This window comes from Thunnus maccoyii, chromosome 21 (genome assembly GCF_910596095.1).
Source record: "Thunnus maccoyii chromosome 21, fThuMac1.1, whole genome shotgun sequence".
NCBI lineage: Eukaryota > Metazoa > Chordata > Actinopteri > Scombriformes > Scombridae > Thunnus > Thunnus maccoyii.
Window position 1 is genome coordinate 3,408,705 of NC_056553.1, and position 288,358 is coordinate 3,697,062.

The window sequence follows — 288,358 nt, forward strand, 5'->3', positions numbered from 1 at the left end:
TTTCCTGCTGCTGTTGGTGTTTATTTACAGTTTACAGTCTGGATTCTCACCCTGAGGATCTCCCTGCAGATGTAGGCGATCCACTCCTCCTTCAGAGAGTTCCCTTTGGTGTTTTTGATCAGATCTGTCACCGATCCAGCCCCGCAGAACTCCATCACCAGCTACACACACACACACACACACACACACAGGTTATAACCCACACCATCATCATCCTGCACTCTACATCTTTCCTTCCACTTTTACACTGTTTTGAAAAGGCAGCTTCTTAATGGACCGAATCTCTGACCAAATCTCTTTAATCTAATCTGTCTCATATGAACCTCCACACATGCTTCACTGGTTGGGCTGGAATCTGCCTGATATATCGGCCGATAATATCTTATTGCAGTTATAATGGTATCAGTGTATATTTAGCCAGCGAGAAACAAGAGATTGCGGTGCTGAAACGTCCAACTAGCATGACCGTTATGTAGTTTGTCCACCAGAGAGCAATGAAAAGTAGATTTTTCAACTGTAAAATGTTCTTTTAAAATATCTAATCTTAAAGTTTCTTTATAGATTTTTTTACGTCCAAATATTGATAACAGTATTGGCCTCAGTTGGGCTCTTCTTCAGTTAATATCTGTTTTACAAATAATAAAAAACTTTTTTAAATTATTTTAATTTCAAAAACAGCTGCTTGATTTTTAAGGGCATTTAATTCATAAATTCAGGTAAAAAAAACTATTTATTGGATCTGTTTTGGGTTGATTGTCAGGTTCAAACCACTAAATGCTCCCGTACATCCAACACACACACACACACACACACACGTTTACGTACCCACAGCTGGTCGTCCATGCCAGGAGGATTTTTCTTGATGAAGGCTCCATAGTAGGTTGCAATGTTTCTGTGGTGGCTGTACTTCTTCAACATGTTGATCTCTGCTTTAATCTCCTCCTCCTCATCCTAACACACACACACACACACACACACACACACACACACAAAAAGAGGCACAACACAATGCTAATCTGCAAACTCTGTGTTCAGTGAAATGTGATGACCCTAATCCTGCAGGATTTCAGATGAAGAACTCGACCCCAAACTGGCAGGACCCGTTGACATTTTTTGCCTAAAGCTTCGGGCTCGAGCTGTAGTATTTTCAAGCATAATTTCATAAGAATATAATCTCTCCTCTTCTTCTTCTTCTTCTTCTCTGCCAGTTGTCTGAGTCGTCAATCGTAGCCAATGTGTTGCTGCATTCATGGATGTGTTAGGAGAACAAGATAGAGCGCCAGTTTTCCCAGTAGCCACTTAAATCCCTTGCGGCCCAAAAAGCCTTTTCCCCCATAGACCGCCGTTATAAAAGAGTCTGCTGACAGGACGACAAGGTCAATTATGACTCGTTCTATTCTATCGAATGTTTAAACCATGAAGGTTTTATATTTATGAAACATTCCTTGAGCCCAGATAAGTGATTTAAAAGTTTGTGAAGTCATCCCACGTATTCAACAGCAAAACACGGAAGCAAACCTGAAAACTGAAAAATGTTTTTGGCTCATGTGTCAGATGAGTAATTTCCATTTGTCACACGCTGGATGGACTTTTGTGTTTTTGTTCTTTTGACTTCCTTGGTTTTTGTTGTCCTTCTGATGCCCTCAGACTGAGGGACTCTTTCCTGGTTTGGGGTTTTCTTTGTTCCCTTGTGTGTTCCTTCTGTGTTTTTTGTGTCACCTGTTTGTTTACTTTAGTTCCTGTTTTATTTTGAAATATTTCCTCCTTGTGTCTGGTCACTTTACTTCCTGTGTTTGATTATTTCATGTGTCTCACCTGTGTTTCATTTGCAGTCACTCCCTGTGTATTTATAGTCCAGTCTGCTTTTGTTCGATGTTCCTGGTTAGTGTTCTTGTGACTTTTTTGCATTTTCATTAAATATATCTGCATCAGGTTTTCCCTGCCCACCGTCTCTGCGTTTGGGTCCACCTGCTCTGATCACCCAGCTCCCTGACACCATTCAGGTTTTCAGTTCCTATCATACATCCATGGTTGCATTAATCTGGTGAGACAGTGGTCACTAATGGATGAAATGAAGTAAAAACTTGCAAAAGAGGAGCTTCTTAAAATCCTCAATGATTCGGGGAAGATCGTTGCATCGTGGAAACATTCTGACGACAGATAAAAACCTCCAACCTTCCTCCAAAACCTTTAAACCTGCACAAAGATCTGATGTTTGGAGCTGCGAAAAACATTTACTATGGTTTAATATTCAGAAAAGGCAAAGTTGTACCAAACTCTGTATTTGCCGTCGTCAGATTAATGACTTTTTATGTGTCAGAAAGCTTCCAAAGTGATGATATAACTTCGTCTTTGAAGGAAAAATAATATTAATAATAACAAAAATATAGCTTCAGGTTTCAGGTCAGTCCGGCTACACACACACACGCATTCTGGTCTGCAGGACCAGGCCGGTTCAATCAGGTTGGATCTGAAAGATGCTGGTGTGTGTGTGTGTGTGTGTGTGTGTGTGTGTGTGTGTGTGTGTGTGTGTGTGTTACTTACTCCTGTGACGTCCATGACCTTGATGGCAGCAAGTTGGCCTGTTTTGACATGGCGACCCTGAAAGACAGAGAGACGAATTAAAAAGACGCTGATTAGGATCTAAAATAAAATTCTGATAAACAATCTCATCACTTCATCATCATAATGTATTTTATACTTCAGTATTAATGTACTATAAATATGCACTAAAGGGAAAATTAGACATTACTGTCACAGAGAAGGAACTGTTAACTTTAGTCATCTTTATAAAAGACATCCATTTATGTCCTGAGATATTAAATAAACAGTGTTGGGTTTCCCCGAGATGATGTGACCTGTACGTGTTCAGGTATGTGGTAACTGGTGAGTCAACATGGAACAAGGAAAAATATAACAGGAAACAGTTGTTGTTACAGTTTCTGTGTTCAAACAATCACAAGACACACAAATGAGAGGTGAGTCAATCCTGAAAGCTGAAAGTATTTCTGCAATGACTCGACGTTATTCTGCTACGCTTGACTTCCAAAAACGCTCCAAATTTAGACATCTGCTTTACTTCAATGAGCTGCTCTCTGTGGCGTCATGTGACGGCTACGATGTTAGATACGGAAGTTTATTACTGCCGAAATGAAATGTTCATCACAGTCAAGAGTAAGTTCTCTTTTTATGGAGGTTTGATATTAATTAAAGAGAGAGAAGTTATCTGTGTCTGTTGAAACTATACAGCCTCTCTTTTAAAGCATCATTTGTGGGAATAATATTATTGAACACTGTGACACACGGCCTGTGATACAAGGTGGATGCACACAAAATTAATCCCCAATCATAAACACTATGTTCATGATTCATGTGGTTTTCACTAAATGTACGATGGCACAAAACTGAATATTAATGTGAGTTTGTGCTGAGTTGTGGACATATTTTTCCTAAACGCTGGTCGTCACGGTGAGGCAGCTGCTGGAGTAACTTAATGACGTGATGAGGTTCAGCTGGAAAAGCGCGACAGTTGAACGAGCGATACGAGTTGAGTTTAAAGGAAGAGACGTCCTTTTTAGAAGGGATTTTGGGACATTACAGCTTCACACCTTTCCTGCTCACGAACCCTTGTGTAAAACCAGCTCTGTTCTTCAGGGGGACCCATCCCCCAACCACCAAAAACTGAACTGAAATGCCAGAGGGAGCGAGAGCAACGACCAGCGCTGGCCTGATAACTGCTAGTGAGCCTGGGAACTCGGTAAGGTAACCCGCCTCCCGGCTGTCTCTCTCTAATTTTGGAAAACAGTCCCTCTACCTCTGCGTCCTTCCACGTTTTCTACACTGTCCAGGTTAGGACTAGTATCGATACTCAGCACTGAATCCCCTAGACTTGACTAGTCCGTAACACTGGTTAGCTGCATAAAACTAAAAATCAAACGTTCAATTCCCACATACAACACAACGTCAGTCGACACATGAGAGGGAGGGATGCACGATATTATCGGCACGTCAAAGCTCTAAAATGAAATATCGGCATCAGCGAAGTCTGGTGAATTCTGCCGATTATGAGAGGCCGCTCCGCTAGCCTCCCAGCTAACGTTAGCACTGGCTCTCCGTGTGGATCCAACTGGACCACCGAGCCCCGGTTTGTTATTCGGCTTAAAATGGGAAGAAGCAGCAGGTCTGACGGGCGGCTGAGTGAAGTGGAGCCTGCAGAGGAAACACCGGGACCGTCAGGGTGAAACAGTCCGTCGAGGTGCTGCGGTGTTCGGCTGCAAAGACAGGAAACACCTCGGCTGACAGGATGTACCACTCTGTTTGAAAAATAAAAAACTTCATCTTCTTCTTTTTGGTTTATAACGGCGGTTGGCAACCAGCGTATTAGGTGCATTACCGCCCCCTTCTGCTCCGGAGTGTGGACCAGAGATTAAATCCTACACATTAATCCTGTCTGTCTAATAAACTCAAAGAAAACTCTGCTCCTCCCACTTGGCAGGTTCATTAAAGTTTTAATGCTGAGCTCCTGAACTCCAGTCTTCCTAAATTCTTCTTTCATATATTGTCTTTCTTGATCATACTTAGTATCGGCATTGGCAATCGGCCACAATGAGTTGGAAATATCAGCATATCGGCAAAAAATCCAATATCGTGCATCCCTACTACAGACCTCATCTGAAACCAACAAATTGTTCCAGGAATTAAAAACAGTAAATCTGCAAAAGATACAGAGAGAAAAAACCTGCAGAGCATCTGACATTAGCTCAGAACGTTTAGAGAACGTTTGTGTAACTGTAAATATTGTCAGCAGTCAAATAAGCTGCATTTTCTGTTCACCAGTGTCGTGCTACTGTAGGTTTAATCCCCGTCATCGCTGACGTGCTCCTGAGCAAGGCGCTACAGCAGCTGTTCACAACCTCTCTGCCTTTTGAACCTTTAAAATGACGCAACGTCTAAGTGCAACTCTTCATCATGAGTCAGCAGATTTCTCAGATTGTTTCCTTTTTAAAAAAAAAAAATGTTTAGAGGCCTGATGAAGCTGCCCAGAATCACACACACACACACACACACACACACACACACACACACAAACATCTCAGTTTTCACCTTGTGACCCTTCAGCAGCGTTTAAATGAATCATTTAAAATCCGACACTTACTTCTCCTTCACCAAACTCTGAAGTCAGTATCACAGCTGTTAAAGCGAGAAAGTGGGAATTCATCCACCTCAACACCACCACCCCCAACCCCCACCTCCCTATTAACACGCACACACACACACACACACACACACACACACCGCACCATTTCCTCATGGTAACCTAGCAACAGGCCTGGCAGGTTGTTTTGTGAGGGCAACGAATGGGGGTTGATAGAGGCAAAGTGATGGCAGTGTGTGTGTGTGTTAGAAGGCCATGATATTTCACACTCTGGGTCACTTGTACATGTGAGTTGCTCACACACACACACACACACACACACACACACACACACACACACTCAGAGCGTCTGGTTACTCAGTGTTGCATCAGATACTGAATGTATCTGACAGGCTGCAACCACCTCAGAGTACGGACAGTCTCTTGTTCTTTTTCACATCTTTCTGTCTGTCTCTCTTTATGTGTTTCATCTTTTTTTTCATATCACTGATTCTTTCTTTCTTTCTTTCTTTCTTTCTTTCTTTCTTTCTTTCTCTCCGTCAGTCTGCAGCTGTTACATAAAGAGTGTGAAAGTCAAAACACCAAAAATTGGGGAAAAATATCACAAACAAAGTGTTTACGTTCGTCTGAAGTGGAACAAAAAATGTAAACAGACTGAGTGAATAAATGATGACGAACATGAATCGTCTGAAGAGCTGAAAACATCAGTGGAGCGATGATGAGGAGGCTGTAACCTTCCTCACATCGATACATGAAACTAACAGAAATGTCATATTTCCATCATGTTTTCTGTCGTTTGAGCTCTGACTGTCGTTCTTTTAATGACGTCTTCTCTTTGCGTCTTCTTCTTCTGCGACGGTTTAATGGCGCCGACTGGAGAATTAGCAACTCCAGCTGTTTATCTGCTGATATTCACACATCTGGACTGGACGGAAACAAACAGTCATTCGCATGTTCTTTTGCTGAATGTCTGGAAATTTTAATCTGTGCTACGTTTGGATGTAAACTTGACTTGTTTAAAGCTTAATTTATGCTCTAACACTGTCTAACTAGGAAGTTGACTGTCAACTTCACTCTGCATTTAAACCACACTGATGGTTAAAGTGTAACGACAGAATCAATTGAGTAAAGTGATCAAAAGTTGACTTTTCATGCTGGGATCAGACTGCAGAATATCTTTGTTTTCTGAGATGGTCACTGTGTCAGATCAGGTGATCATAAAGTAGGAAATTCTTGCTGTAAATTGGCAACTAGTGAGACAATAATAGTGTTGGTGATTTGACTTCACTGTTCCACTCAAGCAGCAACTTAAAGTGCCGCTAGCTGCTCCATTCAAAAAGCCTCAACGTCTCTCTAGAAATACTGAGTCAATCATTTTTTTCATCGAGTCATTCTGGTCTCAATCTCTAAATTCAGTCCCTCTAATGAAGCTTAGCGTGAATTCAGGCAGGAAGACTCTTAATCATTCGTTCATTCATAATTTCACTCTTCTCTCCGCTCCTCCCGCTTTCACATCAGCTGTTAGTCGCTTCACTTCTAGTTGACAAATCAGATTCCTCCACGATCCCTAAACAGCCAATCACGGCCTAGCTGTCAACCTTTAAAACCATTTCCCTCTCTGTCGCTGTCAGCTGTCATTTCAGGCAATAATCGCATCCACCCCCACCCCATCCACCCCCACCGCCGCAACGCCGGAGCTCGCTCCTCGCCATCCAAAGACTTTTACATTTATTATCATGCTGTTCAATAAACATCATTCACTACGTAAAACTGAGTCTCTTCTGATTGAAATAAGTGTGCTGGTGCTCATTTTGGAAATTACTGCTCCGTTAATAAGATTTGAAGACTTATAGCAGCTGTGATGTCTGCCGTGTGGGTGTTGATTGACAGCTGTGATTGACAGCTGTGACTCACCTGCCCTGTTAGCACAACTTAGCTTCCAGAGCGTGAAAGACAACACCCTGCACTCTTTATGTGGAAGATCCTGCCTCTGAACAGGAAACATGGCGCCAAATTGACCATAAACTGCAACTCTGGGCTTCAAACATTTGACGTCACGCCTCGCTGCATCCATCTTTACATACAGTCTATAGATCCACCTGACAGCACCAATAATTAATGTTTTAATTTTAGCTGATCAACTGAAACCAGGACCTTCAGTATTTGAATCAAACAGCCAAAGTCAGGAGGCTTCACCTGCGCCAGATACACATTTAATCAACGCTGCGTTTCTTCTTCTACTGTTATAAATACAAGTATTGGATATTAAAGCACTCTGATCGGGATCGGGGCCAGAAAAACTTGATCCAGACGTGGCCAGCTGTTTTTCTTTATCCGTGACATCCACTCTCCCTCTCTTTTAATGCGATAATCTCTGCTGTCTATAGAGCGTCTCAGTGTTCGATACAGATACGGCCGCGTGTCTCGTCTTAATGACTCGTCTCTTTTAACTGTCTGTTTTTATTGATCTGCTTTTCTATTATTTACTGGCAATAAAACATCATCAGCTAAAAAAGCCTTTAAAAGGGAAAAAAAAACCTGCAGGAGAGCAGCAGAGGAGGATCCCTCAGACATGCAACAGATGTTTTCCACACTTTTATTAATTTCCCCCTTGATCCTCATAATTGTGCTCTATAAATAAATTGACCTGACTTGACTTGCAGTTATAGCCGTGTGTGTGTGGACCAGATCTGAGGGGTCCTGGGTTTTACTCTGCAGGCTTTATAATCCAGATAACTCAGTAAACCTACGTCTCGGACTTCTCGGGTTAAGTGTCGCTGCGGCTGCGGCGGGGACGAATGATGACAACGATCCGCCAAACTGAAGCAATAAAAGGCGAGTGAGATAAAAACGGGGGGGGGGAGATGAACGGATGAGATACCGTCTCAGAGAGGCTCTTTGTTTTGCTATCTCTCTTCCTCCAACACTGACAGCCCGCTCAAACAATCTCCCAAAGGTGACACAGAGCTCCCAGTATATGTGTATGAGAGAGAAATAGAGATTATAGCATGAGGAAGCTGTATTAAAACAGCACACACACACACGTATGCATGCAGGGAGAGAGATAAAGATAGAGACAGTGAGAACAGAGAGGGCGGCGGCAGGTGAGGAGGAGGACGACGACTGGAGATAAAAAAAAAAAGGCAGAATGTCCTTTTGAGGCAGCCTGAGGCGTAAAAACACACCTGAGGTACCTGCGTTCAGACAAGCCTCACATTCCTCACCTGAACACAAGCCCTGACACATGAAGACACACAGACACAAACATCCCAGATACGAGCACAGATAACATCCTGAAACGCTGCCGGAACAAATATTTTAGTTGACCGGTGTTTGATTTTGTTGACGTGTTATTGTGAAGGAAATGAAATGTAAAAATCTAAAAGATTCATGTTTGAATTTCTAACATGGAAAAGTGTTTTAGGTGCATAATTATCAGCTCAGTCATTAGAATCTCATGATCTTTAATTGATATTATGATGATTTTTTTGCAGTGAATATTAGGGTTGAATACCAGGAACAGAAGTGTCAGTATTCCCAGGAATTCCCGCCCTTTTCCAGGTAAAATACAGCAGGATTTTTAACATGCGTCTGCTGGTGTCTTAGTGTCTGGATATCAAGAATCACTGCAACTAAACTCATTTACGTTAAAGATGCAACAATTATTCAATTAATCAAGTAGTTGATTGACAATCAGCTACAGTTTTGATCATCAGATACTCGTTTTAGTCGTCAAAAACGCAAAAAAATTGCTGGTTGCAGCTTCTTAAATGTTGTTTTCACGTGTTTTATAGAAGAAACGACTGCTGGATGTTTGAAGATGTCACGTTGAGCTCAGAAATTATAACATGTATTTTTCTCTATTTGACAAAATGATTAATCCTGAAAATAATCAGCTGATTCATCGATAATGAAAACATGCAACTGTCCCACCTAAACACTGACGTTTGACCTTAACGCTGTTATTACAGTAAAATAACTTCATAAAACTTTCAGCTGCAGCATCTTTTCCAGTTATTTTTCATGTTGAAATGGCAGCTTGTAATTTACGATGTGGCAAAATCTTCTTTTGAATAAATTTGAACAAAACTCTGCAGATCAACATCAAGCTCAGTGAGACGGCAGGAAGTGTTCAACAGAAAACAGCACTGATGTTGCTGAAACAATACATGCATGTAGAGCTGCAACCACTGAATGACAGAAAATTAATCTGCAACTATTTTGTTAGTCGATTGATCGTTTAAATCATTTTTAAAGCAAACATGTTGAATATTCCCCAGTTCCAGCCAGTTATTTCCTTATGTGATAATAAACTGAATATCTTTGGGTTTTAGACTGTTGCTGGAACAAAGCAGACAATCTGAAGATGTCACCTTGAATTTTAGGAAACTATGACGACTAACCGATTAATCAAGAAAATGATGAATCGTTAGTTTCATGCGATGGATTTTTCTTTCCTGCCACCGCAGCTCAGTCCATCATTATAAAGACGGTCAGATGCTCCCAAATAACAACTCACACTGTTAAAACTGTTGAAGTTTCTGTGTGTCAATGTAACGGAAACATAGAAAATATGACCACACAATCTAAAACACAAAAGAAAATTTGGGTTTAAATTAAATTTAATGAGTAATTCTCTGCAGTTAGTTTTCAGAGGAACGATATATTCCCAGTAAAATCTCAGAGAAACATTGGATCCATGAAGCTGGCAGCTCCTGCACAAACAGATTCCATACAGAGTTTCTATAAAGCAGTGAATTAGCATTCTGAGCTAAATCAAACACTTCTGTTGACTTTGTGTGTTTGCAGCTGATTCAGAATGAAAAAAACCTTCCAGCTGCCAGAAATCTGATGAAAAAAAAACCACACACACATGAACGAGGGAGGAGGCTTTTTAAACGCCTCATCGGCTCGGGAATCAATCAGGAGTTTAGTTTTGACTCATGAAAACATGACATGTTGATGATATTCTTCCAGCAAACACGAGAAACGCTTCATCACGTCTCATTATGACCTTTAAAATGTCTAAAAAAAAGTTCTAACGCATCACATATTCTATCATCAAGCCGTCTGACATGAACAGGTTGCTAATCAGTAGCTGTGATTACGTTAATAACTAATCCTAATGATCAACGACACGAGTACGAGCTCGCAGGTTGCAGGAAGCTCTCGATGTTTCTTCATTGGCTTCAACACAACTGAAATGTGATGAAAGGGTCAAAAGTTTGATTCCCCAGAGGTGCAAACGTGCATTAAACTCCTGACAGTCTCTGTGGATAACAGCAGCAGCTCAACGCCTGCAGTAAAATGTAAACTTTAAGCATATTTTTCATTCTTTAAAGGATCTCTGAGAACAGACAGTCTTCATCATTCAGATCTTTTTTTTATTTATTGCTCGCTCACTATCAGTAACTGAGAGAGATAAAGATACTAAAACTGGGAGCCAGGAGGCGTCAGGAGCCTCCAGGGTGGAAAAAATGTAAAAGCAGCAGGAAAAAAAAAAAAAAAAAACGCTGGCAGGGAGGATGAATGAAAAATATTCAATAAATGTTACAGAGCAGCAGAGAAACTGAGGACATTTATTTAAAGTGTCAAAACTCTTTTAATTCAGTTACTTTTTCTTCTTCTATGGTACATTTTACTGGAAAATACGGAGTCAAATTTCACTTTACAGAAAACAGCTGACACATAACTGTAATTTCTGTGTAATTTGACCCAAATTAAAGGGAAAATTAGACACTTCAGATGAATTTCCGGTGTAGAAATGTGTTTGTATTTTATTAGCAGCTCAAAATTCAATTACTTTCCATTAATAAATAAGTATTTTACTGCTTTTATTGATCTTTCTGTTGAATATTTTGTAAGATTTAGTAGATTTGGTCATGTATTCGAGAGTGATGAAAGAAATACTATAAATACTCAACTAAAAACTTTGTACTTATAGCGGATGTTCTGTCAATATCAGTGTGTGTGCTGTATCTTTTTCTTGCAGCGTTTTATCATGTTTGAGTCCGAGGTCTTAATTAACGGACGAGCAGCGCTTGTGTTTCGTTTTGTTCGGTTGATAAATTATTTCAGCCGAGGAGGCGTCAAACACCGGATCAATGCAGAACGTCCAGCAGACAGATTGAATGTGTTGATGCTGTGTGAGTGTGTGTGTGTGTGTGTGTGTGTTAATTAAACTTTCAAAGTGAGAGAACACACACACACACACACACACAGAGTCTACGTGGCGTCTTCTGCTGCCTGACAAACTATAAATCTAATAGTAACTTTAGTTTTGGATAAAAATGAGATTTTGTGAGTTCATGTCGGGATCACGAGGAGGAAAAGAGGATGAAGTGAAGAATAATAATAACATTTAATACCTGAAATGTTCTTAACTTCTCCATTAAAGCTGAGTTCATAATAAGTAAAACCACATTTAAACTGAAGAGTAAAAACAAGACAGATTTATACGCTACAGTTAGCAGCTGAATCTGAGGGCTGATGTTGTTTAATTTGGTCTTAATAGAGCAATTATTTGTTATTGTATTAATACAGAAACATTTTATAATGTTTCTTTAACATGTCGTCTTGATGCTTTCTATGTTTTATTTTAAGCATTTTGAATTGTCTTGTGGTTTAAATGCTATAAACTTGCCACATCTTGTTAATTTGAGCTCCAACTTTAAGAGCCGCACATAGTTTAGACGCAGCTCGACACATCAACTCAGAACCGCCGTCAGGTAAAAACAGACACCACAGTCACAACAATGGAAGTGAAACGTGATAAAGCTGTTATTTATTTTTGGCATAATTGTGGATATTATTAGAGAGAGAAGAACGACAGCCAGAACTGAACTGGGAAGTTGCAGTTTTATGTTCTGCATCTGAACCATCTGACTACCAGTAAAAACTGTTTCTACACAATCATGTGGACATGACTTATGGACAGGTTGGCATCTGTTTTAAAAAAGTACTTCATATAATATATATATATATAATACCACCTTTATTTGTTTTTATTTTATTCTGTTTTTATGATATCTGATATCTGTTTTCTCTGAACCCTTTTTGTAATTTTTTTTTGTGTCAATAAAAATTAAACACTAAAAGAAATACCAGTCTGACTTCTTTCTAACTCAACACCTCCAGATTATTTTCATTTTCTAACTTGTTGTCTTCAGCCACAACCAACGCTGACTCATGTGACATCACTTGAGGAAACACAAAAGGCTTTTTACTCATTTTTAGGTGGAAAATCAGCAGAGTTCGCCTTGAAGTGATTTATTTATGGGTTAAGTAATACAAGGTAAAAAGTGGGATTATTTAAAGCCTTTTGTGCAGGTTTACAGGGTTATTAAAGAGTTATCAATGTGAAAACACCCATTAAATGTATCCAAAGTCCATTAAAAGACCACTGACAAGTCAATATGACCATTACAGGTCTTCCATTATTGTTTTTGCTTTAATGGCACCAACACACACCTACATAAATACTGTAGGAGTTGAGGATTATGAAGTCTTACCTTGTAGACCTGCCCATAGGTGCCATTACCAACCAGTTCAACCAGCTCAAAGATACCAGCTGGGTCCTGAGAGAGAAAGACAGAGAGAGAGAGAGAGAGAGAGGGAAATGAATGAGGAAGAGGAGGAAGAACAGGGAGAAGTTAGTCAGGAGAAACTGCGTCTGACCACATTAAGGACATGAGATGAATGTAGGAATTTGAGGTGGAATTTGACCTTCACACTCACACAAACACACTGAAAGGTTGAGTGAGCGCTGCATACCTGTGGTATTACCCTGCACAGAGCCTCACTATCACCACACTGTTATTATTCCTTCAATAGGTAACCTTCACACTTACAGAGTTTACAGACGTGCTAACGCAGATCAGTTTCAGTCGCTTTTTCTCTTGTTTAACCGCTTTTCTACTAGCTTTTGTAAATCAGTGCAATCTCTCTTTTACATGCATTTAAGTAACCAGGTTACAGTTTGCTTCCTGCAGTAATCTGATTTCTTACACGTTATGTAAACGAGAAACCTGATTTCTCCTGGAGAAATATAGTTAGTGCACAGAACCGGGTTTCTAATCCGTTTATTTCCATCTTACTATATGCATGAAAAAAAACTGCAGACAGGAAAATTACGCTCTGACAGTAGAGGATTAAAAAGAGGGATCATTTCATAAAGATCCAAAAACTAAAACTGACACAAACTAGCCTCTACAAGTCTAAATGAGTTTGTTTCCATCGGTAACCTGAGTGAAATTGTGTCTTTAAAGGTCTCGTAACAGAAATATCAAGCACATAAATCCACAACTTGTCATTTTTAATCTTCGGTTTTACACACAAACAAGACAGACTAGCTGTTTCCCCCTGTTTCCAGTCTTTATGCTAAGCTAAGCTAAGCTAAGCTAATCGCTTGCTAACTATAGCTTCATATTTAGCTTACAGTCATGAGAGTCGTCTCAAACTTTTCATTTAACTCTCGGCAAGAAAGTGAATGGGTGCATTTCCCAAAATATCAAATTATTCCTTTAAATAAACAACTTTAAAACTTTTAACATCTCAAGTGAACCCCACAACATGCTGTTTATATTGCAGGACTGGATTTTTTGTCATTTGAGTTACCTGATGAAGGTCTAAGGACCGAAACGTGTCTTTAATAACATTTATTGCAAATAAAAGGACAGTGTGAAGGAATTCTCTCTTGGACATTTCCTCCTGCGTACCGTCTACAAGACACTGAAGGTGTATATGAGTCTTTACAGTTATCATTTGTGTTATGTAGAAGTGATTTTGAATGAGGTTTTACTTCTGGAACTGAACCTGGAAGTTCCTCTTTCACTTTAGTCCTAAATAAAGAGCAAGAGATAAATGAATAATAGTTTAATATAGAAATGTCTAATCATTTATTAAGACGTTTCCTGGAAATAACTGCAATTTGGTATGAAGGCAAAATAGAAATATCCTTGAAAGAACGTGAAAGACCTGCAAGCAAAACGTTAATTCATCTTTCATTTATCACTGGACCTTTAATTCTTTATATATATTGAGTCTGTGTGTTGTGTTTGGTGTTAAAATATACAATATATGACCCAGAGGATGACCACTAATAGTGACCAAAGAAACCCCCGAACAGGATAACTGTGGACGCACACACACACACACACACACACACACACACACACACACACACACACACACACACACACAGACACACCCCAGCAAAACACACACACAGCTACACACAGACGCACAGCAGATAATCTTATCTTCAGGCTGATTAAAATTCAATAAACCTCCCAAAACACAGATCTCGATCTTTACGCATACCTGTGTGTGTTTGGTATTAGTGTGTGTGCCTGTGTGTGTGTGCATGTGTGTGTGTGTGTGTGTGTTTATGTGTGTGTGTGTGTCAGCGTACAGTAGGCCACAGGAGAGCATTGAGACTATTACAGTGAGGCCTCCTGAAGGGGATTAGCTTAAAAAGCAGCATTCCTTTCTACTCAAGGTCAAACAGAAGCACATCTAATCCTGGAGGACCGAGCCTATTCACACACACACACACACACACACACAAACACACCTGTACACGCCTGTTACAGCAGTCACATACAGTCGGACCACACACATAAGAAAAACATCAGCCGAGTAGAAAGACGGAAGAAGGGAATTGATGAATATTAAACTGAAGCCCCCTTGCGACTTACTAGCGGCTAGGTGGCTAGTGAGATTTCCCATTGACACACAGAACACAGATTTAACAATGTGTTGTGTTTTAAAAGCTTGTTATATTATCCATTGTGTCAAATCTTCACCTGAAAAGTAACTAAAGCTGTCAAATAAATGTAGTGGAGTAGAAAGAACAATATTTCCCTCTGAAATGTAGTCGGAGCTCTGACTTCAAGAGACGCTCCATCAAACTTTTTCAAGTTGGACATCAAAATTTTGGAGTTGTCTGGAACCAAGCGGCAACCTCCGAGGCTGATAAATGAAGCCAACGTGGAAGTGCCAAAAACTGCAGTTCCTTGAATGGCCACTTGAGGCTCCAGAAATGAGTCAATCCCCACAGACCCCCCCATGTTAAAATGCCCAACTTTACAGCAGAAATAAACATTTACAGCCTGGTACAAAAACCGGTTTTGGTCTCTATAGGACGTGGCTGCTTTAAGTGACGGGTCACTAGCCGCTAGGTGGCTTGTTTCAGAAACCAGGCTTCATTCGGCCCACCTCGGCTCCACCTCTTTGCCCATTTTGAATTTGGCGGGAATGAGTCAGGCACTGCCAAGATGGCGACGGCCCACTTTGAGCTTCAAAACCGCTCTTCAGAAACCAACGGGTGACGTCACGGTGGCTACGTCCATATTCTTTACAGTCTATGTCTGGAAACACCGCAGAAGTGTAAATGAAGAACCTTTTTTTCTGGTAATCAACAGAGATACCAGTTCTACTATAAATCAGTGGTTCCCAACAGTTTTAGCTTGTGACTCTTTAGAACAAAGCAGCGTCTCTGATCAGTCTCATAAATTGTGTAGCAGAGATGTTTATTAGCCATGTTTTGACTGCATAAGTGCGTTCACACTGAGGAGTATGGAAAAATGCAGTGCGCTGTGAGTACTCGGATGGTGCACTCAAAACGGTCAAAAAGTTGAGTGTGGAACTATGGACACTTCTCGCCCTCAATGGTCGCCATCTTGGCTACGTAGTGGAAGGGGAGGGACCACTTTTAAAACTGGAAGTGGCGGCCGGGTACGTTGTAAGTTATTCATGTGTTTTTTAGCACTAAGCACCACTATACTGTTGTCGGATATAAGCCATCAGTATGTTTTTTGGCAGCCTGTAATGATTTGGTAGCGCAAACGATAACGCGAATGCTAACGCTAGCTAATGCTAATTTGTGATTGTCATTTCCAGTAAGTGCACAACGGCTGTGTTTGATATGAGACAACACTACCCTGTCAAAATCTGTGCACTACGCCAGTAAGTATATAGTGTGCACAGTGTACTACATGAAAGTGTACTAACAGAAGAATGTGATTTGAGACACAGCTTTGGTCTGTTGGTCCATTATTTTGGTCCAGACTGAAATATACAACTACTGGATGAATTATCTTGAGATTTTGTACAAACATTCATGGTTCCTACTGACTCTGGGGGTCGTTTGACTTTTCCTCTAGTGCCACTATGAGGTTGATATTTTAGTTTTTTTATGAAATATCTCAATAACTCTTTAATAGATTACCATGAAATCTATTCACGGTGCCCAAACGATGTATCCTAATGACTCTAGTGCCACCAGCAGGTCAGAGTTGTTTGTATGCAGTAAATCATAATAGACATGTTAGGTGCTCACAGATAATATGACTGTAAGAGCCACTTCAGCACATAACTGTCACTGGCACATTGTTTATGTTGTATGTATCTACTGAAGCTAGCATGCTAACCAGCTAGCTCTGGACCATTTTGTACCTGAGGGGCGACAGTGAGTCACTGTAGCGTCCAGTCTGCTCTCAGTACAACATGAGAGGAAGAAGAAGTAGCGCTGCAGTAATGGTGGAGCCAGACTGAATGCTGATGAAATTAAGAAAGTAACCATTTAGATTCCCACTATGTGGTCAGTTTATCCAAATAACGCCTGTTATTTGGATAAAAAAAGTTGCACAGACTTTGTTGGAGACGCTGGCTGAGGAGACATCAGCTGTTCATGTCAGCTGATCAGACAAACCAGCTATGTGAAAGCTGTAATGAGCCATTTGGCATTGTAACACATTGCAGTAAACTGGATCGATATCAGAATATCATATCAATAAATTAGATCTCTACCGGATTACTGTTTTGTAAAATGGCAGCAATTAGTGAAAAAAATGATGCTGTGTGGCAGAAAAACTGCTGTTTTACCATCAGTGGGTTCTGTGACATTTTATAATTTAAACCTCCCCTACAGGCATGTGTGTAAATATTTAGTTGTTACTCAGAGTTATGTTGTAATTTATCTCCGTGGTGCAACCGCTTTCTGATCCGTGCAGCTCTTTGGTAATTTACCGCTGGCTCTAAAGTCTCTGTAGCGTTTTGATATATTGACGACGCCATAGCACAGATTCACTGTAAACACTGAGATTTACACTACATTCTGTGAGTAATAATGGTGGTGTGGTGATGCGTTTGGGAAGAAGAGAATGGTGGGGTGGAGGGGTGATATGCTGCCCCCTGTATGTTTGGATAAAAGTGGCAATTCTTACATATTGAACCTTTAATATCCAGTATGAATAGGAGGAATGATTACAGCGAGGAAAACCTCTTTCACTGTTCATATGGACACCTGTGAACGCGTCCTTTAAGGTAGTTATTAGTGCACGTTTCACTACAAGGTGGTGCAAAGGTGCAGAAAACTCAAAAACAACATTTGACTGTGTGATTACGTGTCAGTGAGTGTTATCTAGTGATACTATACAACATCATGGCAGTAATGGACCTGGCTTAGATGTCACGTTGGATAAGATTCACTAGCTGTGATGTTATGATATATAATTTCAAATGAATAGTTTCCTTGATTCCTGAGACAAGAAAGTTTTATTCAGCGGAACATGACGGCTTATACGAATTTGAAACATGGTAAAACAGTCGTGATAATGACTAAATTATTTGTTCGTTCTTCTTCTTCATCTCAGCAGGTGAAGCTGTAACCGTAACTGATGGATAAAAGAAGAAATAGACACTCAGGTTGGAAATACAACTGAGCTTTCCTTTTAGGAGAGCATTAAAAAGCGCTCCTTCCCCTCCTGAATGAACTGCATTCCCGTCTGAAAAATGGAAAAGGACGTGACCTCTGTGTAGCTACATCTCCGTAAAAGACTCTTAACAGCTATTAGCACCGTCCCCGTCCAGCGCTATAAGAGGAATCTCAGTCTCTGACACAAATCAGAGCCAACAGTCGACGTGAACCTGAGGAGGACGCGAGACACGGAGAAGGTGAGGAGGTGACTAAGGAAGGTGACGACGGGTCAGACTACGGGAGGAGACGATGTGAGGAGATCATTTTGGGACGTGACGCGGAACAGGAAGTGTGTGTGTATGTGTATGTGTGTGTGTGTGTGTGTGTGTGGTTGCGACAGGCTTTGCGTCACGCTGAAATGTTTCCCCCCAGCCCTCTCTGCTCCGTCCTGGGTGACCTAATTTCTAGTCGTTTTGCCACTGAGGAGAGGAGGAGAAGGCAAGGATTTATCAGTTTTACAAGAACATTCACATCCAGCTATTCTGTCTTCACATCTTTCTGTCTTTCTTTGTCCCCCTCTGTGTGTGAGAGAGTGTGTGTGTGTGTGTGTGTGTGTGTGTGTGTGTATCTCTGACACACACACACACACACACACACACACATCCAGTCCCACCCGGTCGATCATGTCCAGACTTGATTGTTGCTCTGCAGGTACAAGTGTGTTGCGTAAGCAGCAGGCAAAATGAGAAGAAAAGAAAGAAGAGCTGTGCAGAATACCTCTCTCTCTCTCTCTCTCTCTCTCACACACACACACACACACACACACACACACACAGTCATATGACATCTGTAGTTCATCTTCTACTGTTCATGCACATGATATCAAAATAAATTGTAAGTTTAAAGGCCTATTTCTCTGAATGTGTCATCAGTGTGCTTATCTCTCTCTCTCTTACACACACTCATACACACGTGCACACACACGCACACACACACATTCCTTTGCTGTCTCTTTCTATACACCTCCAATTCACGTGTGCACGCGCGCAGACCCACAAACAGCCACTGATGCAATGCTGCTGTCGCCACAACATCACGAAATGGCGGAACTCGCTCCTGTTGCGGTTATCATCGCTATTATTCACGGTGTATGTGTGTGTGTGTGTGCGCGCGCGTGCGTGCGTGTCTGCGTGCATCTGCATCCTGCCGTGCAGCCTCTGTATCTGTGTGTGTGTGTGTGTGTGTGTGTGTGTGTGCTGTGAATCTGTCAGTGAGCAGGCAGCTTAACATCTGCCCCACATAGTACAGACAGAGCGGCCTCTATTATGCCGTCTGGCGCACGCGCACGAGGGTGTGTGCACGCGCACAGCAGCAGCTCAGGGCCTCATTACATCACGTCCCAATTGTTAAGAAAAAAACATCAACAACAAACAACAACAGGAGTGTCGGTGCGATCACACACTCGTATCATCCGGCCTGATTTCCTCAATCACTGGCTGCCGTGCACGGCAATACACACACACACATATACACACACACATAGGCTACAGTACACGCACGCGCACGCACACCACCGGGCGGCCAGCAAAACCAGATGAAGGCGCAGGGAGACGCATCCTTGCGCGGTGCTTGGAAAGTAGAAGGAGCGAGGAAGGATGGCGAGGAGAGGAGGGGAGAGGGTGGACAGGTGCTTAAAAGCCTCACACACGCACGCGCGCACACAGACAGATAGACACCACATGCACGTGCACAAAGAGGGAGACATTTACCCGTAGTGCAGACAGGTCTATCTCATCCAGACTCCGCGCAGGGGAGTCGCTCGCCATGGTTCTCTCGGTAGATACGGGACTCAAGATGGAAGCTTCCTCAACGACCATCGACCGAGAGGTGCAGAGCGGCGGGGATGAACACACACACACACTCCTCTAAAATAAATAAATCCCCCCACCCGCCCCAAAATAATCCCCGAAATATCCTTGTGCAGGCGATGCTTTCCCGAAAGGAGAAACGGCCGCTCCAGGAGGGAGAGAAGACGGAGGAGGAGCGCAGGGAGGGAGGCGATGTGCGCGGTGATCCAGGTGCTACATGCTGCTCGGCGGCGGCGCGGTGAATCCGGTGCTACATGCCTCCACCTCGACCTCCAATCTGGACAGGAGAGGAGAGAGGAGAGAGGACCGAGGAGGAGGAGGGGGAGAGGGGGGGGAGGGTGAGAGAGAGAGAGATAGAGAGAGAGACACACACACACGCGCACGCGCACAGAGACACGGACAGAAGAGGCAGGAGCGCACAGCAGCCGATGCGCACTGAGGGCGAACACACTCCGTCCGTCTGTGTGGCGAAACAGCAGCGCGCTTCCCGGGAGTGGCCTGTAAGGAGGAGGCTGCGCTACAGACAGAGACGCCCACAATGTCTCTCACACACACACACGCACGCACACACACACACACACACACACACACACATATCTCCATAGAGTGTATGATGGAGAAAGAGGCAGATTTGCACAGCTGTCTGTTCTTGTATGGCAGCTTATTAAGGACAAAACTTGTAATCGATCATTCTGAGCTGCAGGTGACTTTCCCCCTCAAGCATTGACTACCAGTAGCCTGCACACACCAGGAGGGCAGCGACCACCCTGCCCTCTGTGCTCTGACTGCCAAAATGGCCTTTAAAAAACCCACATGGGACATTTTCTTGCTTCATTAATGTCTTGATGTCACATCAGAAGGACACTTCAGCAGTAACATTAGTGGCCTCTGCTCTGCTCAGACCGAGATCCCTTCAAATGAACACAAACCCGAACAGAAGAGGCAACTAAGTGCACTTACTCAAGCACTTAAGTGCAATTTTGAGGCAACTTTACTTGAGGATTTCCATTTTATGCCACTTTATACTCCATTACATTTATTCAGCAGCTACAATAACACATTTACGATTATGATTTTACATGAATGAATCAAAAAAATGATATTTCCTAGTATCCAAGTGTCCCAGCACCACTCACATTACCTGCAGAGGCAAGACGGACAGAACAAAAGGAAAGTAATTGTATTATATTCACATTATATCAAACATAACTTAAATTAAACATACAGAACTCATAAGCTGATGGTAAACATCCAATAATTACTGAGCTGTGTCAAACACCTTGTGTGTAAACATGAGTAACATTTTCAGGAAAAGCTTAACGTTAAGATCAAGATAAAAATGGACTGTAGAAAATAAAAAGCATTTCATTCTCAAGCTCATCCACGATCATACATCATATTATCATATCATGTCATAATCATAACAAAAAAAACACATGATAAGCTTATATAATACAACAAATGTTAAAGATTAAACTAGTGGTCTTTATACATCTTATGTCTGGTTGTCAGCAGTTCCACCACACAAACATTTCGCCTCTAAACATTACACACATTTCATATAAATAACTGTTAAAGGTGCAGCGTGCAGGTGCATTAGTGGCATCTAGTGGTGAGGCTGCAGATTGCAACCGACTCTTTACCCCTCCTCTTCCCCTCCAAAGCTTGTAGGAGGCTGCGAAACTCATGGAGAACGTGAAAGGCCGTCTCTAGAGCCGGTGTTTGGTTTGTCCGTTCTGGGCTACTGTAGAAACATGGCGGTGCAACATGGCGGAGTCTGTGGCGAGGACCCGCTCCCTCTGTAGATATAAAGAGCTCATTCTAAGCTAAAGAAAACACAACGATTCCTATTTTCAGGTGATTATACACTAATTAAAACATATTTCTGCCGAGTCAGTTCCTAGATGTCACTAAATTCTACACACTGGTCCTTTAAAGGCACAAAGAGGTGAAGTTATCCAACATTTTTTTTGTCTTTCTTCCCCCTTCAATCATCTCACAACCCCTCAGATTTATCCGCTGACCTTTTGTTAACTGTATATAAAGTAGCAGTAACTTGCTGCTTACACGCTGATGCTTCAGTATTAATAATCTAATGATGTCATATATAATAATATATCAGTAACAGGAGCCATTTTCCTGCAGAACGAGTCCTTAAAAACACTTTTATTTAATTAGGATTATAAATGCAGGACTTTAACTCGTCAAGGATCTGACCTTTTCCACCTCTAACAACCACACTGACGAGGCTCCTCTTTTTTATTCTCACCTTTGCCTCTTATGTCACTTTTTGAACACAGGAACATTTTTTTTTTCCAGGAACCTTTTCAGGAATCACACCTGTGTCTCGACGTGTATAACTCCTCCACCCTCGGCTGCAGTGAGCTCAGCGTCTCACATGTGCAGGTTTCAGAGCGTGCAGGGACAGATTTATGTTTCACACGCCTGACTGTCACCGCTCTCTGCGGCTGATGACAGATTCTCACCGCCTGAGATAGTCTGAAGACGCCTGTCAGCAGCTTCTGACTCACCTGCAGGACACGCCCGTCATCTGCTCTTACAACCAAAACCTTTCAACACAGACAAGAAGCTGCTGATGTGTTTTTAAAGCAGTTTAATAAAAGGTGGATTACTAACCGGGCAAAGCAAACAACTGCCTCATGTTTACACCTTGATTAGCAGCACTGAAGTTCAGTCTGAACTCTTGCAGGTCCTCCATCCTCCAGCTTGGGCTCCTGGTCTTGAAGAGGGTCTCTGTCTCAAAATCCAGTTGGAGGATTTTAGTAGTTTTACTTTACATGTGTCGTGTTTTATCAAAGTGCACAAAGGAAACTGAGGGACAGGTTGTATTATTCCATCATAGGAGGACTGAAAGGCTGCAAACAACTATTATTTTCATTATTAACAGGTTTTTTCTTTAATAGTTGATTGATTATTCAGTGTATAAAATTGATTGATACAAGGAGAACCTGTATACTTTTATTTGTACCGTTTTGACCGCCTTTAATCTGTAAAGTATAAATAAAAGTCAAAGGAGCTCTGACTGGTATATTCCTGTGTGTTTTGTGGATGTGCACACAGCTTCTCTGTTATAAAATGTCAGAAAATAGTAAAAAAAAAAAATGTCAATCATTATTCCCTGAAGCCCAAGTTAACATTCAGATGACTTGTTTTGTCAGAAACACAAAGATGTTGAGTTTACTATCATGGAAAACTGGAAAACCTGCAAGTATTCATGTTTGAGAAGCTGCTACCAGAGAATTTTTGGCATTTTTTTTGCTTTAAAAAATGACTAAAACGATTAAACCAATTATCAAAATTGTTGCCAAATTATTTTCTGTCAACCAATCATTTCAGCTCCATGTGTAGTGGGTATGTATAGTAATACATATCTCAATGATCCTGATCCTGTGTTAAACTGTGTCTGTAGTCAGTTGAACACACAGCTGGGTCAGTTTCACCAGTTATTCAATGACTATCCTGAACCATCAGCCCTGTTGCTATGGTTACCTGCAATTTAATATACCTTGAGCACCGATTTAATGAACACCTGTCAGTCAGTCAGATGTGAGTATTTTCCAAGTAAAAAATAAACCTTCATCACATCAGGAGACTGATTTTTACAGGAACGAGTTGAGTCCTTGTGCTAAATTTTACAGACTATTATGTTGAAGAAAGTTGTGCACGTGGCAATTAACATAATTAAATTCTGTGGGTGTTTTCATCTCTTATTATATGGAGTCATGTGTCTGTTTCTAGCTGCACCTGAGTGATTAATGTCATGTCAAGTCAGGTGTTTCCTACACACACACACACACCCACAAACAAACCAAACCACCTTTTCAAACTGTTCACAAGTGATTAAGAGACGCTGACAGATTGACAACAGTGTGTTCATGATGCTTTCAAAGAATAAATACTTACAAGTGGTGAAAGTGATAATAGGACATGTTGGATTAAATCACATTTGTTCATATTATTGTCTCCATTTTTCTGGGAATCGTATCAAGAAATCATTCATCAGCAACTATTGTGATAATAGTTTCAGTCTTTTTGTTTAAGCTAATTGTAACTATGTGTTTCTGATGATCCGACAAAGAAGCATAAGTTGAATACGGCTTTATTTCCTGTCACATGCAAATACAATGAACAACAAGCCAACTTGAGCTGGGATCTTTTATACCTTTCCACTTCTTCAACATAGGTTTTCCATTATCAGTGGACTTCTCCTTTGTATGATGAGTTATGATATGAACCTGTCAATAAAGTGTTTTTGTGTTGCTTTGCTGTGTTTTTTCTCCCTCTGTTTGTCTCCCTGGGTACCCCCATAAAACAGACTGTCACTTTGAAACCCAGAGGTGGGTGGGACTGGACAGAAACAGAGCTCATCAAGCAAAGGAGAGACACCTGGGGTTGATTAGCACAGAGGGACACCTGTGAAGGGATAAAGGAGTGCTGGAGGACGCCCGTAGAGGGCTGGAGAGCAGCTTTTTGGATACAAAGAGGGCTGAAAAAGTGGGCAGTAGCAACCAACACGGTGGAGGAACCACTGTTAGCGTGACGACCCGAGTGACGATCCCTGGCCAAGACGCTACTGCTGTGACCAGGAAGGGGGAAGGCGACAGCGGATGGCGGAGGGGTGTGGTTGCGATCACCCCCTCTCTGAGATAAGTACCGCTCCCCCACTGGCCCTCCTGTGTTTACCTGCGAGCACACAATAGTCCTTTCTGCTGCCATTTTTACTGACTATACTCTCTAGTATTTTATTGAACTGTTGTCTTAGTCCATAGCGACATTTTAATATTCATTAGCTCAGCTGCCATATATGTATATATGATTCGGCTAGGTTGCAAAGTCCTGTCATAGCTGGGGTGAATAATCCACAGGCCACCTATGATTCCCCTTTTTTTTTAGTGTGAATTGCAGTGCAAACTCTTTTGACCTTTGGGTCCCGATCTCTTGAGTAATATTTTTGTTTGCTGTGCAGAACTGTGTGCTGGGACGCCGTCTCGTGTGCCACGGATTGGGGCCCCTATTGCATCCCTTCTGGGAAGGACCCTGAACTGCATTAGTGGACCAAAGAAAGACTAGAGAGGTTTGGGCTGGGACAACTTTTAATATACAGTTTTTTTTTTATATAAACTTTTATACCTTTTGCAATTGGCCTCTGTGTCTTTATTCTCTGCTCAATAACAACCTGATAACCAACGAACCTGCATGTACTTTATGTAGTGGAGTGCAAGGCTCCTTTAAACCTCTAGCTGGTGTCGTCGGCAACATTGTAATATTATACTGTAAAAATTTCTGGGAGCAAATCCAACCTCGCCACATATGTCAGACATCTTGGTGTCGTTCCTATCAAGCTACTGAATTTACACCTGAGGGCCCCACACTAGACGTTGCTCCAGTTCGTCTTATTAACACATGAACACGGTGCCTCAACTAAAGGTTTCTTACATTCCTTAAGATGCATGCAACACAAAGAAAATACTTAATATCACCTAAAATGGCAAAACTTTTGATGATTCCAGCTTCTCAAAGGTAAGAATTTGATGCTTTTCTTTACCCTACATGATAGTGAATGTAATATCTTTGGGTTTTGTACTGTTGACTTTTGAAGGCATCTTCTTGAATTGTGGGAAATTTTAATGGACATTTTTCTCTATTTTCTGAGGTTTTATCAAGAAAATAATTGTAAGATCAGTCAAGCCTTAATAATGGAAGAGATGAAATCCCAATACATAAATTCAATTCTACAGAAACACACCATGGCCAAAAGTATGTGGACAGCACTACCATTGGTATTAATCTGCTGCTATAACGGCCTCCACTCTTCTGGTTTCCTGCAGATATTGGAAACTGGCTGCAGGGATTTGCTCCCATTCAGCTACAAGAGCTTTAGTGAAGTCCAGCACTGATGTTGGGTGATCAGGTCTGACTCACAGTTCGACCTAAAGGTGCTGGATCAGTCAAGTTCTTCCACAACAAACTGGAAGTAAACGTTTTTTATGGAGCTAGATTTGTGCATGTAGACACTGTCATGTTGAAGTGTAAAAAAACACATTTTTCAGACCCATATATACATACAAAACAATAGTGAGCAAAATAACGAGTGGTTACTCGCAAAAAGTCATGAGCGATTAAATGCACAGATAAAAGGAATAGATACATTATTTCTCCCCCAGTGTCTCTATAGTGATACACTTATCCACTGACACTACACTCGTATATGGATATATTTAGCATGTTTCAACAGTGCGTTTGACTCCTCTTGAATGGACGGAGCAACACTCATATCTCTCCATTTACAGAAAATCAGCTTCAAAAGCTCTAACAGACCACTTACTGTGTTACTGATCAGATAAGGTCAGAAAAGAGCCAAATACAAAACCACACTGTTGTCTAAAGTCTCATCTTATGCTGTAACATTAAGATTTATTTTCATTGAGCCCAAAACAGGAAAGACAAACGCAGACGAAGAGTACAGTTAAAGCTGTAAGACTGAGTTTAAAGGACGAGTTCACAATTTATTCAAGTGTGTCTTAAAACATCAGTCAGGAGCCCACATGAACATTAAACCTGTTTTTCTTGCTGTAATCATTCCTCCTGTTCATACTGACCATTAGAAGATCCCTTCATAATGCACTTACAATGGAAGTGATGGGAATCCACAGTCCTCCTTCTGTGCAAAAAATGTATTTAAAAGTTTATCTGAAGCTAATATGAAGCTTCAGAGCTTCACCAAATGAGTCAAATCAAGTAGATATCTTTCAACGTTACAGTCTTTTTAGTGTTGCATTGCAGCAAAAGTTGTTCAAGTTCAACTTTTTTCCAAAATGATGCAGTGCTAAACTCAGTCTATACATGACATAATGCTAACATGCTATCCTTAGTCTGTAAACATACTTACATCAGCATGCAAGCTAAATGTTAGCATCATGTCTCCATGCAAACTCTATGCATGTTAAGAATGACATGATAAAATGTAATGAAAAAATATAAATAAATGAACACTGTACACATATAAACAAAACAAAAAGCTAACATGCTAAATGCATTCTAAATGTTAGCATGTTAATATAACTATGCTGGCAATAAAGCTAACATTAGCATGTTAACTACTCTACATTCTTTTTCTGAAGCTAATATGAAGCTTCAGCGTCCAAATGAGTCAAATCAAGTAGATATCTTTCAACATTACAGTCTTTTTAGTGCCAAAGTTCCTCTTTTTGTTACTATACTTCCACCTGCAGCTCAACAGGGAAACACTGTCCGAGGAAACATAAAGAGGGAATTTGATGCTAAAAAGACTGTAAATGTGTCAGATATCCACTTGATATGACTAACTCAGACTGCTGAAGCCTCATATAAGCTTCACATCTATTTTTAAATGACTGTGTGGACACACTGTGGATTTTGGCCTCCATCACTTCCATTGAAAGCACATTTGAAGGATCTTTTAATATCCAGTTTTAAGACACACATGTGAACTCGTCTCTCTCTCTGTAGCACCATCCAGTGGCATAAATGAGAACTGCATGAGGAAGGAATTAGAGACAGTCTGAGGTATTCTGAGGACAGAGCTATTTCCATTTCCATCAGTAACGGGTTTTACTTTCGTCTGACAGCCTGATAAGAACTGAGCAAAGAGAGAGAAATACTCAGCGATGATAGAAGAGGCAGGAGGGATGATGGCAGTTAGAGGTGTGATGAAGTGAAACAGTTTCCCCTTCATCACTGAGTCAAACCAGACTGATAAAAAATGTGTTGCATCTACTCTGACGTTCCTGCGGTGACTGTTATCTCGCTCTTGTTGATTTGAGACATTTGCAGCTTTGCACAAAAGATGTTGAAATATATAAAGGTTGATTTCATCTTATCGGTGCGCCTCAGGCTCCTGGTTTGATCCTCACAACAGTCAACTTTCCCCCACAAGAATATCCAGCTGACACAGGTGGGGTCATACAGAGCTGCGACTAAAGGTTACGTCTCTGACTGATCGTTTGATCTATAAAATGTCCTGAAGCTCAAACTGATGTCTTAAACTTGCTTGTTTTGTCTGACCAACAGTGAAATAACCTTAAAGATATTCAGTTAACAAAAACATTAGACAAAGAGAAGCTGTAAATCCTCATAATCCAGATGTTGGAACAAGAATATATTTTGAATATTTGCAAAGTAGTTCCTGTTTTTTTTTTGTACTGTTACAGTGAACACACTCACATTTTCTTTAAATCAATTTCTAGCTTCATGTCTTTCTGCTCTTATGGTGATTTTAAATTTGACAAAATTGACCTTTACAAGATGCAGCTGTTAATGGAATCAGAGGAACATTTATTGTATTACATTACACAGTTTTGTTTTTCTTCTTTCTGTATTCATTATGTGTTTTTATGGTTGAATGAGTTACTGTGAAGCTGTAAATCAGAGGAACAATCATTTGTGCAGTTGAGAGAATTTACAGAAGTAAATATTTCATGAGGAAGATGATGGTGATGCAGAACATTAGCATGTTTTTGCCTTTATTCAATAGTGACAGTAGAGAGAAATTGTCATTTACATTCAAAAACCTTTGGAGCCAGTTCAGCCAGTTCGGTTAGTGAGGTGGGCAGAAGGTCGGCAGTATGATCACCAGACAGGACGGATGAATCTGTGTTGGGGAAAGTTAAAGATCAATACTTTCCTCTTCCTCATCATCACCGCTGAGCTGCTCTTGAACTCCCAACTGCACCAGTAAAGCTGCTCAACACATCAGACTGTGGTTATACTGGGCAGCTTCCAGACGTGAACTTAAAATTAAAACACCAATGTGTAAAAATCTTTGTGTGATGAGAAGATCTTTAACGTCATCCTGATGTTTTTTTTTCTTGCTAAAAATATTGAGATAAAATTGTCATGTGATGTTTAAATCCTGCGTAGAGGAGCTTCACTTTTACACTCACACAGGAAGAAATATCACAACTAATTTAATAGATATTGTATATATGTGTTTCTCCAATCCTTATGTTTGATAAATAATCATTTTATTTTTTTTTATGTTTATGAGGAAAATTTGTGTTACCATGAATCCACTTAACTTTTAACTGACAAAATGATGCAAACTGTAGAAAGATTCAACATTTCAAAACTTTCTCTGTAACAATGATTTGACACATATTAAACTCTTCTCCAACACTCCACAAATCCCAGAAAAATACAGATACGCTACAAAATACACTACATCCCTGCCTCTGGTGAAAAGAATTGATATTCTGATCATTTTATCTATTTTTTATGTTTATGAGCAAAAATTTGTGTTACTGTGAAACCATATGCAAAATGATGCAAACTGTAGAAATATTCAACATTTTAAAACTTTTCTTGACACATAAAACTGTTTCCCAACAACCCACAAATCCCAGAAAAATACAAATACGCTATAAAATACGTTACATCCCTGCTTCTGTTAAAAGATTTGATATTCTGGACGACAGAAAGTGCTGCAATCAAATCACGTACAGCTGGACACTAAATTTTTCAGTTCACGTGGACGTTTGTCAGTTTTCTGTTCTTTTATCACATTTAAACGCACAAAATGTAATTTCAGCCGCTAGGGGTCTCAATCAAAACAAGACGGAGTGTGATGACGGTGTGAAGTAGCAAGGGATCATGGGAGTTGTTGTCTTCGTTGTTAAATAACCAGCTTCACTGGGATAGGATTACTCCAGTGTTCATCATTCAGGATGTTTTTACCCGCAGAGGTCTCCTCCTCTCCAGAACAAACAGACCCGGAGATTACAGGTAAAAACACTGAATAAAGCTGTTTCACCTAAAAAATCAATATCTCTGACGATGTGCGGCGACCACCGGACGTCCGGTACGGACTGTTAGCCGAGCTGCTGCTAACGTTTGCCCAGTTTATTTCTCTGATAACTTAAGATCCAGACGTCCAATGACTAAAATCCTTCTTCCGGCTAAAAGATATAGTTAAAAACCACCTAAATTTATCATGAAAATGTGGCTTAAAACTGAATAAAAGTCCATTTATAACAGTTTGTGTGGAACAACCACAACGCCGATGTATTATCTTGTATGTGTGTAAGTTACTCTTTGGTAGACGCCATTGTAGCGGACAAACACAGCGCCGCCGTATGCATCTTGTGCGTGTTTACTCTTTGGTAGAGGAGGTATGACGTCATTGACAGGCATCCAAATGAAACGGTCCGTTACTTTGATTAAATTACAGATTTCTCTGAGTTTGAACATTGTTGGAAATACAATAATTACATATTACACCTTTAATGTCATTTATCATTACTACCACCCCTCATATTTCATATGAATAGCTATTTTATACCTTTTATATGATTTTTTTTTTTGCCTTTCAGGTAAAATAGATGAGTGAAAAACTGAAGGTGAAGCTTCATGAAGACCAGATTCATTTTCAACGACTTATTAATACCTCATTTATTCCACCATTTCACAAAAAAGCAACACATGACGTGGTACTGCAGATTGTTTTTGTTTTTTTTAAGGGGGTCGCAACAAGAAAAAAAAAAAAACAACAGTCTGTGCAAATAGTGCATTTCATAAAGACACAGTGATCAAAGCCAGACAGAGAAGAGACGGGAGCTGCTGGAGACTGTAAGACCTTCAATATGTGTGTTGAATGTCTGTGTTCACGCTACAACAATAACTATGAAACCATCCAAAACAATAACAACTAGAGCCAAATATCATCGTTCAAATTGAGATTCTTTGATTGCTGTATCTTTAAAGTTTTGGATGTAAACAGGCTGGTATTGCACACAACAACAAACTTTTAATGTTTGTTTGCCATTTTAGGCCATTTTGCTTTTTTTTTTTTTTTAAACTTTTGGAAAAAAAAAAAGCCAGACAGCCGCAAATGTTTCATGATATTTTTTTTTTCCAAAGCTGAATTCGTCATTAAAAAAGGTGAAATAAACATGACGCAGAATTCACTGTTTGGAGCAGGAGGTAGAAACACAGGGAGGTAGAGAGGAAGATTAAAAAGAAGAACATATTTAAAGGTCCCATTTTCCCATAAATATATATAAACATTAGAGAAGTTTCAGGTGTATCTGGCAGGCACACTGTTGAGCATCAAACACGTCCATGGCTTTCATTCAGCTTGCAGGGTTCATGCTTTTTAAATGGCAACGAGCTGCTGTCATGCTGTCGGCTGCAGGTAACATCCGTGTTAGGAGGGTTGGTTTTTTTTGTTACAGCACAAAAACAGCATCATGCAGATCACAAACAGACCAACAAGGAAGACACTGAGAAATATTAAATGCTGCGTTCCAGAAATGTCAGAAAATCAGAAATCCTGAGACGAGCCTTTGAGTTTGAAGTTCAAAAGAAGGGAAACGCAAACATGAGGCTTCCAAGGTAACCCACTTCCCCTAAAATGTTACGAAACTTAAACTCGAATTCGCCTTTCACAATGACGTGGTCTTAAAGCTGCACTAATCAATATGTTCATATGAAGAATAGAATCAAATGACTATATGAGATGTGAGAGAGAGAATCAGCTCTACTTTTAGCCTCTTTTAGCTCTTCATTTTTGGTTTCTTCATCTCATCATCAACCGTTTTTTTTCCTGCAGGCAGCCATTTTTTTTTTGGCAAACAAGGTCAAACAACAGCAGACATAACTAGAGACGAGCTGGTGAAGAAAGTGGATCTTAGTGGAAAGTGGAAGTGTTTTTAGCCCTTTATGCTGCCACAAAGAGGCTAAAAGAAACAATTAAATCAATTAATGCAGCTTTAAATGTCTATGAAAGAACCAAAAAATCTTACAGTACATGTGTGTGCAGGGTCTTTTGCTTCTTCCACAGTTTGAGTTTTTATCTAAAACACTTCCTGGTGTGGAGAGGACGTTGTAATCGTTACCATCAGCTACCAACATCACCGAACATCTCTGACATGAAGTCTGCTGTTGCTCGACAGAATCTTTCAAAGCCGGAGAACCGTCAGATCAATATTTCTGCTTTCCGACACCAACTGGAATACAACATCGTAATAAAGTAATCATGCAGAATCTGTGTATGTATGTATGTATGTTGTCCAATAGGCCAAAAAAAAAGAACTGTGAAGAAGAGATCTTTAGCCTTTAAAGTATAAAAACAGGTCACTTAAGGTTTGATACAGAATCCACAGTATGAGGAATGTAAATAAACATATTAACATCAGGCTGAAGTCTGTCATCTTTGGCACTTGTGATTTTCTGTTTGACATAAATATTACATGTAAAAGCAGGAGCTCAGAGATAAGAACGGAGATATGTGACGAGACAGACGAGTTATAGAAAAATGGCTGGAGACGTCCGACAGCTCGACCTTTCTCTTCTTCTTCTTCTCTTCTTTGCACTGCCGTCTTCATAAAAGTGTCTGTTAGTGTCTTTTCAAACCAGCGCAGAAGAGTCGGAGCTGTGTTCTCCGGTCCTGGACGTTGCATAGTAGAGAGCAAAGGAGGAGCAGGCTGTTTATTAAAAAAAAAAAGAGATTATTAGAGAGTAATAGCTTGGTGGTGAGGGGGCAGGAGGAGGCGTATCAGGCCTCAGAGTGGATCAATTACTTTATTTCTTTTCCTCATCCTGTTTTTCTTCTTCTTGTAAACGTGAGGCCCGTGCTGTGAGGCACTGTAGAGTTCAACGCTCCGTCTGCTGGCTGAGTCCTCTCTCTCTGTGTGTTTAAATGTACTTAGTGTACATTATCACTTCTGAGAAGCTGCAGACGACGCTGCGTCTGCTGTTGGTACATATAAAGTATATGTGTGTAATTTTAAGCAGGTGTGATGTTAATCTGTGTGCATTCAGTAGCACTGGTGCTGCGGAGGCTCCGTCACAAATCTGACGCCATTTTGGAGGCTGTTTTGGCTGCTGATGTTGATCATGTGATGATGTTTCTCAGGCGGTAAAACGTCTAAGTCTCTACTCTATAAAACGCTCAAAGATTAAACTCTGGGTTTAGTCTTACAGGAAGACGTTCCTCTGAGGTTGCACGTTTAAGTTCAAGTTCATACATTTGGATATTATAAAGCAAACGTTAGGTAGCAAATGTTCTGTGGCTCTATATATATACATATATACATATATACATATATATATATATATATATATATACATATATATATATATATATATATATATATATATATATAGTGCAAAGCTCGGGAGAAACTGCTGCCTGGGAGACTCTACTTAGGGCAGAAAATCCCTTCTTCCTTCTTGGTAAGACACCAGAGTTTACACTACCTCGACTACAAGCCTCTGCTATACTGTTATTAGCTGTTGATGTAACAAAAATAACTTTTTTTTAAATTATCTACATTTAAAAATGTATGTGCAGCTGTTTTCAGCCACTAGCAGCTCCAAAATGGCACCAGAGTGGACGTTATCGACCCTTCCGTAAGCTGTGCGTGAATACATGAATGCACAGGTGAGTCCCGCTGTCTCAGGTCCAGACCTCCATGGGCACCATGGCCTCCTTGGAGCCGATGGGAGGAAGCAGGTTCTGCTCGCATAGGAACTGCAGAGGAAACTGGACCAGGAAGCCACGGATCTTCTTCAGCTCCTCGCGAGCGCGGGCCGGGTCCTCCTTGTCCAGGCCCAACTTGGCCAGGTAGCCTTCAAGCTCCAGGATGTTACGGACGTCGCTGGACGGAAGACAGCGGAAAACCTAGAGGTCAAATAGGAGAGAGAGAAGAGTCAGACTGACGAGTAGGAGCTGGTTCCAAATTTATAACAACAAAAATGAAAGTTGCTGCTTATCGTAGTATCTTCCACTGACAGTCAGGGTTATACATCAGTGCATTTGTATAGATTTTACCATGTTGTGGAGTGAAGTGAGACATCAAAAGTCTTGCTAAGCTTTACCAAAAAAAGTAGTAATACAGCAAAATGTCAGTGCTGAACATGAAACATTTCCTCCAGCGTGATAAACGACAGCAGTGGTTTAGATTTCCACTGTTGTTTTCAAACTGACCTTCAATCAGCTAAACCTTGAACATCCAACTCAAGGAAAAACGTGAAAAATTGAAAAGACAAAGAATATTCATATTTATCTTTTTGTTTTACCTTCCTCCACATAAAAAACCTTGAAATTTCTGACTTTTTATGGCTCCAAAATCTGCTGAAAATACGAGTGATTCTTGCTTTTCATACTCAAACAAAATAACAAGAATCTGAAACAGGTTTTGATAAAAACAAATCAATTTGGAGCCAAATCTACTGCAGCTTTAGTAAATTTCTACTCTGCTGCAGATGGTTTTTTTTTTGAGGATTTTAACAAAACTTTTTTTTGTGCGGAAAAACCAAATCAGAGAAGATTTATTATTCCAAGCAGAGGATTTTTATGTCCTAAAACATGTCTGGAGAGGATCTTTAAGCTCGTGGTAGTGAAGTGCAGATCAACAGTGACAGTGAATGTAACAAAGAATTTGCTGATCAATGTTACAAACGGGATTAAAAGAAGGTCTGGATATGCTTTAAGGAATTCTCATCCAAAATAACAAACACGCTAAAAGAAAATAAAACCGTTAAGACTCCAAAAAAGGTCTCTATGAAGACAGAAGAGCAGTATGAGGTTTACCCTCTGGTAGATGGTGGCGTTGCGAGCGCAGGTGGCCATCCAGACCTCCTTGTAGAACTGGTCGCTGATGGGGTCGCACACGTCGATGGAGGGATCCGTGTTGGCGCCCAGAATCATCCTGAGAGGAAAACAGAGAGCAGGACGGAGCGGTGAGAGACTTATAGAGACAAAAAAAAAGACACCAAAACAGGAAATGAAAGAGACAGAATGCTGCAGGAAACTGCGAGGAGACGAAGAAGAAGAAACACATAATGATGAAATTTACATTGTTATTCAAATAATAGAGCTGAATAAACTGAATTATCAACTAAAAGAGAGGAAAGGTGTAATAAATATAATAAATCTCTGGTATGTCGAAGAGAAAGACGAGAAAACAAGATAAAATATTTTCTTTTTCAACACAACAAGAGTTCAAGTTCAAGGAGGGAAAATAAAAAGTCACTTTTGTGCAGAGTTATAAAATGAGAAGTGAAGTGATGAAGGCCACACAGTGAGCTCTGCTTTTATTACTCGTCTTTTCTACTTGCATCAACATTGACATGCTGCATATTTCTACATTAATTTATGTTAAATAACCATAAAAACATAGTCAAGAAGCTTATTTTTGCCCCTTTGGCCCTCTAGTGGATTCATCCTGCCGTCAGCAGACGTTCATAAACACATAAAGCTTCATTTTTTAGAAAAATCTCACCGGAAAAAAAAAAAGAAAACTGTTCTAGTAATGAGTTAAATAAAGTTGATAAAACTGAAATGAGGAATAATATGTGAACTAAGAATTGTTTGATTTTATATTGTCTTAGAAAGTGAACTGAAACAACCTGGAATTGATATTGATATTGATCACTGATATTGATCACTGTAATTAGATATCTGGAGCAAACTGCTTTGATTTTAGTTCTGTCCAAACGTACTTTAACTTTAAAGTAGTAAAAGTATAAAACAATCTTTCAGACCTCAGAATAAATAAACAAGTTTCCCATTTCCTTCTCAGGTTGACTGTTGAGGATTTATTTAAATTAAACTTTTGTAAAATCACCAGTTTGGCACTTAAGCTCAGCTGTGTTGCACATTTTAATATAAAATCCTACAACAGTTTGGATAAAATAGATTCAATTTAATGATTTAAACCAAAGATAGAAGCATCACTGCTGCATGCAAATAAATGAGTAATTAATTAATCTTATCTTATTTAATGTTTCCTGTATTTAAATTATTTTATGTTTAATGTTAACTGTATTTGACACTAATCAGATGTTAAATAAACCAGATTCAGGACGTTTCAGTACTTGAAGCACTCGAGGCGGAGCAGCAGAGCGTATTTTCCAGCTTGGTATTCCTGTCCATCCATCACTGAGGCCACCGTCTCCGAGTCCTCCACGATCACCGCCACCTCGCTGTCCCTCTTTCCCAGCATGCTGCGGTCATTGATGTTGGCAGAACCTACAGTAACACATAAAGAAGAAACATGTGGTTTGAGTCAACCTGCAGATGGCGCTGCGACACCTGATTTCAGACCGCATGTTAAAGCTCAAACTCCTCAAGTAACCAAACACCGATGTTTAAAGGTGCCGTGTGCAGGATGTAGTGGCATCTAGTGGTGAGTTTGCAGATTGCGGAGCGTGTAGTGTGCCATTACGGTGGCCACGAAACATGCAAAAAACATGAAAGACCCTCTCTAGATCCAGTGTTTGGACCTGCTCCCTCTGTAGATATAAAGGGCTCATTCTAAGGTAACGAAAACACAGCGATTCTTATTTTCAGGTGATTATACACTAATTAAAACACACTTATGAATATTATATTCCAGATGCTAGATGCCACTAAATTCTACACATTGATCCTTTAACACAGGCAGTAAGATCATCCAAAGTGTTGTTGTTTAAGTTAGGACCTGAAATTCTATTTAAATAATATAAAACATACATTAAAAATCACTTGAGGAGATTTGTTATTTATATATATATATATATATAATATTTGAAATCACAATCAATTCCTCTAAAATGTGTCCCTGTTTAAGGGCATAAAGTTGATTATTTCCTTTACATTTTAAAGTAGACAAAATAACAGAGACACCTGCAATATTTCAGTTAATTTTGTTATCAGATATTATTGTAACTTCTCATTTTCAACACAGTTTTAGACACATCATGTCATATCAAGGTAGCAAAGCAAGACATTACTACCAGAAACATTTTGTTCTTTCAGGATTTGCAGAGTAAGAATGATTGCAGTCGGTTTAGGAGTAGTTTTAGTTTACCTGGATCAGTGCTGCAAACATTCAAGTCAAGTACAGAAACATGATCACATTTGGAGAAAAACCAACAAAACCACTATCTGTCATCTGGTGGTTGTTTTTTTTTTCTCCCATCAGAACAAATGTATATTTTTAGCCTCAGTGGTCGCAGTTGAAACTGAATCCACAAACCTCAGCACGATCCAACCGATGACTTTGGTTTCTAACATGTTTAAACTCTGGGACTTTGTACTGAAGTTCATCTTTGAGATATTTACAATGTAGCACAAAGTTGAGAGGTTGTGACATGCAGCACAACAAGCTAGCAAAGCTGTAAACAGAACCGCGTTCCTGCACATGCTCAGTGGTGTCTGACTTACGCAGAACTACTCTCCAGAGACTGAAAACATGATGCTGTTATTAGTCTTTGGAGCCGTTTCTAAACAAACTAATTTCACCAAACTTTTCATGTCACCCAGCGCAGCGCTGTGACTCACTGACGTGTTTTTAACAGTTTTTAAACAACAACGGAGGAATAAGATTTATCAGACTTTAGATACACACGCAATACTTGTTAGTAGATCAGTTCATTGTTGTTTTGGATCCAAACATGAGATTTGTTAACAATAAGAAAAATATAGAAAATCAACAGCCTGATCCTTTAAGTGCTTGAAAAATGCTTGAAAGACATGTTTACCGATGATGACGGTGTTGTCGTCGGCGATGAGCATCTTACTGTGGACGTAAATGAGCTCGCTGACCAGCCTCCCCTCCAGGTCAGCGTGAGTCCTCAGACCAGCGATAGAGATGTAGTTCATCCACTGGTCTCCCACTGTAAGTACCAGACAGTTAGATCTGAGTATATTATCACTTGGTCTCACATATAACACTCCTGTATGGGAACAGATTGGCACCAGCAGAGATGTTTTAAATCTTTTTTATTAACTGACTATTTATTATTTTACTCTCTTCCTCTTTTTGAACATATTCTAATATTCTAACCATTGTTTAAACCATCTGCATTTTGTGTATGAAAGATACTTTATAAATAAAGTTTATTATTCTTATTCTTCTTATCATTATTATTAAAGTGCTAATACGATTTTGGTTCATTTAATCGCCAAATTCATGACATGATGAAATATACAGTTAGAGCTCAATTTTCAAAAAGAAAGAAGAAGAAAGTCTCTTGAGCCTCTACAACTTGATGTTCATTGTGAACTAAAATAAACCTGAAGCTAGAAAGTCAAACTGAAAACATAACGTGCTTTAAGAAACGTTTGGCACTGATGTCAAAAGTATGACGTGAAATTAATGGCTTAAAACATGAAAACCGAGGAGTGTGATTAAAGGCATGACTTATCTTAAAATACACACAAACCAGAATGCAGATGTGCAGGTTTTTTTTTGTTTGTCCTGCATGTGTGTTGTTTTATATGTTTGTGGTTTTGTGTGTGGGCCTCTGCAGTCGGGGTTAAATACGGGGGTTTGGTTGGGTTCTGCTGTGGACTCGAGCTTTAATGACAGACTAAGTTGAGGTTTCTCAAATAATTAAATGCATATTAAAGGATACATATACTGCTGCATATATGCTTTCCCTCCAGAACTACATATGGAAGCTTTATTCATGCAGCAGGGTGCATTTAATGAGCACAAATACTCTTCATGACGCCATTCAGACACATTACTGTTAAAGGGTCTTACTTTATTATAAGGCTTAATGAATTCCTTGTGCTGACAGCTTGTTTTTTGTTTGTTTATATTAGTTAGGCAATATTTCAAAAGCCTGGTTAAAGATTTCAATGAAATTTGATGTTTAGTTTTTAGCGCAAATCCTTAAGATATTTTTGCACACTGGCACATTACTATACTGTATGTACTTTACTTTAATGAGTATCCGGATCCAAATGCTGATAAACATTTCCAAAGTGTTTCTATTAACAAAAGAACAAATTTAGAGGTTCGTGCAGCCTTATCCGGTTTCAAGTGGTGTTATTGTGTTTCAAGTGCTGATAACGTTTGTAATAATAAAAGCAGTAGTAGCAGTTTATATTTTGCTTTTAAACAGCTGTAGGGCTACTGCTGTACATACAGACAGTGCAATCGATTGAGACGCTGACAGTGTGAACACGGGGTAAAAGCCGTCATCATCGGCCGGTGAACTCGGGGTAAAAGCCGTCATCATCGGCCGGTGAATGCGGGGTAAAAGCTGTCATCGTCAGCCTCTGACTTACTCTCTCTCCTGAGCTGGGAGATGATGGACTGGTCTCCTCTGTTCATGGTCCTGCAGGGACGGAGAAGGACAAATGCGGATGAGCAGCAGATCCACATTCCTCACAGTACAAGCCTTTGTGTGTCAGTGTGTTTGCATGGGGAGGGCTGAGTGTTTACACAAGAATGCAGGCTACACAGTAAATGTCAGCCTCAAAAGGAAAGGCATGTACACACAAACATCACACACACACGTGTACGTCAAGAGTTTACAGCCCTGTGGTTACAGAGATAAGGTGTGGTAATCTATTTTTGCTCCTTCCTGGATTTAACCCTTATTAAACGAACCCAAAACAGCACGTGAGTTCATGACAGCTTTCTCGTCACGTGGGTGCACTCATGCAAACACACAAACAAACACAGAGATACACACAAACACACCTGTAGTTAAAGTGCATGACGGCCTGGATGGCGCTGCCCCCTCCGGTGTTGATGTCACCTTCGAAGCCAGGTAGCAGAGGCGTCACCACGTACACGCGGTACTTCTTACCCTCCCTGAAAGACATGAAAAACACAGAGAGACAAACATCCTGAATATAATGGTTTTTTTTTACTAATGAAATATTATCGGATGAAGTACGACTCAAAAACTAACAAAGTTCAAACAACGGCCACAGATGTTAACTTTCCAACTAATCAGATAGTGACCTGCAAAAATGCAAGAACACTGAACAATGTTCAAACGGTGTTGTTGAGGCTTCACAGTCACAAATCTATCAGCCATATCTGCATCATCCCTGAGGTTTACTGAAGAAGAAGCTGGATGTGAGCAAACACTGTTTAAACCTCCACCAACCAGGCTAGAAACAGAGATTTAGGTCTTAGCTCTTTACAGCCAGTAAAAACACACATTTTAGGAAAGAAGGTAGACTGGAGGAAAAAGCAACCATGACAGTGACAGGCTGAGAAACATGTCAGTGAAGCAAACACCTTCACAATCAGACGTCTATTTAAGATTAGTTAATTAAAATGTTTGTTTTTTTTAAATTGCCACCAAGACACACACTTTCAATTAACTATTATCAAAAATACACATGGACAAGGATGAGGAGGAGGAGGGAGCGTTAACCTTTTATCAGCAACAAGGAGGTTTTCAGATTTAAGATGTCAACATCTCCTCCAGAAACCAGCTGATACTGGGTTTGTTTTTTAAAAGGACACATTCTGCACGTTTCCAGGACTATATTTATATTCTGGGGCTCTACTGGAATATCTTTGCATGATTTCCAGTTAAAAACTCTTTATTTATCTTATAGTGGTCCTTTAAGGCTCCTTTTATGGTTAGTTTCCTGCTCTCGTAACGCTTCTTTCCAACTCTGGAGGAACAAAAAACAAACAGTAGTAGGAGGATGTCACCACTTTTTCCTCATTCTCTACTCTAGATATAAATTTCTCAATTATGTCATGCATGTTGGAGCCTGATTTAGATTCAAAATATGAGAGTGGACAACAAGAACAACCTGTTGAACAACCTTAGCAACAAAGACTACAGAGCGGCGGTGACGCATTAATGATCTGATGTCAGTTCAATGGAGAAACAGGTAACGTCAGAGCAGGTTGAAGCCCTGACTTTTGACTTGAAGGCAGCATTTTTACATACGTTCACCTCAAGTTTTGGAACTTTGACCATCTGACATAATAACAGTATATAAATAACAGAAAGTCACACAAAAAGCCCCTTTTAACATAAATAATTTTAATAAATTAGCTGATTAAATTTTAACTATACCCCAACCTCAAACATATGTTAAGCATTTCTGTGCTAGACTGTCTTGTTACTGTTATATGTACTGAAAATATTGGTGCAACTGATGTTTTAGTCTGGCTCTCTTGTCTTCCTCCCTAATGACTATTTTATGAGGCAGGTCAGGAAGTTAAGGAAAGAGATGCTTCAGTTCTTCTAAGCTTACCATAAAATCATAATGGTCTTCTCAGTGACTGTGTGGTTCAGCAGTTTTACAGCCAGAGTGAGAGACGAGTGCAAAAGCACTTTGCATATGATTGGAAGTGAGGTCCTTGTTTACACTTTGACACTTGGTTTTAAAATGTGTTTTAGGCAATTGACAAGTGAACAGTGCTAAATACAAGTGTAAACCACCAAGACACATTGTGATCCGATCACTCAAACCACTTGCTGAGGTAGTCTGGGAGGCTTTTGACCACATATCTTTTGTAGAGTAAACACTAATGCATCCTGATGTGTCCCAGTAAAGGACGTAGCAGGAAAATATGTCATCAATGCAGGACATGGTGGTTGCTTTTGGCAGCACCCCAACACTAAATGACTTTGTCCTGCCAATCTCAACAATTCAATAATCTGTAAATGTTTATTAGTTCTTGAAATGTTTTTGTTTTCTTAGCTAGCTCAGGCAAAATAAATCAATCGCTTGTCTGGCGACAGACTGATGACTGATGTAATAACTGTGCGTAGGGCTCTTTGACCTTCTAGTGGAAGTTATGTAACAGTAACGAAATCTGAACACAAGTGGTCAGCTGGACACCTTGGACATGCATGATAGACACAGGTGTGAACGGCGATGTGTCTCTGCTGTCCACTTGTGTTCAGATCATCAAAACATATTTTAAAACCAAGTGTAAACAGCCTCATGCTGAGAAATGTTCAAAAGGTGTGTTAAAACTCACAATATTACAAAATTGGCTGGACGAAGAGCCCCCTAATATCCTAATGTGGTATGAAAAACTTATGTCCATTTTGCCATTGAAAAGACCATCATATGTGTTAAGAGGCACTCTTGAGGAGTTCGTAAGGGACTGGTCACCAATAGCAATATATTTGAAAGAGGAATGGTCAAGAGTTATAAGTATGGGGGTAACGAATATAACAGTTTAAGTACATACAAACAGCATTTTATAAATGCACCAGGTTGTGAATACTGCTGATTTTTGGGTTTTTTTTTTTTCTTTCTGTATTTGTGTTTGCTCTTATGTCGTGGTTTTTGGTATGTCTTGTCTTAATTGTAGGTATTCGTAATGTATTATGTTGTTGAAAATGAATTTTAAAAAAACACATTAATAAAAAAACTGAAGGTGAGACGAATCAGTGGATGCAAATTTGAGCAAATTGAGAACTATAGTGACTCAAATTCATAAACGCTTATAAACAGGAAGAATAGACCAGGTGCAAATAACAGAAAAAACAGAAATTCAGAGAGTTTTGAGTTTTAACTGTACAGTGTGTATCAGTCTTGGGTGAATAAACACACACTGAAAAACATGTAAAGTTCTCCCTTCAAGAAAGAGTCAAGCTGATGCATCTGCCATTTGAACTGACTGAAGACTGAATGTTTTATAATTTTCCTACATTATATTTTAGTTTGAATCATTACATCACATTACATCTATGATGGCGGCTGTTTGGTCTAAATTCATTGTTACCTAATAAACTGCTGGACAGCTTTTGGCAGTTTAAGACAAACACTCTGCACAACAAAGTTTGTTTCAACACTTCACAATGTTCTCCTTTATATCATCTTACACCCAAACCGTGAGAAACATTTAAGCTTCTAGAAGAAAGCAGGTGAGGTTTGTGTGTTAGTGTGTGTGTCCATGTGATTGTGTTTTGGGCAGGATGTGTGCCCTCTGATAAGCTCTGATCCCCCTGACAACAAAACATCAGAGAGAGAGACGGCACATTAAATAGGAAACTATTCAGATAAATGTTCAAAGCAGCCAAGTCAAACATGACTTATGATATGAAATCAGTACACAATGAGCAGAACAGGATCACACCCGTCAGCATACACTGTATGTGTGTGTATGTACAGTAGTTATGTTTTTCTGGGAAATCATTTCAAGATAAGGCCAAGTGTACACACATACAAAGACAATGTAAGAGTGTGTGTGTGTGTGTGTGTGTGTGTGTGTGTATTATGTGTGTGTGTCTGTCTAAGGTAATGCTAACCACACAAAGCAGATATACAAAAAGGTATGTGCTAATTTACTTTAATGTAGTAGTTGATAAACCGTGCGTGGTGTGTGTGTGTGTGTGTGTGTGTTACCTATACGCTCTGATGATGCGCTCAGCAATAGTGTCGCCTATCTTGTTGAAAACGTGCCTGTTGTCTGCACAGCTGATGAAGAACTGATTCTGAAAGAAAAACAAACAAACAATCACACGTCTATAAATGAACAATTAACTTTCATTATTCTGCTCTCAGGTCACATTTATACACTGAAAATATGCTTCTACTGTTGCTTTTCTTAAAACTAAGATGTTCACAGTTTTTACAAAGTGTTAACAGTTGTGAAAGTTCACACAAACAAGACAGGCGTTGGACTGAGTGTGCATAGTTTTTCTTACAGCGTAAATGTGTCCAAGTTTAACTGTTCAGCTGTAGAAACCAATTTATTTACACTTAGAGTCCTCTCCGTACATGAAACGCTAATTAGAAACCTGGTTACCTGTTTACCTCTGTTCTGATTGGTCAGCTTCAGGAAGCTTCCTCTGACTCCGGAGGTGACATAAACAAACTACAGTAGCAGGATTTCACTTCTTTTTCTCCTTCTTTACTCAAAAATGTCAACTTCTCAAATACGTCCGTACATGTTGGAGCCAAAATCTAATTTGAAACATGAGAGTGGACAACGCCAACAAACCAAGGAACAACTTTAGCAATGAAGACTACGTAACAAACGGCTGTTTGTGGGCATGTGTGAACAATCTGACGTCAGTTCAATGAGGAAACAGAGGTAACTTTGCAAATGGAAAGTTCAGAGCAGGTTGAAGCTCTGGCTTTTGACTTGAGGGAGCATTTTTACAAACGTTCATCTCAAGTTTATGAACTTTGACCATGTTTAATATCCGACATCATAACAGTATAAAAATGACAGAAAATCACAAAAAGGATGTTATGTTATGTCCACTTTAAGACATCAGATTGGTGCAGAATGGTGGAAGTAACACGGTTACTGAAGTGCATGTAAACACCTTAACCAGTAACCTGATGCACCAGATGGTTTGCAACACAGGACCATCAGTCGTCCTTGGCAACTGTTTGGAAAAGGGCGGGAACTTTCAAAAAATACTTGGCAAGTGATTGGATGAACCATCTGTCTATCACCATCTTACCTTGCGAGGCAGTAGGATTCACAAGATCATGCGAGAATCCTCGAAGGACATTGATTGGTTCGAACCGTCGGTGGTTCGGACACATCTCGCAATTCTCACACATCTCGTCATGTCGTGATCTCGCGAATCCAGCTGCCTCACAAGGTAAACTAACTGTCACTAAGTTGGTTTGCATTTAAAGAAAATCTAATTATCACACCTAAATGTCAAAATAAATACTTCTCAACAAGCCGAACTGGTCCGGCCTTGTGTACTTACTAGGAGACTGCACACTCCCAGTTTCCATTAACTAACCATTGACTCAGTGCTTTTACTGGAAAAGATTCGCAGCCCCAAAAAACTCTTTCGTCAGAAGTTCGAGGTAACATTGTTGCAGCATTAGGAACGGTGGATGGAAAACCTCAAGCAGAGTTGTGAATAATGTTTATTGGACCGTTAATCCCTGGTTACAGTTGGTTTTGCAATCAGTATTGTTGCTGTGGTTACCTGCAGTTTGACAAAACTCAGTCGACCAGAACTATGTTTGAGATATCCTGATATACTATTTCAACAGACACCTTTCAGCCATATTTCCCATTGTTGTGGTATAATAGTATGTACTGGGTTGATAAACGTGGGTGTTGAATGGTGCCTCTGATGTACAGTCGACAGATAAGTACCTCTATGTAGATGAAGTGTTGGCTGTTCTTGATGGTTTCGACGTAGGCGTTGTGGATGGACTCCTCGTGGTATTTGATGCCGGCAGACCAGTCAGAAGCTGAGCGAAGGATCTGAGAGAAGGGAGACGTGAGGGAAATCATGTGTTCAGTCTTCTGTAGGAAAGACGCTGCAATGTTTCATGAAAGCTTTAACTTACAGTTTGCAAAGAGGAAGTTCAAATTCAGTTTCAGTGTGGATGAAATGTTTGTACTTCACCCTTTTAGACACTAATGATGATGAAAAACATACACCATGAAACTGAAATAAACATCACAAGTCGTCCAAGTCTCTTCACTCTAATGTTATGACGTTTATTTTTGCCATTTAGAGGACTGACAAACACTTTTTTGTCCCATTTCAGTGCTACAAACTACCGTACTACTATACCGTATGCACCATTTAATGTTCCTTATATTGTACTTTTCTTGCAATTACCGTAGAAAATTCATGTACTGTATGGTTTTGATACTGAAATGTAATAATACAAGATGTATATACTTCCATCAAACTGCAATACACAAGTTTTTAAGACCTTTATAAAACGGTATAGAATGCAGCTTAATTCCTTTATCACAGTCATACCAGGCAAAGAATGATGGGAGACAAGTAGGGACAATAAGACCTATAATTATTTATTAAGTGCATGAATTTATTAACAATTGCATCACATTTTTGTCACAACTTCCCAGCTGTATGTAACAGTAATTTCTAGTTTAATCATTTAACATGACCTGGACCCAGATGGGTGGCAGAAAACTTATAAATGGATTACTAAATTACAAAATAATGAATACATCTAAGTTAATTTGACTATTTGTTACAATCAACATTTGTGAGACAATGAGCTTCCTGGATACTGTAGCTAACAGTAGAGACTGTTTGGAAAGCTGCTAATAAAACTTAACAAAGGCAGAGCAAAATGTTTTTCCAATGATTTAATACTAGTCATTAATATTAGTGTTAGTATAAACACTAATACTAACAGTTTTTGTTTTCTGACATCTTCCTGGAGCCTTCTCATCAGTTTGTTTTAATTCTTCCAGCTGTGAGAAGCTCTTCCATTTCCCTTGTGTACTGCATTTTATAAAGTATACTGACTGTGTGACTTCATGTGACTAGACTGGATTTGTCACTTTTTCGTAGACTCAAAACCCAATTAGAACGTACTGTAGGTCTGTCATTGTGGAGGTGCCAGCACTTTGTCAAAAAGTCAACTGAAATAAAATAAACTCAGATAGCAAAGACACAACTGACGTTGTCATGAGAAGTGAAGTGGAAGCCAGCAGAATAACAACAAAATGCAAGATGAAATAAAAATAACTCTGTGGAAACAAACCAACCTGGACTTTGGCGTGGGTGCAGTTGGGGACTTGGTATCGCTGCTCTCCGGCGGTGGTGTGAGACTTGGGCAGCAGATACGGGTACGACAGAGAGCGGTACTTTGGCTTCACAAGCTGGTGAAGAAATAGGAGGAAAGAGTCAAACAGAGGTTACAACAAAACACTGCTGCCTGAAGCTGCAGATTTCAGAGAAGTAGATGCAGATGGCTGATCGTTGCTGCGCTGTGGGACGAGACCCAAAAAGACTGAGTCAGAGCTTGACTGAAGAGTTAGCTGCTTGGATGTCCCAATTCCCTGTATGTCTCTACACTCTCAACTATCAAAATAAAGGCATAAATCTGCAACAGAAGATAACAAAACAGACTTATTTTAGGCATTTAGTTGATGCTTTCCATTGGAGCGACTTCCAGTAAATGAACAGGAATTAAAATGTTGGTGTCTTGCTCAAGAAATCAGAACTAACAAACAAACTATTGCTGGGATCAAACCTGATACTTCTGGTTAACGAGACACTCTCAATGCCTTTTGTACGCTAGAACCATGATAGCACAACCTCTGACCTTAGTGAAGTTCCACCGCTGGATGAAGTGTCTGGCCACGTCCCGAGCAGCTTTCCCATGAACCACTGAAGCAATGTCATGCCAAGGCATTCTGGGAGTTGTGTGCCTGTCTATGAAATCTAAAGCAGCACAGACAGGATAGATGCTTCATTCTCTGCAGAGATATACGTGGACATGGCGAGCGAGAGAGGCGAAGGTTCTCTTACCATCGAACGGTTTGTCTAGCTGGATCCAATCTTTGTGCACAAAGTTGCAGTAATCTTTTCCGTGCCAGAACCGCGTGTTTCCAAACAACTCTCCCACCCCCGTGTTCAGACTACGTATTGAACCACTTCCTAAAAAACACAAATACAAAAATAGTTATTTATTGATCATCAGGTGATGCCAATAAACTTCCAAAAACCAGTCTTGACTGCAGGAAATTTTCCAGGAACGTTTTAAGAATTCAGAAACTTTATTCAACCCTGGTAGTCTAGACCAGGTTTTGGTTTCTGGAGTTAATAAAGTTCTGAATGTCGTTGACCAATCAAACACAATCAAGAGACAATCATTAACTCATATATACAGGAACATTCAGGCTGCAGGCAAACACTGATCTATATCAAGAGTTGAGATGGATGGGGACAGGGTTTCTGCAGTCTTCACCTAATCTAAGACTTTTTAAGATATTTTTAATACCACATAGAATGAAATTTAACACCTGTTTCATGGTCATACCAGTCAAAGAATGATGGAAACCAGTAGGAAAAATAAGGCCTATAATTATTTATCAAATACGTGAATTTATTGACATTTATTTTTGTCATTAATTCCCAGCTGTATATACTGTATAACGATAATTCCTAGTAATATAATCTATTAGCATGACTCGACCAAGCGGGAAGCTTAAACCTGCATTCTCTCTAATGGCCAGCAGGGGGCGACTCTACTGGCTCCAGAAAGAAGTGTGTTTGTATAGATTTATTATCTTAGTAAACACTTTCCTAATGAGATTATGGTCTCGATCACTAGTTTCAAGTCTTCTTCAATACAGCATGATGTTCATTTTGTAAATTATGATCCCATTTAGAGTAAAATAGACGATAAGGCAGGGTATGCTTTAGGGCGTGGCAACGTTGTGATTGACAAGTCACCACCACTGCGGTGGTTGCTGTAGTTGGACCCTGGGGAACTACTCCCCAGCTCCATGCTCTCGTCCAAATATGGTAATTTCTCATCACTTCTGGCTCCAAAAAACCGAGATGGCAACGGTAAAGATGCCAAACGCTTCAAACCACAGTCCACAAACCAATGGGTGACGTCACAGTGGCTACGTCCATTATTTTTATGCAGTCTATGGACTCGACCCAGATAAGATTGAAGGATGGATTCATCAACTGCAGAATAATTGATACATTTAACTTAATGTATGTTTATGCTAAAATCTTGACCTGTCCACAGTGAGTGGATGAGCTTCCAAGCTACAGTAGCTACAGTAGTGACAGTGTTTGCTACTGTAACTCCACAAGAAAGGATTAAACAGCTTCCTGCAGCGCAATCTACTGCTGCATTAGTCTCACTTATAGTTTATAGATGCAGAACGTCTCCCTACAACCTTTTAACTAATGTAACTGTCTACAGCAGGAAAGAAAAAATCTATAAAGAGATTTTGGAGAGGAAATTTGATACTTTTTAATATCTATTTAGTGGGAAATGAATGCAGGAAAGTCAGAAGGTATTAGGAGATGGACTACTGCATTTTTGGTTTTTGTCTTGACATGCAGCCAATAAGAAAAACATAGAATAACCTAAATAATCTAAAGTAGCATGAGATTACAAAAGAAAATGACAAGACAACTCGAAACTCCACTGATTTTCTAAATGTTTCATTGTGGTAACATACATAAAAGAAAAAAAAAACATAACCACAAAATAATTATTAGCATTTAATTTGCTAACAACATATATTTTCTGACATTTTAATTTTAGGACAACCATTAACAAACAGAACTAAACATTATAAGCATCTGGTGCTGGTTTCTAGCGCATGTTTATCCTCTTCAGTGAAGGAAATTTGTCACTGAGAGGAAGGAGGCCTCTAATCATCTCCACCAAGGTCTAATCTGTTTACAGTAGTTAAACCAAAGTACCGAGACAGTGATACAACAGTGTTTGGAAAATGCTTTGACAGCACTTTTAAAGAAATGAAACAGCAGCTGGAAGGAAGACAAGTATTACAGTCAAGATTAACACCTCAAACAGCAGCTGAGAGCAACAGAGAGGGTCACAGAGACTTCTTTTGTTGACTTACCTGAAACACAACACTATAGATTGTGGTATACTGATGTAAATAATGGGATTATAAATATAATAATAATGGAGCATGTTTTTCTCTGTATTTGTTTACATTGGCAGATGTTTGCCTCATGTTCATCTCTGACACTTCACATCTACAGACGGGTGACAAATTAAAGGAAAAACTGGTCCAGGTATGAATGTTTGACCCCTACAGTGAGGGGATCTGGTGGCTCTGTTATGCTTTGGGGGGCATTTTACTGGCATGGTTTGGGTCCAGTTGTCCCCCTAGAGGGAAGGGTTACTACAAATCAATACAAAGTTGTTGTGAGTGATCACCTTTATCCTGATGGGAGTGGTCTCTTCCAGGAAGACAATGCCCCGAATTCACAGGACACGAAGGGTCACTGAATGGTTTGATGAGTATGAAAATGATGTGAATCATATGCTATGACCTTCACAGTCACCAGATCTCAACCCAGTTGAACACTTATGGGAGAACCGATGTGTTCGACAGCGTTCCCCGCCACCATCATCACAACACCAAATGAGGGAATATCTTTTCAAAAGAACTGTGTTCCTTCCTCCAGTAGAGTTCAGACACTGTGGAATCAATGTCAAGGTGCTCTGAAGCTGTTCTGGCGGCACATGTTGACCCAACACCTTACTAAGAGACTTCATATTGGTTTTTCCTTTAATTTGTCACCCGTCTGTATCACATCAGCAGGATAAACAGAGATGAGCCTGGCAAACAAGCAGCAAACTGTCCCGTAGCTAATAAAAACCTACGGCATCTGTTTTACTGCAGAGATGGAACGTATGCCAAGAGAGAAATATCAGGCTGTGTTTGTGAGTGTTTAAAAAAACAAAACAAGGTAAAGTGATTACAGGCTACAGTATCTAATCAGATCAAACCCCAGGCCTACAAGAGTTTCTAAAAAAAAAAAAAAAGCGGAGAATGGAAGGATGCAGTTGTTTCCCCACAATCAGATTAAACTTTTTGAAGTGGTGTGTTTATAGTGGAACTCAACTGGTCCACTTCAAGTTATTTTAAGCATCTGCGTCTCATTTTCCTTATTTTCCTCTGTGCCTTTTTCATTTCACTCACCAGCATTTATTTAAACAATTTTCATCCTTGTGGTTTATTGCTTTTTATTTAATAACAGTAGTTTTTGACTATAAACAGCTGCTCTTATCCACATCACAGATTGATCATGCAAAAAGACACAAACTGAGATCAACCTTTGACACATCAGAGAAAAAGAGCTTCACACTCGCACACAGAGAGCCAACGTGCGGTCCAATCTAGATCCAAACCACAGCAAAGCACACTGAAAAGCGGGTGGTCACGCTGTTACCCAGCTGCTGCCACCACGTCCAAACCAGCGGCCCAACTCACCAGCCTGAGACTGGCCAATAGGTGTGGCCGCCCTCAGCTCCACCAGCCTGCTGGGGATCAGATTGTGTTGGCTGGTGACGCTGCTGGACCAACCTAGACAGAGCGTCCATAAACACTGAGACAGCAGCACAGATCGAGTCTATCGCTGCTGGATGAGAAGCTATAAACACCAAAAAGCCAAATGATCCTCAAGGTTTTGTTCTTGCATTCTGGCCACATACTTTAATACCTAGAAGTGGTTGGGACATACATTACTTCAAGTTAACAATGTTTTTTTATTACAAATTGACAACACTGTAAGTTATGATCAACCTTGAACTTTTACCACCAGGTTCAGAGTTGTTAATTTAATTGAATACTGTCAAGATTAAAACCATCACTGTGATCTTGGGAGGAATCTTTTGGCGTTTGATGGCAGTACTGCATTCTAAAAAAAGCAAAATCTAGCTTCTAAAACTAGCTATTAAGTTAGCTATCTAAACAAAATAAATTAAGTAGTTGATAGGGTTTCTAAAAGAACAATCAGCTATTCAATTTTAGAAAGTAAATCAGCTCTCTACAGTCAAACAGGCATTTACTAGTGGGTTAGTTTGTGGTTATTAGCAACCAAATGGCAGTTGAGCTGAATTCGTGGCAACGTGTAGCCAATAAAATGCAAAAGCTAGCTTCCATTAGCTACAGCTGGTTAGCTATTCAGATGCAATTAGCTATCTAAACAAATTCAACAGAGTTTTTGATAGAGAACAACAATCAGCTATTTAATTTTAGAAACCAATATAGTATATATTATAGTCCCTACAGTCACACAGCCATTTATTGGAGGGTCACTTTATGGCTAACATTTGCAAACAACTTGCAGTTGCTGGTTGCATTCGTGGCAAAATGGATGTAAATGTAGTCAATAAAATGCAAAAGCTAGCTTCCATTAGCCTCCATAAAGACCAGCTACTCAGTTTTATAAAAAAACAAATCAGCTAGTCTCTACAGTCACGCAGATATTTAATTCTGGGTCAGTTTGTGGCTAAAATTAGCAGCTACCAACTTTAGCAACCAACTGGCAGTCACTAGTAGCAATGAGTCAATAAAATGCAAAAGTTAGCTTTTACTAGCCACAGCATGTTAGCTAGTGGTCTTTTCGTTTGTGTTTAGGGCTGCAACCAACAATTACATTGCTGATCAATCTATTTATTATTTTCTCGATAAAATAAAATATAGAGGACAATGTCTATCACTGTTTCCCAAAGCCCAAGACGACGTCCTCAAATGTCTTGTTTTGTCCACAACCCAAAGAAACCCAAAGAATTAATTTTTTTATGAACCAACCAACCTTTGATTACTTCCCTTAATGCAACCATAAGAACAAGAAAAACAGGACAACTGTAAAAGAAAATATGTTCATATCATATGTTTTGTAAATAGATCAAACACAAGGTAAAACTAAAATGTTTGGTTCCACTTACATATTGAAAAAATGATTAAAAAATTTTACCAAGCTATCATATAATTTCAGAATTAATCTCTTAATGGAATACCAAATCTTCTCTAATTGTGATGCATATAAAATGCTGGCAGTGGCTTCTTCCACTTATTTATAATTATTTTCCAAAGACAGGAACAAAAGGCTTTCATATTGGCCTGAAGCCCATTCAAATGGGCATCTCCTGGAGCCAAACAGTACAATGAAAGGAGATGGTTCTTGGTTCTTTTTGCATTTGGTGCACTCGCTTTAAGTCACACTGAGCGTCGACCATCTAAATACCAAACATGCATTGTAAAAATAGTATTATTTGAGTGTAAAGAATTAATTGTATTTGGTGTGTGTGCATCATGTTATGTATAAACTGTGTGTATGTGTGTAACGCTACTACTCACTCTCTTCGGGCTCCTCGTCGCTGTCGCTGTCAGCGTGGGCCAGACCGTGTTTCTGCAGGTGTTTCCTGATGCTGAACCTGGCCCTCCTCATCCTCCCCTGACCTTTCAGCTTTGGCTGGTCCACGGAGTCCATCACCGTGAAAATGTTCCTCCCGTTGCCGTGGGAAACGCCACTGCTGCCGTTGGCTGGAGCAGCCATGTTGGCAGAGGAAGTTTCAGCCTTGGAATCAAAACACAAGACAGTATTAATTTGGGTTTTAATAACAGTGCTGATATACTGTAGGTGCCATTTCCCCAAAATAAGAAAAACTGTTTTGCGCTCAGCTTTTTTTAGAGGTTTTTTTTGGCCAAGATGGAGAATTTTCTCAACCCCTAATATAGTAATATACACAATATATCTGAAAATTAAAAAAAAAAAAAAGACAAAACATGGAGATACATACAGATACACAATGTTTAATATAACCTTTTATTCAGTTTTAAATCAAAGTCAGGATGTAAAGCAGTGGTAGGATTGGTTGTGGATGTTGTTTTTTATTAATAAAGGCTCGTGAAAATCCCGATGAATATAAGCTTGTTAATTCTAATGCTGCCCACAGACGATGAAAGGCATTAATACTGTGGTTGCACCATGCTATTTGAACAGTGTATGGTGCTGAAATTAAGTCTAATTAACCCACCAGAAATTTAATTTTAAACTGTTTTAACTCTACAACTTTAGCCGATTCGGATTTGTTCTTCACAAACACATATAGGTGGCAGTCTAACAGATATTATATGTTGATGCCAACAGTACTTTCAATCAACCATAAATGCAGCAGGAACAGGATATACTGGTGGATTGTGGTATGAGTCATTTTTAGCCAAATAAGTATTAAAATAAGGTTTAACTCTGTTAGCCTTCACTTACTAACGGGGGGAATTATATCTGTTAACAATCAGTTATATTCTGAAATGAATTAAAATAAATAAACAAACCATACAGATCTACATTTCTACTGAGTTAGTAAGTGTATCAGTGTTTGAGACTTGAAATCCTGAAACTTAAATTGAATTAAGTCAAACTGAAAAATCAAATGAGGAAGTGAGGATGTGTGTGAGAGAAACAAAGAGAGCAGGTAGATGGTGCAGATTTCCTGTCGTTGCTACATGTTGGATACTGATCAAGTGACACCAACAACGTCAGTCAGTTCAGGTGTGTGTGTGTGTGTGTGTGTGTGTGTGTGTGTGTGTGTATGAGACACCTGTGAGAGCGTCACACTCCCAACGTCTGTCAGCCGGTGTTCTTTGTCGTCCCAGCGACCGTACGCCAGGTCGATTCCGCCCACGAAGGCTACCGATTGGTCGATGATAATAATCTTCTCATGATGCGCCCACAGGTATACAGCGGAGGAGACGTGGTCTGGGTGACGCATCACCTGAAGAACAAATATCCAAACATTTAAGAGAGGAAACGTACGTAAACAGTACGACACACCTGTAGAAATACGTCACAGACACTCACCTTGATGTTGGGGTGAAGGTGTAACAGCGTCCTCTTGCTGTATCCTGAGTTGATGCCCAGAGCTAACTCCACCTCCTTGTACAGCATCACAAAGATCCGCACGCCTTGTTGCTGTGGAAACAACACACAGCTCATCATCAGTCCAATGTGGACATTAAACGTTCAACATGAAGAACTTTTTTAAACATTTAACATCTAATTTCCACTTTTTATGTTGTTAAAATCATCTTATTCCATCCACACTCTTTCTGAGACTATCACACATATTCTGGGTCAGTTTGTTCTACAGCTGCAACGTTTAGTTGATTAATTGATCAATTGATTTGTTGATCAACAGAAAATTAAGCAGCAACTATTTTGATGATAAATTATCATTTTAGTTATTTTTTTGGCAAGATAGTTAACAGATTATCTTTGGGTTTTGGACTGTTGGTTGGACAAAACAACATTTGAAAACATCACCATAGGCTGTGGGGAATTATAACGGCAGTTTTTCACTATTTTACTATTTAAGTTAAACATCCGAACCCCAAGATGTCTTTAATTTTAAACACATTTCTGTATTTTAAAAAAGGTTGACAAGAAGAGTTTCATCAGTTTCATCTCTGTTCCCTCAGCAGAGAGCTAGCTGTGTGACGTGTTTAGCCTAGCTTAGCACAAAGACTGAAAGCAAAGGGAAACTGCTAGCATAACTTCATCACAAGTGCATACCAATGACTTCGGTGCTGTTTTATTTCCATTTTGTATGTGTGTATTTCACACAAAGAAACAGAAAGTAAGACATTGCACTGCTGAACTATTTACTGTCCAACAACTGCTGCAGTAACTTGTTCTTACAGTGAAGGTCCAGCTTCTTCACTCTGACCCATCTGAGTCCTGAGTATTTGGTGACAAAGTGGTTCCACTACTTCCAGTCTTTGTGCTAAGTGTGCTAAGCTAAGCCAAACAATGACATGAATCTTCCTCTCTGAGGATGGAGGTTAGTGACTTCAGTCTAAAAACAGACCAACCAGGAAACAGTTTTCTGCTCACCGCTTTGCGTTTCAGTATGCAGTCCAGACGCCAGCGGTTTCCCTCAACAACAGGCCTCTTCAGGAAGATCTCTGGACTCAACCTGGGGGGGGCGACACACACTGTAAGACATCATGTATACTCTATTCATCTCCCCTGTTTCCCTTCCTTCTTCCTTCCTACTTTCTCTTTCTTCAAATAGTTGACCTCTGATGGCTTGGAACCGCAACATCCCTACTTTGCATCCGGCTGAGGACTCATTTTACCTCATGTGACCTCTCTATTGTTGGCTAAAACATGAAGTAATGATATTTTAAAAACAGTTACATAACTTTCCAACTTTCCTTCCTTTTTCTTTGCATCATGTTTCCTTTTTTCCTACTTTCTTCTTCCTTCTGTTCCTTCTTCAACTGATCTGAAAGCATGAAAATCCCCAAAACTGGAGCTCTAAAGCTTTCATCTGACATCAACTCTACTTTTCTTTTTGGATACTTGAGTACAGTTTACTGCCGATACTATTTGACTTACAGCTTGTCTACACAGCAGACATTTTGGCCACGTTTTTGTTTGTCTCAGGTACATTTATATTTTAATCAATACTGTTGTCTGCATAACTACAACCTATTTTTAACAGTGACTGTGTTGGGCCCTGAGTGCTGTTAAAACACGTGTGACCTACATTCAATATGGTACCTGAACGCCTCTTGTGAAGACAGTTTTACTCAAATAAAGAACGTTGTGTGCTTCTTCCAGTACTGCAGATACAGTAAATCACTTACAAACACACACACACACACACCTTTCTTGTACTCTTGATATGTGTGTGTGTGTGTGTGTGTGTGTGTGTGTATGCTAGTATAACAGTAGTCTGAGCCTCTGACTGTAACTGATCTGCTTGACCAGAAAACCTCCAGTAGAGGTGACCGCCAGATGCACTCATTGCACTCTGAAACACACACACACATGCACACACACAAATCCTGACCACCCACTTCTGCAGAATCTCATGTTAATGTGATGGAGCAACACTACAGCGGGAGTTTAAAGACACACACACACACACACACACACACACACACACACACAAAAACTTACCACCAGTCTGTGATGAATATTTCCTCTCTGGCTTCTTCAAGAGCATCGGCCACATCCTCCATGTATGTTTTACCATTCACATACCTGTAGAGGGGACACACACACGCACGCACGCACACACACACACACACACACACAAATACACACTTTTAGACAGTAAAGAACAACCCAAACAAATTGTTCTCACTTTTCAATGTGTCCACCTTCTTCTTCTTCAGTTTCATTATGCTTTTATAATGTTCCTCTCAGCTGCTCACACACACACACACACACACACACACACACACAGTCTGTCTCACAGACAGTATAGTGTTGCCCAGCAGGGGGACAGGTGATGAGCAGCTGAGGCTCACTTTCCCTCTCTTTGTGTCGAGTTACTCCAGCGAGAGACACACACACACGCACACACAGACACACACACGCACACACAGACACACACACGCACACACAGACACACACACACTCTCTCTGCCAACTGGACGAGGTCTTGTCTAGACTGTTCAACCCACATCTGGCCCTGACGGCTGGCACTAACTCGTGTCAAAGACTTTCTGCAACGCTTCCTCCTCGTTAACACACAAGTCTCACTTCACTAAAAAATGCATTAAAAATCACAGTTGGACAGTGTCAGTTGGTTGCTACGGTTACCATTTGGCAGGAATGTTAACCTCTTCTCTGGCGAAGGATCCGAAGCGGTGGTCGGTGAGGAACGCCGAGCCGTGCTTCTGCACAAAGCCCTCGATGGCCTGACCCCACCAGCGGGCGTGTCTGTAGCTGGTGCACTTCAGCACCAATGACCTGAACACACACACACACACACACACACACACACACACACACACACACACACACACACACACAGTTTTAAACGGCCTCATAGAGCCAAATGGACACATCTGCAAGAAGAATAAATCTCTTTTATTCAGATTTATTGTTTCAGTCAAGTATCACATTATGTTGATGCGTCTCTTCAGCTTTACTAAATATTGCTGGTAGATTTCTGCACTGATTCACTGATTACTTACTAAAATGTGACTGTTTTAAAGTCATTCACAGGCCGCTGTAGACTTTATCAACTTATAAATATTGTTATAATTCCCCGGACACTGACAGCAGTCATTAAAAGCCAAATCACTCAAATCCCTGGTAAGACTTTACTGTAAGTCCACCTGTTTATAATGAGTGTATAAACATGTAATAAATGTTTATAACACACTATAATGTCATTATAAGCAGATATAAGGACATTTAAAGTGTTTATTGCTGTAAATTCATTATCTGTTTGTAAACCAGCATCAATTACATTAATAAACACATATGTTTACATTATAGTGTTATAAACCATTTGTTATACCGTTTATTTACAGCTTATAAATGCTAAATATGGGGACTTAAAGTAAAGTGTAAAGTAAACTAAATATATCTCCCTTTAATGTACTTTATTATACTTTGTTAAAGTCCCAAAGCTTTGTGTAACTTTATCACTTTGGGATTTATTTATAGGTTCATTCATGGAGGCTTTAATAAATAAATCTAATGTTACTGATGGTGCGTTAATGTGAAAAGTCCATTAAATAACCACTGACTGATGTACTCAATATGACACATAAAAGGCACCGAGTTTCTTTTTATAAAGTAAATTAAATTAAAGGCACTAAAATACCTTAAAGGCCCTTAAATCAATATTCTCTCATTTCACTTCCTTCCTTGAGCGACGGGATCCGACATTAACAAGCTATTTTCTGACCATGTTAGAACAGTTTTATCTATTTGACATTAGAAATTTCCATATTTCTGTTTTTTGTCTGAGCTCTTCTGACTGGTTAGAAGTTGGTGAGGTCGTGGAGTTATTTGTTTACGTCGCCACCGCTGTCAATCAAATGTAATCAAAACCACAACCGCACAATCCTGATGAAGAGATCAAACCAGTGCAAATCTGTTAAACTCTTAATTAAGATACACATCTTAAAGTATTATTTATTTATTTATGTATTCACCCTTTAATTCTGGCTCATTCAGAGGGATTTAAAGGGATTTGAGCCCAAGTTTTCAGGGGATTTAAACTGATAAATAAAGTGTTTTGACATAAAGTTTGCTGAATTAAAAAGTAAGTGTCGTTGAGGGCCGCCACAACACGTAGTTATAGTTATTATTAAGCCCCTTACAGCAGTTATTTTAAGTTATTTTAAGGAACTTTTTAAGGATGTGGTTGGTAGAGATTTTTTTGTTTATGTCACATAAAAAACAACTATTTACTGCTATTTTCTGGACCCTGTAAATGTTGCACATGAAAAACAGACCTGGACAGACTGTCGATACGGACGCCGTGTTTGGTCTCGGTGTCTTTGGAGTCCATCTTGATGCTGAACTCCCTGTCGACCAGCATCACGAAGGAGATGGCGCCCGAGTCCGGCTTCATGTACAGCAGGAACGAGTCCTTCACCACTAGCCAGCTATAGACACACACACACACACACACACATATACACACAGACATCTCCATTAACATTACAGGAATGGAATCACAATGTAATTAAAATAAACTGCATTGTTTTTCTGTGTACTTAAAGGAAAATTCCTGTTCTCAACACAGCGCCATCATAAAAACAGTCCAGTGAGGCAACAATAGTGATCAGATAACACATGTTGTAACTAAAAACCCAACACAACACAATAATCTAAACCACTTATTTGGAAATGGAGTTAAATGTGAGTCTGAAACATCTGTTATCAAATCAAAGTCAAACCTGCAAGTTTCTCTGCAGCATCTAATGGCCGTTAACAGCATCCAGGTTTTAATACAATTGTAATATTACAGTGTGGGGGAATCTGATCCTCTCCTGGTGTTCTCTCTTTTTAAAAGGTTTCATTCAGTGTTTGTGTTTACTGACCGTTTGGACCAGCGGTAGCACATCTTGCTGCGACCACAGCAGTTTATCCCGGGGATCCGATGGCCACCGGAGCGCTTCAGCACCATTCCTTCCCTGAGAGACGAGAGAGAGCTGCTGTCAGACAGGAACTAAGTAAAACTTTGGATGCAAGTTTTGGTTTAAAGAACTTTTATCCCAATTCTGAAATCTTCCTTTTCTCTTTGCCTTGCATGGGTTTATTTTCTCAATATAAGTGCTTACTTAGGTCTTCCAACCAAAACCTGTTGGCCGTACCACGTGCCAAACTAAAAACCAAAGGCGACTGTGCTTCTGTTGCCCTGGCAACTAGACTTTGGAATAATCTCCCCACTCCCATCAGATCAGCTGAATCTGTTGACTGTTTCAAACAACACCTAAAAACCTACTTTTTTTTAGAATGGCTTTCTCATAACATTTCATAGATTCAAGTGTGTGCTCTGGGTGATGACTGTATGCTCGCTGTGTTCATATGTGTGAGATGTCTGTATGTGTTCTTGAATGTGTCTTTCATGGTTTTTGTGTCCCAATGTCACTGTAAAGCACTTTGTAACCTGTTTTAAAAAGGTGCTATATAAATAAAGTTTTACTTACTTATTAATTTGAGGAAAAAGCATGAGCTGAAATTATTTTTTTTACTTCATATATAATTGTTTAAACCTGTATTAATTGATTATTTGGCTATTTGGGGGCTGCGGCTTAAGTTGACATGTTGAACTTGTTAGCAAACAGTTGCTTATTTCCACATCCAGCAGTTACGGAGCAACATTATCATTCATGTGGAGGCGTGTTTCTGTCCACCTGGTGAATGTGAGTCCAATATTCACTCTCTTTTAGCTCTGTTTTTACTCTCTACCAACTCCTGAGGGAAATATCTGGCTCTTTAGCTGCTAAATGCTCCACTATGTTCACCAGCTAGTCTACAGCTAATTGTGTCTGTTTGGTGCTGAGCAGGTAGTGTACAGCGGCTTTTTATGGCTTTTTATCTGAAAACGACTCTATGAGAGACGCTGAGAGTGAACCAGAACAGTAAAGTTGCAGCCGGACAGATAAACAATGAGCTGAAACTCACTATAAAGCTCCGTAAAGCCGAGAGGAGCTGCAGAGTCACTGATAATTCTCTGTAGGTTCATCACTACGAGCCAAACACATTACACACTGACACATCAGACATAAGTATTATAAAAAATATAAATTACAGCTGCTGCAGCTAATGTTAACATAATACCACTCTTCCCTAAAACAGTGGAGTTCTGTTTTTAGGATAAAGTATAAGATTAAAATACAAAATCAATGATATTTATGACAGTGAGTTGTTCTTACAAGCCTTTTGGTCCCAGGTCGTGGATGAAGGACAGCTGGCTGACATCAATGAACTCCATCTGGAAGAGGAAAAATATTCATATCTAAACAACAAACCCAACCTGAACCTGATCATACCTCTGTTGCACATTTAAAAATGTGCAACTTTTCACAACTATTTTATCATTTTCCACAACGGAAAATCTGCATTAAAGAATTAAAAGTTTCACAGGATGAGTAGAAACTCTAAAGAAGCTTTTATTAACTCTGCTGTTACCGTCGCGTGGTAGTTCCTGTACATCGGCATCTTTAGCAGATTATTCAAGTAATCTTCCAGTTGTTTCTGAAACAAACACACATTAGAGAAATATCAGCTAGCTGGTACAATAAAATGAAAAAAAAATCAACAAGTATGAAAGGAGGAGAGGCTGGTTATTGACAGCTGCTCTGGAGAACAACGTACCCTGCGGCTGGAAACCTGCTCCTCCCTGCCCAGCTCGTCTCCTCCTCCTCTGGGGAGGTTCGGCATCTGCCTCGCCTCGATCCTCGTCGCCGTCTGCCTCTTCACCGTGTGACTGCAGAGAGACATGACAAGAGCAGGTGAGAGGATGTCCTTTCATATCCCAGGACCAGCTAGTAAGATGTTTTAGATGATGATAGTGGTAACGAGCAGCACCAAATGCTGACAACAAAAAATATGGCCGTGTTTACCTGCGTGTTGGCAGCGGCAGCCTCATGAACGTCTTATACGTCCTCAGTTCTCTGTGGAGGTCCAGGAAGTGTTTCTCCTTCCTCTTCACCAGCCACGTAAACTCTCCGTGTTTCAGCTCGATCTTAAACACCGCTGGCATCGACTGAACACACAACACAGAGACTAGAGTCAGGTGTTTACTTTAATCACTTTACATTTTAAAAAGCTCAACGTTAGTCAAACAAACGGTGGTTGTCCAATTAGTTTGTGACAACATCTTCAGGCTAATCAAATTTTTAAGCAGCCGACAGTTTCTTTGGTTTGGTGTCGTAGATTTAAGCAGATTTCCCTCAAAATCTGACCCAGTAGATAATAATGTAAAATATCGACTCTACTTAGCTCACGCAGTTAATTATAAATGATGTAAAGAAAGTTCAACAGTTTGGGAAATACATTAATTTGGTGTCTTGCTAAGAGTTTGATAAGTACATTGATTCCACTCATGTTTGTATGTTAAATATGAAGAGCCAGGAGACGGTTAGCTTAGCTTAGCTTAGCATAAAGACTGGAAACCGGGGGAAACAGCTAGCTTAGCTCCGTCTGCAGGTATCAAAAATCTGCACTAAACAGCACTTCTAAAACTCCATGTTTGCTTGGTTTTCAGGCATGTCCATACAGTCATACAACTTGGAGGTTGACGTGAACTATTTACAAGTCGGAAACTCATAATTACAGTAACTCCAATATGACATGAACGCAGCATAAGCACAGGGCTCCAGACTAAGTGCTGAGCCAATTAGAGTCTTGTCATTAACCTTGAGGAGGCATTGAGACAAATAAAAATATGACAAAGTCTGTCCGTGTGTCTGTGTGCACCTTGTTGACGCTCCGCTGCGTGGTGACGTTGAAGCGGTCCTGAGCCGAGGTGAACCGCTCCACCTCCAAGATCTTGGCGGTGATCGGAGAGGACAGGAAGACTTTGGCCTCGGGCTCCTTGAAACCCACCGTGTTGTAGATGGCCATGAAAGGCAAACGCTCTCCTGGAGAAAAACACACATATCATCATCATCATCAGATATCACACACAGACAAACAGAATATATGTCGTGACGGCAGACGGACACCAACTCTGACAAAATGGACACACTTGGGACGTTGGCGTCTGTCGTGTTGTACTCTCCATCTCCCAGGTCGAGCTCGCGGGTGTCTAGTGTCTCCATGATGCCGGTCATATCGTTGGCGACCAGCTGAAGGGTGCTGGACGTCGGCTCGGAATGCCGCAGCATGGTTAGCACTCAGTCTGGAGCCCGGGGCTCACCTGGAGGGACAGGTACGGAGGGGAAGAGGGTGTTAAGCCTAAAGGTCAAACGTGAATCACATCCTCACATTTTCCTGTACTGATCCAGGCCTGAGTGGTGGCTGTTCACTCCAGATCCACCTGAAACCTCCATAAACTGCCTCCTTTCAACATGAAGGAGCAGCAGAACGTCTCTGATCTACTTCCAGGTTTGAAAACCTTTTCCACCAACTAGACCACTAGAAGAGAGTCCAGCAACACAAGAGATCAGACAAACTCCTGTTTTACAATTATCAAGTAACTGGAAGATGAAATTATAACAAATGTTTAGTTACTTTGTCCCACATTCATTGTTTCAAGTTGATTTTCTTACTAAAATCCTTCTGAACATTTCGATGGCTGAAGAGCAAAACCTCCTTTCTGAAAAATGCACTTTTTTTGAGAAAACTTGTTTAAAAAAAACTAGTTGTTTTCTTGCAGAATGCTGTTTGTTAAGGATACCCAATACATAATACACTGTTTTTGGACTATATTACTATATTATGCGGTATTGTTTACGGTATGTTTGTATGGTTATTACGATATTGTTAACAAATAATATAGTAATATAGTCCAAAAACAGTGTGTTATGTATTACGTATCCTTAACAAATAGCATTCTGCAAGAAAACGACAAGTTTTCTTTAGGTTTCTCAAAAAAGGTGCATTTTTCAGATCGGAGGCTTTGCTCTTTGACCATCGATTTACTTCTACTGTCCAGCCATCGAACTCCAGATGAAAGAACTGATGAAAAGTTTATACACTCATCTGAGTCGTCTTCAATTATTAGTGTGAGCTCAAAACAATAAGCTTAATGTGGTGTTTTTTTGCCCTGGGTTTTGCCTCTCAGGCTGCCCTACCTTACTGGTGAATGTTATTAGAGCCATCGCTGCAGATACCACTCAAAAATACATTTTAATCTAGATTTTTATTTCACGTTGGATATCAGACTGAAGATGCTAGAACTGAACATCAGTCAAAAATAAGGAAATTAAGCGCAGTGCTCGTTAGGTAAGTTTGTATCAAATATCTATAAAGGAAACTAAAGTAGGATTTCAATAGACAGATTCAAATAGCTTGTTTGTGTTACACTATTCACCATTATTATAGAAAGCACAATAACCAATTTTATGATAATTTGTTATTGGTTTATTAGTTTTTATTTCATTGTGTGTCCCCTCCCCCACTTCTGAAACCAAACCTACTGCTTTACATTTTCTGGTTTGACACCCTGCTGTAAGAAATGTAAGTAAACGTTGAATCTAACCTGGAGTTTAACCTGAGGCAGAGTGAATGTGTAACTGTTAACTGCTTCTGCACTGATAAGGAAGGAGGGTCTCATTTGTTCATTAACTGCAGCAAAGATGACTGACGTTAAACAGCTGTAAGGCAGCGGTGCCCGAAAGGTCAGAGCCCACTAGACCTTGAAGGTCTCTGGTTCTATCCCCGAGCCTGGCAGGGTGAGTCTGGGTAGGGAAAGTTTTCGCCTCCTTCATTAGCTCCACTGAGGCGCCCTTGAGCAAAGCCAGCAGGTCAGACTGCAGCTTCCAGGTGAGAAAGGCCTCTCAGTGAAATTTCCCTGAATATATAAAGACCCTGAAAACATATTTGGGTGCAACAGGAACACACAATTTTCTGCCAAAGTGAGAACAAAGTTGGGTAATTTGAGATTTTTGCATTTGTGTCTTGTTTTTGCTCTTCTCATTGGTTTAAATTTGGTCTTAAACAGAATATTTCTGATCAAATCTGCACCAAATCTTGTGGCTGCAACACATGTTCAAACCACAATATTGGCTTGGTTGGTTGGACGGTGGAGCCATAATTAAAGTTCAAAGCTTTACATATAAATGTAACATCTCCCACATAACCAGCTGAGTCTCCATTAAACTTTACAGCACCAGTAGCTGCTGGTGTTTAATTGGCTCAATGGTTTTACTCCATCATGATGACAGATGACGTGTTTATAGTTGTTACATGTTGTCCTCGCTGTCTCTGCTGTTTCTCTAAAGGATTTCTCATCACATCCATGTTTCTGGGTCAGTTTATGTGAAAATCCCTCCAGTCAATCCTCTTCATTCATGAGCACACGCACGGACACTGTTTGACCCCCTCAACACACACACACACACACACACACACACACACACACACACACACACACACACACTTATATTGAGGAATGTGGTTAAAAAGGCCTCTGCTTCCTGTGCTTCTCCTCTACTAATCCCGTTGTTTGGATTAGTGTCTGATCTGTTGTGATCTACGGCTGACAGGAAAGAGAAAGATGGATGAACGAACTGCAGGTTGAGAAGATAAAAACAGCCAAAAAGAGACAGCAGGGGGAAGATGGAGTAAGGAGAGTTTATAAGTGAGGCAAAGAACATGAAGAAGAAATGCATCAGAAAGACAGAGGAGTTCATATTTTAAGGTTTTAATGATGTTTCCAGTGCAGATGAAGCTCTTAAACCTGCATTCACACATTTTTTGACCACTTGGTGGCAGAAAAAACTAACATATTACAACAATATTGCAAAAACGCCAACAGTGGACACTTCAGCAAAATCCAGATTACGTTCGGCGGCCATGTTTTTTCTCACATCTACGTATTCATAATTCTTGCTTTCTGCAACATCTGCGCCTGGCAAATATGGTTTAACTGCTGGACACAAGACGTCTCCTACTTGTGTTTGTGCTCTAGAGGCTTCAAGTTTCCACATCACACTTGTATAGGTTGAATACTGGACCACGATTGGCTCCGAACTAGCTGTGATGTCACGTGTTAAACTGAGATTTAAGGTTGAGCTCAGAGAAACTTTCCTCCTTCAGCAGATGAACGTGAAAACAAACTCTGCACATACAAGAGAACAAACATCCAGCTACAGGAAGAAGAAGAAACATGTTTTTGAGTGGAGGAGGACTTTAATAAAAACACAAATGTTAATTGGAGGCGTGCACGTCTACCACCCAGACCTCCACACTCTTACTTTCCACACACGACTCCCTGTGTTGCCACTGTACATGTATGTACTGAACTGCATGTTATCACAGCTGATACAGCGACCAGTCGCTTATTTCCACATCCAGCAGTTTCGGAGCAACATTATCATTCATGTGGAGTCGTGTTTCTGTCCACCTGGTGAATGTAAGTCCAATATTCACTCTCTTTTAGCTCTGTTTTTACTCTCTACCAACTCCTGAGGGAAATATCTGGCTCTTTAGCTGCTAAATGCTCCACTATGTTCACCAGCTAGTCTACAGCTAACTGTGTCTGTTCATTCTCTGAGGGTTCATGACTACAAGCGACCCATTTCACATTAAAAGAAGTCATTTGATCCATTCTTAATATATAAATATTGATTAGAGCAGCTTTAAGTTTTTTTGCGGTTAATGCAGAGACATTTAGTGAAGTCACAAAAAGCCACATAGTGTGTGAAACCACAATAATATTACAGTACTTTCAGTTTTCATTCATGCACTGTTGATATTCTGTAATTTCCGAATTACCAGAGCTGTTGTTGAACACAACACTCACAACACACACAGCTGAGAAACAGTTGCTAGAAATGTTATTACTTCAGTTTCATCATTGTTCAAGCTGTCGTAACGTATGTATGTAATGTATGTAAAGTCGTAAATTTGAAACTGAGCTGATCTCTCATGTATGAAGCACTTCTCACCTCGAAACCTTCAAACGTTGAGTTTATTTCTAGGAAAGGAACAACTCATGTTTGGGTTCTGTGGAAAGATGAACTGCGGTTTCACTGTGGTCTGTCTGCTTTCACTTCCTCCTCCAGGTGACATCAACCATCAACCAAAGCAGCGCGGCAGATTTAACGTCCCATCGTGAGACTTTAAATCTAATTAATTTAGTGTATTTAGTGAAACTCTGGGATGCATTCTCTCTTTTATGTCCAAAATAAACTGATTAACAGGTTTTTCTGCTCGTAACTCCTTAATATGAAGAAATGTCTCCTTGCAGTCCCTCATCATGAGTTTCATGTCTATAAATTGTGAGTAGTTCAGTGGAAGAGGGATTTCACTTCTTAGATTATTTCATTTGAATATGTTTTAAAGGCTGAACAGGTTAAACTACTTTATCTTACAAGAGAGAAGCAAAGAATACACAAGAAGCCGGAAACAAAAACACAATTTCTTTACTATAATTTTAGATGTGACACCGACTGATGCCTGATCTTAAAATAATGTACAATAATGTAAATTATATCGTCTTTACCCTTCAGTGCACAGTCCAGATAATGCTTCTCATTGCAAACGCAAACAAATTAGATGCAAAAACAGCAACCTTTACCGTACTACTGTTACACCACACACACACAGAGTGTACAGTCCAGAGCCTGTATAATGCAAACCATGCACATAAATAAGGTCCTGTGTGTCTCTGTTTGGTGTTTTTTATGCCATCGTCGTGTTGAAACCCGTGTGTGAAAGTGCATCTTGAGGTGTGTCTGCAGGTGACTAACAATAACTCCTGGTGGAACCGGTGATGCAAGGAAATAAATTAATATCAGAACAGCAACAATAGAACAAAGGAGAAATCATGTTTAAAAAAAAAAAAGCAAGAAAGAAAAGAAACAGGCTGCTGAGATTATACAGGATGAAAGGAACAGCGTGACCCTCGCTGCTCATATTCCTGGCTTGTGTTTCAGTTTGATAACAGTCTCTGCAGAAAGTAGCTGCAGCTTCAGTTACACTTAACAAGCTCGTAGAGTCTTTTTTTTGTCTGTGCATGTAATAATGTTATCAGCACGAAAAAATCACACAGAAATGCAAACCTGACCTGATTATCCAGAACATGAACTAGATTTGAAAAGAATGATGGTGGTGAAAACGTGTCAGTTTTCACTTCCCGTTCAAAACCCTTTTGATGACTTTGATAAAAATTCAGCCTGAAAACTTTCTGAGCTACGATCACTCTGTAAAGACGCTGGTGTTTATTAGATTTCAGTAGCGACGTCTCTCCAACTGACTGAATAACTGAACACTTGTTTACCGAAATGCACTGAGATGGTTATTCTTGTTTTATATCAGGTGTCTAACGCACCAAACAGCTCGTCGTTTAAGCATTTCTGAGCATCTTTTGCCTTTTTTTTGGTCAGCTTCTTAAAGCCCTGGAGAGTTCACCATAGCTCATATATTGTTAATGTCAGGTAAAAGGTAATACAGTAATAATACTGCAAGATGATAAAGTCTATGTTTTTATATTACTGCTCTATTCTATAGTTTTCCTGAATGGGAACAAAAATACTCTGCTGTCTAGTAGAACTAGACTGATATAAAGGCCGATATATCAGCTGATAAACTGTAAATGTATCTGGATCAGAAACAAGAAATTGAAAAACAAGCACAGAAATCCCAAAATTGGTCTTTGTGTTACATTTGTGTGCTCAGAGATCGTTGGCAGGTGGATTTAACAACTGGAAAATGTCCCACTCACTATGTATCTAAGTCACAATTAAAAAGTCAACCACCGGAATAAATCGTTGGTATCATACGTGTCTGCAAACCACAGACAGGCTGAATCTCTACGTTTCAATCATTTAAAAATCAGATTGAATGGCTGTTATCAGCTGAATAATGATGTTTTATGTTGTGACATTTATGGTTCGGGTTATGAAAAGGTCACAGTTTGGTTTTATAATACTCAGTTTCGACGCCAGAAAAAAAAAAAAGGAGCAAATATCTTGACATCTCGCTAAAAATACCCGACTTTGTCTGTTAAAAGAGGAAGTGAGCGGTGGTTTCTGCTGCTTTGATGCTTTTATATATCTGGGTTGTTAAACTTCTAAATATCTATTAGCTGGATAGCAGCAGTTGCTCCAGTATCAGTTCATCTACACTGTCTAGTTTGCATATGTTGCCTTTAGCATTTAGCTTAAAAAACAAACAGGCTTTACGGTAATCTGTAGCGCTTTCTGTTTGCTTTCTGTTTTTATTTACAGTGTTGCGTCCATGCTCGAGGCCTGATAAACATGCTGAAGGCGTTTCCTTTCATTTACAGTAAAACGATTGTTCACGTCCACGTTTAACCGCTAACGGTCGTCTTCTCCACTCTCGTTACTCCACAGCACCTCTAGTGGTAAAAAAAAAACTCCACTTGGTGACTTTAAAGCTGAATTAATGTGTTTTAAGCTGTTTGACTGGTGAGAAACTGGTGTTCTGCTGGTCTACGTCTAAACTCCAGTCGTCTCCAATGTTTTGTTCTGTTTTCTGAAAACAGATGCTGTTGCTGCTGGAAACACTGAGACTGAATCATGCAGGAAATGTGTCATTACAGCAAAAACAATGACCTAAAACGGACTAAAAAGCTCTGCTAGTTCAAAACTTTACACATTACAAAAGACTCCTTTGATTCGGTTTTAATATAAGATGACGTTAACGAAGCTTTCAGGATAAATTAATTATATTCAAAGATGTTTTTATAAAAGAGAGCAACAAGTTAAATCTACGTGACTCAAATCATAAGAGGAAATTAAGCCTGAAGGTTCAATACTGACCTTGGAAATAGCAAAAATATTTTTGATTAATGCAGATAGAGGACTGTGTGTGTGTGTGTGTGTGTGTGTGTGTGAGCCCAGTGAGCACTCACATTAATTGGGTACAGTGTGGACCATCAACCCCCCCCCCCCCCCCCCACCTCCAACCACCCCCCCTCGCTGCATCACTCGCCAGCCAGGTGGCAAGCTGTTGAGCCCCCCCCCCCCCCCAACACACACACACACACACACACAAAACAAACAATGCATTTGGGTTGATTCAGAAACAAAATCCCATTTCTTCCTCTTTTCTGTAACTTTCTTCTACATTTTCTTCTTCACTTTCTCTTTCACACAAACTTAAGTATTTTTAAACATTTTAAGTCACCCTCTTCTTCCCCAATGATAATTCTATAATTGATTCATTTTAAGTCATTTAATAGGTAAAAAAACAAATATTTGATGATCCCTTCTTCTTAAAGTAGATTACAAAACTTTCTAAAGAGGGAAAGTTTGGTTGTACGTGTGATAAACAACAAAAGAGACTCGAGTCTTGAGTCTCACAGCAAACAACACAGAATAAAAGACAAAACTGTCACAACAGCACCGACACCAAACTGAGATCTGTTCCAAGAAGACATCAGAGTTGCACAAGAGCTCGCCAAACCACTATAAAAAGGCAAAAAATACCTTCCACGTCTCAGAAAACCAGCAAAACGTTTCACAACAGTGGGCTTCTGGTATCTGAACTGGTCACTGAAAAACACTTTTTAGACTTTTATACCACAAAACAGAGAGTTTAACCTTTAAACTGAAGTGTGTTTTCTCCTCCTGGTTCTTTCCTCCACCAACGTGCTTCACTGAGAAAGTTTAAAATGACAAAACTGCTGCTTTTCTCAATTTATCATCATTATAAATTCCCTCTAATTGGACATTTTTGGACCCATTATGGCACATTTTGGACCCACATGGTTTTAAAGCCTGGAAAAAAATTGGCAAACGCTGCAAACTGGAAACCAGCAACAGGCTGGAAAACAATGTATCATACAATAGCAGGAGGAGCATGAATTTCCTTTTCTTGCACACACACACACACACACACACACACACACACACACACACACACACACACACACACACACACACACACACACACAGGCAGCTGTAGAGTGTTGGCATCCACTGACCTGAGCCCGTGGAGGCTGAAGGAAGCCCATCATCATCATCATCACCACCACGTCTTCCACTTCACTTCTCAAAACAAAACTGAAAACTCTACTGCAGCCACTTTAAATCTCCTCACACACTCTCCCTCCTCTCTACAACACACACACTCTCTCTCTCTCTCTCTCTCTCTCTTTCACACACTCATCCACACACACACACACACACATCCAGCAGGAGCCCCGACAGACAGACAGACAGTCTGAGAGGTTGAGATCGGAGTGCAGCAGCAGCGACTCAGGCAGAGGAGGGGAAGAGCCGAGCGAGGGCGGGACGCAGCGGAGAGAGGGGAGGAGACGCTATTGGCCTGAGGGGGCGTCCAGGAGCAAACAGACGGCCAATGACAGGGAAGGGAGGGGGGAGACTTCCTGTTTGAGGCACCTGTCTGAGTTTAAAGAGGCAAACTTACACTATTTACTCTTGGCTGTGAGCATAAGACACATTCATCAAGTGATTTATAGTCCGACTCACAGCCAAGTGTAAAAGTCACCTTTGACTGAGGCTGCGATTTTCTGTATTTTTCTTCTTGTCAATAAATCTCAAATGTTTGGATCCAAACCAACGATGAATTGATCTACTAACAAGTATTGTGTGTGTATCTAAAGCCTGATATATCTTCTTCCTCTGTTGTTGTCCAAAAACTATTAAAAACACGTCAGTGAGTCACAGCGCTGCACTGGGTGACGTGTTCCTTCATCATGAAGAGTTTGGTCTCGTTAGTTTGTGTAGAAACGGCTCCAAACAGTCCAAAACCCAAAGATATCTATTTATAAGACACATAAACTGCAAATTTTCACATTCTAGAAGCTGAAACTCGCATGTTTGGCTTCTTTGCTTGAAATATGACTCGATCGATTATGTAAATAGTTGCAGGATAATTTTCTCTTGATTGACTAATTGGTTGATCCACCAACAGTTCTAATTAAAAGCCAGGTTCGTACATCAATCGGCAACTGCATTGCCTGTTTCTTGCCTTAAATTTATTAAAAACATGATTTTTGTGGATTTTTCAGGACAAATTTGTCACATACATCAAGTTAAAAACGTGACAGAGAGAGATGAATGTGTTGAAACACATTCTCAGGTCAGAGGGTGAAACAAGCCGAAGAGGCAGATGATGAAGATCAGAGTCTGACGTGAACAGACGGTTGTAAACAAATGTTTTAGCAAAGAAATTCAGGACAAACTGAACCCAAAAAATATAAATTATCCTGAGATCATTTTGTCCTTTAGGATCTTTAGAGGTTTGAGCTTCAAGTTAACGTTAAAGGACACGTGAATGTCAGCTAAACGGTCATTTGTGACTTTCAAAATTATTAATCCAAATTATTTTTCTCGTAGCAGACAAAGCTGATTTTTTTATTAAGGTCTGTAATCAGATGTTTAGCTCACATTTTGATGTTTTTATATCTTTAAAAACTCTTGCATGACCACAACTTGTTAAAACCCAGAAATACCAGATAAATGTGTGTAAAATACAGCTTAAAATGCTGAAGACTTAACATGTTTTGATGTAACGCTGCATCCTTAAAAACATGCTGTCTTTAATTCGAATACTACAATATAAGCGTCATGTAAGCTCAAGAAAATGATTTTATTTTAGGCCCAATTAAGAGCCAATTTGAGGAGATAATCAGGGTTCAAGAGGATAAAAAATGAGGTTTACTTGGTGCCGTTTCCTCCTCATATAAACTTATAAAAGAAAACTTTCAAATCTACACATCTGTCATCTTTAAGATCTTTGAAACCACATTTAGACTTTTGACCTACATTTGACCTTTTTGCCTGTGAGTATTAATACTCAGTGTTTATATATAGTTTACATGTTCACCAGTGAAAGTCACAGATTCACTACTTCCTCTTTCGCTCGCCTGTATAAAAATATAAAGACTGAACTCTGCTGAGGATGAGCAGGTGTGAAGAAAAAATGTAAAAATATTTTTAAAAAATGTTAAGATAAGAATATTTAAACATAATAAAACCAGTATAAGGTTCATGACACACACACACACACACACACTTGCACACGTTGAATGAGTGAGTGTTGTTTTAGGAAACAGGCTGAACCGGTATGAATTTGATGGTTTGAAGCTGGAGACCCCACCCCGAGACACGCAGGCTGACGACGTGACTCATTGTTGACATTCCAGAGATGGAGAGAAGCTTTCAGATTCCCGCCCACATGTGAACAATGCTGCAAACACACACACACACTAACACACACACACACATATATAACACACTAACACACACACACACTAACACACACACACACATATATAACACACTAACACACACAAAGCTCTCACAATACTAACTGAAGAGGCGATAAATGGTAGAAAGTGCAACATTTCTCTATGGAGTCTGGTGAGGAGGGAAAAAAATTACAAATCATTTCCCAAAAATTACTACTGTATCTGCTCAATACGCTCATTTCTTTCTTCCCGTTAGTATTTCATTCTCTCAGATTAATAATTAATGCCCTCACATTACTGAATTTAACCCTTCCTGCCTCTCATGAAGTTTGTCCACAGTATCGTTGAAGCTTTGTAGAGAAACGGTTGTTTTCTCTGGTGAAATACTTTGTGTTTTAGGGATGATAAACATAAACTAATATCATGTTTAACAGCAAGAGATGACGTCCACGATCAAGCAGTGGGATGAAGATGATAACTTTTTATAATTTTTATTTCTATCAGTTTCCTGATCAGCGGTTAATGAGCTCTGCTGCTCTCATCAGTGTTTATTATCAGCCTATCACAGATATATCAGTATCAGTGTTTATGTTGTCCGATATATGCAAACACAAATATATGCAAATATGAAAACTTTTTTTACAGAACATAGTGCAGAAAAAAATGCTTGTAATTTAGAAATTGTTCTGTTATTTTTTTTATTTGTAGTTATTTATAATTATTAAATTCCCAGTGAAGTTTACTGTTTCAGTGCACTGATAAAGATTATAAACTATAAAAATATCCTGCATCCGTTACTTTTATTATTATCTTTGTCACAAGTGTTTTGTGAGTTGCAGATATCCAGTATCTGACAGGCTCTGGTGTTTGTGAAAATACTGTGAAAAACTTTGTGTAATCTGCTGATGTTATTTGTATTTTATAAATAGAAAACCGTTGCTGTTCTCTTCCCGCCAGAGATGGAAATAAACAGTCTGACAGTCAAATGTGTTTGTCCTATGACGTGTTTTTTCCGTTATGAGGTATTCAAATTTTGCCATGAGTCCATTTGTCAGCAGCTTTAGTATAAAGTGTGTGAAAGGCTTCATCAACACGTCGTTTTGTCTTCAGTAAACTTGCAGGATATTAATGAAAAGCTCATTTTTAAGCTGCATCCAGTTTGAAAACGTTGAGAGTTTCTCCCTGCGGCGCCTCAGAGCGGAGAGACTGTTTCACCTGAACGTGTGAAATATTTTACCTTCTAGGAAAATATATCAGCCTGTCATGATTTATAAGCTGTGAGTCAATAAAGCTGTTTTGATAAGAAAGTCAAACCTTGGCAAACCTGCGTACATAACAGGTGAATGTTAGTGCGTTTTATCAGTTAAGCTGCCACAGACAGTTAAGGCAGAAGATCTGGTGCCATTTCCTGCTCCCGATCAATACCGTGTATCAGCTCGTCTCTGCAAGGCTGCTCGTTATGTAGCAATCAGCTCCGCCATTATCCTTTAATGATCGTTCCCAGCTGATCTTCCAGACCAGTAAATGAAGCTCAGCTCAGTCAGTTGTGTTTAGAAGAGAGTAAATCTCTTCTTCTCCTTCATTCTGACCATAATTAGGAGGGAAAATGTAATTAAAAATACTTTATATTTGAAATATAGAGCAAGTTTAGGTTGTTTTATGACAGAATCAAACCAAATAAACTCAGAGCTCACTGTGGTTTTTTTTAATCGTTTGTGAGACAACAGGTGACACTTTCCCTCCAAAAATGATGCATATTTAATTTTCTGGTTAACCAGTTAACTGGTTAGATGATTTCCCATCAGAACAAACAGGTTTTCATCCCAGTTTATTAGTGGTCATCATGCAACAGCAGCAGGATGGCAAGAAAGTCTGTGTCAGCATGACTCAGAGAAACAAAACACATATAAATAAACTAATTCATGATCTGACTGTGACGTCAGCAGCCTCTCAAATCCCCCAAAATATTACAGACTTGATTTACAGTGACGTCTCATCCTTTTAAAAATCTTTTTAGAATCTTTTTTGTATTGTTTTTACAAAACTTAAATAAAAATATAATTTTTTTATTAATTTAAATTATATATAGGAGTGCTGATAACTTCAGAAATAGTATATTAGTATATATAAAATAAAGTATAACAATAAATAAATGAAATTAAATGAAAACTAAAAAATTTTAAATAAAGAGTAAATAATTATATGGATACACATAAAATATATTTAAAATCATGAGGAAAAACATACAAAATTCATATAATCTCAGGGTTTCATTCAGTATTTTTCTGACTTTGTTTCCCTTCTTTCTCTCTTTTCTTAGTTTAACTCTTAATCTCTGGATTCTTTTCCTCTGATAATCAATAAAAAGCAGCAGTGACGTCTGTAATGTTTGCTAATTGATGAGTTTTTACTTCACTGAACATGATCACAGCAAACAGACTGTGCGACAGTGACACCTAGTGGTCACTTCCACCTACTGCATCGACCACTTCATCACTCATCACCTCAGAGATGAAGAAGAGTTAAAGGATCAGTTCACCCAGATTATCAGACACATGTTTTCTCACCAACATCTCAAAGTTACTGAATTAACTCTTTAAACCTGCAGAAACAAGTTATGAACACAACTCTGACACATCATCAGCTTTTATATGTTGAACATGTTAGCAAACAGTTGCTTATTTCCACATCCAGCAGTTACGGAGCAACATTATCATTCATGTGGAGTCGTGTTTCTGTCCACCTGGTGAATGTGAGTCCAATATTCACTCTCTTTTAGCTCTGTTTTTGTTCTCTACCAACTCCTGAGGGAAATATCTGGCTCTTTAGCCGCTAAATGCTCCACTATGTTCACCAGCTAGTCTACAGCTAACTATGTCTGTTGCAGGTAGTGTACAGCGGCTTTTTACAGCTTTTTATCTGAAAACAGCTGCCTGCTGAGAGACGCTGAGAGTGAACCAGAACAGTAAAGTAAAGTTGCAGCTGGACAGATAAACAATCAGCTGAATAGAATAGAATAGAATAGAAATCCTTTATAGTCATTGCACAGAGTACAATTAAATAAAGTAGCAAGTTCAAACTAGCTAAATATATAAATAATATATATATATATATATATATATATGCTGTAACCAATAAAACAATGAGATATAAAACAATATGATAGAAAATAAGAATTATTAGCAGCTGAGATATTGCACATTTGCTGAACTGCAGTGGTCCTACATGTATAATATATATATATATATATATATATATACACACACACATACACACACAAGTAGTGCAGTTAGGAATATGCACATACAAAGATGCTGTTGGGATGAAGACATCTGTTCAGTGTGTTATAAATGTAACTGTAAGTATTGTAGTGCTGATAATCACACAGGCACATAGTACCAGACAGTCAGTGTTTGGCAGTGTTCAGTTCTCGTTTGGTTCTGGAGTAGAAGTTGTTCTTAAGTCTGATTGTCTGTCATTTGATGGACCTGAAGGGTCTATCAGAGGGCAGCAGGTCAAACACATGATGTCCAGGGTGGGACGAGTCTTTCAGTGTGTTGGCTGAAACTCACTATAAAGCTCCGTAAAGCTGAGAGGAGCTGCAGAGCTGCACCACAAGCCACACAGACAGTGAATACAGTGTTATTATAGTAAAATATCAACTATAGCTGCTTTAAGATGGGTCCTGCTTTATTCCCAGATCTTGAAAGCCAGTGTTGAAGAGAATCACTGTGTCAAAATCTAGTTTAAGTTCATTACTAAGACTGTTCATTATTTACAGTTTTGCATATTCCCACATTTATTTGTGTTTAATCATATTACGACAGAAAATCTGGGGTCAGGTAGTGTTGAACCATAGAAAAAATGTAAAAAATGTGGCTTAAAAAAGAGGTAAAGTTGCTCATTTGTGCCTCAGGAACTCCTCACAGGTTAATCCAGCTTTCTTATCTCTGGTAGTATCTAGTCATACAGGTAATTCGGGTTTTATGAGCTTCCATTGTATAACAGCAGAGGCATAAATCTAACAGATATCTTCAAACCTGTCCAGATAAACTATATGAATGACACATACTTAGATAGACAGACTGAGATAATAGCATGAAGCTGGACCATCACACCATTGTTGCATTTTTAAAAAGCTATTATAACTCGATTGATTAAACTTCCATTAAAATGATTCATTACTATACTCAAAGTTTAAAAAAATGATAAAGATCATTAAAGTTGCAAATTAATCATTATATTTCATCGTTATTGTTCCTTGCTGTTTCCTGCTTTTATCTTTTTTTATATAACATATTATTTCAATTAAATAAAACTTAACTAAGCTTTTTGAAATTGATTAATTTACTAATTGAATTTAATTAAACGCTGCAGAAGTCTGTAATTATTCTGTCACCCTCCAGGCTGTATACAACCGATCCTTTAAGTAAAATAAACGTAATGTAGATGACGTTTGCTCCACACGAGAGAAAACAAGCTCAAATATTCAACGAGGTAAAGGTACTGAGAGTGAAAACTTTGTGTTTTTCCAGTTTCGGGGAATGTTTTCAGATGAAGAGGAGATGAAGGGACGGCGGCAGGAAGAAAAGCAACAAAAAGAAGGAAAAGGGAAATACAGTAAAGAAGGAAGGAAGAACTTTTGTGTTTTTATTTCACACAGGATATAAAATCTGAATTTGCTGTGAGATAAAAAAGCAGAAGAGGAAGAACCAGAACGCGACTTAGTGACTGAAATATAAACTAATCACTGATGGAACAAAGCTCATTAGGCCTCTTACATAAACATTAACTTCTTTCAAGTATTGTTTTCATCATTAATACAAATAAATGTTTCATTCTGGACAATATTTCATCATTATTTTAACTAATTATGAGGCTCAGTCTGCTGCCTGAACTGTTGCATAAGTATCCTGTTTCATAAGCAGGTTAAACTACAGTATTACTGCACACAAGTACACTTATTTTTAACAAGAGAGTGTATCCTGACTGGTGTTTCGACATCTTTAGCAACATCAGACAGTTTAATGGATGCAGAGTGAATCACTCAACACCAGAAGTGGAATATAAAGCAAATTCACTCAATTCTGAGGTTCTTTACTAGAGTCCGTTTTCTGCTCCTTTATACATCCTGTCCACTACTTTTCAGAGGTTAATATTGTACGTTTTACTCCACTGGATGCATTTGACAACTTAAGTTACTTTACAAATTATGATTTTACATACAAAACATATGATCAGTTTGTAAAATGTTGCGTCGTTATAGATTTAACTACTCATCTGTGTATGAGGTAGTTAAGATAACTACAACATTAAAGTACCACTTACATGCCTCAATAATTACCATCCTATAATAATAATAATAATAATAATAATCTTTATTAATAGAGCTCTTTTCAAAACCAATGTTACAAAGTGCTTCACAAGGACAAAATAATACAGACTAATCATAAAGTCATTTAAAAAAGAGATGATGATGTCAAATAAAACATTTTAAAGACATAAAAACAGAAATGAAAGACAGTTCAAAGGCTCCAATAAAAGTAGAGATTTAAAAGAAGTCACTGATTTATATAAAAATATCATAATTATATAAAAATGTTATAAAATATAACACTGACCGGGGCCAATGTCTTTGAACATGATGTACATATTCATAGCTATGCAGACGACACACAACTGTACAACAGTTGATCCCAGCAGTTTTTTGTTTTAACAGACTGGTTTAAAAATATTACAGGTTGGATGTGTAGCACTTATTTGAAGTTAAATGAGGACAGAAGTTATCGGTGTTGATTCTGTGTCCTCAGACAGAACATGAAGTGAACTGTAGAGGAGGTGCAATCACGTATGAAGTCAATGTAAAGACACGTGTGTCTGTGTTTATCCTGGAGCTTTATAAACCTGCTTCATGAACACACAGAGAGGAGAGGAAGAAGCAGAGAGCCTGGAGGGAAATAACAGAAAGAACCAGAGTCTCTGGTAAGTTCTGAGTTCAATGATTCAATGAGAGGCTGAAGCAAACACAGACACGGTAGTTAGCTATCTTACAGCTAATGTGCGGTTGGTATTTTGGCTGTTTGGGACGAATAAACACAAATGATGCAGTGATTAAACTCGTGAAAGGCGTCACGTTCTGTCTGAATTACACTTAAAACTCAATCTGAGACAAAAAGCCTGCATCAGTAAGACAGCATTTTGTCCACATATTGTCCAAATATTTCAAAAGTCAGACCAGTCTTGCTCTTCCTGATGCAATGAAATTGATTCACACCTCGGTGTTTTCTCGTCTAGACTATTGCAACCATCTTTTAACTGGATTACCAAAAACAGACCTCAGTTGACACAAAATGAAGCTGCCAGGTTTCATAAAAAACAAGCAGAAGGAAGCACATTACCCTCATATTAGCATCTTTACACTAGCTTCCTGTCTCTATTAGAAACTATTTTAAAATTTTATTACTAGTTTACAAGGCTGCCTCCATATTTAGTTGACTGTCTCTCTACACTATAAACACCACAGCGTTAAATATACCAGCAGATAAAACAAAGAAATATGGAGACGGAGCGTTTTCTTATTCATCTTAAGAGTGACCGTTTTTATCTTGTGTTTAAGTATCCTGACACTTATCGAGACTTATTGAAAATTTACTTATTTCTTTTATTTGTATTTCCTTATACTCTGCTTTACTGTATTTTAATGCTTCATTTGTCACCATCTAATTTATTATCTTTAACAGTTTGATGTAAAGCACTTTGAGCTGCATTGTATGTATAAAGTTATTATTATTATTACTTAAGTAACATTGTGAATACAGGACTTTTACTTGTAATGGAGTCTTTCTGTAGTGTGGTGTTTCTATTTTTACTTAAGTAAATAATCTGAATATTTCTTCCAGCTCTGCTCCTGACGACTGCCAGTTTGCAACATACTTCCTCTTTCTTGTAAATGTGTGTAATGTTTGCGTGTGTGTGTGTGTATGTTTCAGGGCTGGTGTAATATCAGGTATCCCAGATGCCTGATTTCACTGAGTGTTTCTGTGTTTGACTCCTTTTGTTCTGTTGTGAAGGGAAGTTGGGTTTTTTTCTCCCCATCAGATGATTTTAATCTCCTGACTGGGTGAAACACAGGACTCGATTCAGACGTCTCGCCAGTCAAACCAGTGGCACAACACACTGTGTGTGTACTTAATTTGCAAAGTAATCTCAGGCATTCAGCTGACACTCCCATAATGCTCTAAATCCCAATTATAAACAACAGGAGGAAGGTCACAAGTATCATGGTGGAAGAAGTCTAGGGCTGTATATATTCACTATCGATAAATCGGCTTGTCTATAAAATGTCAGAAAATAGTGAGAGATGCTGGTAGAGTCTATGATGATCATCCACTGGTTTCATTGGTGCCAGTTTGAAGCCCAGAGCCGGGACCTTCTAAATAAGCAGTGCAGGGTGTTGCCTTTCATGCTCTGGAAACTAATCTGTACTAACAGGGCAGGTGTCGTAATAAAGTCACATTAAACTCAGTGAAATATTGACAATAGTTCGAGTCAGTGCGAGTCCCGGAGCCAGAGAGACCAGCGGGGGAGCCAACTGTCAATCACAGCTGTCAATCAACGCCCAGATAGCAGACATCAAAGCTACTATAAGTCTTCATTTCTTATTAACGGAGCAATAATAACCACCAGCACACTTATTAGAGGGCCTGAATTTAGAGAATAAGACGATAATGACTCGATGGAGCCAACGTCTACTTACACGTTAGCTTCAGCCTCGAGTCGACGTTGTTGCTGCTTGTTACGACATAAAAAAGTTTGAAATCTGAAACAAATTTGAAAGCTGCAACCAGCAAATATTTGACATTTTTAATTACAGGAATTATAATGGTAGTCGCTGCAAAAACTAGTCTCAAACAGCCTTATCGAGGAAGTGAAGATGATGCAGAAATGTCTAAAGCCGCAACGATTCGAGTAATTGATTAGTCATCAACTTTTAAATAAACTGGCAACTATTTTGATAATCAATTAATTTATTTTCTGGTTTCTTTAGTCTTCTATGACAGCAAACTGAGTATCTTTGGATTGTGGACAAAACGAAACATTCGAGGACGTCACCTTGGACTTTGGGAAACAGTGATCGACATTTTCCACCATTTTAATCAATAAAATAATCGATAAATGAATCAATAATGAAGATAATTGTTAGTTTCAGCCTTAGAAATGTCCTCACTTCAATGGTTTTAAACTACAACTACTCATGAAAAAATAACAAGCACATATAGTATATATACTTCAGTATTTACCTCAAACGCGTCATTTTATGATTACTTTAAAAAAAAAAAAAGTATATTTAGGATTGAACACACTGTTTATTATTATTACTACATTATCCAGTGTCCACCTAATATCACATGTAGCTCTTCACTCTTTCTCTGCATGTTGATCTGTTTGACTTCAGTGATGTTTCCAGGACACTTTGGTTTATTTGAGATGTTTCACCTTCATCTGCAGCAACAACAAACCTGCCGCTTCAGTAGAGAAGCAGCAACAGTTTGCTCATGGTGGAGCTCTGCAAAGGGACGTAAACTGACACTTCATCCTATTATTTAATTCACTGATCTCATGGGAATCATCAGCTGGCTTTGTTTCATCCATTAATGTGAGGAAATGAACTGCGAGTTGCTTTTATCCAGCAGTGAGGACTGTTCATGTGTTACTGAGAGTTAATTCAAGTCGACACGCTGCTGCAAGTGAAGATCAAACCTGTGACCTGCTGGTTACACGTTAATCTCTTTAACCCTGGAGGGACGCTGTCACACTGTGTTAATGTACCACAGCGAGAGATACGCCCCTTTTTCCTCCTCTTTTGGTGACATTTCAGCAGCGTTTTAGTTCATCTGTGGGGCGTTTATGTAAATATGAAATTACCATTGTGCACTATATTTTGATTTGTTTGTCACATCTACTTGTCAACTGAAGAGTTACTGTTTTGATTTAAGTGATTTCAGGACTTTTCAAATGACTTTAAAAGGTTGTTTCATGAAATTCAGACTTCACAGGCAGCTCATTGTCAGGAAACGCAGGTGAAATCATCTTCAGACCGCTGCTGCACCTGTAACCTGTCCTTATAAACATCCAGGCTGCACCTAACCATTATTTTCATTATCAATTAATGTTCTTGATTCATTCAAAATACCCCATCAGAAGTCCTCAGAGCCCACGGTGACATCTTAAAATGTCTTGTTTAGTCCAACCAACAGTTAAAACCTGAAAATATTCAGTTTACTGTCATAAAAGAATCAGAAACAACAGAAAATAGTTGCTTAGTTGATTAATGTTCTTTTGATCGACTAATCGATTGATTGTATTCATGTCCATCAAACCTTATGAGCTCACTGTCTGTATCTGATGTTTTCCAGAACATCTCCACCAAACTAAAAAATGCATTTTTGTTCCAATAAATGGTTAAAACTTCTGAGTGAAGCTGGATGTTTGTGACCTTTGACCCATTTTCATGTTCGATCTCGGTGTCTGTCGCTGTGGCGTCTTCTTGTCAGTCTCTGTTCCTGTGTGTCGTGGCATTTCACTGCAGATAATATTGATTAGATGCCGGACCTCTCCTACCTACCGCACCCACTGCCCCTTGAGCTCTGCTTTCCCTGTCAGTGTGTGTGTGTGTGTGTGTGTGTGTTGGATACAAAAGCACACACACACACCCACTAAGTCAATTAAGCACTCCCATGCTGCATGCTGTGGCCTGTGTTTGCTGGAAGAGCCATTACATGAATATGCAATCACACGCACACAGAATATCCTACCTGTGCACTACAACGATAGAGCCGAGCCCGTCATTAGTGAGTCTTTATGTTACTGAGTAACTGACACAAAGATTATAAACACTGGAGGAGCAGGTCTTTCTAAAAAACACACATCACACGCAAAATAAATGACAGAATTTAGAGAAAAGACTCCAGAAGAAGCCTCTCTCTCTCTCTCTCTATCTTTCTTCAGACTTCCTGTCTGTCACATCACATGATAGTGGCATCACAACTTCTTCTTCGTGGCCGCGCGGCGCCCCAAACCTGCCCACCCCGTTACCCCACATGCGTTGCAGCAGGAGGACGGCGGCGGCGGCGGCGTTGCAACACAAAACCTACAACACAGTGTAATTTGGGGAATTTTTGTGTGAGACTTTCTGCAGACGTCCATCCATCACCGCGACTAGACGGAGGTCTGATAGAGCTGTAAAAGTGGGAGGAGGCTGTTTCAACCATCTGCAAACAAATGTCTTGTTTGTCTTACACATGAACACACATGGTGCTCTGCTGGTTGAGTCATCAGTACAAAAGATGAACAGCTGTGTTTTAAAAAAAAATATCTGTGTGGACATTAAAAACTGCAGGGGAGGAGTTAACTATGACTCCCAACATGCATCTTAGTGAGAAAAACGTCCAAATTCTGTTGTATGTGCAGGAAAAGGCAAAAAATTCTGGATGAATTCAGTAAATAAAAACTGATTTTTGGATTTTTACATCTCTGATTCTCACCTGCCTTCTTTTCTGTAGCAATGGCAGCTAAGACTCATGGGTATTGTAGTATTTAGAGGAATCAGCCTCACTGACCTGACAGAACAAACATGAGTCCAAGAAACTAAGGTCATATATAACTTTGTCTCGGGCGATATGGGCAAAATCAAATATCACAATATTTTCGACCAAATACCTCGATAATATCAATATCGTAACAATATTGTAGATATGACTATAGATGCTTTCACAAAATATTCAATAATATTAGAACAGTCTGGTGAAGTCAGATCGTTACATAACTTCACTGTAATTCAGCCTTTAAAACCAGGAAAAGACGACACGTACGTCATATCACGATATTATGATATTATCCAAAAATCCAAGACGATATCTAGTCTCATATCACGATATCGATATAATATCGATATATTTCCTAGCCCGAATACAACTCAACTGTTTTCCCAATTACGTTGGGAAATTCGCTGTAGGGGCGGCTGTGGCTCAGGAGGTAGAGCAGGTCGACCACTAATCGGAAGATCGGCGGTTCGATTCTCGGCTCCTCCGGTCAGCATGTCGATGTGTCCTCGGGCAAGATACTGAACCACTAATTGCTCCTGACGGCTGCCATCAGTGTGTGAATGATTAGTTGTGTGTGAATGATTCATAGTGTAAAAGCACTTTGAGTGGTCAGAAGACTAGAGTACAAGTACAGGCCATTTACCATTTACATTACAATGGAAAACATAATGGCTGCCTGGATGATGCTGCAGGACTCTGACAGCAGAGACGGGTTCACATCCTGAGTCCTGTGTGTGAAAGATGCTGCTGTGGATTCAATGCTAACAAACATGTTGAGCTTCAAGTCTCTGCAGACTGAGACCTTTGTCTGACCTTCATCAAGTGCTGCCAGAGTCTGAACACAACCAGAAACAGTTTAATAATGCTGTAGTTTCAATAGTGAATATTCTACAAGATCAGATGTTTGATTAAAAAAAAAGTACGTCGTCTCTGAACATTTCACTCATACATTCAGTATCAACATGTTCTCATTATGTTGAGAGAAAGCGTGATTCAGTCAGGATGCTGTTGCATTGGAGTCGTATATGAACGTAATTTCAAGAGTTGAAACCGAGAAACAACGTTCTTAAAAGTCTCTGCAAACCTGCAACAGATGCATCAGAGGAAAACACAACTAGAATAAAATGTATAAAACTCTCTTACTGCTGGAATATTTATCAGTCAGGATGTTTCAGTCTGTCTGATCTTAATCAGATATACGAGCATCACATCACTTCCATATATACTGTATGTTTACACACAATCATCCAATCAGACGACTTCAACAGTTAGTTTAACTGCTGAGGGGGAAACAGCTTGACGTAACACAAAACATGCACATCTCCACGACAATACACAAAAATACCAATTAATCATAAATCTTACAGTGTCATATATACAATATTATAGCAACATCTGCATTTAAATAAAATTAAAACTGATGGTCAGAATATAAACCTTATAGTCATGTTACTATAAGTGTTTCTATGTCGAGGGACACTGAATGGAAATTTACGGTGAGGAAATATACTTCAACGACCAGCCGCTCCTCCTCCTCCTCCTCCTCCTCCTCCTCCTCCTCCTTTACAACTGGCTGACATTTTGTTTATTGTTCGGAGGCAGGAAATCAGGAAAAGCATCATTCCTGACATCTGTGCATTTAAGCTGCTGCTGATGAGGGCGAAACGTGCGCACAAGCAGAAAGAGAAACTTTTAAAAACACCTGGAAAAACTGACATTTGTTTGCAGTTTCAGTCATGTTCATTTGATTTAAGACGGACGCAAACAACGCTGATGATCATCACTCCTCCTACAAGCATGTTAAACTATTCTTTAAGTTAATTCATCTTCTTTTCTGCACGTTGTCACATCCTCCGAACGTTAATCTCAAATTTTGAAGGTTTGCAAACAGTGTGCTTTCACCACAAGCTGCCAAAGCCTGAAGACACACGGTATCCAGATGTCCACCTTCACCAACATCATTAATAATAAATACTATACACATAATTACATACAGAATGGCCACCTTAACATCATATTGCAGTTTTGAATCTTTAGCTGTATTTTATTTAGTGTCCAAATTGTGCGAAAAGTGTAATAAGGCTGAAACTGATGATTATTTTCATCATTTACTAATCTGGAGAATATTTTCTCAATTAATCAATTAATCGTTTGGTCTATAAAACATCAGAAAACAGTGGAAACAGTATCATAGAGCACAAGGTGACATCTTCAAACGTCTTGTTTTGTCAGACAAATAATCCAAAAAACCCCAAAAATATTAAATTTACTGTCATATAAGAGCAAGAAAAGCTGAAAATTCTCACATCTGAGAACTGAGAGCAGCAAAAGTTTGATGTTTTTACTTGAAAAAATGACTTTGCCAGTTAATTTTCCTTTTAATCAACTAATCATTGCAGCTCTTAAGTGTAACATTTGTGCCGTTCAGTTACTAATACAGCAGCCATGTGATTTGTTGATTTACTGCATTAAACTGAATATTAGAAACAGCTCTCAGCATTATGTAACGGCTTTCCTGAGAAGAGACTGGAAAGTGGTTATTGATGTCAGAGATTTGAGTTTCCTTCTCTACAGACTGACCTAATCAACAGCCACCAAGTGCAGAAGGAAACAATTAAACCTCAACTGAAGGGTGAAGAAAGCCAAACAGAAGATTTAATGAGCTGACACATGCTGAGCTGTCGTTCCTTAGAATATAAATGAACGATATGAACCTGCAGATCTGGTTTTGAATGATGACTGGTCTGAAGGGAAGTGGTTTAGTTGAGGTTGTGTGCAATCTATCGCGGAATTGAAAAAAAAATAAAAAGGAAGAAGCGAGCTGTGACAGGCCAGCAGTGACTCAACAGCTCACAGCCGCTGCTGCTGCTGCTGGCACACTCCCCCCTTTACAGGTCTGACCCGTTCCGCTCCTCCTCAGGAAACAATCAGGGTTTGTTGGCTGCCTGGATCCTCTCAGACTGGATTCAACCGCACACACCGGAACGCCTGGCTGATATCTGGCCACTGCAGTCCAGCGAGCACACCAGGATGCTCTGCCCGACCACTGCAGAGGGCGGATGCCTTCACACGCCAAAAAAAAAAAAACACCCACTCACAACGTAACAGCACCGCGCAGGCACCGCTGTCTCCCATCACCGCATCACGATTCACGGGGAAACTTTACGCGCGGTGGCAAATGACCACTAATTGCGCATTTACGCACCTGCGCAGCCACAACACGCAAACTTTAACCAACAGGGTTTAACCTCCAAACACACACGCTGAGCCATACATAAACAGAGAGATGTGAGTTAAACCGCTCTAACGAGCTGTAAGGTGAAGAATGGATGATATTCTTACCTCCTGATGAGAACTGCTGTCAGTCTGCAGCCACTGGTGTCAGTGTGAGAATGAACGGAGCGTCGGTAGCCAAAACCAACAGTTTGCTGATTTACGCAAGAGTGACAGGACTTCCTGTGACTCCACATTCAAAATAAAATCCCCCGGGAGCTGAAAAATCTTTTTTTTCTCCCTGATTATCCTTAAAAAATGACACTAAAACATGACAACAGAGAAGTCTAGTTTTGGTGTTTATGCTACTTCATACAGTTAATATTCACTTAAGAGGAACATAAGATAACCTTTATCGTCCCTGAAGGTAACCATGGACCATGAGAGCATGCAGAGCTGCAAATGTCATAAAAACCTCACAGCATCTAAACAGACAGCCGACATCAACATTTAGTGCAAAAGAACAGATCGTATAAAGATAAAACGGTAAAATACGAACAAAATAAATAAATAAAATACACAGATGTGCACAAAGACTCACAGTGGAGAGATATTAAACATAAACAAGTGCTCACAACACGGTGACGATGAGACTAAAAAGAAATGCAATAAAATGCACAAGATGCAATGATGTTTTATAAAATATGAAAAAGGTAAATTACAGCGTAACAGCAGGCAGGTCACATAAATCACAACACAAACAAAGAAACAATAAAAAAGTAAACAACCAAAGACTGAAGAAACTTAACTTAAATTATAAACACTTGTATTGATGTAACAAGCTGATTGATTAAAGTTGATGAGTATTAATAATAACTATATATTATTATCATTATGCTTCTCTGATGTATTTCACTGCTACATCTGTACTTTGTACACATGACACTTTTTTAAAAAGTTTGTTGTTTGTTTGTTTGTATTTTAGGGGAGTTTTTACTGATCTAAACAAGGCTTAAGGTGTCGTATGTTGTAAGAATTGTAAAATCTTTTAAAATAAATGTGATTTTTGTTTTTATAAGTGAAAACAGTCGGTCAGTAAGATACATGAAGTGAAGACAGTAGCTAAACTAAATGATGATTTGTGGGTTCATTAGTCTTGTTTGTTTGTTTATTATTAAGAGTAAATTGTGTAATTTTCATATATGCTGCAGACACTCTGCAGTCAGTCCATTTATTGATCATTAAACTGAACTTTGATTAAATAAACACAGCTGCAGCTGATCTCTTCTGTGGGCGGTCATGTTATGATGCAACTTTCCTTCCTGTAGATCGGAAACTGAGCAAAGCAGCCAAATGACCTCTGACCTCTACGGGTTCACTGTGTGGTTTTATTAATTTTAATTAATTAATTAGCAGTCCTGTGTCTAAATATAGTTATTATTTATTACTGTTTATTATAAATTATTGTGCATATTCCTTTAAAAAGTTGTTTTTAAATTGATTTTTTATTAGAACAGTTTGAAGTTGGTCTCTGGGCTTCACCATCAGCTCATGAAGCCTCCACAGTCTTCAATCTGCTTTAAATATAAAAACATTTTACTTACTGACAAACATTTAAACAACTTAAAGCGAGTGAAGGCAAAATATGGAACAAAAACATCTTAACAATGACATGCAGGAACCACATGTGAGCAAACACTAATATATTCAAAAACAATTACACTTTGCAGATTCATATAAAATATGCTTTTTTTAATGTTTTCATTCATTCAGCTGCTGTTGAAGTTAATGAAATGATTTATTTTGAAGGGTTAAGTGCCTTACTTCCGGATATTTGTATTATCTCTATCTAACTTGACTCAGCTGATCAAAACTGGTGGTTTCCTTCTGATAAACCACGCCTGAAAAACCCTGTAGCTCCTTCACACAGCAGACACACATAAACCAACATGTTCACAAAGATAATATTCAAACATAACAGCAAACATCAGAGAAACACTACTGCAGATACACACACACACACAGGTTGTTCTAGATCACTTTTGGGGACATTACATAGACTTGCATTCATTTCCTGGAGACTTATGCTGATCATAACTTTAATCACTGGCTGAAATATTACATCTGCCATATATGCATCAGAGAACAGCTGTTATTTTATAATATCTGCTTTCTGGTTTTATTTGTATAACGTACCAGCTGCTATCTGCCCACTTTGCACTATTGCATGTCGTATAATTTGCATGTTTTTAATGGTGTGTTGCATACTGTATGTATTTGCTGCACTTTGGGAGAAGTCAAAGACAAAATTCCCACTGAGTTGGACAATAAAGTCAATCAATCAATCAATCAAATCAGCTTTCTTCAAACCAGGGACTCAGCTTTTGTCTCCAATTGGACGAGTCGTCTCCAATAAACTGGTCTTAAATCTGAAATTTGTCCCCGAAAATAGCCTATGACAGACCATACACACACACACACACACAGAGTTAACCACACAAATCTCTTTTTCTCTGCAGAGAGCCTGCTACAAGTAAAATGAATTTGATTGATTGAAGCTGACGACTGCAATCAGCTGAACCACATAATCAATCTGTCAGGAGGCCTGTGTTTATGTGAGGAAGTGTGGGAGGAGAAGAGCTCCAGCTTTCTGTGTCTGACCTCACTTTTCTTATATCACTGGTGTTCAGGGGGAATATGAGGGTTTTCACTTAATGTAACTTACACCTTTAGTTAAGGCTGCAACATTATTACTATATTTTCTCCATTAATTGATCAATTGTTCGGTCTATAAAATGTCAGAAAATGGTAAAAAAAAAAAAAAAAAAATCAGTCGTCATTTCCCAACAGCCCAACAGATGATGTCAGATTGTCTTGATAATAGATAAGATATTCAGTTTCCTGACATGGAAAACTAAAGAAACCAGAAAATACTCACACCTGATAAGCTGGAACCAGAGAGCTTTGGCATGATTCATTCATGAAAAAAAAAATAGTTGCAGATTCATTTTCTTTCAATCAATGAATCGACGAACTCCCTGGTAGTGATGTCATATGCTGCCCATTATTTTATTTCTATTATTATTTATTCTGCTATTATCGGGGTTATTCTTACTCTTGGGCCTTTATTCAATCCATACATGTGCAGTATGTCCCTATTTAAACTTACATTTTTAAAAAATGGTCCCAAAAACATATTTGATTAAGCATCTCATGTGTTGCTCAGAGATTCATTCATAAAAAATAAGATATTTTAATAAAGATGTGTCAGGAAATGATCAGTTATTCTTCTAAGCAAAACAACTGTCCTCATGTATAAAGGTGGACAGACTCCTGGAGCCGCATCAGCAGCCTCCTTCTTGATTTAAAGCTGCCATTAACACCGTCGAGGTAATTAAACCTCTCTGCTATCTCATATTCAAACACTCTCTTTCTCTCTCTCTGGTCTTAATAACCACCCACACACACACACTAACACACATCGGACCCCTGAAGGCATGGATGCATGAACACACACTGGGAACATCCAAACACACACAGAGCACAGCTGCAGAGGAGAGCAGTAATAAAGATGTCGAAAAGGCAGTGAGTCTAATTCTTCCAGCCTAGATAATAAAAAATAAGCCAAACCAGCGATGTGTTGATGATCAGTGGCAACGGCCTCCAGCTACTAAAACTTCTGTCTTTCTAATCTCATTTTGTGGTTTAGCTCATCTCCTCATTTGCATTTGCTGCTCGGAGCCGAAACATTCAGCGACTGATAACACACTCGAGCCAAAATAATGCAAAGTAGTTTTACTACTAGTGGTGTGTCGTGTTTTCCAGTAATGAAAAGTATATTTACTTTTATATTTTGAGGTTCTTATGCTTTCAATGTTATGCTGCTTTATACTTCTACCACCACATTTCAGATGGAGAATATTATCTTTATTTTCACTAGAATCTTTATTAGCAAAAGATTTTCAACAATACTCATTGAAAATAACAGTCTAACGCACACATGTTTATTCCTGTTTATGAGTTTATCTGCAGCTCCATTTCTCATGTGGCTACTTTGAGTCTTCTGTTATACCCATTTTGCCCATTTTATGCGTTTTGCAGTCTCAACATTTGTGTCATTTTTCCCATTAGGAAGATTTTTTCAACACTTTGGCAGCTATTCCTCTTTTGTCAGGGGGCACCACGTTCTCCTAGTTTCTTGTCACAGCTTTTTTTTACTTGCTATTAACAGTATTTTAATCAAGTATCTGTCGTTTCCCGTTACGCTGTCCTTAGAGAAATGACAGATACAGAACCATACAACTCATATGGACCTTACATACTCATATTTGTCGTAACACTTTATTTTATTACATTATTTATCTGACTTAAGTACATGTTGCTGGTAATACATATGCACTTTTACTTGAGTACAATCCCCTTTTTGAAATAATATTTTTCAGGGGTTTTTCCCCCTGAATGTAAATGGCAAAATAGCAAAATATGACAACATTAATATCACAAACAAATATATCACAGTAACACAGTTTTCTTTTTATCAAAGTTATTCAAAGAGCTTTACATAAGACATGAAGGCATTCAGACAAGATGTACAAGAAACACAAGACATTATAAAAAGACACATTTAGATAGAATTCAAGAATAAAGAATAAATAAGAATAAGAACTACGGTGCAGTTACAGCACAGTGTGAGATATGAATAAAAACCTCAAACTGGTTTAATAAAAGGCAGCTGTGATTGAAAAGAACTGAGAGTTGCAGCAGACCTGCAGTTTTCTGGGAGTTTGTTCAGATATGTGGAGCATAAAAACTGAACGTTGCTTCAACATGTTTAGTTTGGACTCTGGGGACAGAAAGCAGACCTGATCCAGACCGCCTGAGAGGTCTCGATGGTTCATAACGTAGCAGCAGATCAGAAATGTATTTTTAAACCATTCAGTTCTTTATAAACCAACAGCAGTATTTTTAAATCAATTCTTTGACAGACAGGAAGCCAGTGTAAAGATCTGAGAAGTGATGTGATCCACTCTCCTGGTCTTCATGAGGACTTTAAATCAGCTGCAACTGTCTGATCGACTTGTAAAGACACTGTTACAGTAGTCGAGTTGACTGAAGATAAACACATAGACATAAGTCCTTTAAAACTTATAGTAGGCTGACTTTGTAATTGTCTCAATGTGGCTGTTAAAACTACACCAAGATTTCTGGCTTGGTTTGTGGTTTTTAATATTACCGATTAGAGCTGAACAAACTTCAGCTTTATCTTTGTTTAACTGGAGGAGATTTTGGCACATCCAGTCGCTGATTTGTTCAGTGCACTCAGTGCTTGTATTGGACCATAGTCCCCTGGTGATATCGTTATGTTAATCTGAGGTCATCTGCATAACTGTGGTGACATATTTTGTTGGTTTCCATAATCTGACCAAGATTGTAGATGTTGAACAGGAGAGGCCCCAATATGGAGCCTTGGGGAACTCCACGTCATTTTTGTCCACTCAGATGTGTAATTATCTAAGATATAAAGTTGTCCCTGTCATTTAAGTAGGATTCAAACCAGTTTATTACTGTTCCAGAAAGTCCCACCCAGTCAGTCTAGTAATATGTTGTGATCGACCGTGTCAAATGCAGATCTAATAATACTGAGACGATGTTGGCATACATAAAACATTACAGCATCCATTTTAACCAAAACTATCCAAAGGTCAAAAATAGAAGATGAAAAGTAAACTAAATTAAATTTTACAATGTTATCATACATTAAACATTTTGATTCTTATGAGTAAAGTCATTAAAACATCCATAATGTGAGCTGAAGAGCATCCTAATACAGCTTGAATGTTATTTCTAAGAAATTATGACTGCCGGCAACATGCCTAATATAAGTTCTTACCAACTGAACTTAAATGTTTCTGTGTTCTTGGTAATCTAAACCTGTTTACTGACAGATTTCCTTAATTTTATTCTTTTATGGTCATGTTTTAAAAGTATTGAATCAGGTGATGTTTCTTCTTGTTTCTCAATAAAAATACAACTGAAATATTCAGCAGCAACAGCAGAATCTTTATCCTGATTTAACATCTACAGTCCAGTTTGTGAAAGACTTTCACTCTGCCTGCCAACAATCCATTACAATCGTTTTTTTTTCAGTGTCACATCTCTCAGGTGTGACACACTGTGTCAGATGAGGTTCATAGATATGTCTGACACAGGTGAAATAGGTGTGTGTGTGTGTGTGTGCACGACGTCGGCGTGACAACAGGAAAAGCCTGACAGAAGATTTCACATTCCAGAGCAGCCAAACATTCCCGAGCGCTGCGGATCCTGCTGAGAGAAGAGCAGCAACATTTCTACATGCAAGAGGTGAGAAGAGTGTTGTTTGTTGTATCACAATTATGTTTTATAAGTTTATCCAACAGAGATTTCAAATGGTTTTCATAAAAATTAAAGGATGGAACATTTTTTAAATCCTTAAAGGAACCATATTATGCCTTTTATAGTTTTGTTATTTATATGCTGCTCTGATGTTGAGTGTTAAACAACTCTAAAGTCTAAAGAGCATTTCTACATCCGTTCAGAACAGAGCTCATCAGGAGGGGGGTCTTAAAGAGACAGGAGCTAAAACGGCCTGTTTCAGACAGAGGCTGAACTGAGGGGCTGCATAAAGCCTCAGTATAAGATAAATAAAGTTTTTTTTAACTATAATACATGCAAAGATATTCCAGTAGAGCCTCAGGATATAAATATAGAGCTGAAATGTGCAGAATAACATGTCACCAACATTAATATTTAAGTGTGTTTGTATGTTATCAGGGTGCTGAAGAGTTTTTGTGGATATTTTTGAGCATCAGCAACTCTCAGCCGACTAGAGGGAATATCAGGGTTGTCAAAACGTAGGGTACAGCTTTTTGTGCACAAAAAGCATGAAAAGACCATCTAAAAATCCCAGCGAATGTCTCAGATTACTATAATCACTGGAAAGCAGTAGAAGCACCCTCAACACATTACAGGAGGTGTTACTACGGAAATATTTCTCAGAAAAAAGGAAGTGAGTGGTCAGATGCTAAAAAAAGAGAAAAAGTGAGAGAGTTTAATGTGCTCTATGTGTGCTGAATACAGGCACTGAATGGCACCTACTCACCACAGATTTTATTCTAACACAGACTTTCCTCCACTGATCTTGAGCTCATTACACCCACAAGTAGAGGAGGTAATCTTCATCTTATAAACGAAGGCAAGATGGATATTCAGCCTGGTAACATGAGTTTAATAAGGAATTAGATCTATTATAGTGAGGCCTGTACTGTATGTGACCCTTACAGCCATCAGAAATGTCTCCAAAATATCCTGAGTATCAGCTGTAAAGATAAAAGTACAAACATCAGCGTGTTGGCAAAGCAAAAACTGACAAAGCGAGTGAAAGTAATCATATTAACAATGCTAGTTCCTGCAATTACTGCAATGTAATAAATAATATTGCTATTGGGGAAAAAAGTCTGTTGTAAAAATATCTGTTCAACTTCAGTTCTCATTTTCTCTCTGGTCATGTGCATCACACCCAGTATGCAAACCCTTGTCTCAAGACTTCTGCTTTAAATAACCCAGATTTAATCCCACAACAGTCACATGTACGTGGTTGAAATTAAATCAGCGTTCCTCAGTGCGGGATAGAGAGTCTTTGACAAGATCTGATTGCTCATTTTCTGCGAGACTATAAAAGTTTCATTACCTGTCAACAATAAATACGGCTGCGGGATGTCGTGTAGCTCCTGCTCTCCTCTGCATCAGAGCGACGGTGCAGGACAAAAAGCTTTACTGAGCTGAAAAGGCTCCTCGGTTGGCAGTTTAGTCCTGCTGAACACCAGACCGATGCTTCGAAAAGAGTTTTATAGACTCTATTATCAGGCATCAAAATGATTAAAACGCTGGAAGACGAAAGACGACATCAAACACAAGCAGTCGATGATGGTCTCTTGAGAGCAGAGTAATGATATGAGAGAAGTTCCCACACTGCAGAGAAGCTGAACTGTAATATTCAACTCACTTATCTCCCCATTAAACTCCTGCATCTACAGAGACTTATATTCCTCAGACACAGAGAAAGATTTTACTCTGATATGCTGTGAAAGCTGTAAATCAGATGAATCCAGTAGCAAGTAGAGATGGAAAAGCAGAGTTTAAACCTTACAGTGTATTTTCAGCCTCAGTATATGAATGTGTGTAAACTGTCTCTTATCATTAATACCAAGTTCAAAAACATTTTTAGACTGACTTCTTTTAGCTGGAAGTCTTAGATCTGTTGCAGAACAGCTTTTGAGTTGATTTTCAGCTGATTTCACAGAGAATCATATTAATGTTGATTAATAACTCCAGTGTTAAAATATACAAATTGTCTATTATTGTTAAAGATGAAACTTACATCCAACCCTGGGTGGGTGCAGGTGCAGGAAAAAAAGCAGCATCAAAACACTCTCCTTTTTTTAATAAAAACAAACATTTATTATGATTATAATTTATTTTTTAAACAGAAAAGAGAAAAGCGTGAACGTGGTGCTAAACATGCACTAGAAGAAACAAATCAGTATTTGCTCCAGGTCTTGGCAGCAGAGGGAGACATAAAAGAGGAACGAATGATTCCTTATTTAAATCATGTGGTGATATGTGATTGAATTATACATCCAAAATGTTTCACATGGAAGAAGTTTTTTTTCCAGATCAGCACCCGGCTGGAGATGAAAGATGAAAATCTTGGTGTCAAAAACAATGCTGCATAATCTGAATCTGAATCAGCTTTATTGGTCGAATATGTTTACACGTAGAAGGAATGTGACTCTGGTTTAGTGGCTCTAAATGTGCTTACATACAACAATCTTCAGAGAGATACACAGCGAAAACAAGCTGAACAAAGATATTTAAACATAAACGTATCACTATTATGTACAAGAAAGTGGGAAATCGAAACATGAATATAGAAACAACAAGTGGGCATAAAATACCCTCTCTATATTCAAGCGAAACTGTTTCTGTAAACAGGATGCAAATTGTGCAAAGGTGTGAAGAGTATAATGAGAGCATGGTTGGGGATTCAGATAACAAATATCCATGACTGAATGTGAAACTGATTAATAAACAGCGATGTTTCTATGACGTTCACTTAATCAACAGTAACTGTCTCGTGATCTGTGAGATATTTGATTAATTTGTTGCAACTTTTTCCAGACAGAAAAAGTTGCAACAAATTTTTGATTCTTGATTTGACTCATTTGAACGCTGAAGCTTCATATCAGCTTCAGATAAACTTTAATTTAAATATATTTTTGCACAGAAGGAGGACTGTGGATATCGCTCCCCATCAGTTAAGGGATCTTCTAATGGTCAGTATGAACAGGAGGAATGATTACAGCAAGAAAAACATGTTTTAATGCTCATTTAGACACCTGACTGTTGTTATAAGACAGACTTGAATAATTGTGAACTCGTCCTTTAAGTTAATAAAACGCGCTGTGTTCTGTTCTGCTCTGTTGTGTATCATAGGATCCAGATAGAAACCGGTCAGACTCCCGTCCGTCGTGCAGCAGTGGCGGTGTCCATCTGGAACAAGCAGCTCATCTTTGCTGAACGTCGAGGTCTCGCGAGAACTCCTGACGTCACGGGATAATGGCTGGAGATCGCGGATATTAGAAGGTACTTTTCTGCTTTTATTTACTTTGCGTTTGATTAAAACGGTGCATTTGCAGCAGTTACTTCTTAACATGAACGACGTGTTTGTGCGGCTTGTTGCGGAAATAAGCTTTTCTAACATTTTTTGTGCCAACTTAACGCCGACACCGCCGGTACAAACCGTCAAACCTTCGAAATAAGAGCACAATGTTTTCCGCGCTTTTCGCCACTATGAAAACAGTTAGCTTTACAGTTAGCTTTAGCTTCACACACCTGCTGCTCAGGTGAGACGCTCAATGAGTTAAACCGCTCCTGATGTGGCTTGTTCAGCTCACCAAGCATTCACGAGTACATGTGAAGCCTCAAACACCCGCCCGGAGTCGTTTAAACCGACCTACGACGCCGCTGTTAGCATTAGCATTAGCCGGACATGGAGGCCTGCTCAGGAAGCAGGCGGCAGCTTTTATTTTCCAAAACTGCTCCTCCATCTCACCTGTCAGCTGCTGATTCAAAGGAATACATCTGCTAATATGTGTTTATTTACACTATCCTCATTATTATTCCCCATGAACTGCCTTCCTAAAACTCTCATTTAAATTCTCAACCATCTCCAACAGAAGAATCTACAATCTGATTATTAAAGAGGAGGAGAAGCTGTGACTGACACTACTGAAAGTAAGTCAGGACTTTATATTAATGGGCACCTGTTATGCTTTTCCTTATTTTCTGTCACATATATATAATGTTACAAAGTTGGATGTTCATATTAAAGTCACCCCCAGGTCTGAGCTTAACTCCACCCACTGCATAAAAATGATAAAAGTGGGCTGAGAGGGGGGAGGAGGGCAGGAGTTGCTCAGTGACGTCAGCTGGCCAGATATTCATAATAATGATAACATTAATAATAATAATAATAATAATAATCAGGGATCCAACTTTTTCAGTCCCGATACTGATACCTGGGCTCTGGGTATCGCTGATACCAGTGTTTAATTAATGAGCTGTTTGCCGCACTGTGTGAACGGCAACATCAGGCTTAACTTAAACATTACTTTCCCAAAATGTAACAAATAAATAAATAGATATAAATATGTTGAATTGTTATTTATTAAAATAATGGTGTCCAATACCAGATGCAGCTATTTGAGTCAATATCGGTGTTGGTGCATCTCTAACAATAATGATAATAATAATAGTAATATTATAATAATAATAAGAGGAAGACAAACGGTGCGATGACATTTAAACAAGACAGAAGAAGACAAATATTGTATTATCAATAAAATAAAATAGGTATAATTTAAAATTTTACATAGAATATATCCTGTGCAGCTCGTTCTGTAAAGGTTTAAACTGAATATTAATTATTATTGTGATTTCTGTCGTTTAAACAGTAGAATCAGTTTTCACTGATTTTTCCGTTGTATGTGTTCTGAAACATTTTTGGATTGATGTGCAAAATGTTTTATCTAGAAAAATTGTTCAGATGGTCACTTTATGGTGGTGATATTTTAATTTAGTTTGAAAAAAGCTTAATGAATAAGAATGTTTGCTTTTTAATCCAACTATTTCTATTTTTTGGCAAATTCCATTGACATCAAATGTAATTAATCAATAGAAAATCAAACTTTACCTTATTAATAATTGATATTGAGCTTGATTATAATTCTCTAGTCAAGCAGCAAAATGAAAAAGCAACAAAGACCCAAACAATTTTAAAACATTTAAAATTATTGACTAATGTTACTTGATTATTAATCTGTCTCCCTTTATTTATTTATTTATTTATTTATTTGTTTATTTATTTGTTCCTCTTCCTGTTTTATTTAGTTCTTTATTGAATATAAAAAGCTTCAATCCTCTTACTGAATGTTCTTATTTTTATTTTATAAACATTTTACCTTGGTTCCCCTTTTTTTTTTCTACATACTTGTTTATATGTTGTTGTTTTTTGAGTTTGACTGTTTTCAATAAAGTTGAGAAAGAATAAATAACAGTCAGTCAGAACTTTAATATTAACATTCAGTAAAACAGTCAAACAGATGTTTGTCCAGTTTTTGTTTGAAATGTTTTGTTTTCTTTGTGTTTTCTAGGTCTGATATTGGATTTTCACCAGGTGAGTCAACCTGTTGTTTACAGGTTTATTTATTTTATAGGATGAAAAAGTGTTAAAAGTATCTTAAGTTACATTAAATAAACCCTTTAAGCCTTAAATACAGTTTAGATTCATAGATAAAAACTTTATTGATCAAAAAGAGAAATTAAAATGCCACAGCAGCCACTCGACATAAAACAAATCAAAACACAAAAACAAAGAGATGAAAAAGAAAACAAATGCAAATAAAGGCTAAATTACAGTATTTACACTTAAATATACAATATGAAGAGAGAGTCACTATATAGAGTTTGTAAATATTTGTAATATTTCCTGTAAGTTGTTTTGTTTTGTTTTGTTTTTGAGTATTATTTTTATTGACACAGTTAATCAATGCTTTTCAAATTCAATTCAACAGATTCAGTCCAGATATTTGAGAAAATGACTCAAAGATTCTTCCTGTTTATTTTGACATTTTAAAGGATAGTTTGTCTTAAAGCATCAGTCAGGTATCCATGGTAACAGTAAAGAGGTTTTCCTCGCTGTAATCGTTCCTCCTCTTCATACTGGATATTAAAAGATCCTTCAAATGTGTTTTAACTACATTTATATTTGTCTTGGTCAATTCATATTTGCTCAGATGTTTGTTATTACACATGTATCCAAATAAACTTAACATGAAAAACCAACAAGGAAACACAAACAAATTGTACAAGAAACGTCTTTTAACAGTTAAAATGATTTAATATTGTGTCTGAGATATTTGTTAAAACGATGCAAAGCTGCCTTAAAAAATTCACTACATCTTTAATCATAGGTTTCATTAAGATGATTTCACCTGAAATTAACAACGTAGAAATATTCTCAATTGATTTTATTTTATTTATTTTATTTATTTATTTATTTTATTGCATAAACACAAAACAGAGGTCGACACATGAAGTGAGAAAACACAACAAGAACTAAAAAAAACCTGAAATAAAAACAAACAAAACAAATAATAATAATACAAAAATCACTGGATATAATAATAATAGTTATATTATTAATAATTATTATAGTAATGTAATAATTGACTGTAGCGCCTCTCAGAGGTCAACATCTCCTACATAGAAAATAAAAACCTCTGTACTGATCACTGGTCATAATAATATGATGTAATAATCATGTCGACTGTCTCCTCTGTCGTCAAGGCAGCAGCGATGACTCAGGTCAGCAGTCATGGGAAGCTGCTTCTGCAGCGTCTACATGAGCAGCGGGAGATGGACTTCCTGTGTGATATCACCATTGTAGTGAGAGACGTGGAGTTCAGAGCTCACCGCAACATCCTGGCAGCGTTCAGCAAGTACTTCTCCTCTCAGGCTGAAAAGGGTCAGGATGTCACGACCTTGGATCCCGACAAAGTCAGTCGTTATTCTCTGGAGAAGCTGTTGGAGTTTATCTACACAGGACAGATGAACCTCAGCAGGTAAAACTGCTTTTAATGTAGCTCAGGAAAAAATAAACATATAAATGAAGTTTTACACAAACTGATTTGTTATTTTGGTGTTTTCAGTACCAGACAAGCCGCCGTTCGTCGAGCCGCCGTGTTTCTGGGGATGTCTGAGGCCACAAAGTATCTGGAGGAAACCCCCCACTGGTCCGAGCAGAGCGAAAAGTCCCAGTCGGAAGCTGGTCTCTCTCCTCCCAGTCCCGCCGGCTCCTGGAGCAACCCCAGCTCCCCTCTCGCCCTGTCTATCGTCTCCGTCACGGGGGCGGGGGCGGCGGCGGCGGCGGCGGTGCAGGAGGAGGCGAAGGACGGCGGCAAAGAGCAGGAGAACGAGGCCAAAGACGCAGACGTGGAAGAGGGAGACAAAAGCGATGACGAGTACAACCCTACGCCGAGGAGCGCCGGTAGAGGACTGGCCAGGAAGAGGGGCAGGGGGAGACCCAAACGTTTGAGCGGAGAGCAGGCGGAGCCCAGCAGCTCCACCGACGACACACCTAAAACCCAGAGCTACAGGGGGAGAGGGAGGGGGAGAGGGAGAGGGAGAGGCAGGGGGAGAGGAAGAGGAGGTGTGAAAAGGATAGATCTCACCGTGGAAGATTCTGACACAAGCGTGAAGGACCTCGGGGACACGTCCGCGGACTGGAGCCCCTCGCAGGACGAATCCGCCGCCAAGAAACCCCGACTGAGCAGCGGAGGAGAGGGACGGAGAGGGCGAGGCCGCGGCCGGGGGAGAGGAAGAGGGAGGGGCAGGGGGCGAGGCAGGAGGGGGACCAGAGGGGAGGACGACGAGGAAGACAGCGGCGAGCTGGGGGCGGACGACGAGGCGGAGGGGGGCGAGGGCGAGATCGGGGAACAGGATCCGACGGGAATGGACGAGCAGACGTTACAGACGTTGCACTCGTGCGGCGAGTGCAACAAACTGTTTAAGGACGCCAGCAGCCTCCACCGACACGAGAAGATCCACAACGGGCTGAAACCCTTCTCCTGCATCTTCTGCTCCAAAACCTTCAGACAAGCCACACAGCTGAAGACACACCTGCGCATTCACACAGGTGAGCCGACCGCAGGGTCATCAATACACCTGAATAACAGAGCGTCTGTTAAAGAGACGAATCAATTCATCATTTAGCCTGTAAAACGTCAGAAAACTGTGACTTTTAAAGTAGGAAGAGGCAGGATGACATCTTCAAATGTCTCCCAACAGTCCAAAACCCAAAAATATTCAGTTTAATGCTGCAAAGATCAGTCAATTAATTGAATTCCTTGAGAACTTGAATGGTTCCAGGTTCTCAAAGGTGAGATTTTGCTGTTTCTTCTTGACCTCGGTCCCCTTATCCACCTACATGAAGCCCACCGCCAGAAATCTCAGAATACTGTTGGATTCAGGTCTGAAGTTTCAAACCAGTCCAGCTTCCTCCAAATCAGAACCACCTCTAGAATTAAGCCGATGCTCCACCACTTTCCGTCATTTTCTCCAGACTAGATCACTGCATCCCTGTTCCGCCTCCAGCTGGTCCAGAACGCAGCAGTTCGGCTTCTTACTGGTTTTAACAGATAACATCACATCACTCTGATTCTGGTTTCTCTCCGTCGGCTTCCTGTTCATTTTAGAATTGATTTTTAAGATTTTATTGATCACTTTTAAAGCTCGTCTGGGTCTGAAGCTCTGAGCTACATAACAGATACGCTGACCCCCGTACGATCCTCAGGTGGCCCTTCTGGCTGTTCCAAAGTCAAGGATTAAACCTAAAGGTGCTTTTTCCATCAGGTCCCCTTGACTTTAGAGCGACCTGCTAGAGGAGATCAGACTGCAGAATCACTGACTTCTTTTAAATCACTTCTTTTACAGACTTGCTTTTATGTAATGTTGTCTTTAGATCGTCTTTTTTTCTTTATTGTCTTTCTTTACCTTCGGCCGCCATCTTTTTCAGGTCAGATCTGTTATTGTTTTCAGTTTCATGTCTTTGCTTTTACTTTGTCAGTCAAAGCACCTTGTAAACTCTGTTTTAAAAGGTGCTATATAAATAAAGTTATTATTATTATTATTATATTAAACTGAATATCTTCGGGGACAAGACAAAAAACAAGACATTTGAAGACATCACATTGCATTCTGATAAACTGGTTTTCTGATGTTTTATAGACTAAAGGATCAATCAATAATGAAAATAATCGATACTTGTGGCCATAATTCAGTTTATAATGATAAAAACACAGAGAAAAGCAACAAATCATCACATTTAAGAAGCTGAAACTAGACGATGTCGGTCATTTATCAAATGTTGATCGACTGATTAGTTGATTGACCAAACAAAACACATCAAACTAGGAATTGATGAATTTATCTTTAGAATTAATTCATCAGTTATTATATTTTATATCAGATCGGTGTGTTTTCTTGTCTAAACTCCGTCTCCTCGTCTTTCTCTCTCTCTGTGTGTTGGTTACAGGCGAGAAGCCGTTCAGTTGCTCCGACTGTGAAAAGTGTTTTGCTCAGAAGTGTCAGCTGGTCGCTCACCGCCGGATGCACCACGGCGAGGAGAAGCCGTACACCTGCGAACGCTGCGGCTTCAAGTTCGCCACCTCGTCCAACTACAAGATTCACATCAGGTACGAACGCTGCTTCGGTTTATATTACATCACCTGTGATTGAACTGTGAGTGCATCGTCATGGTAACCTGCGCTGCTTCATATGTCATTAGTTTAATCTGTACGTACAGGCTGAACGTTGTGATCTTTACTGTGATCATTTTTTATACATTAAACTTTTTTTGTTTGAATTATTATATAAGTGAAGTTTGTATCAAGATAAACAAATATATTTTGATAAGACGAAGCTGCTCGCTGTCATCGTCTACAACATATTCAACGACACGTCAGCGAAACAAAACTCGACTTCTAATTAAATTAAAGTTTCTACGGAAACAGATTTTGCTCATAATGTGTAAGATATTACATAGATTTTATATTTGACATAAAATTGCTTTATATTACTCTTAAAATATATCTTTTAACCTATTTTTTAAATAATTTTACAACATTTACAGATAAAGCGGTTTTAAATATCTGATACTGGTACTTATGTCACAATCTAGTTACAAAACAGAACAGACATAGAAACTGTCATCAAAATATAACATAGAAACGGAAATAATGATAATAACTATAATTATAATAAGTAATAAAACTAAAATAAAGAGTAGGAAATGTCAGTCACACTAAGTTCTTGCAGTTTAAAAACAAGTACTTGTTCGGCTGTATTATCAGTGAACAAGTGAATATACTAGAAGGAAAAAAGAAGCAGTAATAATTGGCCAAAAATAAATATATAACTGTAAATTATACCAATATTTCAGTGTCAGTGTGAAGACATGTAATTAAATGATTAACTGTTTTCATCATCCACTGATCCTCATTAATGATCATTATCAGTCAATAAAACGATCAAAAATGTCGATGACAGCAGAGAACAAGATGACGCCATCAAATGTCGAGCTGCAAATTCTCACATTTAAAAAGCTGAAACTATCAAATATTTGTTGTTTTTGCTTAAAAAAACAACTTAAACAATCAGTTATGTAAACAGTGTTAAATGTTGTATCACCTCTTCACTTTCTTTTGTTTTGGCTTCTACCTGAAGATTATTGTACTGATGTATCTAGTATGTCATAGAGCATCCCTGACTGTGTGTGTGTGTGTGTGTGTGTGTGTGTGTGTGTGTTCGCTGCAGACTTCACAGCGGCGAGAAGCCGTACGTGTGTGACGTCTGCGGTCAGGCGTTCGCTCAGTCCAGCACGTTGACTTATCACAAGCGACGACACACGGGGGAGAAACCGTACCAGTGCGATCTGTGCGGCATGTCGTTCTCCGTCTCCTCCTCTCTCATCGCTCACGCACGAAAACACACAGGTGAGAAACTTTTTATTGATCCGGGAGAGAGAGACAGGAAGTATGTTAACGAGGGGGGAAGAGTTTCAGAGTAGAACTGGTTTGGTTTCCTCACAGAGATTTAACGGCTGAAAACTTTGTGTGTGTGTGTGTGTGTGTGTGTGTGTGTGTGTGTGTGTGTGTGTGTGTGTGTGTGTGTGTGTGTGTGTGTGTGTGTGTGTGTGTGTGTGCGTGCGTGCGTGCGTGTGTGTGTTTCAGGTGAGACTCCGTACAAATGTTCGCAGCCAAAATGTGACGCAAGTTTTGTGACGTCGTCCGAACTGAAGAAACACATGCGACGACTTCACCCAGGTGAGTTTCCTCAAGAGAGGCTTTATGCAGCTTTATAGTGAGTTTCAGCTCATCGTTTATCTGTCCAGCTGCAACTTTACTGTTCTGGTTCACTCTCAGCGTCTCTCATAGCGTCGTTTTCAGAGAAAAAGCTGTAAAAAGTCACTGTACACTACCTGCTCAGCACCAAACAGACACAGTTAGCTGTAGACTAGCTGGTGAACATAGTGGAGCATTTAGCAGCTAAAGAGCCAGATATTTCCCTCAGGAGTTGGTAGAGAGTAAAAACAGAGCTAAAAGAGAGTGAATATTGGACTTACATTCACCAGGTGGACAGAAACACGACTCCACATGAATGATAATGTTGCTCCGTAACTGCTGGATGTGGAAATAAGCAACTGTTTGCTAACATGTTCAACATATCAACTTAAAAGCTGATGATGTGTCAGTGTTGTGGATGAATCATCAGTTAATGCAGGTTTAAGTAATGAATGAGAAGAATGAAATAACCACAATAAATAACGTGCTACTTGTTACCCAGCTGACACAGGAACATTGTGGCTGTTAGTTTCATAAACTAAGTGTAAAATATAATTTTGATTGTGCTGTTGCAGTAATATTTGCAGGAAGTAGCGTTCATGCTGTGGACGCTAAATAGCGGAAACATTTACACTCAAATTCAGACACTCACATAAATTAGTGGACTGTAAACATAGTGAACTATACAGTCAATAGGAAGTGACTTCAGACTACAGCTGTAATGATTAATCGATTAGTCGATTGACAGAAAATTAATCAGCAACTATTAAGGTAAATGAATAATCAGTTAAGTCATTTTTGAGCAAAAACACCAAAATGTTTCTGGTTTCAGCCTCTTATTGTGATGATTTAATGCTTTTCTGTCATACGTGGTAGTAAACTGAATGTTTTGGGCTGTTAAGACGTCACCCTCTGGTAACTGAAACGGTCATCATTCACAATTTTCTAACGTTTTATAAACAACAACAATTAATGGAGAAAATAATCAACAGTTCTTGACGACCGAGTGAAGTTCAGCTGTGGCCGAATCACAGTCAGCGAAGCATCAACTTTACCGAAGATGATAGTAGGATTCAACCTTTCTCACACTGTGCTGTGTGTGTGTGTGTGTGTGTGTGTGTGTGTGTCTGTGTGTCTGTGTGTCTGTGTGTGTGTGTGTGTGTGTGTGTGTGTGTGTGTGTGTGTGTGTGTGTGTGTGTGTGTGTGTAGAGGGGAACACCGGTGTGCAGTGCCTGCTGTGTGGAAACAGGTTCGCCAGCGTGAAGAACATGATCAAACACCAGGAGAAAGCTCACGCTGATGAAGTGCGACAACACAAGGAGAGAGCCAGAGCTGGTGAGCTGTGTGTGTGTGTGTGTGTGTGTGTGTGTGTGTGTGTGAGTGTGTATGAACAGAAAATTAATCAGCAACTATTTTGATAATCAATTAATCGTTTGAAGTTGTTATTCAAGAAAAAAATAGGGCTGCAGTCTGCTGGTCGATCAGTTGGTCGATATGCTCTCGTCTGACTAAATTCTCATTGGTTGAATAATCTCCGTGTTATTTTCATAATGAGAAAGTGCTACATCAACAGCTTTCCAGGATTAATCCATTATTTCCTGCGGCGGGGGGGACAGACTAACAAATTTGTAAAGTTAAAGATTATATACGATTTTAGTTGACCAAGATATTCTTTGGTTTAGAAAAAAGCATAAAAAATCTGATTTCAGCTTCTCAAATTAGTAGATTTTCTAGTTTCTTTAGTTTTCTGTGACAGTAAAGTGAATATTTTTGGGTTTGGGGCTGTTAGTCGGGACAAAACAGACATTTCTTGAGCTTCAGGAAACACTGATCAACATTTTTCAACATCCTGTGACATTTTATGGACCAAACAATATAATCCATAATGAAAATAATCATCAGTTGCTACATTACTGTTGTCAGATTGATGTCAAAGTAGAACTGAGATGTTTATTTTATTAAATGAAAGCAAACATGTAAATTCTGTTCTGCTGTTGTAGTTTTATTGTTACTGTATCAGGTTTTAAACTCATCAGTCTGACACTGAAACAGAAGTTCAGCTTAATAACTTTGTATTTGTGTGTGTGTGTGTGTGTGTGTGTGTGTGTGTCTGTGTGTGTGTGTGTGTGTGTGTGTGTGTGTGTGCGTGTGTGTGTGTGTGTGTGTGTGTGTGTGTGTGTGTGTGTGTGTGTCTGTGTGTGTGTGTGTGTGTGTGTGTGTGTGTGTGTGTGTGTGTGTGTGTGTGTGTCTGTGTGTGTCTGTGTGTGTGTGTGTGTGTGTGTGTGTGTGTGTGTGTGTGTCTGTGTGTGTCTGTGTGTGTGTGTGTGTGTGTGTGTGTGTGTGTGTGTGCGTGTGCGTGCGTGTGGAGCAGTAGTCCTCCTGGCCTCCAGTCATCCCGTGGCCTTCGTCCAGAGTAAACTCTCCCAGGAAAACAAAGGTTTGGCCTCCATCCCTGAAGGCGAGCCACCCAACCCAGAACCAGCCACGCCCAACCCCAAAGCCATGGCCCCGTCCGCCGACCCCGCAGACGCCGACGCCACCGACGCTTCCACCAGCACCGCCATCATCCAGGACTTGAAGGCGGAGCCCGCCCACCCGCCGATCAGCACCGCCGACCAGGTCGCCTTCGAAGCCGACCAGGAGCAGACCATCAACTCGGACACCCTCCACGCTTTGGTGGAGCAGCTGCGGCCGCCGCCTTCCCCCGCCACCAGCCTGGAGCAGATCGTCATCATCAGGACGGTGGACACCGACCACAACGCTCCGCAGCAGTGAGAGTGTGACATCACTCCAGTAGACACTCGTTAACGTACAGTCTGGATCGACGTCAGCGCTCACGTTCACTCTGATGGACGTTTGGATCATTTGGGTCTTATTTTTGTCAATTTGTGCTTTATTTCTATAAGTATTAATAACATCGTCCTCAGTAAGCTGACATCACTAATGAGAACAGTCAGGTTAAAGTCATATTATTACTTTATAAACATCCATCACTGACATCTTGGTCTAAGTTTGACCTGCTGTACTTGCCGTAGTTGTGTGCAGACTGTGCAATGAAGGATTATTAACAACATTCACTTTCAGTTTAACCCTAAAACAAAGTGGAAGATCATCTGGATAGTTTTTCTATTAATCAATCAGTCGTTAGGTGAATAAAACACTCAACGTAAAGTCGTCAAATGAAGTCGATTATTCATCAAATCAAATATTTTTGCTTGAAAAAAACGATTGAATATCAAAACAGCGGCTAAACGTCGCAGCTCTACTGAATTTAAACGTGTTTTTTTTTGCCTCGTTGAACTTAATAGAAGTGATGTTGACGTGTCCCTTTTTAGTTATAATAATGTGATTATCACACGTAGAAGTGATGCCGAAAACTACAAAAATGAGACCTGAGATGTAAAAGAATGATCCGTTAACAGACCTGATGTCTGGAGCCTGTGATTTATATAAACACTGTTGTCATTCTTTAACTAAGACGTGAAGTGAGCTGGAATAATAAAGCAGAGATGAAGCAGATTTATTCACAAGAAGAGAAAATGACAGAAGGAAAGAGAGAGTAGAGACAGAAAAGCTGATCAAACAAGAAGAGAAGCAACTTTTGAATAGTTTGAATCTGTAGTTGATAGTTTCAGTTTTTTTCTGCAGCTCAACGTGTTCGTATCCAAACATCAGAACAACACTGATGAACTGATCTGTGTTCTGTTGTCATTTGAGGAAACTGCATTTCAATCAAAGTGGTTGTTTTTTTTGTTGTTGTTGTTGTTTATTTTTTTTAAATTACTCAGAAATGCAAACAGGGATTTTGCAAAAGTGACTTTTTTTTTTTTTCTTCTCTTGTTTTCTGAGTTTTTTGTTCTTAAAGGTTCTCAGTAGCTGAGGATATTAGGTTGAAAAGGGGAAACTTTAAAGCAGTTTGTGCTAAAAATGTTGAAGCTGATGTTGAGATGTTTCTCGCTGAATGATAAAAACGTTTAATCCCAGTGACGTCAGATAGAAACCAGTTTATCTGCTGATGAGTTTCAGACGCTTAAATTCCAAAAAAAACAAAGTTAAGACTAACGATGTTTTCTCTCCGACGCGACGCTGAGTTCATGTTCTGTTCTGCAGCCGGTTGGATGAATCGTTAACGTAAAGAAGACTGTTGATCACGTTAAGATGTGACAGAACAGCTGTTGCATAGTTTTAATAGTTAACGTAGTTATTAGGAGACTAGTTATCACCATGAGATCATTTCTTATTTATCATAAAGTGTTTGACATGTGACGGTGGCTTTATTCATGTAAACACAACCATGTTGATGCAAACTGAGAGTTTTGTTTCTGTGTTTTATAGTTTTTTTTTAAAAGCAGCTGTTTCAGGTTTTAGCAGAAAAACTGTTTGATCCACTTGAAAGTAGCCGTTTGTTTGTTTGTTTGTTTGTTTTTTTTTTTTTCATGCTTTATTTTTCTTTCTGGTGTTTTTTTGTTTGTTTGTTTTTTAATTTTAGAGGAGAAAACGTCTGCATTACTTGTACAGAAATGTGAATTACATAAATACGTTCACTACTGTATAAAAACTGTACACCAGGAAAATAAAATTAAAGATAAAAAGGGACAATCAGGTGTTTGTGTCAGTTAATAAAGCAGAAAAAGGTCGAGAATTAATTGATTATTGTTTACAGTTTCATAATATTTTCACTTGTTGTCAAAACCTCATCAGTGTTTGTCCTCTAATGACTTTCATTTCATTGTAATTATTTCACTTCAGTGGGTTTTATGAAAACATTATCTGGTTAAAAACAGAATAATGTGACATATTTCTGTTTGAAACGCTTCATATTTAGTTAAAAATAATACTGAAAGTTTCTGTAGATGGTCAAATGTAATTAAATGTTTACTTGACTTAAACCAGCAGATATAAAAGGTTCTAAAGCTGCTTCTACATGTTGACAACAAAGATAAACAAATATAAACAATAGGTTCAGTTTCAGCATGGAGATGGGAGTTTTTTTAACTTTATCAACAGAATATAAATCAAAGAAAATACCATTTTTAAGCTTAGTTTCAGCATTGAAATTGGATTTTGTTTGTTTACTTTATTAACAAAATATTAATGAAAGAAATAATCATTTTAAGTTCACTTTAAGCATGGAAATTGGATATTTTATTTTTTTACTTTATTGACAAAATATTAAATACAATTTACAAAAGACAGTAGAGAGGTGACAACAAACAAAAGAACACATTCAAACAGAATATAAACTTTGACATGTTAATATTTAATATGTATAGAAGTAAAATAAAGAAGGACTCACTAAAAAAGAACATTTAACATTAATTCTGTTTATTCTTTTGGGTTTTGATCTGGATTAAGTGATGAAATATAGCACTTTTCTTAACAATGTTACAAAGTGCTTTACAAAAGAAAATAAAACCAACAAGGCAGATAAAAATAAGGCAAAGAGGAGCAGAGAGGTAAAGGCACAAGTACAGAGTAACAATAGAAGATGCACAATAATAGTAATAATAAAACAATCAAATGCAAAGAAGTAAAAATAATTTAAAGATCAATTAATAGGTGTAAAATCAGTAAATAAAACATAACAAACATTTCCAAAAGTTTTCTCAAAGACAAAAAGTTTTAAGAAGAGTTTTAAAAGACGCTGAAGACTTAGTGTGTCATAGAAATTAACAACTTACTCCAAAATACTATAAAATTTCTTCTGACGTCATGTTCTCTTTTGTCCTTCGCGTGACGTCATCCTCCCTGGTTGCCAGGCAACGCAAACTCTACTGCGGGGGATAAAGATGGCGGGTCAAAGTATCTCAGAGGTTTACTTTGCTGTCTGCGCTCAACATCAAATAAAAATAAACCCGCACGTCTTAGAAGTTTTAAAGAAGACGAGAACAACCGAGTAAGTGTCGAAATGATCGATGAAAACAAGGTTTTAGCTAATAGCTAGCTGTTAGCTAACGGAGCTAATGCTGCCTTCAGGTACCGCCGAATAAAATTGAGGTTTTCTATTTTTATATTTTATTAGCAGTAGTAGTAGTAGAAATAGTATTATTTTGTACACTGTTACTGTAGCCTTGCTGTTGATTCATCTGTTTCTGTTTCTTGAGGAATACATAATCAATGTTCCTACTAGAAATTATACAATAAGGTCTAAATAAATAAAACAAAGCGGTTGATTTAACATCACATCGTACAATTAGTCCCGCATTCTGCATTTTACTTAAAAGTAAACAAATATAACTGTAGGAGTAAAATGAACTCAAGTAAGAAAAGTATTCAAGACTTATTTCCAAATTTACAATTTCCTATTTTTCAGTGTTGCTTCCCATCAAACATTAAACAAAGTCACGACAAATACAGAAATGTTTAAGTTATGGAAATATTTTAATTATTATGTTAAATAGAAATGTCCATATACTGTATATCAGTGTATATTTTAATAATAGTTAATTACATTTGGTTTTATTTGGAGCACTGACTTATGTGTCATGTTGTAATATGTCTCTTTTTTCTTTTTGAGGTTCAAATGCATCAATAAAAGCTTTTATCAGGTTATTTAATACAAGACACTAAACACAGCAGCTGTTTAACAACTTATTGTGATTTTATTTCCTGCCAAAAGCATCTAAAATCTGCTAGTAGTTGTGTGAAGCTGAATAGGTGTTTGATCATAAAACCTATGAAACTCTGCTGTGTATTTGGCAGGAATGTGACTTTAAACCTGTCAGGAAACGACAGACTGAGACACATTCAGAGACTCGATGATGACGACGTTCTTGCTCTCACCAAATGTCTGAGCAACAACATGAGTGTGACAGGTGAGTCACATCCAGGTGAAGACTTTAGCTCCAGTTTTGAACTTTATTTTAAAATTCATAATGTTTCATATAAACAGGGCTTGATGTCAGCTACAATAACATAACAGATGAAGGTGCCGGACACCTTGCTGATCTCTTACAGGTAAGCAGATAACGAGGGGATTTAATTAATGAACTTCATGATATAAATGAGCCAGATTCTATAGACAGGTTGATGTTAAAAGTTTAAAACAAATAATCACTTCCTCTACACTCTATTTGGTATTTTTAGTGGTTTAATATTCTCTATGTTGCAGCTGTAGTTGATGTTTATCTGTTTTCACTGAGCAGGAAGGAAACTCAGCTCTGAACCGTCTGGATCTGATGTTCAACGACATCCTGACAGATGGAGCTGAAGCCCTCGCCAAGAGCCTGCAGGTTCATATCTCTCACACACACACACCACACACACACACACACACACACACACACACACACACACACACACACAACCTATGATATACACACACAGCTTATGATATATGGTTTCAAGAGAACCTATTCGTATTAAAGTCATCTTTACTGTGTCTTCAGTGACATAGTGTTCATTTATTGAGTACAGATGTGATGAAGGAACCAGATGTGGTCGTGTGTGTTGTGATTGAAGCTTTTAATTAATTCAGTTGTCTGAGTGTGTGATAGTTTGACCATTATTATCATGTAGCCAATAGAATAAATGACTTTGAACTTTTGTACATTGAAGAAAAAGGGTGTCTTGACTTTTTTTTGGAATCATTCTCTTTATTTTGTGGACATCCTTACTGCTTACATACTTTTATTATTTTCAATTATTTCAAATAAAGACACAAACCAACAGTGTGTTAGTCTGTCTTTAAATTCATCTGACTTCTCTACTCATTGGTTCCCACACAAATACATAGATTAATGTTTAAAAAAGACTCTAATTCCCTAAAACAGCTGAGCACTGTATTTGTTGGCATTTGTTGGGGACTATTTTCAGCGGCGGATGAATCTACATCAGATGCTCTAGTGAGTATTTCTGGCAGCAGGATGGTGTGTGTGTGTGTGTGTGTGTGTGTGTGTGTGCGTGTGTGTGTGTGTGTGTGTGACTGAGTGTCAAAATAAACTACAGTGTGTGTTCATAGTGATGAAGGAACATGTCATCCAGTGCAGCGTTGTGGCTCATTGACATGTTTTTTAGTAGTTTTTGGACAACAACGGAGGTCTACCGCACAGAGGAATAATCAGGCTTTGGATGCAGACACAATACTAGTTAGTAGATCAAATCATTATTGGTTTGTGTCTTTTCACAGGATTTACTGACAACAAGAAAAATAGTCCAAAAGTCTAGTAATTGAGTAAATATACTCTGTTTCTCTCTGCAGGGAAACAGCAGCTTGTTGTCTCTCAGGCTGTCAGGTAATAAGATCGGGAACAGCGGGGCGATGCACCTGGCCAGCACGCTGCAGGTAAACAACACGCTGCAGGAGCTGCAGCTGGCTGACTGCGACCTGGTAAACACACACACACACACACACACACACACACACACACAGTCTGTCTGCAGTTATGAAGCATTATAAGCTGACTGACCGTCCAATCGGAAGCCAGTTTTTCTGACCTGCAGGCCACTCAGAGCGTGATGGCGCTCACCATCGTGTTGAAGAGCAACAAGAGTCTTCGCTCTGTCGATATCAGCCGGCCGCTGCTCTTCAGCCACCAGGTACAAACACACAGAGCAACTCAATGATGTGAAACACAGAAACTAAATCTGGTTTCAGTGTCTTTTCTTCAGTTTCTGTCATATTTGATGTATGATACGGGGTCAGTATGAGCCCAGTCCATCAGCAGTCTCACCTGTGTGTCTCAGGAGGAGTGGGCGGTGCACCTCTCTGAGATGCTGGCGGTGAACAGCAGCCTGGTGGAGCTCCACCTGGGGAAGATGGGGATGACGGACAGCGGGATGGAGAGGCTGACTGAAGGCCTGCAGCTCAACCACAGCCTGCGCTACCTGGACCTGCGCTGGTAGGAACACAAACATCCAGATCCAGTGACCCTGTTTCATCCTGTAAATCCTTCTGATCCCGTTTGCTCAACTTCCTGTTGGTCTCGTCTTGTTTGTCTGCAGTAACCGTGTCACTCGGGACGGCGTGCGCCATCTCGCTGAGGTGCTGAAGAAGAATCCGACCCTGGAGGTCTTGGATCTGTCGTCCAATCGTATTGAAGACGAGGGCGCGGTGTACCTGAGCGAGGCTGTGACCCGGCCAGGCTGCATCCTGAGAGAGTGAGTCCAGCACACTGGAGAATATCATTCTAGCAACATTAAAGAGGAATTCCCCCCTCTGACCTCCCTGTTTTATCAAAATTTACCGACAATATCAACATATAACAAACAAACACCGTGTGCATCTCTGTCAGACTGTCAGTCCGCAGTAACAACATCAGGACGGAGGGGCTGCTGTCTCTGGCTAACACGCCTCTAACACACATCTACATCTGGGGAAACCACCTGGAGGAGCCTGTGTGCCGGGTAACACACACACACACACACACACACACACACACACACACACACACACACACACACACACACACACACACACACACACACAGACGCTACACATCCTGTCAGTTCGCCAGTTTATTAGGTACACGTAGCTAAAACAACAGCTCTGCAATAAATGCTGCCTTAGAAACGTCTGTCAACATAAAGAAACACAAACTACAGAATCCAAAATGACATAAAGTTGAACAGTAAATCTTCTATAATAATATTACAGGGCTGTTGTGTTAGACTGCATTAGTTTTAGCAATAAACAGTCTATATTAGGTAGTTTATATTTGTCCATTCAGTATTTATTCAAGCATGCCTCGCACTCTTACACACCGTTTGACCTGTATAAGAGATTATATGTTGTTATTTTCATATATATCAATATATAGATCTGTTTTTCACCAACTTGTATGTATATAATAGTTTTATGTTTATGTTTGTATGTTTGCTTGTTTTGGCTGCAGTGTGTCATCGTAAACATTGTTTTTTGATCTGTTTGTTTGTAAAATTAAGAGCTGCTAGAGAAATATTAATATTCCTTGTGTGCATAAACATATTTGACCCATAAAGTTGATTCTGACTTCCTGTTTATGAGATTTAAATTTCACCGCTGCTTCACCTCTCAGGCCTTTAAACAGCTGATCGCCAGCGGCCGCCTGCTGCCGGAGCAGACAGACGTCAGCGCGTACGAGGTGGACGGTCACGTGTTTCTGGCTGAAGTCTTCAACGGTTTGAGGCGACACTATTACAGCACGGACACACACTCTGACTCCAACACCGCAACAGACACACACTCTGACCCCAACACCGCAACAGACACACACTCTGACCCCAACACCGCAACAGACACACACTCTGATCCCAACACCGCAACAGACACGTCTACAACCAACACCGCCAGCGCTGACGCCACCGTTCCAGCACACATCCTGGAGCAGCCGCTGGTTCCTCTGCAGTCCTGCTAAACCTTCATTAACCTCAGAGGCTCCTCACTAACAGCAGTATCCCAGCAGCTTCAGCCAAAAACAAACTAAAATGCACATAAATGTTAAAAGAATAAGAAAAAAACTTTGTAAATACACCAGAAGAAGAAGTTTTTCTAGCTGGAAATAATAAAATAAACATTCTGAACAATAAACTGTTGCCTCTGACATTTTTTTAATCATAAGTGATTCAAACATGAACTTCTGTATATTGAGGTTCATCTTATTTACATTATTTACATATTAAATAATAAAGGAAAGATTTAAGGTTGCATAAGTACAAAAATACATGAGATGGTTCAAGTATTCCATCAAGTACATCTGAGTCCATCAAATATTTCATAAAACTGGGTCATAATTCAATATTATTGCTCATCAGCTTTCAGTGGAACTGTATCATATGTTCATTTGATTATAAATCATCCAGATAATTTAATTCCAAGCAAATTCCAGTTAAGACCTGATGACATGAACTCATCAGAGACTCAGTTTGCTTCACATGCAGAGAAACTTTCTTCAAGCAGAAGAAGAAGAAGAACATGTATTTTATCTGCAGCCTGATGTCAGAACCAGTCAGTGTTTTATATCATTATAAAACAAGCTGTTTTTCTTTTCTGACATGTGAGAGGATCTTTGTCTGCTGTCAGACTAAACAGTAATTTCATTGAAGATAATTTATCATATTTTATACATCAAGATCAGAAACATATTCTTGTTAAAATCTTGATGATAATCTCCATCATACCAGCTTCATGTCTTAGTTTTTTAGACAGAATGTGAGGATTTTAGTTCACGTCAAAGTAATATTTAATGAGGATGTAAAATAACTTAAATCATAATCAGTTTACAGCTGTCGCAGCCAAATTCACCCACTAGGGGACAAAAATGAGTTGCAGGCAGCTACTGACAACCTTCACTCACTGTGTATGTATTAGTTAATATTTATGAGTTAGTTTGTGGTAATTTAATAAAGTATTAATGTAGTAAAACGCAGCATGTAGGCACATCAACACTGAAATAATAAAAGCCTTAAAGATCCTCTGAGGACATGTTTAGGTAGGTTTGGTAGGTTCACGTGTTCAACTGAGATTTAAGGTGAAACTTTCCTCCTTCAGCAGAAACAAACTGCACAGAGAAGAAGAACAAACATCCAGCTGAAGGAAGAAGAAGATAAAACTTTAAAACCTGATTGTAAGTCAGAGTCTGAGGCCTCGAGATGAGATAATAATGCAGGCGTTGCCTCATTTCACTTTATTATGTGCATGAAGCATTAACTGACATGTTAAATTAATTAAATAACAGACATGGAGTCTTCAGTCTGACAGTTTCCACTTCACCCAGCTGGTAATAAACTTTCAACAGCCAAATATAATTTTTTACTACAAATCTCATGAAATTGCTATTTTAACTTATCCGATATGTTTTTATTACAACCATAACTGGACTGAATAAGATTTTGGTCAATTTTAAATAAGAGTGTTAAACTCTGGAAATATTTTTCATATTTATCCAGATTTTTCAGACCTGATCTGCAGCTTTGTGCCTCAAATTTAAAAGACTATTAATAAATCAGCCTCCTGCTCTGCTGAAGTCTTGTTGTGACACCGTTTATAAAATCATTGAAGGATTTTTGGATCCCTACTCCTCAGGCTGACTCTCCTCCAGGCTCTCCTGATTGGTCATCTTACACGATGATGTCATATCTGTACAGTCCGGATCCCACTCCAGCAGCACGCTCCTCTTCCTCAGCCGGTGGTTCAGCTGCCGTCCGTCCTGAGAGCCGACGCTCCACCGCCGCACCGCCAGGCGAGTCAGCGCCGGCAGCCGCGGCAGAGCGGAGAGCAGCGCCGGCAGCCAGGCCGAGCAGGGAGCCGAGGTCGAAGGTCGTAGGCTGAGGTCGACGTCCTCCAGCGAGCCCAGGCCTCCCGCTGCGAGCAGGGCGGACCAGCCTTCATCACCCACCGAGCCGTTATAGGAGAGATCCAAAACCCGCAGAGAGGAGAGAGAACCGCGTCTGCACGCTGCGGCTGCACAAGACCAGAGAGATCAATCTTTACTCAGATACTTCACAGCAGTCTGGAGGTTCTGGTTCTGGTTCTGGTTCTGGTTCTGGTTCTGGTTCTTTACTGACTGTGTTTTCCTTTAAATTTCCCTTCGCTGCATTTCAGAGGAAACTGTTGCTTCTTTTACTTTTACTGGTCACTTTGTAAATTCAGATTTTTAAATTCAACATTAAATATTTCCATCATCTAAAATAAAGCAGCTTGTGGCCTTTTTTTCTTTTCAGTTTATTTTGTTATTATTACTGTAACATTTCCTTTTTTAATAATTTTTTTGCTGTGTACTGATTGAATATGAAGTGTAAATGAGGGATGTGTCGTATCGTATCGTTCATATCGTGATGATAGCAATACTCTGACTTGTTGATGTAATGATGTCATGCTGTTATGCACAGCAACAAGCATGTTGTTGCTTCTGAAAATATTGAGGAAGTGGTTTGATTACAAAAGATTAAATGTACAACAAACCACAGTAACATGTGAGAAGTGCAAGAAGACTGTAACGACAAAAGGAGGAAACACGACAAACAAGCAGAAGCAGCCGGTTGAACCAAAAATCCCACCAGAAGTATTTTGTTCATATTGTCATTATCGCAGAAATACCCTGAAATGTTGTGATATTATTTTAGGGCCATATCACCCACTCTTAGTTGATACTTACATAACATCCTTTGGTTTTGTTAATCTGAGCAATAACTGACTGATTGTCATCTGTATATGAACCAAAATACTCAATAAAGCAGCAGAATAATAACTTATTAAGAGAATGTAATTAACCTTAATGCTTCCTGTCCTTTGTCCTTCATTCATTCCCTTCTTTTCCTTCTTTAAGTGATCTGAGAGCATGAAAATCCCCCCAAAATTGAGTTTTGCTCACGTGCACGAGCACATTCTTCAAAAAGCAGGTAAAACTTATTAGTCTGCTGATTTATTAAGTGATGAAAAGGCCAAAATTAAGAATTTGAATCATTTGAATCACTGCAATCAGGGCTTCAACATCTGGAACAACTGGCCTGAAGAAACACTGTTTATTTATTTTCATTGTTTTGTTGAATTGAAATGAAACAAACATTTGTTAATTGTCCAACTGACTCGACTAAATTAGTGTTATGTTGTGTGTGTGTGTGTGTGTGTGTGTTACCTAGGTGACGGAGGTCGTCGGTAGTGAGGTCACAGCTGCTGAGGCGGAGCTCCAGGATGACTGACGGCTGCAAAGAGTCCAGTAGCAGCGACAAGCGACCGCCGACCACTTTACACCAGGAGACATCCAGACTGCGGAGGTACGGCACGACCAGAGCTGACACACACACACACATCATCATCATCATCATCATCATCATCATCATCATCATCATCATCATCATCATCATCATCATCATCATCACTTTACACTGACTGGCTGGAGACTTTCCTACTTGTCTAAACCTTTAGCAGCATTCATGTTAGCTGTGGAGCCTTCAGCAACCCGTCCTGTTTGGATGATGTGTGCAGTTGTTTCCATCTTCAGGCTGTTTATTTGCTTCCTTGAGGCTTTTATTATTGTAATAGTTCCAAACTGGTGCAATTATTTAGTAACAGCACTTGAAGCAACAAAGGAATTCATTTATTTTAAAGGATTTTCCAAAAATGTATCACCTTTTGACATTATAATACTATATCTATAAAAGTCTCTGGCTTGCCATTATAAAAGACTGAGCAGTTAGAAGACTGTAAAGTATGTTTATTTTAAATAATCGTCTCAGGAAAAGATAAAAATCTATGAATTTACAGAATATCTAATTAACTTCTAATGATTCCTGGATGAAAGAGTCCATACTAAGTGCCGGTTGAAATCTATTTTAAAGGCTGATAAAAATGGAAAATTGGGGTTTAAAAATATGATTTTAAGCTTTTATGAAAAATATTTTGAGCAGTAACACTAGTTGTAGTAGTGGAAGTAATAACAGTACCAGAATCAGTAGTATTACTAGCAGTAGTTGATGGTTCTGGTCAGTTTAGTCAGAAGGAAGCAGTAGTTGTAGCTGTAATAGTAGAGTAACAGTGACACTAGTAGTACTTGCAGTAGTCGTAGTAATATTTAGTACCCAGAGCAGTGATACTAGCAGTACTTGTAGTACTTGTAGTACTTGTAGTAATATTTAGTACCCAGAGCAGTGATACTAGCAGTACTTGTAGTACTTGTAGTACTTGTAGTAATATTTAGTACCCAGAGCAGTGATACTAGCAGTACTTGTAGTACTTGTAGTAGTTGTAGTAATATTTAGTATTTGTGTACCCAGAGCAGTGACACTAGCAGTACTTGTAGTACTTGTAGTAATATTTAGTACCCAGAGCAGTGATACTAGCAGTACTTGCAGTAGTTGTAGTAATATTTAGTATTTGTGTACCCAGAGCAGTGATACTAGCAGTACTTGTAGTACTTGTAGTACTTGTAGTAATATTTAGTACCCAGAGCAGTGATACTAGCAGTACTTGTAGTACTTGTAGTACTTGTAGTAATATTTAGTACCCAGAGCAGTGATACTAGTAGTACTTGTAGTACTTGTAGTAATATTTAGTACCCAGAGCAGTGAGGGACTCGTGGTTCAGGCTGCAGCTGTTGAGCGGCAGACGTCTCATCTGAGTCAGAGGGAGGGCGGAGACCAGCGAGCCGACTGCAGCTCCCGCCTCCTTATTGGACGACACGTCGAGCTCCGTCAGCGCCGTCAGAGAGGGAAGCACCTGGACTGGAGACACAAAGAAAAAAAAAGGTCACATGACTGCTGCAGGTAGCAGCTGATCAGTCGGAGGTCTGAGACTCACTCAGAGCTTCCAGGTCGGCGAGCGTGAGACAGCAGAGATGAAGGTCGAGGCTCTCCAGGTGTGTGAGGTGAGACAGGTGGAGGGTGAGACGACTCAGTCCTCCGGCCAGACTCTTGTTACAGGACAGGTCCAACTCTCGTAACGAGGGGAGGCAGCGGAGCGAACCACCTGCAGGACAACGAGGGGGGAGGAGATGAAGAAGAAGAAACCAGAATTTACTGACTTGATGCTTTTTTAACCAGACAAGATCTGATGTAAATATACAAATAAATCCCATTAGAGTGTTAGTAGTTAAAGGATGAATTGTGCAAAATTTCAAGTCAGTCAGACTCAAAACTTCTGAGTTATGACCATAAATTTAAATTTATCATGCTGCTGTGATGCTGTAGAATCACTCAGAGTTGATAAAAGCAAATTTAATCTAAGTTTGATTGCAGTTGCACGACACACACAAACTTTATGTCATACTTAATGTAAATATATATAAAAAATAAGCCAACATACTTTATGTCACAATATTAAATACATCAAATAACATAATATATATATAACTTCTTTTATCTTGCCAGTGAAAAAACACTCACACTGACCTCAAAGACTCTAAAACAGGCCACAACTACAAGAATTTGGCAAAACAATATGAAATATTGAATAAAAAATAACTTTTTAGACTCATCCAAATAAATTGAGCAACACTGAATGAAATTTATAGAAAAAGTACTTAAAAAAAGTGTTTTGCCAACTTAAAAATGTCCAAAAAAAGTGTGTTTAGGCAGAAATTGACGTGGCCTTTGATGCATAAATATCTGTTGGACCTCTATTAACTGAATATAGTAGAGACAGTCAGGAAACACGGGGAAAGAGAGACGGACACAGATCTCTGGCTGGAATCACCCTGAAAAAGAGAGTTTTGCTTCTACGCCTCACATGATGAGTGAGAAAACAAAGTGAAGAGCAACACCGACAGAAACTAAATCAACATCTTTGCTTTAATCACAACTAAACAGCCTGTTGTCTCATAAATGTATCGACAGAAACCAGCAGATCTCCTACCGAGAGCATCGAGGCAGTCTGCCGTCAGACCGCAGGCCTGGAGTCGCAGCGTGCTGAGGGAGGAGGCGTGAGAGAGGGCGGCGGCCAGCTCCCTGAAGCCACCGCCGCTGCCGCCGCTGCTGGTGTCAACTTCCTGTGTGAGCTGAGGGTTACAGGAGACGTCCAGCACACAGAGTCTGGAGAGATCAGACACCATTCCTCCTGAGAGACGCAGATACAGGACACACAGGTTATACACAGCAGACAGAGTGCAGGATGTGATGCTCTGCGGCATTATGGGAAATGTAGGAAATGACCAGACTGTCTTTTCCTTTCTTGGATAAATTAATATGAGTTATAGTCGGTACCGAGCGCAGCAGCATCAGCCGCAGTGAGCTGACAGGCCACCAGGTGAAGCTCTCTCAGCGGTGGGGGAAGTTTACCCAGCAGGCCTTGCAAAGCGCCGCCGCCGACACCGCCGTTCCAGGACAAATCCAGGATCTCCAAGAGAGGGACGCAGCCGAGGGCCTCACCTACACAAACACACATATAATACAACAAATAGTTTGTTTGTAGTTTACTTGCAGTATAATGCTTTCTTTCCTCTTCTTTAAATTCCACTTTAAAAAAAAAAGAGCTGAAGCCTCGTCAGATATATTTAAATGACTTTATTTATCCGTCTAATAATAATATCGTGGTCTAAGATCCAAAGATATTGAATTTACTATAATGTGAGACAAGAAAAAGCAGCAAATCCTCACATTTTATGAGTTGAAACTATCAAATGTTTGCTTAAAAAATAACTTAAACGATGACTCGATTGTTGCTGATTAATTATTTGATAAATGACTAATGAATAGAGGAAAAGATACATGAACTGATATCTGGTTGGTAACATTTTAACACCTTGTAAACATAAAAATATATATTTTGTTAGCGTTCACAAACAGCCAATGAATCTTTGCCATGAATGCAGACAAAAATGTTTCTTCTGATTACGTTTGCTCATATTTGAAAGAAAAGAAACCAACAGAAAACATCAGATCTCAAAATTAAACAGTCATAATGTCACAAATACCGTCTCCAAAACCAACATAGTAATAATATTAATAAGTAAATAATAATAATAATAATAATAAGCCCCACCCAGAGCTGTGATGTCATCAGCGTTCAGCCTACAGCTGCAGAGCCGCAGCGTTCTGATCCCGCCGGCGTGCTGCAGGTGAGAGGTCAACGCTCGCAGACACCCGCCGATCAGCTCGTTCCAGGAGACGTCCATCTCCTCCAGCCGAGGGAGGAACTGAAGCAACGTCGCTGTGTGGGGACAGGAAGAGGGAGAGGAAGAGGAAGAGGAAGAGGAGAAAGATGCTGTCAGCAGATGTAGAAGTCTGTTCTAAAAAGCTTTACATCTTTAAGAATAATAATTTTATACATTTATGCATCTGAAAAAGCACAAAAGACCTGCCTCAAGTTTTTTTTTTGCACTATAACTTCTTTTTGACTTCTTCCTTTAGTGCTACTTTTATATTTTCATTGTAAAATATATATTTATATTATTTATGATCAACTGACTTTTGTGATACTTTTCTTAACTTCTGTATTTTGATTGTTATGCACCAAAACGCAAAAGCAAATTCCTTATTAGTGCAAACCTACCGACAATAAACCTGTTTGATTTGTTCTATTTTAGTGCAGATTTTATTGTTTTATTCTATTCTAATGAATTAATAAATGTTCTGAGTGTGTATGAGGAGCAACAACTGAGTTTCACTGTGTAATCTGAACCTTGAACCTTGAAATATGAACTGTCTCCTCCTGAGCAAGCAAAGTGTGTTTGTGCATGTGCGTGCATGCATGTGTGTGTGTGTGTGTGTGTGTGTGTGTGTGTGTGTGTGTGTGTGTGTGTGTTACCACCTAGCTCCAGCAGGTCTGTAGCAGTGAGGTCACAGTGAGCCAAACTGAGGCTCCTGCTGTCGGCTTTCTTCCCCAACCTCTGCAGGAAAACACACACTCGACCCCAGCCGACGTCTCGCTCGCTCTCCGCTGGACCCGCAGAAAACACACACACACACACACACACACACACACACACACACACACACACATAAACTCTGGTTAGGCAGGATGTAGTGCGCTCCTCATTTCTACGACCTTTCACTGCATCTCTTCTTCTGTCACGTCAACTTTAAAACAAACTGCTGACGATTTTCATTATTCCAACTCCTTAACTTGGAGAGAAAAAATCCAAACTAACTGGTTCCCAGTGCTCCTGCTGGACGGAGTGTGGATCAGTACTGGTGGGTCATACTGGTGTCTTATAAATCCAGCCTTTCTAGGAGAAAGTGGTGTCAAAGATGCTGTGTTTGAGTTACTGATGCCAATGTTTGAGTAGAAGTGATAATGAAATATGAAACATCAACCACCAAACTTTGCTGCTGAGCAGACCTGAGCTCGCTCCTCTCTCCTCTCTGCCCTCCGGCTCTCCGTCCTCAGGGATCCCCGCCCGCTCCCAGCCTCGGCTCGGGAAACGTGGCAGCGGCTTCCTGTCTGAGGCCGTCCGCTTCCTGAGGATCTGGTTCATGATGACTTCGAGAGGGGAACGTTTCTGACCGCCGCTGCTGCCGTCCCGCCCCCGCTGACCATCTGACCAATGAGAGGCAGAGAAGAAGAATCTCTAAAAGTTTGATTTTCACTGTTTAAAAGAATGTAACTATGTGTCATAATACATATATAATGTATTTAATTTCACCATTAAATCCAGATTAGTCCTTTACAAATGATACAATATTAAAAAATGAGGATTTATTAATGCTTGACTGATGAAAGGCTCTAAACAATAAGGCCTGTATGATATAACAAGCTTTTAAAATACAACACATTGTTAAAGATGAAACCAGTGGTTTCCAACCTTTTTGTCTTTTGACGTCTTACAAAAAGCAGTGTGTAGTCGGGGTCACATTTCACATGTCTATGAGTTGTTAACAGCTCCACCAAATAGTGATTTTTCCCTCTAAACTTCTCACATGCTTTCATTTCAATAAATGTTCAAATGATCCAATATTTCAGCAAAAATCAAAGATTAGAGAAAAAGTCCAAAAACTGAAAACAGATTTGTGTATCAGAACTTTGTTTTTTCTTCTTTCCTCTCCCATTAATCATCTCACGACCCCTCAGATTTATCTGCTGACCCTTTGGAGGGGCCCGACCCCTAGGTTGGGAACCACTGGACTAAACTAGCTAACTGTATGTAAAGTAGTGTAAACTAGCTCCACCTCCAGCAGCTACAACAGTAACATGCTGCTCTAACACTGATGCTTCACTATTAATAATCTAATGATGTCATATATGATAATATATCAGTCAGAGGGACCAAACCACTACTTTTACTGCAATACTTTAACTACATCAAGCTCATAATACTTATGTACTTTTACTGCAATACTTTAACTACATCAAGCTCATAATACTTATGTACTTTTACTGCAATACTTTAACTACATCAAGCTCATAATACTTATGTACTTTTACTTAAGAAGGATTTTTCTTGCAGGACTTTTACTTGTAATGGAGTATTTTTACTGCAGTAAAGGATCTGAATTCTTCTTCCACCACTGGTTGATATTAACATTTACATTTTGACATCTTTAAAACTTGATTTAAAGAAGAAATTTAGTCCATTAATGGAATAAAACATGTTTCTTTATAGTTTATGTGACAGTTTAAAGTCAGTTAAGGTGGAAAAACTGATGACTGATGAATCTACAGTTGGTATATTTCTTCTACAGAGGAAGTATTAGTTAGTATAAAGATCCATATTAATCAATATCACTCGATTCATAGACAACTTCTTCCCTACAGCAGTCAGAACACTTAACACCCGTCTGCCACAAGATCCTTTATACTGGCCTGACTGGACTTTGTTCACTGGTTCATCAGTCATTGTACTTTCTGTCTGTTGATATGCTGGAACTGAACTCTACATGTCTTATATATTCACAGCTGTTCTTTCCTTTGTATCTATCTATCTATGTATCTATGTATCTATCTATCTATCTATGTATCTATCTATGTATCTATCTTTGTATCTATTGTTGTACTTTGCTGCAGCAAAACCTGAGTGACGGTTTCATTTTTACTCCTCAGTAGAAATCATCTCACCTGCAGACTCCATGAGCAGGTTTGAAGAGTTGAGCTCGAAAAAAAAATGATAAAAATCAAAGTGTTTTCATCAGTCAGTCCTCGAGGCGATGACCTCACGTTGTCTGAACGTGAAAAAACAAACAAACAAATACGTCACGTGGTCCGATCACCTGCACGTGTGCTCTTCTTGTGAAACCTGCATTAATTCACACCTGCAGCTGTTGATATTTCTCTGATTTTAACTTTATTTAAATCAGCTCTGACTTCGCTGCGCTCCCGGTGGTTGAGACACCTGGGTGACGTCATGTCCCGTGCTCGTCAGGTGGATCATCCCGGAAGTGCGACAACACCTTCAGTAAATGTTGACATCACTGTGAAAACTCTTCATGTTTGTTTTAAAACCTTTAAACAACTGTTTCATTCCTGCCATTGTGTTGAATTAAAGTTTATCTTTAATTTTTCTTTTTTAAATATGAATGAAACGTATTTTCCTTTATTCAGTTTGAGTGAACTTGTCTGCATTTGTGTTTTTATTTATATTTATATTATTTATATTTATATTATTTGGTGTTGATGTTCTACATAAATAAACTTTATCATCATTTTTATTCCACTTGTTTATTTTTTACTTTCAGTAAACAGTAAATTTAATAAATGCTGGATGCTCTCAATTAACAATTGATGTGACGTCATCAAGATGTGATCGATTCTTCATGTAATTTACAGCATGTTATTGAATGTTTTATTGATTTGCTGAAATAAAATGAAACAGTTGTTGAGATGATTCAGCAGTTATTGCGTCATCTTCTGCTACAGCTGGTTGATGTTGAAATCAATGTATTTATTGATGAGGATATAATTCTGATTATAGATCATCATGATGCAAATGTCTGCGATTTTACATGTGAAATGATCACAGTGTAATAAACTGTTTCTTATGCAACAGAGCTGCAGATCAGGATTATTGTCATTATTTATTCATCTGCAGATATATTTTTTTGATTAATTGATCAGAAAATAGAAGTTTTCATTAAAACCCAGGAGGCTTCTTCACGTTACCCAAAGATATTAAATTTAAATCACATAAGACAAAGAAAAGCAGAAAATCTTCACATTAAAGATCCTGAAACACAAGAACTGATTGAAAAATGTAAATAATATTGATTGTGAAAATAATTAACTAATGTATAATTCACCTGATAGTTTCAGCTGTTATTCATTACATCAGACAAAGTTCTTCATTTAGGTTTTAATTACTGGAATCATTGATTTCAACAGCAGCATTTTTTAATAATATATAGTTTTATCATCATTATATGTTTCAATGCAACAAGATAAACCGTTTAGAATTATTCTACAATCCTAATTAAGACGTGCGTTTAGTATTTTGGACCTTTCAGACTGAATTTTTAGCTGCAACAAGTTGAACATTGAAGGGAAACTTCACTGATTTTCCACCTCAGCGTCTGTTATTTCAGGTGTTTTATGTATAAAAAGTCTTATAAACCCTTTTGTGTCTCCAGATAAACTGCCACACTTGAAAAAAAACCTTAAAGAAGTAAACGTTGGTTCCTGCTTCATCTGTGAAATACTTTTAATAACAAACAAAAAGAACTCTGAACGTTTCTTTCAGTTTTTCCTTTATTAGATGTGACTGAAATCTGTTGACAGCAGCACAGTTTTTATTTGCACTGAATGAATCCTGGTGTGAATTTTCTCCGGAGGATCGTTATGACAGTCTAAAGGGCCTCTTCCTCCTCTCCTCCTCCTCCTCCTGCTCCTCCAGCTGATCTCCTGGTGTCGCTGCAGAGAGAAGAAGAAGAGCAGAGCAGAGGGAGGAGGAGGAGGAGGAGGAGGAGGCGTCTTCAAACCATCGACATGTCCCGTTCTGTTTCCTTCCTTCCTCCTCGCAGAAAAAAAATAAAATAAAATTCAAAAACAAAAAACAAAAAAACCCAAAGACGAGTGTGATGGTTATGATGTCCGGCTGATGGGAGCGTTGCCATGGTTACGTCCCGGTTTGTTCTCCTCAGTCGTCGTCCACTGTCGGTGTGATGGTCACGCCCCTCCTGATCTGTCCCCAGCCAATCAGACTGAAAGAGAAACAGCGGTTAGATTAAAGGATTCAGTGTGTAAATAAACTGCATCAATGACTCTGATCAGGATGAGATAAAAGATAAAAGTCTATAAAAAACATCAGAAAATAGAAATAAAAGCTGATAATTATCTCCTGAAGCCTGACGTGACGTCTGACCAACATGTTCAGTTTACTTTCACATGAAACGAAGAAAAGGCGGCAAATCTTCACATGTTAGAAGCTGGAAACATGTTTTTTACTTAAATATCGACTTAATTGATTGACTGATAATTGCAAATCAATTAACAGTTTCAGCTTTGCTCCAGTTTACAGGTCTGACACTTCTTTCCCACTGCAGCTCTACAACAACCCATATCAATGAGTGGTGACGCTGACTAATCATTACTGATTGATCTGTCCATTATTTTCTTCAATAATTGATCGTTTGGTCAATAAAATGTCAGAACTGGTGAAAGATGCTCGTCTCAGTTTCCCAAAGCTAAAGCGACGTCTTCAAATGTCTCGTTTTGTGTGATCGACAGTTTAAAAAGACAAAGATCTTCATTTGACAATTACAGACGACTAAATAAACCACAAAACGTCCACATTTGAGACGTTGGAACTGAAGATTTTGGCTTTTTTTAATAAATAAACAGACTCTAATTAACGTATTTATTATCTAAATTGTTGAATGAATCAACTAATCACTGCAGCTCTCTTCCAATGACGGCAAGACTTGAATCTGTGTCACTGTGTTTACTGCAATCAACTTCACAGATTTGTCACTTTGACAACTTCCTGATTATCGCTCAGGTCGTGTTTTGCATCAGTTATCATCGTCTTCCTCAGTTCTGCTGCTGACAAGATGAACATCACGACGATGTATCACTTCTACAAAGTTCTGCTTTTGTGGTTAAACAAAATACCTGCTGCAATGTGGAAGAACTTCACTACAACAGAACCAACATTTTCTGACAATTTTCACATCAAAAAGTGAAAGTGCAACAGTGTTGTTGTTGTTGTTTCAGACTCTGAATGATTTAGAGAGTCAGATCCTCACCGCCAATGTTTCTCCACACGTCGACTCAGAGCGATCTTCTCTCCGACCTCCGTGCAGACGGGGTTGGTGAGGACGATCTTGGCCAGATCAGCCTTGACGGCGCTGACGCGGCCGCCTGTCGACAACGAGCCGATGTTCACCATCAGCACTTCGTTCTTAGACAGTTTCTGGACCTGCAGACACACGAAAAGATCAAATGTGTCGTCATCGGACTGTTCAACCCTTACAGCTCGGACAGAAGACTACATTTCCCATGACGCATTGCTCACCTTGGCAGCCTTCTTGTCTCCCTCTGTGCGGACTCCCAGCAGCCTCCTGAGCAGGAAGTAGGAGATCTCCAGCTCAGTGAAGATCTCCGGCAGCTCCCCGACGGCGCCCAGCACCTGACCCACCATACGATCCGCCCGGCACAGTGTCGGGTCGATCTTAGTGCCCACACCTGCACACAAACACACACAAACACACATCAGTCAGCATTTCTCCTACATTTGGCAATTTTAATATTAACAATTTCCTGTGAGTGAGGCGTACAGTCGTCATGCCAACGACTGTCATGACCTCACGACACCCGGCACTCTGTACGTGAACTTTCCTTTGTTCCACATCTGTAAATCCATTTGAACTCTTCGTAGATCTGAACAGATTTCTCAGAGATGTGAGATGAAAAGAATTCTTTGTCAACTATAAATATCACCTCATGGTTGACGAGTTGAAGTTTACATCCATGTTTGTCCAGACTTAGATAATATTTGTAGTGAAGAATTTAATAAAATCACCACAGTTTCAAGGTGGGAACCAAGATTAGTGTCTCACCAAATGTGAAATATGGTCACAATCTTCTGTTCCTGAGTTTTGGTGTTGAAAAGTGTTTTTGCAGAAAATTGTGAAGTTGACCTTTAAAAAGCACTGACATTAAAAAAAAAAAAGATTTTGGGCTGGCGGGGGTTCTTGTTGTTATAATTACAGGAGAAACACTGATTCAGTAAACGTTGAGTACAGTCTGACCCGGCGGTCTCCATCAGGTTTGGCAGGTTGGTAATGTGTTAGTCTTTTCCCTCCTGCCGCAGGAGATAATGGATTAATCCTGGAAGGCTGTTGATGTGGCTCTTTTCTCCTTGTGAAAGTAACACAGACTTGTATTTCTCTCTACAGGCTATTTGGACTCGTAGGGAGAGATGAGCCAGTAGGTCGCCTGGCACTCACCCTTCTTATTTAGTGATGTAGAGGGAAATTCTGCTTAGAGAATTTAATTCATCCTATTCAGTCAGTATGAAGTTTAATTATATAAAATGGTGTAATTCTTGTAACTTTGTGTAACATTAATCATGTCATATTTTTTGTAATATGTATATTTTCATTTTCGTGCCCTTTGTAAAATGTTCACTTTGAGAAAATGTGAAAATGTGATAGTTAGTCATGTGACTCAGATGTATTTATCACAGCTGTGAGTACTCAGCAGTCGTACTGAGTGAACCTGAAGAAGCTACAGGTGAAACGTGCTGTTCGCTCTTAATAAAGTCACAGTAAAGTCGTTACAGTGTGCGGTGGTTCATTTTGATTTTCACTTTATATGTTCCTGCGACCGACCAGCACCTGACTGGAAACACTGGCTGTGAATGGGGAGTTCTGACCTTTTAACACGGAGATTATTCGACCAATGAGAATTCAGACGAGAGCATATCGACCAATTAATCGACCAGGAGACTACAGCCCTAAAACAGACAACATAATGCCTCCAGATACAGCCGTCGCCAATGTGGAGGCTTAAAAATGATCGATTGTTTTCAATTAAAACCAACTAAGTTTTACTATTAATCGCCTCAGAACAGAAAGGGTTTAGTAGAGACATATTGTAGACTTTGAATTTAACAAATCAAGCAGTAAAGTGGAGCCAGAAATGTTTCCTCTGCTATCAGTGTGAGATTATCCAGGAAGTCACAACAACAACAACAACAACAACAACAACAACAGAATGAACATCAGCATCAGATCAGCTGCTTCTCTGTTACCACATCAGTTAAATAAGCTTCACTGACTCAAGACAAAGACAGAATCACTAGAAAACAACCTTCATCATCTGGTTTATGACATTAAACTTATTAAAATCAGAACTCAAAGAAAATGTGGGACATCTTCATACTGCTGCATCTGACCCGACCAGGCTTGTTATTTCCTGCTCTGATTTAAATCAAGTGCAATTCCTCTGTTAGAGCCATTTGTATCTGTGTGTGTGTGTGTGTGTGTGTGTGTGTTAAGGTCATTCCCTGGTTGCCGCAGTAGGTGGCGTATTGGACAACAGCAGATGTAGAAGAAGAGGCGATTACTCCTCAGATGTGCTGCGTTTAGAGGCTAATCTTTAAGCCTTTTATTGTTTGTTTTCATGCAAGTTATTGGTGTAAGTGTGTGTACAGCAAAGGCTGTATTGGTACACAGCGGTAAATAAATACATCTTAGGCACAAGTCTGCAGATGTTTGATCTACTACATGGTCTTTACTACATCCTCCTTTAACACATAAACAGACAAATCTAGGTGTACGGGTGTGAGTGTGTGGACCTACCGATGAGGCCTCCGGGTGCAGCGTACTGCAGGTCGTTGTGCTCGGCGAACAGAGAGACGATCTTGGAGAAGATGGGTTTACACATCAGCTTTCCTTCCTGGTCTTTGGACACGATACCCGGTCGCACCTCGATCTCCTGACCCACCTGGAGGTCACACAGACAAGCAGCAGGTTCAGGTTTTTTTTTTTTAGGTCTGTTGTGGCTCAAATTACAGTTAAACGTTCCTCCTTCACGCTGTTTGGTGCCATCACATGTAAGAAATATTTGCATCGTCTGCATCGAGGAGAATGATGTCAGCGGCTTTCAGTATTTGTTGCTTTGAACAAGTCTCACCTTGAGAACACCCTTCAGGATACTTCCTCCTGCAACGCCTCCTTTCAGGTCATCAACTTCACAGCCGGGTTTGTTCACATCAAAAGATCTGATGACTGAAACACAAGACGATGAAACACATTATCAGACACTATCTCTGTTTCGTTTTATCTTACTTGTAGAGCATTTTGTTAACTATAACTATAAGGAACTTTACAGACAGGAAACAGGAAACGACGAGGAGGTAAAAGAAGCAGATAAACGAAGCACACAACAGAAGGAGCCTTTTTCTTCTTACCGATGAGTCTGGGCTCAGAGGTGAAGTCTCTGATGGGCACTGGGATCTTTTTGACGATGTACTCACAAACCACCTCGATGTTGTATTTCAGCTGGGCTGAGATAGGAATGATGGGGGCGCCCTCGGCAACCGTGCCTGGAAGAGAAACGTTACACGTGACGTCAGGTGATAAAAATAAAAAAAGTGTGTGACCTGAAGAATTTACTCAACATAACTGAATAACAGCTCATTATCACTACCTGTAGGCCTGATAAGCAGTTTAAAGCCTCTGGAAAGGCAAATCCATGATTGGCTATTAATTATGTAATTTGGGATCTGATGTGCATATAGTAAACAGCTAAAAAGTATAAGAACATAGCCTCTGACATATCCTATGTAATTCTTCAGAAAGTTTCTCTCTTCCCTTGTTACTGGGTTGCAGTTAGGCGGGGCTAAACTAGGGAATTTATTACGTAATAAATACCTGCCCAATCACATTTAAGAGAAAGATGATTGACGTGGCTATCCGGCCAAGCTGACTTCACAACACTTACTCTTGTCTCCTGCATGCAGTGCACTTTTCTTTGCTTTTAGCTAGATTGAGAATTCAAATTAGCCTGATATGGTTTGAAAGTTACTGTGTTAAGCTAACTAGCAGACTCAGGTACACCACCCAAATCTGTATTAATCACGGAGTGGATAATTAGCTCAAAAGTGTAGCAAAGTAAAGCTAATGCTAACTGTTTCATGTTAGTGAATGAAAGATGCTAAAACACTTAGCTTAGTAGTCTGGAAGGTATAGTTCAATAAAAACAGATATGTGTGGTCTACTCTAGTCTGCTAGTTAGCCGATTAGTCAAGATAACTAGTAGACCACTGAGGTAATTGATAATAAGCTCAAAAGTTTTGAATAGAAAAGCTAATGCTAACCGTTTCATGTATGTGAATGGAAGATGCTAAAACGATTAGCATCATACTCTGGGAGGTATAGTTAAATAAAAACACAGATTTGGGTGGTTTAACCTGCTTTGCTAGTTAGTCGATTAGTCAAGTTTTCTAACCAAGTAGTGTCCATTTGATAGATTTGGTAATTTATTCCATATCAGCAAAACATTTTAGTGAATGAATAGAAAATAAAACGGTACTTGAGCTGAAAGTGAGCTGTCAATCAAACGTGATCTGGACACGCCCACACAGTCCTGAGAAATGCTTTGAGCAGCCAAATGAGCTGTTTCTGAGCTAAGTCTTCTAATAGTTATGAATGTTTATTTTCATTCAGATTTTTGTGGATGCTTAATGAGACACTCAACTTTGATATCATATATGCATTTTTATGATTTCAAGCCACGTTTCCAGAGGTTTTAAAAGAGCAAACATATGATAAAAACAAATGTTGAGAGGGTTACGAAGGAAACTTGATGTGATGTGTCTTTTTTGAGGGACTCTTAAAGTGAGCCGGGTTCTTGTCTCACCCTGCACGAAGGCGAGGATCTGCTCGTACTGCTCTTTGGCCTGGCTCTCCTTCACCAGGTCGATCTTGTTCTGCAGGATGAGGATGTGCTTCAGCTTCATGATCTCTATGGCTGCCAGATGCTCGGACGTCTGAGGCTGAGGACACGACTCGTTACCCGCTGGAAGACAAGAGGCAAGAGCAAAAAAAATCAGGACATGCTTCACCCTCCTTCACAGTCTGACAAACAGGAGACAGTTAGAAGTAAAGACCTGTTGGATAAAAACAATCTCACCAATTAGCAGGAGGGCTGCGTCCATGACGGCAGCTCCGTTCAACATGGTTGCCATCAAAATGTCGTGACCAGGACAGTCCACAAACGACACGTGTCTGGGAGAAAGAAGAAGATAAAAGCCACTTTTTTGAATAAAGAGTTCACAGATGTCACCATTTTACAGTCAAACTTGAAACGCTTCTCCTCTCACGTCTTACCTGACCAGTTTGAAGTTGCCTCTGGTTCCTGGGATGTCTGTGGGAAACTCATCGGGAGTGCTGCTGCCACATGACCTGTAGCACTCTGGTCTGGGACAGCTGGGGTCATCCAGCTTATAGATCTACAGCAAAAACACGAAAAAAAGTGATTATTAGCTTCTGCAAATGAGCGTCTGTGTCGAGTGACTATTATCAACACATTCACGCTAATGGGAGAGTTACAAAATGTGGATAAAACGACGAAGAAAACTCCCTTCAAGCCGTCAGAGTTGATGTATTATTAGCTAAAGCTGCAACCATCTATGTTAATAACTGATTAATTGTTTTGAGTAAAAAGAAGAAAAAAAAAAGCTAAAATTCTCTGGTTCCAGCTTCTTAAATGTGAATATTTTCTGGTTTATTTGTCTTCTATGATGATAAACTGAATATTTTTGGGTTGTGGACTGTTGGTCGTGATAAAACAAAATATTTTAGTTTACATCTTGGGCTTTGGGAGACATTGATTGACATTTTTCACCATTTTCTGACATTTTAAAGACCAATTAATCAGGAAAATAATCATTAGCAGCCCTATTGTTAGCAGTCTTGAATTTGCTCTGGTTGTTTTCTGTCTTGTTTGGAGATGAATTTAAGGATGAATCTAAGACAGACATCTTTTAAAATGGTATGAAAATATCTCTATTCATTATGCATACACGAAAAACTGTTCAAATTTTAACTGAAGGGCTTGAAAATCATACTGGCACTGCCCTTCAAATGAAACAATCAAGCAGAGGTCAGGTATGTCCTCTAGCTTCACCTACCTTAGCGTTAGCATATCCGAGCTTGATGGTGATGTTCCTCTCCAGCTCGTTCTTAAACCTGACAGTGTGAACACCAGAAATGGCCTTCACTACTGTGGACTTTCCGTGAGCCACATGACCGATGGTGCCTGCGAGAGAGAGAGAGAAGAGGACAAAAGTTACAACAGGTGGTCCTCGTCTGTCATGTCCAGTGATAACAGACACCGAATGTTTTCCATACCGATATTGATGGTGGCCTGTCTGCTGATGATCTCTTGAGACAGAGGTGTCAGAGTGGTCACATCCTGTCAAGAGAACAACACACATCAGTCTCACTGTACACTGAAAAACAACACGATATTTGACAGGTTTTCACTGTGAGCGGCGCAGCGCTCGCTTTAATCCTGGAGGTGAATAGAAACAAAAGGGAGGCAGCACAGAGACGGACGTTCAAACACCGGAAACAAACTCATCAGCTGGACATTCACTGGGCAGCGGGCCAGTGTGTTAGTATGTCATCTAAATATTTAGCTAACTGATAAAAATAGGACAAATTACAGCTATTGTTGTATCTTTTACTACCAGACATGAGATTTACACATCAGAAAACAGATTGAGAACTTTATTCATACCAAAAGGAAATGAAAGTGTTACACCAGCTACTTGACATAAATCAAAATACAAAAACAATGAGGTAGATAAAAGAAACAAATACAAGTAAAGTCTAAATTATATACAATAACTAAATAGACAAGAGGTGTAATCATAACTATAATACACTACTTGTTGAGTAAACACTGTTCAATGATGTTAATATGCTACAATATAGTATAATGTAAAAAAAATACACTAGTTTTAAATGAGCACACTGAAACTTAGCAACAGTTGATAAACTGATAAAATAAGGAAACATTTTGTCCCATCATCATCATCATCATCATCATTTACCTCACTGATTAAAATGAAAACTAATATAAAAAGGTAGGTAGGCCATGATCCATAACTGGTGAACATCATTAAGAACAGTTCCGACCAATATCATTATATCAATATATATCAACTGTCGATATAAGAGATTAAAGCCAATAAAATGTGGGATCTTTCTGGACGCGTCCCATTGATATTTTATTGATTTTACTCAGCGGTGAAAGAAAGACTCAGATCCTTAAGTAAAAGTACCAATACAGCAATGTAGTGGAAGTAGCATCAAATGGAAATACTCCAGTAAAGTATAAGTACCTCAAAATTAGTACTTGAGTAAATTTACTTAGTTACTTTCCACCATTGCTTTTACTTAATGTATGAATGTTGCTAACGTTTAGCTTAACCATTTTGTAAACGTTATTATTGACTTATAACACAGATAACAACCGCTACGGTGTTATAAACACATATTAGACATTTAAACGTGTTTAAATGTGTTTAAATGTAGATAAATTGAGTATAATCCTGGTTGGAAGTGAAGCGGGTGTCCGGCTCCTCCGGGCCCGCAGTCATGTGCCGGGTGGCGGCGGCGCAACACCGGCGACCGTTAACGTCAAGAAAACGCCTTTAATTTCCCCAATTTCGGCAACACGACCGAGCGACAGCCACCGACATAAAATTACGAAGCCGTAAAATCAGTTAAACGGACACTTACCAGAGAACTAAGGTCTTGTTTGGACAGGTGAGGCTGACCAAGCGTTGTACCAGACTCGTCGCCCGCCATCTTGACTGAAAAAGGAATGAAGGAGGCAGCTCCGGCGAATGCCTGAATAACCGAACAAACCAGCCGTTTCTCTTTTCCCTACAGATAGTTATTTGATTAAAAGTTTCCTTTTAGGAGTGATAGTAGGAAATATCTTATGTCTAGAACAATACGTATGGTACACATTTATTTCCGCTGATAAATGACAGAGACGTCATCCAAGGCTTTCGACAAGAGTCAGCGGGGTCCTTTCACAACGGCTGATGCAATTTATTTTTTATACTGTAAAACAGTTAATGCGATGACAACAAGTTGCTGTTGTTTATGTGTTGTTAACAAATGTTTATCATTGAAGGGGAAATGTCTTCACTAACGTTTTCTCACTCTAACAAAGAAGGATATTCTTATACATGTGTAATGGTCCGTCGTCGTTTGGTGACGTCATATAAGGGCGTATCCGTGGGTTTGTAGTCCTTTTGTGTGGGTGTGTAGTCTTTTTTTTGCAATATATCTTTATTATTTTTCCATTTCATGAAACTGTAGATATTATAAGCAATGCGGTCAACAAAGGCAAGGCAAGTTTATTTGTATAGCACATTTCATCACCCCAACAAGGCAATTCAAAGTGCTTTACATAGAGCATAAAAGGCATTAAAACAGAATATAAAAGCAACACAAGTAAAAAGACATATAAAAACAATTAAAAAGTGTTAAATTTGGTAATAAAAAGAAGCTAAAAAGGGAATAAGACAGATAAAACAAGAGAATAAAAGTAACAGTGCAGTGTAAAATATTAACCCTTAATGTGGTTTAATGAAAGGCAGCAGCAAACTGAAAAGTATTCAGCTGCGATTTAAAAGAACTGAGAGTCACAGCAGATCTACAGTTTTCTGGGAGTTTGTTCCATGTATTCCTATAGATCTCAGTAGTAATGACTTTATGAGCTTCTTTAATGATAAAATTCTAACTATTAGAGACAAAATTAACCACCTCCTGCCCTCAACAGGCACCGTTTTCTCCCCAAACACAGGCACCTTAGAAACAGCTGTAAATCCTGACATACATTTGGACTGTTTTTCTCCAGTTGACTTTTCTTAACTAACTTCAATGATTTGTTCAGCTAAACCATCAACCTGTCTCTTAGACCCCATCCCAACTATGTTGCTTAAGGAAGCCTTACCCTTAGTGAGCACTTCTTTACTAGATATGATCAATCTGTCTTTAGTAACAGGCTATGTACCACAGTCCTTTAAAGTAGCTGTAATTAAACCTCTTCTTAAGAAGCCTAGTCTTGATTCAGGCATTTTAGCCAATTATAGACCTATATCTAACCTTCCATTTCTCTCTAAGATCCTTGAGAAAGCAGTCTCTAATCAGTTATGTGACTTTCTACATAACAATAGTTTATTTGAGGATTTTCAGTCAGGATTTAGAAGCATCATAGCACAGAGACAGCACTGGTGAAAGTCACAAATGACCTCCTAACTGCATCAGACAAAGGATTTGTCTCTGTACTTGTCCTGTTAGATCTTAGTGCCGCATTCGACACAATTGACCATCAGTTCCTTTTGCAGAGACTGGAACATTTAATTGGCATTAAAGGAACTGCATTAAACTGGTTTAAGTCCTATTTATCAAACCGATTTCAGTTTGTACATGTTAATGATGAATCCTCCGTGAAGGCAAGGGTTAGACACAGAGTTCCACAAGGTTCTGTACTTGGACCAATTCTATTCACCTTATATATGCTTCCTTTAGGTAATATTATTAGGAAACACTCCATAAATTTTCATTGTTATGCAGATGATACCCAATTATATTTATCAATGAAGCCTGATGAAACCAATCAGTTAAACAAACTCCAAGCATGCCTTAACGACATAAAGACCTGGATGACCTGCAATTTTCTACTACTAAATTCAGATAAAACTGAAGTTATTGTGCTTGGCCCTAAACACCTTAGAAACACATTATCTAATGATATAGCTACCCTGGATGGCATTACCCTGGCCTCCAGCACCACCGTAAGGAATCTGGGAGTTATCTTTGATCAGGATATGTCCTTTAACTCCCACATAAATCAAATCTCAAGGACTGCCTTTTTTCACTTACGTAATATCACAAAAATCAGGCACATCCTGTCCCTAAAAGATGCAGAAAAACTAGTCCACGCATTTGTTACCTCGAGGCTGGATTATTGCAATTCCTTATTATCAGGCTGCCCTAACAAGTCTCTAAAGACTCTCCAGCTGGTCCAGAATGCAGCTGCACGTGTATTGACTAAAACTAGAAAAAGAGATCACATTTCTCCCATTTTAGCTTCGCTACATTGGCTTCCTGTAAAATCTAGAAAAGAATTTAAAATCCTTCTCCTAACTTACAAAGCCCTTAATGGTCAGGCATCATCAGATCTCGAAGAGCTCATAGTACCGTATTATCCCACTAGAACACTGCGCTCCCAGTATGCAGGCTTACTGGTGGTTCCTACAGTCTTTAAAAGTAGAATGGGAGGCAGAGCCTTCAGCTATCAGGCTCCTCTCTTGTGGAACCATCTTCCAGATTCGGTCCGGGGTGCAGACACCCTCTCTACATTTAAGAGTAGGCTTAAAACTTTCCGTTTTGATAAAGCTTATAGTTAGGGCCGACCAGGCTCACCTTGGATCAGCCCTTAGTTATGCTGCTATTGTTATGTTTTAGGTTTTTGGTGTTTGTATCCCAGAAATGCAGAGACAGAGGTGAGGACAGTTCTTGGGGTGTTTATTGAAAGAATAATGTCTCAAAGGGAAAAAAGGCAAGTGGCTGGAGGTGGTGGTTGAGGGCTGGCTAGCAGGCGTTGCAGGTGAGGTGGCAAAAGACCAGGAGATCCACCGAGGCTGAGCAACAGAAAAACAGTAGCACTGGAAACTGCAGACGAAGCACTGGAAAACTATGCACAAGGGGAAAAAACTCAATAAAGCTCAGGTAGGTCACAAGAAGTTCTGGAGAATATAGAAATCATCAGGGACTCATAGTTACAGACTGCAACGGGATAATCTGGCACAAGAGTAGTGTCTTGACCAGAGTTTTATGGCAGGGGTGATTACTGATGACACACACTAGTTGTGCCTCGTAGAGAAGGCCCACACTCTGCCAGGGAGAAAGAAGAGAACGAGGGAGGAGGAAAAAGAAAAACCAAAACAACTCCGAACACCAAAAAAAACCCCATTTTGATGGGAAATGACCCAACCAGCAGCTAACGGGACCGTATGACATCTGTAGGTATGTTTGCATGCTGTTCAATGCTGCAGGAACATACGTGTGTTCATGTTTGTAAGTTATTATCAAGTTTTGATGAAGTTTCATTCACTACCATGTTAGGGAGGAAGGTATCATGCCTCATATTGCAATTTGATTTAACAATTGAGCTTTGAATGTTTTATATATTTGAAGATTTTATTTAAACATCTTAATCATATATCTTAAACATATTTAGACATCAAGAGTTCCTTGCTGTAGGTGTTTTACAGAATATATGGAAAGCTTTATTTCTTAGACTGACTCTGAGGTAAAGAAAATAACTCGGTGCTCAGTCTGTTTCACCTCAAAAACCCTGAGCTCGCTGGCACAGCAGAGTATGGCAAGCCGTTTTAACATTTAATACCTAGACTTGATATTTATAGCAGATATCTGTAATTCAATTCTTCCTAGTTAAAATGAATATTTCAGATAAAACCATTAAGTGCAACTTAGCAAATTTTAGACATATTAGAAACTGTCTCTCTTTGGACGCAGCCAAGATATTTATGCAGCTATGATTCTTTCCCATATGACTCATTGCACCACATGTTGGGAACAGGCTGGAGAAACAGCCTTAAAACCTCTTGTGTCCTTATACAAAATCTAAAAACTCCCCCTCCTCCACTATGTGACTCTGTGTTCACGCGCTCAGTAAGTTCTATTACATCCTCCAGAATATCCTCTATACAAGATTGTATCATTTTGTCGCACTGCATTCGGGCAGTCAGCTTTCTCTGTGAAAGCCACAACTCAGTGGAAAGTCAGTCCTGCCTGATGATATGAAGAACTGTAGTTCAAACAATACATTTGAGGCCAAATTAAAAAATCTACTAAAGACCAATCAGCTGTGTGACCACTGACTTTAAACTCCATCTATGGACCTCTCATTAGTGCAGGTAGGTATTGCTTTTAATTTGACAAGTTTACATTATTAATTTCTAGTTGACATGGTGTGTGTATGTGATGTGCTGTTGTGTATAGCTTTGTATTTTGTATGGTGTGTTCTGTGTGTTTTTTGCTTTGTACTGTTTGTTGTTGTATCTTTTTATTGTGGGGGACTACGGATGTAAATTAGCTTTGAGCTATCTCCAGTGCAGAGCATCTTTAATGTTTTTGCTCAGCAGTGGTTTTCGTCTTTGAACGCTGCCATGCAGGCTATTTTTGCCCAGTCTCTTTCTTATGGTGGAGTCATGAACACTAACCTCAACTGAGGCAAGTGAGGCCTGCAGTTCTTTGGATGTATTTTGGTCGGCCACTCCTAGGAAGGTTCACCACTGTTCCATGATTTCACCATTTGTGGATAATGGCTCTCACTGTGGTTCGCTGGAGTCCCAAAGCTTTAGAAATGACTTTATAACCTTTTCCAGACTGATAGATCTCAATTACTTTCTTTCTCATTTGTTCCTGAATTTCTTTGGCTCTCGGCATGATGTCTAGCTTTTGAGGATCTTTTGGTCTACTTCACTTCTTCTTTCTTCTTCTTTTTTTTTTAATGGCGGGTGGCAACCAGCGTAAAGGTGCATTACTGCCACCCACTATGTTGGAGTGTGAACCAGAGTTATCTACCTCTATAAACAAATCAGAAAAAAGAAAAAAACAAACAAACCAAAAGGAAGATGTCCTGAATACTAAATTCTGTTGATCAATCCAGTTTCTTTCAAGTAGTGGAATAAACTACCTAACCCAATTGTAAATACACTTTTCAAACTCAATTCTTCCCCTCCAATCTTCCTGATTTCTCTCTTTAATACTTCTCGCTCTCGAGAATACTTATTGCAGTGCAAAATGACATGTTCCACTGACTCCTCTATTTGACATAGGTCACATAATCCTGAGGGATGTTTGTTTAATGCACTGTTTTATTTAGTCTGGTGTGTCCTACCCTCAGCCTTGTTAAGATGTTCTCCTCTTTGGTGCTTCTTTTAGCTGACCTCGCTGGGCCCACTTCTCTCTGTACTGCATAGAGGTGTCGTCCTGTATTTGTTGTATCGCATCTGTGCTGCCACTCTTTAATGATGTTTCTTTTGATTATTCCTTTTGCTTCCGATTTACTGAGTGAAATTTCTATGATCCCCTCATGCTTCAGTGCCTGTTTTGCTAATGTATCCACCATTTCATTGCCCTTAATCCCTCTGTGTGCTGATACCCACATAAATGTTATCAAAATATTCATATTTTTAAATCTGTACAGAGTTTCATGTATCTCATTAACTATATCCTGCCTACTGTGAGATGTAAATGACTGTAATGACATTAATGCAGAACATGAATCTGTGCAAAGAATAACCTTTTTAATTTGCAACTCTTCTATCCACTGTAATGCTGTTGCAATTGCTATAATCTCAGCTGTAGAAACTGACAAATGATGTGACGTTCTTCTTTTCACAGAAACTTTTAAGGTTAGTATACGCAAAGCAAAGCATGTGCTCTGTGTGTTAGGATCCTTGGATCCATCTGTGTATACTGGTATGAATGTTTGATGTAATGTTTGTAATCTTCAACCAAAACTGCAATATTTCCAAAATCTTTATGTACCTGCACTTTTTTTTTTATATCCATAATCTAATACTGCTCTAATCAGAGCAACATAGATATTTTTAATCGCAGATCTGCTTGCTTCCCATTCTGATCCTGTTAAACATCTCATCACATTTAGTATCTTTTTACACTTGGTTGTTATCTTGTGAATATGTTCATTCCATGTTAACTTTTCATCAAACCACACACCCAAAAATCTAAAGACTTTCACTTGCTCTATTCTTTGTCTGTATATCTTTATCTGTGTGCCAACACCTCTCTTTTTAGTGAACATTAATGTTTTGTTTTTTTCAACTGAAAACTTAAACCCCCAAGAGTATGACCATTTTTCTACCATGTTAACTGCCAGTTGCATTTTATTTATAATATGATCTATATTCTTTCCTCTTTTCCACAAAGCTCCATCATCAGCAAACAATGATCGTCCAATATCATCCTGAACTTGAGAAAATACATCATTTATCATGATGGAAAAGAGTACTGGGCTAATAACACTTCCCTGAGGGGTACCATTATCTACCATATCTTCCTTATAAGGCTGTCCCAATTCTGACGTCCATATCTCTACAGTTACATATTCTTGCTCATTTCCTGTACTCACCTCTCTAAATGAAATATTTTCTCTAATAAATGTTGCACATCCTCCTCCTACTCCATCCCCCCTATCATACCTAACAAGTATATCCTACTATTTTTAAGTCCAAATTTGGTCTCAACCATATTTCCTGTACACAAATGTGTACAGGATGTTTGGTTTACTGGGTTGATCATCAACATACTTATTAAATTCCTGTCCATTGGTCAACAAACTTCTTGCATTCCACTGTAGCAGGATGACCATGATTAGTACTATCCAACCCATGACTGTTCCTGGCTTGCTTGAATACTGAGATCTTTTTTTACCTCCTCCCAAGTCAGTCCACTGATATCTAGATGATGAGCTGCTGCCTTCACAATTATTTGTATTCTCTCCGTTTTGGATCTGACTTCCATTGTGGCATTTACTACCCCTGCTATGAATGTGACTAACTGCTTTAAATCAACCTTTACTTTTCCCTCACTTTCCTGATCTGTTTCTTTTATGGTCCCTGTACCTGTTCTGTTTCTCTCACTATTTCCTCCTCTCTGACTCACCATCTTCACAGCCTCTGCATATGTAATCTTATTCTGAACTCTTACCTGCTGTATTTCTCTTTCCCTTTTCACCACTTCACATCCCCCATAAGACACACTGTGATTGCCACCACAGTTACAGCACTTTGGTTGTTCATGATCACATTACCCCTCTGCTGCATGAACACACATCATCTGTACACTTTCCAACATACAGCCAATCATAATGTGTGACATCATCTGTATCGGACCCCGAGCCGATCTGTTTTTTTAAAATAATTTTATGTTATTTTATAAACCCCCAGAGAAAGACACCTGTCCAGGAGGGGTTCCTTGATGTTTATTGTCTCCGTACACTGTGTTACTGCAGATCCCAGTAAAGACTCCCAAAGAGAGAGCCGTCATTATGCTGCGGTTTTGTGACTGTTACAGCAGGATGTCTGGCATCAAGAGTATCTTTCTGGTGGTCATGACCTTTCTGCTTTCTCCTCCTGCCAGAGGAGGTGAGTATGTGTCTGATCTTTTTCCAGTCTAAAACTAAATTGCAGATATTTTTAAACTTAGTACAATGTGTTGTCATGGTTGCTTTTACCTGAGAAAGGGTAAAAAGAGAAGGTAGAGAGGAGTGAACTATGGATGTATAAAGAGAACTGGATACAGGAACAATGCTGGACTTTGAAGCCAATTTGACATAGTGGCCGAACCGTGTAATTATTACGTCACGTGATGCTATTGGGCCCAAACAGACTTTTTCTTATAGACTTACATTGTGAGAAAGACTTCCGTAAATCAGTGGATACATTTTTTTGAGTATCACAACCCCCCCGAAATGTCTCGGTTCTCTTTATACATCCATGTTATGTGCCCCTCATGGATGTATAAAGAGAACTGGATACAGTGTCGGAGGCGGGGCCCTGCTCATTCCTATGAAAGTTGCTCAGTGGCTCATGGGCCCAGTAGCATCACGTGATGTTTTGCCACTATGTAAATTTGGCTTCACAGCTTGGCGCTGTTCCTGGGGGCTTGAAGCCAAATCAAATTGTGCTGTTCTGGAAGACATTTAGTTCCACATGTCACACAGTCATCTTCAGCTGAATGAAAACAAATATATCAGATCAAGTTTCTCTGATTGTGACTTATATGGTCAAACAACTTATTGATCAGATTTTTACAGAGAGCTCACTTGGATTCAACTGTTTTCTCTGAACTGAACCTTGACGACGTCTCCATGTGATGTTTTACAGATGTTGAGGTCTCCTGTGTTTTCATGGAAAGCTGCATCTTGCCGTGCAGATTTCAAGCTGGTGTTGACGTCGTCATCCACTGGATTCACGAGACAGCAGGAAAGGTTCCGGTCCACTCTTACTACTACAACCAAGACCAGCTCTTTCACCAGAACCAGCGCTTCAGAGACAGGACATCGCTGTTCAATGACCAGATCTCCAGAGGAAACGCCTCGCTTCGGCTGACAGGGGTGGAGTTTCAAGACCAGGGCAGATATAAATGTTACACCAGCACCATCACCGGAAACAAGGAGACATTTATCAACCTAAAAGTGGACGGTACGGGAACTCATAGTATTTCCAGAAAATAAGAATAAGAAATACTATTAGCAGTGCATTTCATCATATTAGAATTACATGAAATCAACTGATTGTTCATCATTAACATTAACATATTGATGCGTTAGTCATCATGTGTACTACAGTGTAATCCCATAAACCACGAGTAATAGTTGAATAGTAGTGGGGATACTCACGCCAAATTGTTTTACTATGTACATATAGCTTTTTGTACTATTCCTCTTTGCAATATTTAAAGTGGCTGTAATCAATATTTTTTTATAATAACAATGTTTAAAATGACAGTAGTGTAACGTGAGAGGCATCGCTCATGGTGATGAAACTTTACAGAGCTTTATAGTGAGTTTCAGCTCATTGTTTATCTGTCCGGCTGCAACTTTACTGTTCTGGTTCACTCTCAGAGCTCTCATAGCGTCGTTTTCAGAGAAAAAGCTGTAAAAAGCCGCTGTACACTACCTGCTCAGCACCAAACAGCAAACAGACACAGTTAGCTGTAGACTAGCTGGTGAACATAGTGGAGCATTTAGCAGCTAAAGAGCCAGATATTTCCCTCAGGAGTTGGTAGAGAGTAAAAACAGAGCTAAAAGAGAGTGAATATTGGACTCACCAGATTACGCTGCCCCCTAGTGGCCAAAAAAAATCTGTAAATGCAGGTTTAAACTGATCCGCTGACAAAGTAGTGTTTCCTACAGTGTTTCCTATCTCCTTCGGTTCTGAATCGATTTCCAAATGTCAAAAATCGATTATCTAAATGTTAGGTAATTTTAGTCATATCAAGTGGATATCTGCCACATTTACAGTCTTTTTAGCATCAAATTCCCTCTTTGTGTTTCCTCGGACAGTGTTTCCCTGTTGAGCTGCAGGTGGAAGTATAGTAACAAAAAGAGGGACTTTGGCACTAAAAAGACTGTAATGTTGAAAGATATCTACTTGATTTGACTCATTTGGATGCTGAAGCTTCATATCAGCTTCAGATGAAAAAAAATTTGTTGGCTCAGTTTTCTCCTTGGCTCAGCTAGTTTTAATCTGCGTTGATTTGTCGGCCTCTGAAAGCACTGAAAATGCACTTTCATTCAATTCAAAACTTGAACTGAATTGGCTTCCTCTCCCCCCCTCCCCACCATACACCCATTTTGGTCTTTTCTAGGGGGGACCAGCAGGTCAACAGTAAATGCCACATAGAAATGATATACATCATCTGAAAGCTGGGAGCCTGAAGATTAATTTGAGATGCAGCTGGGTTGATATCATTTGTAACAAAGAGTTAGTGCAAATTAATGAAAGTGAAATTGAATTGAAAGTTGAATTGATGAAAGTGGTCAAAATCCCTCCAAAATACCACATTTAGACATCCAGACCTTGAGGAACAAGGAAAAAGGAAAAGTTTGTGCTGTAATTTGGTATCAAAAACTTTTGACATTTGGAGATTTCTGTAACAATTGCATTTTTCGGCGATTGGATGGCACGCACTTCTGCTCTGGAAATTGCTCAGAAACTCCCTTATTGTCAATAAACCTAGTTTAGTGTGTTATTTAGCCCCCTTCCCAATAAGCTAGCATGACATGGTTGGTACCGACTATTGACACATGCAGCTAGATTTAGGAACATTTCTGTCTTGCGCCTTTTCACACATAACATGGCAATGCCAGAATAGATGGAGCAAGGGACTGCCTTGCCATACTGGCATTTTCCCTGAAATGTTACGAGGTCTTGAAGTGGGAAATTGGCGGTACAGATTTCCCTGAATATTGATCCCTGTGCCCATTCACACATGACCCCATGCAGGAAATGTTGCTGAACATTTCAGAGATGGACTGCATGTGTGAAAGGGGCTTAGCTTCTAAAGCTGAGCTGAGCCTTCTACAACCTCAGAAAGACAGTAATATCGGCCAAGGCCTTGTGGAGTTTTAAGATGTTTAATTACATATCTTTCCCTACTCCCTATTCATTTGTGGTTTCAATATAATTACTCAATAAAGTTTGGTAATCAAAATACTTTAAGGAATGAAAACTTTGAAAGTACAAATGTCATCTGATCGTAAAGCTACAGCTTTAAGGCACTTCATGGTTATAGAGGGAGGTAAAGAAGGGAAGGAAATCAAATTTTGTGGCATCACTCAACCCTACCGCTCAGTTCTCCTTCTTTACCACTTCAAAAACATGTTGCTATAAAGTGAATCTTTGGGTTTTTTTGTGTATTTCCAGCTCCAGTCCATAAAGTCAACATTCAGCAGGTAGAAAACAAGATCACCTGCAGATCAGACGGGATCTACCCTGAGCCTGAGCTCACCTGGTCCACCAGTCCTCCATCCAACATGACTCTCCAGAACAAAACTGAAGTCCAGCAGACTGAGCAGCAGCTCTACAACATCATCAGTTCTCTGATACTTTCAGACAGTGCTGGTGATCTGACCTACATCTGCACCGTCAGCACTCAGACAAGCAGCAGCAGAGCCTCACTGAAGACACTACGTAAGTATCAATTGTGTAAACATACAGTATATCTATTATTGTGTTCCAGCTGTTCAACTTTCAGCTTCTTTTGGGGTAATAATAAAGTTACATTGCATTCATTAAGCAGACACTTCAATCCAAAGCAACTTACATTTAGGGAGCAATTTGAGGTTGAAGGGGACATATGCTGTTCTCACTAAAAGTTGTTGCAAGCAACGTATTTTTCAGCTGTACAGCCAGCTTAACATTATATTCTCCAGCATTGCATCCTCCAAGGATCAGACAGGGTGATGTGTTTGGCAGGATTTAATTGAGGAAAATATGTAATTTGTAAAACTGAAAAAGAATACAAAATACAAACAAGTAAGTACTCTTTTAAGTACTACATAATATCTCTAGTACACCAATAGAGAAAAGATTACTGACATAAACCCATGTGAACAGGTGCTTAAAAATATGTCAATATGTGTAATAAAGGATGAAAATACAACAGTAAATGTCATTTACCAGAGCACCAATGCTTTAACCACTAACACTAATACATCCATATGTAGTTGACTATAAAGTAACCATCATCAAAAATACTGCACTTAAACCCGAGAAATAGTAACATGTCAATATAACCAGAAATAGTAGATGACTTATGGATGAAGCTGTTTCTGTGGACTTTAAGGCACAGGATTAAGAAGACTGTTACACTGTGATGCTCAATCCATGAGCACAGGGGCAAAAAGAACTTCCTGAACTCTGCTTCCTGTTTACTATTCCCTCACTTCTTTTTCAAAACAGTTATTGGGAATCACCACTAGGTGGTACTAAAGAACATACAAAAGAAACCAATACACTGATTCCAATACAGGACATGTCATGCTTTTTGTGATTTTCAAAATTAGGTTGACACTTTCCTTGTATTAAATGTGCATCTTAATTTCATTGCAATTTTCTGTTTTGTGTGTTTTTATATTATTTCAATTTAGCCCCAATCACCGGTTCAGTCACTAAAACAACAATCCGCTGTCCTCCCTCAAACATTTCCCTAACGGACCTCGTCTGGAGATTTAACCACAGTCAGACCATCCTGAACAGGACCGGGGCTGAGGTCAGCTGCACAGAGGAGTGGAGGCCGCAGGTGAAGGATGTGTCCGAGTCAGGCGACCTCACGCTTGAGGACTTGTCTTCAAATCAGGAGGGGATATACACGTGTGAACGCAGTAATAATGAGGAGACATGCGTAACCAGTATCTTCTTGAGGATAGAGAATAGTCAAGGTAAGGTAGCATGAAGTAGGAATGTTCAGTCTATCTGAACAAGAGCTGTTATTACCTGTGATACTGTATATTACTTATAATACATATATATATATATATATATATATATATATATATATATATATATATATATATATATATACATATAATATATATAATACTTAATACTACTACATGACTCACTGTATCAGACAGTTCCAGTTATTCGCTGTGCCGAAGTGTGTCATGGAATCATAAACTGTCGATTCCAGACATGTTTCACACTCTCAAAAGAATCAAAAACATTTTTTTTATTAGATTTTTGGCCCACTGGAACACAGAAAGTTATCAAGTCACAATGTTGGTGTCATTCATGAAAAGCAAAAAGCAACATTTTCTTAAGAAAATCAGACACAAAGCAGATAAAGCGAGAGTAACTTCCACTAAGGGGTTGCAGTTTAAGTGTACACTATATTTAGAATATTTTCACTGCTTTACCTTGCCGTCAGACAGCCCTTTCCTTTGGCACTACATTTTCTCAACCTTAGAACTTTCAATTAGCACAAAGAAACTTTCCACTTTCAGCGGTGAAAATGCTTGTGAAAACAAACTCTGCACAAACATTGTTGTGGCCATTTGTTCAAAAGGCAAAAAAGGACAAATCAAGAGTTCCTTCAAAAATATCAAAATTCAAGAAAAATCAAAAAAGGGCCACAAATGCACCAGGTTAGTTAGGCTTACTCAGACAGTCAAAGAATCCATTTTCCAGGCCAAAAGCTCAGTTCAGAGGGTTTATTTTCGGCTTTCAACACGAAACAAACATGTTAAAAAATCATGCTGCCTCTCTGCTTTGTCCTGCTGGTAAAAAAAAAACAACCATTTCCCCTTCCCGGTGCATTTCCTGCCTCTAACACCTGGCTACCTATATCACCTACTGTCTGATGCCCCTTGTGTTTACTCACAAAACAAAATAAATAAAAATAAACAACATAAACAAAAAAAAAAAATAATCTAATCAAACTAATGAAATAGCTCCTTCAAACATCATTCTGCACAGAGAAGGTCAAATATATAGGACCAAGAAGAAAAACACAGTTTTGAGAAGAGGGAGACTTTACATTATTAAGTAAGAAACAACTGGAAGTAAACAAGTGCATAATAAATACCATAAACAACAAGAAAGTAGTGCAACAATTATCAAAGTGCTAAAAGGTTAAAGTGGCTCAAGTGTTGAGGTGTTTCTTTTAAAATGTGTACCCACCTCCGTGCTCAAAAATGCACTTGACTGTATTGGGCCATGCCTGGTTTCCGTCATAAACAGCTCCTTGCAATCTGGCTGTGTCCCAGCATACTTCAAACATGCAGTTGTTCAGCCCCTCCTGAAAAAAACGAACCTTGATCCATACAGTCTCCATAATTATAGGCCTATTTCCAAGCTGCCTTTTATTTCTAAAATTTTAGAGAAGTTTGTCGCCAAACAGCTCACTGCTGTCTTGACTGCACACAACATTTTTGATAAGTTTCAATCAGGTTTCCTTCAGAAGCATTTCACCGAAACTGCTCTTCTCAGAGTTTCCAATGATATATTGATGTCATCAGATGTGGGTGAGTGCTCCATTTTAGTGCTGCTGGATCTTAGCACAGCTTTTGACACTGTTGATCACAGAATAATGACTGAAAGGCTCTCTTTCCCATTACGTCGGGAAGACGTAATGGGAAAGAGTGCACAGTAAACTCGGCAGCCACACATTTCTCTGTTCTGTATTTCTCTGTTTTGTGTCTTCAGGTTATACTAACCCATTGTTGCTAACTTTGGAGCTAACTCCCTTCACTTTTCCAGCATTTGGGGAAAAACAGACATGACTTTTTAGCATTTATTAACTGACACATTGTAGTCTGTACTGTACATTTACTGCCAGACTGACAACTTACTACTAACCTTTTCCTCTGCTCCGCTCATATCCACCGTCACTTCTCTGTCCCTCGCTCTTTCCCGCTCGCTACGCAAACATACTCCTTAACGGAGCCGCGCGACCAGTGGTTTCCCCGGCAACGACACAGAGGTTGACTCACGTACCGGAACAGCGCTGCTCAGAGACTCCCAAACGCTGTCGATTTCAAATCAAAATCAAATATTAAATATTTTTTTTGACCTGGCGGGGGTTCTCGTTGTGTCATTATGGAGAAACACAGATTCAGTAAACGTTCAGTAACCGTTGAGAACAGTTTGACCCAGCAGTCTCTGTTAGGTTGGGCGAGTTCAAAGTTTTGAAAACAACGGGGGTGTTTTGAATACACCCCCGTTGTTTTCATATCGACCAACTAGTCGACCAGCAGACTACAGCCCTAGTCTCAATATTTAGCTGCTGTCGCTGATTGAAATGACAGACATGAACTAGCAGCAGATCAGATCAGCTGTAGCTAATTAACATTAATTAAAGTTTATCTGTTAATGTGTCTGCAGCTGCTGTCTGGATTCAGACAAAGATTGTTTGTGAGTGAAAAGACAAAAATCACTCTGTAACAAACTGTACGACCACCAGATGAATGATACAAGAGGATTCAGATTCAATTATTGGATTTGATACTGTATTTAAAACTGAAAGGATTTAATAAAATGCATTAATGGAAAATAGATGAAATGACTTTTACCTGGAAACAATGAAAACATGTTAATACATGTCACAAGTGAACATTTTGATGCAACAGTATTTGTTGTTACACTTGTGGAAGTTTGGTTTGTAGGAAGTTCAATTAAAACTCTTTCTCTGTTTCAGATAGTTCAACTAACGTGGCAGGAATTGCAATTCCAGTTGTGGTTGGAGCCATTTTGTTTGTAGTATTAATGTTCCTGGGAGTACGCTGTGCCACAAATCAGACAGCAGCAAGAGACCCAGAGAACCCAGAACCACCCGAAGGTATCTTAGAGTAAGTATATCCTCTGTACTGAATACAAAAACACTGCTGCACTATAATGAACTCTGTATGAGCTGCGATTATGTTTAAGCAGAATATTGTATTTAATTTTATTACTAAAATAATGTCTAGTTTGATTTCCTCAAATCATTTTAGTTCATATCATGCTGTAATTCATTTATTCAATCAACAACTTTTGCAGATGTTGCTGTATGACTGATGATTTGTGATACAAGTTGTGTTTATTATTTATCATCTTCTGCCCATTGTTTTCACTGGTTTTATTGTTTTTATTGGTGAATCAAAGACACATTTCTGCCCTAATATTAATCATAATAATAACAATAATAATAAACAATAAACTTTTTTATTTATTCAGCTGTTTTCTTAACAAAGTTACAAAGTGTTTCACAGAAAAAGAAGAAAGAATTAAAAAACAGTAATTACAGAAATGAAAAACAAACAGATCATAAAACAACAGGAAATAAAATGAAGTTACATAAAAATATAAATTGACAAGACTGGGATGATAAAACATAGCAACACATTAAATATTCATAAAGTCTTACCTTTATGAATTAATTAAGTTGTTCAGTTCAAATCAAACTTTAAATTAATTTCTGTCTCAGCTTAAAAGATGAATCAGTTGTGATGATGATTCAAACTCAGGATAAATATATTGGAGATGACTTTAGGTTTGATCTTGATGTGTTTCAGCACTGATTTTTATTCTATTTTGTTTTCAGTTCACCAGAGGAGATTCCATTGAACGAGAGAGAAAATGGGGGAGAATAAAGATGAAGGAAAATATATCCATCTGCTCCGTTGCAATGAAGCCTCCGATCACACGGTGCTGCTCTGAAGAGTGACTGTAATAAATTATTGTGAACAAACTGACACATGAATGTAAAAATGTACAGGAAGTGGAAACTCTGGACAAAGAGACGCTTACTGCATTCAGACTGAAAATAAGTCCTGCATTAAAAAATGCAACGGGCCGTGTTGATTAAATATCCCCTCCATGTTTTAAGATGAATATAAAATACTCTACTTTGAATAATGATTTCTGTCCAATATGATAACAACATCAACAAGTGAATTCATCATGTTACTAAAGTTATCAGTCTTGTATTTAAATTAAAATAGATACGTTTTGGACATTATTACATGTTAATTTAAGTCAGTGTAAGCTACAAAACAAGGTCATAAACTCAGCATAACTGTAGCTCTGAACCACTGTGTGAAACAGTTTTGTCTAATTGGAGGTTGTGGGGTAAAATGTGCCAGTGATGTTGGAGCAAGTTGAGTCAATGAGTCAATTTAAGTATTTAAGTATTATTTTCTGATATTCTAGAGACACTGTTCATGTTTGATCCCCGTTACAAGTATTACAATGTTGATGAATAAATACCTAATTGTTGACTAATGTTAAGTTTAAGCCAAATACAAACATGCTGTACATACAGACGGGTGACAAATTAAAGGAAAAATCAACATAAAGTGTTTTAGTAAGGTGTTGGACCACCAGAACAGCTTCAATACACCTTGTTATTGACTCTACAAGTCTCTGAACTGGAGGGAGGAACAACATTCTTCCAAAAAGATATTCCCTCATTTGGTGTTGTGATGATGGTGGTGGAGAGCGCTGTCTAACACGTCAGTCCTAAATCTCTCATAGGTTCAACTGGGTTGAGATCTGGTGACTGTGAAGGTCATAGCATCTGATTCACATCATTTAATACTCATCAAACCATCAGTGACCCCTCGTGTCCTGTGAATTGGGACATTGTCATCCTGGAAGAGACCACTCCCATCAGGATAGAAATGTTTCATCATAGGATGAAGCTGATCACTCACAACTACTTTGTATTGATTAGCAGTGATTCTTCCCTCTAAGAGGACAAGTGGACCCAAACCATGTCAGCAAAATGCCCCCAAAGCATATCAGAGCCCCCAGATCCCCTCACTGTAGGGGTCAAACATTCAGACCTGGACCAGTTTTTCCTTTAATTTGTCACCTGTCTGTATACAAAAAAGCACATTTACACACATATTCTTTCTGTAGTTACAGTAACACTCAAAGATCACAGTTTAATCTTTACTGAAAATGTTTAAGTAACATGTTGAACAACAAGACACAAACATATGGTTTTACTTAAAGTACAAGTTTTGTCTTTGTTAAACTGATAGCATTAATAAAGTTCAAAATTATCTCAAAATTGTTTGATTTTGTGTCATTTTTGTATCAGTATTTTACGGTGGCACTATTTACCTGCAGAATGCTCGTTTTACCCCTACCTTGGGGCAAATTGTGCCATAGGACTAATTTTATTTGATGGCTCATTGTTCTAAAACCAACTTGTTTTAATTTCCATGGATACACAACAACCTGAGGTATATATAGTAACTATTATTTGAAACAAATACACTTTTATATTTCACTAAAATCATCAAATGTAAAAAGTGGCTCATGTTAACTCGTTTATTAGTGCACACATGTGGAGTGCATCTGTGTTTGCAGAAACATGCACACAGAGACTTTTTGGCACTTCTGTAATGAATCCTGGTAGTGACTGAAACTACTAGTCAGTGAGTGAACCTGGTAACAGCTGCTGCAGCTGCAGAGGATGGACTGTGGTTTACTGTCTGTGTAGATTATTTATGTTTTTGTACTGTGTAGCAGTGAACAGGTCATTATGATTTCCATGTTTCTTTTTTTTAACTTTGCATTTAATGGGAGAGATCATGTTGTTGGTGTCAAATCTCCACATGTGATTGTGTTTGATGGCTGTAACTGTTCTGATTTTGAGTTTGAAAACCTTTATGTGTGCTGAAAATGTTGAGCAACAAACTTTGTTATCTTTCAGCTCGGATAATTATGAGGTTTTTACACAAGAAGACTGATATAACTTTTACTCTGTACATTTTTGTAAGACTTCATAATAAAGGTACAATGCAGTGAATTAATGCAGGATGTATCAGTGCTCATTAACAAAGAATCAAATCATTAAGACTTTATGTGATTAGTTAACACTTAATAAATCATCAATTAATGAATGTTAATTCACTGTTACTTCATACATTAACTGATACAGAACCAGTGCTGGAATATTGAGGTTCTTGTACTTTACTTGAGTATTTCCATGTGAAGCTACTTTCTACATTTCAGAGGGAAATATTGTACTTTCTACTCCGCTACATTTATTTGACAGCTTTAGTTACTTTTCAGATGAAGATTTGACACAATGGATAATATAACAAGCTTTTAAAATACAACACATTGTTAAAGATGAAACCAGTGGTTTCCAACCTTTTTGTCTTTTGACGTCTTACAAAAAGCAGTGTGTAGTCGGGGTCACATTTCACATGTCTATGAGTTGTTAACAGCTCCACCAAATAGTGATTTTTCCCTCTAAACTTCTCACATGCTTTCATTTCAATAAATGTTCAAATGATCCAATATTTCAGCAAAAATCGAAGATGAGAGAAAAAGTCAAAAAACTGAAAACAGATTTGTGTATCAGAACTTTGTTTTTTCTTCTTTCCTCTCCCATTAATCATCTCACCACCCCTCAGATTTATCTGCTGACCCTTTGGAGGGGCCCGACCCCTAGGTTGGGAACCACTGGACTAAACTAGCTAACTGTATATAAAGTAGTGTAAACTAGCTCCACCTCCAGCAGCTACAACAGTAACATGCTGCTCTAACACTGATGCTTCACTATTAATAATCTAATGATGTCATATATAATAATATATCAGTCAGAGGGACCAAACCACTACTTTTACTGCAATACTTTAACTACATCAAGCTCATAATACTTATGTACTTTTACTGCAATACTTTAACTACATCAAGCTCATAATACTTATGTACTTTTACTGCAATACTTTAACTACATCAAGCTCATAATACTTATGTACTTTTACTGCAATACTTTAACTACATCAAGCTCATAATACTTATGTACTTTTACTGCAATACTTTAACTACATCAAGCTCATAATACTTACGTGCATCACTTGAGTAAATGTGCTATAGTTATACAGTGCAAACCGCTCATATGGATCAAAAATCATTCCCATGCAAATGCTGTTTAAATAATTAACTTTTAGTAATCAAATACTCCGCTTACAGTGTTCATCTTGGGTCTTTTCACAAAACTACGGTAATTCTTTTTTTTTTTCTTTTTTTTTTAAATTACTCTCATGATATCGTATAATATGTATTTAACGGCAGCTGCACCATTATTGCCTCGCGGTAACCGATCTGCTTCCGGCTGGTTACCTGAGGTTGGTGCCATAGTACACATTGAAATTATGACGGGAGAAAGAAAGTCCTTTTCACTCAATGTAAAAGGTCATCTCCTTAAAGCTTATGAAAAACTGCTAAAAACAAGACAAGGAGATGCAGCAGCGCAACAAGGGTTTGAAACAGCTATTCTGTATTTTGAAACGATCAATGAAATTCAGTTGTAGCGACTACTGGCAACAACGTAAAAGTCGCTGAGAGGCTGAGGTTGGGCCTTGTTTGCCGTTTGTCCGACACGCTACCAAAAAGATTCGCTGAGATCAAAACTGTAGGTTTAATAACTTTTATTAATGAAAAAGATCAACTTATTATAACTTGCACAAAATATAGGCTACTCAAAATAATCACAGCGATCAGGTGTAAAACAGCGTTCAGCAAAAAATACGACGACCCACTCACCCTCTGTCTCTTACCAGCTGGCATGCAGGTGAACAGGTGCTTAAATTAACTATAGGATACCACCGCCCATATCCATGTGACCTGATTATCAATCCCCGTGATCGTGCAATAATAAACAAACCAAAATAACCCAAAATATAAAACAAAAGAATTACTACTTTGCAATTAATTCAAACTTGAAATTAATCCATTCATGGCTCCTACATCAGTAAATAGCGAAGTTGCCCATTTCATTACTTTATATTCATGTAATAAATATACAAATGTCAATTAGACGGTTATCTGCATGAGAAATAAAGAAAAAGAAAAAAAATCATTTAAAATTATCATCCGCTTATAGTGATAAATTTGACCGGGACAGACGTGATCACTATAAGCGGTTTCCACTCTATTCCACCACTGTCTATAATCAATAACGAGCCCACGTCGCGGCCACGCTTCACTTTGGATGAAAACAAAGCCGGAAAATGCCTGTAACCCTATGGAGGACGAGTGGCAACACCTTGATCATATTATGAGGTGTATATTATGGATGTTTAACTTGTCAACTCATGGTTCAAAGTGATCATTAAGTTTAAAATACGAAACAGAGAGTTTGTAGGGGAGTAGTTTCCCTCATGACATAGGCGTTGGTCCTTTTCACCGCATGAATTGACACCAAACAATGGCGTCACGTTTAAATCCCGCCCAATTCCAGCTAGCATCCAATCACAATCAACGTTTCAACCGGTCAAGATTCGAGTGTCAAAACAATCAAAACACGTCGGGGCGGAGCAAACGTTCGACGATCCGCGGGTTGCGCAGCATTTAGTCCTCCATAGAAACATAATGGTAAGTTATTATTCGCCACATTAGTTCGTGTTAACGTGTGAAAGAACGTGCTGCAGTCATTGAATTTAGACAAACTTAGGTTTGTCAAACATTAGGCAGCAGTAAGCTACTACTATGTACTGTACAGATAACTTCCTGGTTAATGTTGGGTCGCTCGCAACTCACCGTCTAAAAGACACTTCAGTCTGCTCTGTAACCACTGAATCTAAATTTCATCTAGGCCTAAATGGTCTTCTCATTAACGCAGCTCGCATATCACACCTTACAATGTAAGACAATGGGGAGGCAATCTCTGAGCATGGACTTTGTGCCAAACTGGGGCGTCTGTCGTCTAAACTATAAGTCCGACCACTTTCAAACCTGTGTCAATGGATTCGCGACGAAAATTCCTACAAAAAATGTGATTTTTAATGTAAGATTTGGCCAAAGTCATGAGTCATTTATGAGGATATTTCACAAGAAGAGTAAGGGGGGGGGGGGGGGGGGGGGGAGACCTGTCTTACAACATCTGCATGCTTGTGACAGAAGCCCTTGGACTTTGCCACACCCCGAACAGTAAAGGATAGAAAACACATGTAAATTCAAGATTTGTAGGTCAAAGTCTCGTGACTCATTTAAAGTTCAAATGAAGTCTGTATCTAAAACTATGTGGAAGCAGTAAATGTTCAAAAAGGTGTGGGTTCACTCACACTCTCCATTCAAATATATGAGTATTTTCCTGTGTCCAGCTGCAGTTACTTATTGTCTCTACACACCTGACATGATGTTGGATGTTACATTTTTAATAGAATGGCCATTCTATCTTCTTGGATTTTATTTTGATGTTTTTACACTTCACTTCCTCTTCCTGTCTGTCCACCGCGCTACTGTGTGTCCCAAATGAGAAATGAAAAAAGGAATTTGCAAAAACCAAAATTGCACGGTCTTTTGGATTTGGTTTTCTGGATTTTCGTTGGAAAACAAAAAAGGAATAGATCACGTGATTTCGTTTTTCGTTTTTGGTTTGAAATGAAAAAAAGGAAAAAAAAGCTTGTGACTTGTTTTTGGTTTCAAACGTAAAAATGAATTGACTGAATGTCCGTAGACCTGTGCAATACTCAATCCAAAAAGGAATTACAATAAAACGAATCAGCGAAAACCAAAAACAGGCCGGGTTTGATTGGTTTTTCGTTATTTGATTCTGACACCAAAAACGTTTTTTTTGTTTTGAAACAAATAACAGATTTACCGTTTTTTGGTTTTTGAATTATAAATAAATTACGAATTACCTGGACCCCCCCGGGACACAACTGATACGCACTGATACAAACTGATAGGAACTGATACGAACTGATAAAAACTCGTTCAGTGGAGTGATAATGTTCATTAAAACCCTCACACCCGTTATCAAGACCAGACAATAGGTGAAATTTAAGAGTAACTTCTTTTTTACTCTCTGTTGTTTAAGTTGTCCTCCACTGTTTTCGTTTAAATCTAATTATATTTCAGAAATTAACAAAGAAACAGTCAACATTTGTTTACCCTGTCAACTTGAATCATAAATATTTATGACCATAGAAGAGTAATGATTGATTGAAGTCTGTCACACGCGGGCTTCAGCTAGTTAAGTTAAAGGTAAGCAGTCAGACAATTTGGCTGTTCTTGGTGTGTGTGTCGCTACCATTGTGGATTTCTTTCCTTTTCAGCACACTATGATATCGACAGAAGAAGTTAACCAGCAGGATGTCTGGGGTCAAGTGTGTCGTGTTTTTGGTGGTCGTTATCTTTCTGTGGAGTTTCATCAGAGGAGGTGAGTGAGGCGTTCACAGCCTGGATATGTTTAAACTTGGTATGTTGTACTGCATGTATTGTATGTCATAATGAATGAAGACAGATCTACGTTACAACTTAAAAGCTCCAAAAAAGTACAAAAAAGCCAGTTATAATTTACTCTAATTTTAAAACTTACATGTCACTGTTAATTATTGATTGTTAATAACTAATAACTAACGTGTATCTTTTGGGTTTCATATGCACATCTTTATACAAGAAAATATACATTTGACACTAGTGTGTAAGACTGGATTAAAATAACTGGGTAAAGTTAACACTATGTTGTATTGGTGTTATATTGACCCAAACCAAAATGATTTTTACTGTGTAGCCAGTCACACAGTTTAGGTGATATGTGCAAATGTACACATCCAAAGGCCTTCAGCAATAAAATAATTACTCACTGCACCTTGAACTCACTACCAAGATGAGTGATAAAATAAGTGATAAAACAAGCACGCTGGTAATCCATGAAGTGTTTTATGTGATTTATTCATCTGTTCACTTTCCACTTGTTTACATAATCTGTTTTCACCTTCATATTACTAATTATTGTCACTTTTTTACTATTAGTATCAATATTTCTTTATAATATGTTTATTTATATATTTGCAGTGTAATATGCATTTGTTATATAAACAAAAATGTTTATCTTTGATCTCATTTTCTTTTTATCTTTATTTATTATATCAGCTGCTTTGAACTTGAACTTGAGTTAATAAGTCTAGAAAATTTAACAAATGAATACAACAAGCTCATTCTGTAATTCTTTTTTGACATGTCTAATATCTACAAATAGATTTCAAGAAATAGAAGAAGATGAAATGGTTGAGATCTTTAACCGGAATCCCACAGCATCTGCCAGGCCACATTCATGTTTTTTTCTCTTAGGTTCTCTTAGGTTTTTTTTAAAGGGAATTTTTAGATATACAATATATCTTTATCCTTTCTGTTGTTGTTGCACTGCTGTGGGCTGGCAGGAACTGCATTTTGTTTTTTTGTGTATGCAAATACACAAGAAAATGACAATGAACTAAATCTTGAATCTTGAGAATCTGAATGCTTTGTTTTCCACCACAGTTAATCTGCATGTATAACGTACAGAAGCCTGTAGAACAACCTGCAGCTGCAGCTTTGTTTGGTGAAACTTGTGTCACTCTCATCACACAGCATTTCTAGATTTCTGCACACTTTAAAATGTTGTTATTTCTTAATTGTGATATGATTTCAGTTTCTTCTTTTATCAGTTATTTTATGTTTTTGTATAAAGCAAATTAATAACTTACATTAAGTATATGTATATATGTACAATATATATGTATTGTGTGTATCTCTTCGTTTTTCATGTGAGACCCGTGTATGTGCAGGTTTTTAAATACATTAATACATACATATACACAAAATCTCTAATGAAAAAACTATATTTGTAATTTGCTTCAGTTTAACACTTTAAAGATCATTTTTAGATTATTATTATTATAAGTAGGGTTTTAGTGTTACCATATTTTATTTAGTTGCTAAACTTTGCCTTTAGACAAGTACCTTTAAGTTTAAGTAACTGTTGTTTTTTTCTCATGTGTTTTATTAAAAGGCACAGTCCATAATCCACAAAGCTGATTTCACACAACCAAAATTTCAAACTGTAACCAGCTGCTATCACTCCTAAAATCAACTGACAGGCCTCTTGATACATTTGATACGTTGAGTTCAGAAAGAAAAAGGAAATATGTTTATTTTTCTACTTTTCTGAAGCAAGTCTCTCAAAAAATGACTTAATTTTGTTATTTCAGTGATTATAATTCTAATATGGTCATAAAGCTCACATGGATTTAGCTGCTGTTTCACCTGAACTGAACCTTGCTGGATGTCTGTTTTCCTGATGTGTTGCAGATGTTGAGGTGTCCTGTATTTTCATGGAAAGCTGCATCTTACCGTGCAGCTTCCAGGCCGATGATAGAGAATTCATCCACTGGTTTAACGTGGAAGTAGTAAATACTAGAGAAAATGTACACTCATACTATTACGATAAAGACCAGCTCACACAGCAGAACCAACGCTTCAGAGGCAGAACGTCTCTGTTCAGGGACCAGATCTCCAGAGGAAACGCCTCGCTCCAGCTGACAGGGGTGGAGGTTCAGGACCAGGGCAGATACATGTGCTACACCAGCACCAGTAGCAGACACCAGCAGTCATTTATAAACCTCAGAGTGGACGGTATGAGAAACACACAATAATACTTTTTTCTATATTTGCATTTAATTCATTCATTAAAGTGTCAAGAATGTGTCAAATTGGTGAATGTTTTCTCTGCTTTTAGTTTGGTAGTTTGTTTGGTTCTCAGTCAAACAGAAACCCTGAATTATGTCCCAATTCCATATGAATATTATACATACTGTTTTATACACACATATTCCATGTGAACAGCACACATACTTTCAGTAAACATGTATCACATTTTTGTATAAATAAATGAGGAAGTGGTACAACACACCTCTGCTTTGTGCTTTGAGTTCAGAACATGTTTCCTTCAGTCTGTGTACAGCATTGAAAATGTCACCACAGTTAACTGTTATCCTCCACATGACCACTTCAAATGTACTTTCATATAAAATAAACTTTTTTCATTTGCTGCATGTTGCAGCTCCAGTACATAAAGTCAACATTCAGCAGGTAGAAAACAGGATCATCTGCAGCTCAGATGAGATCTATCCTGCACCGAAAATCACCTGGTCCACCGATCCTCCATCCAACGTGATTCACCAGAACAAAACTGAGGTCCAGTTCACTGAGCAGCAGCTCTACAACGTCAGCAGCTCTCTGATGCTCTCAGACAACGTCACTGATCTGATCTACATCTGCACCGTCAGCACTCACAGAAACAGCAGGAGAGCCACTTTGAATAAACCAAGTATAATAAAAAAGACCTGCAGTCACAATAAAACTCCATGTTCTGGTTTAAACAGCTGCCAGAAAACTTTAGTGCTACTTATACACACAAACAATCACTGTGTCAGTATTGACTAAATTTTTACCATCACAAATCTACTCTAGCTCTTTTTAACCTTACATGTCACTATTTGTTTCTGATTGTTTATGATATGTATATCCTCTGCAGTTTGAATGTCATATTCACGTTGTTTTATAAAACAAACAATATATGTGTCAAAGTTTTAAGGTAAAAACTTGAGCTTGTTGAGTCTTATTCTTGGTCAAAACAACCCATGCACATCAAAATATTACTTAATTACTTTTTCATATTTGTGTTATTTCATTTTAGCTTCTATGAATGGTTCCAGCAGTGAAACAACAATCTCCTGCACTTCCTCTAACATTCCCCTAACAAGTCTGATCTGGAGATTCAACCACAGTCAGACCATCCTGACTCAGACTGGGGCCGACGTCCCGTACACATCTTCAGAGGAGTGGAGCCATCAGGTGATGGATGTGTCTGAGTCAGGCAACCTCAAGCTAAAGGACTTGTCTTCAAAACATGACGGGATATACACGTGTGAACTTAATAATGCTGAGGAGACGTACATAACAAACACCTTTCTGAGGATTATAGAAGGTAAGATCATGTCACAGTAAATGAAGTGTAAGTGAGAAAACACTGATTGTATCAGTCATTAATCTATGAACATAAAATCACTGGTTTAATAAAACTGATACTGGTTGTTGAGAGAAGCTGCTAACATGAACTAAAACACAAGCAAATACTAACCAGCATAACCAGTCAAGTCTTAATATAAACAGTATAACAAAGACCAGCAGGGATTCAATAAGAAGGGCATCATCTGGCACCGCATGTGACATTATTACACATTGTTACACATCATACATCATATAAGTTACATACTGGACCAGGATTGGCTCCAGACTAGTTGTGATGTCACAAATCCTGCTTGTTGACCCGCCCCTAAATCAGGTTCTCAATGAGCACAGAGAAACTTTCCACTTTCAGCAGATGAATGTGAAAACAAACTCTGCACATACATCATTCTGCACAGAGAAGCTCAAACATTCAACTGAAGGAACAAGAAGAAAAACAGTTTTGAGTGGAGGGAGACTTTAAATTATTAAGTAAGAAATGACTGGAAGTAAACAAGTGAATAATAAATACCATAAAGTGTTGAGGTGTTCCTTTTAAAATTTTAATAACTTTCCAAAGAGGCAAATTATACATTTAAGCCAGACTTGTATTCATAAGTGTCATGCAGACAGTAGTATAGTAGAGTAGTCTTGGTACAGCAGCTGAGATGTGTCGATCCTTAAAGCAAATGTGACAAAATGCTGCTTGATGTGCATCGATGGTAGGAAATAAAACAGTAGTGAATCCAAACACAATGACACGTTGTAATGTGCAACAGCATCTTTTAGTGAAAGTAGGGATGAGTCCTGATATCCAGTTCCATTTTGGATCCAGTTCTTGGTCGGCAAAACACCAGGATTCTTTATGAGTCTCCTATTAAACCTTTTATCTTTCCTCACTGTTTTTATTAGCAAAGAGCACTAAACAACATACAGTATACTGTAGGTAGCAGGCATCTCAATATTTAGCTGAAAGTCGCTGTCACTGATTGAAATGACAGACATGAACTAGCAGCAGATCAGATCAGCTGTAGCTAATTAACATTAATTAAAGTTTATCTGTTAATGTGTCTGCAGCTGCTGTCTGGATTCAGACAAAGATTGTTTGTGAGTGAAAAGACAAAAATCACTCTGTAACAAACTGTACGACCACCAGATGAATGATACAAGAGGATTCAGATTCAATTATTGGATTTGATACTGTATTTAAAACTGAAAGGATTTAATAAAATGTATTAATGGAAAATAGATGAAATGACTTTTACCTGGAAACAATGAAAACATGTTAATACATGTCACAGGTGAACATTTTGATGCAACAGTATTTGTCGTTGCACTTGTGGAAGTTTGGTTTGTAGGAAGTTCAATTAAAACTCTTTCTCTGTTTCAGACAGTTCAACTAAAGAGGCAGGAATTGTAGGCGGGGTGGTTGGAGCTGTTTTGTGTGTAGCATTAATGGTCCTGGGAGAATACTGTCTTAGAAATCGGACAGCAGCAAGAGACCCAGAGAAACCAGAACCATCCAACGGTGTCTCAAAGTAAGTATATCCTCTGTACTGAATACAAAAACACTGCTGCACTATAATGAACTCTGTATGAGCTGCGATTATGTTTAAGCAGAATATTGTATTTAGTTTTATTACTAAAATCATGTCTAGTTTGATTTCCTCAAATCATTTTAGTTCATATCATGCTGTAATTCATTTATTCAATCAACAACTTTTGCAGATGTTGCTGTATGACTGATGATTTGTGATACAAGTTGTGTTTATTATTTATCATCTTCTGCCCATTGTTTTCACTGGTTTTATTGTTTTTATTGGTGAATCAAAGACACATTTCTGCCCTAATATTAATAATAATAATAACAATAATAATAAACAATAAACTTTTTTATTTATTCAGCTGTTTTCTTAACAAAGTTACAAAGTGTTTCACAGAAAAAGAAGAAAGAATTAAAAAAACAGTAATTACAGAAATGAAAAACAAACAGATCATAAAACAACAGGAAATAAAATGAAGTTGCACAAAAATATAAATTGGCAAGACTGGGATGATAAAACATAACAACACATTAAATATTCATAAATTCTTACCTGTTCAGTTCAAATCAAGCTTTAAATTAATTTCTGTCTCAGCTTAAAAGATGAATCAGTTGTGATGATGATTCAAACTCAGGATAAATATATTGGAGATGACTTTAGGTTTGATCTTGATGTGTTTCAGCACTGATTTTTATTCTATTTTGTTTTCAGTCCAGCAGAGGATATTCTATTGAACGAGAGAGAAAATGGGGGAGAATAAAGATGAAGGAAAATATATCCATCTGCTCCGTTGCAATGAAGCCTCCGATCACATGATGCTGCTCTGAAGAGTGACTGTAATAAATGAATGTCGACAAACTGACACATGAATGTAAAAATATACAGGAAGTGGAAACTCTGGACAAAGAGACACTTACTGCATTCAGACTGAAAATAAGTCCTGCATTAAAAAATGCAACGGGCCGTGTTGATTAAATATCCCCTCCATGTTTTAAGATGAATATAAAATACTCTACTTTGAATAATGATTTCTGTCCAATATGATAACAACATCTTGTTAAAATTAAAATGACACCTCCTCCACCAGGAATGTCTTTGCCAGATGACGTTGCAGTAAAAGTTGAACCTGGTTCAATAGAAGACTCTGCAGTGTTTTGCTCTCTGTCAGCACACTGCCGCTGTTCAAATGACTGGGAGATGTGACAATATCTGAAACAGTAGAAATGAGTTACAGAAGAGTATCTGCCATTGTTGAAATGATTTAATGATGGTTTGGTCATTTTATAAATATTTAAAAACAGAATACTTCAAACAAGAGAAATCCAGGCATTTCAAATGTAAGAAAATGTAACAAACGAGGAAGTAAATGTTAAAAAGCCTTTATTATAGTGGCTAAATCATCTTTAAAAAGCCACTACAATAAAGGCTTTTTAATATTTCCCTCATTTGTTATATTTTCTTATATTTAGAGCACCTGGATTGCTTTCTTGTTTGAAGTTTTCTGTTTCTTTTTTCCCGTTTTCCAAGAGCACCAGTCACTTTTTTTAATCTACGTTGGATTATAGAGCAACCAGTCATCTGTTTTTCCATTTAAAAACAGCAGTTTGAAGTAAACACACACTAATTCTCCTTTTTTCCAACTTTTCACAAGTTATACTTATAGTTATATTTCCGTTTGTTCTTTGGTCTCATTCTGTCAAAAGTGAAAGAAGATGCCTTTAACTTTTGTTGATAACACCAAAGCTGCCTTGAATACATTCATATCTTGTTCATTCATGTTTGACAATCAGCCTGCATCTCAAAGTCCAGTTTTCATTGTGGTTTCCAGGTTTGTTCACTGTAGTGACTGAAACTACTAGTCAGTGAGTGAACCTGGTAACAGCTGCTGCAGCTGCAGAGGATGGACTGTGGTTTACTGTCTGTGTAGATTATTTATGTTTTTGTACTGTGTAGCAGTGAACAGGTCATCATGATTTCCATGTTTCTTTTTTTTACATTGCATTTAATGGGAGAGATCATGTTGTTGGTGTCAAATCTCCACATGTGATTGTGTTTGATGGCTGTAACTGTTCTGATTTTGAGTTTGAAAACCTTTATGTGTGCTGAAAATGTTGAGCGACAAACTGGTTCAACAGAAGACTCTGCAGTGTTTTGCTCTCTGTCAGCACACTGCCGCTGTTCAAATGACTGGGAGATGTGACAATATCTGAAACAGTAGAAATGAGTTACAGAAGAGTATCTGCCATTGTTGTAATGATTTAATGATGGTTTGGTCATTTTATAAATATTTAAAAACAGAATACTTCAAACAAGAGAAATCCAGGCATTTCAAATGTAAGAAAATGTAACAAACGAGGAAGTAAATATTAAAAAGCCTTTATTATAGTGGCTAAATCATCTTTAAAAAGCCACTACAATAAAGGCTTTTTAATATTTCCCTCATTTGTTACATTTTCTTATATTTAGAGCACCTGGATTGTTTTCTGTTTCTTTTTTCCCGTTTTCCAAGAGCACCAGACACTTTTTTTAATCTACGTTGGATTATAGAGCAACCAGTCATCTGTTTTTCCATTTAAAAACAGCAGTTTGAAGTAAACATACACTAATTCTCCTTTTTTCTTTTTTCCAACTTTTCACAAGTTATACTTTTATTTCCGTTTGTTCTTTGGTCTCAATCTGTCAAAAGTGAAAGAAGATGCCTTTAACTTTTGTTGATAACACCAAAGCTGCCTTGAATACATTCATATCTTGTTCATTCATGTTTGACAATCAGCCTGCATCTCAAAGTCCAGTTTTCATTGTGGTTTCCGGGTTTTGTTCACTGTAGTGACTGAAACTACTAGTCAGTGAGTGAACCTGGTAACAGCTGCTGCAGCTGCAGAGGATGGACTGTGGTTTACTGTCTGTGTAGATTATTTATGTTTTTGTACTGTGTAGCAGTGAACAGGTCATTATGATTTCCATGTTTCTTTTTTTTTACATTTCATTTAATGGGAGAGATCATGTTGTTGGTGTCAAATCTCCACATGTGATTGTGTTTGATGGCTGTAACTGTTCTGATTTTGAGTTTGAAAACCTTTATGTGTGCTGAAAATGTTGACCGACAAACTGGTTCAACAGAAGACTGCAGTGTTTTGCTCTCTGTCAGCACACTGCCGCTGTTCAAATGACTGGGAGATTTAAGTGTGTTGAAAATGTTGAGCAACAAACTTTGTTATCTTTCAGCTCAGATAATTATGAGGTTTTTACACAAGAAGACTGATATAACTTTTACTCTGTACATTTTTGTAAGACTTCATAATAAAGGTACAATGCAGTGAATTAATGCAGGATGTATCAGTGCTCATTAACAAAGAATCAAATCATTAAGACTTTATGTGATTAGTTAACACTTAATAAATCATCAATTAATGAATGTTAATTCACTGTTACTTCATACATTAACTGATACAGAACCAGTGCTGGAATATTGAGGTTCTTGTACTTTACTTGAGTATTTCCATGTGATGCTACTTTCTACATTTCAGAGGGAAATATTGTACTTTCTACTCCACTACATTTATTTGACAGCTTTAGTTACTTTTCAGATGAAGATTTGACACAATGGATAATATAACAAGCTTTTAAAATACAACACATTGTTAAAGATGAAACCAGTGGTTTCCAACCTTTTTGTCTTTTGACGTCTTACAAAAAGCAGTGTGTAGTCGGGGTCACATTTCACATGTCTATGAGTTGTTAACAGCTCCACCAAATAGTGATTTTTCCCTCTAAACTTCTCACATGCTTTCATTTCAATAAATGTTCAAATGATCCAATATTTCAGCAAAAATCGAAGATTAGAGAAAAAGTCCAAAAACTGAAAACAGATTTGTGTATCAGAACTTTGTTTTTTCTTCTTTCCTCTCCCATTAATCATCTCACGACCCCTCAGATTTATCTGCTGACCCTTTGGAGGGGCCCGACCCCTAGGTTGGGAACCACTGGACTAAACTAGCTAACTGTATATAAAGTAGTGTAAACTAGCTCCACCTCCAGCAGCTACAACAGTAACATGCTGCTCTAACACTGATGCTTCACTATTAATAATCTAATGATGTCATATATAATAATATATCAGTCAGAGGGACCAAACCACTACTTTTACTGCAATACTTTAACTACATCAAGCTCATAATACTTATGTACTTTTACTGCAATACTTTAACTACATCAAGCTCATAATACTTATATACTTTTATGTTTTATGCAGGACTTTTACTTATAATGGTATATTTTTACATTGCTGTATTGGTACTTGTATTGGTCATCTCCACTCAAAATATGTTTTTCTTCTTGTTCCTACAGTTGGATGTTTGAGATTTTCTGTGCAAAATGATGTATGTACAGAGTTTGTTTTCACATTTATCTGCTGACAGTGGAAAGTTTCTCTGAGCTCACTGAAGATCTGATATTAAGAGCGTGATTTGTAACATCACAAATAGTTTGGAAACCAATTCTGGTCAAGTGTGATGTGAAAACTTGAAGTCTCCTGTGCACAAACACTGAGAATGGATTTCACAGTGAAGTAGAGACATCTTGTGTCCAGCAGGAAAACTTGAAAGGAAATACATTTACATAATCATAGATTCTGTAGACTAATTTTATGGATTTTAACAAGATAATTGAACTTTTTTTTCTGAAAAAACAATTTCAGACACACATAATTATTCAAATTATTTTATAAACATCTTAAACATGTCTGGAGGGGATCTTTATGTGAAAGAGTATTTCTTCCACCACTGGGGGTTTTAGAGAGCAAATGAAATATTTTGCTTCACGTTTTGAGAGCTGGAAAACAGTAACAGAGTGGAGTGACACATCTTGAGTATATACGATCTTTGCTGCAGCGCAACTACGCCCTTCAGTTCCGCCCAAAAGGGAAATGACGCCGGCGCAGAAAATGGCGTCCGCAAAGCTAGTGGACCGCTGTGGTTTGTTACCCGTTTAATTCAGCGCCGAGTGGGGGGTCTCTTCGTCTGGCTGCTGGGCGACACTATGGCGGAGCACCGCCGCCGTCCGCTTTCTTGACTCCGGAATTGAACCCGCAACTTCATGTCCGAAGGAGCCAGAGCTGCCTGGTCGAAGAGGGGTTGTGGGGATTCGCACCGCCGAGGTGAGACGACTGGACTTTAGCCGCTAAGCTAAAGCTGTTTCCCCGGGTCGAGCTCAGCTCCGGTCGCCCCGTAGCTCCGGTCACCACCACCGAGAGTCGTGACAGTTAATGCGGCCGGTCAGGTAGCGAGCTGCGGAGAGAAATATAACCTTTAAATTATATATTAGAGCTCCAGGTGTTTAGCTCACACACCGGAGCTGTCTGTGCAGCGTTATGTGCAGCCTTTGTTTTGGGACGTTAATCTGAGCGTGCACTGTCTCTGTAGCACACTAACATCTATTATTTTGTTTTTTGTATTGGTTTTAGGGACAAATATGGTTTTTCTCTCCCCCTCAACTTTATTGAAAACAGTCAAATTCAAACTGTAAACACAGCCTCACGGTTGTCTGCCTCCACCAACCAGTCAAGTTGCAGTTTACATCCATGTCTGTCCACACTCAGATAATATTTGTAGTGAACACTTTGAAGGAATTTAATAAAAAGGTATTAAGTGTATTTCCCTTCACATGTTTAGCCAGTAAAGCTGATTGTGATTGAACACAAAGTTGTAGTCATGACAGTAGATGATGCTTCAGAGATGGATGTTGCTGCAAAGAAGCTATAAACTCTAAAACACGGATAAATGCCTCACACACATCTTCAACCAGGCAGCACAAAACATCTAAACAATCACCACAGTTTCACGATTAGTGTCACTGATTCAGTATGCGACCAAATGTGAAATACGGTGACAATCTCCCCTTCTGTTCCTGAGTGATGGCGTTGAATAATAGCCATAATAATCCAGTATGATGTCACAGTGAAGTTGACCTTTGACCTTTTTAGGATATAAAATTTCATCACTCATTTTTTATCCTATTGGACATACGTGTGAAACTCTGTCATGATTAGCATATGAATTCTTGTGTTATAGTCAAAAACGTGTTTTGTAAGGTCACAGTGACCTTTGACCTTTGACCACCAAATTCTAATCAGTTCATCCTTGAATCCAAGTTGACGTTTGTGCTTCATTTGAAGAAATTCCCTCCAGGCGTTCCTCAGAGAATAGGAGAACATAACGCCTCCGGCCATGTTTATCGCCGGCATCGAGGCATAAAAACAATAAAACATAAACAAGCATGAAGGACAAAAAGAGGAAACAAATACCGTATAAAACATCTATTCAAAGTCTTTCTACCATCTCAGGAACATCTGTAAACTGCGCCGCTCTCTGTCAGACACAGAGAAACTCGTCCAGGGTCTGACTGACGCTGCCAGGATCCTGATGAGAGCGTGAAAACACCGACATTTAACACAATTAATCGTTTCAGCCACAAAAATGCCAAATACTAGCTGGTTGCAGCTTCTCAGATATGAGGATTTGCTGCATTTTTTTTAATCTCGTATGACGGTAAATTCAATATTTGTTGGTTTTTCACTGTTTGTTCATTGAGACGAGACATTTAAAAACATCACTTTGGGTTCTGGAAGCTGTGATGAAGGTTTTTCACCTCTTTTTTGACATTTTATAGTCTAAACAATCCATTAATAGGGAAAATATTCTGCAGATTAATGTGTAATCACAATGATTGTTCGTTGCCGCCCTAGTAGGCAGTTAAACTCATTAGTTTTAACCCTTCTGAGGAATAAGGAGAAGAAAAGCAACATTTATTGTTTTCTTGGATTAGACTAAGTTAATATAAACTGTGCTGACTGTAAATATTACAGCTGATATTTACACTGAAATGTAATAATTTGAGCTTATTAACTGGATATGATTTGTTGTTGTGCTCTCTGCTCCTCCTCCTCCCTCGTCTTATGCATCTCTTTCTCTTCTTCTTCTGTTAGAACCAGGGAAACATAAACACAGGAAATGCGAGCGGCCCCTTAGCGCTCAGCCATCAAAGCCTGTGATTGTACGCCCGGGCTCCAAAAGGTACGATCTTCCTTCTCTACATCTACTCCCCATGTTAGACCTAACGTCCATCTGACCCCCTCTGACTCCTCTCTCCCCTCCTCCCGACCATCTGCTTCATTTCAGTCCTTTTGTATTTTTTTGGGGGATGTGACAGCGGACGACGGGTTAAACGTTAGAGCTGAATAATACTCATGATGCTGAAGTGTCTTTGAGCAATCGGCTCCTCTGATAATGAGACGTAGACGTTGTGGGCAGCAAATCTTATTCTAAAAAGCATCTGATAAAAATTCAGCTTTGTAGGAAATATCAAACATTTTTATTTGTTCACCAACACTTCCTATTAGTTTTTTCCACTTTCTCGTCCTCTCTTAAATAAATACAAAAATGTGTTAATAGCAGAAATATTTAGTTTGCTTTTTCCTTCCTACCTTTGATATTTCTTTTCATGTACTGCTCTGAGTGGTCATGTTCAGTTGGAAACAGATCTTTCCTTATTTAATTAAAGGATATTTCCAATTTATCACATCTCGGGTCTTATTTTTAATAGTTTTGTCCATCGTCTCTATCAGTGCTGCTAATAAATAAATGCTGATATGTGGGAACATGATGACGGAACGAGTCAAGAAACATGAACAATCAGACAGAAGACACAAAGCACTTTATTTGGAGGTCAAATTGAAAGTGAGCACTGTTAATATTTAGGTCATAATCCCTCATTAAACAGGAAAACTGTGGTCACACAACTACAGAAACTCCAGTGGATCTATGATGGATGTTTACAACAGACAATTTGGATAATCATTTCTTTTGTTTGACTTACATGGAGGTTTTATTTCTCAGATGTTGCCATTAACTCGATGAGTAAAATCTTATTATTAGCAACAGAAATGATGGACAAAAGTACAGAAATAAGACCGAAGTTGTGAGAAACTGAAATAATCTTTTAAACGTGAATCAATTAAAGCTGCAACTAACATTAATTTCATTTAACCTTCATTTTCATCTTTAGAATAAGCAAGTTTGAAGCCATATTGGATTTTCTTGCTGTTATTGTTTTATTTTGCCACATTTTAGTCAACAGCTGGTATTTAAACATAAGAAGTGAATTGACTCGTTTGTGTTGAAATACACAATAAGGCCAAAAGTATGTGGACATGAGCTGTTCATCAATCACATATGGTTGTAATGTTCAGGTGTCCACATACTTTTGGCCATGTGGTGTATCATTAAAGATTTTTAACATCTGCAGAAGTCCATGTGTGGATTTTTTTTTTTTTTTAATAATTCTGCAGACGTTCGTGCTTTTAATGTGGCGGTTGTGTGTTGACTTTGTCGTCCAGGTGATTGACGCTCAGAAAAAGGGACTTTGTTAGCATCTACTGGACACAAGGGGCACTGTCCTCTGATTGGCTCGGACAACCCCCTCTGACATGCCCGTGGCCAATCAGAGGTGAGTGTGCTGTGTGTGTGTGTGTTTGTGTTTTCATTTCCATTCTTAATGAGCGACTGTGAGTTTGTGCGAAGATGACGACGATGTGAGTGTTTTTTTTTTTTTTACTCTGTCGTGTGTTTAAATTAAAGTTCTGTGTGTTCATGTTCACACTCGGGATTTTGATCAGATTCGGCTTTTCAATAAGTTTCTGGCGATCAGGAAATCCATCAGCATGAGTTTCAGTGATGATTTGACCACATTAACATACTGTAGTCAAAGGCAACGTAGTTTAGAGCATTTAAAAATCAATAAAAGACGTATATGGTATATGATGCAAGAGTTGAACTGCAGCCTGTTTAAATTGCAGACATATAAAGTCGGGCAACAGTATGGATTTATTAGAATAATGAGACAGGAAGTACACATGCAGTTCTGTTTAAATAAAAAAAAAAAAACGTGAATAAAAGAAATTCACTATGAAATAACTGACATCTCTTCTTCAAAAGGATCAGCTGATTTCTTAATTTCTCATTAAATATAAGAAACTAATAAATAAACAAGAATAGATTAACAAATGAAACTATTTAAGATTTGAATTATTCTCATCTTCAACACAATCGGCTTATTATAGGCTACTGTATTTCTATTTAAACATAAAGTAAATTCATCTTAAGTGTAAACAAATAAATAAACAAATGAAACACTTGCAAATGTTAGTCCTGTGCATTTTTGTCAGCTTCTATCTGTTTCTTCCTGTTATTGCAGAATAACAGGAAGAATCTCAGAGGGCAACTCTGGTCCATGTTGTTACGTTTCTGTGTGTGTGTGTGTGTGTGTGTGTGTGTGTGTGTGTGTGTGTGTGTGTGTGTGTTCATGCAGAAGACTTTGGGATGAAATGACACACTACAGTAGACGTGATTTCCTCTCTCTATTTATTTTATTTTTATTTTTTTTCCCACCGTCCTGACTGACTGTGTTGCAGTGGAGCAGGGTATTTCTCCAGCGTGTGTCAGCGCTGAAACGCACGCACACACACACACACACACACACACACAGAGTACGTTTGGCTGTGAAAAGAGGAACGGCTTGTTAGGATGCAGCAGCTGAAGTGCTGAGCTTTTAATGCTGAACGTCCTATTGAATGTCCTTCCAGTTCCAGATTTACTGTTTCCAGCAGCACTCGCACAAACACAATCTTTTCCTTGGAGAGACTCGCAGTGTTTTTGCCTGCTGAGGTCTTTTTTTTTTTTGTTTTTTTAAAATAGTTTTTAATTCTTGTGCATCCCTGCTTTATGTTTGCTTTAGACAGCTGCACTTAAGTTCAGTAGTTTTGACCTTTATGGATCTGGTTTCTGTGCAGATCATCCTGGTCCAAAACGCATCTGGACTTTAGCTCTTAAAGAAATCAAGAAGTTTCCAGTTGCCTTTTTCACTTTTCACTCCTAGTTATAGATCTGTTATCTAACGCTCCCGTGTCTCTGCCCCTCCTGCTCCTCGCTCTCCTTCATGCCCTCAGGTGTGTTATGTCGGGGGCGGATGTGGAGGTGTACCTGTCCCAGGTGCACGATGGGAGCGTGTCGTCGGGCTTCCGGGCGCTGTACGAGGAGCGTCTGCTGCTGGATGTCACGCTGTTGATAGAGGAGCACCACTTCCAGGTACACAAAAAGCAGACACACACACGCATGTATGTTACTTTAAACGAGACATATCATGCACATTTCCCCTATATTTATATTCTCTACTGGAAATCTTTGCATGATTTCCAGTTAAACTCCTTATTTATCTTCTACTGGTCCTTTATGCAGCCCCTCAGTTCAGCCTCTGTCTGAAACAGGCAGTTTTAGCTCCTGTCTCTTTAAGGCCCGCCTCCTGATGAGCCCACACTGTTCTGATTGGTCAGCTTCAGGAAGCTTCCTCCGGCTCCGGAGGCTACGTAAACAAACTATAGTAGCAGGATTTCACTTCTTTTTCTCCTTCTTTACTCCGAATGTCAACTTCTCAAATCCATCCGTACATGTTGGAGCCAAAATCTGATCCAGAATATGAAAGTGGACAACACATAGAAAAACCTTAACAACCTCCTTAGCAACAAAGTCAGCTTGTTGGCAGTTTTTACATATATTTACCTGTTTAATATTCGACATCATTACAATATATAAATAACAAAAAAAAGCATGATATGTCCCCTTTAAATGATTCGCAGCCCTCAAACAGGAGCGTAAACTACATATCACAGTCCTACATTGTCTTACTGAACATTTCCTAAAACGTTTTAAAGTAAGTTATTAATATAGCAAAACAAAAAGCTACAAAGTGTTTCACTTTAAAAGCATCAAACATGCATGATAGTAACAACAAGATTTATATTTACAAAACGGAAATAATATCAACAAAATAAACTTTACAAAACAGCAAACAGCAGTTTAAAGAAGCGAGTGAATCTGTATACAGTGTGTATAAAGTTACAGTTGAGCTGAATAATCTGACGCTCGGTCTCCCTTCATCTTAAGTCGACCTCTGGGAGCATCAGCAGACTCTGTTTAGCTGATCTGAGAGACTTTAAGTGACTATAAAGACACAACAGTTCAGAGATGAACTGACGGGCTTCATCATGTAGAGCCTGATGAGTAACTCTAAACTCTACTGTTGCCGCCGCCGCTGCTGTCATTTTGTAAACGTGTGTCCATCTACTGTTCTCGCTCCTCCTGCAGGCCCACAAGGCGCTGCTAGCCACCCAGAGCGACTACTTCCGGGTCATGTTCACAGCTGACATGAGGGAGAGGGACCAGGACAAGATCCACATGAAGGGACTGACAGCAGCAGGGTTCGGCCACATTCTCCGATTCATGTACTATGGCTCGCTGGAGCTCAGCATGCCCACCGTCCAAGAGATCCTACAGGTAACGCCAAACGCACACGCACACACACACACACACACACACACACACACACACACACACACACGTACGATGGTTCTTTGTTCATGTAACATAAAGTACTTGTGCTACAATTTGAGCCAAGACTGATCAAAAAGAAGTTGTCCAGAATCTGTATTTTCCACTTCTTCATTATCACAACATTCTCTCCGTCAAACCTCTACTGTTTCCTCCTCCTCCTCCTCCTCTTCCTCCTCCTCTCTCTTCCTGTGGCGTCAGGCGGCCATGTACGTCCAGCTCACGGAGGCGGTGGAGTTCTGCTGCTCCTTCCTGCTGGCCAAGATCTGTCTGGAGAACTGCGCCGAGGTCATGCGCCTCCTGGAGGACTTCAGCGTGGGGGTGGAGGGCGTCCAGGAGCAACTCGATAACTTCCTACTTGATAACTTTGTCCCTCTCATGAGCCGACCCGACTTCCTGTCCTACCTCAGCCTCGAGAGACTGCAGGTTCAAATCACTAACAAATCACTAACTGTATACTTTACATTACATCCTGTTGCTTTTCTTAGAAATGTGGATGTTACTTCTGTTCCAGGTTTCCACTGATTTGCTTTTCTTTCCGTACAACGTGCAAATCTATTAGCAGACTCTTTTAGCAGAAACTTTCCTTTATGCATGTTGTGTAATTGATACCAAGTTTACATCCCAAACTCTAAAACTCTTTGAGATGCATTCAGTAAACATAATTTGTAGCTAAGGAGATACCAATGCAATAATGTGAGATTAAGAAGTTCATCATCAAGGCTGCTTTATACTCTTCAGTTTTCAATTTTTTCATTTTTACAGTTTGTTTTCCATAAATACTTTAATCTCTCTGACCGTACAACTGCTCACTATGAACAGCTGACAGGAAAAACCTAGCGCTTACATCCCTGTGTCACTTTTCTTCCCATTAATCTCCATAAAAGCATCAGCGTGTTCTGAACTGCCTCCCCTCTTTGTCAGCAAAAAACACGACACCTCGGGATCATTTTAACTGTGAAGCAGCTGCAGAGAACGTTTAACATGTATCAGTACAGCAAAAAGTATTTGGATGTGTTTTGTTGGTGATCAGTGTGAAGCAAAGATTGTAATTTAACAGCATTTAGCAAGCAAGCAAAGTTTATTTATATAGCACCTTTCACAAACACCAGTTACAAAGTGCTTCATAGTCAAAGAAATAAAATAAAATCAGAATAAAGAAAAGCAAAGACACCAGATAAAATACACAAGTAGAGCAGATGAAATGGACAAATTAAGATAAAACAGCACATACTACCCAAATGCTTGTCTGAACAAATGGGTTTTTAGCATTTAGAGCAGATCAAAAAACAGTGTAGCTCCTGTCAGTAGAAGTAGAGCTAAACAGCTACTGTTTTTTTATTCCTGTTAATAATCTGACTCCAGTTTTGACGTGGTCTTGCCCCACATCCGACTCCTAAACTTTGCTGGTCACCAGCACTAGATAATACTGCACACAAACCAGATAGTCTTTAGGGCTGTAGTCTCCTGGTCGACTAGTTGGTCGATATGCTCTCGTCCGATTAAATTCTCATTGGTCGAATAATCTCTGTGTTACTTTCATGGATGTATAAAGAGAACTGGATACAGGAAGAGCCCAGGCTTTGAAGCAAATTTGACATAGCGGCCAAACCGTGTAATTACAACGTCACGTGATGCACACTGGCCCAAAAAGACTTTTTCCCATAGAGTTACATTGTGAAAGAGACGTCTGTAAATCAGTAGATACATTTTTCTGAGCGTCACAACCCCCGTGAAATGACTTGTCTCACTATCAGAATGAAATCTGTTTGGTCCGATCACATTTCAAAAGCCTAGAAGAGCCGCATAATTGAATTGTTTTATCCCTATTCAAGTTAGCCAGAGGGCTAAACCGGAAGTAGCCCACTCGGCCAGCGGAAGTCACTAGTGCGCATGCTCCATGGGCCACACAATGCGGAAGATCCGGGTACTTTCATACCGGGAAGTCGATTTTTTTTGGCTTCATGCGCCACTGAGCAACTTTCATAAGAATGAACGTGGCCCCGCCTCCGATGCTGTATCCAGTCCTCTTTATACATCCATGCCCGCTTTGAGCTTCAAAACCGCTCCTCCGAAACCAACGGGTGACGTCACGGTAACTACGTCAATATTTTTATACAGTCTACGCAAATTACCTGTGAAAACGGGGGTGTATTCAAAACACCCCCGTTGTTTTCATAACTTTGAACTCGCCCAAACTAATGGAGACTGCTCAACGTACTCAACGTTAGGCGTTTACTAAATGTACTGAACGTTTGCTGAATCAGTGTTTCTTCTACAATTGTAACAACGAGAACCCCCGCCAGGCCAAAAACATATTTTTTAATACCAGAATTAACGCCAAATATCCATTCATTTGGAAATATTAAGCGTTTGGGAGTCTCTGTGTTCGGTACGTTAGTCTACCTGTGTGCCGTTGCCTGGGAAACTATTGGTAGCGTAACTCTGTTAAATAGTACGTCATTGCGTAGTATGTTTGCGTAGCGAGCGGGAACGAGCGATCGGCAGAGAGGTGACGGTTGATGGGGAGGAGCAGAGGTAAAGGTTAGCGGTAAGTTGTCTGGCAGTAAATGTACAGTACGAACTACAGTATGTCAGTTAATAAATACTAAAAAGTCACTTCTGTTGTTTCCCCAAGTGCTGGAAAAGTGAAGGAGGTTAGCTCCAAAGTTAGCAACGATTGGTTAGCATAACCTGAAGACCCAAAACAGAGAAATACAGAACAGAGAAATGTGTGGCTGCTGAGTTTACTGTGCACTCTGTCCCGCGACTAATCGATTAGTTGAAGATTATGTATGATTTTAGGCGACCAAGATTTTCTTTGGTTGATTACAGCCCTAATAGTCTTGAAGTAAATTGAAAAAAAAGTGACGGAAACTGTTGAATCAGTCTTTAAGGTGCAGATGTTGTCATTGCTTTTGTCCACTAATCGATCACAAATGTACTAAATCAGTCTTCGTCTCTCTGAACCAGGCGTACCTGAACAGCGATGCTCTGAGTCGCTTCCCAGAAATTGAACTATACGAAGCCGTGCAGGCGTGGCTGCGACATGACCGGCGGCGCTGGAGACACACGGACACCATCGTCCAGTCCATCCGCTTCTGCCTCATGACTCCTGCCAACATCTTTGAGAAGGTGAGCGCAGTTTCCTCTGTAGATGTAGCAGACTGACAGTGTAAATCTGCCTTTTTAAACAACCATCACACCTTCAAAACACATTAAGAATTTCAATTACTTTAGTGGAATCGATTCCCTCCTCTTCCTCCTCCTCACAGGTGAAGACATCAGAGTTCTACCGCTACTCCAGACAGCTTAGGCAGGAGGTGGACCAGGCGCTCAGCTACTTCCATGATGTCAACCAGCAGCCTCTGGTGGAGACGCGCTCCAACCGCATCCGCTCCGTCCGCCCGCAGACCGCCGTCTTCAGGGGAATGATCGGTCACAGCATGGTCAACAGCAAGATCCTGCTGCTGCAGCGGCCCAAGGTGTCTGGTTGTTTGTCTGCCTGCAAAGGGGCACACGTGGCTGTTAGGTTGCATATATGTACAGATGTTGGAGAAAAGTTTGTCAGAGAACATCTGTGATCTAATCAGTTTATATAATCTGAAATCAATTTGTGGTGTTCTGATCCCTCAGGTGTGGTGGGAGCTGGAGGGACCTCAGGTGCCGCTGCGGCCGGACTGCCTGGCGATCATCAACAACTTTGCCTTCCTGCTGGGCGGAGAAGAGCTGGGGCCCGACGGAGAGTTTCACGCCTCCTCCAAGGTCTACCGCTACGACCCTCGTCAGAACTCCTGGCTACGCATGGCTGACATGTCTGTGCCGAGGTTAGAGGAGCCCGAAGCCCTGCTGTTTGTTGTTTACTTGGACCGGTGTTGTTATTGCTTCTTGAGATCTCTTTGTTTTTTTATTTTTTGGATTTATTGTCACATTATGCTAATTTCAAGGTGATTTTTGCAGATGCTCACAGACTTTCCTTTAATGAATTATTTATTGATCGATGCATATTCATGGTATTTGTATTTTGCAGGTCAGAGTTTGCCGTGGGCGTCATCGGCAAGTTTATTTATGCGGTGGCGGGCCGCACGCGAGACGAGACCTTCTATTCCACAGAGCGCTACGACATCACGGAGGACCGCTGGGAGTTTGTGGACCCGTATCCTGTAAACAAATACGGTCACGAGGGAACGGTCCTCAACGGTAAACTGTACATCACTGGCGGTATCACCTCCTCGTCCACCTCTAAACAGGTGTGTGTGTTCGATCCGGGGCGGGAAGCGGGAGGTGGTGGGGGAGGAGGAGGAGGAGGAGGGAGCTCGGGCGGGTCGGACGCACACAGGACACGCGCCGGCCGAGGCCCGCTGCTGCCCGGCACGCACGCCAGCTGCTGGGAGAACAAATCCAAAATGAACTACGCCCGTTGCTTCCACAAGATGATCTCTCACAACGGGAAGCTGTACGTGTTCGGAGGGGTGTGCGTGATCCTGCGGGCTTCCTTCGAGTCGCAGGGCTGCCCGTCCACCGAGGTGTACGACCCGGATACAGACGAGTGGACCATCCTCGCCTCCATGCCCATCGGGCGCAGCGGCCACGGGGTGGCAGTGCTGGACAGACAGATCATGGTGCTGGGCGGCCTGTGTTACAACGGCCACTACAGTGACTCCATCCTCACCTTCGACCCCGACGAAAACAAGTGGAAGGAGGACGAGTATCCCAGGATGCCTTGCAAACTGGACGGTCTGCAGGTGTGCAGTCTGCACTTCCCAGAGTATGTGCTAGAGCACGTGAGACGCTGCAGCTGAGGTCTGCTCCACACCGAGCCTCCTTTTTTATTAGAAACTGGAATGCACTGCTCTGGACCGGAGTCTCCAGGTGTTTACAGCTGGGAGACTGCTGACGAGCAGGCTTTTAAACTAGAGACCAGCACTTACCTAAGGTGAGGGAAAAGATGGCCGACACGCCGGGGCCATAGAGTCGCTGTTCTTAATGAAGGCGGTCGGGAGCGTGGCGTGCAGGGAGACGCCACATGTTAACGGTCAGCTTGAACATTTTCAGATTTAGCTTTCTCAGAAAATTTAAGAAAAATATCTGTTGGGGGGCGGGGGCGGGGGGGGGGGACGAAAAAAAAGGTTTCCTTCTGCTGGTTTATGTTTGGACTGTGGTCAGTTTCCTATTCTACTACTGACCTACTGTATTTAGGCTGTCCAGTCAGGCTCGCTGCAGAAACGCACTGGAAGCATCAGATTCATGCAATTACAAATAAAACCTTTTATTTATTTTATGCACACTAGAAGCACAAAGTGGCTGTTACAAACCTCTATAACAAATCTGGTCTGAATTAGGTTTCTTTGCTGGTTTCATAGCAGCCTATTTAAAGGCAAACAAACATCATATATATCTTAAATCAAGTTACTCTTGCTTAGTAGAAGCTAAGATACGACCAAGACTATTTAACACAAATAAATAACGCCCTGTACGAAGCATACAATCAGGTGTTTAAGCTAAATATTAACACTATATCGTATAGTGTAGCTAATTTTATAGTGTGTCTGCAAATAAAACGAAGCAGACTATAGAGAAAGGAGACCAGTAAACAGATACTATGATCATGGTGTTTGGGGGGGAAAAAAAAATACAGACACCAGCGCTAAGTGACGACGCTTCAATCTGCTACCAGCTGTAAACTGTCAGATTTATAAATTCATAAATTCAGTTTTGGCTTCCAGTGCGTTCCAGCTTTTAGTCCTAATTCTGCTCTTTACTCCCAGATATCCACCATACTGTTCATATATGTTCATATATCATCACCGTGTTTCTCTGTGTCCCTTCTCCTTCCTCTGCGTCTTGGTTTGAGAATATGTGTGTGTGTGTGTGTGTGTGTGTGTGTGTGTGTGTGTGAGAGAGAGAGAGAGTTGATTACAAGATTTAGAGGAAAAAAAAACACAACACTACATGGTACATGAGGGCTCATTCTTCATTCAGTAACGCTGACGACGGTGATGATGTCATATGACGGTAGTGACGGGGGATTTGTATACCGCAAAGGGGTCAAAGGATGTTAGGGGGTTTGTTTTTTTTGTTTTTGTTTTTTTTTTTTAGGGGGGGAGATGATGTTTAGGAAAGAAAGAAAGATCTTCCTCTCAGAGCAGCTTGTATCCGTCTAGTCACTGGCAGTGCTTTACTTACTCTCGTCTACATTCCCTGCACTTTATCGGTTCTTATTGTGGCTCTCGGGTGTAAATGCACAGTTTACCAGTGAACCTTCCAAGCAGCTGTACAGTTACCACAAGCTGTAACGTTGCAGACATTAAAGGATAAGGTTCACCTGATTTTCTATAATTTTTTTTTATTGTCATCAAATCTCATGTTTGGATCCAACAATGAACTGATCTACTGACAACTATTGTGTTTGTATCAAAGCCTGATATAAAACAGTGAGTCACGCCGCTGCACTGGGTCACATGTTCCTTCATCATGAAGAGTTTGGTCACGTTAGTTTGTTTAGAAACGGCTCCAGAGACTAATAACAGCATCATGTTTTCAGTCTCCAGAGAGTAGTTCTGTGTAATGTAGGAACGTGGTTCTGTTGACAGCTTCACTAGCTTGTTGTGCTTCATATCAACGACCTCTTGACCTCTTCAGTACAAAGGTATGAGGTTGTGACATGTAGCACAACACAGTAGAGCTGCAACCAACGATTATTTTCTCAATTAATCGATTAGTTGTTTATTCCATAAAATTTAGGGATGCGACGGATCACAAAACTCACGGGTTCGGATCGGATCACTGTTTTGAATCGTGGATCAGATCAATTTTTCGGATCAGTAAAAAAAAAAAAGGAGACAAATATAACTTTGCTCGCCATTTATTGTGTAAAACACTTAAAGCAAGGAACTTCTGCCCATGGGATTAAATCAAAACAACATTCGAGATGTCAAATGTTTAAATAAAATCTTAAAATATATAAAATATTCAATACTCAATTGTTAAATTAAGCGGCATACGGATCACGGATCAACTATGCTCCGTTACACCACTAATAAAATGTCAAAAAATTATGATCACTGTTTCCCAGCGACAAACGTGACACCTTCAAAACAGTCCACAACCCAAATACATTCAGTTTACTGTCATAGAAGACTAACGACATCAGAGAATATTCACATTTAAGAAGCTGCAATCAGAAAATGTGAATGTTTTATCTTAAAAAAATGACTAATCAATCAAAATAGTTGCTGATTAATTTAATAGTTGGCAACTAATCTATTAAAATGCAGCTCTACAACACAGAACTACTCTCTGGAGACTGAAAACATGATGCTGTTATTAGTCTTTAAACAAACTAACGTGACCAAACTCTTCATGATGAAGGAACATGTGACCCAGCGCAGCGATGTGACTCACTGATGTGTTTTATATCAGGCTTTGATACAAACACAATACTTGTTAGTAGATCAGTTCATTGTTGGATCCAAACATCAGATTTGATGAAAATAAGAAAAATATAGAAAAATAACCTTATCATTTAAACAGCGTCTGAAATGAACCTTCTGGCTGTCGTTTCACGGTGAAATAAAAATAAAATGTGCAGCTAGCTTTTCCACATGAATTGGTCCACTCATTTCACGTTTGTCATGTATAAAAAACCAGGTTTTGTGTATTTCAATTTAAACTTTTATACAAACAACAAAGCTCAGTATAACTAAGGCTTCCAGCTGTGAATGACTCAAAAAAAATTACCAGCCAGTGTTTGTCCACCAAAGGTAAATTTTACCAGCATTTGGCAGCCGGTTGTGTTGATTTCAGACACTGAAATGTCACCAGAAGCTCTTCAAGTCTTATCAGTTTATTCAGTAGATGGAATATTTTTCTGTTGTCGTGCTGCACATCGAAGCAGTCCAGCGCCTTGATCCTGCAGCCCAGCAAGCCCTGCTCAGAGACCAGCTCCATGTGTCTGACCTCGTCCTTCCCACTTATTTATTTCTCCTTTTTTTTATTTTTATTTTTTATTTCCATGAGCCAACTGTGAAAAGGGCTAGAGCACATACTGATGCAGTTCTGTCTGTCTGTCAGCCGACTATTTAAGTTATTTATTTTCTGAGGTATTGCTTTCACTGAGCTATGCAGTAACAGTAATAGGATTATTTATTATGACAAATGACATTGTGAAATTGTGTTGTTTTTACAAATTGTCTTCTTCTCTCTTTGTTTCATCCTCTGCCTCTGTCTGTCCTCTCCACCTCAGCAGCAGCACTGCATGTGGCTAATGCAAGGATGCTTCGAGAACAGTCTTTCTTCCAGTGTAAACTGACCAGATTGCCAAGAAGTAGGGGTTTAATAAAAAAAATCAGCAAACGCATAGTGGAAATATAAAAGAAAATTACATAGATCTTGCAGATTAACAGGCACATTTTAAAGGAGAATACTGGTGTCTTTTTTTTTTAAAGTTGCATCTCAGCCTACAATGACTTTTCATGTCCCCGTATGCAAACGTTACCAGATGTTTCCTCGTTTCTTAAACTTGTTTGTAGGTGGCATGTCTGTGAGGGATCAAACTCCAGTATTATCCTTTAATTCACTGTTTGTTGTACCGGCGATGTCCCTTTTTATCCAAACACAACCTGAGCTTACAGTGTTCATGCGATGCAACGTGGGTTTGTCTCTTTTTTTTTTTTTTGGAGGGAGGGGGGGCGGGGGGTCTTTAACACTTTGTGGCACTGGTAGATACGACTTCACTGTCATAACGGAGATATAAATGCATCCATAAAAAGCCAAAAAAAACCTGGTCAGCAGACGCTAAATGATAATACAGAACACTAAAGGGATTTTTTTTTTTTTCAAGCTGTATTTCATATTTTTTAAACATTTTTATTGTTGTTTAAATGTATTAGATCGGTTCACATTTTGCAGGTTCAACATTTCACATTCTTCTTTTGTTCATAAAATGTTTTTTTTTCCCATTTATGCACCTTTTTTACTGTTTTTTCTGTCTTTTTTCTTTATTTTTACACGTCTGCTACCTTTTTAAAAATGGTGTCACACATGTTTGACACAGCAGTGATCACAGTGTCAGAGGCAGGTCTGGCTGGGAAACGGGCCTCTAACTCCACGTCCCTTTACGTCTCTTCTGTGTCGCTGCGCTTCTGCGGCTGACATCATCATCATCATCATCATCATCACATCCCGCCACTCTGCAGTCTTCTCGCTGCTCCTCCTCCTCCTCCTCCTCCTCCTCCTCCTCCTCCTCCTCTCATGTTGCTGTTTTAAAAGAAGAAATTGTGTAAACGATAAAAGTACTACTGTCCTGATTTGAGGCACATTCAGTCATAGCGCAGCATCCTTTAGTCCACCAGTCTTCAGTCTGTCAGTAGGAAAACAGAATAGAGGATTTAAAAAAAAAAAAAACATACCTTGCTACTACGACTGTATCCGAAAAAGAAAGTAAAAATCAGATTAACATATCTTATAATCTGAGTAGAAACTCTTTGGAAACGATTTGTAACTTCTTTCCAGAAATAAATGTTCATATTGGTCGACTTTCAGCTGGATTCCTGCGTGCTTTTGTATCTGTGTGTGTGTGTGAGAGAGAGAGAAGAAATTCTATGAACTAACAGTTACAGGACATTTTTGAGACTAATTGATTAGTTAATTGGAAAATATGTTCAAAAGTTGTACCAGTATTCTTCATGTAGAAGGTAAACATATCTGTTAAAGACTAAAGCATGTGTGTGAATTATTAAGTTTTTAATAATTAGTAACATTTTTGAGTTAGTTTATAAATTGACAGAAAAATGTCACTATTTCCCACAACCCAACATGACATCTTCAAACTGCTTGTTGTTCTTTTGACAGTCCAAAACCAAATATGTTCAGTTTGTAATAAAAAAAGAAAATCAGTAAATCTTCACAACCGAGAAGCTGGAACCAGTGAATATTTAGCATTTTTGTATTGCTTTATAAATTACAAAATAGTTTTGATTCATTTTGTCTTTCTACTAATTGTCGGCACTGGTAACGACAGAGATGTGATATTCATTTGCAGTAATGATGAATGTTTAATTGCTCATATAAAACGACTGATAAACCAGGACCCCATAAGGAATAATTACAGGACCTCCCAAACATACTGCAATATAAAAATAATGCTATAAAGTACTTAAAGGACAGTTCAGTCAGGAGCCCAAATGAACAGTGAAACATGTTTTTCTTGCTGTAATCATTCCTCCTGTTCATACTGACCATTAGAAGATCCCTTCATAATGCACTTACAATGGAAGTGATGGGGGACAAAATCCACAGTCCTCCTTCTGTGCAAAAATGTATTTAAAAGTTTATCTGAAGCTAATATGAAGCTTCAGCGTCCAAATGAGTCAAATCAAGTAGATATCTTTCAACGTTACAGTCTTTTTAGTGCCAAAGTTCCTCTTTTTGTTACTATACTTCCACCTGCAGCTCAACAGGGAAACACTGTCCGAGGAAACACAAAGAGGGAATTTGATGCTAAAAAGACTGTAAATGTGTCAGATATCCACTTGATATGACTAACTCAGACTGCTGAAGCCTCATATAAGCTTCACATCAACTTTTAAATGACTGTGTGGACACACTGTGGATTTTGGCCTCCATCACTCACACTGAAAGCACATTTGAAGGATCTTTTAATATCCAGTATGAACAGGAGGAATGATTACAGTGAGGAAAACCTTTCACTGTTCATATGGACACCTGACTGCTGGTTTAAAACACACTTGATTTTTTTATCACCAGATGTTGTGTCACAGACTAGTTTAAAGACTCATTATATAAGTTTTATGCTTATATGTTGCAAATTTGGGAACATGTAGTGTTCTAGCACAGAAAAAGTGCACACAGAGAGGAAAAAATACAGGATTAATAAGGACTGAGCAGCTAATTATTTGCCCCAAGGACTCATAACAATGGGTATACAATATAACAATATTAAAAGCTGGTTAACTGGGCAACAACGGGTGCAATATAAATGTAAATCAATATGATTTATTTATTTATTTCAATTCATTTCAGAATATAATCGACTGGTAACAGATGTCGTGTTTCCCATCAGTAAGTGAGGGCTCATACAGCTGATTTTAATACTCATTTGTCTTAAAATGACTCATATGTTCTGTGCACTTCGAGACAAGAGACATACTTTATTAGTTATCCACCAGTATATCCTTCTACTGCTTCATTTATGGCTGATTGAAAGTCTGTTGTTGTTGTTGTTGCCTTAGAAACAAATGTGAGACCGACACCTGTTTGTGTTTGTGAAGAACAAATCTGTTATGATTGAAGTTGTGGAATTAAAACAGTAGGAATTCACACATTAAAAATTAAATTTCTGGTAGTTTAATTAGACTTCATTTCAGTACTATGTACTGTTCAAATAGCATGTCACAACCGCAGTATTAATACCTCTCAGTATTAGAATTAACAAGCTTATTTTCTCTTAATCAACACTAGATTAATGAAAAATTATGTAAAAGTTTTAATGTAAACTATGAAGGTCCAGACTTTCATTGAGGGGCCCAATATTTTTGCTGGAGGGCCGGATTTAGTCCACGGGCCACTATTTGCCTTAACTAAATGTTTTGACAGCTGAATACACAATGCGCATGCGCTTACTCTCTCCGGCTTGCCGTAGAAAGGCGAAAGTCCTCTAGATGAGAATGTCATACGTGAAGCTGGTAAATATTTGCTTAACGTTTTTACTTTTTTACACCTTAAAAATATTGTAGTTTTTAAGCAGTAGCTGTCATTTAATAAAGAAAATTGTTATAGTTTTTCTCACAGCACTATAACAGCGAAGAAATGTTTATTAGTTAGCTATCAGCTACCGTTAGCGTCAGTTAAACAGTCGAAGGGTCTTTTTCTCTAATTATTTAACATTACAAGACGTTAAACGCCACATTTATATTCCCGACTTACTCTGAAGTGTCTGAATATGTGTTTTAAGATGTTTTAATCGACAGCACAGCCTCATTTCTAGCTTTATCCTTCCTCCCCGATGTGTGTGTTTTGCCGCTCCGCCGCCAGGTGTCGCTGTGCGCCGCTGCTCCCGGGCTGACGGGCCTGCTGAGCGGCTCCGTGCTGGCGGCCAGTGAGGGGAAGAAGAAGAGTTCACAGCTGAGCATCGATGAGGTGAGTTAATCAATAACTGACTGACAGGAGCAGTATGTGCTCATTGTCACTGTGTCATCACTTTGACCTGTTTCCCTCTGTACTTATACACTGTTTATTTACAGTGGTGGAAAGTAAACATTTACATAAGTACAATGTTGAGGTATTTGTACTTTGAGTATTTCCATGTGATGCTACTTTCTACATTTCAGAGGGAAATATTGTACTTTCTACTCCACTACATTTATTTGACAGCTTTAGTTACTTTTCAGATGAAGATTTGACACAATGGATAATATAACAAGCTTTTAAAATACAACACATTGTTAAAGATGAAACCAGTGGTTTCCAACCTTTTTGTCTTTTGACGTCTTACAAAAAGCAGTGTGTAGTCGGGGTCACATTTCACATGTCTATGAGTTGTTAACAGCTCCACCAAATAGTGACTTTTCCCTCTAAACTTCTCACATGCTTTCATTTCAATAAATGTTCAAATGATCCAATATTTCAGCAAAAATGAAAGATTAGAGAAAAAGTCCAAAAACTGGAAACAGATTTGTGTATCAGAACTTTGTTTTTTCTTCTTTCCTCTCCCATTAATCATCTCACCACCCCTCAGATTTATCTGCTGACCCTTTGGAGGGGCCCGACCCCTAGGTTGGGAACCACTGGACTAAACTAGCTAACTGTATATAAAGTAGTGTAAACTAGCTCCACCTCCAGCAGCTACAACAGTAACATGCTGCTCTAACACTGATGCTTCACTATTAATAATCTAATGATGTCATATATAATAATATATCAGTCAGAGGGACCAAACCACTACTTTTACTGCAATACTTTAACTACATCAAGCTCATAATACTTATGTACTTTTACTGTAGTAGGGTTTTTACTTGTAGTGGAGTATTTGTACATTGCTGTATTGGTACTTTTATTTACTTATCTTGACAGTGATACTCATCATCCTCCTGCTGTCGTTTGTTTCAGCTGCCGTCTTTATACAGCACCCCTGAGGTAGAGCCGCAGTACGTGGAGCCAGAGGCGGGGCAGCTGGAGCAGAGCATCGCGTCACTGAGGAAATGGGCAGAGCCGTATATAGACCAGTATCAGGTGTGTTTACATCTCACACTTCCTGTCACCAACAAAGAACTTTAATTGTTGTGATATTTTGGGCAGGTGTACTATGCAGAAAACTGATCTTTTTCAGAATTTGTTCAAACTGCACGTTAAAATTTAACTCCATGTCTGTGTTTTCCTGCCAAAATCTGACCTTAACCTCCACTCAGGCCACTCCACTTGTTCTCTTTTTTTATTTAAAGATCACTGTGCACCGTCTGCAGACACACATTAATATCTCTACATCCACTGGATTAAAATGGAGGCTCTGCCTTTTATGGACCTGTTGCCATGATGAATCAGAGCTCCATTAATGATGATTTTTTTTAATTCATTACACACATGCTTAACTCAGAGTTGAGTGAACTGACTCTGATCAGCTGGAACTGAAAACTCAAAGTTTCCCATCTCAGAGTTCATCAACTCAAGAGTTCAGGGTCAGACTCAGAGTTTATTGAACCTGCTTTCTGGAATCGACCCTCGTTTTATCCCGACCGACAGTCCACGACCCAAAAATATTCACTTTCCTGTCATAGAGGACTAAAGAAACCAGAAAATATTCACATGTTAGAAGCTGGAAACAGAGGTTTTGTTTTTAAAAACGGTTAATCAATTATCAAAATAGTAATTTGTAAATGTAATTTGTAAGCTACTCAAACAACATAATAACAAATAAATCCTGTCAGGCAGCAGCTAACGAATATTTTCATTATCGATTAATCTGGTTGTTAATTTTTCAATTAATCACTTAATTGTTTGGTCTGTGAAATGTCAAAAAAAGTGCAAAATTGTCCATCACAACTTGTCATGGACCAAGATCACATCTTGAAATGTCTCGTTTTATGCAGCCAAAAGTCTAAAACTGACATGTATTCAGTTTATTATCATATTAGACAAAGAGAAGAAGAAAATCCATCATTTGAAATGCTGGAAGCAACTTGAAAAATGATTTAAATGATGTTTGATTCAGCTCGAAAATCCTGTAAAAATTAATTGTGTTTCCACTGTGGATGTCAGATATACAGTCAGCTGTCTAATCATCAACACGCTGTACATCCCAAAACCAGTCAGCCTTCGGTGCCTCCTGCGTTCACAGCTTCACTTCCACCGTTTAGTGGGTTTTTTTTAAAGATTTTGTGGAGATATTTAAATGTCATATTTCTGGAATAACAACCTCCTCACTTTCCCTCACAAACTCTTGGATCTCCCATAGTTCCACAACTCTGCAGTTTTCATTCCTGATGTCAGATGTTTTTTTTATCAGCTGCTATGACCAGTAAAAATAAAATCACATGAGCTCAGAAGCATCATCACGTGCACCTTTTTTATTTCCAGAACGATGGCACCAAAGAGACGCAGCTGTCGGTGTTACCTGAAGGATTAAACAACACATGTTTCTGCTTTGTTTTTGTCACGCTGGGCGCTTGAAGTTTTTCACTGCAGATGAAGATATGCCCAACAAAAATATTACATTTAATAACCCGGCTTGTTAAATTTTTCCACCATGCGAGACACTTGCAAGCGCTGCACATCTGTATTTTTTCCCCCCATTATTTTTAATTACCGTCGTTGGGTAGAATTAGTGTCTCAAGAATGTGATTATATTTTCAAAGCGGTCACGTTTGTGCAGTGTGACGTGGAGTTTCTAACAAAAAGACACATGTTTTAAAACCTCTTTGTTATCCATCATATTCACATGTACAGGAAGTTGTATTAATACTGAACTCAGCCTGAGGAAACATCAGGAAAAAGTGATATTATTGAAAGTATTTTTTCCTTCTATGCTCAGAGCGTCAGATGCTGAAGGTCTAAACTAGCTTGATTGTGTCTGTGCAACAAAATATTTCCTTCTGTTTCATCACTGATGATCAATCGTGTCTATTTGGTGTTTAAAATTGGGGAAATAATTATGTTCACTTTTTCATAAAAGCATGAAATTTGGCACACTTGTACAGTTTGGGGCCCTGAACATTTTCAGAAATGGAGCCATGGCAAAAAACGCCTCGTGGTGGCCATGGCGACCAATTTACTTTCCACCATAACCTAATTATATATATTGCATCATATCTCCTGAACCAAATATGATAACACAGAAAAAGTGATGTCTACCCCTATGTTTTTATGGCCAAGGATTACAATGATACCATATACAACATCATAAACTGTTCAGGTTAATAGTTAATGGTGCATTCATTGATGCTGTGAGAAGGAAATCACAGTATAGGAATACCAAGGCTAGACTTTATAATATCATGTCTGTTGCATGCATGTTATGTAAAGTTTTAAAAGCTTGAATGTCCAACAAATGTCAATTTGAACATCAATACAGCAGCAAACAAGTATTTGCTATGTAAAGATATAATGAAGTGATGGCGTCCTGAGCAGAGAATGAAGTCACACTCCCTCTGTATGTGTTGTTGTCCGAGCTTCATGGTCTTTGTTCAGATAGCAGATCCAGCTGCACGTGCATGTATCTTTTTTTTATTTTGCTGTATGAAAAAATGAACTTAATTTCTGTGTCTTGTGTTTTGCAGCAAACAGGCCAGGCTGCAATGGAGAAAGTTGAGGTTTGTGACCTGTAAAAATCCTTGTTTTTCACTTTCTTTTTTTTTTAGCTGTCGTTGCTGTGATGAAAAGCAGTTATTTAACAGTCACACGTCCGGTTGTTTGATGACTTTTTTTGAGGTGACAGCTGCAACTCGATGCACAGAAACGTGTCCAAACCGTCAGTGACAAAGCCGTGATGCTGTTTTTGTCTTCACACCGCGGTTTGTTAGGACATATTGTAAACATGACGCTTACTGGTGTCATGAGTGCGAAAGAGAAACCACATCAACTTCCTCAGTGTTTTAAATTTGCTTTAAAGGTCAAGTCCATGTTATAACTATGTAAATTACAGGTGTACTGACATATATAATTAAAGAGTTAAACATATATATGAACAAGTACTTTGTTTATAAGCAGATTATAACGATACAGTAGTGGAAAGTAAGTTAAGTGCATTTACTTGTGTAAAGTACTTAAGTACAGTTTTAAAGTTCTCATTTAATGCTACTTTAATGGGAAATGTTATACTTTTTACTCCAATATTAGACAGTTGTAGTCACTGTTTACTTTGCAGATATAAATGTATTGATTATCTTTTAAAATATTTGTTATAAATTACCTAACATGACTTAAAGTTAGCATCACTTCCACCAATTACAACAGTATAATACTACTTACATAAGAAAACATTGGTAACAATCATCCGATAACATAATGCATATTAACATTTTTCTGCATTAACGAGTTTACTTGTGATAAATTAAGTATTATTATTTTCTGTTAATACTTTTGTACTTGAGCTTAAGTTAAGTAGCAGTGTTTTTACTTGTAACAGAGTATTTTTAGAGTTTGGTATTTCTACATATAAACTATTGACAGCAGGAGAAAACATTAATAATTGAGATTTAGAAGTTAATCTGTGAATCATCAGTGTGGACGTGAGATCAGGTTCCTGTTCTGTTGTGTATTTTGGCAGAGCAGCGACACTTTTATTTATATTTGGTTTGTTTGGTTTGAAGTGCACAAGATAGATAATAAAAAGTCAAAAGGATCAGAGCTGCCTGGTTTCATCTGGTCAGTGATATTGTGAGTTTTAATTATAATATTAAATTGTTGACATATCTGCTGATCATGTGATCTTTTAATCATTTCACTGTTCTAACTATTCTGCAGATGTTAGATTGATTCTTTGTGGAATAAAAGTTCTACATAAAGACATAAGAGACAGAAACAATGTAAAAGTTGTTTTATTGCACATTTTAAAGTGAGTGTACGTGATTCTATACAGACTGATGAGATTAATGTGACTTTTCTGTGTGTGTGTGACTGTTGGTGATCTTTGGACCACAGAGAGCGTACAGGACTGTGGAGCCAACCATCAACACCTCTATAACAACAGTCACAGGTGAGAAAACACTTTGTTCACTTCGTAAAAGAGCATAAAATAAAAGCATAAAATCCTGACCTGCTTGAAAAAGGAAAACAAACGAATCGATTATCAAACTCGATTGACGATCCTGCGTCAGTCGTCAGGTTGTAATGAACAACCTGAACTCATGATGAATTATCAGGATGCAGACAGGTTGATGTTAAAGCTGCAACTAACCATCAATCTGCTGATTATTTTCTTGATTAATCCATTCATTGTTTTGTGTATAAATAGTGAAAAATAGCTGTTATTTATTTTTAGAGTTTATTATCATTTTTGACACAGAAAAGCTTCAAATTCTCACATTTGAGACACTGCAACCAGCAAATATTTGGCATTTTTCCTTTAAAAAAAAAGACTAAAACAATTAATCAATCGTCAAAATAATTGATATCTAAACATCCTTCCTTACTGTGACGGTTATTTGCGTAAATCACACATAATCAAACAAACATAATAAAGATCTTTCAGCAGGCGACTCTGTTGCTCTTTCAGACGTGTACCAGTTCCTCAGTGATCCTCCTCCTGACCTTTACCCCAGCGTGGCCGCCGTCGGTTTCTCGGGCTTCCTGGGACTTTATTTGGCCAAAGGTAACCTGTTCACACCTGCACACACACACACACACACACACACAAACACACACTGACCTGCATTTCCTCACAGAGACTAATCAGGTCAGAGGCCACAGACAGGTTGATAACGAGAGAGCATGAGGCAATGAGGCGGCAACAGAGCCTACGGTTAGCGTTAGTGTTCTCTCTATTTATGTAGAATATTTCTTTTAGTGTCACTCTGCAATATTCCTTTAATCCAAGACAATTTTCTCTTTCAGGAGATGATAAAAGCAACCTTAAACCTTGAAAAAAGCCCAGTGCTCACTCTATCTCAGTCTCTACTACTAACTAAGTTTCCTTTAATGCCTTTTTTCAACCTACAGAGAAAAGTTATGGACACATAAATATGGCTTTTGATCGCAGGCATGTTCGCTGAATTGCATTCTTGTCTGTTGAGTCTAAAGCATGTAAACAGTTTGGACTCTGTGACTCTTCTCGGACAATAGTTCTCCTTGTATGATTGTTGGTGCGAGATGGCGGCTCTGTTAAGGAAAACGCTTTGATTGTACAGGATGTACAAAGACATTATTTAACAGTTAAATGTCCGGTTGTTGGTTTTTTCTTTTAGCTTTTCCAGTAGATTCAAACAAACATGCTGCAACACAAGACAACATATGGAGCAAATTTACATCATGAAAATAAAATAGTAGGGATATTTATTTCCTGTTCGGTCCTTTCTGTCTTTATATACATCAAAAAATTCTAGCACGGCTGTATACATATTTGAAACCGAGTAATCAAATAAATTACTCTAAATTACTCCCAGAAAGGAAAAACAAAACAAAACATCATTTTTACACCTTCAACAGTAATTATCATCCATGACAAGTGTAACTGGTGTATAATTATGCTTGTATCCTCCTCTATGTTTGAATTCAGATCTCTTTTCCAGACTTTTTTAGTGGATTTTCCCTTTAAAAGCTTTGTAAAAGACATGATAAGGAGTACAGATAATTTCTGTTATCACGCAGTAAACACAAGATGTCACACAGTCAAGGAGCTGCTGTCTGACTTTATGACAGATAGATGAATTATTAAATCAATAAAGTGTTAACGAGGACTGGAGTGAAAGGTCACATCGGTTCACAGCAGCAGCTTCTTCACTTTGACCTCTGACCTCTGACAAAACATGTTTCTGTTGTTTTCAGGCTCCAGAGTGAAGCGACTGGTGTTTCCAGTTGGACTCATGGCTCTGAGCGCCTCCATGTTTTACCCTCAGCAGGCTGCATCCTTATTAAAGGTGTGTTTTTGTGTCTTATAAATCACCTCCTGTATGTAGTTATATGCAACTAGAGCTGCAATGATGCAAGTCGATTAATTGATTAAGTGATCAACAGAAAATAAGTCGTCGTCGTTTTAGTAATTTTTTAAGCAGAAATTCCTCTAAAATGTGAGAATTTGAGGATTTTCTTTGTCGGGCATGATATTAATTTAAGTATTTGGGGGTTTTTTTGGTTTGTTGGTCAAATAAAAAAAGACACTTGATGACCTCACGTTAGGCTGCGGGAAATTATAACATGAATATATTTATAGACAAAACAATATATCAATTAAACAATCAGAACGTTAACTGATAATGAAAATAATGATTAGTGGCAACAGACACAGAATGTTGAACAGTTTCACTGAATTAGTGGGTTTCATGTCGACTGAGCTGCGTTGAGCAACCTAACCGTTATTTAATTAATATTTAATATTAAGCAAGTCCAAAAAGTTGAATGTGAATCTTGACAAACAAATGCAGACACTTTGAAATGAAAATGGTTGAAATCTTTAAACAAAGGAGCAAACATCAGGTCACATTTTGATTTAAAAGCCTTTATTTTTTACATTCCTTAATAATAAAAAACAACAACAATAATCGACTTGTTTTGATGAAGGCAGATCTTCATTTTTTCCGAAACCAACAATCCAACATGTTCACCAGCTTCATGCAGGGATCAGCCAGGTGTGGAGGTGAGAAGGCAGCAGAACTAGAGCTGCAACCATTAGTTGATTAATCCATTAGTTGATTGACAGAAAATTAATCAGCAACCATTTTGATAATTAAAAAATCGTTTCAGTCATTTTTTTTCTCTGGTTTTAACTTCTTAGATTTGAGGATTTTGCTGTTTATCTTTGACATAAACAACAATCTTTAGGTTCTGGACTGTTGGCAACACACAGGACTCTAAGAAACTATGATTTTTTTACAATTTGGTAACATTTCATACAATTACATTAGTTGAACTTCTCTCTGTTTCAGTCCTGACACAACCAAAGATATCGATGGCTGAAGAGCAAAACCTCCAACCTGAAAAATGCACTTTTTTGAGAAAATTGTTTAAAAAAAGTTGTTGTTTTCTTGCAGAATGCTATTTGTTAATGATACCCAATACGTAATACACTGTTTTTGGACTATATTACTATATTATGTGGTATTGTTTACGGTATGTTTGTATGGTTATTACGGTATTGTTAACACATAATATAGTAATATAGTCCAAAAGCAGTGTATTATGTATCGGGTATCCTTAACAAATAGCATTCTGCAAGAAAACAACAAGTGTTTTTATAGTTTTCTCAAAAAAGTGCATTTTTCAGAGAGGAGGTTTTGCTCTTCGGCCATCGATATTCATTTTACTGTCACAGAGACTAAAGAAACCAGAAAATATTCACATTTAAGAAGCTGGAATCAGAGAATTTTTCCATTTTTTCTTCTTTATGAAATGTCTCAAAATGATTAATTGATTATCAAAACAGTTGTCCAAGAATGTCCAAACCACTCTGCCAGTGTGTGACAAAGCCAGAATATTAAAAAACAACTTTAACAATCATAATTACTATTTCAGAAGAAAATGTAGTTTTGGAAAGTGGAAAGTTTCACCAAGTTTTTAAGGTCAACATTGATATTTTTGGTTTGATGCTGCTGATTATTGTTGACTATTTTTGATTATTTGACTTTGTTGTTTTTGTCCACATGACAAGGTTTCAGTGTAAAAAGAAAATATAGTTACAACTGTGAAACATGGGCTGAATTTTCTGACATAAGCAGAAAGTTTAACCGGATAGAGATGAAAGAAAAGGTTAAACCTGTAAATCTGTTCTCACCTCTTTATTTAATGTTTCACCAAGTTCCAGATTCGACTCAGGAAGCAGCTATGAAAACAGGAAAGGTGAAAAACATGGACTTTTATTTTATTTTTAGGTACAAAATTATTCTTGGTAGGTAGATCTTTTTGGGCCAGACATTTTTAATGGAAAATCACACCCTTGTTTTATAAACTGAACCTCTCCCGTCATGCTGGGCATCACGTAGATTAAAACTTTCCAGGCAGGTCTCATGCAGCAGTTAGTTTTATCACTGTTTGTGTGTGTTTGATCTGTGACTCGTTTCCCTTTAGGAAAGGGTTGTGCTTTTCCTGTAGGAGCTGCTGGCTGTGAGTTTTTGCATGTAATTCCCACCAATGTCTGGGTTATTTTATTCATTTCCACCCAGAGAACCGACAGGCACGAACACAGAATGAAACACAAACACAGAGACACGCCTGACTCGCCACTCCCAACACATGCAGAGATGAAACCGACCGGCAGGCCAGGCCAGCGTGCAGATATGAAAACACATGAGCTGACGAGATAAAAGAGGACGTTGCATCTCTGGTTTACAGAGTCAGTGAACTTCTATGAAAGTTGTGGGAAGTTTCGTAGTGAAACCAGTTCATTCCTCTTTTTTAAGAAATAGGAAATCTTTGTATTTTAAATTCTGCAGATCAGCATTTTGTGTGTTGAAAGGTTCATCTGTAGACTTTAAAATAAAAAGATTGCTTTGGGGTTATGAATGTTTGGCCTTGATGCAAGCCAACACCTCACTAGAATATGTGTGTTTTCCTTAAAGAGTCTATAATTATATTTTTTTATAATCACGATGTCTAAGCTGTCAGTGTGTAATGTGTGTGGCTCGTAGTGATGAACCTACAGAGAATTATCAGTGACTCTGCAGCTCCTCTTGGCTTTACAGAGCTTTATAGTGAGTTTCAGCTCATTGTTTATCTGTCCGGCTGCAACTTTACTGTTCTGGTTCACTCTCAGCACGAAGCTTCTTTTCATTAACCAGAACGAGTGTCTTTCAAACCGAGCATATTTATTCTCCTCCAACATGCTGCAGTTTACTAAACGTGGGAAAACAACGGAGCTCGCGCCCGACATCTTGAGTGTACACCTTTTTTTGTCTCTCTAAACTAGTGACAACAACAGGCCAGATAATTTTCCCGGAAACCTTCAAAATAAAAGCATTTCTGTTTAACTGGAAACCAGGCATTTATAGTGTATTCTCCATATAAACACTGAATAATTACAATTTCCAGGTTTATCCTGACGTGTACATTTTACTGTAAATGCTATAACTGTAAATAAATGTAAATAGCGCATTCTATTTTTAACATATAACTTAAACTAAACATGAATTGCCTATTTTCCTCAATCAAATAAAAACAATTCACAACACAGCGTTCTCATAGCGTCGTTTTCAGAGAAAAAGCTGTAAAAAGCCGCTGTACACTACCTGCTCAGCACCAAACGGCAAACAGACACAGTTAGCTGTAGACTAGCTGGTGAACATAGTGGAGCATTTAGCAGCTAAAGAGGCAGATATTTCCCTCAGGAGTTGGTAGAGAGTAAAAACAGAGCTAAAAGAGAGTGAATATTGGACTCACATTCACCAGGTGGACAGAAACACGACTCCACATGAATGATAATGTTGCTGCGTAACTGCTGGATGTGCAGAAACATGGACTCTGACTGGTGACTTTTGTAGCCATGTAGTCATCCATCCTAAAATATATCTCTAAAAAAATGCATCAGAGTTATGAGTGTACAGCAAATCCAGAGAGAATTTCTTCACCAGTGTTATTACGGTTTATATCTGTGATCACAAATCTGGCAAAATAATCTTCTTTTTCTTGAGCCGCCCTCTTGCTGATCGGCTAATAATGTTTCTTTTGTTTCCACAAGCTGAGTCGGGATTCGGCGTTCACCTGGGCTCAGCAGGGCCGAACCGCTGTAGAGACTCTTTGGAAAGATCCACCATTTGCCAAAAAGAAGGTGAGTCTTCACTGAATGGCTGCCTGTTTTTTTCTCTTGTTGCTGTATGTTGATGCTACTGTTTTTATTGTACTAACTAATCTGAGTTTTGTGTCTTTTCCTTTTTTTGGGAAGTCTGAGAAGAAAGAGCGAACAGAGAACAACAACACGTCCAGCTGAGACGGAAAGAAGACACGTACTACTCCATCCAATGAGACATTGGGCCTCATGCAAGAACATTTTCATATTTATCCTAAATCTCTTGACTTTTTTTCTGAGGTTTCAACAAACTTTTAACTGCACAAACTTGGCGCAAATCTCTGGTTTCAGCCTGATAAACGTCACCTGTTCATGTGGAGATAAACGTTTCTGAGATTTCATCATTAGCATCATCAATGCCCCTAAAATGTCCATACAACCTGTTCCACTCCATTTCATACACAAAAACGTTCTCAAAGAGTAAAAAGAACCATTAGACACATTTATCAGTGTCAGCAGTCGAATTAGAGGAGCTGAAACTATTAAAAAAACATGAATCCATCAGAGCAGCAGCAGCACTGTGACATGCTTGGACGTGAGGTTAGATGCTAAAAAACGTCTTTATAAAGCAAAGCGCTCCATCAATAGTATGAGAGGCGTCATGTGACAGAGAGATATTAGAGGAGAGAATATTACAGCCTACAGTAGCTGGGTTAGGAGTTAGGGTTAGGAGTTAGAAGTTAGGGTTAGAGTTAGGGTTAGAATTAGGGTTAGGGGTTAGAGTTAGGGTTAGGGTTACAGTAGGTGATGTTACACTGTCAGCTGCAACACAACATGATTCTGGACAGAGAGCTGCAGAAACACCCTGAACTAGCTTTTTACTACTGACATGCTGAAGTTCGTTTTAGTTATATCTCTTATTTTAGTTCATTTGTCATCATTTTTAAACTCCAAATTCATTCAGAATTAGGATTTCAGGGCAAATTCTTGGTCAGTTCATGACTCGTACGACACGTCTGAACCACTCAACTCCAAGTAAAACAGGTGAATGCAACAAACTCTCACTCAAACGTGGTACTTTAGAACGAGTCTGTTCGTACAAATGCTTCTTGCATGAGACCCGATGACTTTTCACTCTCCAGTAACACACTCACACCTGTACTACTCCTGTAGATCAACCTTTTGCATATTCCACACACACACACACAAAACTCTTAGAACTATTAATCAAGACTTGTAAGCTTGTTTTGAAATATCAAACTGAATGTGTCCATTCTTTTGAGTCATTCCTGGAGTCAAACCTCTGCTGGTTCCAAGAAGCAGGTTTCCCAATTCTTCTGGATCTGTATTCCAATGGTGCAGATAAGTCTGCCGACCTGTTTCCCGGAGCAGGCCTCAGCACTCCTCCTACACTGTAATCATTTGTGTTGTTTGTAACTTTAGATTTTCCAGTTTCTGTCGAGTTTGTGCAGCGTTAGCAGCAAATCATTGATAATGTCTGCCACTTCCTCATTATAAACTGTGTGAATTTGAAGCTCAAATAGTATGTAAGAGGTTATTTATTCTAAAATCATGGCTGCAACCTTGGATTCACTGGCAGATTAAACATTTTCAGACGTCATCTGTTATTTAATTGATAAGGAGAGGTATTTAAGTCTGATAACCAGACTGAATTGCTGCTTAGTTTCACTTCAGTTCCTGTTTCTCACTCTCTCTGGGTGGAGGAGTGACGATGAGTCTTATTCAAACAAAAAGTGAGAATCTAATGTGACTCAGCTTCTTCTTTTCTCTGGCGGAGTGCCGTTTTGTGATCTTGCTAAGTGAACAAGTTGACATATTCATTTCACCAGTTGTACGTTCAGGTCGCACTGTGATGCTAATAATACTACTATCCCGTAGTAGAGGGCCAAATTAAATGTGCATTCCAGTTTGATTTACTTGAATAAAAATGTGTCTATGTCTAATAATGCACTGTACATATGAAGTGTTATCTTAATACAATGTAATTAAAACATCAGTTCTTTAACCCCAAACACTCGCTGAGCAGTTCATTCATAAAATTATAAAATTGGGTACAAAAAGAGTGACTTCAGAGTGTTTTCATGTTTTTCTTTTCTCTTTTGGATCAGTGTTTCTCTGTTCATGTGGGTCACACGGTGTCTTTTTGTATCCGTGCAACCGGAAAAAGTCACAGATAGATCATGTGTGAGAAGGTCATGTCCTGTTGTTGTGGTCGGAGGAAACCGCAGCAGCAATCCCTCTTATAACCCTAAAGAATGTGACGACGAGATCAGAAGCTCTAAACGTGTTAATGCTGCTTAAGTTGCTTATATGCTCTTTACCAAATGTTCACGTTTCATTTTCCTGATTGTCCTTTTTTCCCTTTGTGGTTTTGATTTATCATCAAACCAGTGATGAAATGTTTCCGCAGACAGAGCAGCAGAAGCGTGTGGGCACGTGCAACTTCAAATGTTTGAGACTGGAAGGCTTTTAGGGCTGCAACTAGAGTTGATTTTCATTATTGATTAATCTGTCGATCATTTAGTTTTCGTTTAATTGATTAGTTGTTTTGTCCAGAAAATGGTGAAAAATGTCTGACTGTTTCACAAAGCCCAATGAGACGTCTTCAAATGTTTTGTCATAGAGGACTAAAGAAACTAGAAAATATTCACATTTAAGTAGACATTTTTTTCTTTTAAAAAAATCACTCAAAACGATTATCAAAATAGTTTGCAATTAATTTCAAAGTTGGCAACTAATTGATGAATCGTTGTAGCTCTAATGCCTTTAGAAACTGTTAAATTCTATTTTCACACTATTTTAGTCTTAATAATATAGTCTATAAACAAAAGTTGCTTTTCTGTATATTTTTATTCTACATAGTATCTACCAGCTATTTCAATAATATATTAATCCATTAATTGTTTTGAATAACTTTTAAAGGAAAATTCTCTGATTCCAGCTTCTAAATGTGAAAATGTTCTTGTTTCTTTAGTCCTCCATGATAGTCCACTGAATATATTTGGGTTGTGGACAAAACAAGACATTTTACGTTGCATCTTGGGTTTTATCAGCAGTGCCGGCTAGTTAACCAGCTAACATTAACTGAGTTTAAAGACGTTTCACTAACATTTTCTTGGTTAATATTGCTATTAAATGCATCCAGTGTTAAAAACAGTCTATTAGTTCTAGATGGTGACTGAACGGTTTTATCATAAGATCATTACTGGCAGCAACTTGGTTTGGTGTGAACATTAACATATGCTTTGTGAATCTGCGCTCCCTCAAAAACATTGACTGCAGAAGACATGATGTAACTATCTTCTACTGTTTGAAATTATTAAAATTAATGAACTGAATTCATGTGGGTTTTCCCCTCCCTCATGAGACTTTTAGACTGAGACTGAGAGTTTTAGGTTAACATGTGAATGCTGATGTCAACTACAAACCAATTTGAATCCAGTCATTTGAGGCTCCAAACAGGCTAAATCAGCTGCTTTTCTAACTGAAAGTGTGTCAACACCAATAAAACTTAATTAGGCCAAAGAGAACAGCCCTGAAAACCATGACAACATATTTCAAACAGCCACTGGCTTGACAAAAAGGGACAAAAGAACATAACGTGTGTTACGGGTACATTCTTGCTCCTCTTAAGATGTTTGAAAGTGGTTTTAATTCCTCAAATCTTAAATATTTTAGAGGAAATATTTAGATGTATCAGCCAAATATGTGAATAACTTGCTACGTTCTTTGGTTACAGCTCATACTTATGCATCATCAAGTGAATCTTTGTTTTATGGTGTTCCCCAAGGTTCTGTCCTGGGCCCATTGCTGTTTGCACTGTGCTTTCTTCCACTCAGGCAGATAAGTAATTTTAAAGGTATGTCCTTCCATTGTTATGCAGACGATATTCAATTATACATTTAATTTAAGCCTCAAAATGTTTCAAGACTGTCTGTTCTCCTGATTTTCTACTGCTAAATACTGATAAAACAAGTTCTCATTTCTGCCCTGATGACGTTGACCCAAAGGTTATGGAAAGTCTTGGCTCTTTATCTTCCTTTGTTAAATCTACCTTCCATAATCCGGGTGTTTCTATGGGCCAGGCTTTGAGTCTTGACCAGCATGTAAATTGTTTGGTTTGCTCCTGTTTCTACCAGCTGAGATGACTAAACATGCGTTCATTTCCTCCCGTCTCTTTTCACCTGTCTTAGCAAGACATTCCTGAACCGCTTACAAGTGGTCCAAAATGCTGCTTCCAAGCTCCTGACCAAGTCCCCAAAAAGGTCTCATGCAACACCAATCCTGAAGTCTTTAAACTGGCTTCCCATCAAATTTCAGAATCCAGTTCAAGATCCTTGTAACCATATCCAGAGCCTTGCGTGGTCAGGCACCTGCCTACATTAAAGAGCTACTGCAGACTTATAACACCAGTAGGAATCTGACGTCCTCGGATCAGGGTTTGTTGGTAGTCCTTCGTTCCAGGCTCAAGACAAAAGGAGACTGTGCTTTTGAGGTTGTAGCTCCTAAACTTTTGAACTCTCTCGCATTGGACTTAAGATCTGTGGATATCTTTAAAAAAGCAGCTCAAGACCCATTAGTTAACTTGCTTTTGTTTAATTTTTTTTGTTCATTTCTGTTTTTGCCTTCTGTTTTTAGCTGGATGTCTGCATTTAGTGTTTGTTGCTCTGCCTCTTATTTGCTCTCTCTTATTTTTTTGCTTGTTTTTATTGTGAAGCACTTTCTGACGTCTGCTCTTGAAATGTGCTATATAAATATTATTGTTATTACAAAGCCAACAGGGCTGTGTGTGCAAGCACGTACAGAACACACCACAAAACATTGTTTCTGTTGAGTTTTTACAGCTCAGGGACACACTTGGTGACAGTAACTGTGGGAGTTTCTGGTAACAACATCATGAACTGTTAGTTTGTATTGAATCAGAGGATATTTTGAGTTTCCATCAAGGGGAAGTTGTTACACGTTATTCACTTTTTGCAATTTCAGACCTGCATGACCTTAAAATTTCATTATTTATCATTTTCAGCCTCTGTGAGCTGATACTGAAACTAGATGGTGCAATACAACAAATATGACAACTACATTCAATTTCATCATGAAGAAAGACACAAACTATACAGTGTTGAGACTGATAACAATGTGCTTTCCTGCATGCGATATTTGTAATTTGGCTCTTGGGATGTCAGTCCATCACTTTGATCCAGACCAAACGGCATCTACCACGGCTTGAGGGTGAAGCCAATGTGGAAATATCTTAAAGTGCCACAGACGGCTGCTAGATGCACCATCTGACTCCCATTAAAAAAGCCTCAACTTCTCTCTAAAAAAAAACTGAGACAATCATTTTTTCCAACTAGTCATTATGATTTTAATCTCCAAATTCGGGGCCTCTAATAATTGTACTGGTGGTTATTTTGGTTATTTTAGCTCTGTTGTTCAGATTTTTAAGACTTATAGTAGCTTTGATGTCTGCCATGTTGATTGACCAGTTAACCAATGGGTGACATTACACCTCACTACGTCCATCTTTATATACAGTGTATGGTTCAGACGGAAATATCTCAACAACTGTTGGATGGATTGCTGTGATATTTTACACAGACATTCATGTTCCCCAGAGGATGAATCCTACTGACTTTGGTGATCCTCTGACTTTCCCTCTAGCGCCACCATGAGGTTGACTTTTTAGTTCTTTATTTAAAATATCTCAACAAATATTGGTAGTATTATTGTGAAATTTGGTTCATACATTCATGTTCCCTAGAGGATGAATTTTAAAAACTTTGGTCTCCTGACTTTTCATCTAGTTTGTTCATTTTACCCAATTTCACTACGACCCAAAACAGATGACATTCACATCAACCTCAGCTGTACTTTGTGTTTAGTGCTAGTTAGCAGTTAGCTTTATTCACCATTAATGGGACTTACTGACCCGTAACTGAACTTGTAGCCGTTGACCCGGATTCTGCTTCTGTTTCCACTTTCCTCCTCCTGCTTTGGAAGACAAATTACAGGAGCTACATTTTCTCCATCAGGGGGTGCTAAATCAAGTTTCAGGTACTTGAGGGGTAGGGGTGGCTGTCACCCCATTAGTAACCAGTAACAGTAACCCCCATTTCAATTCGTCTGTGTGTACATCAGTGAGGACTTTTTAAACTTTTTGTAACGTAGAATAACACCTTTTTAGGGATGTCTGTCAGAAGTGGTGTCTCCTTTTGAATAAAGTACATCCGATCATTCTCAGTTTGTAAAATACAACGGAAAAGCAAGACAGAACCGACCATGCTTGCCCTACATTTTTTGATTGATTTGTTTATTTGAGTGTCCTGTACCTTTCTGGCGCCCAGCCCGGAAGGGCAATAACCAGGGCAATAATCATAATGTACAGTTCCACAAGTTCAAGACGATTACATTTCAGAACATTCAGTTTAAGTGACAGAAATGTCCTGTTATGTTGGATACAGTGTTTTCTGTCTCAGCTGCTGTGTATCTGCTATAAACCACAAAACAAAACAAAAGCAAACTCAACATATCAGCTTCAGACAATCAAAACAAATCAGGATTCTTTGATTGGATATTTTCACCAAATAATTCCTGAAGACACTGTACAAAGGGTGATAAAATATATATTATCATAAAATATAAGATCATCAGATCATAAAAAACACATAAACGTTGCTCTTCAGGAACAGGTTTATATCAGCCAGCAGTAAAGTACCAGTTCTTAACTGATACACAGGGACCTTTATCTCCTCTGTAAATTTATATATGGTTCTGTGTGGTAATCGTCTTTGATTTGAATGTAATTTCTAAGCTTTGGCTTCCTACAAATTTCCTCCTTCCATTGTTCCTTTTAGATCTTTAATAGTTTTTGTTTGACTGTATCTATATTATACTGCAAGTTATTCCTGAAAATAAAATTCAAATCAGAAAGAGGTAAATATTGCAGCGACCTCTCGTCCAAGGACAACTGTGTGCTTTGATGCCAGTTAAAGATCTTTTTGTTAGTCTTTGCTGTGGCAGCCAATTAAGTATACAAGTAGTCAAAGGTTCAGGTTATTGGAAGTTACAGGTCAGTATGTTCCGGTGATGGAAAAACACCATTAGTGTTGTTTATGTAATCACAAGGAGCCGCCCTGCTCACTCCCACAGGTGTTCTCGGGCAGTTTGATGAGACCTTTACTCAGGTTGAAGATAGGCAGAGCTCTGCTGGGGATTACATGAGGTCAGTGGACTCAAATCAATAACAGGTGCAACAAATGCTGAGAGACATGAATGAAACACCGCCTGTACACACCTGCAGAGTCCTGAGAGTAAAGGTCCTGCACATGAGTGTCCAACAAAGGCAAAATGTCCAAAAATTATCCCCAATTTGTTTGTATAACTGCAGAACTAAATAACAAGCAGCAGAGATGGAGGGATGCTGCCTGGCTGCAGTTAGTGCAAAGTGGACGTTTGAAGCTGTGTAGTTTATAACTTGTTGCTTACGCTATTTCTCTTCTGACCTGCTTTGTTAAATGTCTTTTAACTGTGGCCTCCTCCTAATGGATGCAGAGTGAGGGTCTCTGGCACAACTTCACCTACTTCCAAGGTGCACGGAGAAGGGAAAGAAGTCTAGAGAGATGAGACCTCCAGCAACACTCCAGCCTTCACCCTGACCTGATGAAGGCCACAAGCCGAAACGCGTCAGTCAACTAATTAAGTTGTTCTTCATACTACAAGTGTTGCTGGAGTTCTCATCTCTCTAGACTCCTCCTAATGAAACCGGATGAATAGTAGAATAAATAGTTTTACAGGCTGGTAGCTCCTGTCTTTGTTGCAGAATATTTCCAGTTTTCTACATTTAGAAGTCAATCAATCAAAGAGAAATATTGATTACCATAAATCTGGAACATATAATTACAATCATCTTTTCATAATGTTCTTTAGCAAATGTTCTGTTTCATCTCAAGCCATCAGTGAGAAACTTGAATATCCATTTTTTAGTTAAAGCAAACAAAACTCTGTTTAGAAACACAGTTTATTTACATAATTTCCATTATTTGACATTCGTGAATAGTCCCGACCAATGTAGAATCCATCTGCATATCAATACATCCATCTATGAACAAAATTTCCAATCGTTCTCCAAACAGATATGATCCAGTAAACTTTATGAACCAAAGAGGAGCCGGCAGTATATAAACCTCTGATAAAGGGTAGAACTCACTGTAATGCAATAAAATGTTGCTGTTAGTGCCAAACAAATTCTGCACTTCACTGGCAAACAAACAACACTATGTAAACCTTCTCTCTCTGCGTGTGAAGCCTTCAGTGTAACTGCATCATTGACAGACTGCTGGTTGATGTTTATGCAGTGTGTAATTTGATGATGTGGGTTTTTAAGGGACACACAGAAGCACGTAGTAGTCTGTCACTTTGCACAGCTGCAAGGTTTTAATCTGTGCAAATCTGATAGTAAAGCAGGATGTGTCTGTTCATCTCTATCAGGAAACTGCAAACAGCTGGCTCATAGTGACAGAACTAAACTAAATGATGATGCTTCACTAAAGGGAGCAAATTAAGTCAATGAATTGAACAAATCTTTATCTTGAGGGAGAGAAAAATACTCAAAATTGTTACCCTTGATGCACGCTGGGTTTTATGGGTTTACACTGACTGACCTGTGGAAGATCTGGTCAATGTTTAACCAGACATAAAGTTTAATAATTCAACATAAACAAGTCAAATCAAAGGTCAGGGCAATTTTGGAACCTAAATTATCATCATAAATCTATGTGGCGGCCCCAGGGCTTCTGCCAGGACTTGCGTGTGTTGCTGGTTCCTGTTTTGTTGGAGCTGGAGGTCATTGGAGGGAATCTGAGGCAGCAGGTCACCGTCTCCAGGTTGCATAAAACCTGCCTCATCCTGGTAGTCTGCCAGCTCCGTTTATGTTGGAGTTCTTTTGATTTTCTGTGTAGTTTATTGGGCATTATCTTAGTTAACCAGTCTCATTTGTTAAAAACAATATTTTAAATGAACTTTTGTTAAATAAAATTCCTTTCTTTTAGTTAATCCCTCATGTGTGTTTCCCTTCTCTGCTGTGGTCTCAGAGCTGTAACATCTATCATGAACAGTGAAAGAAAGACAGTCTGAGTATAATCAGGGACATTCCCTTGTTCTCGTTCGACTGCTGCTTTCGTCCTTGTAAATCATTTTTTCCCTTCCTGTCAGAGGAATAAATGACTATTGGAACTGCTCGGTGTGGTTCTTCTCTTTCCAGTACATTTCCAAATATTCATGTTTCCAAGGACGGAGGTGTTTTTCCCTTTTCACTGCGGTGGATTTATCCATGTTTGACTCAGATGAACTCCCGTTCAGGCCCAGACTTTCTTTCTGGAGTGATCATGTGTCGTGATAAGAGCTTCAAAACACACCTCAATTCCACCGTGTATAAAGTTACACTGAGGTCAGGCTGTTAAAATGACACAAGTTGAGTTTATTGTGTGGCTCGGTCCAAAAAGACTTTGCACAGACTGAACTAAAATACTTGTAGACGAGGAAAAACACAGAAAAACTCCTGGACCTATAGAGTAGAGATGCACTTGGCTCTCTTGCTTCAACGTACTGTAAAACCTCGCAGGGGAAATTTTGTTCTGTCTAGTCTGCAGAGTTAAAGCAGGAAATACAAAAATATCACAGAAGGCCTCAGACAGACTGTACTGCTGCTGAGTGTCAAAGTTCATTCTTAATGTTGGAGACAAGAGCAGACAAAACACCTCAAAGTCCGTTTATTAGCTGTTCTGGCGCTTTCGAGCCTATTATATAATCATTATATCATTATATCATTATATCATTATATCAAAAGCTCCAGAACAGCTATTAAATGGACCTTTGGCTGAGATAATGTTCTCAAGAACGACAAACTTTGAAACTCAACTCTTAAATCACCGTGGATGAGGAGTCATTAAGTAGTAAATGAAGATTTAAACATCAGAAATCCATGACTTTCTGGAAAAATCCATCTGCTGAGGAAGATCATGTGATACAATCAAAAACTGCAGAACTAGCTACTAAATGGACCTTTGGTTGAGATTATTTTGTCAAGAATAAACTTTGAAACTCAATTTTTAAGTCAACACAACTCACCTAGAATTGGAAACATCTGCAAATCCATGACTTTTGGGGAAAACTCCCATCTGCCGAGGAAGATCATGTGATACAATCAAAAGCTCCAGAACAGCTACTAAATGGACCTGTGGTTGAGATTATTTTTCTCCAGAACAAACTTTGAATCTCAGTGTTTGCAAAGTGGATGCAAACTCAATAAAGTGCTTAGAAAATGGAAGTTTAAACAGCTACAAATTCATAGCAATTGGAAAAACTCCATCTGCTGAGGAAGATCACATGATACAACCAAAAGCTCCAGAACAGCTACTAAATGGACCTTTGTCTTAGATTATTTTGTCAACAATGAACTTTGAAACTCAACGTTTAAGCCAACATGGATGTAAAACTCAATGAAGTGCTCAGAAAGTGAAAATTTAAACATCTACAAATCCACAATCTTCTGCTGAGGAAGATCATGTGATACAATCAAAAGCTCCAGAGCAGCTACTAAATGGTGTACTGCTGTCATACTGCTGCTCTTATTTATACCAGCCAGTCTATCACAGGGCTTAACTGAACGATTTATATGACTTATATGATTTAATTTATATCCTCCATAATTAGTCTCTTTACTAAACTTCTGAAACATGTAATGTATTTTTCACTGATAAATAATAATCAACATACCTTATCAATCATTATAGGTTATTGATCCTTAATGAAGCTTTCAGAGAGCAGAGAGAGTGCGTTCTTTAGGTTTTACACTATTTGTTTATGGAGAAAAATATTCACAATCACACTATATTACAGTCTGATGTTGCATAAAACAGGATCTCAGTGAATGTTACTGTGAAGAAGAACAGCAACATTTTTGAATGTTTTTTTTGTACTTTTGAATGAATACAAGCCAAATTTGACCTGGAACACACTCTATGTACAAATATGCTGTATCAAAAGTAAAAAATATATGTATACAGATATCACAATTTTTGCATAAGGATGTTTTTACTGCTCTCAAACATAAAAATGGGTAAAAGTTTTTATGTTTTGACCACTTCAGGTCCTCCTTTAACTGACGAAGACCCCAAAACATGAAGTTGGATTAGATTTTTTTTTCTTTAGTATTTTTATTAAGAAATATGATGCATGAGAAGAAAAAATAATGTCAATTTAACAATGAGAATCACAGTTAAAACATAATAATAATAATAATAGCAGAATCAAATTATTGTGAATCTTAATGGATCAAAAGAAAACAAGTCAATCAGGGAGATTAAAGAGATGAAGAACGTTAAAAAAAAAAGACTTTGACCTCTGACTGAATATTTGATCTTCTCGGAGTCGCTGCGGGCAGCTTCAGTAGACTTCAAGTGAAGAAGACGATGGTGTCTTGCCAGTAAGGAAGTGAAAGTTCGAGCTAATTGCTTGGAAGACTAGCAGATGGAAACCCAAATACGGTAACATGAGGAGAGATATCTCTAGTTATCTGAAGTATTTTTGACATCAAAGTAGTTCTGATAAAAGCAAATTATTAACAGACAAGAATAGAACATGTTGGCAGGATGAAGATATTAATCACAGCTGTCAGTGATATTATGACTAACTTGTGAAAATTGAGCTTTGGAAAAATGAAACTCTGAGCTGCACGACTGAGACGAGGATAAGTTTAGTCTGTGTGAATTCTGTTCAGAGCAACGTCCCACCAGTTACCCTCCAGATCCAGATCCAGATCCAGATCCAGATCCAGTTACCCTCCAGATCCAGATCCAGATCCAGTTACCCTCCAGATCCAGATCCAGATATCCTCCAGATCCAGATCCAGATCCAGATCCAGATATCCTCCAGATCCAGATCCAGATCCAGCCCCAGTTATCCTCCAGATCCAGATCCAGATCCAGATCCAGATCCAGTTATCCTCCAGATCCAGATCCAGATCCAGTTATCCTCCAGATCCAGATCCAGATCCAGATCCAGCCTTGACTTTGGTGGATCACATATTTAACTTGTGTGTGTGCAGAAGCATGACACGACGACAGCATGTGTGATCAGTTACTGTTTTATTGCAAACTTAAGTGATTTTAACTCTTCTTGACATCAAACGCACCGATAACGATGATGAATAATCAAACGTTACAAGAAGCGACTCGGTTACATGTCAAAAACTGACAAAAGCGTGAAAGCAAAGAGAAGAAAAAGCTGGCTAATGTTAACTACACACAGAAATACTTCATCGCCCTTTCTAGAAGCTGAACTGTGAATCAACCCTCGTCTGATTGGAGAGACGATCTGAGGAGTCAGACTCTCGTGTTTTCCTCCTCTCCCTCCGTCTCTCCGCGCGGGGCCTCACGTCATTCCTCGGACGGGGTGGCCATCTTGACGAGGCTGCTCTTGTCGAACCTGAAGAGCCTCCAGCCCTCCTCCTGAGAGAGGTCCTCGGCGCCGCGCCGCTTGTAGAACTGGACGGACGGCTCGTTGTTCTCGGCGACGACGAACATCATGCCGGTGCAGCGCGTCTTCATCGCCAGCTGGAAGAAAGACGAGGGGAGCGAGTTAAAGGACCGTTCCAGCAATTTATCACTGCACGTCCACGAAGCTGTGAGACTGATGAGAAACTGTGCAGCAGAACTCTTGAACTCTAAAACCTGGTTATAGAACTAATCAATGAATGTGATCTGGACCCTCATAATGGACGGATGCATTAACTGCTGCAGTAACAGTGTTTGCTGCAGGTCTGATGCTGCCAACTGAAAATCCATTAAAAAAAGGATCAAACAGCTTCCTGCAGCACAAACCACAGTCTCACCAGTCTCACCAGTAGTTTATAGATACTGAACGTCTCCAACCAGCCGACACATTCAGTCCAAAACAACCTGACAGTTAATGTTCCTGTTTACAGCAGGAAAAGAGACGATTCAAGAGCTTTGTGAATGAAATCTAAGAGTCTTTAAAACCTTCTAAGTTCTTATTTAAAAAAAACTTTAAAAGACTTTAAAAAAACAAACAAACCCTGATTCATTGTCTTCTTTCATTGTGAATGGGATGTAGGCAATATATTGATATTATATCGATATCATCTTAGATTTTTGTAATATGTCTTTTCCAGGTTTTAAAGGCTGTTACAGTAAAATGATGCTCCAGCTGTTCTATTATTTGTATTTACTCACTCAGTCATTATTTCCACATTACTGATGATTATCAAAATAATCACTGTAAATTTCTTGTTAAAGCACCAACAGTCATCTCCACAACACTGTCGCAATATCAATATTGAGATATTTAGTCATAAATGTTGTGATATTTGATTTTGTGCATCCCGCCCCTGAGTCAGTTCTCTGGATCAGCTGCTGAACCACAACAGCAAATTAACATAAATAAAAATACTTTGGCATGTGAGAGAAACACACATACACTGTATATTTACATCTATAGATCCATATAAAAAAAACCCATTTTTTAATTTTCTTTTTAAGTTTCGAAATTAACAAAAACAAACATGAAAAGGTCTCGGGGGGATTAAGACGTTGACCTTGTAATCATCTGTGGTTGGAGTCCAGCTGGGACTCAGTCAGTCTGTCTCTACTTTACTTTATTTCCTTTTATAAAAGCAAAAATATCTTAAAGAATTCCTCAATTTCAGCACAAAGACTCTGTATATTTAAGCATGTTTATATTTTACTACCACTTCATTCCTCTTTTAGTCGTTGACTTTCTCTTCCTTCTTTTTCCAAAACCACTAACTAATAAACATTAATATAAAGATTATGTTCACATGTTCCTCACATGTAGCCCTTTATCCTTTGTAGCTAGTTTTATATATTTATCTTGTTAAGTTTGTGTATATGGCGTCCAGTAAACATACTCACATCACTGAGATGCCGCAGGATCTCTGAGCCGATGCCCAGCCCTGAACAGAGACAGGAGAGAGAGGAAGTCCAGGTGAGTAAAGAAGCAGGTGTGATTTAGACCAGAGTACCAGAGAGATGTTTTCCTTCTTACCTCTGCACTCGTCCATCACGTAGAACTCCTCCAGGTACAGCTGCTTGCCGACCCAGGGGTCATACGTGAAGTAGTACATGGCAAATCCCACCACCTTCGGAGCTGAAGTCAGACACCACGATGTTAGACTGTGATCAAACTTAGTAAATCCATATATATATATAAACTATACAGAGCAGGAATCATTAGTTATATACTTTAAATAATTGTTTCAGTTGTTTTTCAAGCAAAAACACCAAAAATTCTTCAATTCCAGCTTCTTAAATGTGAGAATTTGTTTCTCTTTGATGTAACAGTCAATTGAATATCTTCAGATTCTGGACGATTGGTTGAATTTAACGAGCAAATCAAAGGTTCTAAGAAATGATAAATGACAAAATGATTAATGTATTAACAGAGAAGATAATTGTCAGATTATATGATGATCAAAATACTCGTTAGCTGCAGATTAACCAAGAAAATGACCTATTATTTGATGTATTATATGATGTACTACAGCTGTCTCAGTCGGGGTTCTCAGAGCTGCTACTGGACTCATTATTTCTGCATTCATAAAGTATTTTTTCTCAAATCTTTGTCACAATGTATAATAGATATAAATGACCTATGCTGTTGTAATCTAATGCAACAGCTCTGCCATAAATTCTACTTTTATGAAGCTTATACACGACATTAACATACATGAAGGCAAAATATTAGGAACACCAGTCAATATAATGCACTCCAGTACACCACCGCCCACTACGACCTCACACTTCACAACGTTCGGTCCTGTTTCACTCGGAAATACGTCACTATACGGAAGTCTACTCTGGAGACGCCGTTTCATCTGATACAGCTGACAGTGATCAGAAACCTCTAAAATAAGCCTACAAACAGGAACTACAGTTCAAACCACAGAGATTCAGTTAGAAGCTTAAAAAAGCACTGAGAGCTGAACACACAGCGTTCTCTGTGGTCTCTGGTACAGATTGAGTCTGCAACATGCAGCTTGTTTGAGGTGGAGGAGGGCCGTCGGCCGACCCGGGCTAACGGAAAATCCCCATCAGTGTGCACACGCTCCTACTTTTATCCTATTTCCGATGTTTGACATATTTAAAAAGGACAATGTGGTCATAGGAATAAGAAAAATATGCAACATTACAAGTCTGGACAAAAAACTTCTGTGTCACATGTAAAACTTTATTGAGTTTCCTGTAAGTGAACAAACAATTATCCAATTTTCTTGAAATAGAAGCAATTTGAAGCCACTTGTGATGTAAGGAACGACGTACACATTCCATCTGTGTCTCAGTTCATGTTTACAAAAACTGAGCAGACACCGAGCAGCTGCAGCTGAGCGTCGGACCCTCGGACAAACATGTCGCTGCAGGCGTTCAGTTATGACAACGCCTATATTTATTTCACAAAAGGAGGAAGTGTACGTTATAAAGCCCGAGCAGATGGTAAAACAACTCTGTCACGAACTCAAACTTAGAAATGTAACGCTGGGAAATGAGATAAGTTCTGGCTGAACTTGTTGCACTTTGACAAAGGTGAAAATAGAAACATGAAGTGACCTGTTTGAACCTTTTTAACGTGTTTGTGTCACTCGATGTTAAAAAGCTTCCTGGTGAAACACAGAGAGAGACGTTTCATACCGTCACTGCTGGTCTCTCCTTGGATTTCTGCGATGATGCAATGGTAGAACGGGGTGTCACCGAATCCATCCTCAAGGAGTTCTGCCAGGAAAGAACACGTTTAAGCACGAGATCAAACATATTGATCGTCTGTGTGTTTACAGGCAGATGGAGGAAACTCACCTTTTTCAGTCAGTGTCACCTGGTGCTCCATCTCCTCATATTTTGCAAGTTCCTGTGACGAGAAAAACAACAACTTTGTTTACTACTGAAACAACAAGTCAATTCATTGATTAGTCGATCAACACTGCACTTTTTGGAGCAGATGCAGATATTGATATTCAAAGAATTGTGACCAAAACATATACTGAGCCAGACATTTTACAGTTTGATGTCATAAAAACATGGAAACACTTTGTTTTAAATTCATTTCTACACAACATTATCAACTATTGTCATATGTTATAAAGCATTTATTAACAGTTTGTACACTTATGATAAATACACTGATAAACCACTAAAAATGTTCTTATATCTGCATACATACTACTTGAGTCCTTTTTTTTCATAGACTAAGGAATTAAGCGACTCGTCGTTAATGAAATAATCATTTCAGCCCTAAATTTAATCAGCAGCATTATTTTGATAACTGATTATGTGTTGAAGTAATTTATCATGTAAAAATGTCCCAAAATCACTGTCTTCAGTTTCTCAAATATGTTGTTTTATATCATTATAATTGAATATTAGGGCTGCAACTAACGATTATTTTCTCGATCACTCGATTAGTTAAGTCCATAAAATGTCTGAAAATGGTGAAAAATGTCGATCAAGTGACGATGTCTCGTTTTGTCCCGACAAAATATTCATGTATGACAAAGAAAAACATTAAATCATCACGTTTAGGAAGTTGAAAACAGCAAACTTTTGGCATTGTTACTTAAAAAAAGTGACCATTATTTGATTATCTAATCAGTTGCTGATTAACTTTCTGTCGGTTGACTCAGTTCTACTTTTATGTCTGTATATGGAACAATTAGACAAAACAAAAAGTGACTAAAACGATTAATTATTAATTATGCACATGTGACAAGCTGGAGATACTTTTTAAATTTTCTTTAATAATCGTCAATTAAATGTATCACAGTTACAAACGGTGTCGTCAGTCAAATGTGACGTAATCAGGTGTCCAATGGCTAAACACCCAAATATATTCAAATATATTATCAAGTATGACAAAGCATTAAGTCATCACATTTGGGAAGTTGAAAACAGCAAACTTTTAGCATTTATATTTTTAAAAAAAGTGACTAAAACGATTAATTATTAAAATATTGGCAACCAATCGATTAATCGTTGCAGCTCTATGCTATCTTTGGACTGTTTTTGACCAAACAAGGGATTATAAAATGTCACCTTGGGGGTTTTAGTAAACTGGGGACTTTTTTTCTGACATTTGTTATGATAAATGTGTTCTGATCTCTGGTTACACAGCAGTAATGACATGAAACGAGGTCAGCATGACGCTGGTGTTTATAAGAACATAAGTATGTTCGACGTCACGCAGCCTATCGGAGCGGATATGAGTCGCCTGACCGTAAACAAAGGCCGCCGACACTGATCTCACACTCGGACATCCTCCGGACATTTTCCACCTGCCAGTTTATCACCATGAAACGATGTAATTCACTATTTAGGCGTCGTCTAACATTATTTCCTCAACATTCTCGGAAGTAGTGTTACAATAGAGCTGAAGTTCATGGAAAGGTCAACGGTTACTAACTGTTTCCTTATCAGTTAGCCCGTTAAACTCGATGCCAGCCGTTGTTTTTAATTAAAACTGGTGTGTTAGTGGAGTTTTTGATCACATATCGGTATCGGTGCTGGCCCCAGGCCTACCTTCACCAGTCGTAATATATCAGACACGTCCTTGGGTTCAGCTTTTCGTAATTTATACTCCATTTTCTTCTTTTACTCTTCTTTCCTTTCGTTCGTAGTCCTCTGTATGTGAAGTGAAAGATTAGATGTTTCTTCATTCGCTTCTGAGTGGCTTTTCCCCCGCTGACAGCCTCTGGTCCAGACGCGTTTGTCGAGACAAGAACATCCAGTAATTATCGCCCTCGGCTGGGTCGCTGCCGCTCAACTGTCCCGTTCTTTGTTGACACCGGGGATTTATACCGGGCTCGCGCTGCAACGCGGTTGGTCAGTCAGCAGAGAGCTCAGATTTCTGACCAATCAGCGGCACCCTCCGGCTGTTTTATATCCAATCAAGAGCAGAGGAGTGCTCACAGGACCAGTCTGTTTTCATTCTACTCAAATGAGTTTAAAAAGTAGTTAAAAGTGTAATTACGGAGTACAGAGACCTTTAAAAGTAAAAGTGGCGACTCCAAAGTATAAAAATCAGTGGTGGAAAGTAACTACTCTACTACTTTACTCAAGGTACGTGTGCTTTACTTGATTATTTCCACTTGATGCTACTTTATACTTCCACTCCACTACATTTCAGAGGGAAATATTGTACTTTCTACTCCACTACATTTATTTGACAGCTTTAGTTACTTTTCAGATGAAGATTTGAAACAATGGATAATATAAAAAGCTTTGTTAGAGTTGTTAACAGCTCCACCAAATAGTGATTTTTCCCTCTAAACTTCTCACATGGTTCCATTTCAATAAATTCAGTTCAGTGCCAGTGTCAAATGAATTTTTATAGCACCACCTCATACAAAAGCGTTTTTGTGCTTTATATGAAAAAAACAGAAAACATGTGCAAATAAACAGAAACATCCATGCATACATACACATAAAAACACATATACATATACAAACAAACATACTGTTCAAATATGGTGTGTTCATTTAAGAAAATACTTGAGTGAAAAGGAAGGTCTTCAGCTTGGTTTTGAAGTTCAGCAGGCAAACTGTTCCATTGTTTAGCTGCATAAATACTGAATGTCATCTCACCAGGCACACGGAGGAGATTTCCACCGTGTGACTGGAGAGATCTGCTGGGGTTATAAACTGACAGCATGTCTGAGATGTACTGTGGAGTCAGACCAGCAAGTGCTTTATAAACCAACAGGAGGATTTTGAATTGTATTCTGGAAAAAGCAGGTAGCAAGTGAAGGTTTCAGAGGACTGGAGTTATATGATCTGATCTTTTTGTCCTGGTTAGAACTCGAGCGGCTGAGCTCTGGACAAGTTATAAACTATGAATTGTTTTGTTTTGAAGACCTATAAACAGAGAGTTGCAATAATCCAGCCTTCTTATTACAAATGCATGCATGAGTTCCTCTGAGTCAGGTTGTGAAAGAAAGCCTCTGATTCTTGAAATGTTTCTGAGTTGTAAAAAGGCAACCTTGGTGATGCTGTCAATATGATCCTTGAAGCTGAGTTTACCATCCATGGTTACTCCTAGGTTTTTCATCTGGTCACTTGTTTTTAGTGATCTGGACTCCAGGTATTTGTAGAGAAGTTGTCTCTGGTCTTCAGCACCTACATCCAAAATCTCAGTTTTCTCCCTGTTCAGCTGAAGGAAGTTTGCTGCCATCTAGTGGTGGATTTCTTCCAAGCAGCTGACTGAGGAGTTTATTAGTTTTGTATTTTTCATTAGTTTTTATTTTTATTTTGTTTTTAATTTTTGTTTTCAATTTAGTTTAGTTTAAGTTATTTTCCAGAGTGTCTTTGTTCATTTCAGTTTAGTTTTTATTGTTTAAAGATGTTTAGTTTTAGTTTAGTTTTTATTAGTTTCAGTATTTTAGTTTTTTGTTTTTTTAACCATAATATGGGGGGGGTTTGTCAGGGGCAAGATTTACGAGGTTCAGAGTAGGTATTACAATACAAACACAACACTTTGTAGACATCCCAGTCTTAATAAACATATGCACCAATGGCTCCTAAATTAATGACTAATTTGTATAATCTGTATAATCGATTTCGCTGTTTATATGTGATCTTTAATGTCAATACAGATGTTGGGGGGGCATGGATGTATAATAAGAGCTCTTATTCTACATCTATGACCGACCGGGAGGAGATTTTTTTTCCCAGGATGGCGAAGTCATGACCCACCCTTCTCTGCCTCTGATTGGCTCACCCTGATATTCTCACTCTAAACCTAACCAACCCAACAAACGAAGGCAACGAGTCCTAGCCAATCAGAGACAGAGTAGGGCGGGTCATGACGTCGCCATCCTAGGGGAAAAAAATTGGTGACCGGAAGCTGCTCATTTCGTCATTACGCAGTGGACGGAGCGAAACATCAACACGGAAACCGTCCTGTAGTCCCGACTGCCACCGCTCTGCTCTGAAGAGGAAACCTGAGACCTTACTCCTCTCTTACCCCGCTCACCTGCCTTGTCCGGACTCCTGAACCTTTACGTCTGTTCCCCCAAACACTACAATGCTGTCACCGAGGTTAGTGTGGTTAAAATGAACGACAAAAAAAATCCCGGGACGTTTAGTGACGCGACGCTAACCGTTAGCATCTTTACAGCAGATAAACGCCAGAAACACTGAGCTGCTCTCTCAGATCTTATAATATACGTATAGCAGTTTTAGTTTAATGGCTTTATGATACATAAATGAAGAAATCAGCTCCATGTGGAGATAGTGAACCAAGCCCAGACAGGGTGGGGACTCATTGTATACAGAAAGGGTGTGTCAAGTTCATACCAGAGGTTTAAGAAGTATTCAGATACTTTACCTTAGTAAAAGTCCTGCATGAAAAATCCTACTACAGTAAAAGTACATAAGTATTATGAGCTTGATGTGGTTAAAGTATTGCAGTAAAAGTACATAATTATTATGTACTCATAATTAATGTTGTTCCACCAGTAGTAGTATCTCTGGTGTCTTATAAACCCATGTGGCCTTTGCATGACACCAGAAACAACTACTGCTAAAACCACCAGAGGTAAAATGTATTTTATTATGTTTCCTACTTGTGTGTTTATAATTTAATAAGTTATAAGTGTTTATAATTTGATAAGTTGAAGCAGATGTTGTCTTAACAAAGCTGCTAATCAGAACTGAAGTATCACATAACACAACCAGCGAGCGTCTGCTCAGCTGTTCACTAAAAGAGGATTTCAAACAGATCAGATCACTTAAGATGGTTATAATTAGAAGAGGAGGATGCATTTGGATGTAACTGGACTCCTCTGGCTTTAAAGTCATCTCAGGGTTTGTTTGTTTGTTTTGTTTTTGACGTGTCCTCATGTGCGCTGCTGCAGGTTCCTGCTGCTGCGGTCGGCTGCGTCCTTGGCGACCAGGTCGTTCTGCACCGGCGGCGTGTTGCAGCAGGGCAGAGCGCTGGACACGGAGGAGGGTAAGACTTAACTGACTCATGATGCTGCGTTGACTTACTGTGTGATTGTACATATTGTACATTTTTTTTGGTCACAAACACAACTGGTTTCGCACTGAATTTCAGTTTTTGCATCCTGGTTGAACTAATATGAATCACTTTTTTTTTTGACATTTTAAATAGATGATTAATATAAAGTGAAACTGATTCAGTCTGATTATCTGGTTAATTTCACTATAAAGTAAGAACGTGTTTGTCCCAAATAAAACTAGTGAAAATGAGCAGCTTTATAGATTATAGTCATTTTATAGCTACATCTCTTAGAGCGCTGTGGCTTTAGACAAACATTTGATGCCATTTACTGTAATAATATGACAAATACATGTTTGTTTTTTGAGGTAACAGCTTGATGAAGGCTGTGAAAGCACCCTGCATACTTAGAAATTTTACAAAATTTTCTCACAGTCTTTTAAGATTATTGCTGCATAAGCTCGCCACGTTTTCAGGCGTCCGGTCTGACAGCTCACACTGTTTAATGCAGCTGACACATGTTTCATATTTTGGAGACTTTCAGGTAGAAATGCACCAATCAGATACACCAGATTAGTATCTGTGCCAACACTGACATTATAAAGCAGATCAGGTATCGGCCAGACGTGACCGATCTACATTAAATCAAGAGTCTTTGTCCATTTAGTGTTTTTGCTGTTAGTTACATTCATTTAGTTTTTAGTGCCTCAGCCTCTCTGGACTTACATAAAAACATTTTTAGATTAATTCCACACAGGACAGATATATAGATTTTAAATTCTGGTAGAGAGACGCTCCTGTATCATTAGATATTCTGCATTTACGTATCTGAATCTGCTGTTATTATTTAATCTGCTTGTTATTATCAGTCTTTTGTCTGCATGTTTACTACTGATTATTGTGTTAGTTGTTATTAGTTCATTGGTTTGGTTTAACCATGTTTATATTATCTATACCTGTCACTACTCTCAGATGATATGACAATATAAATGCTGAAGGACTAAATTACAGACATTCAGTAATAAACTTTCAACTGTCATAGAGTCCAAATGTTATAGAATAACTAACTCATCACCACTGACAAGAGTGTAACTCAGACTTTGAGGTACCTGGACATGACCGAGTGCATGTAATTATAACATGGTGTCAAATTAAATGTTTGCCTGAATCAAACCGTAATTTGCTGGTTTCATCTCCTGATCTGTCAATCTGCACCTTTTTTTTTTTTTTTTTAATCATTTTTGTTTCTCCACAGGAAATCCACTTTTACACGTTTCAAACGGTGTGTGTTGGTAAACCGAGACAAATCCTAACAATCTAAACTACTCCCAGTAATTCTCTCCTAATTTGCTCTAATTGCACATTAATTCCGTCTTGCATGATCTCCGGCTGAATGGCCGTACGTTGGTCCCTTTCACCTGCCTCACACCTCGTTTCACGTACAGCAGCTTTAACTGTGCACCCGGGCGGCTCGGCTGGACGTCACTTTCTCCTCCCGCTCAACAGTAGAGCTAAACGCACCCTGCAGTGTTCGTTGGTGGCGTCTTGTTAACCTTTTTCTTCCTCTTCCCTCTGTGGTGCTGAGCTCCATCCAGTGTTTTTCTATTGGCTGGTTTCCACGTGATAACTGTCTCCATTCGACTGCTGCTTCTCTCTGTGTTGGTTTATATTGTCTCACTGAGCTGCAGCCTTCAGGCAAAAAGCAAAAACAGTATTAAGGGCATGTAACAATTAACATGTGATGACTTTAAAATCTGTGAGATTGAGAGAGAAGTTCTGTGCTTTTGGGTAACATAACAGCAGATACTCTGTTTCTAGTAACTGTACTGTGAAATTCAAACATATCTGGTGGATCTAAAATGACTGAGTGCTACAGTCGAATGTTACAACTGCGGCTCTGACAGAGACAGTATGAAACATGCATCCTTAAATCTCTGGTGCTTTCACCAAACACACATGATCTGATTTCTTCTTCTGTGTTTTTTTCAGTGCGAAACAGGCTGAGAGAGATCGTGGGAGCTTCCACTAACTGGAGGTACTGAACCGTCTGCGTCAAGGCACCATATAATAACTAGGGCTGGATTTTTGAAATGTTTCTATACTAGAACTGATATGATGCATTTCTATGATAGTCAGTTTTATTTTAATTTGCCTCAAAGGATTTTACAATCTGTACATCAATACAACATCCTTTATCTTTAGACTCTCAGTTCAAATAAGGAAAAAAAATCCCTTAAAAAACCTTTTTAACAAGGAAAAAATGGAAGAAACTTTAGGAAGAGCAACAGAGGAGCGATCCTTCTCCCAGGACGGACAGACAGGAAATAGATGTTATATGTACAGAAGAGATCAAGAAAGCAGAATTATAGAAATGCAGCGAAGACAAACAGGACGACACAGCTATAGATATGTTTATAACATGTATGAAGAATCTGATCAGGAGGATGTAGAGAAGCTTCCAGGTGCTGCTGAATGACACTTTTTCCGTTAAACATAAGAAACCAAAGTTCTCAAAGCAGCAGCAGTACAACAACTTCAAATAAAAAAACTTGGAAGAAACTCAAAATAAAACAATCAAATTTTTTAAATTCATGTCATGAAAGATTTTTTAAAAGTTTCACGGTCGTGTACTTTACTCTCACTCGCTCTGTTTCCTGTTTCTTGTTACTTTTCCTTTTTTTTAATATGTAGTTTATGCATTAATTTGTCATGCTGTTGAAATACTGGATACACACCTGTGAGAAAAATAAAAAGAAGATTTAAATCAAGAACCATCTATCATAGGGTTAAGTACCACGATTCAAAAAAACAAAAAACATTGAGGTTCAATATAAAAACCCACAGATAAGATCCTTCAGATTCACAGACTCTGTGAGACTTTTGTGAGTATTGTATAGAGCTGTAAGTTGATAGAAAGTAGTAGATAGTTTTTTTTTGTCATTTTTTAAGATAAAAAAAATACCAAAATTCTCCAGTTCCAGCCTCTCTAATGAATATAATATACTACAAATGAATATTTCCTGGTTTCTTTAGTCGTCTGTGACAGTAAACTGAATATTTTTGGGTTGTGAACTGTCGATCGAGACAAAACAAGACATTTAAAGACGTCACCTTTGGCTTTGGGAAACAGTGATCGACGTTTTTCACTATTTTCTGAAGATCAACACTTAAAAAGAGAGAAAGGAAATAATGACAACAGAAAGAAACAGTAAGAAACAAGAATAGAATAAAAGTGTAACAGGGAGTGTATTATATATTTTCTATAATCTCGTCCGCAGCGACCACCAGCAGGCTTTGGCTGAACGCGTGTCGCTGTCGTCCATGTTGGCCAAGTCTCAAAACGACCTTCCGGCCAAGAGGATGAAGGACAGCTACATCGAGGTCCACCTGCCTCTGGGCTCCGAGCCGCAGCTCCGAGAGAAATACCTGACCTTCCACAACACCGTCAGGTACACACGCTTACCAAAAAGTCAGTGCATTAAAGGGAAAGTGTTTGGGTCTAAGTTTAAGCTCCGTTTCCACACACGTTCTCTCTCTTTTCTCAGGTTTGGTAGAATCCTGGAGGACTTGGATAGTTTAGCAGGTATCACAATTCACTTCATGATTTTAATTATTAGCAATCAAACCTCTAGTCAAGCACTGATCAATCTTCATCCTTCTCTCTCTGTATTTAGTCCTCATCTCTTACTCTCATACGTATAATCCGGCACTGAAGAGGTCTCCTCTGTCTATTGTCACCGCCCTGGTGGACAAGATCGGTAAGAGTCTTTCATATCGTTGGTGCGATCACACCTACGGCTCTTTCTACTGAACCTCAATGAATAAGTTTATGTTATATGTTTGGCAGATGTCATCATTCATCTCCTTCCTATAAATAGTACTTGTGTTTTGGGTTAGTTTCCTATAGATGGTTTAAAGTGGACATAACATGCTTTTTGTGATTATCTGTCATTTTTATACTGTTATGATGTCAGATATTTATGTTAAACGTGGTCAATGCTCCAAAACTTCAGGTGAACATACCTACATATAAAAATGCTCCCTGTAAGACAAAAGCCAGTGCAAAGTTACCTCTACTTCCCCATCAAACTGACATCAGATTGTTCACACATTCCCACAAACGGTCGTCCGATCTGTAGCCTTTGTTGCTGAGGTTATTCACGTCGTCAACTCACATATTTCGGATCTGATTCAGCTCCAACATGTACGGATGGATTTGAGAAGTTGACATTGGGAGTAAAGAAAAAAAAGAAGAAGTGAAATCCTGCTACTATAGTTTGTTTACGTAGCCTCCGGAGCTGGAGGAAGCTTCCTGAAGCTGACCAATCAGAACAGAGTGGGCTCATCAGGAGGCGGGGCTTAAAGAGACAGGAGCTAAAACGGCCTGTTTCAGACAGAGGCTGAACTGAGGGGCTGCTTAAAGGACCAGTAGAAGATAAATAAGGAGTTTTTAACTGGTAATCATGCAAAGATGTTCCAGTAGAGCCCCAGAATATAAATATAGAGCTGGAAATATGCAGAATATCCTTTAACAAACACAACACGACCAGATTCCAATGCCAGGCGAGTTTATCTTTCAACAGAAAGGCAACGGTTACAAAATATTTCTACATAAGACATAAAAGACAATATATTTAAAAAAACAAGACAATATAAAAAGAAGCATAAAAATAGGATTTAAAGAGAGCAAAATAAAACAGAAGACAGAAAGAAGCTAAATAGAATAAAACAGATTAAACAGTACGGTGCAAAATAAAAACAAGACGAGGTCAAAACCTCGTATACGTCTGGTATACGTCTAAATGTCAACTTCTTAATGTGTGAAACTGTGGCCAGTGTGTTACAGGGACAGTCAGTGATAGTGTCTATAATGTGAACTCCTGGATATTTAATGTTCATCTGCAATTTTCTGTAGTAGTGAAGTAGCAGAAAATTACTTTCCATTCATATATTGGGATGTTTGATTTGACAGAGAACTTATTTTAATTCTGATTATAACTATTCTAATTATCTATTAACTCCTCCTGCTCTTTCATCTGTTTCACTCTGTGGTTGTCTCTTGTTTTTAACTGATGCCTCTATGCCTCTTTTTTCTGCCTCTTTCCCGTTCGATGATCATGGGGGCTGTGGTGGAAATTATAAATGAAAGTTTTGACAGCATTTTGGTTGCAAATTCAGGAGGCTTATCTCCTCCCGGTTACTGCAGTTACAGTCAAATCAAGCGCTCCCCCAGAGCAGCCGCAAGGCACTAAACTGATATAACAGCTACATGAATCTCATGTTTTACCTGCAAGACTCGTGTTTTAATGCTGTTGTTCATCGTCTGTGATGTGAAAACATCAGAGAAATAAAAAGTTTGCGTCCTGGTATCAGGACGGTCGAGGAGGAGACGCAGAGACGCTGGTACACATCTGCATTTAACACTGGAGCTGAGAGCGTCAGAGAGGAGGAAACACAGTCTCTCTGCGTTGCTGCTGATTCATTTCAAAATAGCAACGGCCAATGAGGAAACTCCAAGACTTGGCCGGTCAACCAATGGTGTAACTTCATCACTCACTCACTCTGTGGCTGGTTCAGCCAAAAATATTCCCAAATTTGATTTAATAAAATCTTGTCAAGCAGAAAAGTCTTAAGCCTTGAAAAGAAAGCAGTGTTTTTCAGATCACATCATTCTCACACTGTCCAAATAAACCTCCAGAAACATGCACGTGTGTCTGTTAGCGGTCAGGTTTTGATCTTCAGATGTCATAATCTGTCTGCTGAAGAGTCTCACGTGTTGTTTTGTGTCGGTCAGACATGAGGCAGCACACCATCTATCCTGACTGCGACATCAAGTTCACCGGTCAGGTGACGTGGGTGGGGAAGACCTCTATTGAAGCCAAGATGCACATGTCACAGGTGAGATGACAAGTGGTTATCAACAACAGCCTGCTTTGTCTTTTCTTCTGCACGCGGCTTCATAAAGCAAAGAAACCCACCTACACAAATCAAAACATCACCACAATCAATATCCAAGCATCAAGTTTTTCACACCAAGATTGTTTGATTGACAGTTGATCACTTTTAAATGTCATGTAGAAACAAAGATGGAAACTACACATCTAGCAGATCAGAACATGAACTTCTCTCTGGGATGAAATGTTCACTGATGATCAGAATAATCTCATCATGTGTTTTGTTTTTTTCTTTCAGTATCATAATGGAGTTTATGCTCCGGTTCTGGATGCTACGTTCGTCATGGTGGCCCGAGACCCAGAGAACAAGAGGTACGACACTCAGAGCAGCCTCGAGTGGACAGAAAACACACAGAACAGGAATCATACAGCGTCAAACTCTTGATACTTAATCTTCTGTTTTCTTTTTTCCAGGGCAGCGTTTGTGAATCCGCTGAAGCCAGAAGGGCCGGAGGAGGAAAAACTTTTCCAGGAAGGAGAAGGTGAGAGATGATGACGTAAACTTTAACAGTATAGAGCGATAACGTCTGTAATGACCGTGGATTGCAACATCTGACTGAGGACCCATATTACATGTTATTCTCTACTGTCCACTGTCTAATAATAAAGACATAAAAAAGATAATGTTAGGATCTTATCCCCACGTTTTATTTGTCACATGCTGAACCATACAAGTACAATATGCAGTGATGGTTTCCTGTCTCTCTGCACTCTTGACTGTGTTATAAAGGGAAATAATCTTGTAGAAAACAGGGGCACATATGTACAAAAAGGGGACAATATGACCTTTTTGTGACTCTTTCGTGTGTTTGTTTATTTTCTAGCTAATAAATCTCGCCGTGTGGAGCTGAGCACCGCGTCGCTGCTGAAGGTCGCTCCCACAGACGAGGAGAGGAAGATCGTTCACAGTCTCTTCCTCAACACGCTGGACACAAAGTACGACTGAGATACTAAGAACCTGCACTAGAACAAGAGATTTATCCACCACATCATCCACACTGAGTCTAAACTGTCCAGGTTTTTATAAATTAAAGTCTATGGATGGATAGGTCTCATAGAGACACCAAAAATCAACCTTTACATCCGTTTCTTCTCTACAAGAGGGTTTTTTTCAGTAACATATTATTAGAAGATTTCAGTCCCCAGATTTAGACGCTTTGGGGGGCGTCCTTGTCATAATAATTATGATCAAATTTATTTATACAGCATTTTAAAGGCACTCAAAGACGCTTTAAATAGATGAAAAGTTTGATTTTTGTAGGATTTCCTGTTTATCTCCTCTGTCTAAATGTCACATAAACTCTAAATGTTAAATTTCAGTTGCTTTCTTTGGAGTTACGAATGTTCAGATTTGCGAGTTTGGCTTTAAAACCTCAAACTGTTGCTGTAAATATCTTTTTTTACTCCAAACCAGTGTTAAAGCTTTTTTTTATTATTATTATACACAATCTAGAGACGATTATTTGTATACAAGTTCAAATATAATCGTTTTTTTCAGACTGATGTGTGTTATTTTAGGTTAAATTGTAGTTTTTATATTTATTCATGTGTTTATGTGTCCTCTCGCTCCTTCAGGACAGTCAGTTTCCGCAGCAGAGTTTTGCCTCCGAACTCAGTGTGGATGGAAGATGCCAAAGTGAAAGGACTGGAGATCTGCCACCCGCAGGTGAGAGGACGGAGCAGCTGGAGGGACAAAATACAGACAGAGAGGATGTTTAACGCTCGATACTTCAGCACTGATGTCTAGTTTAAGATAGTTATTGATACATTATGCTCTGTTCCTCTTAAACTACATTTAAAATGGATTTTTCGACCAGAATAAGACCTCTGATGGCCAGTGTTCCAAATACTTTCTCCACTTTTTCAGCAAATAATTAAGGTTATGACACTAGTTCATACACTTTATTTACAAAACAAAATGAGGATGGCTTTGTCTCAATGTGTGTGTTTGTGTTCCAGGAAAGAAATATCTTCAACAGGATATTTGGAGGTTTTCTGATGAGGAAAGCCTACGAGTTGGGCTGGGCCAACGCCTGCTCCTACGGGTGAGAGCTTTTAAAGTGACCATGATCAGTATTTTATATAATAATCTATGATCTGTCAGTGTGTAATGTGTTTGGCTCGTAGTGATGAACCTACAGAGAATTATCAGTGACTCTGCAGCTCCTCTCGGCTTTACGGAGCTTTATAGTGAGTTTCAGCTCATTGTTTATCTGTCCGGCTGCAACTTTACTGTTCTGGTTCACTCTCAGCGTCTCATAGTGTCGTTTTTCAGAGAAAAAGCTGTAAAAAGTCACTGTACACTACCTGCTCAGCACCAAACAGACACAGTTAGCTGTAGACTAGCTGGTGAACATAGTGGAGCATTTAGCAGCTAAAGAACCAGATATTTCCCTCAGGAGTTGGTAGAGAGTAAAAACAGAGCTAAAAGAGAGTGAATATTGGACTTACATTCACCAGGTGGACAGAAACACGACTCCACATGAATGATAATGTTGCTCCGTAACTGCTGGATGTGGAAATAAGCAACTGTTTGCTAACAAGTTCAACATATCAACTTAAAAGCTGATGATATGTCAGTGTTAGAGAAAGAAAAAAACACAACAAAGTGTTTATTTGCTGTAAGATATTAAACTAATCGTCCTTCTCCTGTTGTGCTGCAGAGGATGTCGACCGAGTCTGGTGGCTGTTGATGATATCCTCTTCCAGAAACCCGTGGACATCGGATCCTTGCTGATGCTTTCATCACAGGTCAGACAGTGTGTTTGTGTTCGTGAGTGTTAAGATCTGATCAGTATCCTCAAGGAAAACCTCGGTGGACAGTGTTCAGCTTTATATTTGCATCTCCTGTTTGAGTTCATTTGCAGATAAGAGAGCTAATATGTTCTGATCTGATCAGTACTTCTAGTACTTCCACTTTCTACAGCGTCACATAAATCAGCTTTGACTGTGAAGCAGCTGCAGGAAGACTTTAGATTTGCCACCAAGAGCAAAATGATTCTCATTGACAGTTAGATTTTAACATTTATCTCAGTTGGAAACATTTCAAGGAAACAAAAATGAGTTTATTACAGTTGAAATTATTTAAAAAAAACAAATCAGAAGACACTGATAGGTTGTTGTTAACCTTGGAGGTCCCGTCTCAAATGACCCGGTTGCTCTGTCTTAGGGGGGGACGCTTGAACGCTTCTTGCTGATGAAACAGGAAGCAGTCACATTAAACTTCGACAACATTAGACGTTTTGTTGTCAGGTGTTTCTGTCTCTGTCTTGCAGTTACTTGCAGCCCTCTAAATGTTAAATGTTAAAATAAAAAAACAGTGAAGGATAGAGAAAGGGAAGAAAATATTTTAAATAATTTGCATGTTAGATTTAACAATAAATACTTGATGTGGCTCTGAGCTGGTAGCTTGAAACGTCTACTGATCCAAACCTGCTGTTATTACCATCACACACATTTATTGTCACTGCACATTTTCAACCAAACAGGATATTTATAATTTTAGGTAAAATAATAAATTAAAAAGCAACATACGTTATGACATCAGGGTGTGTATGATGTGTATTATAGTAACGTTGTGCCGGTGTGTGTTTCAGGTGTGTTACACACAGGGGAAGTACATCCAGGTCAGAGTTCACAGCGAGGTGTTCGACCCTCTGACCAGCCAGCACAACACCACCAACGTCTTCCACTTCACCTTCACTTCAGACCGCGACGTCCCCAACATCATCCCAAAGACATACGGAGGTGAGCACACACACACACACACACACACACACACACACGTCACATGATCTGACTCCAAGAAACGCCTAAAAACTCCTCCTCTTCTTCTTCTTCTGCTTCTTCTGCTGCTTCTTCTTCTGCTTCTTCTTCTTCTGCTGCTTCTTCTTCTTCTTCTTCTGCTTCTTCTGCTTCTTCTGCTTCTTCTGCTTCTTCTTCTTCTGTCAACACATCAACACTTGAGCCCCTTTAAGGAGTTTCATTATTGTTGCACTACTTTCTTGTCGTTTGTGGTGTTTTTAGGAAGTCGTCTACTTCCATTTGGTTCTTACTTTAATGATTATTCTTTTTAAAACAAAAGCCAGATGGCACACTTGTTCTTTTTGAGTCACTGTCCTCTAACGGTTGATTGTCTTGCCTTGCTTGGAAGTTGCTTTGGATAAAAACATCTGCCAAATAATGAAAATGAAAAATGTAAATAATCTTAAAACAACACGAACAGCCGGACAACAGGACAGTCTTATTTTTCTATAAACAGAACCGTATGACATCAGAATAATGTGATGACATCATGCTGCTTTTTTGTGTTTATCTGACAGAGTCGATGTTGTACCTGGACGGGAAAAGACACTTTAACCAAACGGTGGAGAACTGAGAGCAACACGTGTACTGCCTGCCAAAACATGTCGGTGTCAACCAATCTGACCAATCAGGTCTTCGTGTGTGTGTGTGTGTGTGTGTGTGTGTCAGAGGCTGGTTGATTAAAAATGAATGCAGTTAATAAAGTCTACAACCTTTTTTATATCACTCTGTCAACTTTACACAACCGCATGGTGGTTATGTTTGTCTCTGTTACTGTATTTGTTCTGGTGGTTTACATTTCGGTGTGTTTGGACCACTTTAGCACAACTCAAAGACAGCTATATTTTATTTACTCTCTTTTTTTTAATTGTTGTAACCAGAGTTACAGCTGTGAACTGTGTATCAGCGTTTACAGCTTCTCAACAAGAACTAAGCAGACGTTCAGTTTCTCTGCTTTGTAGTAACCTCATCTGTATGCACGGCTTTACAGTATCTTACATTTTTATATTCCACTGTCGCTTATACGCACAAATCTTATGTTATGTTACTTTTTTATGTTGGATATGAGGCTTTATTCTGAATGTTTCAGGCTGCTGTGTGAGGGAGGAGGGTGTCATGTCATTTTTCTGGCCTTAAGTTGTGTATTTACTCAAATGCAATAAATAAAATATTATTTATCTTGACTTTACTTGTCCATGTGTAAGTTTATTCATCATGGTTAGTCTGAAAAAATAACCTTGACAATATCATCAGTAATTTCAATGATTTTAACAAAAATATATTGCATTACAAACTGGGAGTGTGGGGAGTATAGGATCCACTATTTTTGGAGCTTGAAGGAACTTAAAGGTGCAGTGTGTAGAATTTAGTCGCATCTAGCAGAACAAACTTGGCAGAAATGGAATATAATATTCATAAGTATGTTTTAATTAGTGTATAATCACCTGAAAATAAGAACTGTTGTATTTTTGTTACCTTAGACTGAGTCGTTTGTATCTACATAGGGAGCGGGTCCTCTTCCATGGAGCCTGCTGTGTTTCTACAGTAGCCCAGAACGGACAAACCAAACACCGGCTCTAGGAAGGGCCTTTTGTGTTTTTCTCCTACACACTTGGATGGGGGGGGGGATATTCAGTTGGTCGCAATCTGCAACCTTACCGCTAGATGCAACCTTCTGTAGAATGATGCTCTCTTTTTAAAATTGCCACTAAACAAAATTTTGATTTTATATCTCTATCTATCTATCTATCTATCTATCTATCTATCTATCTATCTATATAATTTACCACAGCCAAAGGTGCTGGAAAAGCTTGAAAATACTTGAAAACTGCTTGAATTTGATTTAAGAAAAAGTGTAGGAACCCTGTATATTTTCAGGTTTTATTCTCTTTATTTTCTTGTTTTATCAGAATCTTATCTTAATGTTTTATTTTTAATATATTTTAATATTTTCCCTTCTTATTTTTAATGTTTTTCTTGCGTGTACAGCACCTCGAGTTACAACTACTAAGTGCTATACAAATAAACTTAAATTTAACTACCAACATGTCTGTCTGAACTTATACAATATAACAATATATAAATAGATTATTTTTAAAAAAAAGTTTCTTTTCTTAAATTGGCCTAAAAAGAGAAGATGCTTCTCTCTCCAGCTATAAAAGCAAAGAGGAACTAATGTTTCGTGTAGTCAGTGTCCGCCGGACTCCTTTCTCAGACGGACACTAACACAGCATAAAACGTCGCTAATCTCCCTCTTTTAATCCTTTCAGAGTCCGGCAGTCGCTCAGTAGCATGCAAAATATGTTAACCATTATTTCTAACGCACTTTGCAGGATCACCGGCCGGAATGCGGTGAGTGTTTGTGGGGTTTAATGTGGAGCTGGAGGCCGTTTCTGACTCGGGCTGTTTCCTGCTAACTCACCGTTAGCTGACTCGGTGTTTGGAGCGGAGCTGACCTTGTGGGCAGCTAACATGTTAGCCTGCCTGGCTAGTTGGACTCTGGCAGTTTGCATGTTGTGGGCAGCTGTAATGTGTTTATTCTGGCATGTTTTTGAATTACAACGCGGGGAAAATAATCATGATAAATTCAGCCGAAGTCGTGAACAACGGACTCTTTCTGTCTCTAATCTTACGTTTGTCTCGCCTGTGTGTCTGTGGCTGCGCTGCTTTTACTGTTGGAGATACGCTAACATAGTAAATACTGGCCAATATCGGCTTTGAAATTCAACACTAGTATCAGTATTTTAAAGGAAATGTTCACAATTTTGTGTTAAAGGATCAGTTTGTAGGGTTTAGTGGCATCTAGCGGTGAGATTGCAGATTGCAACCAGCTGAATAGCCTTCTCCCCCGTGAAAGGCCTCTATAGAGCCAGTGTTTGTTTTGTCCGTTCTGGGCTACTGTAAAAACATGGCGGTCTCTGTGGAAGAGGAGCTGTTCCCTATGTAGATACAAAGGGCTCATTCTAAAGTGAACACAACAGGTCTTATTTTCATGGGATTAAACACTAGATGCCACTAAATTCTACACACTGCACCTTTAAAACATCAGTCAGGAGCCCATACTCTGTAATCATTTCTCCTGTTCATACTGACCATTAGAAGATCCCTTCATAATGCACTTAGACTAGATTAGATTCCACTTTACTGTCATTGCAAAGAGTACAAGTATTGAGACAATGGATTACTGTCCAGATGAGTCAAATCAAGTAGATATCTTTCAACGTTAGTCTTTTTAGTGCCAAAGTTCCTCTTTTTATTACTTCCACCGCAGCTCAACAGGGAAAAACACAAAGAGGGAATTTGATGCTAAAAAGACTGTAAATGTGTCAGATATCCACTTGATATGACTAACTCAGACTGCTGAAGCCTCATATAAGCTTCACATCTACTTTTAAATGACTGTGTGGACATACTGTGGATTTTGGCCTCCATCACTTACATTGAAAGCACATTTGAAGGATCTTTTAATATCCAGTATGAACAGGAGAAATGATTAGTGAGGAAAACCTCTTTCACTTTTCATATGGACACACCTGAAAACTTGTGACCCTATTCTCTAAGGTATCATACACATTTCCAGCTCTATATTTATATTCTGGGGCTCTACTGGAATATCTTTGCATGATTTCCAGTTTAAAAACTCCATATTTATCTTCTACTGGTCCTTTATGCAGCCCTTCAGTTCAGCCTCTGTCTGAAACAGGCCGTTTTAGCTCCTGTCTCTCTGTGCTAAGACTTTCACAAATATGAGTTATCAATCAGCAGATATAATTGGGTAAAAAGCCGATATTGGTTTCAGTGAAGACATATCAGTGCATCTCTGTTGGCCATGCTTATTCAATAGTGAAGGCCACAGCAGCATGTCCTGTCTGCGCTGTGGTGTCACTGACAGCAGGGTTCCTAAACACCTTTGGAAACTTTAAAAAAAAAAAAAGAATACTTCTGCTTTCTAGTTTTAGTCAATATTATGTCTGAGTCTCATGACGAAGCACATTCTTGGTCAAATAACAAGTGACTGAAGGGACCCTGTTGTGTGTTTTTAATGGCTTCATGTTGAACAAGCTTTCGTTCTCTCCTTCCTGCTTCCACTCCCTCTTAAATTCTTTCTCTCACACACACACAACAATCCCTATTTATTTCTTGCTTTTCTCCTTCCTCTCCTCACTCCTCCTCCTCCTCGCCTGAACCCTAGGGAGCCCAAACAGTGTCCGAGGTAAGACGCTCGTTGCTCTGCTGATGTTTGTCTGTAGGCCCGGTCCTACGCTTGCCTCCCTCTGCAGCGATGTGCCCCAGGGAACTTGCTACTAAAGTGTTTCCAAACTGGGAAAATTTAAAATAACAATGAAAGCATGATTGGGAATAATTTTTCCTCTCGCTTGCAGTGCAGTCAACCCATCGATTATAGTTTGGATGGATTGCACTCCCTGAGAGAGGAGCTGTGCTTTTGAATTTCATTTAAGAACATTTCAAACTTCAAATGTCTTGTTTTTATTTTCTTTTACACACTGAATGAGTTAATAGAATCACCTACTGCTCTGTTGTAGCATGGTTAAACTCCTGGGTGAGAAGACGTCAGAGATATTTCACGTTGGCACAACATTTAGCTGCAATACGACAGTCATGGCAGAAACGGTATTTAAAAGCGTTACAGACACAGACCAAGATGTCCAGACAAAAATATCTTTGGTGGCCACTGGTCAGATTATCTCAGCATACAACAATAAACACTAGCTGTAGGGCTGCGATTCACGATTATTTTCATTCTCAATCAAACATTCTGCCTATAAAAATTTGAAAAATGTCTGTTTATAATTTCCAAGAGTCAAAGGTGACTTCCAAAGACATCGTTTACTATCGTGAGAGACAAAGAGAGCATTAAATCTTGAAGTTTATCTTGATTAGAGCTGAAATTGGAGCTGCAACGATTAGTCGATTGACAGAAAATTAAGTAGCATCTAATTTTATAATCAAATAATCGTTTTTAGTAGAACATTTGCTGGTTGCAGCCTCTCAAATTTGAGCCTTTTCTTTTATTATACATGATAGTAAACTGAATGTTTATATTTTGGACTGTTGGTCGGACAAAACAAGACATTTGAAGACATCACCATGACCTCTCTGAAATTAGGTCATTTTTCACGATTTTCTGACATTTTATAGACAAAACATTTAATTGATAATGAAACTAATCATTAGTTGCAGCTCTAGCTTAAATAAATAATTAATAATCAACTGTTTTAATCTACAGCAAAAATGCCCAAATGTGCCCGTCGCAATTCCTGAGAACCCAGGTTAAATAACAAATAGTCCAAAAACTAAAGATATTCAATTTACGCTGATATGAAACAGCAAAGAAACCAATAGATGTGAAGCTGGAAACAGAGAATGTTTCATTTTTCTCTGAATAAACGGCTTAAAACCAAGCAGCAACCTCCGGGGATGTAAAATGAGCTTCAAAACCGCTCTTCAGAAACCAACGGGTGACGTCACGGTAACTACGTCCATATTTTTATACAGTCTATGGTTAAAAACACTAATGGACTATCAAAATCAACTGCTTACTAATCAAACGATGGTTTCAGACCAGTTTAAAGTGTCAAAATGTTGTGCCGATCGTGAAGTATCAGGTGAAGTCTAGACACTGTTGGGCCGGTGGTCTCCATGTTCCTCCAGTTTGTTTCTCCTTGTTTTAGCCTCTAGAAGCTTCTTGTCATCATGTTTTGTGTCCATTCTCCATTTAGCTGCTGCTGCTTCTGCTGTTTTTTCACCTGTAGACGTGTGTCCTCACCGTAGGCTCTGTAGAGCTCGTCTGGCTCTGCTCTGGTCTGATTGGTTGGCTCCTGTGTTCCCCAGTTGCTGATTGACCTGTCAGAGTACGTCAATATAACCTCACCAGCGGCACCCGCCATGGCTAGGACCGAGCGGCAACCACCCAAACCACCACCAGTCAGTACTAGAGCATCTGCTGCACAGTTAGTTAGCGCCCAGACCGACCCGCTAGCCGGACCAGTAAGAACACGTGTAGCATCCTCCATGTCTGCCTGCACTCTAACAGGGGTGTTGTGTCTGAAGGCCACTGAGGCTGTTTATGAACGTTCACTCTTACTCAGAACCTCCTGAAATAGTTTAAAAACAACTACTGGTGATGTTCCTTCAATTTCTAGGTGCTTTGTCATCTTTCATTCTGGGAAATGTGCAAGAACACTAACTAAAGTAGTCATATGTGCAAATACAGTGCATGGCCAAAAGTATGTGGACACTCAACATTGATTTTCTTCTACAACACAGACTTAACTGTTGTTTTTTAATTACCAGAAACCAGTGATTGGCAGCAAAGACGAGGTTCAGCACCATAGTTGGAGATTTGTCTGGTGTTAATCTCCCACCCTGTTACTGGCCTCACCATATCAGGAAACACACACACACACACAGACAGTTGTAGTCTACTCTAGTCCTTTGTCAATGTCAGAACCAGACTCGAGCCCCAAATCCTCTAAATCCTCTAACTGTCCACCTGCTGTGATCAGGACAATGTCCATGTGGAAGACTTTTGTGCTGCGTGTTGAGTCGTATTCATGTTGCTGTGACTGTTTACTGTGTGTGTGTGTGTTTTAAATAATTAATATTCTGTGTGTCTCGTTGGTCAACAGGGGGCCAGAGTCGTGGTTTCACGCTCCTTCGCTGACTTCACTTCTCAGGCAACCTTTGACATCAAGGTGGGTTGAAATAAAAAATCACAGCAGGCAAAAACCCTGCAGCTCAAGTACTGTATTTAAGTTCAGTTTTGAAGTTCTTGTACTTTACTTGAGTATTTCCATGTGATGCTACTTTCTACATTTCAGAGGGAAATATTGTACTTTCTACTCCACTACATTTATTTGACAGCTTTAGTTTTTCAGATGAAGATTTGACACAATGGATAATATAACAAGCTTTTAAAATACAACACATTGTTAAAGATGAAACCAGTGGTTTCCAACCTTTTTGTCTTTTGACGTCTTACAAAAAGCAGTGTGTAGTCGGGGTCGCATTTCACATGTCTATGAGTTGTTAACAGCTCCACCAAATAGTGATTTTTCCCTCTAAACTTCTCACATGCTTTCATTTCAATAAATGTTCAAATGATCCAATATTTCAGCAAAAATCAAAGATTAGAGAAAAAGTCCAAAAACTGAAAACAGATTTGTGTATCAGAACTTTGTTTTTTCTTCTTTCCTCTCCCATTAATCATCTCACCACCCCTCAGATTTATCTACTGACCCTTTGGAGGGCCCCGACCCCTAGGTTGGGAACCAATGGACTAAACTAGCTAACTGTATATAAAGTAGTGTAAACTAGCTCCACCTCCAGCAGCTACAACAGTAACATGCTGCTCTAACACTGATGCTTCACTATTAATAATCTAATGATGTCATATATAATAATATATCAGTCAGAGGGACCAAACCACTACTTTTACTGCAATACTTTAATTACATCAAGCTCATAATACTTATGTACTTTTACTGCAATACTTTAACTACATCAAGCTCATAATACTTATGTACTTTTACTGCAATACTTTAACTACATCAAGCTCATAATACTTATGTACTTTTGCTAAAGTAAATGCATGCAGGTCACCGCAGCTTTTTGTGATCTATTAAGTAATGTTTAGTTTCCTCCTCACTGTCCCGACCAATAGAAATGCGACGTGCACCGCCTGGAGGAGGGCCCTCCAGTGATGGCGGAGCTGACGCGGGAGCAGGGCCTGCAGTACTACCGCACCATGCAGACCATCAGGCGCATGGAGCTCAAAGCCGATCAACTCTACAAACAGAAGATCATCAGAGGCTTCTGTCACCTGTATGACGGACAGGTCCGAACTTAGACTCACATGTTACATTTAAATCCAGTGAAGACAGATTCCAGTTGTGGTCTCAGGATCTAAAACAGTCATTCTGGGGGCAGAACAGGGACTTTAGTTCCTCTGGTTCCTAAGTTCCTGGACAACAACAGCATTTCATAGACAGTGTGGATTAACAGACACACAAAACAGGACAAAAGATGGTGTGAGTTGCATGCTGAGGACGATCACAGGGAAACATTCCCTAAAATGACATTTCTACAAAGCAGAAATCAGATTTATTCACTGCTTTTAGTAAAAGTGCTTTTATATTTCAAGTGCTGCAGACAGAAAAGTTAACAAAGCTTCTCAAACCTTGTGTGTTCTCATATTAAAACCCTCCTCCGGTGTTTTGTCTCGTACAGGAAGCGTGTGCCGCAGGCATCGAGGCCGGCATCAACCCGTCTGATCATGTGATCACGGCCTACCGGGCCCACGGATACACCTACACCCGCGGCGTGCCGGTCAAAGAGATCCTGGCCGAGCTCACAGGTGAGAGAAAGAAAGGAGGTTGAGAATTTAAAAACTGTGTGGAGTGAATCGTGTTTTTACGTAACTCCTCTCGTCCTTGTTGCTCCTCAGGTCGTAAAGGAGGCGTGGCCAAAGGAAAGGGAGGATCGATGCACATGTACGCTCCGCACTTCTATGGAGGAAACGGCATCGTGGGAGCACAGGTGACATCTGCAGAAATATCTCAGCTGCACCAAAACACATTTCAACATGTATTTATCTTGTTTGCATTATCTAATCGTTAGTCTGATCTCTGAATATTCCAACACGGACGATGATTTACATGAAGAAAAACTGATGAACCCAGTTTTTAGGCGTGTTAGCAGCTTGGCCCCAGTGATGGCCGTGTCGGTTGATCTGTTTGGTCCATACTGAAATATTTAATGACTATTTGAAGGATTTCCATGACGTTTTGCACATAAATTCATGATCTGCAATTGATGAATCCTAATGACTCTGGTGATCTCTTAACTTTTCATCTAGCGCCACCATCAGGTCAGAATATCCATTTATCCAGAGCTTTGCTTTGTGTAGGAAAAAAAACTGACTGACAGGAAGTATTATATAAAAAGAATTATACTAAAATTATAGAAAGGTTCTCATGTTTATGACTTGTGAGAGTTCATGTTGGCAGAATGAGAGCGTTACATACACTCAACATGCAGCGAGTGTGTAAATTGTGTAGTTACAGATAATCTGATACACATTGTGAGCTGAAACATCCAGTAATGTTAACAAAGTTAAATGACAAAGTTACCTAAATGTTCCATGTTTCTGGCTGTTTTTTGAACAAAGTAAATCACTGTCTAAACTATTTCAGTCTATTTTCAATGTGATTTATGTTAATATTGGGTTTAATTACCTTGAACTGTAGACAGTGATGGTTTTGAAGTCATGTTGCTGCTGTTTTCTTGACACTAAAGTGTTTCTGCAAAGTGTCATTGTTTTACTATTTGTCTGTGCTAATGTGCTCTTGTATGTATTATTTTATATGTCATCAACCTGCCAGGAACTGCAGATGAAAATCAGGCTGTATATCTAAATCTGGGCCATTTACATGATAGACCCAAGTGCTTCTGTTAATTAATGCCCCTTTAATGCCCCTTCCTAAAATGAACATAAGTATCGTAGCTGTCAGAAATTAACAATATCTTAGGTTTGAAATGACAAGTTTGAGGCTGACATGAATGTTTTTTTTTTCCTACTCATAATTACAGTTTAAATGACATGAACTCAGCATGTTAGCATTGTTACTGTGAGCATGTTTGCATGCTAACCTTAGCATTTAGCTCAAATGTGCCTAAAGACAGCCTGACAGTGCTGCTGTAGTGTAACTACAGACTTTTTTCATTTATTAATGTCACAATCACAAATCATCTGCAGGTTTCTCAGCAGAATTGTTTGAGTGCAGCATGTAACTCAGCTGTGAATGTTGCAGGTTCCTCTGGGAGCCGGCATCGCTCTGGCCTGTCAGTACCAAGGCAACAATCAGCTGTGTGTCACCCTGTACGGAGACGGAGCAGCCAATCAGGTAAGTATTCCCCCAAATTACCTAAAAATCCCACAACACCTCAGCAGTGATGGACACTAACTCGTTCTCGTCCTGTTGGGTTCAATCAGGGCCAGCTGTTTGAGTCGTTTAACATGGCCGCCCTGTGGAAGCTGCCGTGCATTTTCATCTGCGAGAACAACAAGTACGGCATGGGGACGTCCGTGGAGAGAGCTTCAGCCAGCACCGACTACTACAAGAGAGGAGACTACATACCAGGAATCAGAGTGAGACACAGACACATAAAGCTGCAGGAGAAAACCTGTATTTGTTATTTACTGTGGCAGCTTCACCTTTTATTTTATGAAGAGGTGGTTAAACATCAGGGTCTTGGGCAGCAGCTGCAGTGTGTCTGTTGGCCGTATGCTGCAGCTGGCCTGTATGGACCTAGACTATAACAGGAGCAGGCTGACAGTCTGTCCTGGCAGTTGCAGGTGTGAGCATGCATATAGCTGTCTGATGCTCATGTATGATACTGCACACACATGATTCACTAGGAAACCTGACCTCCACCTGAAGGAACTGCAGTTAGGAGTCGTATAATTGTTGTTAGTTATTGGAAGACAATAATTAGCAATTAATCTGAGTTATTTTGGGAATCAGAATTATTACCGTATTGACCTGAATATAAGAACCTGATAAGACGACCTTTTCCAACAGCCTTTTCTCTCGTAAAAGTAAAGTGATAATATTTAAAGCAGAACGTAAATCCCTCATTTGTGTATCTTGTAACATGAAGATTACAAACAACCCATAATGCAACACTCTCTGTAAGAGCTGGTGTCACAGAGGTACTCTCTGTTCAAAAAGAATATCTGATCTTTAAGACAACCCCTACTCTTCCCCCACATTTCCAGAAACTTCCAGGATAAAATATCATCTTATATTCAGGCCAGTTCTGTCAGATCAACATCTGCACCTGGATGTTTTGAAGGGAATTTAATATTTCTCTCAAGAATACAACCCTCGCAGCTGGTTCTTAACTGTAAGGATGCGCATTTGTCATAATGTTTAGTGACAACAGTATTGATTTCGTTCTTTCCTCACTTGCTGCTTGTTTCTCCTCATCTTCTCTCCTCTCGTCATCCGGTAGGTGGACGGGATGGACGTCCTGTGTGTCCGTGAGGCCACCAAGTTTGCTGCAGACCACTGCAGATCTGGAAAGGTGAGCTCCGGCTACACGCATCCTAAATCTCTCAATTGTGTTTATTTCTTTAATTTCTCTTTTTAAAGATAATCCACTCTTTAGCTATAGTGTTGCCCATAACAACACACATACTGCGTTTTTCTGATGTTACATAGTGACCGCTGCACGCACCCTCTGAGCACCACAGCTCTGACCTTCATAGTCCACACCGCTTATTACTGATGTGATTGTTTTGTTTTTCTATTACTGTGCTGGATGAGTATGTGAGGTAAAATCCTAACATGACCGGTTGTGTATTTCAGGGTCCCATTGTGATGGAGCTGCAGACCTATCGTTACCATGGACACAGCATGAGCGACCCAGGTGTCAGGTGAGTTGCGTTTTAACCCCTGCACTTCCTAAACAGCAACCTTGTCCTGCCAGAGTCCGTCTCAGTCCTTTCCTCCAGATCCATTTCTCTTTATTTTCTTGCTACTTCTAGAATATTTTACTACTTTTCCACATTGCTTTCAGGTCTTGTTGATATCAGATATGAGTCTCACAACCTTCAGTATTATCGCTCATCTAAGAAATATCCTCACATATCTGTTTAGGATGTTATCTTCTACAGCAGGGCGAACAATTGAGATTCTAACTGTGATGTAACTTCCTGTAGCTACCGTACTCGTGAGGAGATCCAGGAAGTGCGCAGCAAGAGTGACCCCATCTCTATGTTGAAAGAACGCATGCTCACCAACAACATGGCGTCTGTAGAGGAGTTCAAGGTGAGCGCAACACAACACACAGTCACATGTCTGGTTAAAAATGATCACAGTTCTACTACTGATACTATTAAATGCCCTTAAATACTAATAGATAAATACTATCATCTATTATAATATAAAGGCTATTATGAAGGTTTCTCAGATGCCAAAACATGTTACAGTGTAAAGATTGCATGATGAACCTGCTTTGTATGATGTTAATACCTGAAAGCATTCACTCTATACATTACACATCAATCTGTCATAACTCTTTACAAAATTATCTATTTAGGTTTATCTTATCTTGTAGAATCTATACACTTTGTCGTTTTTGCTCTGGTTTGCTCAGAAATCCTTGTTGCGGGACCGAGAGTTGTGTTGGTCAGTGAATGTAGACGAGGTAACCTTAAGAAGGGAGTCAAACCTGCTCTAAATGGAAACACTGAACTGCAGCAGTGCCTCCACATTTGTACATACTCACAGCTGACGTCATATTGTTTCTGTTCATATGCAAAGTTAAACAGGCAGCCTGTTGTGATTGATCATAAAGGTGCTGAAATGCTGCTTCACACTTGTTTTGGATACCAACAGTCTGATGCTGATTAACTTCCCTCCTTCTGTCTCTGAGACGCTAAACACACTCGTAATTTTTTGTGTGTGTATTAGCGTCATCAAGGGATACTTGAAGGGGTATTTAGATATCAATCAGATCAAGCTGATTGCAGTTAGGATTACATTGTGTGTAAATAAAATATTTTGAAACACTGGGATATGCAACTAGTGTTACCAGATTGTCTGACAAGCTCAGCTGGTTTCAACCCCAAATTACTGAGTTTGTAAGAGTTCACTTGATTTGATAGTCTTTGTGTGAGAAAGTGTAGAACTTTCTCTTCAGATGAGCTTTATATTGAGTTTCAGCTCATTGTTTATCTGTTCGGCTGCAACTTTACTGTTCTGGTTCACTCTCAGCGTCTCTCATAGCGTCGTTTTCAGAGAAAAAGCTGTAAAAAGCCGCTGTACACTACCTGCTCAGCACCAAACAGACACAGTTAGCTGTAGACTAGCTGGTGAACATAGTGGAGCATTTAGCAGCTAAAGAGCCAGATATTTCCCTCAGGAGTTGGTAGAGAGTAAAAACAGAGCTTAAAGAGAGTGAATATTGGACTTACATTCACCAGGTGGACAGAAACACGACTCCACATGAATGATAATGTTGCTCCGTAACTCCGTGCTCCGGATGTGGAAATAAGCAACTGTTTGCTAACATGTTAGCCACAACTACTCTATAAGCTGATAATATGACAGAAGTCATGTTTAGAGACTATTCTGCTGAAAACAAGTGGACAAAAAACATCATTTCAAGCAGCTTTAACCAGATTGAAACTACAAAGGATCAAGAATAGAACCCTGAGGAACCCCACAAGTAATTATTGACATTATCAATGTGATGATCATGTTGTAACTGCTGGATGTGGAAATAAGCAACTGTTTTCTAACAAGTTCAACATATCGACTTAAAAGATGTATTCACTACTTGTTTCTGATGAAAACTAGTGGACAATGCAGGTTTAAACTGTATATTCTGTTGTTTATGTTGTCTGTCTGCTTCTCTTCTCCCCTCTGAAAATCACTTTAGAACGACTGTTTTGAAAAGTGCTGTGTAATAAATACATCTTACTTACCTCAGTCAGTTTACTTGAGGTTTTGATAGAAAACCCTAAAGTGCTTTCAGAGTTGGATGAATTAATGCTAATCTCTCTCCTGACAGGAAATCGACGTGGCGATTCGAAAGGAGGTGGAGGAGGCGAGTCAGTATGCGACATCAGATCCGGAGCCGCCGCTGGAGGATATGTGCAACCACATCTTCTCCAATGATGAACCACTGGAGGTCCGCGGGACAAACCCCTGGTCCAAGCTGAAGTCCGTCAGCTAGACTCACACTTCACACACACACACACACTCCCAAACATTCTAACTTTAATCAAAGGTAGAATCCTCCCAGTACTGAACGAGGCTCCTTCACCGCACCAACACCCAGAAATAATCAGCACCTCTCTCTGCCTCGACTTTAGATCATTCCGCACCTTAATGGGACTCGAAACCTGAAACCTGTCAGTATTATTTATCATTTTATATAGATATATTTAAGAGTTATTCTTTGTATGTTTTTTTTTTTTTTTTTTTTTTTTTCTGCTCAACCCTGCCAAACATCTGATTGGCATTTGTGGTGTGTCAGAAGATCAGCCGTTCGTCTGTGTGCACTGTGTACTTTTACTGGTTTTAAATACTGCAGGGCTGCACAAAATACGCACAAAACTTTCCTGTTTTTTCCAGATGTTTCTTTCCAACCAAAATGGCATGCATGTTTAAAAATGTCCTCCACATTTATGCAGCATTTTGTAGCTGATTTTAACCTTTTTTTTTAAAAGAAAAAGTTGAAGGAATACTTAGAGAAGCTGTCTGAAACACCTCTCACTCCCAGAAACCAACCTGAAAAATGTAATGATGAACACTGTAGTGTCTTGAGTCTTTTGACATGCCAGACCCTCTGTGTTTAGTAAAAACATTTTATTTTTAGAGACGACAGGAAAGGATTCAGTATGTTTTCTGACAGCGAGCTGAAAATACCCTACAGGGCAAGATGAGCAAAATGAGTTAAAAGGTGTTTGTATTTATTTTGCGTTTGTAGGAATTTTACAATGTGATGTTTTCAGCAGTGTTGTCAGACAATATTTTAGCATTAAATTAAAGCTGTGAATTGAATATTTCACATGTTTGATGATGATGATGCTTTTATCCAGAGCAGTAAATCACTGACCTGCACCTCCCAACGTTAACCGGCTAAGTTCCAGTCAGCTACACTGGAGTTCTTTAAATATCCCAAATGATCTGTACCTGCTCGTTTCTGAGGAGTCAGAACATTTTAAAATCTGAATCATGTTGGTTGCTAGAAAGTTGGAAGAAGCGGTAAACTTTAACAAGAACCAGCCTCCTCCTCTGCAAGTGAATAGATGCACTTTGATATATTAATAATAATAATAATAACGCACATTTTTAGAGTCTGTGGTTTGGAGGATTATGTGGCTGCTTCATATAAAGATGCACTTGCAGCTCATGGCTGGTTTTCTTGTTAAATTACACATATTGGAAAACCTGAGGGGGGGAAACAGCAGCAGCGATGTACCTCTCTGTACTTTACAAAAAAAGTTGACTGTTACTGACCTTGAACTTGTACAGATATGGAAGCTTTACTCTGTGTATGTTGAGTGGTGTTAGCTGAGAGACTGTTGGCTGTACAATAAAAGCATAAAGAACGTGCGGAGATAAAACATTTGTGTCTGCTTTATTTTTGTCTCATAATGGCTCAGATCTGTAAAATATGATTGTCATAGTCCTACATAGAGCTGCAACAACATAAAACAACATCTGAAGACCTCTTATCTCTGGAAATGTTTCACTCTTCTGATCTAGATCAAACGATTAATAATTAGTTGCAGCCCTCATCCTTTCACTGCGTTTTCATCTGAGGGACACTGACAACATTAGACTACTTGCTTTACTTGCTCTTGTTTCCATTTTATGCTACTTTCTACTTTTTATTCCACATTTATTTCACAGTTTAAGTTACTCGCTACTTTTCAGATCAATATTTTATAAGCAAAACATATGATCAGTTTATAAAATATGCATTGTTGAAACAGTGGTGGAAAAAGTAGCAATACCACAGTACAAACATAAATGTATACCCTTATGTATGTTAATGAGTAGACAAAATAATGGAAACACTTTTTAATATAATGCACTCCACTACACCACCACCCACTACGACCTCAATAATTAACATCAAGTAGAATAATCATCTTTCTGACGATGTCAACAAAAACTGAAGTAAAAGTAGAATTTATGGCGGAGCTGTTTTATTGTACAGGTGTTCCTAATAAAGTGCTCGGTGAGTGTATAATGATAGAATTAAATACATTTTTGTGCTTTTTCTGTAAACCAAAATTATTTCTAAACACATTTTAACATCAGAAACTATAATATCAGTTATGAATCTTATTATATCTTTCCATAAAAATTCAAAATAGACATGAATAGAATTTACTTATTTTTACGTAAGGCAAAGAAAAGCAGCAAATTCTCACATTTTAGAGGCTGGTACTTGGTGATGAATTGGATTTTTGGTGAAAAATGACTTTAATCAATTGTCTAAATAGTTGGCAATTAATTTTCTGTTGATTAATCGACTGATTTTTTATCCTCTAGATGAAAGCATGAATAACCTCCTCCGAGTCAGAGAATGAAAACATTATGATAAATGACAAAAAGAGACGCTACTGCTTAACTTAATAATCAAAAAGCAAGATAACTAAATTTCAGAAACTGTATTGCATTTATTTATATTGATATTTGTATATTTAGATATGTAAATATGGTATTTTACCAATATTAAAGTACATTTTTGTGCTTTTTGTGTAAACCAAAATATTTCCTAAACACATTTTAACATCAGAAACTATATCAGTTATGAATCTTGTTATACCTTTTATAAGAGAAGAAGAATTACTGTGTAAAGCAAGCAGTAAAAGGTAATTTTATGATATCTTTTATCTTCCCTGGTCTCCTCTACAATAGGAATGTATCATAAAACAGGGAATGAATATAAGATTCAAAGAGTATAAGTGTATTTTTTATGTCTGCCTAATGATTACAATTAAAAGTTTACCTCGGCTTCCATTAGGTTTATACTCTGCTTGAAATGCATCACAATGTGCTTCAAGTACTTTTTTTTTTGCCATTTGTGTGACTGTTAAGAGATATTTTTGCTCTGACTTTAATTCCTGAGATAAGTCTTGATTTACACAGAGACATTTGAACACAGAGACGTCTCTCAGTGTTCTGATTTTCAACATCGTAACTACATGTGCTGTCAGTAGCGACAGTGAGTGGAGGAGCAGCGCGATGCAGCTTCCATCTGTGACGAATATCCATCACACTGAAGCTGTACCAAAACAATAACATTTCTAAATATGTTATGTTGTGTATGAAAAGAAAATGATGGAAATATAACTAATAATAAAACTTTTGATGTTGGTTCATGTGTATCAAACTGAGTAATATGTCATTTCCAGATAGATCTAAATATGAAACATGTAAAATTGTGTTACGATTCTATTTTACCACAAAATAAAGACCCCTTTAAAAAGTTGTCAATGTGGGATCCCTCCTGTGTACTACAGATTAATGGACAATTTCATCATTGGCTCCACTACAAAACTTGAACTCAGATGTTGAAATAATTCATTTTTAGCATACAGCTCCCATTATAATTCACCAGCACAGCATTCCTTAACACTGACATCATATCTTGGTTTTGTCCATATCCGTAAAATTCACAAACACACTTCTTCAGTCAATTTTCCCTAAAGTCTTCTAAATTTTATCTCTGTCCTGTCCATTCAAAGACAGGCTGTGACATTTTACCTCTAAGGGTCTGTGGACTTTTGTTCATTAAAAAGGCCAGAAAAAGCAGAAATATTGAATAAACAACAATATTTCCACCTTTATCTAAACATATGGAGCAAAAAGCACGTCATACTGTTGAGTTAGGTTATGTTCCAAAGCTGGATTTGCATTATTACAAATGTCAGCAGGATTTTAAATGAGATTTTCTTACTTCTGGAACAGAACCTGGAAGTTCTAGTTTCACTTCTGTGCTCTACAGTAGTTAGTTTTAGAGATAAAAGTAAAATTACAAGAAAAAAGTGAAAATGAGAATGAAGTCAGATGGAGCTTTAGTCACTGTGTTGGTCTGAATTGTTGAAACTTGCACTTAATTCCTTAATACTGAGACATTTTTTCATAATTTTACAACTTAAATTATGAAAATTATGAAATATTAGGACCTTTATCCCTGATTTTTCTTCTTTCCAACTCACACTCATTCTCAGTCAGCCTCGGTTCAAAAGAAATGCGATTACTGACCTGCCGTATATAAACTCGCTCTGGTTTATTGTGTACATGTCCTCAGAGACGTACCTGCACAGGTGATCAGAAACCTGGAAAATATTAGAATCATCATTGTCTGATGATCTATATAAACATAATCAGAATGTACATGTTGTGGGTGAGGACAGAGGCTGCAGCTGTAAAAAGTTTCAACAGTTTGCCTGTATGACGACTCTGCACATATGAAATTACTGAGGTGGACCATAAATCTAATCTATCAAGTGTTTATTTTATATGATAAAGAATTAATTATTGAATAACTAACAGTCACTAATGTTAAATCTGTGGTTTGAAATCAAATAGCACTGAACTGCAGGAAGTAATGATGGGAATATGTTTTAATGCTCCGTTAAAAGATGCTGAAAATGAAAATAAAAAGTGTCTTTACATTATGAAGATGCCCTTTCAATGACACTGTGTACAGCTAAAGAAAGACTGGACTAAAAGTGCATACAAGACACTCATTTCTGTGGTGCGTTCACGTGCTAGTGTGATAACACTAAAGAGTTACAGTTACCTTTAACTTCCTTTAGAGTTTAAAACTTAAAAAGGAACATATAAATGTGGTCACTTCATCAAATAAAAAGGCTGCTGTTCTTCAGCATTGTGTCAAAACTCAAAAGACAAGTTACTGTAACACCTGAAAGCACCACAGAAACAAACAACTAACAGAGTAGTGTTTTATAAGTTTATATCATCAATATTACTATTAAATGTTTTGCATTTTTGCTTAAAAACCTGTAACAACTATGCAATGATGAAACACTGACAGGCAATATGAACAGCAACATATTCAGGGGCTGTAATCTCTTCTGCAATTATACATTATGGCAAACTCATAGACAGCAGACTCATTAATAACATTACTGTAATAATGCAAATGCTGAAATTGAACAAGCTGTGGAGGGAAAGTTCAGTCCTGGGTGCATCCAGCAGCTGGTGTACGTTCAAAACACCTGAATAGTCAAAAGAAATACACTGAAAATCCAGTTCAGCTTTATTTACCACCATCAGGCCTGAATTATATCTGTCTTTATATCTGACAACATGTCTTACATAGGAAACAGGTGAGACAGGCTGTGGATATCAGGAGGTGTGTGTTAATAATAATCAATCAATCAATAATTAATCAAAAAACAACAAAGGTGAACTGAAACTGACCACTAATGACACTTGACCTGCAGGCTGACTGCTGCAATCTTTGCTGAAAGATATAAAAAAATATTATCTGGAAAGTAGCTGCAATACTGCATCATTACACACGGTGGAGCTGCAACACAATAATACTACAGCGCCTGTAATCTTTACAGGAGTTCAGCCAGCAGTGGTGGAGGGTAAATAAGTACATTTACTCAAGTACTGTATTTAAGTACAACTTTTAGGTACTTGTACTTTACTTGAGTATTTCCATGTGATGCTACTTTATACTTCCACTCCACTACATTTCAGAGGGAAATATTGTACTTTCTACTCCACTACATTTATTTAACAGCTGTAATATTTACTTTACAGATTAATATTTTACATAAAAACATACATAACTATACTATCTCTCTCAGCTTGTTCATGCAATCTCTCTCATTACCTCTTTACCTTTTAAAATGAGTCAGGAAGCCGACAAAGTCCAACTTTACTTTGAATGTTATCAGATGAAAAGAAAAGTCCTTCCCCTCATCATAAACTGGTCCTAAATCGATACTGGAGTAATTCCTTGTTTTATTTAAGAAGTGGCACACAAGTTGAAGCAGTCGTGCTCTGTGTGTGTGTGTGTGTGTGTGTGTGTGTGTGTGTGTGTGTGTGTGTGTGTGAGTGTGTGTGTGTGTGTGTGTGTGTGTGTGTGTGTGTGTGTTTTACCAATCAGTGATGATTATCAACTGCAAACCCCGCCCCCAAAGTTCCTGTTCCCTCCCAGCTGGGGATCCTGGATACAGTGTTGGAGGTGAGGCCCCGTTCATTCCTAAGAAAATTTCTCAGTCGTGCACGAAGCCAAAAAAGTTCAATTTCCAGGTATAAAATGATCTGGATGTTCCACATCTGCGTGGCCCATAGAACATGCGCAGGAAAGACTTCAGCTGGCCGAGACGGCTAAGTTTCGGTGTAGCCCCCCAGCTAACTTGAATGGGGATAAAACAATTAAATGGTGAGGCTCTGTTAGACTTTCCAAATGTTATCGGACCAAATGGATCAAATTCTGACAGTGAAACGAGTCATTTCATGGGGGTTGTGATGCTCAAAAAAATGTATCTGCTGATTTACAGCCGTCTCTTTCACAATGTAAGTCTATGGGACAAAAGCTTTTTGGGCCAGTGTGCGTCACGTGATGTTTTAATTACATTTTGGCCACAATGTGATATTGGCTTTAAAGCCTGGCGCTGTGCCTGGGGGCTTGGCTGGGACCCTGGAACTTAATTTAGACCCTGTTCCCTCTGACGGAAAGGCAGGTTGAAGAACTGAGTTCCTCAGAAGGCTCTTAGTCCTCGGGGAAAGTTCCTGCGGTCGAAACACAACTTTAAACAATTAATCAATTGTATAAATAGTTTGCAGTGAGAGTTTTCAGCTCTACATGAAAGCTTGAATAACTTCCACAAAGTCAGAGAATGAACAACAATATGATAAAAAACTGTACTGCTCTCTAGACTAGAATCAACGATACAGACAATACATTACATTTATTTATATTTATATTTGTATATTTATACATGTAAATATGGCATTCTACCTTTATATAAGTAGAATTTAGTACATTTTTGTGCTTTTCGTATAAACCAAACTATTTCTACACACATTTTAACTGCAGAATGATGTTATCAATTATGAATCTTGTTAAATATTCAAAATAGATGTTAACAGAGTTTACTTTCTTTTCCTACTTACAAATTCTCACATTTTAGAGGAAGGTAATGAATGAGATTTATGGTTGAAAAATGACTTGAACAATTAATCAATTGTCTAAATAGTTTGCAGTTAATTTTCTGTCGATTAATCACTTGATCTTTTGATGAAAACATAAATAATCTCCAAGTCAGAGAATGAAAAACAATATGAAGTTGATAGAGACTGCTTTCCTAACTTCAATCAAAAACAAGACTAAAATCAAAGCTAAGTAAATTCCAGACACTGTGTTGCATTTTTTTTTATTATTATTTGTATATTTAGATATTTAAATGTGTGTTTTACCTTAAAAAAGTAGAATTCAGTACATTTATGTGTTTTTTTGTGTAAACCAAAACATTTTCTGAACACATTTTAACATCAGAAACTATGATATCAGTTGTGAATCTTGTAACATCTTTACATAAAAAAAAATAATTAAAAATAGAGCTTAATTATTTCTCTTATTACCTAAACGGATGCCGCCTCCTGGTGTGACGCAACCGTGACGCAGCTTGTCTGACGGACAGGTAAGCCGACACCGGCCGCCATATTGGGAAATAACGGAAGTGAGAGAGAGCGACAGAGAGAGAGAGAGGGAGAGAGAGAGAGAGAGAGAGAAACAGATCGAGATAAGTGTGTGTTGAGTCAATCCGTTTCCGAAAAAGGGCGTCCTCCTCCTCCTCCTTCTCCTCCTTATCCTCCTCCTCCTCGCTGCCTTTTTCTCATGTTTGTCTCTCCGGAGGAAGGGGCGGTCTCAGCGCCACAGCAGATCCGGAATTAGACCGTGTCCGCTCGGATCGGCTCGGCTCGGTCGGTCGGTCGGTCGGTGGAGCTCCGCGGCGGTTCGGGTGAGAGGAGAGGAAGAGGAAACGGGACGAGCTGAAAAAACACTTCAATAATAAAAAAAAAACAGAAGAAAAGAAGAGAGAGGTGAGAGAGGGGAGCCAGGTGGAGTGAAAGTGTCGACGACGAACCGGAGCAGAGAACAGGAATAAAAAAAAAAGAAGAAGAAAGAGGAAAAGTAGAGGCAGAACAGGAGGAAGAGGAGGACGAAGATGCCGCTGGCTCAGTTGGCAGATCCCTGGCAGAAGATGCCGGTGGGGGGGACGGCTGGAGAGGTGAGGCATGAACACATAAACACACTTTGGTTTGTCCTCCTGTCAAACTCAGTGACTTTCTGTTGTGCAAGAGTGTGCTGCAGTGATATACGAGCAGCATTTTTTTTTAGAGGAATAGCACAGAAATATCGTAGAAACACACCTCACAGGATGCCATATGGTGCTGGAGGCTGTTAAAACACAATAAAACACCTTAAAGTCAACATTAGATTACATCTACTAGCTGAAGCTACCCTTAAAGTTTCTTTTAGGACGTTCAAGTGATATTATATTAGTTTAAAAAACACCATAATGTATGTAAAGATCAATCTGAGAGCACAAACACACTAATACTCTAAATAGAAGTATTAAAGTAGTATTACAGGTACTATTAGGTCACTATAACTTACCAAATATGTGCAACACATCATCACAGAGCTAAACTGTGAGGTTGAAAATGCCATAAAGTACAAAAATGTGACTATAAGATCATTATTTGGTACAATAAATGCTAATTAAAAGGGCATAAAATGATCCTATATGTGATTAAAAGCCCTGATTATCAGACACACTATAGATTCAAAAACACCTTAATGTATGAAAAAATCAGCCTGAGAGCACAAGCACACTGTTATACTCTAAATAGAAGTATTAAAGTAGTATTACAAGTCACACAAGTACTATAAAGTACTATTGGGTCACTATAACCTATCAAATATGTGCAACAAACCATCACAGTGCTAAACGGCGAGGTTGAAAATGCCATAAAGTGCAATAATTCTACAATATGATCATCATTTGTTACAGCAAATGTTATTTAAAGTCATAAAGAAGCATAAAATGATCCTATATGTGATTAAAAGCACCTTAGCTTCACTCATATGTTGTTACTATTGATTCAAAAACACCTTGATGTATAAAAAGATCTGAGAGCACAAACACACTGTAATACACTAAATAAAAGTGTTAAAGTAGTAGCACAGGACACACAAACACTACAAAGTACCACTTGGTCATTATAAACAAACAAATATGTGCAGTAAATCATCTTAGTGCTGAAATTGTGAGGTTAAAAATGCCATAAAGTGCAATAATGTGATGATTAGATCATTATTAGGTACAACAAATGTTATTTAAAAGCATAACAGGGCATAAAAGACGCCGTCTGTGAGTGCCAGACACACCATAGGTTCAAAAAAACACCATTCTGAGAGCACAAACACACTGTTAGACTCTAAATAGAAGTATGGAAGTGTTATTACAGGACACACAAGCAGTGTGAAGCACTATTAGGTCGCTATAACCAAACAAACATGTGCTACAAATTATCATAGTCCTAAACTGTGAGGTTGAAAATGCCATAAAGTGCAATAATTAGATCATTATGGAGTATCATAAACCGCTCTATAAGAACATAACGAGTGTCATATGTAACTTAAAGCACCTAAAGACGACAGTCAAGTCACTACTGAGTGTCAGCAGCTAGCGACTAATAGCGAAACCCCCTCTATAGGGACGCTAGATTGACACCTGATTAGATTAAAACACCATCACAAGATCACTCTGGTTATTCAAACATACTAATATACAGAATGGATGCAGAGTAACAGAGAACAAAATATCATTATGAGTCGTTAGTGTCAGATTGTGAGGTTGAAAATGTCATAAAGTACAAAAAATATGACAGAAAGATCATTATTTGGTGCCACAAATGCTCTTAAAGAGGCATAAAATGATCTTAAAGGTGATTAAAAGCACCTTAGCTTCACTCACTAGTTATTATTGATGTGTCAGAGACTCACTGTAAGTCAGTTTTTAACTGTAAGTAACCTTAAAGTCACTATTAGATCACTATTGACAGCAGCAGTTATCCTTTAAGGTCCTGTAAAGATGTTAAAGTGTCACCAAAAGAGATTTAAAGAAATGCCACAAAGTATCACAAGAGCATATAAACATACTATACCACCTTATAGATGTGTTAAATTAGTGTTAAAGTGCACAAATATATTATAAAGTATCATAAATGTCACTATTTACTATCAAATATGTGCTGCAACTCTCTACAGGAATCTCATGGTACAGTGATAAATGACATTAAACACACTAACGAAGCTGCAGATTCACTAAAACCCAAAGTGATGTCTTCAAATCCAAAATCCAAATATATTTAATTTACTATCACATAAGACAACAAAAAGCAACACATCCCGGGGATCCGTGTTCGCTTGATTAACGACTGAAACGATTAACAGACTCACAGTGATTCATTTTCAGGTGATCGACTAATTGAACACTTGACTAAAGATTATTTTCATTATTGACTGAACTATATGTAATTTACTGTCACATGAGACAAAGAAAACAGCAATTCCTCATATTTGAGGAGGCATTTTGTTCGATTAATGACTGAAACTATTAATAGATTATCATAATTATTCATTTTCTGTTGAGTGGCTAATTGATTACTTGACTAATTGTTTCAGTTTTTTAAAAAAAAGGTGTCAACAAGGCAACTAGTGGCTGCTACAGATACTCTGTAAGAACACAAACGGCGTGTAAAATGGTGCCAAATGTGAACAGAAACAACTTTTTGAGCGTCACAAGTCAGTTTTGGGATTTTGAACTGATTTTTTTTTGCAGGATAAAACAACCAAATGTGTTAAAACTCTTGTTGTGGTTCAGATTTTTTATTTTTTTTCTACAAAAGCGATATGTGCATGCAGGAAAAGTCAAAGTGTGGGATCATTCTACAAAAGGCCTTGTCTGTGAAACACAAAAACAGCTCCTGTGTGTGTGTGTGTGTGTGTTAGTGCGTGTGCATGTGTGTGTGTGAGAGTTTTTTTCCAGTTCTTCCTTCCTACAAGTTTTTGAATCTTGATAAAGAGCAGGAGGCGGTGCCACTGCAGCCGCATGATTCAGGAAGAGCTTATGTCTGTGTATGTGTGTGTGTGTACGTGTGTGTGTGTGTGTGTGTGTGTGTGTCTACTTCCTGTATGAGGTGTCACAAGGGCTGAATGGAGAAATGGCTGCGTTTGTCACTCCCTGTAGGCAGATTATGAATAATCAAACCTGATTCATGATAGGCTCGAACATAAAAAAAAATGCACTGAGTCACAGCCGGCTTCTGTCTCTCTCTCTCTCGCTCTCTTTTTTTTTTTTTTTCTGTCTCGCCCCGTGAACAAGCTCGTACCTGCTCGGAGCTTTCCCACGCGGCCTCTTTTCACCTCACTATCAACCAGACAGGAACGTGCTGACGCTCAGTGAAATTGATCTTTGACCCTGCGGGGTCACACCTCTAAGCCTTTTGATGTAGGCGAAAGCTGTCGTACCAGCCTTTTCTAGGCCACCGCAGGACAAAACACCACTCACACACACACACACACACACTAACACACACACAAACACACACACACACACTAACACACTAACACACTCACACTCACACACAAAGGAGCGAGTGGTGAAGCTGTGGGATAAAGACGAGATGCTTCTGTAGGCTTGTTGCCCTAAAGACAAGATCTTTCAACGTCTGCACAAAGAGCTCAGAGCGGCTGCACATCTCACTCAACTAACCATTATTTTTATTATTAATTAATCTGCCGACCTCTTTCTCCATGAATCGTTTAGCCTATAAAACGTCAGATAATTGGGGAAAAAATGCTTCTTATAATTCTGGAGCCTTCAACGATTAGGCTAATCAATTAGCTGCCAAGTATTTAATTCATCGCCTTAATCTATTTTGATAATCGATTAATCGTTTTGAGTCGTTCTTGAAGAAACAAATGTCACATTTTTTGATTCCAGCTTCTTAAAGGTGAATATTTTCTAGTTTTTTTAGTCTTCTATGGCAGTTAACTGAATATATTTGGGTTGTGGACTGTTGGACGGGACAGTGATCAGCATTTATCATCATTTTCTGGACCAAACGACCAATCGATGAATTGATAAAAATAATCATCAGATTAATTGATAATGGAAATAATCGTTAGTTGCAGCCCAATATAATCAACATTAATAATAATTCAACAGTAGGAAACCCAGTTCACTGTCATTAATGACACAGAAAAGCTTCAAATCGTCATGTTTAAGAAGCTGCAACCAGCAAATTCTTCTAAAAAAATGACTGAAACGATTAATTGGTGATCAAAGAAGTTTATGATTAATTGACTAATCAATTAATCTCCTTATTGTTGCAGCTCTACTTACTGCATCAGAAAAGCTGCATGAAAATGGCAAATTTTGATAAAATATCCTAATTTACAGAGCTACGTATCACAACTTCTTGCTTTTGCTGCAACAATTCAGTCGATCAACAGAAAAATAAAGTATTTTGATAATCGATTGATTGTTTTTAATGATTTTTGAAGCTGGTTTTGTTGATCTTCTGTGATTGTTAGCTGAATCTCTGTAACTCTCGTGATCAGATGTCATTAATCCAGACACAGACTGCAGGTAATATTAATTCCACCTTTCAGTACAGAACAGTTTTCTGCTTCAGACACAACGCAGCCGATACTGTGAGTCCCTCACTAACGTCCTCTCTGTCACCTTCAATCTTTCTTCCTCTTCCTCACCATAATCCATCACTCTCTCTCTCTCTCTGTCTGCTACCCATCTCCTCTCTGCTCACTGTCTTTTTTTTTCTCCCTCTTTCACCCTGCTGTGCAGATTTAAAGCTTATCCTCCCGGCGATGCACTTACTGGCAAAGTAAATAATCACCATAATCGCCTTTATTGTTATTATTGTTTTTGTCGATGCTATCAGTGTCTGAATCGCAGCTGTTGTTCTAGCAGGGAAGCAGACAGGCTGCTAATCTGCCTTTTTACATGATGCTAATTCATAGCTGTTGTTTTTTGTGTTTTTAATCGAGATGATGATGATGATGATGATGATGAGAGGGTTTATTTAAATTGAAAGTAAAAGACGCCTCCTCATCCAGTGGCTCAAATTGAAAACAAACCAGGACTGTAGGCAGCAGGAGTCCTTGATGTGTCAGAAGAAAGAATCTCCGTACGGATCTGTACGATACTGTAACTTTGCTGTACGTGGTTTAATGAGAACCAGATTGCAGATACATCTCGTTAAAGGTTTAACTGCTGCATGTTTTTAAAGGCAAATCCGAGCATCTAATTGGAATAAAGCTGCTGATAGCTGAGGCTGTATGTCCACAGAGATTCAGTAACTTTAGAGCTGCAACGATGACTCAGCAACTATTTTCATAATCGATTAATCATCTTTTAAGGAAAAATGACAAATAATTTTCTGGCTGCAGCTTCTGAAATGTGACGATTTGAAGATTTTATGTGTCAAACATGATGATAAACTGAATATTTTTGGGATTTTGGACTGACGATCAGACAAAACAAGACATCTGAAGACGTCACTACGGGCTCTAAGAGATCAGAACAGGCGTTTTTCACTGTTTTCTGACCTTTTATAGACAAAACAATGAATCGATCACTGTAGGCAGGGAACAAGCACAGAGAACTAGAACCAGCGTGCCTTCTTCAGAGCTTAAAGGACAAATCACAGTATATTTATTGTATTTATATATATATATGAAGCTTCTGAGTCCAGAACAAACCAAAAAGATTCAGTTTTCTATCATAGGAGATGATGTGGATATTCACATTTTACAGGCTTGAATTTTAGGCATTTTTACCTAAAAAGTTGGTAAAGTTTAATTATTTTCATTATCCATTAATCTTTGGATTGGTCTATAAGATGCAGATTTTATGTTGTGTTCCTGGTGTGTTGATTTCTTTTCATTTAATCGCTTGCAAAGACTTGAAACTTGTACATATTTTAAGTTAGGCGTGTCACGGTAACCTCGACCTCCGCCGTTTGTCTCCTCTGTTCTCTCTCTATTCAACTCCAGTCGTCTCTCCTCTGTCTCTATAATAAACATCTTGTAGCTCATGAATTCATTTACACACCGAGAAAATTTACCAAAATAGTCCCTGCTCACAATTTCACAACCGCACTACAGTAATATATCTATTACAGTAAAGATAAAAGTGTGTGAAACAGGCCTGTATCAGCAGTAATGCGGAGGCGTTTCCAAGTATCACAGCAGACTGTTTTCCTGGTGAACATGTCGAAATCACCATGAACTACTTGAAGTTGTTCTTGAAGAAAAGAATGTAAAAATTCTTTGCTTCCAGCTTCTCAAATGTGAATGTTTTCTGGTTTCTTTACTCCTCTGTGACAGTAAACTGAATATATTTTGGGTTGTGGACTGTTGATCGGGACAAAACAACTTTGGGAAACACTAATCAACATTTTTCACCATTTTCTGACGTTTCATGGACGTTTCAACTAACCGATTCATTGAGAAAAACCGCTGTGGTGATGTTGCAGCGGCAGGAACACGGTGTTTCAGGTGTGTGTGCTAACGTGTGACGTCTCTCTCTCTTCCTGTGTGGTTACAGGATGTACATCACGATCCCGAGGACTCGGTGGGGGAGGACGACTCGATGCCTGCCTGCACCGTAAGTCTTTCTCCTGTCTTTGGGTTTTATGTTCACATCAAACAGAGAGGAGCTTCCAGATTGTGTTTGGAGGTTTCTGTTAGTCTTGCCTGACATTTAGCGGGCTTCAGTTGTAAACACAGCGAGCTCTCTGTTTGTACTGACAACAGCGTAACCCTCTGAACTCACTGATGGCAGCTGCCTGGCAGTGTGTGTGTGTGTGTGTGTGTGTGTGTGAGTGTGTGTTATTGAGATATGCAGTCATGAGTTTGACCGGATGCTATTGACAGGTAAACATCATTTCCAGTCATTTGTACATCGACACTTGTGCAACTTTTTGTGTTGTTGAGTTTTTCCTCGTTGATAAAAATCTCCTTTTTGTTTGAGAGAACTGACGCCTACTCCTGCAGGATAATTACTGGTATCAGAGTGAAGCACTAGCGTAGCTCACTATTAAAGTCATGACTCATCTTAAAGCAAAAAAGAAAAAAAGAAAAAATCCTCCTCCTCCCTCAGATGCTGTGAACCGCTCGATATCATCATTCATTTGTCACATTCCAGGAGTTATTTTTGGGAGTTAGATGTTGTTATTTACACTTGAAGTAAACAGACTTTCCTCAGCCTGCATCTTACACCACTTTAGTCACTTCCTGTGTTCTGCTTTCCAGTTGTAAACCAATACTAACTTTGTTTTGTAGTATTTTCAGAAGGGACAAATTTAAAAATAAAGCGTTCTGTAAAAGGGAGGAAAGTGTCTGGTGTAGATGTTTGACTTCACTCGATAAACAAACTCACTTCTATCACTCATCTATCATCTAATGACCTTTCTTCTGTCAGTTTGTATTCATTTAGATGCGTTCGTTCCACCGTTTTCCTCGAGTCAGACCCATGATTGTCCATTTGTATGTGGACTTAGGCTGTTTTCAAACCTGTAGTTTGTTTGCTCTGGTCAGCTTGGTGCATTTTCACACAGGAAAAAATCAGACAAACCAAAATGTAAAAGCCACCAGAGAACGTTTACTTCCCTCATTGGTCAGATGTTACTGGTGGCAGGAGCGTAAACACAGGAAGAAGAAGGTCCTGAAGATGTTCCCAGCACAAACAAACCGCTCCTGAGTTCATCTGGGACCGAATGGAGACCACTTCCTCTAGAGCCTCTAGAGCAGGGGTATCTAACTAAAATTTAAGAGGTCCAGTTAGAGAAAACTTCTTGAAGCAAAGGTCCATCATAATGTCTATAACCATTTAGCCTGGTAGTCGTATCAACATCTGCATGTAATCAATACCTGACTGTCAAACCAACGTAACACGTAACATAGAAGTGAACATATATGTATGACTGCTGATATGTTTAATGTAATGATAATAATCTACTAAATAAAATAGGGCTGCATTTGAAAATAAATCAAATGTTCAAATAAAGTGTTTAACTTCAGAAAAATCAAATAAAGGGAGGAAAAGCTTGAATTTCCCTCTTTTCTGTTTCACATCTTGACTTTCTCTCCCTTTCTCCGTCTACCGTAAAGACTATAAAAGCTGCGCCAGTTAGAATAGAAGCGCCCCGTCAGGTTTTAAATCATAACCGTCTGTCTGGGCTGTAGGTCCGGGGGTCCGTATGGGACAGCTTCTGGGTCTGGACCCGGACCGCGGTCCTCCAGTTAGTGACCTCTGATCTAAAGGGTCTCAGTACGGCTGGTTTGGTCTGTACTTGAGTACGATTGCTGTGTTCAGATCTGCCCAATGAATCGTTTCAAGGAGGAAAACCAACCAGAGTCCGATTCAACCGGACTAGAAAGTGCAGATCTGAAAACGCCCTCAATGCATCAATTCACTTTCTATTAGTATGAAATGGTACAATATGTTGATTTCTTGCATATTTACTGCCAAACAGCACACTACATATATATTATAGTGTTAGTATGGAGTAGGGATGTGCAGAGAGCCCAGTATTTGTATTTGTAATCGAATAAAAGTGGAAAGAGGCTTAAAAATCCTGTTTTTGTTTTTATGACACTTTTAATTTTAGAAAATTAAAGTGTTACAATAAGTGTTCATGAATAAACCACCTTATGAAGGAGGTCCCCACATCGGGTCTTGAACTGGACTCTCCCAGATCATAGACGACCTCTACCTATCTATACACCCATAACACAGAGACAGCACAGCGTAGGGAGGAACTTCAAAGGCAATTATTGCTTTGCACTTTTCATTTATTGCCTATTTTTTACAACCTAACTTTGTGGAAAGGAGAAGAGGAACAGCAGGTTATGGAAAGTCCGTTGGAAGCACTTTGCTTGTGTCAGTAGCTCAGCTTTATCTCTGGGGAACACCCCCAACGAATAACTTTTAAAATATTTGTATGAAACAAATATTCGTATAAAACCCACTATTTGTGCTTTGCTGAATAACGTATTTGTATTCAGGCATACTCCTAGTATGGAATTGGTAGATGCGCTTCGTCTCTATTCTATACTACTGTACTTGTTTTCAGTACAGTATGAACTATTTACTAATTGTCAAAGTCTTTGGCAGTTAGTATACAAGAAATCAACATTTTATATTAACAGGAAATGATGAAATATGTGTCAGACACCAAATTAACCTCACATTAACTTTTTTTTGTTCTCCAAGATTAAACTATTTTTTACACATTAGTTTTTCTGTGTACCTGTACTTCATTGTGGTATTTACAGTCTAAACACACTGTGTTATGCAGGACACAACAATTGATGTCTTACATTTCCCAGAATACCTGAACAACCGTCTGCAGGTAAAGGAGACGAACACGTCGCTCTCGGTCAGAGGCGGGAAGTAAGACGACTCGGCTTCGTGTCCGCTCTGATCTGCTCAGTCAGTCGGTAGTTTTCAATTCATTTTCAGTCTGAGCTGTCAGTGTTGTGACAGACGAGACAGCCGAAACAAATTACTTTTTTTATCTGGACTGACGGATTTGTCAGCGTCTGTTCAGCGGATCAGAATCGGAGGAAAACTTTAAAGGTGTTTTTTTTTTTTTTTTTGATAAAACAGGAGGCTTTTCTCATCTCTTCACCAGCTAATCCCAAGAGCAGCTTTTCTTTATTCTTTACCTGAGGAGAATGCAACAGTAATTCAGTATGAGACCTGAGGAAAGGCGCCTTCAGACTGTGTGACGGCAACAATCATGTAAATCTATCACAAGTCACATTGTGCGAGGCGTCTATCATAAAATCTTGGTCACAATTAGTTTCAGGCTGCATGATATATCAGTTTGAGGTTGTCACTGTGATTGTGAGATGAACGTGTGGTGAATCGTAGATATAAAAAGAGAAAAAAAGTTTATGAAAGCAGAGACATGTCATCCACCATCCACCAAACGCAGCAAACTTCTTTTTCATTCACCTCGTCGTTTTGGTTCGTGTCCACTGGACGTATTAAGGAGAACGAGCGTGTTTTTCACCCTGAAGTTTATTAAAAAAAAAACTTTCCATAGACTGTATAAAAATATGGACGTAGTTACCATGACGTCACCTGTTGGTTTCTGAAGAGCGGTTTTGAACATGGATGTATTATAAGAGCTGGGTACCGGACTAAAAATGGCGGCCATTCAGTCCTATAGAATTGCTCGCCTGGCGCATACGCCAAAAAAAGTTTCTAGCTTCCAGGTTTGCTTCCGCGTTGTGCGGCCCACTGAATATGCGCAGTAGTGTTTCCCCCGCTGGCCCCGCCCACGAGCTCCCGCTCGGCCCATAGACTTTACATTGTGATGATGTCACAGATTTTTAAATCGCTTTTCTCGGCTCGAGGAAAGTTTTACAAACATAAAACCTCCATGGATCAAAAGTTCATAACAGAAAGAGTCATAATTGACGTTGTTTGCAGTTCGAGGCGTCCTGTCACCAGTTCTACAGACGTCTCTTTTACATGGTGGTCTATGTGGAAAATCCTTTTTGGGCCGCAGGGGGATTGTTCGCTGTAATACCGTGAGTGGCCACTGGGAAAAATTGGCTGCGCTCTTATTATACATCCATGGTTTTGAAGCTTAAAGCGAGCCGCTCCGGCCGTCGCCATCTTGGCAGTGCGTGACGCTGCCTAACTCCCAGCCAATCAAAAACGGGCAAAGAGGCGGGGCCGAATGGCTGAAACAAGCCACCTAGCAGCTGGCGGACCTGTCACTCAAAGCAGCCATGTCCTTCATTATTCAGAACTTTACGGCGTAATAAAACTTCAACGGGTGAGTTATTAAAAAATTCACCCCCCGTACAGTTGTCATGAAAGAGGAAATTAGCTACAGAGACCAAAACCGTTGTTTGTACCAGGCTGTAAATGTTTATTTCTGCTGTAAAGTTGGGCATTTTAACATGGGGGTCTATGGGGATTGACTCGCTTCTGGAGCCTCAAGTGGTCATTCAAGGAACTGCAGTTTTTGACACTTCCACATTGGCTTCATTTTACAGCTGTGGAGGTTGCTGCTTGGTCATTTCATGTCATCATGAGTAGCAGCAGCAGTCACACTGAGAGAATTTGGTCTTAAATTTCTGATAAATTCAGAATTTTGCTTCCAGTTTTCTTTAGTCGCCAAAGCTTGTAAACGGCCACCAGTAGACGAGACTCTCAGTGAGATCTAGGACGCTGATTTAGATTGATTTCACGATAACTGGCAACTTCTCGTCTCAAACAGCCCAGAATAGCAAAGTGTTAAAAAAAGGCCTTTAAAGCAGCTTCACCTGCAGTGGAGCTGAACCGACTGACTGATCAAATCTGCTTCACATTTGGATGTTTATGGTGAAAATTTGCTTAATATTGACATGCAAAATTGGGATGCAGTTGACTGTGTCGTCCAAACAAGGATCCACTTGTTATTCATTATCTTTAATAAAATACTAAAGTCCTCCTCAAGTCAAAAACACGTTTAACTTCCTCTTCCTTCAGTTTGTTTTCACATTCATCTGTTGAAAGTGTAACGTTTCTCACCTTTTAATGTCAGTTTAACACGTGTAGCTACAAGCAGGATTTGTGACATCACAGCTAGTTTGGAGCCAATCGTGGTCGAGTATTCAACTTACACAAGTGTGATGTGGAAACTTGAAACCTCCAGTTGCACAAACACTGAGACTGAACTTTGAACATCACATTACAAGAGATTTAATTTTAAGAATTTTTTAATATGGAGTTGAACTTTTTTTTTGCGGAAAAACATCAAATTATTCCAAGCAGAGAGTTTTTATGTGTCTTATTCTGTATTACAGTAATGTTACTAATATTTATCATACAGTAGAATAGTAACTGGACATGGACAGATGAGGTGCTTCCCAACCTGGGGGTCAGGACCTCCCAGAGGGTCACAAGATAAATCTGAGGGGTCAAGAGTTATTTTTGACTGTTTTACTTTTTTCCTCTAATCTCTGTTGTTCATTGTGAAACACTGGACAGTTTTATAGAGAGCCTGAGAGGCTCCACAGAGGAAAAAACAAACAAATTTGTGCTTTCAATTAAATAATTAGCGCTCTGGTTTTAATCAATTTGCCAGTCAGCCGGGAGTTTTTCAGCGAATAAGTGAGATATCTCTTCAATCTATCTATAAATCTATAAATTATAAGAGATAACAGTGTTGTGCTCAAAGTATATCCACATATCTCAGCTCAGAATTATGTTAAATTGAGAGCACAAATCAGGCAGCTCCTATAGTTTTACCTCTTCAGCTCTTCAAAAATGATTCATAAGACAGTCTGGGGAGGGAACATCCCCTCTGTGGTCGGACTACACGGAGCTCACGGACACGTGCAGCCTCAGAGAAAACGGTTGTGAACAGACATTGCTTCACTTAAAAGGGTTACGAGCCAGTATATGTCTGGGAAACACCAGCGTGGAGCTCACAGTATCTGACAACAGGCTGATGTCTCCGCTTGAATAAAACAGAATCTGACTTTGATCTTACATAGCGGGGTCTTCCTCGCTGCAGAGTGTGTGTGTGTGTGTGTGTGTGTGTGTGTGTGTGTGTGTGTGTGTGTGTGTTGGCGGCAGGGCAGGCAGGCAGGGCAGCTGCACACATCGATTTTTAAATGCAGAGGAGATGGTTTATGGATCGGCTGCCTGAGAAAAGCTGAGCACTCATTACCTCACTCTCCAGAGTCTGCAGCAGGCACACACACACACACACCCACACACACACACACACACACACACACACACACACACACACATATAGAGGAAAGAAGCTAGATGTGAAAAGACGGTATGAACGTCACAATGTGTGTGTGTGTGTGTGAGGATGAATATATGAATATATTACAAAGCTGTTAATGAGTGAGTGAGACTGTTCCACTCGCTCAACTGAGTGTGAAACCTCTCGATATGTGTGTGTTGGTGTGTTGGTGTGTGTGTGTTTTATCTCAGGTTAAAATGGCGTAATGAGGCAGCTCTCTCTCTCTCTCTCTCTCTCTGTGTTTCACGCTGCAGAAAGTCTCGAGTGTGAAACTGCTGCACATGTTTGTTATACTTGTGAGAACCGCTCATTGATATGATGTGTTTAAAAGCCTCCTTCACTTCAAATATGTGTTTTTTCTTCTTCACTGTTTGTTTTCACGTTCATCTGCTGAAGGAGGAAAGTTTCTCTGAGCTCAACCTTAAATCTCACTTTAACACGTGGAGCTACTGGCAGGATTTGTGACATCACAGCTGGTTTGGAGCCAATCGTGGTCCAGTATGCAACTGACACAAGTGTGATGTGGAAACTTGAAACCTCCAGTTGCACAAACACTGAGAATAGACTTGATTCTGCATTTTTACCACATCAGACACAAATTACTATTCAAACTTGAGTATTTTATATACATCTACTATACATATACATAAGTTTAAACCTGACACATCTAAACTAGAGCTGCAACTACCTGTAGATTAATTGATTAGTCGTTCAACATTTTAGTCATTTTTTAAAGCAAATATGACAAAGATTTGCTTGTTTCAGCTTCTCAAATGTGAAGATTGAATGCTTTTCTTTGTCATTCATTAAAGTAAACTGTTTTTTTTTAGTTTTGAACTGCTTGTTAGACATTTGAAGACGTCACCTTTGACTCTTTTATGGATAAAACAACTAATCCTAGACCAGAAGGTGGTTGTATGCTCCTTCAGACGTGCTTCTCAAACAGTGGAAAAGCCGTTTTTGTAAGTTTCCAACAAGCTGACATTCACACCCACTTCACGCCATGATTGGTCAGCTGTTGCGGAGGTGAGAAATTTACTTCTCTACAACTATTAATGTCACTTCTCATGTGAATAAACGAGTCTGACCGCCTTCCAGGAGGGTTATCAGTCGTCTCCCCCCCCTCCCCTCTCCGTGACAGTCAGCTCCGCCTTTTCGAGTAAAACCGTTCAGATCAACTATGAACACATTTGATTTCCAGCGAGGTCGGACGGCACGTCGTGAGAAGCAGCTCCGAGCCGCCAGAACTTTAATTTCAACAGTCCTTTGAAGAAAATAAGGACGGGAAAAATGTCCTCGTTTTAAATATTTAACACTCTAACTGGTCCTCACAGAGACGGAAAACACAAGAGCGCACACTTCAACACTTACTCACACACACACAAGCTCATTATCGAATCCATAAAACACACACACACACACACACACACACACACACACACACACACACACACACGTACGCCACAGCACAAGTCGACATCATCGCTAGTTTGGAGACGACTTCAAGAAAGCAACACATTTACTTCACATACTGATTACACTGCTCATTGTTGAGTCAGTAACACACACACACACACACACACACACACACACACACACACACACACACACACTGATGCCCCCAGCGAGGCAGAAAATGGTTTCCAGACAACGTTAGGAACATCGCTGCTCTCTGAGGGACCAACTCACATCTGCTGCCATCTGCTGCTGCTCAGCTGTGTGTGTGTGTGTGTGTGTGTGTGTGTGTGTGTGTGTGTGTGTGTGTGTGTGTGTGTGTGTGTGTGTGTGTGTGTTGCACAGACACAGTATCATGTTTGGGTCCAGGATGAGGTCACTTATTCACTGTGGGAGAGACCGACACTGACCCTCCGACTCCAGCTCAGTCATGCACACGAACAAACACGTGCACCAGGTTTTTATGATATAACGTTCCATTTTTAAACTTCTTAGTTTTTTAGTTTAACTACAAATTAAAAGAGAGAGTTTAGAGTTTGTCGTCCTGCTGTGTGGCTGCAGTTATGCTGCATTCATGTCCTGTGGGAGGGATGGTGGAAAGACTCCTCGTGAGGGTCCACGTCAGCTGACAACTGAAAAAAAGTCGTGAGTTAGTCGTGTGAAGGTTTAAAATACTGTGCATTGAAAAAATTACATTATATCTATTAAAATTGGGTTTAATTATTTGAATGACGGACTTTGACGAGAGGTTTGTTTGGTTTTCAGTTGGGCTGCAACTAACAATTATATCAATTCTTCTAATGATTTTTTTTTTCTCGATTAATTTTGTCCAGAAAATGTCAGTAAATATTGAAAACCGATCGTTATAATTTCCCACAGCTCCGACCAACAAAAAATACTCAGTTTAGCATCATGTATGAGAAAGAAAAGCATCAAATTCTCACATTTGAGAAGCTGCAACTAGAAAATATTTTTTTTTTTTGCTTTAAAAAAACAATTATTAGATGATCAAAACACAATAGTAGCTAATTCATTTTCTGTCAAGCGACTGATTGATTGTCAACTTATCGTTGTAGCTTCTGAGTTTACTCGTCTTAATTACAGCTTGTGCGTAGACGTGACTGTTTACAAGTCGAGGGCTACAATTAAAGATTATTTTCAGATGTGAGTACTTTGTCTGGTTTATAAAATGTCAAACATTGGTTTGAAATACCTAACAGGAGCTCAGAGAACATGTAAATAGCATCTCTTATCCAACCAACAGTCCTGAACCCAAAGATATTCAGTTTACAGTGACATGAAACTGACCTTCAGGGAGCTGGAAACAGAAACTGTTTTTTTCTTGATAAATGACTGAAACGGTTATTAGATTGTCAAAATTATTGATGAAGGTTTTAGATAAACGACCACGATTTCCCAGTGAAATATAATATTGGGTTTATTAAGCTTAAATGAAAACAGGAAGTGGTGCTAATTCACTCGTCTTAATGAGTGAAGCAGTTGTTTAAACCATAATCTTATAACTACACTGATCACATGAACAACCGAAACGACTGTCTCGTTTTTCCAGGTTAAACATCTGAAGCTAAGATCGACGGCAGACCTGTGAGTTCATGTTGATATACGAGTGAAGGAGGGAACTGTCAGTCATCTATCGTACAATTTAAAGAGAAGTTAAATTGTGAATTACGTTAGAGGATTTTCAGCGACCATCTGAAACCGATAGTCGTCTCTTTTCTGGCTACTTGAGCTCATAAATGTTATAAATCTTGACTGGGCCTGTTCTGCAGTGAGCTGAGTCATTTAAAATGAGCGTTTGAGCCCCGGATGAGTCGTCTCTTTGACTTCGGCTCGGTGTGTGTGTGTGTGTGTGTGTGTGTGTGTGAAGCAGCAGCTGAACATCTGGAGGAAGCTGTAGTCGAGTTTTCTGGTCGACCTGAGCGGTTTGGCAGCGAGAACAGAAAAACACACAAAAAAACCCAGATAAAACATCCTTCTTTAAACGAGCTGATCCGATGTGTTTTGTAAGATTTACTCATGAGTCCGTGTTTCCTTTCAGGTCACAGAGTTAACGGTGCTGAAAATGTGAATGAGTCACTTGAACAAATGTAATATTATGCCGCCTTCAGGTGCTTGTCAGAACCATTAGAATTACAAATGGAGCTTTTGTGAGTTGAATTAATCCGAAACAGATCTGCAGAGGACAAACGCTCTTCTTCACAACCTTGAAGCTGCCAAACACAGCTGCAGATTTTACATCTCTAACCTTTAAATCACTGCTGCTGCATGAACATGATAGTATCCAGCAATCTGAGACATGAGATGTGATGTTTTCCACATCGTTAAAAGTCATTAATACCTCTGATAATGCCTCGTTTCTAGGTGTCCGTATCGTAAAACTAAAAGGTACATACTGTAGCTGCTTTTACGGCCTGTTTATGGCCTGCTGTGTATTGGTTTTTGAACATATCAATAACAAAAGCAAACAAATACAGTATAATAGAGAGGTGAGGTGAGACAGATCAACAAAAATACAGTAGTGTGATGGGTTCACAGATAAATGGTTACTATATCACCTTCGACAGGGTTTCAAACCTGGTGTTTAATTGGATAATGGAGAAAAAGCTGCCATATTTTGTTGAGTTTATTAGTGGAATAATGAAGCACACCTGAGCTTCATTGTTCAGACTACATAAACCAGAAAATATTCACATTTGAGAAGCTGGAATCAGAGAATTTGGACATTTTTTGTCTTAAAAAGACTCAAAATGATCAGTCAAAATAGTTGATTTTCTGTCGATCAACTAACTGTTGCAGCTCTAACTGAGACAGAAGTTCATATCAGGTCTTTGTAACAGTAAAAGTATATATTTTTGGCTATTTATAACTGTCTACTTACTAGGGGTGTGCCCAAATACAAATATTTGGCAAAGCACAAATAGTGTTTTTTTTTTTTTTTTCAAACGAATATTTGTTTCATACAAATATTTTAAGAACTATTTGTTTTCAGGAAGAAAAACAACATGTCAAATACCAGCGTGCAGGTCGGTTACGTCTCTATCTCAGTGTCTCTCCTCTGCTCCGCTGTGACGTCTATCAGCAGGTCTCAACCAGGGGAGTCACATCCACCTGCTACATGACGCACATTTCCTTATTTGGACATCACTCCTGGAGTCGGGGGTGTTCCCCAGAGATAAAGCTGAACTACTGACACATGTGAAGTTCTCCCAAGAGACTCTCCATAACCTGTTGTTCCTCTTTTCCTTTCCACAAAGTTAGGTTGTAAAAAATAGGCAATAAATGAAAAGTGCAAAGCAAGAATCACCTTTGAAGTTCCTCCCTACATGGTTACATGCTGTGCTGTCTGTGTGTTATCGGTGTACAAACAGGTAGAGGTCTGTCTGCAATGAGGCGATGAGTAAAGTTTTATCTCAGTAGTCAGCACAGATCTAGGAGACTCTGGTTCGAGACTCGGTGTGGGGACCTCCTTCATAAGGTAGTTTATTCATGATATATAGAAATACAAATACTGGGCTCTCTGCACATCCCTACTACCTTCTCAAACTTTTCTGTTCAAAGTGTAACTCACACAGTCTGGGTGTTTGTCCTCTCTGCACATGCAGGCCAAAGCAGGCTAATGTAATATAAAGTCAGCAGTAAATACTCACACACACACACACACACACACACATGCTGCGGCTGCAAAAACACAGAATAATGAAGTCTGACACTACATGTGGGCCCTCATTTCCCCCTTTCAGCCTATTTTTCCTGACAGATTACCAAAGGAAGATTCAATTATTCATCATCCCCCTAGAAAAAAGGCCCTCATCACAAATGCTAAAAATGTAATGAATTTCCTTATTAGAGAAGTCATTTTTCATATTCATCATTTCACAACCCTACCGTGTGTGTATGTATGTATGTATATGTATATATGTGTGTGTGTGTGTGTGTGTGTGTGTACGTAGCGCTCGCTGGCAGATGGTGTTTAATCTTCTCCGGCCATCTGGACTGACTTTCACTGGCGTCTTTTAAACGCCCACACACACACAAACACATGGCGCACTACTCTCCTATTCAACATGCTCAGGTGTGTCTGTGTGTGTGCGTGTGTGTGTGTGTGTGTGTGTGTTTGTGTGTGTGTGTGAGGGATCAGATAGATGAGACATTCCTCGGAAACAACTCATCTACTTACGGTTTAAACGGTCACAACCTCTGAACCTGGAAGCAGTAGGCTCTGTTATACTGTGTGTTTGCAGTGGTGGAAGAAGTACTGAAGTAAAAGTACCACTACAACAATGTAAAAATACTCCTATCATCAAGTAAAAGTACTGGATTTGCAGAAAATTGGCCTAAGGACTGATACGCTGTAGTACACTGAATGAAGTATGTTGTTAAAGGACACATATTCTGCACATTTCCAGCTCTATATTTATATTCTGGGGCTCTACTGGAATATATTTGCATGATTTCCAGTTAAAAACTCCTTATTTATCTTCTACTGGTCCTTTATGCAGCCCTTCAGTTCAGCCTCTGTCTGAAACAGGCCGTTTTAGCTCCTGTCTCTTTAAGCCCCGCCCTCCCGATGAGCCCACTCTGTTCTGATTGGTCGGTTTCAGGAAGTTTCCTCCAGCTCTGGAGGCTACGTAAACAAACTATAGTAGCAGGATTTCACTTCTTTTCACCCGTACATGTTCGAGCTGAAATCAGATCCAACATATGAGGACAACGTGAACAACACATGAAACAACGTTAGCAACAAACAGACGGCCGTTTGTGGGCATGTGCGAACAATCTGACATCATCACAACAAGGAAGTAGAGGCAACTTTGCACACAAAGCGTTTAGAGCAGGTTGAAGCCCTGACTTTTGACTTACAGGCAGCATTTCTACATATGTTCACCGCAAGTTTTGGAACTTTGAACATGTTTAACATCCGACATCAGAACAGATAATAAAAATGTAATGTAATAAAAATAACAGAAAATGACAAAAAAATCATCGTATATTCCCTTTAATACTGAAGCATCATTGTGAAAGCAGCATTTTATTATTGTAGCTGCTTGAGGTGAAGCTAGTTTGAACTACTTTATATACCAACCCTGTTTCATAGAAAGTACATTTAAATATAAAATTGTATTTAAAAAAAAAACAGGTGAAGTTTTTTGTGAATGAATGAAGTGCTGCCAGTACCTAAATATAACCATAAGAAGTTTTTTTTTTATTGCTGTAGTTACAACAAGCAGATATTTTAGTGAGAAAAAAAGAACATTGTCTCTGAACATTTCACTCATATGTTCAGTATCAACATTTATGGAACTTGCCAAAAACTAATTAATTAACAACATTTTCTCATTATGTTGAGAGAAAACATAAGTCAGCCAACATTACATGTGCAGTATGTTTCTAGCAAAATGTTTTTGTTGTTGCAATTCAGTTGTGTGATTTTATGTATCTGAATTGGAGTAGAAGTATAAAGTTGCTTAAAATGTAAATACTCAAGTAAAGTACAATAACCTAAAGTTGTACTGAGTAAATGTGCTGTGTGTGTGTGTGTGTGTGTGTGTGTGTGTGTGTGCGTGCGTGCGTGCGTGCGTGTGTGTGTGTGTTAATGTTAATGTGTGTTAAAGCTCTGAAACACCAGAGGAATCATCGCCAGGCCAGGTTAGGACATTTTGTTAGCTCTCATTCTGTAAAAGGAGCTATTTTAGTGTTTTGGGTTCGGCACTTAGCGGTTATTTGTCTCCATCTGTGGTCATCCTTCTGTGTGTGTGTGTGTGTGTGTGTGTGTGTGTGTGAGTGTGTGAGGGAGGGAGGGAGGAAGTGTGTTTGTGTGTGTGTGTGTGCTCAGGCCTAAACACCTAAAATGGAAACCTTCACCCCACCCATGCTGGCTAGAGTAGATATTGATGAATACAGAGAGAGAGAGAGAGAGAAAGAGGGAGTATTGATTTGATAGGAAGAGGCATAAAGCGAGGGAGGGAAAGTGTGTGTGTGTGTGCTTTTGTGTGTGTGTGTGTGTCAGAGAAGAAGCAGATAATAAATGAACAAGACGAAGAAGAAGAAGAAGAAAGATTTTTATCTCCTCCCAGTTTAGTTTCTGTCAGGATCAGTTGGTACAATCTTCTGTGGTATTGGGCAGGGTCAGTGTGTGTGTGTGTGTGTGTGTGTGTGTGTGTGTGTGTGTGTGTGTGTGTGTGCGTGCTCTCACTGGGACCAGTAGTCCTAATGAGGCGAGACGTCATTTCTGAGGTCATGGTTAGGGGTTAGGGTTTGGGTTAGACTCTCTATGATGAATAGAAGTCAATGCAACGTCCTGACAAAGATAGCTTCCCTGTGTGTGTGTGTGTGTGTGTGTGTGTGTGTGTGTGTGTGTGTGTGTGTGTGTGTGTGTGTGTGTGTGTGTGTTGGAGCTCTATGATTGGTCTGTTCCTGGAGAGAGCTGTGTTCAGGAAAAGAGGCGCCGAGTTACACAGATTACATCATCACCCTGTGACCTCACAATGGCAATACCCACAATGCCTTGTTCAACAACACACACACGGACACACACACACACACACACACACACACGGACACACTTAAACACTGATATACTTGTGAGGTCCGGTATGGATGGTCTTTATTTATTTCCTGACCTCTGATCTTCACCCTCAACCTAACTGATGCTGGAAGAAACTAATATTTTCATTATCAGTTAATCTGTTAAAATATGTTTTTTTAATTAATCAATTATTAATTTAGTCTATAAACGGTTAAAACGATGACAAAAGCCCTTCATAAGTTACCAAATCCTAAACAGATGTCTTTAAACTGTTAATTTTGTCTAAACAACAGTAAAAATTCAATTAAACTCCGACAAAATATACAGAAAATCAGCAAATCTGCACATTTTATAAACTGTAAACAACATATTACCGCTAATCTTTTTGAATTTTATACATTAAAGGTATTTTAACGCCTGCGGCTCATTTTACGCCTCTGAGTAACATTAAAAACAGTCTGTGACCTCTAATCCACTCAGCGCAGGTTTTACAGCACATGTTCGAGCCGCCCACCAAAATAGATTTACAGCCAGAGAGATGCAGATTGATCGGAAAGTACCACCGAGTTGCACAGTCATAGTATAGATTAGATAAATGGATTACCTAACTGGAAACTGGCTCGTTGTTAATTCAGCGATGCTTCCAACTTTCACAGCTTGCAGGAAACATTTATTGTAAAAGTATATAAAGTTATTTCAGAATAATAAAACAGGCTCGACTTTTATATTTTGATAGAAAGAGCTGAAATGTTTTTCTCCATTAATTGATTGACTGACAATCAACTTTTTTTTTTATCACTTATTTAATATTTTCCCAATTCAGTTAAATCAAACATTAGTTTGAGTTTAAAACATTAGTTGCAACCATAGAAGGAAAGTTTGTCGCTTGTTTTCACTGATTGACCAGGAAGTGAAAGCAACATGATTATTTTCATCATTGATTAATCTGCCTGTAGTTTTCCTGATTAATTGATTAGTTGTTGGTTGAATAAATCATCAGAAAACACTGAATAATAGCCACAGCTCAAAGTGAAGTCATCAAATGCTTCTTTTTTTCCTCGAGCAGCAGTCCAAAATCCAAAAATTTCAAATTTACTGTAAAGTAAGAATGTAAAGAAAAAGCAGCAAATTCTTCATCAAATCAAACATTTTTTGCTTATAATGTGTTAATTAATTAATTGACTAATCGTTGCAGCTCTACAACATATAAAGCAAAGCAAAAAATGTAAATGAAAGATATAATTTGGGTTTATAATCTTTTTTTTTTTCACCTGAGAACCATTTTTATATTGATAATGTTTCTGCAGTATGGGGACCAGGTGGTGGAGGCCATGATGGAAATAAAGATCAAATGTTTGGATATTATAAAGTGCACATTAGGCATTTTATCCTCCACAGAAACTCTCAGAGATGTTTGTTTTTGTTTTATAATTAGTTGTAACAGTAGAAGGAACAGAGTCAGATCACAGTGATGACGGGCTGATAATCTCGTCTACAGATTTCCTATTTTAATTTAAAATCAACATCCTGTTGTTGTTGTTGGTTTAACTCGCCGTGATGAAAAGAAAAAGATGCAGGAATGACCTCAAACAGCAACAAGCTTAAGGTAATTACAGCTCAAATAGCTCATAAAGTTATATAATTATTTCTCAGCTGTTATCGTTTCATCATGGCCTGCTAGCAAATGTTTGCGGGTTGGTAATCACTGAATCTAATCAATAAGGCAGAGCAGGAAATGACCAGAAACTCACTTCAAACTGCCCTTTAAACCCTAAACTAACCTCTGTGGCTAATTTAAAGGGACGTATTCTGCACATTTCCAGCTCTATATTTATATTCTGGGGCTCTACTGGAATATCTTTGCATGATTTCTAGTTAAAAACTCCTTATTTATCTTCTACTGGTCCTTTATGCAGCCCCTCAGTTCAGCCTCTGACTGAAACAGGCTGTTTTAGCTCCTGTCTCTTTAAGGCCCCGCCTCCTGATGAGCCCAGTTTGTTCTGATTGGTCGGCTTCAGGAAGCTTCTTTTGGATCTGGAGGTAAAACAAACAATAGCAGCAGGTTTTCACTCCTCCTTTACTCCAAATGGAAAGTTCTCAAATACATCAGTATGTTCCTGAATCTTATCTGAAATACGGGAGTGGACGACGTGAACAACCTTAGCAAACAAATGCTACAGAACGGACGCCGTCTGAGGTCATGTGTGAACAATGTGGCATCAGTTTGATGGGGAAGTAGAGGCCAGTTTGCAATTCAAGTCGTCAGAGCAGGTTGAAACCCTGGCTTTTGACTTGCAGGAAGCATTTTTACATACGTTCACCTCGAGCTTTGCAACATCATAATAGTATATAAATAACAGAAACTCACAAAAAACATGTTATGTCCCCTTTAACACTCATTAGGGCTGCAACAAACTATGATATTATATATTTTTATATATATTTTCTTGATTAATCAATTAATCCTTTGGTTCATAAAATGTCAGAAAACAATAGTCCACAATATCTTAGAGCATTTTAATGTCTTTATTCAGTTTACTATAATGTAAGAGGCCAAGAATCATCATGAAAAGCTTCACGATTTGCTTGAAAAATAACTTTTTGTCGTCAATTAATTTTCTTTTGATCGACAAATCCAATAACTGCACAGTCATCGCAGCTCTAAACCTCATCAATAGAAAAACACAGACAGATGAACATGTGTGTGCAAGGAGGGAGAGTTAGGGAATTTCCTCTGGACCATCAGGGATGAGGAGGAGGAGGAGGACTAGGAGGAGGAGGAGGAGGAGGAGGAGGGAGTGATGGGGAGTTTCCCTGCAGTGTTACTGGGATGACCAAAGGAGAGGAAGATGCAGCAGAGAGGAGGAAGAGGAGGAGAGATGGCACTTTTGGCCACGCTGAGTCAGTTTAAAAGTGCTGAGTCGCACCTGAGATGGACCATCGCCTCCGAGTGGGTTACAGTGATGTCATCATTCAGGGACGAGCTAGGCTAACGTCTGGTTTGAACGGGATGAAATGATTCGGCTCCTCTGGACTTTCCAAATGTTATCAGACCGAAAGGGTCAAATTCTGATAGTGAAGCGAGTCATTTCTCGAGGGTCGTGACGCTCAAAAAAAACGTATCCACCGTCTTACTGACCACTTCCTGGGTGCTCGAGTAAACGGCGCTAAAGACGGCGTTGCTTTTAAGACAGGCGCGTCATCAGTTAGAGACGCACCTCCCAGCGGGTAGTCCTGTTTGTAATGGAGATGCAAATTCCTGCCGCGTTTGGCCGACCCGCCGACTCAAACCGAGTCACGCCAAGTCAGCACATGTGTACGGAAAACCCCTGAGAGAGAGAGAGAGAGAGAGAGAGGGAGATAGAGAGAGAGAGAGAGAGAGAGAGAGAGACCCTCCCCCACTCAATAGTCAGACTGACCTGAGCTGGAATTTGACACAGAGATTTGAAACCCACGTCTAGTCTCATTTCTGTCCTTCATCCTCCTCCTCCTCCTCCTCCTCCTCGTCTCTGTCTGCTGAGGTATTTCATGTCAGACGCTCCCTGGTCTTCCCCCCTCGTCTCACACTCTCACACACAGGATCATCCTTTTGTTTATAATTCACCCTCCATTTTGATTTATCAGGACCTTTCCCTTTGTTTCTGTTCTTTATCGCTCCTCTTCTTTCTTTCTCTTTTCATTTCCTTTTTATTTTTCCTTTCCTCTCTTCTCCTGTTTCCTTTATTCTCCTCTTTTTCTTTATCCTTTCCTTTCCTTCCTTTCCTCTCTTGTTTCCTTTCCTTCCTTTCCTCACTTGTTTCCTTTCCTTTACTCTCATCACATTTATTTCCTTTTTCCTTTTCTTTGCACTCCTCTGCTCTTTCCTTTAATTAATCCCCCCTTCTCTCCTGTTTCCTTTTTTTGTCCTCTTTTCTTTGCTCTTCCTCTTTCCTCTCCTTTCATTTCCTTTTTCAACGTCCTTTTCCTTCCCCTCATCTCATCTCCTCTTTCCTTTAATTTATTGTCTTTCACTTCCTTTCCTCTTCTGTTTCCTTTTCTTTCCTCTCCTCCTTTTTCTCCTATTCTTCTTTTCTTTTATTCTCTCCTCTCCTTTGTTTTACCTTTACCCTCCTGTCATTTCATTTCCTTTTTTAAATATCCTTTCCTTCCTCTTATCTCCTCTTTCCTTTTGTTTATTCTCTTTCCCTTCTCCTCTCCTCATCGTTTCTTTCCTCTTCATTTGTTCCTTTCCTCTCCTCTCCTGCTGCATGTGTCATCTTCATCACACGTTACGAGCGCGTTGCGTTCGTTAGACAGACGATGCATCGACAGACCCGTTGGGAAATCACACGTTCATGGCTCGCAGGCTCTTAAAACTCATAAACAATATTTAGAACATTTATTATACGAAGCTGCTGAGAAGAAGTTAAAGATTTAAAGTTCTGTCATGTCCACGAGTTTCCTGCTTGTCCCTGCAGTGACATAGTGTGTGTGTGTTAGTGTGTGTGTGTGTATATGTGTGTGTGTGTGTGTGTGTGTGTGTGTGGCAGGGGGCCTCCAAGGACAGATGTGTGCCTTCCTGTGCAGATGTTGTTGCCAGGGAAACAATGACAGGACATGCTTTAATCGCCACGATGAACAGCTGGAGGGCCTTCCTGTGTGTGTGTGTGTGTGTGTGTGTGTGTGTGTGTGTGTGTGTGTGTGTGTGTGTGTGTGTGTGTGTGTGTGTTTTTCCCTCGGCGCTGTTTGCTGTAACAACACTGTCAGTTAATCAGTCTGAGCGTTGTGACAGGAGAGGAGCACGATGAAGACGCTTTTATTTCACGTTAGGAGCAGGCAACTTCAGGTACAACACACACACACACACACACACACACACACACACACACACACGCAGAAATACAGACTGTTATTACAGATTGTCTCTTTCTGGCTGTCTGTGTTTGTTTCGTTGGTTGTGATTCAAACAGACTCTTTGGCATCCTCATAGTCCCAGTCTGTTTATATTGTTTTTGGTGTGTGTGTGTGTGTGTGTGTGTGTGTGTGTGTGTGTGTGTGCGTGTGTGTGTGTTTCAGGTCTAGCACATTATTTTAACACTTCGATTTCTCCTCTTTTTGCTCATTTTTTACTCTGTTTACAGGCTCACGATACTGTCACTACATGTTTTAGTCCGGCATGCTATTTATTGATATTTTCAGGATGAGTTTTGCTTCTTTAATATTTATTTACATGTTCTCGTACAGCTTTTATTTGATAGTGTTTGGCTTTTTTTTTTGCCTGTATGTGTGCAGGTTTTCAACACACAGCAAATACCTATGTATCAAAATCTAAACAACTTTATTGTCCACCTTTGTTGCACTAAAGTAGAAATTTGTCAGCATACGTCACTAAAACAATGAGTAAAAATATTAAATACATGTATGAATGGAGCGTCAGTTATGTCGCTGGGAGCCGTAGTACTCGTATTTTACTTTTTCTTATTTCTTTCCGTTTTGGACACCAGGGTCTCATCATGTTTTTAGTGATGAAAAGCAGAAGTGTAATGTTTCAGTGGAGTGAGTGAATACACCTGGACCAGATGTTTTTACTCTATTTTTTTTTACATTTTGAAGTTATTATTACTGCGTTATCTACTGGCTGTACCTGCTTCCACTGCACAGACAACAATCCCCCTGGATTACTTTTTGATATGAAGATAATCTGAACAAGATAATTATGAGGCGAAAGCTTAACTTCTAAAGAGCTTATTTTTAGAAGATATCACTAAAGCAGATTTATGGATTCATGGCAAAACAAGTATGCAGATTCCACTACTTTTTGCTTTGATATTTCCTTTTTTTTAAATTTACTTAAATACAAAACCAAAAACACAATTACATAAAATGAAGCCCCACTGAAAGCTAGTAGAGAGTACAGAGAAACAAACACACTGTCACTGAGAATGAAACCATCACACTATTTTTGTTCTTTCTTAATAGATTTTGCTGTATTTCTATATTTTTCTTATTGTCAACAAATGTATTTTGTGTTGTGTGTGCATCCAAAGTCTGATATATCTTATTTCTCTGTTGTTGTCCAGAAACTATTAAAAACATGTCAATGAGTCACACCGCTGCACTGTTTTAGTCACGTTAGTTTGTTTAGGAACGGCTCCAAAGATTAATAACAGTGATAAGATAGTAACCCTCAGGAGAGAGCTTTCTAGTACGGCAGACGCCACTGAGCATGTGCAGGAACACAGGAACATTTACAGATCTTCACTAGCTTGTTGTGCTACATATCACAACCTCTTGGCTTTATACTACAATTTCAATTTCTCAAAGAACTTGCACAACAAGCTAGTGAAGCTGTAAACAGAACCACGTCCCTACACATGCTCAGTAGCGTCTGTCTTACACACAACTACTCTCCTGAGACTGAAAACACGATGCTGTTATTAGTCTTTGGAGCCGTTTCCAAACAAACTAACGTGACCAAACTCTTCATGATGAAGGAACATGTCACCCAGTGCAGCGATGTGACTCACTGATGTGTTTTTAATCAGATATATCAGGCTTTGATACACGCACAATACTTGTTAGTAGATCAGTTCAGTGTTGGTTTGGATCCAAAGATGAGATTTGTTGATAATAAGATAAACACAAAAAAATCACCAGCCACATTTTCATTTTATTTATTTATTTGCACAGTAAAAACAAAACAGCATAAAACAACACAACAACAAAAAAGAAGAAACGTATTGTGCAGGTGAGATTTAGAAGAAGTTTATGGGAGTAATTTCACCTCATTTATAATATTATAAACTGTTAAAAAAAATAGTCATGTGATCTACAAAAATAAACAAACAAGCAGCCACAGAATCAAAAGCAAACATAAAGAAGGCAGCACAAACCAAGCAAAGAAACAAAACAGATAAAATAATGTAATGTGTGAGTATGTGATTGTTTGTGTCTGCTTCAAGTAAATAAGAATATATACATACACATACATGTACACCCATCTGTGCACTTTTCCCCTCTTTAATATTGTCCCATTATCTACATGCTTCTCATTTTTAAAAATTCATTACCTCACACTACAACTTAGTCCAAATTTAACATAATTAACTCAGTGATACATACTGATTAAATTAAATTTGTTCCATATTATTCTTTTTTTGTGCTTGTTTTTAACAGCATCGAGTCATATGAACTTGTTTTAATTAAGAGATCTAACCCGTTTTTAAATGATGGCACATTTGGACTCAAATCCCATAATAAACTTAAGCTGGGGCAGTCTGGAATAAAATGCCAATGTTTTTTTTTTAATTTTTTTTTTTATGTTTTCCATTTAATTTATCCATGATGGACATTGAAGATGCCGGACTCTGGAAAGACTGAATGTGCTGAATGTCCAGGATTGTGTGCATGAAGTCTTTGTGTTTCGAGGCTGACGAGAAGCGGTGCGATTTCTTCTGCAGTCATGTGTTGGAGGATGATTTTAAAAATGTGGGGTGAAGACAGAATGAGAGAGTGATGATTCATTAATTTCCCCCATAGTGCACAGATGGCTCACACTCTCACATGTTGCATATTTGTCTGTGTGTGTGAGATGTAATTAAGAGGCTCCCTCATCCCGATCAGAGAGGCCTGATTGGCAACAGATGAAGCGCTTTGATTTTCTCTAATGAGGGAGGGAGAGAAGGGGGGTGTAGGGATGCAGAGAGGAAGAGAGAGAGGAGTAAAAACAGAGCAAGGTAGAGAATAAAAAGGAGAGAGAGAGACTGGTGTAAAAAAAAAAAAGAGAGAGAGAAAGAGGAAGTGGACGGGCGTCAGACAGAGGCTCTACTGTCCATCAGATCACAGCGGTTGTGTATTATGGACAGATTACTGTGGTAACAAGGTTGGCATGACGACAAGAGTTTTACAGACTGTCTCTCTAGCTGCGTTCACAGCGCACATAAACAGTCTTACCCTGCAGGGAGGAAAGTCTGTTAAGGGAACTTGCCCCGACAAAAAATTCCTCCGTTAGTAACACCCTGCAATGTCACCAATGCTGACATCACTTCCTCTGTGTGTGTGTGTGTGTGTGTGTGTTACCCTGGTAACGTAAACAAAACCGGCTGCTGCTACTGTGGAAATTTTACACTTCTGAAATAAAATATAGAACATATATTGCAACAAAAACGGACACCATTAGAAAATGTAACTTGTGATTAAATGTCATGATTAAGTGTCATTTCTAAAGAGATTAATATTATGCAGAATATTTACAGATTATTATGTAATATTTAGGGCTGTAGTCTACTGGTCAACTGGTCGATTAGTTGGTCGATATGCTCTCGTCCGACTCAATTCTCATTGGTCGAATAATCCGTGTTATTTTCATAAGGAGAAAGTGCTACATCAATAGCTTTCTAGGATTAATTCATTATTTCCTGCAGCGGGAGGGACAGACTAACAAACCATTACCAACGTAATGGAGACTGCTGGGTCTAACAGTACTCAACGTTTACTGAGCGTTTACTGAATGCACTGAACGTTTGCTGAATCAGTGTTTCTCCCACAATTATAACAACGAGAGCCTCCGCCAGGTCAAAAGAAAATTTTAATGCCAGAATTAACGCCAAATATCCATTCATTCGGAAATCATTAGCGTTCAGGAGCCTCTGTGCAGCGCTGTTCAGTACGTGAGTCAACCTCTGTGTCGTTGCCTGGACAACTATTGGTAGCGTAACTCTGTTAAGTAATACGGCATTGCGTAGTATGTTTGCGTAGCGAGCGGGAACGAGCGATCGGCAGAGAAGTGACGGTTGATGCGAGCGGAGCAGAGGAAGACGTTAGTAGTAAGTTGTCAGTCTGGCAGTAAATGTACAGTATAAACTACAGTGTGTTAGTTAATAAATCCTAAAACGTCACGTCTGTTGTTTCCCCAAGTGCTGGAAAAGTGAAGGGGGTTAGCTCCAAAGTTAGCAACGATGGGTTAGCATAATCTGACGACACAAAACAGAGAAATGCAGAACAGAAATATGTGCCTGATTTTCTTTGGTTGACTACTGCCCTAGTAATATTATATATTGTCAACCTTCAACACTTCTAAGGTAAAACAAGCCTCTCACTGCTTTTAGCCTGGCATACTTTATATTACGCCAACAGTAAACTCCCTCGTAAGCGCCATTATTTGTTTTTGGCGCTCCATTGAGGCGCAGTGACTGATGGGTAATCTTGCTTGAGATATATGTATATATATTTATATTTATATGTAGTGTTGAGGTGTTCGGGTGTTTCTTGAATGCACCAACAAAGTACATTGTCTTCCTGATATTTGGGCAGATAGGAGCTTCTTCAGGTGTTTTACATTCTTACATTCTTTCCGTGTTTACATTCTCACTCCCGTCCCGGACACATCTGACCAATCAGGAGACGACTCTACTCTCACCTGACTTTTAGTGAAACATCTTGGTTCGCTTGGATTTTTCGCTGTGATAAAAAAAAAACTGAACCAACAAGTTTACCAACTCATACAGAGCAAACAAACTATAGGTTAAAAAAAACGCCCATAATGACGTCATCGCCTTGCGTCCTCTTCTGCAATAGTTTAATGGCACCAGAGTGGAGAATTAGTGCCGCTAACTGGTTATTTTAATGAACAAACTCCTCTAATATTAACAGCAGTGGATGGAAAACAAGCATTATTTTTGCTTGATTTGATTTTCTGGAAACTATTGTTTATTTCTCTCTTTAAATGATCTTGTCCACAAAAACAGATATTTTCTAACACATTGTTCATCTTCCGTACTGATGATTCAACATAAACAGGACTTTGATTTCCACAACACGCCAAAAACTCAACACCTCCCACTTGTATTTGGTGTAAACCCTCCCTCCAGTCTCGATACGTCTGTGCACTTCTTGGAAGATCAGTTAGCAGCAGAGTGAAGGGAAGGACACACACCTTCATCTGATGCTACTCAGTCTTTGTGTATGTGTGTGTGTGTCGTGCTGTGATTGAGGATCTTGTCTTGCCAGCTCCTGAATAAATGATGATGTCCTCCCTCTGCTCCTCCTCATCTATACTTAATGCTCTCTGCCTCGCTCTCATCTTCTCTTGCACTATAAAGTTTGGGCTCTGCTGCAAATCATATCATATCCGCCTCTCTCTCTTTCATCACTTAACCACCTACATCCTCTTCTTTATTTTCTCCGTCTGTTTCAGGTTGGCGTCTGTCAGTCTTTCGTTGTCTGTTTCCGTTTTTTGATTCTCTTGGTTTCTTTCTTTCCTGTATCCAGATTGGTCCTTAAAAGATCTGTCAGAAAATATACGATATCATGTTAAATATTGCAGTAACATTGCAATATAAAACGCCTAGGTCATCACTAAATTAAATAATACAAATGATCAATCTGATAACCACTGCCTTTTTAAACAGTCACTTGCTAAAATGTCATGAACAGCATAGAAACACAAAACAACAAAACCCCAGAATATTGTTTGTTAGGTAGTTTTCAGTGATGTAAAAACAGAATAAAGCAACAAATGTTTGACATTTTTGCTTGAAAAATAATTATTTGATTATCAAAATAACTGCAGATTAATTTTCTGTCACTCAGTTAATCGACTTATTGTTGCAGCCCTGAAATATATTCCTAAACATAGCGACATTTTCTGTGAAAGTTGGAGTCGTGTTATTTTAGTTTAGTTGTGTGGTCCATGAAAACGGTGAATGTCAATCACCCTTTCCCAGAGCCGAAGGTGACGCCCTAAAGTGTCTCATTTTATCCAGAAAAATATTCACATTCTTTTTCTTAAAAAAATACTCAAAATAGTTGGTTACTAATCAGTTCATCATTGCAGCTCTAGGTAGTCTCTGAATCCCTGCTGTTCTGCACTGTTTATTGCACTACACTTCCCAGAGATCACCTGTCAGTCAAACAGTGTGACGTCTTCTTCTTTGGTTTTCTGTTAATGCTGTTTGAGTTGCTGTAGATGGAGCTCTTTTCTTCTTCTTTTCTTCTGTTCAGTCACACTGTTCATAAGAACTCCTAACTGACTGGAAACTCTGTGTGTGTGTGTGTGTGTGTGTGTGTGTCATGTTAGTGTGTGTGTGTGTGTGTGTGTCATCATGTTAGTGTGTGTGTGTGTGTGTGTGTGTGTGTGTCATCATATTAGTGTGTGTGATCTTATAAGCTGTAATATTCAGCTCTTATGTGGAGAGTTTGAAACGTTTGGCAGTGTCAGATAATTTTAAATACTTTCATACAAACATTTTCTTGCTGAACCAACTCTCTGATCTTTGACAGGTGACTCTCTGCTATGTGTGCATGTGTGTGTGCGTGTGTGTGTCTGTGTGTATGTGTGTGTTATTTGAGCCTTGGGCTCAAGGCGAACGGAAATGCACTTTATGCCTCTAACCTGACAAATCCCAAGCGTGTGTGTTGTGTGTGTGTGCATCGGCCATCCGGCCTGTTAATTTGATTGCGTAACAGGCTTAGTGGCTGCAGATTGTCTGAATGGAATCCCGTTCGCTCAATCCGTGATAGCTGCTGCCATGGAGAAGCTTTACACACTCACACACACACACAAACACACACACGCACACACACACATGCTCATGCATTTATTACATTGACATTTGAGGCGTTCAGCTGATGCTCTTACCAACAGCGACTCACACTGAGAGCAACAGTAGAAAAAGCTTTAGATCACCAGGTTTTCATGCAGACAGCAGTTTCAGTGTCAGAAACACAGCAACACACACACACACACACACACACACACACTAGCTAGGGATAATAATACATAAGACCAGTCTGGTTGGTATTATTACCAAAGTCCCTCTTGCATCTATTTTTATTAGCAAAGTTAATAAGGGATATGCAAGTGATGCTGGAAATGTGGCATCACTTTTCTCTCATTTCCTCTCTCTCTCTCTCTCTCTCTCTCTCTCTCTCTCTCTCTCTCTAACCTGCCATCCATCACTTCAATACACTCTGTCATAAATTTACAAAAAGACTACGAACATGTCCGCACTAAGCTGGCTACATCTGTAAACGTATCTTCTTCTCTCCGTCCACACTAAATCTTTTCCAAAACATCCTCCAGAGTGTGTCGGCTTGGCGTCGTAGTGTGTACGGGGGGAAACTGAGCTGTCCTACTGGTGACAAAATGGTGGCAGTAGTGCGGCGTTTCATTAGAAGAGGATGATAACAACAATGGCGGACGGCTTCATGCCAGTGTTGTTCTCTTTATTGTCTACTTTGACAGCTTGTTTAGAGTTAAACGTAGATATTTACCACCTTTTCTCTGCTCAAACTCTTGGAATCTGCTTTGCAATAAACTGAATGTCAGGAAGCTGCTGTGGAAATGGAAACAGTTTAACGTTTCCTCTTCGCTGCTTTTATGCCCAATAGGAGGAGAATTATCTGTTTTGGTATTTTAAAGTGGACGAAGGTATTAGCCGGTAGACATGGTCTCAGGTAAAAGTTGTTTTTTAAAGGAGTTTTAGGAAGATTGGTCCATTAATTAATGTAGTGTACTGTTCATTCCACTGATGAAAACATAAAACATCCCACTAAAAGATTAACAAACACTATTTTGAGTGATTGAGTCAATTAAGTAATTATAAAACATTGATTAGCTTTAACTAGTTAGTTCAATGAGAAAACTACATAGTAGGTGCTCTTTGTTTTATAGACACCTTGTCCTCAGTGTTGTGAATGGAAACCAGTACACACTCAGAAAAGGCGACAACAGGTGGAGGTAATCTAAGAAATGTCACGCTTCCCGTCAACGGTCCGCGCTCACATTGTGTACATTGTGTACATGTGACTATGCACACAATGTCCGTGTCACTGTGTCACTTGTGTGTGTGTGTGTGTGTGTTCAGTCATTTCAGGAACAGGAAGATCCAGAATGAACGTTTGGATTAGTTGTCACTTAAACAAAGGGGACTATTTTACATGAAAGCCAGGATACTGTAGATTAACTGTGTGAGTTTATTGAAATCAATGTGACAATAAAACAATATTTTTTTTAAATATCAGTTGGCAAATGTGTGCACAGTCGATTTTAAATCACTTTTAAATTTAATCAGTTTAATGTTTTGTGTACAAAACTTAACAGATTCTGTTAGTTTTAAATCATAGTTTGTTAATATAATCAACATATGATTCCTCATGAAGTTGATCCACAAAAATACTGCAATACATTAAGTTTTCAGACACTTAAGAATCATTTTCTTTGTGTTATTACGACTTTATTTACTAAATATGAAGCGTTACATGTAGGAATGATACGCAACATACAGCACCAGTCAAACTTATGGACAGAAAGTTAATGGACAATTATTTTAATAACTGATTCATCATTTAATTCATTTATGAAGCTAGACTACAAACTTTATCTGGCTCAAACTTATTAAATGTTAGCAATTTACTGCTTTTTTTCTCTGTTATATAAATGTAAATCAAACATATATCTGAGTTTTGGGCATTCTGCAGACCAAATGATTAATCAATTAAGTGGAAAAAATTTAATTAGGACAGTTTAATTGATAAAGATAATAATCTGTGCTGTCCTAAAATCAGTCTTCATCTGTATAAAGAGAAACTTTTATAAATTGTCACACATTCAGTCGACTTTGACTGAAATTTGCATGTTGAATGTTGTTCTTAAAGCCTGAGTGAATGTGTGAATGTGTGAAAGCAGGAGAGTGGGAGTTCTTTTACTCGTGGTATTCAGTCATTGGTCGGTGAGTTATGTGTGTGTGGAGTAAACGGGGATCTCCAGGACACCTGATGGAAACACTGGGTGGAAGGTTACAGCTGCATGTCAGTGGAGAAGGGGGGGAGATCCCACTTCCCGTCCCGATTTGGATCTGTCCCCCTTCCCCGCCCCCCCCTCCCTACTCTCCCCCTTCCTCTGGGTATCCCCCTCTCACTGACTCACACACACACACACACTCACTCACTCACTCACTCGTTTGCCCGTCTCAGTCATTCACCGTCGCAGCGTCGCTCCAGTCAACAGCTACCAACTTCTCAGTTCGCTCAGTGATGACACAGTGCAAGGCCGAGGCCAAGCCGGCGTGCGTTCGCGCCGTCGCCGGCCTCGTCAGAGCGCTGAGGAGCCGGCTGAAAGCGCTCCGACGCCTTCTGCTGCTCGCCGGGACGGACGGCGGCCGCCAGCAAACAACCCGGGCGTTTGACGGCGACCGCTGGGAGCGACCCGAGCTGTTACACGGAAAAAACCGGGGGACCGTGTTAGACTGTTGGGGACCAGAACACCCCAGCATGACTGTGAGTAGACCTGTGAGTGTCACGGCAGTCGAAATACATACATACGGCTCCAGCTAACGATCATTTTCATCATCAATTAATCTGATTATTTTCTCTATAAATCCAGGAATTGTTAATCTATATATAACAATTTCTCAGAGATCCAAAAAAAGTCTTAAATTTGCTTGTTTTTGTCGACCAACAGTCCAAAACGTAAAGATTTTTAATTTATTGTCACATATGCAACAAATCCTCACATTTGAGAAGCTGAAACCAGAGAATATTTGGCCTTTTTGCTTGAAAAATGACAGAAACAATGAATCAATTATCAAAATAATTGCAGCTTTAGCTAAATACACTTTGTTGTTTGAGCTGCTTGAATATTACATGTGTCCGTTTTATTTCTGCATCCTGACAGCTTTGATTCTGGATAATCGTCAGTGGAGACTCAGCTGTTGTGATGGTTGATAATGGTAATGAGTTTTCATGTTCTGGCGTCAGATCAGGAGGAACCTAAAAGGGTCTCCAGCTCTGTGTTAGTGAAGTGTTTGAGTTGGTTCGCAGTTTGGTTGAGCGATGGGTGTTTTAGTTTCTGAAATTGGTCGATGGTGTGGTGCTATTTCAGAAACCAGCTGGCAAACCTTTTGCACCTTTATCACATTTTCGTTCTATGTTATATGTAGTGTATGTGATATAGTTATTGCAGACTTTGTGTGTAATTATTTTGGATACCGACGTGTCCAAACATCAGCATCCTATCCACCATTAAAAAAAGGAAAACACTGCTATACTTAACTGGACTGGTTGGTATTGACAAAATCACACATCAGGATCAAGCGGTAATCTCTGAGGCTGTAAAATGAAGCCAACGTGGAAGTGCCAAAAACTGCAGTTCCTCGAATGGCCACTCGAGGCTCCAAAAGCGAGTCAATCCCCATAGACCCCCATGTTAAAATGTCCAACTTTACAGCAGAAATAAACTTTACAGCCTGGCTATAGCTAATTTCCCCGTTCATGACAACTTATATAACTCACCTGTTTGAATTTTATTCAGGCTTAAAGTTATGCATAATTAAGGGTTTGGCTGCTATGAGTGACAGGTGGGTGCCGTCACAGGCATGTTGCTACCACGGCGACAACGTTGGTTAGGTAACGTAACCCCAGATTCACAGAGTATAGGCGTAGCTGTCGCTATTTTAGTGTGTTTTCATGTTGGATTTTTGGAGCCAGAAGTGACCATGTTTGGACAAGAGGGTGGAGCTAACCCTAACGCTAGCTGCTAGCTTGGTTAGCACGGTGCATTTAAAGTCTATGGTTAACTGTGATAAGTAAATAGACATCATGCTGCATTGAAGAAGACTTGAAACTAGCAATTGAGACCATAAATTCATTAGGAAACTGTTCACTGAGGTAATAAATCAAGTAAGAAGTAGGGTAATTTTCTCATAGACTTCTATTCAATTGTCGCCCCCTGCTGGCCAGTAGAGAGAACGCAGGTTTAAGCCACTTTGTTGCTTCCGCATTGGCTTCACTTTTCAGACCCGGAGCTACCTGCTTGGCTTGGATTCATATTGGTTAGAAAATCTACAACGGCACTTCACTGCTTCCCATCTGTAGGCTCTAAAAACAATCGTATTTCCACCTTAATACAGCTGAATATTCAACATCTCTCTCAGTCCTCGTGTATGACCTTGAACTCAAGAGCAGCAGTGAGTAAAACACACCACAACTCCTCATTGTGCATGTTTTAGAGAATCTCCCGCAGCCAGACACACACGCACCGACTGGTGTTGATTCCCCAGTCTGACCAGAGGTTAAGAACGTGTGCAGAGTTTATGTTAATTTGATATGATGTCTCTAATGTGTCCGTTGGGGAGGTCTGGTGCTGTGAGCAGAACAGTATATAACATCATACTAATTCACTCCGCCAACGACGGCCTTTTAATTAGATCTGATGGTGGACAGATGATGTGAAGTGTTGCAGGGCTGCATGGTCCCAAGCTGTGTTTTACTGACGGCTCACTGGAAACCTGCTAATCCTGCTGTATATGAAGGCTGTTGGTTTGTTTTGTTAACTTGAAAATTTGATTTATACTGAATATTTTCACAGGTGATGACAGAAACCAACCGACAGCTGTCACATCATGATTCAAAACTCTGTTATCAGTTTCAAAAGATAAAGTGAAATGAATCTAATTTTCCTGCCTAACCTGATGTTATTGTTCCAGATAATGCTGTATGTGGCTCGTTAAGGCTCATCAGATCACTTTGTCTTCTATAAAAACTCAGCGAACGTTACAAAAAACAAAGAAAGATGTCAGAGAGCATCAGAGGAGTCTGACATCAACTTTCAACATAAATAATTAGTGTTAGCCAGCTACACTGATGCCATAAAGGAGCTGATTTTGTTTGAAAATAGAAATAAACATCTCATCTTCGGCTCCTTTTTCATGGACGATCCTCAGACATGTTTGTAATAACAGCAGCACACAGAGAGGAGCAGTAATTATAACCAGGAATTTAGCAAAATGACTTCAGCAGAAAGCGTTATGATAGTAGTAGTACCCGCCTCGCATTGATTGTAGTTTCTTTTCTGTGCTTACAAATGATTCCTTATTTAACTTTGTTAAAATCATGAAAGTTTCAACTTCTGATGGCAGCTGCTGTAGTAAAATATGGATTTTTTAATTTTTTAAATTTTAGAAATGCTGAATAAGTGATTGTGTTGAGTTACAGAAGCTAACCGGACATGACGTCATAGTTTTATGTCACTCACAAGCCCCTTAAATATATGGAAGCATAAAACTAATATTTCTGCCCTTTTAAGCGAGCGACGTCTGAACATCAGACGCTTAGAAATATTCAGGCTTTAAAACAAGGAGACACACATGCACTGAAACCAAATAATACAGATCAAGTGTGATTAAAAGGCATCCTGTGTGATCGCAGCCGTATTCAGGCAACAAACACAACAGTTAACAACTTTTCACCCTGTTCTGGAGCTTTTGATCATATCACTTGATATTCATCAGTAGATGAAGTTGGCTCAGTCGTGATGATTTTTCGGAGAACTTAAAGAACGTCTCTTATTCTTCTTGGAAACAGAAGACAACTTTTTTTTTTTTTAAAGCCAATATGGATGAGATGTTTTTAAAGTTCTCAGAAAAAAATGGAAATCTACAGGGAAACTCCGTCTGGTGATGAATATGGTGTAATATGATCAAAAGCTCCAGAACAGCTTCTAAACTGACCTTAGAGTGTGATGTTAACCACTTCCTTTCTTCAGTCCACCAGATGACCAAGCAGCTATTATTATTCTATTTATTTTAAGCTCACTACTAAAGTTTAATGTGACAATTTGTTGAGTTGCTCTGTAGCTGCTCAGGGCTTTAATTTACCACCCGCGGCTAACAGCTAGCGGTTGTTTCATGGTGTAGTTTGTGGACGGTGTGCTGACTCGCTCTGCATGTGTCGGTGAATCTGTTCTGTACGTATGAGTGTATGTTTCTATCTGGATTGTGCTCAGCTGAGATGGAAATAAACAATAATAGGGGACAATAACAGGTTAGAGAAGCAGGTAAAGTGTGTGTGTGTGTGGGTGCATGCAGGTGTGCATGTGTTATTCTGTGTGTGTGTGTGTGTGTGTGTGTGTGTGTGTGTGTGTGTGTGTGTGTTCAGAGCCCAGGTGCAGTGTTTGCAGTTTCAGTCCTGTGATTAAGAGGTGCTACATGAGCATCCTGTCGCTATGGCTCTGATCCTCCATCTGTGTTCTGACTCACACACAACAAACATACACACACACACACACACACACACATGGTTATTTGAAATGTCAACATTCCTCAACTCCTCAGCTTTTCAACCATTTTTCCATCTTTTCTCACGGACGATCAGCAGCGTCCAAACAGAACGCCATTTAAGTAAAAGTAATATTTGTATAGCACCTTTCATACAAAAAAATGCAGCTCTAAGTTCTTCACATTAAAAAGATTTTTAAAAAAAGAATAGATAAATAAATAAATAATTGAGAACATAAACAGGAAGAATAAAAGGAGGCAAACAAGAAAAATGAGAGATATTGCATAGACATAATCATTCATGAATAAGAATACAAATGCCTTAAAATGGATTAAAATGTTTTAGTATATGATATGGTGTAAAAGTCATCCTATAGAAAGGCTAGGTTAAAAAGATATGTTTTTAAATGTCGTTTAAAGCTTTCAACGGTGCAAAACTGTTATTAAAAAGTCAACAACAAAGACTACAAATCTGATCAGACTTTCAACGCCAACAGTATCTGATGTTTGGTGCTACAGATGCATTTGGGTTGGTACAAAAAAGTACTGATCATGAAAGTTACTTGTCATATTTCAGATTTTTATCAAACACATGATGAGCCTATAAAATACTGAGCTTTATCATAGATTAGACGACACAACAGAATACAAAGCAGGTAAAATTAGCTCCACATTAACCTGCTGCACCATTAAAACACTACTTAGTAAGTAAATTGTCACATATAATAATCAAAAAATCTAATATTTTAAGTTGTGTAACCATAAAACACTCTGAAAGAGGCTGTTCTGTTTTATGGATAGTTTTACTTTTGATACTTAAAGTATATTTTGATGTTGATGCTTCTGTACTTTTAATCTTATTTTGTTGTGCTACTTTTAAGTAAAGCGTCTTT

The 288,358-nt window shown here is 39.0% G+C and overlaps 12 protein-coding genes and 2 long non-coding RNA genes across 43 annotated transcripts in view; 7 read left to right on the forward strand and 7 right to left on the reverse strand.

The window, feature by feature from the left end:
- The window catches only part of tnikb (TRAF2 and NCK interacting kinase b), a 68,053-nt gene extending 47,977 nt beyond the window's left edge, over window positions 1-20,076 (reverse strand). For all 12 annotated transcript variants that reach the window (XM_042398651.1, XM_042398650.1, XM_042398647.1 and 9 more), the window contains exons 1-5: window positions 19,625-20,076; window positions 12,667-12,732; window positions 2,545-2,601; window positions 826-951; window positions 51-161 (exon numbers count right to left, since the gene is read on the reverse strand). In XM_042398651.1, coding sequence (XP_042254585.1) covers window positions 51-161; window positions 826-951; window positions 2,545-2,601; window positions 12,667-12,732; window positions 19,625-19,732 — 468 coding nt within the window. In that variant the 5' untranslated portion in view covers window positions 19,733-20,076. The remainder of the gene's footprint in view (window positions 1-50; window positions 162-825; window positions 952-2,544; window positions 2,602-12,666; window positions 12,733-19,624) is intronic.
- A 12,802-nt stretch (window positions 20,077-32,878) lies between these two features.
- Window positions 32,879-85,837, reverse strand: pld1b (phospholipase D1b). 2 transcript variants are annotated; one of them, XM_042400073.1, is made up of 26 exons: window positions 85,757-85,837; window positions 61,710-61,880; window positions 61,439-61,602; window positions 60,583-60,725; window positions 60,335-60,446; window positions 60,149-60,214; window positions 59,893-59,951; window positions 58,555-58,647; window positions 57,964-58,116; window positions 56,312-56,461; window positions 55,664-55,747; window positions 54,590-54,671; window positions 53,558-53,668; window positions 53,298-53,471; window positions 52,054-52,273; window positions 46,715-46,843; window positions 46,509-46,627; window positions 45,949-46,062; window positions 44,569-44,679; window positions 42,840-42,928; window positions 39,202-39,315; window positions 38,784-38,833; window positions 37,247-37,381; window positions 35,600-35,753; window positions 34,314-34,431; window positions 32,879-33,401 (listed from the first exon to the last, which is right to left on the reverse strand). In XM_042400073.1, exons 2-26 carry the CDS (start codon window positions 61,846-61,848, stop codon window positions 33,177-33,179), a joined length of 3,108 nt encoding a protein of 1,035 aa, XP_042256007.1. In that variant the 5' UTR covers window positions 61,849-61,880; window positions 85,757-85,837; the 3' UTR covers window positions 32,879-33,176. The 2 variants fall into 2 exon arrangements, with proteins under 2 accessions (XP_042256007.1, XP_042256008.1); XM_042400074.1 differs by lacking the exon at window positions 85,757-85,837 and adding an exon at window positions 69,579-69,723.
- Window positions 85,838-95,255: 9,418 nt separating this feature from the next.
- mynn (myoneurin) lies at window positions 95,256-107,756 on the forward strand. 2 transcript variants are annotated; one of them, XM_042400092.1, is made up of 10 exons: window positions 95,256-95,308; window positions 95,902-95,959; window positions 97,378-97,400; window positions 98,573-98,847; window positions 98,935-99,920; window positions 101,319-101,478; window positions 102,599-102,777; window positions 103,015-103,107; window positions 104,335-104,460; window positions 105,497-107,756. In XM_042400092.1, exons 4-10 carry the CDS (start codon window positions 98,582-98,584, stop codon window positions 105,898-105,900), a joined length of 2,214 nt encoding a protein of 737 aa, XP_042256026.1. In that variant the 5' UTR covers window positions 95,256-95,308; window positions 95,902-95,959; window positions 97,378-97,400; window positions 98,573-98,581; the 3' UTR covers window positions 105,901-107,756. The 2 variants fall into 2 exon arrangements, with proteins under 2 accessions (XP_042256026.1, XP_042256027.1); XM_042400093.1 differs by lacking the exon at window positions 95,256-95,308 and adding an exon at window positions 95,326-95,568.
- Window positions 107,757-108,852: 1,096 nt separating this feature from the next.
- On the forward strand, window positions 108,853-113,550 carry lrrc34 (leucine rich repeat containing 34). 2 transcript variants are annotated; one of them, XM_042400071.1, is made up of 10 exons: window positions 108,853-109,021; window positions 109,828-109,940; window positions 110,018-110,082; window positions 110,271-110,357; window positions 111,326-111,454; window positions 111,568-111,663; window positions 111,814-111,965; window positions 112,069-112,224; window positions 112,359-112,470; window positions 113,121-113,550. In XM_042400071.1, the coding sequence occupies exons 1-10, from the start codon at window positions 108,915-108,917 to the stop codon at window positions 113,457-113,459; spliced, it is 1,356 nt and encodes a 451-aa protein (XP_042256005.1). In that variant the 5' UTR covers window positions 108,853-108,914; the 3' UTR covers window positions 113,460-113,550. The 2 variants fall into 2 exon arrangements, with proteins under 2 accessions (XP_042256005.1, XP_042256004.1); XM_042400070.1 differs by having other exon boundaries at window positions 108,854-109,021; window positions 111,811-111,965.
- Window positions 113,551-113,651: 101 nt separating this feature from the next.
- On the reverse strand, window positions 113,652-123,887 carry lrrc31 (leucine rich repeat containing 31). Its single transcript, XM_042400069.1, has 10 exons — window positions 123,530-123,887; window positions 121,817-122,014; window positions 121,286-121,414; window positions 120,518-120,685; window positions 119,740-119,904; window positions 119,393-119,593; window positions 118,340-118,507; window positions 118,099-118,263; window positions 116,679-116,834; window positions 113,652-115,504 (listed from the first exon to the last, which is right to left on the reverse strand). The coding sequence occupies exons 1-10, from the start codon at window positions 123,540-123,542 to the stop codon at window positions 115,116-115,118; spliced, it is 1,752 nt and encodes a 583-aa protein (XP_042256003.1). The 5' UTR covers window positions 123,543-123,887; the 3' UTR covers window positions 113,652-115,115.
- Window positions 123,888-125,134: 1,247 nt separating this feature from the next.
- Window positions 125,135-134,457, reverse strand: eif2s3 (eukaryotic translation initiation factor 2, subunit 3 gamma). Its single transcript, XM_042400083.1, has 12 exons — window positions 134,161-134,457; window positions 132,763-132,826; window positions 132,543-132,670; window positions 131,740-131,861; window positions 131,543-131,637; window positions 131,270-131,428; window positions 129,819-129,953; window positions 129,542-129,636; window positions 129,208-129,352; window positions 126,918-127,087; window positions 126,649-126,821; window positions 125,135-125,604 (listed from the first exon to the last, which is right to left on the reverse strand). The coding sequence occupies exons 1-12, from the start codon at window positions 134,227-134,229 to the stop codon at window positions 125,541-125,543; spliced, it is 1,419 nt and encodes a 472-aa protein (XP_042256017.1). The 5' UTR covers window positions 134,230-134,457; the 3' UTR covers window positions 125,135-125,540.
- Window positions 134,458-146,260: 11,803 nt separating this feature from the next.
- Window positions 146,261-148,398, reverse strand: LOC121888203. Its single transcript, XR_006093156.1, has 3 exons — window positions 148,359-148,398; window positions 147,681-147,798; window positions 146,261-146,347 (listed from the first exon to the last, which is right to left on the reverse strand). It is a non-coding gene; the product is annotated as an uncharacterized LOC121888203 (long non-coding RNA).
- Window positions 148,399-152,056: 3,658 nt separating this feature from the next.
- On the reverse strand, window positions 152,057-164,216 carry LOC121888202. Its single transcript, XR_006093155.1, has 2 exons — window positions 163,913-164,216; window positions 152,057-152,154 (listed from the first exon to the last, which is right to left on the reverse strand). It is a non-coding gene; the product is annotated as an uncharacterized LOC121888202 (long non-coding RNA).
- Window positions 164,217-166,651: 2,435 nt separating this feature from the next.
- On the forward strand, window positions 166,652-182,801 carry klhl15 (kelch-like family member 15). Of its 7 annotated transcripts, none has more exons than XM_042399557.1 (10): window positions 166,652-166,976; window positions 168,804-168,891; window positions 171,822-171,960; window positions 173,017-173,205; window positions 173,461-173,685; window positions 176,233-176,394; window positions 176,535-176,744; window positions 176,887-177,086; window positions 177,290-178,294; window positions 181,505-182,801. In XM_042399557.1, exons 1-9 carry the CDS (start codon window positions 166,916-166,918, stop codon window positions 178,059-178,061), a joined length of 2,046 nt encoding a protein of 681 aa, XP_042255491.1. In that variant the 5' UTR covers window positions 166,652-166,915; the 3' UTR covers window positions 178,062-178,294; window positions 181,505-182,801. The 7 variants fall into 7 exon arrangements, with proteins under 7 accessions (XP_042255491.1, XP_042255492.1, XP_042255495.1 ...); XM_042399558.1 differs by having other exon boundaries at window positions 181,508-182,801; XM_042399561.1 differs by having other exon boundaries at window positions 182,318-182,801.
- Window positions 182,802-184,895: 2,094 nt separating this feature from the next.
- On the forward strand, window positions 184,896-196,888 carry apoob (apolipoprotein O, b). The gene is made up of 9 exons (XM_042398627.1): window positions 184,896-184,964; window positions 185,314-185,418; window positions 186,388-186,510; window positions 189,051-189,083; window positions 190,414-190,468; window positions 190,988-191,083; window positions 192,256-192,347; window positions 196,097-196,186; window positions 196,301-196,888. The coding sequence occupies exons 1-9, from the start codon at window positions 184,941-184,943 to the stop codon at window positions 196,343-196,345; spliced, it is 663 nt and encodes a 220-aa protein (XP_042254561.1). The 5' UTR covers window positions 184,896-184,940; the 3' UTR covers window positions 196,346-196,888.
- An 11,406-nt stretch (window positions 196,889-208,294) lies between these two features.
- On the reverse strand, window positions 208,295-214,052 carry LOC121887816 (diamine acetyltransferase 1-like). The gene is made up of 6 exons (XM_042398856.1): window positions 213,769-214,052; window positions 212,053-212,104; window positions 211,891-211,971; window positions 210,251-210,352; window positions 210,118-210,158; window positions 208,295-208,779 (listed from the first exon to the last, which is right to left on the reverse strand). Exons 1-6 carry the CDS (start codon window positions 213,829-213,831, stop codon window positions 208,603-208,605), a joined length of 516 nt encoding a protein of 171 aa, XP_042254790.1. The 5' UTR covers window positions 213,832-214,052; the 3' UTR covers window positions 208,295-208,602.
- Window positions 214,053-216,114: 2,062 nt separating this feature from the next.
- LOC121887815 (acyl-coenzyme A thioesterase 9, mitochondrial-like) lies at window positions 216,115-228,149 on the forward strand. Of its 2 annotated transcripts, XM_042398854.1 has the most exons (16): window positions 216,115-216,285; window positions 217,104-217,198; window positions 218,463-218,489; window positions 219,197-219,242; window positions 220,486-220,656; window positions 220,753-220,790; window positions 220,882-220,965; window positions 223,002-223,105; window positions 223,400-223,473; window positions 223,576-223,643; window positions 223,986-224,097; window positions 224,737-224,827; window positions 225,121-225,206; window positions 225,825-225,912; window positions 226,758-226,908; window positions 227,484-228,149. In XM_042398854.1, the coding sequence occupies exons 1-16, from the start codon at window positions 216,272-216,274 to the stop codon at window positions 227,537-227,539; spliced, it is 1,305 nt and encodes a 434-aa protein (XP_042254788.1). In that variant the 5' UTR covers window positions 216,115-216,271; the 3' UTR covers window positions 227,540-228,149. The 2 variants fall into 2 exon arrangements, with proteins under 2 accessions (XP_042254788.1, XP_042254789.1); XM_042398855.1 differs by lacking the exon at window positions 218,463-218,489.
- Window positions 228,150-229,166: 1,017 nt separating this feature from the next.
- pdha1b (pyruvate dehydrogenase E1 subunit alpha 1b) lies at window positions 229,167-242,130 on the forward strand. 7 transcript variants are annotated; one of them, XM_042398846.1, is made up of 13 exons: window positions 229,167-229,317; window positions 231,158-231,178; window positions 232,819-232,974; window positions 233,616-233,681; window positions 234,650-234,823; window positions 235,216-235,342; window positions 235,433-235,524; window positions 236,799-236,891; window positions 236,981-237,136; window positions 238,003-238,074; window positions 238,359-238,426; window positions 238,712-238,820; window positions 240,568-242,130. In XM_042398846.1, exons 1-13 carry the CDS (start codon window positions 229,258-229,260, stop codon window positions 240,730-240,732), a joined length of 1,359 nt encoding a protein of 452 aa, XP_042254780.1. In that variant the 5' UTR covers window positions 229,167-229,257; the 3' UTR covers window positions 240,733-242,130. The 7 variants fall into 7 exon arrangements, with proteins under 7 accessions (XP_042254780.1, XP_042254783.1, XP_042254782.1 ...); XM_042398849.1 differs by having other exon boundaries at window positions 232,819-232,911; XM_042398848.1 differs by lacking the exon at window positions 231,158-231,178.
- Window positions 242,131-248,206: 6,076 nt separating this feature from the next.
- Window positions 248,207-288,358, forward strand: part of rps6ka3b (ribosomal protein S6 kinase, polypeptide 3b) — a 62,115-nt gene continuing 21,963 nt past the window's right edge. Inside the window, exons 1-2 of one of the 3 annotated variants that reach the window (XM_042399257.1) lie at window positions 248,207-248,800; window positions 255,212-255,271. In XM_042399257.1, coding sequence (XP_042255191.1) covers window positions 248,738-248,800; window positions 255,212-255,271 — 123 coding nt within the window. In that variant the 5' untranslated portion in view covers window positions 248,207-248,737. Of the gene's footprint in view, window positions 248,801-255,211; window positions 255,272-278,180; window positions 278,238-288,358 lie in introns of those variants that run through there. The other 2 variants (XM_042399256.1, XM_042399258.1) reach the window with 2 other exon arrangements.

Coding starts and splice junctions, on each gene's coding strand:
- mynn (XM_042400092.1), top strand. CDS start 98,582: ATGACTCAGGTCAGCAGTCATGGGAAGCTGCTTCTGCAGCGTCTACAT. Junction 101,479..102,598: donor AACTACAAGATTCACATCAG/GTACGAACGCTG, acceptor TGTTCGCTGCAG/ACTTCACAGCGGCGAGAAGC. Junction 102,778..103,014: donor TCACGCACGAAAACACACAG/GTGAGAAACTTT, acceptor TGTGTGTTTCAG/GTGAGACTCCGTACAAATGT.
- klhl15 (XM_042399557.1), top strand. CDS start 166,916: ATGTCCGAAGGAGCCAGAGCTGCCTGGTCGAAGAGGGGTTGTGGGGAT. Junction 173,206..173,460: donor CCGTCCAAGAGATCCTACAG/GTAACGCCAAAC, acceptor CTGTGGCGTCAG/GCGGCCATGTACGTCCAGCT. Junction 177,087..177,289: donor GCTGACATGTCTGTGCCGAG/GTTAGAGGAGCC, acceptor TGTATTTTGCAG/GTCAGAGTTTGCCGTGGGCG.
- eif2s3 (XM_042400083.1), bottom strand. CDS start 134,229: ATGGCGGGCGACGAGTCTGGTACAACGCTTGGTCAGCCTCACCTGTCC. Junction 131,862..132,542: donor TCGGATATGCTAACGCTAAG/GTAGGTGAAGCT, acceptor TTTTTGCTGTAG/ATCTATAAGCTGGATGACCC. Junction 129,353..129,541: donor TCCTGAAGGGTGTTCTCAAG/GTGAGACTTGTT, acceptor TGTGACCTCCAG/GTGGGTCAGGAGATCGAGGT.
- apoob (XM_042398627.1), top strand. CDS start 184,941: ATGAGAATGTCATACGTGAAGCTG. Junction 186,511..189,050: donor CGTATATAGACCAGTATCAG/GTGTGTTTACAT, acceptor TGTGTTTTGCAG/CAAACAGGCCAGGCTGCAAT. Junction 192,348..196,096: donor AGGCTGCATCCTTATTAAAG/GTGTGTTTTTGT, acceptor TGTTTCCACAAG/CTGAGTCGGGATTCGGCGTT.
- LOC121887816 (XM_042398856.1), bottom strand. CDS start 213,831: ATGGAGTATAAATTACGAAAAGCTGAACCCAAGGACGTGTCTGATATA. Junction 210,353..211,890: donor AGGAGAGACCAGCAGTGACG/GTATGAAACGTC, acceptor GTCTGACTTCAG/CTCCGAAGGTGGTGGGATTT. Junction 210,159..210,250: donor CGTGATGGACGAGTGCAGAG/GTAAGAAGGAAA, acceptor GTCTCTGTTCAG/GGCTGGGCATCGGCTCAGAG.
- pld1b (XM_042400073.1), bottom strand. CDS start 61,848: ATGCTGCGGCATTCCGAGCCGACGTCCAGCACCCTTCAGCTGGTCGCC. Junction 53,472..53,557: donor ACCTTCACCCCAACATCAAG/GTGAGTGTCTGT, acceptor TTTGTTCTTCAG/GTGATGCGTCACCCAGACCA. Junction 37,382..38,783: donor CTCCCAGCTCAGGAGAGAGA/GTAAGTCAGAGG, acceptor TGGTACTTACAG/TGGGAGACCAGTGGATGAAC.
- lrrc34 (XM_042400070.1), top strand. CDS start 108,915: ATGGCGGGTCAAAGTATCTCAGAGGTTTACTTTGCTGTCTGCGCTCAA. Junction 109,941..110,017: donor CAACAACATGAGTGTGACAG/GTGAGTCACATC, acceptor TCATATAAACAG/GGCTTGATGTCAGCTACAAT. Junction 112,471..113,120: donor TGGAGGAGCCTGTGTGCCGG/GTAACACACACA, acceptor TTCACCTCTCAG/GCCTTTAAACAGCTGATCGC.
- LOC121887815 (XM_042398854.1), top strand. Junction 217,199..218,462: donor AGCGCTGGACACGGAGGAGG/GTAAGACTTAAC, acceptor GTTTCTCCACAG/GAAATCCACTTTTACACGTT. Junction 220,966..223,001: donor CGCCCTGGTGGACAAGATCG/GTAAGAGTCTTT, acceptor TGTGTCGGTCAG/ACATGAGGCAGCACACCATC.
- pdha1b (XM_042398846.1), top strand. CDS start 229,258: ATGCAAAATATGTTAACCATTATTTCTAACGCACTTTGCAGGATCACC. Junction 229,318..231,157: donor GGATCACCGGCCGGAATGCG/GTGAGTGTTTGT, acceptor CCTGAACCCTAG/GGAGCCCAAACAGTGTCCGA. Junction 232,975..233,615: donor CCGACCCGCTAGCCGGACCA/GTAAGAACACGT, acceptor GTTGGTCAACAG/GGGGCCAGAGTCGTGGTTTC.
- lrrc31 (XM_042400069.1), bottom strand. Junction 118,508..119,392: donor AGACTGCCTCGATGCTCTCG/GTAGGAGATCTG, acceptor GTTGTCCTGCAG/GTGGTTCGCTCCGCTGCCTC. Junction 118,264..118,339: donor CGCCGACCTGGAAGCTCTGA/GTGAGTCTCAGA, acceptor TTGTGTCTCCAG/TCCAGGTGCTTCCCTCTCTG.